Source organism: Neovison vison, chromosome 7 (genome assembly GCF_020171115.1).
Source record: "Neovison vison isolate M4711 chromosome 7, ASM_NN_V1, whole genome shotgun sequence".
NCBI lineage: Eukaryota > Metazoa > Chordata > Mammalia > Carnivora > Mustelidae > Neogale > Neogale vison.
This window is the reverse complement of record NC_058097.1, coordinates 7701787-7990144: the sequence shown is the minus strand read 5'-3', so window position 1 is coordinate 7990144 and position 288358 is coordinate 7701787.

Here is a 288358-nt window from a genome sequence, read left to right as displayed (position 1 = left end):
CTCAGGGCGTTAAGAATATAGATGAGGAGAGAACTGTTTGGTTTCCATTAAGACCTGCTAAGTGCACAGGAAACATGCCTTAGAGCACAGAGGGGTTATGAAAACTGTCCTCTGCTTCGTGCCATTTCTTTCTGGCTAGGAACAAAGATGGGGCGAGGAGCTGGTCCATGCCAGAAAGTCTGGAGGTAGGTGGGTTAAATACTTCCCACGGGGCTGTTTTTGGTGTTTGGGATTTTTTGTTCTTTGCCGACCTGTGTCTAGGTGGGGGTAACCTAACCAATGATGCCAATGCAGCCCAAAGCCCCAAGATGTCCCTGACGGTTGACATGTCTCAGGGTCATGGCGCATGGAAGGAGGTGTCATGGCGCATGGAAGGAGGTGTCATGGCGCATGGAAGGAGGTGTCATGGCGCATGGAAGGAGGTGTCATGGCGCATGGAAGGAGGTGTCATGGCGCATGGAAGGAGGTGTCATGGCGCATGGAAGGAGGTGTCATGGCGCATGGAAACTGAGTCCCACTCAGCTCCCAGCGAGCTCGGTGCTTGCTTGCCGCTTCTGATTCGGCACAGACTTGTAGGCACGGCAGCCATGAAGACCCTGCAGGAACCCTACGCAGGATCTGTCACACAGTGGATAGGCAGTTTATGGGTACTTTGATCTCAACTTCTGTTCCTACTTTTCTGAAGCCGTTTCCTCTTTGAATACATGCCTCCTCTCAACATGCACGCCCGGATCCTTCTCTTCCCCCCCTTGGAACAGCTCTCCCTACACACTGTGCCTGCAGTGGAACCACGCCAACGGGACAGAAACAAAAACAGTTGTGTCGAAGTCATTTGGTGTGGGCGTTAAGAGCACGAGATCTGAGCCGAGTCCATCCTGTTGCCATTCTAGCCAAGTGAAGTCCTTGAGCCTCAGTTTCCTCACCTGACAAATGGGAGCAAGAACAGCGTACGCTTCGCTGAGTTGCCCTGCTCAAGTGCAGGGCTCAGGTGCGGAGGGGCACCTGCTACTTCCTTTGTGCATCCACAGGACGCCGGAGACTTCACGTGGTCTCTTCTGGGGCTCCTTCAACTGGCTTCTGCCCGGGGTCTCATTCCTAATTCTAGTAACTGTGCCAGGTAGTTCCAGCCTGTGAATAACCGCTTCAGAGCCAGAAATCACCGGTTAATATTTCGAACCCTATGAGCAAACGTTTTGACTTGTGCCGAACTCAAGGGTTCAGAACTCCAGCCACTTAATTCTGTAACCGGAATGAGAGGAAAAGCCGGCATTCCTCTGTGAAACAGAATTTTCTCCAAGAAACCACGGGTGAACAGAGAATCAAAATAAAAGTTCTCCTTTCTGTTATTAATGAGGGTCAGAGAGCAAGAGTCAGCGGCACGGCTAGCGGTGCCTGAAGAACATTTGGTATTATTTTGTGCGGTACTCGCCCTCCCTCTTGTTTTTGCTTTTTCTCTTTTTCCCCCCTGTGGCAAGTATTATAAATAGGCCTCCTTCTTATCTGATCCGCCCCTCAATGTTTTTCATTTGAAAACCACAGTTAATTTTAGATAATTGTTGCAGATAATCTCAAATTTGTGTGTAATATAGGCCCTAGTTCTAAGAAAAACATGACATTTCTGGAAGACCTGGTTTGGGTCCCTCTTCCTCCGGCGGTTCCATGGCCAACATCTCTGACTGGCTTCCTGCGCTTCACAGAGACAGGTTGTACCTTAAGCCTGCTGGATCCCTCTTCTTGAAGCAGAGACTGCCTTCTCCGTGTGACTTTGAAGGTGAAGCAGGGTTCTGGGGAAGTGAGGAGCGGGCCCCCTGACACTGTACCAGGATTAGTTCTGCCATGACAGCAGGCCCCCACCTTGTCAACAGGCTGGGCCTCTCCCCATCCGCACGCAGATGAATCTGCAGTTGAAATGTGCAAAGGCTGTTTGCTGCCCAGCTCTGGTTGTGTTTCAGAGCCTGGGCCACATTTGTCCTGGCCCGAGTTAAGAAGTAAAGAACATTCCAATTGTGAGCTTGGATGGAAAAAAATATATTTGAAGTTTTTTCTGCTAACAAGGTATGCAGAGGACTCAAATTCCAGTAAACGAAGGTTAAAGACAGGCTGGTTTACAAAATACAGTTGCCTCCCCCCCTCTTTAATTTTTCCATAAAGTGCCATAAAAAGCCACTACACTAACAAACATTTTGGGAAGGGAACAGGCCCTGGGCCAAGAAGCCACAAGCTTAAATGGGGGAAATCTGAACCCTGAGGCACAGTTTCCTGAGCAGAGTCATTACTCCAGAAAGGATCAGGCATTAACAGCTGTACCCAAACCAAATCTACGGCCACTCTGGGCTCCCCAGGGCCGCGTGGGTTGGGTCCAGAGAGAGCCACACCCCTTGTCTTCATCTCGACTCATGAAATGCAAGGTGACTGCTTCTCCACAGCTCAGGGTCTGCACCTGAGAGGCACACGCGAGTTGCTTCATTTAAAGAAGGGAAAGTGAGTCCAGTGTAGTAACAGTCAAAACGCCAGCTGCATTTCTTTATTTTTTTTTTTTAAATGTATTGTTGTGAAACACAGAGGTATTCTGCTAAAATGGATACAGAAGAATAGAGTTCCCCGGAGATCTAGGTCAAGCATGAAAAAGGAAAATATGGAAGAGGGGTTAACCCTAGAAAATACTGACATACTACAAAACCGTAATAATAAAATCAGTATGGTACTGGCTCAAGAACAGAGACCCATGAGTAGAGCAGGCCTATTTATAAATGAGCACTTGAAATATGATTAACGCAGCTTATAAATCATGGGGAATAGTTAGATTATTTAGTACATGCTATCGAGAAACTCCCCATATGGAAAATAATAAGATCTATATCCCTATATTATGCAAAGGCGGACTCCAGATGAAGAAGAGATACTATCAGTGGCAAAATTATAAGATTAACAGAAGGAAACTTAGAAGGATGTTTTTGTGGGTTAGAGTCAGAGACCACTTCCTAAATAAGGACTAAACTCACAAACTGTTAGGGGGGAAACGGGAATGGTTTTGTTTGTTCCAAAACTGAGTATTTCTTTTTAATAAAGGATAGCAAGGATGAAAGTTAACACACACACACACACACACACACACACACACCCCGGAACAGAGTATTTGTAATATCCAAAACTGACTGAGAACCGACTTCGGGTATGTGAGGGACACTTGTAAGTTAACAAGAAAAAGGTGATAACATCCAAGAGAAAAGGATATGACAGGAACTCAAAGAGGCAGAAATCCAAACAGCTCACACAATATGAAGAGACTAAATGTCTTCGGTTTTCGGAGAAACACACATCAAAACTAGTGAGAGGCGAGCTCCGCACCCATCAGATCGGCAAGGGTTGCTCTGAGATGTGGGCGCGCACGGTTCCTCCTGCCCTGCTCTGGAGATTTTAGGTTAGTGAAGCCATCCTAAAGAATCATCTCTTCACATGGAGTAACCGTGTCCATTAGAGTCAAGAGGTCCACTTTTGGAATATCCCACAGAATCCTCAGGTGGGCTCATGAGAGGGAATACAGAAGTTTACCGTAGAGTTGAGACCTGTGGATGTCGGGCCAGGTGAGCAACTAAGAGGTCTGCAGTTGAGGAAATGGGGAAGCAAAATGCTGTGGGGCCTGTCATGGGATACTTTGTCTGGTGGTCAGGAGAAACTCGCCAGAATTCCCCATGAGCAGCACGTGAGGTTCTTAAGAACGCTGTGCTGCATGCAAATAAGGAAAACCACCAATGAGGTTCCTTAAAAGGATCCAGTGGTAATAAAACACTCAACATGGTGACCGGCCCAAAGAAGGTATTTGATTCAATCAACAGGTAGGTAGAAAATCGGAAGGGTCAAGCCATCCTGAGAAAAGATTCAGGAATGTAGGAGAGCGGTTGGTATCTGAAATTACTCCATATTGAATTTCTGGATTGTCTGACTTGGTAGCCGGATCAAGGCTTCTGCAAGGAGAGAAGCTCTGAACATGGAGAATAACATACTGGACAGATAGCCCCCTGCCCCAGTGTTAAAGTGGAGCTTCCCCTGTTGCCCCAGCCAGGTGCCACGTTGGCCAAAGCTAATTCTTAGCTGTTTCCGAATTCATCAGTGCCTCTCTTGACCTTCCATATGCAGCCAGTGTCTCATGGTCACAGACAGAAGTTCTGCTGAGAGTTCTTTCACATAGGATGTGGAGGAACCGATTTTTCCTCTCCCCCATACCCTATACCATGCAAATACCATAAGGCATGTTGATTACATTAATGTGCACTCCTCAAAAGTCAGTAATTGATGCCATAGAAGTGAAGAAGGGAAATGCATAAGCTTGCTCCAGGAAGCCTAAGAGAAGAGATTCCATTCTGCAAGCGGGAGGCGAGGGAGTTCTTTCTGAGCGAGGAGACAGCAGGCTATTTACACTGTATTTGTGATTAGGGGTCACAGAGAGGGGCAACGAGCTGAATTCCAAGCATGGAACAGAATCCAGCTCTCTCTGAAGGAAGTTCAGGGTTTGGAAAACTCCCAAGGAGCAATAACTCAACGGAACTAACCTGATGGACTGTTTTTAAATCGGTTTGAGAAATATAGTCAAACATTGAACAGCTTCCTAGAACTGAAACAACCGGGCAAAGGTAAGCTTTTATTAGACCTTAGCAGTACACCCTGAGCACTGGTCAGAGTAGAAGGCTCCACTCTATCTGGAAGACTTGGTTTTATTTCCCCTCATTTGGAGATTGTCTAGAGCAAGACATGTCCCTACCTCCTGGTAATTCTTTATTTGAAGTTAACACACTGAGCAAATTAAGTCAACTCAGTATATTGAAGGCCTACTGTGTGCCTGCTGATGTGCGGGGGCTTTTCCCTATCTTATCTCGTGAAACCTCTCACAATCCTTCAGGGAAGAGATTATCATTCTCCATTCTTCACAAGAGGAAAGAGAGTCTCTGGGAGGTTAGAGAGGTTCTCAAGGTCACACGGTTTAGAAAAAGATGTGGATTCAAACCTAGACAGCTGATTCCAGATCGGAACTTTCTTCAACCCGCAACCGCACCTCTAAAAGACATCAGGAATCCCTAGAGGATCCCGTAAAGGACCCCATGACAGCAGGGTTGAAGGGGTAACGTGCCTCTCCCCACCCATTTTCAAGCAAGGATGCTAGAGGGGGAGCTGTGTACCGAAACACAACTGGGGAAGAAGGAATGATAATAAGGACAGTGAGCTTTTGAGTTCCTATCATGTGCCAAGTACTGTGACAGATGGTCTACCCGAGCCACTATCCTATGAGCCGGCTATATTATTAGTTCTATTTTCTGTTTGGGAAACTAAATTTCAAAGTTTAATTAATTGTCTGAACTGAAACCTCTAACACTAGGAGTAGATCCTAAATTAGACTCTGAAACCAGTGTTTTGAAGGCACTGCTCAAAACTGTTTTCCTAGTATTTGGCCGTGTGCGGCGGGGGTAGCAAGGGCAGCTAAAGTCGTAGTGTTATGGTGGCCCAAGGGGTGACGGGGGTCGTGCTGGTGTTCTGGGGGTGGTGGTAGGGGCGTGATGATGTTAACGGAGGTGGCAGTGTGGGTAAGGACGGGATGGTGGTGATAATGGTGGGAGCGATGGTCCCGGTGGTGATGGGGTTGGTGGTGTACGTCATGGGGCGGGTCATGAAGCGGGTGACGGCATTGATAGCGCGGTGGCGATCCTGCTGGTGGTGCTGGAGGAGATAATAGGGGTTATGACGGTGAGGGGGGCAGTGGTGGTGGAGGTGCTCATGGGAGCGATGGTGGTGGTAATAATACAGGTCATGGTGGGAATGATGGTGGCAATGATGGCCCTGAGGATGGAAGTGCCCGTGGTCTTGCCGGTGGTCGTGATGGCGATGGGGGCCGGAGCCCTGACGGTGGTTGAGCTGGTGCTGTTCCTAACCGTAGCGACCATGGTGGCTGTGACAGGCATGGCAGCCGTGAGGTATACTGGAGGTGGTAGTTTACGCAGACCCCCTCTGGAGAGTTTCTGAGAAAAACAGTCTTCTCTGTTCCCTGTGCCGGGAAGGGTTGAGTAGCTTTTTCTCCATAGGCTGGCGTTTCATTCCTCTGCCTCTATTCACTCCCGTGCTGTTGACAAGAGCTGCAGTTGTCCAGGACTAGCTTAGGAGAGACAGACCCCATGACTGTTTCCCCAAAGGCGGCCTTTGGCCACTCTGTGCCGGAACACATGACCCCCTGCCTCGCCCCTGGCACATTAACCAGGTGACTGCCTGCCAGGACCCAGCCCAGTCCAAAGGGATTTGGGATTCAGCGTCCCAAACAAGGCACTGATTAGCTGGTAATCAGGCAGCGATTAGCAGGTCGGGTCACCTGCAGTTCAGTGCCCATTGTTCCCTGCAAAGTCCTGGGATGTTTGCCACGCGGCCCGGAGAGTCTGAATGTCTGAGGATCCCACTGCCTGCAGCTCTGCTGTGTAGAGCTGTGATTAGGGACAAATCCTCTGTTCCCCTAAGCCCAACCCCGCGGAGGAGGCAGTGCTGTGAATCCCCTCTGCCTATTCACACAATAGGCTTTGGGGAAAGAATGGTCTGCTTAAGAGCCCAGCAGTGACAGGGAGGTGAGGCCCCAAGGGTAGACTGGAGAACTGGAAGCAAATTAGCACATTCCTCTTTGGGCACGGTGTTGAGCGTGTGCACAATGAAATCGGGCAGAACTGAGTCCAGCCTGGGATTCCGTGGTCTTCATACGTGACCGTGGACAAGATACTTAACCTGCAGACCTGATTACCTTGGATTTTGAGATGATTAATGCTATACACTTGTCTCTTAGCGTTGTCTGAGCTTCAAATATAAAAAATGAATGTGAAGCAGTTAACACAGGCTCTAGGATAGAAGGAGTGCCCAGTAAGTGCCATATCACAGTTACCATCAGTCACTGGAGGGACATCAGCGTTATCTGAAGTATTTTGCTTAAAAAAAATGCCCTTCTAAGATGAAATGAACCCCTCCTTCGGAGGCCTTCATAAGGATGAGATGGGGTGTATCTCATAGAGCATTCAACACAGGGCCTAGCACATAATTAGCCCTCAAAAAGTGATACTAACAGTGATGATAATCGTCTTTATCATTTGCTCAAAGATAAATACAAAAGGATTTTTGCAGCACATTTCATGACGTTGCAGTATATAATCATGGACACATAGAGCATGATTTTGAACTAAAAGGGGATTAATGAAGTGATTCATGGTGCATCTGTATCACTGAGTCCCATACAGGTCCATAATCCACATGTCCTCGAATCATCTGGAGAGTGTGTTAAAACACGGCTTCTGATTTCTTAAGTCTGCGGTGCGGCCCAAGGTTCTGCATTTCTATCTAATTTCCAGGTGATTCCAGAGCTGTGGTTCATGGACCCCACTTCGAGTAAACAGGATATACACTTTTGTAATGCAAAAGTATGCATATATATACTTCTATATGGAAAGCCTTCCCAGACTACCCTCAAGAACAGTCATCTTTAAGTGAGGGACTTTGAGTGGTTTCTCTCCCCCCTCACTAAAACGTTCAATCTTTCTCAAAAATGTGATAAGGACAGGTAAAGAAAACATTAAAAAATGCAATAAATTTTATCAATACAGAACGATCTTCCCTCCCCTTGCTTCTTGTCACACAGCCAGGTTTTCCAGCACATTCCTTGCCAGGTCTACATGCCTGATGCTCCGATTTTTTCCTATAGCCACACTAGACCTTTTCAGCAGCCTAACCACAAGGAAATCACATTAGCACATGCTCATTCTGTAGGCTTCAGCTCTCTGAGGAGCAGGTGGGTTCCAGCTCGGATCCAGCAGCTGGCCTGGGTTCAGGGCCTAGGGGCATGCAAACCAGCCAGGTGCAAGATGGACAGCTCTTAACTTAGAGGAGCCCAGAGAGTTCTGAAGTCCGATTCTGGCTGCATGTGGAGAAGGCATTCCAGCAAACACGACAGGGTACTCTCTGGAGTTGGAAAGAGCTCAAGAAAGTTTATCCTACAAAAGCAGCAGATCCACTGGGATTCTCTAAGGAGCAGGATGAAAAAAAGACCCCCATAGGATCTAAGGGTGGGTGGGCATAAGACCTTTTCTTCCTTTTGAGCAGCAGCCCCCGTGCTCCCCCAAAAAGAAAATTGGGTGTGTGAGCCCAATATCTCATCCTCATCAGTCTGGTCCAGTCACTGAGAGGTTGGCAGAGTCAGAATGAGCACAGAGAGACAGAACATGGGTTGAATTCTAACCTTGCCATTTAATAGCTAAACTGCCTTAGACTGGAGACATGGCTCTGTTTCTGCCTGTGGGCGATGGGAATAGAAATGCGATGGCTAATAATTAAGGAGCTAAGAGATCCTGGCCTCTGGTCAGGCACAAAGCAGGCTCGCTAATGCCCAAGCTAATAATTGCTATGCTTTGTATTCAGTACTCACTGTCCTATCATCATAACACTCACCTTGTACCTGCCTAGAAGAACCTACAGTCACCGCGAAGTCCCCTGAATTGGCCCCCCACACCACATCCATTCAAATATGTTGGGGAGAAACAGATGTGTACTCAGATTGGGTAATAAGAGGAGAGTTTAATAAAGGGACTTTTCACCGGGGTGATAGCAGGATTTAGGAAGTCCATAAAGGAAAACACAAGGTCCCAGGGGTAGCAACAGTAGTGGAGATAGAGGTTCCCAGCTCTCCCCACAGCTTGAAAGGCCAAGGGGAAGAAGCAGTACAAGAATCCAGAGAGGGTAGTGGTATGGAGAAGGTAGCCTGACTGGGGCAGGGCTCTGGCCTTTATGGTGGGGGAGGAGGCAGAGAAGCCAACTCACTAAGGAGGGGGAGGCTAGGGAATAAACCCAGACCTCTCTGTTCCTACACTTCTAAGCCTGCTCATGCCTTTGCCAGGTCTAGGTGTGGTTTCTCTTCTGACTGACTTCATCTGGATATTTCCTGACCTTCCTGGGTGGCTATCTTCTGTGCACAGTTACATGTTCAAGAGATAAAGGCCGCGTTTCCAAAGGGACACCCATGGCTACATCAATGCATGATATACAACCTAGAGCCTGAACGTACTAAATGTGAAATTTATTTTAAGACTGATCTGTAAAGCCCCATTAGAGGACTCTACATCCTGCATATCTAGTCCCACTGGTGATCATACCATGAAACTCACTGAAAGACTTCCAGAAGCAGATGACTTTCAGAAGAAGGATTCTTCCCAAGTTTCTTTGGACCAAGATGGCGCCATTCTGTGGAACCCAAAAGGAAATCAGATGGCAAGAGAAGCTGTTGTTGTCACCTCCTGGGGGGGGTCCCCAGCAGTGTTCAGGAGGAGGACAGTGAATCTGTGGGACACCTGGAACATTGCAACAACACTGTAAATCCAAACCTGACCCTTACTCATGAAACATCCTCCTTGGAACTCACACATGACTTTCTTTTAGCATTTGACATTCATAAGTTTGTATTAATTCTTTATATGTTTTTCCTGAATCATTTCCTGAGTAGACTGTCAAATCCTTGAGGGCAGGAAGGTAGTATAAAGCATGTCCTATGGTTTAAAATACATGAAGGTGCAGGGGGCACTGGCTGGCTCAGTCAGTGGAGCACGTGACTCTTGATCTCAGGGTTGTGAGTCTGAGCCCCATGTTGGGTGTAGAGATTACTTCAAAATATCTTTTAAAAAAATCCCTGAAAGTTTAGAAAGATAATATATGCGACATCTTTAGCATGTAACTGGGCACACACAGGAAGTGATGAATAAATAGATTAATAATTAATTATTCTCCTATTCTTATATCTTATATCTTCCACTATGCTGAAAATATACCCCCATCTCTCTCTCTCTCTCTCTCTCTCTCTCTTTCACACACACACACACACACACACACACCCCAAAAAGAAACAGCACCTTCTGTGGGCCATTTTTTATGTAGAATTTCATACACAGGGTTCCTCATTTATACTGGAAACTGTGAAGTGGCTTAGTCTAATAGTAATGCATGATATTTAACTTATGTTCCCTTAATTCTTTTCTCATTTGTAGAGCCAATCAAATTAGTATTATAAGTACCAATTTCTTTGTAATCACTGACATTAAAACAAGGTAGCGGGGCACCCAGCTGGCTCTGTTGGGAGAGTATACAACTCAGGATCTAGGGGTTGTGAGTCCAGGCCCCATGCTGGGTGTAGAGATTACTTAAATAAATAAGTAAATAAACTTAAAATTGTTTTTAAAAATGTAGTAGCAGTTATTAACTATAAAGACTATGCAGATGATGCTTTATCAATTTTATGTTTGACCAAAAACACAGTATTCAAAAATTGGGGCAGAGAAGGTGGTTTTCCTACCCCGCCACTGTCACATGGCACATGGCCATGTGACCTTTAGCCACCTTTAATCTCAACAGCTTGGGTTTCCATTTGCTACATGAGGACATTGAGGCTAGGGGGCAGGGGAGGTTCACTCACCTGCCAAGGTTCACATATCTAGTAAGTGGTGTAGTGAGACTCAGACCCAAGTCTGTGTGTTTCCATGTCCAGTCTTTCTTTTTAAATTAAGGTAAACTCTACCCCCAGTGTGGGGTTTTCACTCACAACCCTGAGATCAAGAATCATATACTCTACTGACTGAGCCAACCAGGCACCCGTCCACATCCAGCCTTCTGATTAGAGTGAACTACTCTTTGAGTGTTACTGAGTGAATAATGCTATATTGATGCATACTGGCGATGAGGGGCTGGGGTGGGGGTGTTGAGGGAAGATAAAAACAGCCAGAGACGGTGACCTAAACAGTCCACGGTGGCCTTGGGTGCAGTGGTGGTTAGCTCAAGAGCAATGGGGAGTTTGGAGCCATACGGGAGCCAGGTAGCCATACAGATGAGGCTCTCCTCGAAGATGCTCTCCAGGCACACTTCCAGGTGGGGCTACTGCTGGCATCCCCACATCTGGCTTAGAAGCAATTAATCCATGAAGAGCTGAAACACATGAAAGGAAAGTTCTGGGCTGTCCTAATTATATGATCTATGATCCTCGTTCCAGGCATCTGCTGATTCCTACTTTGAGTCTGTGGCTGGATATTCCTTCCCCGAGTTCTTCATGCCAGTCCTTTTGGGTCTTTGCAGAGTTATGAAAATGGTGACCCTCAAGACACATCCACATTCTGATGGGAGGGCGCAAATCTGGGGCCTTCTGGCTCCAGGAATGAAGAGAGTCCATAGAAGAAATGTTGTTGACCACTGTTCTTATTGTGGAAAATCATAGAAATGTGCTGCTCATCTCTCATGCTCTAAGTGTCCAGACTTTGGGGAATGGCTATGTTTAGGTGACAGTATGATAAACTCTCCAACAGACTGATAAAGCTCAACACAACTTTTGCATGGCTTGGAGTCCTAGCAATACAACTGATCTGCTACTACATTTCTACTTTCCCTATAGCCAAGTTAAATTTCTGTTATTTTGGAATGGCAAATTAAGTCATGTGAAGTTTCAGGAAACACACACACACCCAGGTAAAGCCATAACAAAAGTCATTTTGCCTTTCATATATTTTGAGGACAATGAAACCATTCAATCAGTGCCCAGAATGATAATTATCTTCTTGGACACATGACCTCATATTCCCAATCTATTAAGCACACCAAATCTGAAAATGAGTGGTATTAGGGATTCTACTGAAACGGATACAAGGGAAGTGAAACAAAATCAAGACCTGCTTTAGTTCTGTAATCCCCAAAGGAATACATATGAAAAGAATGGGTGACTTAGGACACCTAGAAAAGAATAAGAACACAGAAAAATAAAATGGTAGATGCATGTGGCTTTTTACTTATTAGATTCCTGACCCTCATTGCTTCAGATCACATCAGTTTGGGATGGAGGTAGTGGTGAGATGCTGACTCAGGTGTGGGTAGCAATTACAAGGGCCTATGACCAAGTTCTATAGTAAAGTCATTGATTCCCCAACCTCCCTACAGTGCTTGTTGCTGTCAAGATCCTGTCTTGCCACGAACATTCTGCTACTGGAGCCAGTCCACAGAATGGTTAGCTACATCAGAAACAACTGCTTCCTGCAGTCCAACCTTCATTCTAGGGGCCACCTCATCTTGAATTTTATTTTTTATTTATTTATTTTTTTAAGATTTTATTGATAGAGAGGAGAAGGGAGTTGGGGAAAATTGGAAGGGGAGGTGAACCATGAGAGACTATGGACTCTGAAAAACAATCTGAGGGTTTTGAAGGGGCGGGGGGTGGGAGGTTGGGGTACCAGGTGGTGGGAATTATAGAGGGCACGGATTGCATGGAGCACTGGGTGTGGTACAAAAACAATGAATACTGTTATGATAAAAATAAATTAAAAAAATTTTTAAAAAGATTTTATTTATTTATTTAACAGACAGAGATCACAAGTAGGCAGAGAGGCAAGCAGAGGGAGAAGAGGAAGCAGGCTCCTTGCTGAGCAGAGAGCCCAATGCGGGGCTCGATCCCAGGACCCTGGGATCATGACCTGAACCGAAGGCAGAGACTTTAACTCACTGAGCCACCCAGGCACCACTCATCTTGAATTTTAGAACCCCTTTTCTCTAGAGATGTGGGTGCAGGTTGTACCCAGTTGGGGTGTGTTGGAAGATATGTGACCGTGCAGTCTTGCTCTCACAAACTATTCACTGATACAGACCCATCCGTGATCCAGGAGAGAGGGCAGGCACCTGGTGTCTCTCCAATTTAGGGTCAGTCCCCAGCCTTTCTGGGACACTTTCTGCACACAAAAGGAACTTTGTTACCTGCTCTTCATCTGAATCTTAATATCTGTGACCTGAACCCCACCATGTATAGTTTCCAAAGTTACTGTTACTATTTCTTCTAGAAGGCCTAGAAAGTGGGTTCTTGGGCAAATGGAAACCTTGGGCAGGACCCAGAAATTCAAAGGTGGGAGTGCTGATCAAGTGTCTCCACTGCCATCCCCGGACTCTCTGAGGCCCCCACTCTAGCCCCCTGGAGACCCACATTAAAAATGCTTCAGAGCAGGAAACCTAGTTGATGGATTAATCAATCAACCAACAAGTATTTATTGAGAGCACCTAATTTTTACTCAGCAAATGCTGACTGGAGAGGATGGTGCAGTGAGAGGTAATGGAGGACTCTTCAAAGTCAGAGGATGTGAAACTGATACTCAGCTCACCACGCATTCACTTGACAGTTAGCCACTGAACACCCTTGCGTGAACTGTGCAGTATCCTGGGAAATGGGGATAAAGAATGCAGGTTAGACTATCATCCCATGTGTTTATAGTCTATCAGGGTCACAATTTTTTTAAATGTACTGAAAATTAGGTAATGTGTATTATAATGGGAAAGCAGGCTATTTTCAAGGCTTAGGGTGGTTAAGGAAGTGAGGAAATTTAAACTTCCGATTTTTGAGAACTGGAAGGATATCACCAGGCAGTGGTTTGGGAATCTGATTTTGGTGGTGGTAGACAAGATGGATGGAACAATGTACTGGGTTGAAAAGTGCCTCCGACAGCTTGTATGGAGCACTGGGTGTGGTGAAAATATAATGAATACTGTTTTTGTGAAAATAAATAAATTGGAATAAATAAATAAATAAATAAATAAATAAATAAAAAAAAAGAAAAGTACCTCCGCTCCCCAACTCATGTCTACCCAGAACTTCAGCATGTGACCTTATCTGGAAATAAAATCTGTGTAGATAAAAGAAGTTAAGATGAGGTCATACTGAATTGAGGTGGGGGCATAAACAAATACTTATAAGTGACTTGTACACTTTTAAGTAGACCTTGTGAATATACAGACATACACAGGGAAGAAGGGCATGTGAAGTCAGAGGCAGAGATGGGAGTGACACAGCTAAAAGCTAAGGAGCCCCAAGGATTGCTAGCTGTCACCAGAAGCTAGGGGAAAAGTGTGGAACGAGTCTCCCCTAGAGCCTTCAAAGGGAATATGACCCTGCTAACTCATTGCTTTCAGACTCCCAGCATCCACGGCTGTGAGAAAATAAATTGCCATTGTCCTAAATCATCCCATTTGTGGTGGTTTGTTAGAGGAGACATAGGAAACTAGTACAGATAAGGAACTGGAGTCAGGAGACTTAGGACTCTCTACAGGAGATGTAGGAAACTAGTATAGATAACACACTGGAGTCAAGGAGATCACCAGCCTAAAGGATGTATAAGTCTTGACTTAGGGCTCGAGGGCCCGGGTAAGAAAGAATAAATGTAATTTCGTATGGTTGCATGCAAGATGATGGTTGAAGACCCTGGTAGAAGAAACAGCATCTTCTCAAGCTTGTTTCATGATTAACAGGCCAAAGGAGCATGGACAGACTACTGGTGAGCTTCTGAAGGTCTGAACCCATTTATGGGACAGCATAAGAGAGGAAGCAAGTGAGAGAGTGAAGGAATTACTACAAATCTTCCATTCAACTCAAGAGGTATTTATTGAGCCTTGCCTACTTCATGTCCCCAAGAAACTCACAGTGCAATCAGGTGCAACGTGAAAATAATTCAAACCAAGGGGATATGGGCAATCATGGAAGTAAAGTGAAGGAAGGAAAACAGTGCTGAGAAAAATAAATAATTGTCCCTGTTGAAGGGTAGTCAGGCTGTCTCCCTAGAGAAGATAACATCTAAGCAGGGGTTAAAAGAATTAATCAGGGTGGGCCAATAGGTAAGTGTGGACAAGACAGGAAAGAACCAGAAACTACTATTGTGTCTGAACACTCCTGGAGTAGAAGTCACCTCAGAATCCAGTGCCTTCATCCAGCACGCAGAGGCACACAGAAGCTGGTAAGCAAGTGAATGAATGCAGGAAATAATGAAGTGACTTAGAAGCCAAGGGACAAAAGTGCTTTCTGGAGGAAGAGAGGATGATGTACATTGTTGAAAGTCAGAGGGAGGCTGAGACAGACAAGGATGACCACAGAGAAAGAGCAGGTCACTGGAACTTTGGGAAGATCCAAGCTTTGGAAAAGTCTAAGGGTAGCTTTCAGGAGTTGAGAAGAAAAGAGTAGGCAGTGGGGAATGAACAATTCTGATGAAGGTTCCAGCTGCTCAGCAAAAACAAATCAAACAAACCAAAAACCAGAAACATATATATATATGAAAGGGGTCAAAAGGAGTGTTTAGGGGGACAATTGAGTTTGAAGTCAGAGGAGAAAGAAATGTGAAGATGTTGGGATGTTGGAGACATAGTTCCTCAGGGGCCGGGGATGGATGGATAAATGAATCAGCCAACATTTATTGAGCACCTACTGCAAGTAAGGCACTACACCAGCCATTTTCAAATACATTTTCTCTGCATTTGAAACCGAAACTTCACATGAAATTTTAACTCTAGAAAGAAGCAGGTGTTCCTTTAGAAAGAAGAAACAGGTTTTCCTTTAATAATGGGGAACAGAGCAGACAGGCAGATCTTATAAGCAAATGGGTTGACGGGAACCCCCCCCCCCTACTCACTTACCAAGTATCCACGGGTTATCCTCTCTGTGACAGACACTCTGCTAAGGGTCTCAGATACTTCATGGGAATCTAACAGCAAACCTAGAATGTTCTATCATGATCCTCATCTTGGAGATGGGGAAAGTAAAGCTGTTATACTTTTGCCCGGATTATTTCAATGTGTAGGCAGTTGCCAATGAACCCAGGATCCAAATCTGAGTGTGTCTGGACTCAGTTTGTTCACCTGTAAAACTACATTTCAGGGTTGTTGTGAGGTGGAATCATGGAGAAAGTGCTCAAGAAATGGAAGTTCTTATTGTCACTCTTTCTTTGCTCTTTGGAATGAGGACCTCAGACCTTTGCTAGACCCTCATCCATCTGCCAACATCGCTCTTTGGAGGTGGAGACTTCCTGGAGCCCCAGAAAGGTGCCAGAAGCAGAATGGAGTCAAATCCATCTGCCACCTTGGGCCCATGATGTCTGCTCCTTGCTCCCAGAAAAGAAGTCATGCTTGGGATGCAAACCAAAAACAGAACATGACCGAAAAGCAAAGGATGTCTCCAAATGGGATAATGCAAACCGAGACAATAGTTGCACAGATCAATAAGAAACCTTTAAAGGCCACTGATGAGCTAGACTGCAGGGACGCGCCTATTCTGGAAAAGGAAAATAAAATGGATCAATAAGAGACGAAACTGATATTAAATGGCTGAGATTTACTCCCTGCTTCCAGGTGCTCTTTGCCAAGCTGATTCTCTGGTCAGGCTTGTGCATTCCCTTCTTGCCATCTGTGATGGGATGCTAAGGCATAAGAGAAATGCGCTGGCAAACAGACTCCTGCAGGATGGTACCAGAAGAGCCATAAGTCATGTCTCACTGCTCTGGTTACTGGTTACCATGGCCAGGGCCAATTTGCCTGAATGCAACTAATTGCGCGAAGGGAGAACATCAACGCATGACCCCACCCCCACTCTCCAATCTCATTTATGTCATGCATCAGCAGTTGACTGCTTTTTAGAGTTTTCTAGTAAATTTAACAGCTTCCTCTGCCAACTGGCAATCTTGGGCAAACTTCTCACCCTCTCCATCTCAGGGTCCTTACCTAAAAATAGGTCATCATTGTTGTGATGGAGTAGCATGTAATCAGTGCCATCTTCCTCATCCCTGCCAGTACCACCATCATCAGCTCGGCAATTAATACTGATATGGCTGAAGGCCCCTGTGGCTTTGGGGGTGTGGTTTAAGGGTCACAGAGACTGTAACTGATTAGCTGGCTGGTCTCGAGTGAGTTGTGAATCTTCTCTGATCATCACGTAAGCCATCACAGACACAGGACAGCATCTCTTCTGGTTACTTGAGGAAGCAGGTGAAACACTTAGCATGAGCTGGGCATGTAAGGGTGTTAAGCCTGCCAGGATCTCTTTTAATCCTGTTCCCCACCAGACAGTGTAGCTTTCCACCTGCTCTCACTCCCTCGGATGGATCCTTTTTGTCTATCTCTGAAGGTGGACCCTGTATTGTCAATCTGGGCTAACCAATATTTTAGCCTAAAAAGTTCTGCCTGGGGTGGAAGGGGAGCCTGGGTGGCTCAGTCTTTTGAGCGTCTGACTCTCGGTTTCAGCTCAGGTCATGATCTCAGGGTCATGGGATCGAGCCCCACGTCAGGCTCTGTGCTCAGTGTGGGGTCTGCCTGAGATTCTTTCCCCCTCCCTCTTCTCTCCCCTCGGCTCCTCCTTCTGCTTGTATGCATGTGCGCTGTCTCTCTCTCTCTCTCTCTCTCATTCAAATAAATAAGTGGATAATCTTTTAAAAAGTTCGCTAGGAGGGGAGTGCCTGGGTGGCCCGGTGGGTTGAGCCTCTGCCTTCAGCTTAGGTCATGGCCTCAGGGTCCTGGGACTGAGTGCCACATTGGGCTCTCTGCTCAGCAGGGAGCCTGCTTCTCTCTCTCTCACTCTCTTTTTCTGCATTCCTCTCTGCCTACTTGTGATCTCTCTCTCTGTCAAATAAATAACAAAAGAATCTTAAATATGAAAAAAAAAAGTCACTTAAAAAAAAAAAACAGTTTGCTGGGGGACCAATCAGAGACCTAAGTCACGAGACCCTTCCTGAGCCCTCAAAAGAAAGCTTCCTACCACGACTTTCCTCCTGTTTCTCTTCTCCTGCCATGGCACAGAGCCCTCCCCTTCACTCGGGCTGCTTGGGTGTCTGCAGGCAGTGCAAAGAGATGGAGGGTTTTTTTCTCTTGGGCCCTGGAGCATCTCCTTTCAGTACTTGGGTGCTTCCTGCCTCCCCACCCAGTCTTCTATCCCCACCTCGCTGCTAGGGTTCTGGGCTCCATTCATGGTGCAGGATAGCAGGGGCCACGGGGATCAAGATGACTACCCTCGGGTCATAGATACAGTTTCATTCAACACAACCTGAACCCTTACTATGTGCCAGGTGCCATACTGGGCAGCAGGGATCACCAGATAAACCAAACACAGGTCTTTATGGTCAAGGCCATCCTGCACTAGCCAGTTACCGCAGACCTCATACAAAGCCTTGCTCCCTACCACTCTCATTTTGCCTGAAAGAGAGACCTCTCAAGAATTTCAAACTCTGGTTCATGTTTTTTTTTTTTTTTAATTTGCTGCTGCTTCTTTTATAAACTGTAACACCCCAAAGCTACCTTGAGTCCTCTGCCCCTCCTTCTTTTCCCTCATTAGGATGAGTTCTCTACTTCCCCACTCTTCCCTCCTGGCTTTCTGTCCTGCAACATCTTCTTTCTCATATTACACTTGGATACTTTCCCCTCATCCCATCTCTGCTGCATGTTGGCCAGTTTTCGCAGTGGCGGGTGGGGACATTCTCTTTCCGCGTCTCCATCTCTCTCTACTCTAGATAAGTGGATGTGTCTGGGTGTCCAACTCCACCCCCTCCACCCCGGAGAAGGGACTCTAACTAGCCTGACAGACTATGGTCCCTGCGTAGGGCCTGCAGTGTGTCTGAATGGGGGCACATGCGGGTCGTAAAAAACAAAAACAAAAATAAAAACAAAAAAACAAAAAAACTAAAAACCCCCAAACCCCCAAAACAACAACAAACAAACAAACAAAAACAAAATGGCAAACCAACGTTTTCTTCCTCCTACTCTCTGACTGACAAGGGATTATTCCACTGCAACATTCCTTCTGCCGTCCTGTTCTCCCGTGCACCTTCCTCTGGATTCTCTTACATCCTTAGAGTCTCTTCCATTCTCTAGATTTCCATTTAGCAACTCTGTCCTCAGTAAGGACCTCCTCTTTGAACAGAAGGAAAACCTCTGCATGCCACTTCTCTTTCTCCTTCACCTTCCTCTTCTCTAGCTCATTTTCTTATGCCGACTCCTTGGAAGGATGACAGGGACTGACATCTGTTGAGCGCCCTACATGTTAGGTATTACAACATCTTCCACGGATGGAGCTCATGGAGAAGCGATTAGCCTCGATTTAACAATGAGGACACTGAGGCTCAGCAAGCTTAAGCCATGTGGTGTAGATCACACACAATTGTGTGACAGGTCTCCAAGACTCCATGCTATCTGCCCTTTGAAATACCCACACATGGATGACATATGTGAGCACATGTGAACCCAGTCGGCTAGGCCCGTGTGACATTCATTATAGAAAACGTCTGTTTGATTATTTCTCGTTCCTCACCCTCAATGAGGATCCTTGCACTGGCTTTAGAATTACTGTCTTTTAAGTGATTCTGTGTTCAAAGTTCTACAACGGAAAGGATATACATTTGGGCAAATCTTGGGCAGGGAAAAGGCCTGGAATGTCTGAGTTTAAATCCCAGCTCTTCATATCCACATGGCCTCGGGCTACGAGAAATAATAAGAACATCTCCCTAAGAAGGGTTGCTCTGGCTCTTCTGCTTCCTGACTGGGGACTCGGGGTGCGGGTTCTGTCATCAGTAGGGTCCTGCTCGGCATATGCCATGTTGCATAAATGTACACTGAGGATTTCCTTATCTGAGATAAGGACCTGTTAGCTGTGAGACTCTTGACTTCAAGATAAATCTCTTGAAATCACCAAACTTCATCTTTCCTGTTAATAAAACAGAGGTAATACTCTCTGTGTTGAAACTTTGCTATGAGCCTCTGATGAGATAAGCCACATAAAGCTGCTAACTCAGGCACTTGGTCATAGCAGGTGTTTTCTGGCTGAATACAGGCCAGTTCCCTTTCCCTTTGTTCAAGGCAGCTCAGAGCACTATGTACTTGGGATCAATGGAAGGAACTAGAAGAGGGAAACAAAGAAACAAACCAACTTTGTGACTGGATTTAGCTGAAGATCAGCTTCATGGGGCCAGCCAACAAGTCTCTGATTCTCAGTTCCCACCAAGGGGTGGTCTGGCTTGAGTAACCAACTGAAGTCCACCCCACCCCTTTCCAAGGTGGTCCCCAAAGTTCTTGGTGAGTGGCCCTACAGACATGGCTTCTTTGAAGGGGACGGGGATGATGTAAAAGATTATTCATGTCTGCATTGAGTTCCCTCTGAGTCACTCCAGAGCCCGGTGGTAACTGGAAGAAAATACCCTTGATCAATACCACATTTCCAGATTTCATTAGTTTTTAATAGCTCGATGCTGTTTTGGAAGGCAGCATTGGGCAGGCATAACTTTTTGGAGACAAAGAGAAATGTTAAGAGGCCACACTTTGAGTTTGGACTTGAGGACACCCTGGATCCTCTGAGGGGTCCTCTCCCTCCAGAAGCTGCGAGGAATGCTACTCCTGTCTGACACGAGCTGTCTCCCTGTACTGCCCCGGCGGGCTGAATGTCTCCCTGTCCTATGCAATCAGACTTTCCCCAGGACATGACGAACTTGGTCTTGGCGTCTTTCCCCAAATCACCAAGTTCTGACAATAGTGTCACTCAAATGTCTGCGTCTCTTTATTTATCCCGTCCACACTAGTCTGGGCCAACTCCCTGGAGAGACCAGGCTTAGCAGTCACTAGATTTCCCAGCAGCCCAAATGAGGTCTGAAGACTGTGATGGGAAGTGTGTCCCTTGCAACAGCTACCAAGCCCTCACTGGGCTTCCCACTGCTCCCTGAGCTGCCTGCTCATCTTGTAAAAACCCCCCTGGCTCCTCATCACCCTCCCTCCCTCCTTCTAATTTATGTTTCTGGACCTTTTGTTGTCGTTGGTTCCAAACATGCTGGGATTTTATGTATTCATGGTCTTCATCTATGACCTTCCCATAGCCTAGACAACTCTTCTGCAACCTTTTTATGTAATGTCATGATTATTTCTTTGTTCACGTCTCACCATATGTGTCCCCTTTCCAGAGGCCTTCCCCAACAAGTTGACCTAAGGATGCAACTACTCCAGCTGCCTTTATTCTGTAGCATTCCCATTATCCATCTCCATAAGTTGAGATTATGAATGAATTTGCTCATTTACTTGGTTTAGTCTGTCCCCTCCTCATGACTGAAAGCTCTCAGATGACTTGAGTCTATCTTTCTCACCACTGGATACCCCAAAAGCATACTGAGCCTGACATGAAGTAGGCTCACACTACACTGTGTTGAAAGAATGAATAAGAGAGAGCAGAAAGTGAGTCGTGTGGTAGGTTTGTGGTTTTCTACCGTGTTCACATCGGGGAGTAAGGTAGTGTGTGTATGTGAATGGAAGAAGAATCTCTGGGAGCTTAGACTGCTCTCACTAAAACCCTTCCGTGGCTCCCCAGTGCCCCGTGGACAGAGCCCTAACTCCACTTAGTTTATAAGGTGCTTGGTGAATTGCCCTGCTTTCCTCCTTCAGAGACATATCTTACCCCATTTTCCCACTCCCTCTAAAGAACATGTGATGTGTTTCCATGCCTGTGAGGCTTGGCTCCTTAGCCTCATTTTCTGTGCCTCGCTGACACCAGGACCATTTCATGGGACAGTCCCTCCAAACAGCCCCCATGTTGTCTTTGTGGGTCAGTTGGGCGCCCTCTCTTTGTGCTGCCTGCACTTTCAGCTAAAACCAGAGTCTCCAAAGTGGGGCAAAGCAGGGCCTTCTTTTGGGCATTTGGGGAAAAATATGAACATGTTATTTTTTAAATTCTTACTTCTGAATGTTTTTTGGTATAAACAAAATGTTAGCATACCATTGCACCTATACTAATTTCAAAAGGAATATAAATGTACAGGGAAGTACAGGCAATGAATTCATAAGTGCACACGTTCAGAAAAGTCTGGGGAACATACTGCCGTAACACTCATCACACAGCGTCCTATGTGTTTCTGTCTGTCTCCTCTGAGACCTCCTCCAAGGAAACTCCTGAGGGAAGGAATGCTGTACAGTGTGGTACTGTCCAGAGGTGGCAGAGGAATTGGTTTTAAATGGTACATCAAAGAAGGACACCCCAAAACACGGGCTTGTGCCCTTTGAAATTCCAGTTCACACAGGAGATGGTCTAAGCTAGCTGTCATTCTGTCCATATTCTGACATCACTGGGTAACACTTGCCAATTTCCCTTTTCAAAAGAGAACTCAGGCTGTAGGTTCGGTTCAAGCTCTTGGAAAGGTCCTCCTGTGCAGCCGGAATCCCACAAATGGGCTTTATTTTCATTGCTCCTTGATATCGGTAGCAAGTAATGTTGGTTTTTCTCCGCTAGCTTATTTTCAGGCCAATTTTCTTACGTGTATTTAAAGAGTGATGAAATTTTAAAAATATGAAGTAAATTATAATATGTGTAAAACCTGGACATGGCAGCCCATTTACATTTTGGAAACACCAGGGCAGCATCATCAACGTGATCTTTGAAATATGAAGACTTGGCTAGATCTGACAGTGGCTGAATGTGTGACCGATGGCAAGTTTTCTCTGCATGTGACTCTAAAATGGGCGCAAAATTACTTACCTCACAAGGTATTTTGTGAAGAGTAATGTCTGTAAAGATATTTTCCAAGGTCTGCGCCTGCTTGGTAACTGATCGAGGTTTAGTCAGTGAGTGAGGGGTGAGAATGAATGAAATAAATCTAAATGAGTGAATCAGTGAGTTTGGGTCCTAAAAGTCTCATCCTTTTAGCTGGGACCAGTCAGGCTCTAGAGGGTCCCATCCTCTCTTCACTAGGGTCCCATTTCACAACCTGTTGGCATTTACCTGGGAACTTGGGAAAGTTAAGGGACACACCCCATCCCTAAATTCACACCTCTGGAGGCATTAGTGTGAGAGGAAAATGGACTGTGGGTGAGACCTACACTCACATGGTGGCTCTGATGGCATCCTGGTAGAACGCTGACTGCAGGACAGGAGATGTCTCTCAGTATAACTTCTGCCCTGACAGCTGATGCAATGCCCCCACCAAGAAGTGTTCAAGACCGTTGGTGATGACCACATGACCCACGACCCGACTTGCCTTTTCTCTAAGAAGCATCATGTTTCTCTTGAAAACAAAGAGACAGTTTGAGGGCATCGTGAGCAAGGTCTTGAAAGAGTATTCCTAGACTCGGGTTTGTTTAAGATTTATGTCAGACGCCTAACTGAGCCGCCTAGGTGCCCCAAGTGTTTCTGGAATCTTATGTGCAGGCTGTACACACGTGACTTTGCAGGCCAACATTCGCTCCCATCCCTGACAGTCAAGAACGCAGCCATTCCACTTCCATTGCAAAATGAAAGCTGTTTTCTAACAAGACTTTTTAAACAAACAAACTCCTCCCACTCTCATGGTTTCTCATTTTTCAGTAGTGTAGCCCAGTCTTCTTTACGGGATGGTTTGGTCCCTGTGGACCATTTCTGTTGCATTCTGTTGGTCATTACAAGTCAAAAGGACAGCTGAGTTTCAAGACAAGGGGACTCCTCTGCCTGACTAAAGTATTGTCACATGTGTACAGGAATGTGAGGAATTGTTGGTGTTTGTCACGTAGATGACACCTCTCTCTCTCTCTCTCTCTCTCTCTCACACACACACACACACACACACACACACACACACACAGGTCAGTCATAAAAGGTAGGTAACATAAAGCTCAGGATGAGTATCGGTCACCCCTGGTTTCTGCCACAGGTGCCCACTGGATCCCCAAGAACAGAGACCTCAAGTCCTTCCATTTCACTTCATTTTCATTTCCACTGGAGGAAAATACAATAGAAAAGGGCCTGAGGTCAAATGTATAAATGTGCTTCTGTGGGACCCAAGTGTGTACATGTTGACTCACACAGCAGTATGTATCTGGAAGTGAGATGGAGGTTATTTAGACTCTTAATTCATATCTTGGGCTGTCCTGCGATGCCTTGCTCTAGTCCATCTTTTCCTTTCCTAAACCTTTGCCCAGACACGCCTCGTGCACGACCCACCTGCCTTGTGCACAAGACCATGTCTTTTCCCCCATTAGTGGATCAAGGTCCACCCCCTCCTGCCCTTCGTAATGACTCTTCTGGCACAAACAAGTCTAACAGTTTTGATTCTTCTTTACTCTGAAGTGTTAGACGGTGGATGGGAGCTGGCCAGATGGTAGGGCGAGCAGAAAAGGGACAGGAAACAGATTACATTAAGTCTTAGATATGGGTAAAAGGATGGTTACATCGTTATCCAGCAAGATTTCTTTTCTGGTTTTACCTCAGACAGTCACTTCCATGAGGTTACAGAGTGAGACAACAATGGGCTTTGTAAGAAAAAAGGATATGCATGTATATCCTTTGAATGCAGAGGCTAAAATGTTGAGAAAGAATTTCAGAATAGGGCAACAACAAAAAGAAAATGTTTACACTTGAAGATTTATATTTGGTTTAACTTGTTTTTGGCAGAGAAGATAAGCACTAAAATGATTGTAACAAATTTCAGTGTCCTTAGCAATGATTTTCCCTTATTACCAACCTAAGGCTGCATCTGTCAGAATGTAGCCAACTCCGTTTAACCAAAAGGGAGAGAATTTTCTGTGTAAGTCAATACATGCATAACTCCATTCATCAAATACAAACAGAGCCATCACTTTTAAAACACTGCACCCCAGAGAGTGAAGTACATCTGTGCTTCCAGAAACCAGTATAAACTTCCCCAAACTGGAAGCGAATAACATGAAATGAAAATCTCTCTTCAAAAATAAACATTGACCGACGAAACCAAGAGTTGTTGCTTTGAAAAGATCAACAGAATGGACGCCTTTAGCTACAACAACCAAGAAGAAAAAGAGAGAAGACTTGAATTACTAATATCAGAAACGGGAGCAGGGGCATGACTACCAACTTGGCAGAAATAAAACAGATGGTAAGAGCACAGTACAAGCAGCTGTATGCCAACGGATGAGACAACCTAAGTGAAAGGAACGGATTCCTAGAAACCCAGACTGCCAAAGCTCAAGGAGAAAAAGAAAGATACCGAGTCAGTCATTAAATAAAATAAACTTTCAACCAAGAAAACCCAGGACCACATGGCTTCACTAGTGGATCTTACCAAATGTTTAAAGAATAATTAGCACCAACGCTTCTCAAACTCTTCCAAAAAGAGGAAGAGTAGGGATCACTTCCTAAACCTTCCAGAGTCCCTATGATACCAAAGTTAAAGACATTGCAAGGAAAGAAGATTGCAATCTTCTTTCTTAATAACCCTTGTGAATATGGATGCAGAAAATCCTCAATAAAGAAAGTGAAAAAGACAAGACTTATGGACAAACGTGTCCTCCCCAAGTTCGTATGTTGAAACTCTATTCACCAGTGTGATGGTATTTGGAGGTGGGGCCTCTGGGAGGTAATTAGGATGAAATGAGCTCATGTGGGTAGAGCCCCTGGGAGTCGGGTTAGTGCCCTTTGAGACTCATCAGAGACCTTGCTTCCTCTGCTCTTCCCCATCATGACAGGATACAATGAGAATTGGTGGTCTGCAGTCTGGAAGACGGCTTTCACCAAGAATCTAGACATGCCGGCACCCAGATCTCAGAATTTCCAGCCTCCAGGACTATAGGAAATTAATTTGATCTTTGCAAATCAAAGTTTATTAATACTTTAACTTTTAGGTGCCTGACTATATTTTTTTCTTCCTTTGTTTCTTACAAAACAAAACAAATCAAAACAAAACAAAACACAGCCGTTTGCCATTTTGTTTGGGGTTTTTCCTTTTCTTCTGTGTCAGTTCACCTGGAACATCACTTCTGGCCTCTCTTGGCCATTTAGACCCACAGAAGGGAAGTGTGCAGGTTTGCAAACAGCAGCTGCATAGCCCAGAGCCTGCCGCAGCTTGTCTGAATGTTCCTCTTCCTAAGACCTGACCATTCTCCCCTTAGGTCAGTGCTCTCTGCCTATGCTGGCCTGGCCTGCAAGATAGCCAGATCACCCATGGCTGGTCACCAGCCCATCCTGGCCTTCAGGTGTATGAGCAGCAAACTGCCTCGGGCTGCTGTTGTCTGTCACTCTCTAAATCTGTAGTTCTGTCTGTCTCTTGGCTGCTCAGTTGGAAGACAACACTCCCAACTAGCCCTTCTCAGAAATCTTTACTTTCTGCTCAAGTCACCAAAATGTTCCTTCTAAGTTCATGTTCTGCTTGTGTTTTTAACTCTGGTGTTCTTCCCAAACACAGAGGTTTGCACCCCTCCATGAGCATTGTTCCTGTCCAAGGGGCGCGTTCAATGGACCCACAGGTACATGGAACACATGACGATTGCAGTAGGCAAAGGGCCACACGAGTCCGCTTCCGCTGATCATCAGGAAAACAACACAAGGCAGGTACTGCTGCATCTGTTTTAGAGGTAAAACACCAAGATGTCTCTCCTGTGGATATGGGACTGGGAAGAGGTCCAGTAGTCAAAGTTAGGGGATTTGACTCAGAAGCCAGTGCTCTTCCCAGCCCATGGGGGATGACTGTTAATGGGCTCAGGTTTCTCTTTGGGGCAATGCCCTGGAATTAGTAGCTGTGAGGGAAGCAGAATTCTGTGAATCTACTAAAATCCCCTGAACTGTACATTTTAAAGGGTACATTTTATGGTATGTGAATTATATCTTATTTTTTTTTTTTTAAAGAACTCATTTGCACTCTTACCCTCTCCCATCTCAGCCTGGTTAGAGAAAATGTGAATAATTTATCACCTCTGATGGCTTCCCATCACACTTAGAAGAAGTCCAAATGACTTTCAGCCGTTAGCAGACTCTGAGGCCAATGCAGCACTATGGCCTGGCATTTACCCTTCCCACGCACCACTACCCACAGCTTCCTGGGAACGACTGGAACTCCTCACCTGACCATTTTCTCCTGTCCAAAAGGGTCATCCACGGTCTCCTGGGAGCTGCCCCCAGAAGGCCATGGCTGGGGGCTGAAGCACAAGCAGCCTGCTTCCTCCCCTCCAGAGCTTTCCTCTGTGGGTCTCACATAATGTCCCAGTCCCCCAGGACCCCCACTTGCCCACAGGGCAGTCAAATAATAGCATCCCCTGGATCGGAATCCTTCCCTTTCCTTCTCATTTCCCCTTTCTGTGCCTCCTGATTTGTTTGCATTCAGACCTTTATCTCAGGGTTTTCTTCTGAGAAAACTTGACCTAAGACAAGCCTTTCACTGAGGTAACCACCACCTGTCTCTCTGCCTTCATCTGCTACCACTTTTCCCTTACCCAACTCTGTTACCTGCACTGAACTGTCCCTTTTTCAGCCCACAAAGTTGATTCATATACCTCAGGTCCTTTGCACTTGCACTTGGTTCTTTCTGCCAAGAACCATCTGCCCCCATTCCACACATGGGTGAATTCTTTCTGCTTTGTAGCCATAGCTCAAATGTTCTCTCCTGACAACCCAAGAAAGGTCTTCCTTGAACTCTATTGAAACTAGATCCCAATGCCTTATCATACCCCATTTCATCATTCCAAAGCACTGATACATAGGACAAGGTGCTGGAAGGTTTAGTTTGCTCTTCTAAGTCCAGTCTCTGCTTTTCTCCACCATCTTCTGTGCTCTGAGAAGCTGGTCTTTATGGAGGACAGTAGGGGCTCTCTGGGCCTCAGGCTGTGATTTGGACTTGGCCATAGGAAGTCCTCACAGGCATAGGGGTCAGAGGACTGTGATTCAGAGCATTGATTTCCCCAGTGCCTTCCCTACTGGGTTCCTTGGTTCACCTCGAACCTGCCCACACCGTTGTAAATAGCCCTTTATGACATTCTCCTTAATTATTCAGTTTGTGCAATCTGATGTGTGTGTGTGTGTGCGCGTGCCCGTGCATTATCCCACATTCTCTAAAATTATTTTAAGTATCTACATTTCTGTTTTCTCCTCTTCGTGTAAGAATGTAAACTTCACAAAGGGAGACATCCTGCTTGCTTTGTTCATGACTGTATCCTCAGTGCCTAAAACCATGTTCAGTATAGAATAGGTTCTTACAAATATTTTTGAATGTGTAGATTCCATTTATGTGAAGATTTTCATCCGGGAAGCTGACATCTTGTTAGTGGGTCAGTCACCTACATTTCCGAAGGTGACCACCTCCCTCCAACTTATTTCAGCCCTCAGGCAACAAGGTTTTCTGAGTTTGTGCTTTTTCCCCCTTAACCCCTTTGGTTCTGAAGCTGCAAAACTGGGTTACAAATGAGTTATTCTCTGGAATAGATTTAGCTGTAAAGCCCTTCTGTTACAGGTTAATAAAATCTAGGAAATTACCTCCAAACAGCCAGATATACATTGTGGGAAAATGAGAAGACAGTTGAGAAGTAAGGATTTGAGTTTTCAACATTTATGTTTGCTTTCACTCCTAATAAATATTTAAGTTAAACTGAATTTAACTTAACTTGATGACTATTTAAGTTAAATAGTCATCTGTTTATAGCAGTGCTTTCTGCAATTTTTTAGTTAAGAATCTTTGGCTCTTAACCAAAATGCATTAAAAAAAAACCCACCTTTCTCCTTCTACTACAAATTTATAACTCTACGCTCACTTATGTAATTGTGGTATGAAGTCAATTCCAGTTGCTTTCCTTTGGTAAAGAAACAGACGGGGAAGGACTCATTTGCATACATTTTAGAGAATAAATCAGAAATTGTGGTAGGCAGAATAACTGCCCTCCCCAAAGATGTCCATGTCCTAATCCCTCGAACCTGTGTACCTTCTATGGGAACAAGAATTGGGGCTGCAAATGGAAATAAGGTTGCTAATCAGTGGACCTTAAAATACAGAGATTATCTTGGATTATCTGGGTGAGCTCAATGTAATCATAAAGGTCTTTTAAAATGAAAGAGGGAGGCTGAACAGAGTTAGGAGGACTTGCCCACCCGATGGCCTTGGAAGACGGAGGGTCCACAAGCCAAAGAATGCAGGGAAGGAAACAGATTCTCCCCTAGAACCTCCAAAGGAATGCAATCCTGCTGACAACCACTTCCCTGCTGTCTTCGATTTAGCCCAATGAGACGTGTGTCAAAGCCGTGACTTACAGAACTCTACAATAATAAATTCATGCTGTTGTAAGACACCACGACTGTGATGATTTGTCACTGCAGCAACAGAAAACTAATGTAGAAATGGAACCATGCTCTCCTAGAGGGGCAGCCATACTGTCTCTCTCCTATACCAGATATTTTAATTTTTGTGTGACATTTCAATCGTGCAAACATGAGTACAGAGTCACTTGGGTCTATCATTGGGTTTTCATGAAGACTTTTTTTAATACATGTGTAATACATTCCAAGTATTCCCATCAAAATGGGAGGTGCCCATAAATTAAATTAGATTTAATCTTTCAATTCCCAGCTCTTTTGCAAGAAGCAAAGAAGAAAAAAAATGAGCTCCTAAAAGTGTGTTGAATATTGAAATAATATGGATGTGCTGCTCTTGTTTTTCCCACCCAGAACAGCTGGTGAACTTCAGTACAAGGGGTTAATATCCATGAATAAGGTTAGACCCAAACTGTGAGGGAAATAGTAGATCCCTAGAGCAGTGCATTATTTTAAAATTACATTTTCCTGCTTCTTGCTTTCCTGCTTCCATGGTGTGAAGGGAACTTGCACTTCTTGACATGTTCCAGCTAGCTTAGACGCTCTGAGAGAGCCAAATGACTCAGTCCCTGGACCACTACCAACATTTTCAGGGTTGAATCCTGCTCTTATTTTCTAAGGAACAATGTTTAACTGGCCTCTGTGGCATTGTGTCAACTGACATCACCCTCTAATTGCAGATATGTCATGTTAGGCTACCACCAATATTCAAGAGAGGATCCCAAGGCGAGTTAAACAATATGGTGGAGGCTGTTGTGTGTTTTTCACATCCCTGGCCAAGGGGAAGTCCACGTCCTGAGGAAACATATAATTCAGGCCTTCTCAATATGATCTCAAAAATGCTGAAACAGGTTAAAACACATGTATTAATCAACTACAGAGCAAACGAGTGTGACAATCTCTGTAAAAGGCACATCGTTCTGTTGTCATCTGTTTTAAGTAACTCCCATGAATCAGACAGTGCTCAAAACACTTCGAGCTAGATTCACACCAAGAGACTTTTTATTTCCCCCTGAGATTATCAATGTAAATGCAATGAATTATGGGCCTGGAAATATGTATTCTCCTACAAATGCCCAGGGATTTTGAAAGTTAATATCTGTATGGAAGATGATGAAGTCATCAGCCCAGTGGCCTCTGAACTAGCAAGATCCTGTGAAGTAGATCTTGCCCAAACTTGTTTTCAGTGCCAGCAGACCAGGAGTGGATACAAAGAGAAAGAGCCTTCATTTGAGTCCTTCACAGAACTGTCTATGCGGATCTGATCTCACGCAAAGTCATTGGCTGGCCCCAAGTAAGACACTCAACTTCTCCTTCATAGGAAGAACAATAGCTGCGTTCATTAACTTAAAAAAAGGATGAAAGCTGACGATCTCTTTCGTTTTATCCTGTGAGAAATGAGAGAGGCTTTGCTTGAGGAACTTCCTGAAGGTCTTAGGAGGCTTTCTAATCCCTGGGGAATGAAGCTGATTGACCTGCCAGGGCCTTGATGGAGGCGTGAAGAAGAAAGTACAGTGGAAAGACTTTCACAGTACTATGAAGGTCTTTGGACTTCTGTGGGGGAAAAAAATGTATAGTTCTCTGGTTGATGAATGCAAATTACTCCCCCCCCACCCTTACGGGCACATATGTTGAAGAAAATGGGGCCGCAGTCAGCTCTAAAGAGAAAACCAAGATGGGGTAACCAAGAATGCAGACGTCATGAGCAGACATGGATTTGGAGCTATAATCACAATCGCTCAGCAAGATGGCAGACCAAGAATTGTCAACTGGAAGGGGATCCTTCAGGATGTGTATACTATGCCTTGAACTGTTTTCATATAGTCTCTTTATTGTGAGGTTTCTTTTTCCTTAGTCCTACTCTGATGGCCAAGTATGGGCCTTTAGAGTTTTAAGGTGCTATAGACTGAATGTGTGTCCCTCTAAAATTCATGTGTTGAAACCCAATTCCCAATGTGACTGCATTTGGAGAGGGGGCCTTTGGGAAGTGGAGACCTCTTGGAAGGCATTGGTAACCTTATAAAAGAGACCTGGACAGTTGTTTGACCTTTCTGCCATGTGAAGACATAGTGAGAAGATGGCTGGCTGTGTACAGAGCAGGAAGCAGGTCCTGACCAGACACCAGATTTGCTGGTTCCTTAATCTGGAACTTTACACCTCCAGAGCTGAGAGAAATAAACATTTGTTGTTTAGGCCATCCTGTCTATGCTAATTTTTGTTATATCAGCCCAAATGAAGTAAGATGAGAGGCATTGTCTTATGTTGCTAATATTTCACTGGGGAGTGCTGATTGCCTAAATGGCCGGCCCCAGTCAGGCCCTATTCTGTCAATGAAAGAGGGAGGTGGTCAGAAATGGAAAACGCAAGAAGGAGCTGGGGACGACTGCGTGAATGGCAGGTGTAAAAGGAATGAAAGTAGACCCAGGATCACAAAGAGCATTTGAGACTGCAGCTTTCAAACAGATAAAGTTGGTTTTGATAATGCTATCCTGTTTTCAGATCAAGCTCAGATCAAGCATTCTCATCACCAAGGCACGGACTACCTTGAACGACACATGCTGGGTAGCTCACCATTCTACATCTCCAGTGGATAAACTGCTGTCTCTTTCATTACGATAACACTCAGTCCCAGGAAAGGTACTAGGCACTTTCCATATTACTATTTTTCTGACATGCTCTCTAAACAAAGCTCAACAAAGGTCCCAGCAACTTAGCCAACTCTCTCCTGGATGATCTGACTATGTAACTGTGGGCGAAGATACCAGATGAGGCTAACATGAATACTGCTTAAACCAAGCCTGGGTTTGAAAAATACCAGAACATTCTAAGGCTTCGATACTTTGCCACCTAAGATGCCTTCAATTCGCGGCCAAAATGTGATGTCAAAGCTGACAGCATGATCTCCAAACAGTTCAAATAAATCGGTAAGGAAAAATAATCATAATCCTGCCTGATTTAGCTACATCAGTTTTATATAATCTGACTATTTCCCTTAAGCTTAGGAATGTTCTAGAAGAGTTTTCAAAGTGTGGCCCACAAATCTAAACTGTTGAACACCCATTTGCTGGCAAGTTTTTAAAACCACTGTTCAGGAGGATAAAGTCTTAAAATCTGGTCTCTCTCCCTTTTTTTTCCTCCTTCTCTACATCTCCCCGTCTTTTTTTTTTTTTCTTCCTGTTTCATGACTTTGATTTCTTTTGTGCTTTCATCTCCTCTCTTTTCTCCCTTTTTTTTTTTTTTTTTTTTTTTTTTTTTTGCCAAAGTTTACTTTTGTCCTCATGCCCGTGAGAATCAAGATAAGGGCAATTAAGAGGAATATAGTAGGGCAGTTAGATTTAAGTACCGGAAGGGAAGTGTATTCTTCAGTTTTTCTTCCATGAAGAACAAAATATTTCTTTAGCAAATTTCCTTGGCAAGGACTAAGGACCCAAGCTGAGGCCTCCAGAGAGCTTGATCTGAACAGCAAGACTCTGTAGGGGGCAGAGAGAGGAATGTGTTTGTTACTCTTCACAGAGGCAGGAGATAAGAGAGCAGGAGGCACAGGTGTGGGGACAAAACAATATGGCGGCTCCCAGCAATCTCCCCCTAGCTCATGAATTATGGGACTGTATATTTAAGTGAAGTCTACCAAAATGTTCATATAATTAAGGGTAGTGGAAGTTTTGAGTCAAACAATGAAAACTGGATTCTACATCAAGGGGGATGCCTGAGAAAAACAGGGAATCCAAGAAGCTATAGAGAAGCACAAGGAAAAAACCCTCAGAAACTCAGAGATTTCTGGAAAACCTTGAAGAGGGATTGAGATTGCCTGTCAGAAGCCCTGAAATTGGAGTCTAAACCAAGTTTAAAGATCCCTTGGGAACACAAGAACGGCATAATTTATCAGAAGATCGGGACATCTTTCAGAATGAAAGGAACATTTGAAATATGCAAGGACAATGGGCACATACAGGGGAACAGACCATTCTAGAAAGGCCTTAGCTCTCTTTAGTCCGTAGGAAAGGGAGGTCATATTGTGGAGCTGGTTCAAAAGTTTCCCCTAAACTAGGCTCAGGTTGCAAAGGACAAAGAAAAAGTGAGAGACATCTGACAGCACCTGGAAGAGAAGTTCAGGAAGTGAGCGGCGGGTAACTTCCTCTCACAAAAAGATCAATTTTTGTGATCTTGGGCAAGGGGTGATAGTTGATTCCGTTTCTGTAGGAATTAGAAATGCCCAGATAATTGCCAATACCGATGAAAGAAGAGGAAAAGTTAAAAAAAAAAAAAAGAAAGAAAGAAAGAAAGAAAGAAAAAAGAAAGGAAAGAAAGGAGGAAGGAAGGAGAGGAAGGAGAGAGGGGAGGGACTGGGGGAGGGACTGGGGGAGGGAGGAAGTTAGTTCTGTCTGTTCTCGGCCGTCTTCCTCAATGAACAGATAGTAGAATTCAAAACGCTGCCTTGAGTGACACATGGCAGAAGTCGGGGTGTCTGACAGGTGCTCAGCTGACGGGCGGGCAGCCCGGTACCGTGGATAGAGCGGAGGCCCCGAGCTCAGATAGGCCTGCCTGTATTCCCAAGGAAATGAGACGTCAAAACAGAGTAGGCTGCTGGACGAGGAGTCTGTAAGGGGGAGTTACCGTTTCCAGTAAGAGCTTCTCCCTTTACTTTCTACCATACATCCACTGAAAACAACAACGACGACAACAACAAAAGCCTCTTGGCTGGCACTGCGTCACGTAAAGACAGTTGACAACATGACTAAACGTGCGAGATTTCCAGTCGCTCCCAAGCAGCAGACAGTGACCGCCGCGCCCCCCCCCCCTGCCACCCCACCCAGAGGAGCTGAAACTGAAGGTCAGGGAAAGTCCCTGTGACCTCCTGCTCGGAGAGATGCCATGGGTATCGGGGATGCTGTAAACCCAACAAAACAAGCAGCAACAACAGAAAACCCAACGATTTCAAGTTTGGGAGTCATATCAAATGTCACAAGAAAGAATGTTCCAGCCTTGAGAGGCTGATTTGTAATTTCTTCTCACATGGGCGATTACATGGAGCATGTTTATCTGGAACAACACGGGGAAGGCAGCTGGTCTAAATTAATTCTTGCCTGCAGAGGCCTTCCTTGATGGGTGTGTGCCTCTGGGTGTGCGCCGGGGGTGGAAACAGGGAGCCGTGGAGAGAGGGTGTATGGCCGTGATGCCTCGCTCCAGAGCAGTGTTGGAAAAGCCACCAAACGTGGACATCATCACGTAATACATGGCATGACTAAAGCCCTGCTTTTGGCATTCTTTGTAGGTTTTGTCAAAGCTGGAGAATCTATTTTTCAAATCTGTAAGTCTTTTCTCTAGTAAAGACTGCCTCTTTGGGGTCGCATCCATGCTCCTCCCTCATGCGAGAAAGATCACCTGGAGGGTCCCTTTAATGCTTCATGTATAAAACCGGTATCACCCAGTGCTCTCCAGGAAAACCTGGGAAGAACCAGGACGCTGAATGCAGACATTTTAGGAGAAAAAGTTTGGTAATTTAAAGCAGAAGGTTTGGCCAAACCATAGTTCTGTTTCCATTTTAGTATTTTAGTTGGGGAGCAGGGGCTGGTAGGTTCTTTTCTCCCTTGAGATGAAGTCTACATTGTGCCCAGGAGCTCTGGCTGGTCCTCACTGATAGAAGCGCATTTCTGTCACAGGGCCGGACACAGGAGAGCGCCGTGGGACGCGTGCTGATCTCATGTTGACAGAGCCGCCCCGACAGCTGCCATGACAGACGACCCCCGGGGCACAGAGCGCCCTGCGGCACCATGCTGACAACGCGTCCTTGCGTAGGCCATGGCCCAGGCCTGGAGAATTGTCTGGGCATCAGACAACTGCATCCTAATCACGTCTTTGGAGTTCTGTGTGTATGTGGAAGTGAGAGCATAGGGACAGAGACACAAGCTCGTGAAGGGAACGGAAACCCCATGGTCCCTCTACCTCGGACAAGGCCAGCACAAGGGCAGAGGTGGAAGGTGGGGTCTAAAAATGGGTGCACAGCATGTAGTTTCCTCCCTCTGGGGGTCCCAGGTTGGTCAAGCATGGACACCGGGGCTGAGATACACTTGAGGCTGTTCCCTACATGGAGAAGCTGCTCTCCCTGCACAGAGAGGTTGGGTGGGCACACAGCAGGCAGCTCTGTGGAGGCCTCACAAGGAAGAGTCTACACCTGAGGTTCTAAAGAGGGTCCCATGCTGTTGTAGTTGATGGATTCTTGGTTCACGGATGGCTGAAACCACAGGCAAATCTTCCTAAGACCCAAACAAAGCAAGGCAAGCAGCGGTAGCAGTGAAAACCAAGTTCTAACCCTGAGGAAGGAAGACTCTGAGGGGAAGGAAGTCTGTGCCCCTGAACTCGTGCATGGTAAGTGGTTTTAGCATCTGTCTAAGGGGCACAAACCCAGGTCTGGGAACAGCAGAGGAACGAGAGAGGAGGCTGAGACTATGGCCACAGCAGACGCCGAAGGCACAGGGAGGCTCCGCTCGTGATACGCTGCCCGAGGGGGAAAGTAAGGGAGGCAGGGGGACAGTGGCCAGCAGGGGAGGCCTTGTCACGTCCACTCATGGGCTCAGGGACCCCCTTCTAACTTCTGAATGGGTGAAGCAAATGCACATCCGCATTTCAACTCTGACAGCTACCGACCAAGGACACCACCACCGTCACACCGGGATTGCTCTCTTCAAAAAACAAAAGCCAAATGAAGATGAGCGGGTCCCGACGCCTTGCACCACTGTAACCTGCTTCTCGCAGCCCTCGGTTCCCATCTTCCTGAGCCGACTGCTCCCTGCAGATGAGTCACCGCGGCAGGAATGTTAATGTACTTGACATGCGTCAACATCACCCTGGAAAGAGTTGTTGAGCCGTGTCGCTGGCACACAGGGCACAGGGAGCCGACGAGGGGAGGGTGAGTTCGCCTCAGCCTCACACGGACAAGGCTCCTCGGACCCGATACCCTGGGGAATCCCCACGTCTGTCCGTGAAGGAACCTCCTCACCTCCCAGGCTCCCGTCACCCCCCTTTTTCATTAGAAAGGTGCTCCCGACACACTTGGCCTTCTTTCCTTCTCGAATCAAAACCATGTAGGGAGACTTGACTACACGCAGTGGATACGGCCATGGGAACATACAGTGCCTAGGACAGCCTATGACGTCGCTAGGACAGGTGGGACACAGCGGGAGGGATGGCTGAGGAACTGTAGCTTTGGGAATTTCCAGGTTGCTCTGATGGAACACGCATAAAGTGACATGAAGCGGCCTTGGTCGTACGTGAGTACCGCTTTGACACCGACTTTCTCTTCGACCCATTCCCTGGAGGCATCAAGTCCTAAAAACTGTATTTCCCAGATTCCCTGGGACCTGGCTTCTGGTTCATTTCCGCCAGTTGGGAGGCCCTGGTTGGGGTTTCGGGAAGCAGGCGGAACGGAGAAGCCGGAGTATCTCTCCCTCTCTCTGGGTGCTCTGAGGAGCGCGTGCAGCAAAGCTTCTTCCTCCAGAGGTCCAGTTCCACCCAGGAAGTCCCACAGCTCTGGCCTTGGAGTGCTGATAAAACCACAGCCTTCTTTGGCCTCTCCAGCCCTGGGGGTTGGCAATAGGTCCCAATCATTACTAATCCCTGGGTTGCCTCCTCATACCCTGTTTACCTTTCATCAATACCTTTGTACTTTGCAATAGGGTGTCCCAGCGTTCAATTTTTGCCATTGGATTCCCTGGTTTCGACTCTTCCTTCTGCCTGGAGTGTGGCTGATCCAGGACATTCTGAAGGGGGACACGAATGTGCAATTTGGAACTTCCATGTGCCGCTTTCTGACTTGTGCCTTTTCAGTTCCTTTCTTGCTGGCTTGGAGAACACTCTGGAAATTACATGGACTCTTGGATATTGTTCCACTCAAACTCTCAGGGTATGCATTTCCTAGTAATATTTTTGGTATATGCATGTAGTGATCCTCAGTATGAATAAAAACTAAATAAGATCCTGAGGGATTTACAGCCTGGAGGTTGGGGGGGGGGGTAACTGAGAACAAGTTTCCAAGAAGATTCCGAACTTGGGTGGAAAGAAGCCTGCTCGAATTTTAAAAGATGGCCAAGCTTGCTAGAATCGCTGGTTCCTCTCTCAGATCGCCCCATTAGGCCGGGGTATTTACGTCTCCTTTCCCAAGACAGGTTCTGTTTTACTTGCAGTTCACACGGGAGCTTGGCAAGATGCTTGGATTAGGTGTTCCCTTGTTCACGAGGCTTGTTATGTTCGAGGGAGAATTTGGTCCCTGCCTGGGGACTTGGCTGAGGAGGAGGTGAGGCCTGGCTTTTCTGGAACTTCAAGACAAGCTGTACCAAGGGAGAAATGGCCCCCAGGCCAAAACGATGGCTCCCGGTGTGGTCCTGCCATGCGCAGCGACACGCACAGATGGTCTACAGCTCTCTTGGAGAGGTGGTGAAGTAAAACCAAACCAAAGGCTCCAGAGGGAAGATGCGTTTCTTAGGTGCTAACAGGAGCGTGTTCCCAACGAGACAGACTCAAACTTGGCCAAGAAAATTAGCGATGGGCGTACCTCATAAAACATTTAAGTTTGGGCTCATTTCAATTAAGCCTCTCAGAGCCCCAGGTGTTTGTCCAAAGCTTACCTGAGCCTGAACTCTTGGAACCAACTAAGTTTGCTGAGACCTGCAAGAACACGCATCCCCACGAGAAGTTTTGCAATGAGAACCCCCCCATCCCCACTCCAGGCTGAGAGGATCCCATCTGATGACTATGAAAAGTAGTTTCCAAATATTTCTAAGCTATGTGTTTGTTTTCCATTGAACTAGACATACCCAGGTATCTGCTTCTTTGGGGGGGAGGGAAGGATGAGATCTCAAAAATTTTCTCTCCATCTCACGCAAGGATGTTCCATAATATGGAGTCACACTCTCCCAATTCAACAGAAAAATCAGTGAAGAGCAGAGCACAGAATGTGTTCCTCTCCTTCCTATTCTGGGTTAAAAACCGTGAATTGGATTGAATTAGATTTGGGGGTCAGGTCAGGCCAAATCAAGCTGGCCTCCTCTCACTTCCTACAGTCATTAAAAGCCTTTATCTAATATATTTAATAAAAACGATTATGACAATAAAAACTGACCGTTAATGGAAACCTTACTCTATCCTGGCACCATGCTGAGCATTTTATAAGTGATTATGTCATTTCCTCCTCATGGCTACTCCATGGACCAGGCACTGTGATTATCCACACTGAACAGACAAGAGAACTGGGCAGTGGGAGATGACATTACTTGTCTGAATTAGCTGTTATCAAGTGTCAGGAACTGAACTTGGATCTCCCCCATGCTTCTAAGCATTCTTCTAGATGAGTCTCCGCTGAGATACTTTTCATAAGAAAGAACAAAGCTATCATCTGAATAAATGAATCTGGTTCTGTTAATAAGATAATGGGCATGAAAATGCTTTTGAGAGCTGCACAGCCTCACATAAAGGTTAAGAATTAATTATTACAAAGAAAGAAATTCTATAGTGTGGGAGGAACAGCAGAAAAGGGAAAGTGGGAAAGATATCGATCATGAAATTAAAAGAACTGTATCTTGGAAGCATATCAGTGTAATGATTATGAATTTGTAAAACTTAAGTATTCAAAGACTGGAAAGGAGAAATATGGAGGAACAGAGAAAAGAGATTAACTTGCGGGGAGGTGTGAAAATAGGGACAGATCTTTTCTTTCTTTGATTTAGATTTCCATTAGATCATTTGTGCAAATTAAAAAGGAAAACGAAGGCTGTTTGAGTCCATGTTGAGAACTGGGCTTTCAGGTTTACTATGTGGTTAACTAAAGCTCCTCTGCGTGTTCGTAGAAAAGCCGCTTCAAGTGGAACTCACAAACCCTTTGGTGACCCTTTGAAAGTGGAGATTCTCAGACTCATTCCCAGACACTGTCACCCAGAAGGCCAGTGAGACCAGGGAATCTGCATTGTTAACCTGGGTCCTGTTTTAATAAGCACGTCCCGTGACGGGGATGTCAGGGGTCTGCAGACCACAGTGGGATGGTGGAATTTGCAGCTCAAGTGAGAGGACCCTCTGCCCTGAATTTATACAGATGTGGAGATTGGTATCGGTGGTATGTAGGTCGTATCACTTAGTGTCCGCAGAAAATCTGCTTTTGTGATGGCGGTCCCATGTGAACTTGGAGAAAGTCATACATACTCAGTACTATGGGAGACCTTTAGTATAGTCTCATTTCATACTTCAGATACATTTGTGAGACTAGTATTATTTTGCAGGCAAGGGAACCAAGGGTGAGGAAGGTTTAACTATCTCGAACGGAATCATACTTCTAAGAAGTGTTGGAGTCAGGATTCTAAGTCAGTCTATATTTACTCCCTTCATTCTGCCACGTGACTTCTAACCCTTTGTCTTCAGGTATTACATGGATCCACTGCGATCGGAGCAATGGTCATTCAGGGCGAAAGCTGGACATTACAGAAGGCTTGTTCAAATTCAAACAGCCAAAGTCAGCCTTCAGTGAATACTGACCTTACTTGGGAAATCTCAACTCTGAGAATGGAGTCTCTTCTCAGTGGAGTCTCAGGTACTCTGGGGTCATCAATGCAAGCTTTCTACTGTTGGGATTACCTCTTACTCCCCTTCCCAAATTGGGATCCATCGATGACTACTATTGATTAGCTGCTATGACTGAGGAGAAGCTTGGTACATCCTATACCCCCAGCCTTGATTTTGTCACAGTCATGAAAATGAAGGAGAGTGCAATTACAATTTTATTTTTTCTATTTTTAATCATATTCTCTTTTTATGATGATCAAAACTGAGTATCACTTCACTCAGTTGAATACGTATTAGACTCTGTCTAAGGCCATGTGCCAGGTAGCAGAGGGGAGTGGAGCTTGGCACTGAATAAGACAAAGGCCCAGTCCTTAGGAAGCTTATATTCTAGGGGACGGAGCCACAGCGACAGACAGCAAACAAATAACTAAGCGCCTTGGGCATCAGACAGCAAACACTAGCGTGGAGAAGCAGCAAGCAGGGTAAGGAAGGTAGGGAGCTGAGAGGAACTAATCTATAGGTTAGTCATATGTATGCATATATATCAATAGATACGTTAGTGGGTAGATACCTTCACAAACACTGAACACTATTAAAAAGAATATGAATTATCACCCATAACCCTACTACACAGAGATAAGCAGTATTCACTCCTCGGCCTATTTTCTTTTGTACATTTCGCTCCGTATTGAATTGGGATCCCACCGCACCTGCTTTCATACTGCAACCTGCATTTTTTTCCCCACTGAATATGACATAATCATTCTCTCGTGTCATTAGCATGATTTTATATTTAAAGGTTTGCTAAGTGCCATTGTAAGAATGCACTGCAATTGATTTAGCGATTTCCTCTGTCGCTAGTCCTTTAGATCACTTTCCCTTTTGTAAATGTAAATATCACACCAATGTTCTTTCTTATCCATAAACCTTTGTGGATAAATAAGTTCTGTTTTTTTTTTTTTTCTTCAGAACAAATCTGTGCATTTTTGAGTCTGTTCTCTCAGGTTCTCCTTCTCCTTCTTCTTTTTTTAAAAAAAATTTATTATTATTTTAGAGAGAGAGTATAGGATGGGGGGAGGAGGGGCAGAGGGAGAGGGAAAGAATCCCAAGCAGACTTCCTGCTGGGTGCAGAGCCCACTCGGGGTCCGATCTCATGATCCTGAGACCATGACCTGAGCCAAAACTCAGTCAAATACTTAATCGACTGAGCCCTCCAGCACCCCTGTTCTCTGAGGTTCTTGATGGACGTTGCTAAATTGCCCCCCAGGAGCTGGATGGAGACTCAGCCATCTAGCCACATCAGGGTGTAGTAACAATTCTTTACTAAACTCTCCCAAGAATTCTGTGCTGGGCTTGCTTTTAATTTGGCCTAACCTCAAGGGTCCAATTCTCCCAGGTCTGGGGACATAACATGGGCCACTCCCCAGTGTGACATTCCAACAGGATCCTTCCTGTGTGCACGGTGGAGTAGGAGGTCTCTGAACACCTGGGTAACCTTCCCCAGAATCTGAAGGGATGACCTTCGTCTCTTCCCCCAACCTTTGCTTGAGTGAGTCTTAATCTATTCTTGGCCTCTCAGCCCCCCCCCCCCTCCAGGATGCTGTAATCACAGCACTAACCTGTGCTGTGTTCACATTTCCCGTTATCGAGCAGAAATCCCCCTGTGCATCCACACAGCCTGGCTGCTTCCTAATGGCCCCAACTCCCAACTTCTAATGGCCCCATTCTCATGTCTCCCAAGAGCCAGCTCTTTCTGCTAGTGTTTTAAGATTCCTGGTCCAGACGAAATTTCCCCCCATGATGTCCATCTGGCCAAATTGCAGGTGATATAAGCAGTAAGACAGAGACGGGTGTGTCTGCATCAATAGGACAGAGGAACCTCCTAAGGCTATCTGTCTTCTGCCTAGTGACATCTAACTGGGCCCCTCCTTGTCTGTGATTTGGGGATGAGAGATGACATCCTTAATTGCTAGTGCCGTGCCACAGATACAGGGGTGGGGGGCACTGGTGGTCTGAGTACCGCCCTCCCTTCTAGACCGAACAACATTTCCCGGAGATGCTGCTTCTTTCTTGGTGGGTAAGATCCACGGACAGAGTGATGTCCCACTTTGCAGTTCATCGCATGGGAGAGTTACCCTTCAGAGGAAATGTTAGCAAGGGCACAAAGACTTTTCTGAATGTCAAATAATTCCGGGGCTTGAGCTGTCTGTGCTGGGCCTCAAGAAGGAGGCCCTCCCCTCTAGACCTCAACTACAGCTTCCTCAAAATGGATAAATGTTGTGCTGATGTAGAGAATGATGATCAGAAGTGATTACAAAGCATGGTGCAAGCACAAAAGTAATGATTGTTTTAAAAAAGGAAAATATTGTAAGCACTGGACAATGCCAGCATCTCCATTTTTTTTTTTTTCTTTCTAGTTCTTATGAAGCCACCTGGGGATCAGGTTTTCCATTTCTCTCTTCCTCGATTAAGGTGAGAGATTATTCATACGGTTCCACAGCCAGCTGCTAAGTACCCGGGTTTTATGCTGGGCACCTATTTCTGGGAAGAGAGAGGGGTGGGTGGTGGGGGGAGTAAGAGAAAAAAAAAATTTCCTCAGCTGCAAAAACAAGAAGTTAGCTCTGAACTTGGATTTAATTGTTAATCAGTAATCACATTATTAAAACAAAGAAGAGGGTTCTTTTCAACCCCCCACAGGATTCCAAGGAGGGCAGACTGGAGCGTCTTTGAGTGAGGATAGCACAAACGGCAAGGCATTCCCTATTGGTGGGAGTGGGCCTGGCTGCCTCCCGAAGACCCTGCTCACCTTCTCTTGGTGCTTCTAGCATTCTTCCCTCACTCAGGCTTGAGGAAAAAGTTGTTCACTGGCTCAAAAAACCTGATAGGCTCTCCTTGAGTTACAGGAATTCGGCTAGGTACTGGGGATTCAGACGTGAGCAAGCCAGGGAACTTCCATCATAGACAGACTGTCAACTGGTCCAGAAGGAAACAAACAAAGTCAGGGCATGAGTGGTTCTTGCAGTAAAGAACCAGGAAAAGTGATTACAAGCACTAGCAGTATTAGCAACTGACTTAGGCAAGGTCCTCTTTCCTATCTCCCCTTCTGCTCATGGGAGCCACAGAGATTTTTTTGAGGGGGAAAAAAAAATGACCATGTGTAATCATTGGCATTTCACATTTCATTGTGGGTCCTTTAGACATTATAGTTTTCCCTCCCACTAGACTGTAAATGTCATGAAAGCAAGGAAAGCTTTGCTTTGCTAACTTCATCCTCCCTGTGTTGCATATAGTAGGCGCTCAGTAAATATTGTGGGATGGTTGGACAGGTGCATGGATGGATGAAGAAAGGCTCTAACTGAGGAGGAGAGGTACAAGCTAACTGGTATTAATCAGGGAAGTAGCCAAGTGGAGAGTCAAGAAGTAGAGTACAGAATACCTGTTGAGGGGGGAAACTGAGTCCAGGTGTTCTGAAAATGGCAACTCCATTGTCTTTCTCACTAACCAGGCACAGAAGCCTGCAAAGGTGAAACTCAGAGCCTCCCTTTAGTGGAATTACTCCAGAAGGGTTTCCATTGAAAGATCACTGAGAAGAACGTTAGATTCAGTTATTTTAGCATCATAGTTGAGGCTCCTAAGAATGCAGGAGAGGTCATAAACAGCAATGCAGTCGCCCCCAAGGACTCTTGGACACCTCCATTAGGGTCTTTAAGAAGGTATTCTGCCTTCTTCCTTCATTTGCAGGGTTGGTGTCATCGCCAGGTAAGGAGCTTTGCTGTTAGTACACCTGATTCTGTTTATGCCCATTGACTTCGCTTCAACATTCCATCGATACCTTCCTGGAAAAGGTCATATTTTCTATTTGGTCCAGTTGGAAATCTTGAGGTTGGAAGCTTTTTTGAATAACCCGACATCTGAAAGTCAACCAGGCTCCGTCAAAAAGCCAGAGAAGTCTCCATTAGAGGAGAGATACAAATGGAATTTGGAAATGTCAATCTATACCTACATCTATCTCTATCTCACTCTGGGTCATAATTCAAGAAGAAAACAGAAATGGTGGCTCTGAAGTACTGCCCAAAACATATCTTCCATGAGCCTGTGATGTGAAACGTTCATCCTATCTGTGAATACTTGATCCTATCCTGTGTCCGAGAAACACACTTGGAGTCTGCGCCTAAGGGTTTTCTGGGCCTTGTTCTGTCTCATCTGCTGAAGGGGCTGAAAAGTTCTATCTGCCAGTGTTAGTGCTGTAAGGGTCCCCGGGGAGGGGGGTCTTATTTAGCAAATACCAGGCTGCACTCAGTCCTTAATAAATCTTGGTGTCATTTGATTCTGAACCCTTTCAGTTCAACGGCACTGCAAGTTCAAACATTTCTTAATATAAGTTACACTGGGCCCAGGCAGAAATCAGTAGGACTCGAATGTTCCCACTCCCTGATTATGGAAGCAGTGAAAAATGTGTTGATTTTATCCCTTTGGTGAGCTGTACGCCCACCTAACAAAACCAGGCCTAAGCATATGGTCCCAATTTCTTGTCTTAGGGGAAAGACCAATGTTCTTAGAGAAGTTAATTTTTACCAGTTTCAATAAAAAGTAATGTCCCGTCCATGGAAAGTGGATTGGATTGCCACAGGCTCAGCTAACTGTTCTCAGTGGATATGCAGATGCCAGAACCCAGGAGAGGACAGCTGTCCATTAGGGCTGTCTTGATAGCTCCAAATGACTTTAAGTTCCTTTATCATTCCCTGTGATTGCATCACGCACGGATGTCCCCTCTGTGACCGAGCTGATGGTGTAAATCTGGGTTTGTGGCGGGGTTTGAGTCATAGCGTTTCTCCCACTTGACTGTAAGCACGGGGGTGGGAGTCCCCAGTGCCTAGCTCAGAGGCAGAGCACACTCCAAGAAGCACTGTGCAAGAAAGAAAGGACAGCTTGCGTGGCTCTTGGCTGAAGGAATGCAGAAGTAGGAGAGACAAAGCACCGGGTCGGGAGGTGGCTGGCTGTACTGGGCAAAGCTTGAGGGAGTAGAGGTTGCAACAGGAGGGATTTAGGTTAGTGCTCAGGAAGAAAGCTGCTTTGTAAACAGTCTCTCAAATTCAGGGCTGCCTAAAGCGTTACAGTGGGTACCATGGAAAACAGCCAACAATTATATCAGCCTCTGCAAACATAATAATCTGTTCTGCTCCAATCCCAATTTTTATTTTCCATAGGTTTTAAAGAAAAGTTTTAGCAGATAAACTTTATGGCAAAAGATTATGAGGAGGGTTTTGGCTAGGCTTTTTAAGCTAGGGGGATTTAAGGAAGGAGACAGTACTATCTTTCTGGGACCAAGAAAGTCTCTGGGGATGGGTGGAGCTGGAAAGGCTCCCACCGGCTGGGTAATACTGGGTATAGAGGTTCAAACACATCTCCTTTCAGTCATCAGAAAAGAAACACCCCTTAGGCTCCTTCTGTATTCGAGAGAGAGAGTGAGTTAAGCATGCCCAGGTCCCTCTCCCTCTGGAAAGAGAAGAGGGAAGGCTAGTTGGGGCCTTTCTGCTGAGTCTATTAGGCAACAGCAGACTGAGTACAGACACGCTTCCCTCTGGTGCCAGGCTCAGAACAAGGGCTAGGGTGGTAGGTAGCCGTCTGCCAGGTAGAAACCAGCCTTGCCAGCAGATGCTCCTCCGCCGGTCAATCCTGCTCCCAGCTGGGGGGCCACTTCCAGGCAGTTTCCAACAGAAAAGTAGAACCGATTTCATTTCTCACTGACTCACTCGGGCTTTTTTCTTTCCTTTTCTCTTTTCTTTTCCTCTTCTTTTCTCTTCTTTTTCTTATTCCCTCCCTCCCTCCCTTCCTTTTAAAATTCTCAGTCCCTACATTTTGTTGTTGTTTTTAGAGATTTATTCACTTATTTTAGAGAGAGAGAGAGAGAGCACACATATGAGCGGAGGTAGGGGCAGGAAAATTAGCCTCCCCACCAAGAATGGAGCGCTACATGGGGCTCGACTCCATGACTCTGAGATCATGGCCCAAGCCGAAGTCAAGAGTCTGATGCTCAACCGATTGAGCCACCCAGGCGCCCCATTTTTGTTGTTTTAAATTCATAATTGAATCACAGGCATTCTTGGAAAGCAGAGAAGACAGCTCCCTCTCAGGGAGAAAAGGGGATATCTGCACCCAGCCTTGGATTTGCTACTACAGGCACTGCTTCTGTGCCTCAGTGCCCTCACTTGCAAATAGGGTTTATTTTGCACGCTGTACCCATCACTACAATGGTGAAGTCGTGAAAGATGAGCTGGAAGTGCCTTGAAAAAACAAAAAAACAAAACCCCCCCAAAAACCAACAATAACAAAAAAAGGAAACTCTTTTGGAAAAACGAACATATTTTTTACATATGCCCAACTGGATGGTGGTCCACAAAATTTGAAAATAGTGGCTCTCGGGCTGCAGTTGAGTTTATGTAAGTCTGCAGCCCTTTCTCAGAGGAGCGCTCTTACAGGCTTTCTTTCCTGTGCAGACAGCTGGCTTTGATGTGCGATGGACATGCTGAGTTACAAGCTGCGTAGCCTTGATCAAGTCACTTTCCCTCTCTGAGCAGTAGTTCCTGAGCCAGTTAAAGAGAAGCTGCATAGACAGATGTGTCCAGTGGCATGAAGATAAGACATTCTCTACGAGAGAGAGAATACGTCTTCTCTACTAGATTCTTGAATTCTTAAGAAAGATCCACGTAACATGCAAACACTAAAATTAGGGACAGGCCTAGGGTGAAGACGTCCCCATTGGGAGCCCTGCTAGCTGCCCATGGGACTCTACTGAGACACACGCCCAGCTGGGGGACCTAAGGATCTCCATACCACCTGCGCCGTCCTAGAGTTACGCACCAACACCAGCAAGTAGGTAGAACCTAGGGTTCTGGAGCCAGAGACAGACTCAGGATCAAGCCCTGCCTGGGCCTTGCCACCTGACTCAGCAGCGCTGCGCTGCCCTTGCTTCAGTGCACTGGCCTTACCCAGCTTTAAACAGCGTGAAGAACTGTAACTGCTTAGTACAGCGTCTGGTGCAGCAAATGATAGTTCTTCTTCGTAATACTTTACTAACTGTTATTATGGACCCAAAGCACCCAGAGCTGCGCCCATTTCACTTCTCTTTTCTCCTGGACGATGCCCATTTTCTCAACGGAGGCCCTGCTTTGCAGCTAGGGAGCCCTTCAGTGCCAACCGCTCTATCCCACGAGAGAGGGTGCGCGCAGGGTAGGGGGATTCAACCTTGGGAGGTGTCCCAGCAGCCAGTTACACACGCGGAAGGAGGGAGGCAAGAGAAGCAGCAACAGCACTCGCGGAAGTTCACCGAGTTGATAAAGTTATTAAAACATAAAACACACACATGCACCAGGCCGGGGGGGAAAAATGCATAAAATCAAACAACCCGGCGCGTCCAGCCCTTTACCTCCCGGCTGTGCAAAGCCAGGAGGGTGAGGGAGCCGGGAGAGGAGGAACGAGTCTGACAGGTGAGCCAGCGCAGAGGGCCCAACCTCCCGGGGTGAGGCGCGGGGAGGCGTCTGCCCCGCCCCGGGCTGTGCCCCCACTTCACTCCCGACCCCTCCTTAAAAAAAAGAAAGAAAGAAAGAAAAAAAGAAAAAGAAAAGGAAAAAGAAAAAGAAAAGAAAATAATAATAATAATAATAATAATGATAAAAAAAAGAAAGACAGGGGAGCCACAGGCCAGGGCAGAAGAGGAGGAGCGCGTCCGGGGCTCTCCCACCAGGCCGGGAGGGGGGGGGAGGAGCCCCAACTCCTCCTCGCGCGCCATTGGCCCATCCGCGTAGCAACAGCCGCGGGTGGACCAATAAGGGCAGCGCAGCCTCCGCCCGCTCCCGCCACTTGGCTGCCAAGAAGTTGCCTGAGCCTGCCAAAAAAACAGACCCGGGACTCCAAACTCTAGCTCGGACTTCGCGTTCTTTCTCTCCCTCCCCCAGCCCCTTCCCCGGGCAGCTTCTCTCTCCGCTGATGCTGGCCTCAGCCCCCCTTTCCTGAAGGCCGGCATTTCCCACACAAGGGCGGGGGGGGGGTGGGGGGGGTGGTGTGTGTGTGTGTGTGTGTGTGTGTGTTGGGGGTGAGGGAGGGGGACTCTCATTAGAGGAAAAAGAGGACACACTTTCAGGTCCCATTCGGACCTCACCACCAGCGACCACTTGCGAACCTCAACCACAGCAGCTCCACTCTTAGCATTATAGTGTGTTTCGCTGGAACAGATCTGTAAGATCTGTGCCCAAAGGAAGGGCTGTAGGAACGCCTGTCGTGTGCCAGGGTTTTATCCCTAGGGGGAGGGGGTGCTGGTCTCATGTGCTCAGTCCTTGCAGTTCCAGGAAATGGTCTCGGGTCTCCCTGTCTCTTTTTAACAGCTTGGAAGTTGAAGGTCAAAATGACAAACGGAAGGGTCCCCCAGGAGACTCTTAGTACGTGGTCTAGCACCATTCAAACCCAGGCTGGTCCAGAGCACCCCTTTCCACGCTGTCACAGCCTCCCCAGGCACGTTTCACCAGGATGGGTCCTACAGAAACGGAGACGTGGCAGGGGTCTGAGCGGAACACCCTGCTTGTGACCAAGCCTGGGCGGGCTTGATGGGCGTGTGACCAGCACAGTCACAAGGCGCCTTGCACTCAGAAGTCCTCACACTTGGTTTCATGCTCTCCGGTGGCTGTTTGGACATTCTTAATGAGTTTTGAAAAAGAAACTCTGTTTGCATTTTGCACTGGGTCTGCAAATTACGTAGCCAGCCCTGAATCCAGATATAAGGGCGTCTAGGAGAGTTCTGTGAAGACAGCTTATTTAAATGTCTCAGAGGACCTTCACATTAGGGGGATTTAGACTTCAAGTATAGGAAGAAGCTTGTAAGTCTCTCTCTCTCTCTCTCTCTCTCTCACACACACACACACACACACACACACTTAAACTTCTGCACACACCCTGCAGATTAGTCAGTTTTATTACACTGTAACTGTAATTTGAATCCCTGGTCTATTAAATGGGAGTGTATATATTTATGGCTGTGTTTATGTGTGTGCGTGCGCCTGTGTGTGCTAGCTGGGCCAGGGAATAGGGGATTGGGGAATTTACGACACACAGACACAGCCTTGATTATTGACTCGATTCTTTCCCTTTGGAGACATTACAGGGGATTTGAACCAGGCCCTGCTTTTACGAAATACATACTTGGGAGGGTTTAGAGTGGCCGTAAACGCTGGTCTGTGTGAGAGTAAGGTTGGTGTGGTGCCAAGTCCTCTGGGAGGGGACAAGCTTTGAATGCACTCTCCACTGGGCCTGACAGAAAAACCACATACTCTTCCATCTGTTTCCTTCCCAAATCAGAGTCTTCTTTCCTGTCAAGGAGAGGCCTGGTTTTTATTCTCTGGATTGTGCTGATTTTACTCTCTGAGTTAAGAGATTATCCATGAATCACCAATGGTGTGAAAGTCTGGAGTAAATGAGAAGGAAGTCTGGATGTGTCCCTGACACTTATTTTGCCAACCAAGATGCAAATCATGCACTGTAGGGGATGGAAGGGGTTCTGAGACAGCCAGTAACAGTGGAGTACTTTGTTTTTAAAGAAACTGAGGCCCAGAGAACTAAGCCTGCTTCCTTCAGTTTAAGCAGCTGGGGGGCAGTGATATTTAGGTCAGAATCTACTTCTCCTGACTTCCATTCCAGGCCTCCTTCTTGCTTTTATTTTTGTATGAAGCATTATATCATCAGTTTAAGTGGGGAGAGGTTGTTAATTTAATGAATAGCTATATGGGGTTAGAGGGGTCGCTAACATTTGGCAGTGCTTGGTGTTTGTCCCAGATTTGCCTACATGGTCTCAATTAATGGAACCTTCAGGACAACACTGAAAGAAGGTAGGGAATGTTATTTTCATTGAACAGATGGGAAAAGTGAGGCACAGAGTTGTGGTATCACTTGCCTAGGGTCTCTCAGCTTGTAAATGGAGTAGCCAAGATATGAATTCAGTTCTTCCTAATTCCTGAGTGGAAGAATTAAATTACTCAAATCGTCGTGGTCCCATGGAGGTTTGTTTTAATGACAGTGTAAATTAAAGAAATGAATCTATACCTTCCAAACAGAAGTTGTCTATTGTGGTCATGATTCAACTAACTTTGGGTTATTAATTATTCTTAATTCAGTTTGGTCTCAATTTTTGGTGGGCTCTCTGGTGATGATGCGCCCCTTTCACTTTGAAGCTACAGACCAACCTGAAGCTCATTTGATGGGGACTGAAAAGCTCAGTCCAGGCAAAATATAAGTCTAATGATTTGCTTGATGTTTCAGAGAAAACATTTACTGGCACATGGCCTCACTGAGTCAAGCATTTAATTCTAGGTGAAACTGGCAAATATTGGACAGCCATCATCACAGCCAATACCTCCTCCAGCTTTCCCCTGTTCATCAAGCTAGAGTGACTCAGTGGAACACAAAACTTACAACTGTAAAAACAACACGTGTGCAAACTGGTAAACACAAATTCGTAGGGCCCCCAAAATGACACGACCAAGTTGCAACCCCCAGAACCTGTGAAGGTGACTTTATCTAGAAAAGGGTCTTTGTAGATGTAAACAAGTTAAAGACCTCAAAATGAGATGATCCTGGGGCGCCTGGGTGGCTCAGTGGGTTAAGCCGCTGCATTAGGTTCAGGTCATGATCTCAGGGTCCTGGGATCGAGTCCCGCATCGGGCTCTCTGCTCAGCAGGGAGCCTGCTTCCTCTTCTCTCTCTCTGCCTGCCTCTCTGCCTACTTGTGATCTCTCTCTGTCAAATAAATAAATAAAAAATCTTAAAAAAAAAAAATGAGATGATCCTGGATTCAAGGTGGCCCTTAAATCCAATGACAGGTATCCTTATTAGAAGAGAGGATTCGGAGACAGAGTGAAGGAGGTGGTGTGAAGGTAGAGGCACAGACTGGAGCGGGGCACCCACAAGCCAAGGAATGCTGATGATTGTTGGCCTGCACCAGATACTAGGAGAGATGCATGGAATTGAATCTCCCCTCCAGGTCCTCCAAAAGCAACCAACCCTGCCCACACCTCATTTGCACTGCTTTTCTCTGGAACCGTGGAAGAATAAATTTCTGTTGTTCGAGGCCAAGTAGTTCGTGAAGATTTATCCTGGCCCTAAGAAACTAATACAAGTCCTAAATTATTTTACCATACTTTAAACAATAGACACAAGCATTAAAAGAGCATTAGAAGAATTCTAAGCTGAAATTGTCTGTCTAGAAATGTATCCGAAGAAATATAGAAAATGAGATTTGTATATCTGTTTATCAACAAATAGTTCATGAGGGTCAACCCATCAGTAGTTGTGTGCATAATTCAGAAAGATTTAGCTTAATTTGATTAGCTTGTGAATGGCTGACTGGATATTGAAGAAACTTGTTGACCTGGTCTATATTCTGTATGTGTCTAAGATAGAAGGGGTTATTTGATAGAAGCTTAAAATCTTTGTGTAAAGAAGGAGGGATCCCATTTTCACCTTGGGTACAGAAAACTGGACAGAGTATTGCTCTTAACCTAACAAAGAAAAATCCAGGGGCACCTGGGTGGCTCAGATGGCTAAGTGTGTGCCTTTAGCTCAGGTCATGATTTTGGTGTCCTGAGATTGAGCCCCGTGTTGGGCTCCCCATTCAGCAGTGAGTCAGCTTCTCCTACTCCCTCTGCCCCTCCACCTCACTCGTGCTCTCTCTCTCAAATAAATTTTTAAAATATTATTTAAAAAAAAGAAAAGAAAAATACAGATGAACAGACTTTCCTTGAGTCCATGAGAGAGTTGAGGTTACTGGGCAATTTCCAAGTAAAGACAGGTCTCTCTGGGGGTAGTTGGGACAGGAGCACAAGTTTTCCATAGGACAGGCCATCGGAAGATGCAACACCAAGAGCATCTTAAAATGTTTAATGGCTTGCTAGAGATTAAGTGTAGGCTAGCATGAGAGTGTGGGACCATAGACACAGGAGCTGTAGACCTAATGTGAGCTCTCACATGCTTGCAGGATTTTCAATATGGACCTCCACCAGATGCTCACAAGTAAGACTGGGGGCAAACACTAGACCGAGTGGGCCTCCTTTGGTGGTGCAGGCCTGGAGGGGGGGCGGCCTGCCACCACGGAAGGCAGGAATGCCCTGAGGACCCTCTTAAGCTGCTTGGAGAAGACTAGCAAGCCCTGTAATATTCAGAGCAGAGGTGAAGACCCATTAAGACTGGGGAAGGATAAAGAGAAAATCCTTCTATATCTGGGCAGTGGAAGAGCTCTGGGATGCACACCCTCTACCAACAGGGCATAATAGTGATCTGTTGTTGGGTGAGGGACAGTTTACTGCCTACCACAGACTCAAGGTGGTGTTTGGCTACCATGGGTAAGGGAAGCAGGGACATCCAGCAAACCCACCCTTGAGGCCCAGGCACACAGGCCTACCTTAGAGAAGAAATGGAAGTTTATTTTTATAAGGCTCTTTCACTATACATGTAGGGTTAAAATGTTATTTGTAGGTTGACTATCATAATTTTAAGATGTATGCAGTAAACTAAAAATAGTTAAATAAGTATAAATAATGAGTTAATATTGAGGACAGTCTTTTCAACAAATGGTGTTGGAAAATAATGGGGAATCCATATGTAAAATTAATGAATATTTGTCCATACCTTACACCACATAAAAAAATTACCTCTAAATGGAGTATAGACCTCAATGCAAACCATCTGAAGAAAGGATGGGTTAGGCGGAGATTTTTTTTTTGATACAACACAAGTACAATCTATTTTTATAAGTTGGATGCCATCAAAATTAGAAATGTCTTTCCTTTCAGAAGACATAACCAGCCACAAGGTATGAGAAAATATTTGCAAAGGAAGTGTCTGATAAAGGATTTCCATTAAGAATCTACAAAGAACACTCCAAACTCCATAATAAGAAAACAACATTATTTTTAAAATGGGCAAACTATTTGAGAGACGCTTTACCAAGGAAGGCAGAGATAATAATAAGTACATGAAAAGACGCTTAACCTCATTAGTCCTTAGGACAGTTCAAGTTACAACCACAACGAAACAACACTGCCTATCACAATGCCTAGGATAATTTTAAAAAATCAAATTGGCAATGCCAAGTGCTGGCAAGACCGGCAACAACAGAAACTCTCATGCATTGCAAAATGATGCAGCCACTTTGGAAAGAAGTTGGCACTTCCTTATAAATTTAAACATAAACTTACATACGATCCAGTAATTCCATCCCTCGGTATTTACCCAAGAGGAAGGAACGTAGGCTTTTAGACGAAAGCCTGCATACAAATGTTTATGGTGGATTTATACATAATCGCCAGAAAACAGAACACACAAATGTCATTCAGCTGCAGGAAGAATAAACAAATTACGGTATATCCATATGACGAAACACAACCCAGCAGCAAAAAGAAACGCGCTTCTGACACAGCCAACAATACGAACGAGGTCTCTGCTGCATTAAGCGGAGGAAGCTAGACTCAAAAGCAAACCTGCTGTATGATTCCAATTACATGACCTTCTGGAAAGGAAAAACAATAATAAAGCAACAGAGAAACATACCAGTGAATGCCAAAAGCTAAGGATAGAAAGAGGGCATAAGAGAACGGCTTCGAGTGATGGAAATAGTCTATGTTTTGGGTATAATGGTAGCAACATGACTGCACATATTTGTCAAAGTGCATAAGAGGAACACAAAACGTTAATTTTATAGCTTATAAATTATAGCTCGGTAAGCCTGACAGGGAAAAAAAAAAAATCAAAACAAAGCCTTGGTGATTAGGAGAAAGGAGCTTGAAGATACACAAGGAAACACTGTTAATTTGACCTTGGGAAGAAAGGTGACTGTGTCTCATCGCAATTATTTCTGAATTGGAAAGCTCCAGTGAAGGTCAATGATTTTAAACATAAGCATATCTTTTCCTTCAAATTTTTACAAACTTACAACCTACGTTCCTGATGTAGGGTGGGCATAGTTCCCAGTGGAAGTACACGCATTCGAGCTTTATTCAACATGGTCATCACTGCCATCCACATCCTCCTTGAAAACCTCCTCCATGTTACTTTTTAGGATTTCTAAGCTCCATGGAGCACAGTCTGAAAATGCCAGGCCTAGCTGAGACTACCCCAGAGGGTGTCCTGTGGGATACCAGGCCCTGGAACCGTTCCATGGGTGAGAAGTTTCTGTAATGCTAAGTAACATGTGGCAACGCTACCTATCACATCCCCGTCTTGGAGATCCCCAATGCACACTAGCATCTAAGTGCTCTGAAAAGGACTGCAGGAGAGAAACCTGTTTCTGCTTCCTTTAATCTACCGTTCCCCTCAGTTATTTGACTTTCTCACATAAAACTATTATACTGTAGGTTAACCTCTGGGAAACGGCTTCTGCCTCCCTCTGCGGAAGGGAACAGAGTAACAGCTGAGGAAGATCTGCTGTAAACTGAGGCCTGCTTTCGCCACTTTCTATTTATTATCCTATTCCATCTTTTCCATGATGAGTTGAGGTAGACTCCACTATTTTTAGAAGAAATGGACACTTAGAGACACCAAGTAATGTGTTCGAGTCTATACACCTCGTGAGTCATGTGTCTCCAATGTCTGACCTTCGAAGCTTTGTAAGTGATCAAACAGGAAAGACTTCCAAAAACAGGACTGGAAGTGGCTGTGGAAAGCACAGGGGACCTCTCTGGGACATGCACTTCTTCCTGGTCCTGCATTTTCACACTGGACTCTGCTACTGGTGAATCTCGCTTATCAGGCAATTGGCGTCCCAGGCATCTTGTGCTTGTGGAAAGAAAAACCCCACCTAATCTAAAAATATAAAGAAATAGATGGAGACACATAGAACACACTAAAAAAATGAGTATTTCAGGAGCCTATGAGTAGAGCAGATGTCTGGGCCTCATGAGGATCAGGAACCAGGAATGGAAAGAAAGCTTTCAGGATCTAAGGAGACTTCTCTCTCTCTCTTTCTCCTTCTCCGTCCCTATTTCTTCTCATGGTATCTTCTCTTCCCTCAGTGGGTCTGCCCAGGTTTTCATTCCTTTCTCCTGCCAGCGTCACCATGCGACGGGCAAAACATGGCCATCCCGAATCTACTTTACGTGTTTTTCTTACAAAGGATACCACCTGCTGCCGGGTGACTCACCTTCCAGGATACCAGGTGGGAGAATGGGATTGGTCCGGCGAGATTAGGCAGGTGTTTGACACGGTGCACAGGGGAGTGAGTTCCAACTGACCGCTCGTATGAGAAATGGACTGGCCTTTCGGAAACAGTGCTTGATCCAGCCCCTAGACTATAACCCAATATTTCCCAAATCCCTCCACGATGGTGACGATCACCCAGAGTGCTTGGCATACATTCCCCACGGCCCCAAAGCAGACCTGCTGAATTATGACCTTGACAGTGGTACTCAAGCCTGACTGCACACAGGAATCACCCAGGGAGCTTTGAAGCTACCGATGCCTGGATCCGACACCCCGAGCTTCCGATAGAATTGGTCTGGAAGACAGCTTGGTCATCAGCCGTTTTAAGGGCTCCTCAGCTGAATCTAATGTGCAACCAAGGCTGAGATCCACAGGAAGAACCTGGGAGGCTGTGTGCTTAGTAAGCACCCCAGGTGATTCTTATGATCAGAGGGGTTTGAAAACTCTGTAGGAGAAAGGGGCATGGAGCACTGTGGAGAGAAACCAGTGTTAGCCTAGCGGTTGCCTAAAACCAGGCTCACCTGTGCCTTTTGAGTATTTTCTAGGAAACCATTTTGAGTCGTGGGATGAAGAGAGAAACTGCTAGAACCTTGGAACCACTTCCCGCTGATTCCATCATCCCCACATGCAGACATTCCTTTATCCTTTTCCACACTTGGCCATATATCACAAACCAGGAGCCCCACTCCTAAAGACACTGGGGACCCCGTGAAGAATAATAATATTATAGATACACTGGGCTCTTGTAATATTTAAAATGCAAATTTGGCAGGCTGAAACGACTGGGGGAGGCCTTGACTGAACTGAAATAAAATTAACAAGATAGGGTATTTGCATCCTGGCCCTTTTTATCCTACTTATTCTTTCTCAAGAAAAAGCTCACATATAAGGGTAGCAATACTCATTGAAATCCCGATTTAGAAACATTTCAGTACACTTGTCAACCGGCCGCATGCTATTTTTAGCATATTACTAGAATAAAAACAAACAAACAAGCAAAATCTCAACACAATGGGGGCAATCTTCCCCGAGGGAAAATTACAGCTTTCTGGTCACATTACGCTGACGGATTTCTAGCTGCCCACTGGCTGCGCGAACGCGCAAGACCCAAAGTGCCCCCCCCACCCCCGCCAACAGAGAAATTTGCGGGATTTGGAAGGTGCCGTTCCATTCCAGCTCCCAGAAAGAGCAAGGCTTACCTCTGGCCCTCCGGGGCCCCACCTTCGTCTCTCCTCCAAAAGTGTGTCCTCCCAAGGTCCAGCGCTTCTACTTGGCTCCGTAGTCATTTCAGACTTCTCCCCCTTGGTCCTTAACGGAGATTTGCGTTACCTCCTAGGGCAGCCTCCCTGTCTTCTCTGGGAGACTGGAAGCTTCCTGAAGTTGCCACTTGCTCCAAAAATAGTCGTGTTCAACCTCAGCCTGTCCCGTGTCTGATCCTTTCTGGGGGCGCCTCTACGCCGGCCAGCTGGAAGAACTAAGAAGCCCTTTTCCAAACCAAGCTTCTCTTTGCCAGATCATTCTTGAGCTCTGGGTTTCACCTCAGATGCACGCCATTTAATTTTCTCCCCCGACAGGACCCAAGTGCAGACCTTGAGAATGTTCCAGGCCCCCCCAAACTCTGTTCTACCTGAGCCACGTCGCGGGACCAGGGCTGCGCACCGCACTCGGGGCGAGGGCGAGCTCCCGGCGTCCCGCGGGCTCACCTGGGCCTCGGGCCTCCCGCCGCTCTCCGAGCAGGTCGGTATCCTGCCTCCCATTTTACAGACGCGGAAACGGAATCTTCAGGGATTTCCGTCTCAGGGCCTGCGAGAGAGCTTTGAAGGACAGGAGGCGGCCAACCTAAGTAATTAGTTTTTCTTGCATTCGTAGGAGGATTGTTGGGGTTCACTTTCGGGCGTGTGTGATGTGATGGCCAGGAACGGCTTGGCGTGGGGCCCGTAAAAGACTGGTTTCCACAGCGGAGCTTTCTCTGCCTTTCCTTTTCCCTGAGTGTCTTGTAGGGACAGACATGCCTGCTCTGTGTCTTCATAGGAGAAGCAAGTGTGACAAGGCTGGTGGCTGCGGGGCGCGGCTGGTTGCGCAGAGCTGGAGGACACTGGTCGCCCCCAGCAAGCTTGGGCAGTTTTGCAGAACCCAGTTCACAAGGGCCTGGGCACTGTTTGGGGGGGGGGGGGGCGTCGTCTCACTCAGCATGCACAGTCCTGGTTCCCAAAGGATGTTCTGTTTCTAGGAAGAAGGTAAAACAGGTCATTGAGACAGAGAAGGAGAGGGAGCATTTCAAATCCAGGAGCAATGTTTTATTGCATGTGGGCTGGGGGGTGGGGGGAGCAGGAAGGCGTGAAAACCCAATAGCGGGGGCGCCTGGGTGGCTCAGTGGGTTAAAGCCTCTGCCTTCGGCTCAGGTCATGATCCCAGGGTTCTGGGATCCTGCCCTGCATTGGACTCTCTGCTCGGCAGGGAGCCTGCTTCCTCCTCCTTCTCTCTGCCTGCCTCTCTGCCTGCTTGTGATCTGTCAAATAAATAAATAAAATCTTAAAAAAAAAAAAAAACAAAAAACCAACAGCACCATATTCAACCATCTCACAAGAAATTGTCTCATCCCTCACAGGCCCTCCTTCCCTTTTCAGAAAAACAGTTGTTCCAGCACTTTCTTTACAAGGAAACCACTTTCTTTTTAGGGAGGTAGCATATGTAGGATTTAGAAAATTTCCACTTAAGTGTATATTCCGAAGCTCCTATGGTGAGCACTGATTTTATAGACGTGTGTTTATGTAATTTTTATATATTAATATTTATATGTATATTTGTGTGTGTCATACACCGATATGGATGTATACCCATAAATATGACATTCATATATATGTACCTGAATGAATTCAGTCATTGCTTTTCTTCATATTTCCAATTAGGCAGGAGGAGTTGTAATTTGCAAAATAGCAATAATAAATTGAAGTTTTGCGCCTTGTCACCCTTGTGAATGTCTTGTATGGTCCTCATTTCTTTCCTTCCCTCTCTACCTCCTTTGTGTCTCCTCAAGCAGGGCCTTAATGGCCTGTTCCAGCTTTTTCCTGCCTGGCTCTGCCCACACCAACTTAGACTGGAAGAGCCAATTTCTCTCCTCGCCTTTACTCCAACCCTGGAAACGTAAAACACATGGCCCAGGACAAGGTGCTGTCTTCAGTTTCTATTGCTTTCTTCTGATACTTTCTTGGTGGTTTTGGATTCTGTCCCCCAAAACCCCAAGAGCACACTTTCTAGGTATGGAGCAAAATAAGTGTTTTTTGTTTTTTGTTTTTTGTTTTTTTAATTCCTCCACTCAGCAGAATCTTGCTGAGTGTGTGGGATGCACCAACTCAGTGGTGTAAGATTTGATTGGAAGCAGCTGACAAGCCCCAGCCATCTGGTAAGTGCACTCACCAAAGAGGCTGTCCCTTGTGGTTGCTTAACAAAAACATTTGTAGTCTCTGGGTCACCACTGCATCTCCTTTGTTCTCCTAAACGCTGAACTGAGGCTTGCTTTTTCCCCACAGGCCTGGAATGAGGCATCTGAAGAAGGGCTGTGGGCTCCCGGGAGGGACCCCAGCTCTGTGTATCACAATGACCCCAAATGGGAACTGTCCTTCTAGACCCTTCTTCTTGGTCCTTAAGGGGATGCATATTTCCCTCCTGCCCTTCCCTGCTCAGTCTCTTGGCCTCCCTTACAGATTAAGACTTTGGTGTTCACTAGTACTGCAGCAGCCTCCTTGTCTTCTCCAGGAGACTGGAAGCTTCCTGAAGTTGTCAGTTGCTCCAAACATAGAGCCTGGCACAGAGTAACCACTTAACGACTATTGTCTTAATACTTCAGAGATGAGCATGGCCTCTTTTCTCAGCCTCTCTAACCCAGTGCTAGAGTCGAGAGGCACGGCAGAAGGACACACATCTGGAGAGAGGGTTGACTCTTCCGAAAAAGCCAGATTTGCTCTGGGGACCCTAAAGCTATGGATGTTCCCATTGGCAAAATGGGCTCAAGGGGGTAGAATGTGGACAGATCGAGGAGTGAACATGCAGAGGACCGTCAGCTCGAATGCTCATCCTCCTGTGTTTGTGTGACTGTGGTCCCCCACCCCCTTGGTATAGGCATGGTGGCAAGAGCTTGCCACATAGTCAGCAAGGCAGGGCTATTTGTTATATACATTTCCAACATTAAAAATTTATTTTAATAAATCCTTATTAATAGACTCTAAGAACCATTTCAGAAATACAGAACAATTGAGCAGACAGGACAGAACTTCCAGATGACCTTTTCCTCGTCTCTTGCATGCAGTTTCCCTATTAGCACTGCACACCAGAATAACCCATCTGTTACAATCAATGAACTGTTATCTATGCATTATTATTAAGTAAAATCCATAATTTATTCACATTTCCTTAGTTTTTACCTAACCTTCTTTTTCCGTTCCAAGATCCCCTGTTATATTTAAGTATCACTCTCCTTAGGCTCTTCTTGGCCGTGGACCATTTCTCAGACCTTTCTTTGTTTTCGATGACCTGAACAGTTTTGAGGAGTGCTGCTCAGGTATTTTGTAGAATGTCCCTTGGTGGGGATTAGTCTGATGTTTTTTTCATGATTACATTGGGGCCATGGATTAGGGGGAGGAAGACCCCAGAGGGGAAGTGCCATTTTCAGCACATCGTCTCACACCAAAGGCACATGACTTATGTCTGCTCACACCGCCGTCGACAACCTGGCTGACATTGTGTTTGTCAGGGTTCCCCCCTACGCTGACTTGTGCCCTTCTTTCCATACTGCACTCTTTAGAACTAGAGAGTCCCTCTGGCATCTCTATTGTTGTTCGCCAACATGGGTGCGGTGAAGTCCTTTCTGGAAGGTGTATATGGCAGCAATAGTTTTGTGGTTCTCGGCATGTACAGCTCCACACACAGAGGACAGATGCCCTGTTTGACTACTCTGATGCTCTGTAAGTTGGGTAAAACACAGAGAATGTTATGAGAAGGATTTTGAAGTGTGTGTGTGTATATGTTGGGAGGTCAGAATTTTACACAAGGAAAACTTAATAGATTTATTTCTGTAGCTTAACAAAAAGGTGTGGTTACCATATGTAGGCTTTTTTTCCTTCTCTCTCCCTCTCTCTCTCTAGAAAGAGAGAGTATGAGGAGGGACACGTTGGCTAAATTGACAAGCATCATGAACAATGACAGCACCCACCGGCACATATCAGCTGTTGAGACTGGTTCAGTCCCATACCAAGGATTTTACCAACATCTTACTTGATTTCATATCAACCTTTCAGATACCTGTGTGTCTTCTGATAATTTACTTAACCTCTGTGTGCCTCCTTTTCCTCCTCTATTGTATGGAGAAATACCTATGTCATCAGATAGTACATGGAAGAAATGAGATCATATGTGTGTGGGTCTCTGAGCTTCAGGACTTGCCCACAGTTACTCAGCTAATAAACGGCAGAGCCATGGCATGAATCCATGTGCAAACCATGCCAAATCCATGTTTGTGACCACTAACCTATATGCTCTCTGTCTTCCCAGATAAGGTGTCATCTGGTCTGAATTATTCTGGAAGACAGGGGAGGTGCAGCTTTTCCCATCTCCCGTGGCCAGCTAATACACAGGTAGTGTTCCTTAGAGCATTAGAAGCCTCTACTGAATAGGGTTTTCATGCACTTTTTGTGCCTTCCCAAAGGAACACTGTAGAACATTCCAAGTCCCTGGCAATGACGGTAGTGCTTCCTTTTCTTCCCTCCTAAAGGCTGGATGAATCGAGCTATAGGAGTGGACACTCGTGTCTTTCTTTTGCTTGGTGATCTGTTGGTCAGCCTTTAAGGAGCCCACTGTCCCTGCCTCTGTGGGGTGTCTCTGTCCCTACTTTGCTTTTGGGAACTACAACCACTGAGCATACAATTTAGTAGATGTACTCTGAAATTGAAATTGTAGATAAAAATTCCAAAATGCCACCACCACTGCCTGGTTTGTGGAGTTATCCTGTTGACTTATTTGATTCCACCAAACTCCCTAGGGAGAGGGAAGATACTCATTCTTTACCTCCTGCTGCTCAAAGGTATGCCACAGATTATTTGAAGCTATGGCAAAAAAAAAAGTGTCTTGAGTAATTAGCTGAAAGGAGGGAATCTGCAAATGGTTAAGTTTGGGGCTGAACGGAAAGAATAGTGATTATTGCAGAAGACTCCAGGAATGAAATTTCCCCTCAGAAACCCCAAGGAGTAGGAGGCCTGACTCCTTTTGGGATGATGTCAAGGTGGCTTGAACTATAAACGTAAACTGGTTTTAACTGGCCTCCTGAGCGGCTTGGCAACCCAAGACCAGAACTGGTCAAAGATCTGCATTCCTTCCGACCACAGGGAGGGACACGAAGGCACAATCACTTGGGGCTTCATCAGCGGGCAAAGCCAACCCTTTTGTCTGTTGTATACCACAGTCAACAAAAAGCTATTGCTTAATTAACCCCTCTGAATGAATACCTGATAATTAATAAACCCATGAAGTACACCCTAAGGCGTTAAGTTGAAGAAGGCTCCTGTCTTCAAGTGGAAAAGAGGGAGAGAGGAGAAAAAACAACAATAACAACATACACACACACAACTATGCTGAACTAATGGGGGAAAAAAAAAACTCTGGTAGAAGGCAAAGCAATTCGGATTAGTGAATTCCATTTCATTTAAAGTTCCAAGATATAGAATCCATTTATCTAGCAAATTAATAATGGGAGTGACTTGCCTAATATAGTAACAAGTTCTTATATTTTATTAGTGGAAATTCAAACTGAGTAATTTAATGATAGACAAGCTTCCGTATATATAATTTTTTGCTACACTTTTTAAAAAAATGTCACTGCACCAAGATAGTTTTAGATTTATGCATCCCTTCTAAATTAGTGCCCACTTCAGTTTGGAATGATACATTTAATATTATGGCTCTGTAGAAAATCAATATTTTTTAGTGTTTTCTTTCATTTTAAAGAGCTTTATCATCTGGCTAATTGTGCTATCACAGAAAAGAGAGGGGTAGATAAGGTGGTTCGTGTTTCACAGGTATTATTAGATTTGCTGTAGACTATAAATGGGGACCGACCAGGGGGCTGTTCGAATGTCGAATGGACCAAGGACAGTGTTAACTTTGGGCCACAAAACTGATCTTTCTCTCTAAATTGATAGGAAATATGAGATAACTCCTCAAAAGTATTTACGGTAGCGAGAGCGTAACAAGGATCTACTTTGCTGGTTTCTGATGGAGACTCTGAGAGTTTGTGTGGGGACCAAGGAATGTGACCAGGCCTTAAGACTCTGAGCCTCTGACACTGCCTCTGAGGAAGGCTCTACCCACTCAATCAAGAGACACTTAGTGAGTCCCTGCTGTTTGCTGGTTTAGGATGCTAGTTCCGGCCATTTCCTCAAACCAATGGGGAAGCAACTAGATTTGTCCTCACATGGGCCTTTGCACTCAGAATTCTCTCTCCCTTTGATTCTAGAGAAAAAGGATGCAGCAAAGTGGTAAGGGACAGAAGCAACTGGCTAAGCTGACATGTGGTCTTAAAAAAGCGAAAACACTAGAGAAAAGCAGACTGGCAGCCCTGTCCCACTGGCCATGACCTTGTAGAGGTCTAAGCCTCAGTTTCAGTGACTGGCAAATGGGAATGTCAATGCTCTTTCCATAGGCTAGTTATTGCTTGTAGGTTAAACTTATGGCATATGGTGAACATCTAGGGGTGCTATCAGATTCTTCCATTTTTCTGCTCATAAGAAAGTCTCAAGGGATCCCAGAACATGTAAATAATAATAATAATCAGAGCCTACAGTAACACCAAGAATAAATACCATGAGAGAAATCCTTCACAGATTTGTCGACAATATTCCCAACAATCCTCAGAGAGCAATACCTTTCTGTCCGTTTTAGAAATGCAGACACTAGGTCTCTCTGATATAATCTATTACGATATAATCTATTACTAAATAGATATAATATAATCTGATATAATCTATTACTAAAAGTCTTGTTACTAATAATGAATGTGTATTGAGTATTTACGACCATATGCCAGGCACTTGACACTTTTATCTCATTTATGCCTCATTCATTCATTCAACAAACATTTACTGAGAGACAGGAGAGACATCACAAACCTGGTCAGGAGGTAACATACAACAACCACGAAGCAGATACTGTTGTTTTCTTCAGTTTATAGCTAAGGGAAAGGAGGGACTAAGATGTGGCTCACAAATGGCAAAGACTGGATTCAGATTCAGGTATTTTTCACTTTCAACCTTGACACCATATTGCCTCTGAGAAAACTGTGTGGGCTCAGGGGAACTGACACACTGGGGTGTGGTGGCTGAGATGAGCTTCTCTAAGACTGAGTACTTGGCATAGATGGTCAGTGTGACTATAGTCATTCCTTAACATCAGTCAGATAGCTACCAGAGGACCCAGGTAAACCCCAGGCTCTGAGCCAACAGCCTGGGTTCTTCTGTTTGCCACTAAAAACCATACTACCTTAGCAAAGCACTATTAGCCAAACAGAGAGGGCCACCCTTGACTGGGGAGGAGGCTTGGAAAATAAAATGAAACTGTATTGAAAATGTGTATTGAAAGCCAAAATATACAACATCCATTTAAGATACTCTTAATTTTAGCAAATGGTGGGAGAAATTTATTGTTTCAAATAAAATTGAAATGTATTTATTCATTTGCTGCTTATTCTACTTTGACACGCTCTCTTTTGATTTTGCCCAGTGACTACTGATGATGAATATATAAAAGAGAAGTGCCAACTGAAATGGAAAATAGGAGCTTTTGACAGGCACAGTATGCAGTATGGAAGTCAAGGATTGTTCTGGGTGATCCCACTATCTTTGCCTGTTTCTGCTGGTAATTAAACTTGTCCTCTACCGCTAAACTTCTTGGTGAAAACATCTTAGCAGACATGTTCTTACCCTTGCCTAGTGCACACGCCTTCCGGCATGGGGTGTCTCTGATATTCGTACAAAGGAATCAAATGTGTATATCTAAATGCAAGCATACTCAAAGATCAATTGTATTCAGTAATAATGAGTGTGTTTCTCATCTTTAAAATTCCTGCAAGAGTAGTTTTCCTTTGCTATGTGAATTAGCAAAGTAGGAACAGATGAAGTCAATTGTCAATGGATCAAATGCAGGTACATATTACAGAGACGGATCACAACCTTGGGGGCTGCTTAAGTGGAAAGATAAATCCCTCCTCATAAAACGAGTATTAGTAGCAATCTGCACCAGTGCATTTAATTTTGCACATCCTTGTAAATCTTCAGAGCTCGAATGAGGTGCTTACTTCCCATTACCTCTCTCAGATCAGAAGGCTCAGGATCATCCTAAGAAATCCCTCTTTATTTTCCAAAACTGCTTTGCTTCATTCTAGAGAACTGTAGTGTCAACATTTAGGAGAACTAGTTAACAGGGGTTTTAAGAAAATAAAAGGTGCAGCCAAGTCTAGACATCCCCAAGTAAGTGGATGGGGCGTACGCCTTTGGTCCAGTTGTTTTGGCCACCTTCTTAATGGACAATTTGGATCGCTGCACGGTCAATCCCCTTAATTGCCTCTGTGTTGGCCATTAAAACAAATTGAATGCGCTATGGCCAATTTGGTCATGTCATAAAGAAATGGCCTATAGGGCCCATCGAGAAGCAGAATTTCAGCCATTATTCGATTATATCTGATCAATGGAGACAGCCTGTATGGGAAATCCAGGAGCCAGAGTAGATCATATAGGAGCCCCCAGCCTACTCTGCTGACCACATTATTAGGATCAACTGTCAACAGCAATGAAATTAGCCAGGTGGTTGACAAAGCATCACCTTATTCCGTCCCAGGGAGAGAAAAGTCAGTGCCTCATGACTTTGTCTAAAATATCTAGTCAGCAAACCAACAGGTCATCTTTTCCACTTTGAGACCTGAGTAATTTGAGAAGGAGAAAAAAATTCAAAATCTCCACTGGCTTTGACCTCTAATGTTGGTATAAAAATAGACCAGATGCTGCATTCATCGTGATTAATGCTGGGTAAAGGTAATTTAAACGGGGCCTAATTTTCTTATTTTTCTAGATCTCATCTCCATGTACTGTACATTTCCTTGCCTTTGCTTATCACAGAGGCCTCAGGATCTTCATTTGGGACCTCCACTACTGGGACTGTCATCTGAAGTCACCTTGGCCTTCAGCATCTTTGTGAAGTTAGACAAGAAGAATGACCTTTAATGAGGTATTGCTGGATTATACTTTCAATTTTTAAGCCAAGGAGAAATAACTGTGGGCAGTATTTGCTGGACATTTGTTATATGCTAGGTGCTAACGTCAGCATTTTAAATATATTGTTTCATTTAATTTTCAGTTGACCCTGAGAGGTTGGTTCTGGTATCTCTACTGTATAGATGAGGAAACTCTTCCTTAGAGTTTAAAACTAGTCAAGGTCAAGGTCATCTCATAGCATCAGGATCAGAATGGAACTCTTGGCCTGACTTCAAAGCTTGTACTGTCATATACTGTATTGTTCTAAATACCATTGGCTGCTCTCAGCCAGGGGTCCTAAGTTCATAGGATGCTTATCAATGTGAGAGGAACCAAAATGAAATGACTGCCACCAGCAGATATTGATTGTTACTATTCTAGTTGGGCTAGAGACCCCGTGGAAATGTAAAATGTTGATGTAGGACATCCAGGGGTCATCACGAAGGTGGCCCATACCAGGATGTAGTGGGTCATAGTACATTGTGAGACACCATAGGGCATAGCTAGAACTACCTCTGTCATACCAGCTATCTCCTAGGGGTCAGTGGCATGATTTGATTAGAAATGAAAAGAGCCATAGTGGCTATAAAAGAGGAAAAGGAGTAGAAAAGTGGTGACAGATGGCAGAGAAATAGAGCTACTAGTATGTCTGGGCTTAGTGGGGCAAGTAGAGAGGGACTGGGATTGGAGAACTCAACTTGGGAAGAAAATAGGCAGAAAGGGAGATGGCAAGATAGATGTATTAGGTGAATAGACATATGTAGACACCAAGAGAAGAATGATGGTTAGGGATTGAGTGGATCTAAAGACTAATGGGAGAGTGAACACCGAATCAAGGAGTCAGTGAGATTCAAGGAGTGAGAAAATATCTTAGTTCGAATGCTAGTCACAGTAACAGCTTCTGTCACCATGACTACCACCACCATCACCACCACCACCATAACCATCAACATCATCACCATGACCATCATCATCACCCTCATCATCACCATCATCACCATCACTGCCATCACCATCATTATCACCACCACCATTAGCGTCATCAGCACCACCCTCAGCATTGCTACAACCAAGACCACAGGGGCATCCAAATTATGGTGGGCTTTCTGTGGACCAGATGTAGTATTTGATGTGTACTTATTTAATCCTCATACAACAATTTGTTTTCTTCAGATGAGAAAAGGGAGGTTTAGAGAATTCTAGAAATTTTCTGAAGGACATATATTTACTAAAGCATGGAATTTTCCTTTTACCATTAATTTCAACTATTTCAGAGAAGACAAATACAGAAAAATTGAGCACGGCTAAAGAATTAAATAGAACTCAAGACTTCACTATCTGGGTCAGTCTTTGGTGGAGCTGATCAGTCTTTGGAGTCTCATCCAGCAATTCTAACCAAGTCTGATATTTCATGTGTTTTGCGCAGTGTTTGGGTCCTGGTGGTAAGCTACCAGCATCTGGGAAGTCAGTCGTCAGTGTGGAGCTGCTTGTAAGCTAACACTCCCCTGGGTGTGGTCTAATCTGTCTTTGGGAAGACCACTCTTTCCTCCCCCAAAAACCGCTCCTTCAAGTTGTCCACCACCTCCATCCGGAGTCAGGTCAAGTACAGAAAGGGGATTATCTTTTAATGGCTGCTATTTGCATGGATTCATTGTCCCTCTCTGGGTGTAGCTGAAGTTCTTAGTGAGGACTCCAGAGAATGACGCCCATACAGCTTGACATACTGGTCAGTAATCTGTTTATTTTCTTTTCTCTTTCCTGCTAGAATTCATTGTTTTCATGTGTTTGGAAAGAGGGACTCTCTTCATCATCTCTAGCTTAATGCTAGACTTCCACAATCCACAAACTCTGTCTTAGAGAGCCTGGGAGATGAGAGAGTGTTTGATTTTCAGAAGCAGAAGGCATAGAGCATTTAGTTCAGTTTGTTTACATGAGAAAACTGAGACCCAAACATTTGGAATGCACAGACCTAACTGAAGGTGAATTTTTTAGCTTTTTTTTTTTTAAAAAAGATTTTATTTATTTACTTGAGAGAGAGAGAGAGAGTGAGCGTGCATATGTGAGAAAGCATAAGAGAGAGCCCGTGAGCTGGGGGTGGTGGGCAGAGGAAGAGGGGTAGGGAAAAGCAGATTCCCTGCTGAGCAGGGAGCCCAGTGTGAGGCTTGATCCCAGGACCTCGGGACTATGACCTGAGCTGATGGCAGATGCTTAACTGACTGAGCCACCCACGTACCCCATGGAGGTGAATTTTTTAGAGAGTTTATGTTAAATGTTTGATAGATTTAGAAGCTTTACATCTCTTAATCTTTGGGGATTGATAAACCTCAAATCAGAGATGCATCTTAGGAGGGGAAGGAAAAAAGAAATGATCAACCCCTTTTGGTAGATGGGTAGTCACAACTTCCCTGCAACTAAGGTTTAAAAAAATTGTAATTTGTAAATGGATAAGTTACAAAAGGACGATTCATTATATAAACCAAGATGCTGCAGAATTACTTTATTTTTCTTTCCTTCTTTCTTTTTTAAGATTTTATTTATTTGAGAGAGAGAGAGAGAGAGAGCAAGTACATGAGAAAGCACAAGTTAGATGGAGGAGCAGAGGGAGAGGGAGAAGCAGACTCCCTATTGAACAGGGAGCCTGATGCAGGAAACTGGACCCCAGGACATCGAGATTATGATCTGAGCCAAAGGCAGACACATAACCAACTGAGCCACCGAGGCATCCCCAGAACAACTTTCAATAGAAGTTCTGTAACTGAATTTTAAATCACACAGATTTACCAATAATCAATTACATGCAACTTTTCAGCAAAGTGATCACTACTTAGAGCAAGAGCTACCTGCAGGGTCACTACATGGAATGCCTTGCAAAGATTCTACCCACCACATGTTCTTAGATCAAAGCATTGAGGGACCGGCAATCTTCATTTCAAGCTGTGTCTGGGGCCCTTTTCGAGGGCGAGGATGTTATTATGGGTTCAGTTGTGGGTGTTTGTGTGTAGGTATGTGTTTGGCAAAGGTCGGGGGTCAGAGGACCAGGATGTTTTGAGAGAGATTTCTCCCTTTCTAAGCCAACAAATGAACTGAGTATGGGTCTGTTCCTTTATGGTCCTGGAAAAAAAGGACATCATTCACCTTTTTGATTTTTGGAAGAGTAACGTAGTGGGTCACAAAACAGGTGTTGGAATCAAGAGGCCAGTATTGGGGACCAACCAGTTAGTTGACTTTGCAGGAGTCCTCTGCCTTCACTGGGCCTTAAGTTTCCTTATCTGCAAACTGGGGATCATAATCCCGGACACTATTCGGATTAAACAAGATGAGATACAAATGTGCAAAATGTGGAAAAGTCTAAGTGTCTGACAAAATAAATATTTCATGAAATGACATAAGCCAGACACTTAATAAGCATGTTGAAAAACATGGAGATTTAACTGTTTACACTAATTGGTGCAAGACTTAAATCCGGAATAAATCAGAAGTACAACACGCAATGAGGAATGCGCTTTATTTGTTAGGTAAATATTAAGACTTTGGAGAACCCCAAAGAATTTTTTTTACATGAGAAAAATGGTTCTTCATTCCTGAAACTCACTACCCAGAGGTCCCCACAGGCGGGGGTATGGTTTCTCCTTAGCAGGATTTTTCTTGCCAAATGAGATACTGGAGCACATGATCAAAATGATCTGTGCTGGTGCTTAGGTGGTGTCATGTCCCACAAGAGAATAAATATATCAAGACTTGGGGGCCCACAGGCTTAGCCACATGGTAGTGGAGACCCAGGACCCAGACTGTTTAGACCGGTTCTAGAGGAATTAACTGATATGAGAAAGCTACTGCCCACGTGAGAGTCTGGGCATAGCTGTGGGCTGCTCGAACTCCTCTCCCGTGGGATTAGTCATTTAGAACCAGCTAGGACACCCTGCATGTCTGTCCTTTCTGCAAAACCTGCGGTGGACTCCCAGAACCCCGGAGAACTACTCACCCCGCTGCTCAAGACCTTCCTGCAGGGAGACTCAAGGCTTAACCTTCTTGCCAATGCATGGCTTCTGCACCAGCTAGCCTTGCTCGTCAGTGCCCTCTGACTTCCCCAGCGTGGATGTCACTGCCAGAGATCCTTATTTGGAGCTGTTTCTCAGTTGCCACCCCTTCCTCTCCCTGATATAACCCCAGATAGCCATCGCACACTGCTTTCAACACTGCCTTATTCTAAAAAAAAAAATGTTGGGCATCCAAGTTCCATTGATCTCCTTCACGATTCGATCTCTATTTTTAGGGACTTCGTCTGTACGTTGGGGATAATAATGCTAACATTGTTGGATCATTGCTCCCCAAGGCAGGGACCATGGCCGACTCATCTCTGAATGCCGGGCACCTGGTAGAATGCATGGTGTGGAGGAAACATTCAGTCCATGAGGAGGAATGGGACGTAGGCAGGGATTTCCTCACTTGTCCCATCCCCATTTCGTGTTTCCCATTTATCTTTGGGATTCTTCGAAATGTATTCCTCTTTATCACTTACTGTAAAGGATACCCAGCCACAGGAAGGTGTCTAAACCATATTAACCCTTCGTATTTGTACCCCGAAGCTGCCCAAGCAAACTCCCGCAAAGTGGCTTAAAACAACAGAAATCTATTCTCTCACAGTGCTGGGGGCTCAAAGTCTGAAATCAAGGTGCCGGCAGGGTGCTGCTCTCTCTGAAGGCTCAAGGGCAGGATCCATTCTGTGCCTTTGTCGTGGCTTCTGCTGTGGCTGACAAGGCATTCCTGGTTTCCCTTGTTCATTTCTGCCTCCGCGGTCCCATGGCATTCTCCCTGCAGGTTTTCATGTCGTCTCCCCTCTGAGGGTCTATGTCTTCAGGTGGCACTTGTCTGTGTGTCTGTCTCTGTGCCTCTTCTCCTTTTTCTTGTGAGGACACCAGTCTTGTCAGAGGAAGGGCCAACTCTACTCCACTGTGACTTCATCCTAACCCGCATCTTAATTATGTCTGCAAAGATCCTTTTTCCAAATAAGGTCACATTCTCAGGTACCGGAGTGAGGACTTTTGGAGTCCACATCCCTTTTGGAGACACAGTTCAACCCACTATGGTCTTGGGCTAGCTGCTCCCTGACTTAGAGGCTCAGCTTCTGCATCTGTAAAAGGGGGATAATCTTGCCTACCTCACTGAGGTCTGTTGGGGATTAGGTGAGGTAAGGCTCAGTGCCTTGTACGCCCAAGGCTTACCTAGGACCTCTCTTCCTCTTCCTTTCTAGCCCAGCTGCCTCCAGTGTCATATGTGAACAATGAAGGAAGTTCTAGTAGGTAGAATTTGGGTCCACAGGGCAAATGAAGGCACAACACTGTAGGCATTCTGGCAGAACCACTTCCTCCCCGCTGAGGGTTAGGACTTCTCTGCTCAACTTACTCTCCTCTATGTAGGACACAGGGGCCAGACTCCATCAACTGACTCTAATAAAACTTTCGGGTGATCCTAGGACACAAGGCCGAGATGTGTGTGTTTGGCTGTCTACCCCTGTCATGAGTGGTTGTTTTTTCATGGTCAAAACAAATAAATACATAAAAAGTGCCTGAAACCTATAGGGAATCAAGTTTCTAAACTGTGTTCTTGTGGCCTGCTGACTTTCAAATCACAGTTTAGTAATTAAAAGAAGAAAACACCAAGTGGCACTTGGCAATGAAACACAAGTTGTACCTTGGTAAAGGTCAAATGCTAGCTGCGATGGACCAGACGAGTCACACTTTATCCTAGTTAAAACAATGCCGGGTTTTGAGACTATTTATAGGATTCCACACCCCTTACCAGACCCTCTTCCTCGCAGCCGTTGGCTGTTGGAATCTGAAGTGGGGTTTTATTATTTTTTCTTTCCTTCAATTTGTGAGATGATTTCCATATACTGTGGCTTGGCAGTCTGCACTCGAACGATACTAGAGCATTATCAGGGTGCCGACAGCTGCTCTAGAATAAACAAGCAGTGATGCATTGAGCTGGCAAGTCCATATGGTTTGGAAAATAAAATAAAAACATTTGTTATCATTTTTGGAGTTTTTTGAACGCAACCGGCTTAGGCACCACGCTAGTGCCTCGCATGACTTTCTTTTAAAAAGAAAAAAAAAAATAAATAAATAAAATAGATAATTATAAACGGGAACATTTTGTTTTGCTAGGGAGAGTGGTTTACTGTGTGGACGGGGCGAGAAGCCTCGATTTCTAGCAGATGTGCCTCATCTCTTGTTCAGGGTCCCATGATAGCTCTGATTTGGCTAAAGCCTAATGACTGCATTCGGGGAACCGATGAAATCTTCACCGGCTTATCTTCCCAGCCACTGCCTCGCCGTGGTACTTCACCGGCTTATCTTCCCAGCCACTGCCTCACCGTGGTACTCGCTGCAGACTCGGGCTCTCTGGCCCCCTGGAGTAGGAAATCCCCTCTGGCCCCACCCCGCTACCCTGGGAGACTGTCAGAAGGGTGGAAAGGGAAGGGGACACCTGAAAGTTTGCAGGAGCTCTTTCTCCCAGAAAGGGAAGTCCAGGATTGTGTTAGGTATTACAAGATCATATGCTTTCATTTTTAAATGTACTAGTAATAGTAACACTAAAGACTAACAATCATGGTGGTTAAGGCCGGCTTTTGGAAAGCACTTCCCTATTTACAAAGCACCTGGGACTACATAGTCCCATTTGGGGTTCTGGGCAGCAATGTCTACTCCTACCCTATTTCCTGAAGAAGTAACCTTGCCTCCTCCAGTTCGCCTCTGCAGGTTCCTCCTATATGAAGGGGAGCCAGAACTCCTAATCCAGGCGTTTACTTATGATGCTTTCTGATACTCAGTGATATGAGTGGAAAGCAAACCTACAGTAAGACACTTCCTCCTCCCAGTGTCATACGGAATGCCTTTGCTTCGGGGGAGGGGCCATTAGTTCATCGTAACCGCACGGCTTCTTTCCACTGATCTGAAGCTTTGATACAGTTTCGCATGCCTTTACGTCTTTTATAAAAGTGGAAAATGAGTAATTATATAATACACGCAGATTAAAAAGTGGAAAGAATATAAAGTCTGCGAGGGCAGGGACTTGCCTCTCTGTTGGTCCCTCATCCCCGGTGCTGGGCAGAGAGCTGGTACAGAGTCTTTCTGCCTGAATCGGCTCACTTCTCTGACCTTCAGTTTTCACACCGATAAAAAGGAAACTGGATTCCCTACTCCAGAGTGCTGGGACGTAATAGCTCAATAAATATGGGTTGGGTGAATAAATAAATTAATGGGTGTGCAATTTGGGGAGAGAGAATGGATAATAGCGTGGTATTCGGCATCCCTGTGCTGACAAACTGAAAAAAAAATGAAGAAGAAGAAGTCCTGATTTGTAGCAATGAGCAGTTTCCTGGTGAAAATGTTCCCTCCACGGCTGACTTCACATGGAGTTGGGAAGAGATGCACTCCACCCGCCCCAGGGGGCGGGGCCTTCCAGCTCCAGTGTACCTTTGGCCCGCGGGTAAAGTGGTTGGAAACCAGATTCATTTCCTGTTTGTTTTCAGGAAGCTTCTTGCATCTGGGCAGGAAGGTTTGGGGACTTCCAGATTGCATAAGTTGACACAATCTTCATTCTCCAGCCTAAGCCCCGATATTTCCCTTTATGTTGGCAGAGGAGGGAGAAAGGCGTGAGCTGCCAGGTAGTAGGTGTGGATGGAAGACCCGATGGGCCCATCACCTGACCTGACCATCGGTTGTGATTATCCTGCAGAGAAAGTGTGTCCTGTGACCGGTTCACTGTAGTCCTGGGACACCCTCCTTCCTGGCTCCCCCAGGCCTGCAGTGTTAACCCAGGTCCTTCGGAAGGGGCCACCCCAGGTGGCAGCTTTGTGATTCCTGGCATTTCCTAGGCTTTACAAAGGCCCCAGGTTTGTTTTTTTTTTTCTTCCCAAGAATCATTTCCTACCACTTAGATCTACTATTTCCCATCCTCTCTTGCAAAATCGCAAGGAGAGGCATCAGCACATCTCTGTACAGTAGGCGAATATATTTGGAATGCTTATTTCTGAGGGCTGTTGAAGACGAGGACAAATTTTACACCACACAGAAGGACTGACAATAAATTCAGGAGTGGCAAATGCAACCACTGTTCTGTTTCCCTCTCGGTAAATAAATAGCTGCAAAACCTGTCCTCCACTTCCAGAGCGTCAAATCCATGGCGCCCTGTTGATTAACAATGAAAACGTCTTTGTGAAAACAATACATTTAGAAGAGTCCTAGGGCTCGCACCAGAAGCTGACTCGGAAGGTTTGCTTTAATGTAGCACAAATCAGAGCGAACTCTGTGAAAAGAGCTCGGCTTCTCCCTGAAGATGCCACTTGTTTCTCCATCTGGGGAATCGTCTTCCAAACTCTCACCCAAGGTGCAGCCTGAGCCAGATCCACAGTGGCTGCAAGGCCCACCTGGAGACCCCAGGGCCCACCAGGAGCCCACAGAGGGTTTGGGGCTGTGCAAGGGCAGGGCCGTCAATCCTGTTCTAGAGCGCTTTGCAACAGAGTGAGGAGTTCCCTGGGGGCTTTTGCTTTTCTTTCACACCACAGAACCCCTGCATTTGTGTGGGGCCAGCAAGAGACGGAAGTCTGGAAGGAACGCATCCAGCCCTTGGGTGGTTTGGGAGCCTGTTTCTAGCCTGGGGAATGATGCCTATTCCATAACAGCAGCACGTAGATCGATACACACAGCAACCACATTAGAAGGAAAATCAGACAAGTATTAGGAGGAGATGAAGGAGAAGGGGAGAAAAAGACCGGAGGAGGAAGGGAGGAGAGTGAGAAAAGGAAGACAAGAAAGGTTATGCTAGAAAGTTCTGCTGCCCTTTGTAAACATGTGTTTGCCCATGCTGTTCTCTTGCTTTAGAATGCCGTTCCTCCCTTTCTTCATCTGGTTAACTCTGACTCAACCTTTGGACCTCAGCCTAAGTGCTATTCCTTCAGGGATACCTTGCATGAACCCCAAGACTGGGCTACATCCCCATGTTATGGGATCTGACAAAGCCCTATTCTTTCCTTTGTGAGTTCTCTCATGGCTGGAATGACTGCAGTTCTATCCTTATGAATGTGATTTTTCAATACATGCCTGACTCACCCCCACATACCCCTTAAGTTCTAAACTAGTGAGATCCCCAAAGCCTGTGGCCATTCTTGCCTCTGAACAGGGACGCAAGATACCCATTAAGTAGGTGAGTGGTGAATGCACAGATATTTATGATAAAAATATATTTTATTATCTGAGCCTTGCTGCCTCTGTTCTGCATAGCCCTGTCCACATGTAGGCACCTCAGGCCAGCCCAATGAGATTCTCAAGAAAGGGTCTTGGTACCCTCAACTTTATGTGCCTTTTTCGGGTCCTAAGCGTGTTATCAACTTGCCAAGGAGTGCTATCAACAGTTGGGAAGCAGACCTTGGACGAGATGTCACAATCTGGTTTTTCACCATCAGGGTGTCTCCTACAGACCCCAGAGCCCAGTGGGTAGGTCTCTCTCAGGAGGGGAAAGGGACTGTTGTGAGTTTGGGAGAGGACAAAAGAAAGGCAGAAAGAGTAGTCATGACAGAAAAGATTTACGCCTGTCTCCTCCTTTCTTCTTGCATTAAGAACAAGCGTCGCCTGAACACGTAAGCACAAATAGGAATATGATGAGGCATCACTTTTTCCAGGGCTGTGACTAACTCCTCAGGGGAGCAGGAGAAGCTGTCCCTCTGAGTTAGCCCTTGATGATTCCCTCAAATTCCCAGCTGCAGGAAAGCCCTGCCAATCAGCCCTGGGCTTCTGCTGTGAGCTGTGTTCATTCATTCACTCCACAAATATTTTCCAAGCGTCGACCACGTGCCAGGGATCGAGGCAGGAATGATGTGTGTGGACTGAGTGAGGCATGTAGGCTCATCGGCTGTCCTGAGTTCCTGGGGTGTGAGGGACTCTGTATGTGCAAACCCAGACAGTTGGCCATCCTATCTTGGATGTGAGCTTAGGAGGTAGAGTAACTTATGGTATAGAGTGTCATTCCCAAGAACCACTTGCATTGAGATCACCTGGATGAGCTAGCTAAAACGCAAATTCCCAGGCTCTGCTCCACACCTGTGGTTTAAAACCATCTGGAGGCTGGTCTAAGAATTTGCATTTGATGGACACCCCCAGGTTCTTATTATGCGTATTTAAGTTTGAGAGTAGCTGAGCTAGTTCATAAGAGCATAACCTTTGAAGTTGCTCAGACTTGAATTTAAACCCATCTTCTGGCACTGAAGACCTATGTGAATTTTCATGAGTTATATAATCAATATGGGCCTCAGTTTCCTTACTTGTAAAATGGGTCTGATAATACTATCTTCATAGTGTCCTCAAAGGGACTGAATGTTAAAAATGGATTATAGTCTTATATGGTATCTCCATCAGGATTAACTGTGCATCAAATTATCATTATCAATGCTGCGACCTTTGTCCTGGTAGCTTGAGCCATGGGGTTCCTACCCCTGGATTTAGGATGGTTTTATCCTTTTTGACACAATGGGGAAAGACAAGAACTTCATCAGTCTTGTTACAGAAATGCACTTGCTACAGAAATACCTCTTTCTTTTCTGCCATCTTTCTAAGTGCATCAAGAGCTTCTTCTGGCCCCTAGAAGAGGTCATGCTCTTTCACACATTTAGACTCTCATTTAATGGGTTTTTTGTGTGTCTCAAATGTATCCTTTCCTTAGCCTGGTGATTTAGTATTCATTCTTCAAAACCCAGCTAAAGTATGTCCTCTTTTGAGAAGCTGTCACTGCTCCTCTTGCTTCTTAACTCCCTCATTTTTCTACCCACTTCAGCACACAACAAATTATGGCCAGAAAATAGGATGTATTCCCCAATTAATATGGGCCCTAGCCTACTCATGTACATCAGGGATTGCAAATTATGGCCCATGGCCAAATCCAGTTTGCTATGTATAATTATAAATAAAGCTTTATTGGAACACAGTCACCTTCATCTGTGCGCATCCTTTCTGAATGCTTTTGCACTACATGGCAGAGTTGAGGAGTTGTGATGGAGATCTTATGGCCCACAGACCAAAATACTCACATTCCAGACTTTTACAGAAAATATTTGTGGATCTCTCACCTATACAATGACCTCAGAGTCCAGCATATGACCTACCAAAGGGTAGACACGCAATAAGTATTTTAGATAGACGGGTCAGTTGATCAGTGGATAGATTATGACTCAATTACTAGCCAGGCAGACTGTCTTCTCTCAATGCCTTCCTCTCAAATTCATGCGAGTTCTAGTCACCCTGGCCCCTTGTGCTTCAGTCCACAAAATGGCAGAGAACACTCAAGCCAAAGGGATGTCAAGGAGGCTCAGCTACTATTACCTGCTTCCTTTCCCCCATTTTCTTTTCTAAACAAATACCAAGAGGTAGCTGGAATCAGACATCCAAGAAATTTTTCCCAGGCTTGCCCACCCAGCCCTTGCCTTCCCAGTGTACCTTGCCTAGGAGGGTAGTGCCGTGCATGGCAAGAACAGTTATAGTGATTGCCTTCCAGACTTGACCTTCACCTTCACAGGGCCCTTCTTTCTTCCACTTCCACTTCCAGGGATCACTCTGCTTATTCTAGGTGGCCAATTCTGTACACAGAGTGGACAGTCTACCAACTCCTAATGATTGAGGAGCAGCAGATCCACAGGAGATGGGGAGGTGGTGGGGGTATGAATCATTTTTTAACTAAAAATAAAATAGAAAGTCCAAGGTGGAGATGAGGCAGCATGTGGCACTTGCTGGAAGAATCACTTGTCAGCCGTCAGGGGGCCTTGAGCTTGGTCCAGGAAAGAATGTGCTGTTGTTCCCTCACAGCAGCTCAGAGACCTGCACCTGAGCTCAGACCGGGAGAGCTACAAGTGGACTGAAGTCTTAGCAGAATATCTGGAATAGAATTCATTGTGCACTAAATCATCACAATCAAGGCTGAGACAGTTCCTGGTAGCCGGCTCTATCCCTGGTTCCTGCCACTTGTTGAGGTCTGGTAAGGCCAGGCATGTGAAGCCTGGGACAGCAAGGGTGAGTACACTGTAATACAGAATCATCTTAAATATAGAGAAAGTCAATATCCTACTGAAAAGTGAAGTTCTCTATCAATGTGACTGTGAGTTTCTTTGGATACTGAGATGTCTATAGGGAGGAGAAAAGCAAAGAAGAAAGGCCTGTGGCCAGCAGGGCCAGACAGAATTGGGAGCCAGTTTCATTCTGAGACACCAGATTGCTTCCTGTTGGAGATACCACAGTCGTGAGAGCAGGGGTAGCCACAGCAGGTTGGAGCTGGGCCAGACCTCAGGAAAACTCTTGTCTAAGCCCCTGGTTTTTACCTGAGGACACAGAAACCCGGAGACCTGGAAGAATTTGCATCACACCTCAGGGACAGCCCCAAGCCTGGTGCCCAGATGGCCTGTCCCAAACAGCATATTTGCTTCTTTGTTTCTTTGCTTCCCTTCTTTTTTTCCTTTTCTTTTTTTGCCATAGTGCTACTCACACAGACTTTTAAGGGCTCATCTCAAATTAGAGAATGTTCTGGAAAACATAAATTCTGTGCTAGGCCTATGGAGGATGTAGAGGAAATGTTTGTTGGCGATGGTGTGGAAGAAGGGGCGGGGAGCTTTTGAGCAGCATAAAGAAAATGCTTTATAGGTGAGCATCACACAGTCTTACACAGTTAACCAAACATTGACCAAATATTTAGCACTGGGTCTTCTGCATTACTTGCAACAGGCCACAAAGAACTGCGTTGTCTGGCTTTTCTCTGCACAAAGTCACAGAGCATGGGTGCCAAAGGCACACGGACCTGTGCTCAAGTGCTGACAGCCACTCATTAGATGTGTGAGCAGGGGCAAGTCCCACAGCATCACCGAGCCCTCACTCCCTCTCCCCTGCAGAGCAGGTATAGCAACAACACTCACCCCACGTGTTTATTGTGAGCCCCCAGTGAGATAATACATGAACACAGCACAAGGGGCACCCAGGGGCTCCACTTACTATTTCAATATTCCTTTTCCTACTGAGTGACCAGTTCCTCCCTTAGCCCATCACCACATCCCTCAGTAACCTCTGCCGCAGGGTCCCAAGTGGGAGTGTGTTGAATACAGATGTTCCCCCACGTTCACGTCCACCTGAAACCTCAGCATATGACCTTATTTGAAAACAGGGTCTTTGCAGATGTAATTCATCTAGGGTCGTGAGATGAGATCAGACTTGATAAGAATGGGCCCTGTATCCAATGAAGGTATCCTTATCAAAGAAGAGAGGACACAGAGGATGCACACAGGGAGGAGGCCATGTAAAGATGGGGGCAGAGACTGAAGTTATGTGGCCACAAGCCAAAAGGTCCCAGGAGCACCAGAAGCCACCAGGAGTACCAGAAGCCACCAGAACTGGCAAGGAAGGACCCTCTCCAGAGCCTTCTAAAGGAGCATGGCCTGCTGACTCTTTACTGCCAGCTCTCGTTGTAAGGTCCCCAGTTGGCAGTAATTTGTCATGGCAGCCCCGGGAAACAAATGCAGGAGTCCAGCCCTGACTTCATCACCCACTGCCCCATACACACTCTTGAAGACTCCTGACAGATGGCAAGTACCCATTTTTTCAGGCCTGCGTGCCAAGGTCTTGTGTAATGTAAATAATGGAGAGGACTGCCTATCCTTGAAAAACTTGTAGGCCCAGACAATAGCAAAGTTCTGTTAAAAGAAAAAACCCGCACAACTAAACCAGACATGCAAGAGAAAAATGGAGCAACCAAATTGCATAGCTGTTTCTACTTTTCCCTGAAGGTATAGCCAACATTTCATAGGTAGCTCAGTGGCATTTTGTGGCCATGTTTTACAAGTTTGTTTTGGCGGCAATCAGGTCCCTTCCTTTTGTATGTGACTGTTCGGCCTCAGGGCTGCTTCTGTGCTCTTCTTTCTTCGTCTTGGCACAAGTCCCAGCCCCTTGGCCTGCTTCCTTTCCATTCCAGGGCGGCCACCACTGACTCTGCATCGCAGGGTCCCTATTCCCCTCAGTCGGGGGTCGGGGGGTGCTCTGTATTCATTGCCTTGGAATAAGATGATTTTACTGTCTAAGGGCTTCAGTGTTCATCACTATGAGAAGACAAGAGAATCAGAAAAATAGCAAAGAGATCTGATGGCCAACATTTATTGGAGGTTTCTAACAGGTCCAGGGTTTACACCTATGGTCTCATTTCATCCTCAGGAGATTCATATAGGCAGATGCTACTGTTATTATTATATTGTCCTCACTTTAAAGATCAAGATTTTGAGGGTGTAAGAAATGAAGAGAGTTGCCTAACATCACACCATAGTTAGTAAGGAAGAGGGACTTAGATGTTATTCTAAGGACTCCAGAGCTCAGGTCAAGAACCAAAGTCCTGCCTATGACTTTATCAAGGTCAATTTTGGTTTCCCTCCTGAACTTTTGGCTTAGTTTGCAAGAAATTAACTTAGATGGTGCAATGGACTGCATGTGTGTGTTCCCTTAAAATTCGCATGTTGAAACCTAATCCCCGAGGTGATGGTTTTAGGTGGTTGGGGACTTTGGGAAGTGATTAGGCATGAGGGAGCAGGCCTCATGAATGGGATCAATGCCCTTATAGAGGACACCCCAGATAGCTTTCACACTCCTTCTGCCCTGTGAGGACACAACAAGAAGATGACTATGTAAGAACTAACAAGTGAGCCCCACCCAGACACCAAATCTGCCGGCACCTTGATCTTGGACTACTTAGCCTCCTGAACTGTGAGGAATAAATGTTTGCTGGTTAAGCCTTCCAGTCTGTGGCATTTTGTTATAGCTGCTCAAATGGACCAAGACAGAGGGCCATGAAGAAAAGTCCAGAACTTCTTTTGTATTTGTGAAGGTGATTCTTCTCCAGCCTCTCAGCTCCTTCTCTGAAAATCTGATCAGTGTTAAATAATTATGGCCAACTAGATTCTATTTAGCAGGACTTCTGTTTGGGAGATCTCTCTGAGGACCTGGAGATCAAGAAGAAATGTGCTCCTGGACCTCTGCAACAGTGGATCCTTTTTTGCTGGCTGTTATTCCCTAGAACACATTCTAGGCAATAGGTGATCCTTGTGGGGGGGAAATGTTTCCATGAGCAAAGACTTTCAGAAAACCCTGAGATAAAGGTTTTGTGACTTTAGAAAGTTTAGTTTGCTCACATAATTAAGGAACCTCTAAGAAGGGGCAATAATATACATCCATTATTTGGTAAAAGAGCCCTCTTTTCATGGAGGGTTCCACAGTGCACACTCTGGCTACTACTACCTTGGCTACTTCTCTTACACCAGGCATTTTCTTCTTTGTGACTTAGGGAGGCACGTCCACTATATATTTCCTGGGAGTTCATTATTTTCAAAGCCTGATCTATGTAAATATCAAGTCACTTACAAGACATGGCAGGCCTTAGTGGTGATGAAATCTACAACGACTTCATCTTTTCCATAATCACTCAAATGAGTTCTGAAGTGTGGGCCTTTGGCTGTTGGAAAATAGGAAACAGAGTCAAGCCTGGCTCTATCTCGAATTGTATGTGACAGCTCCGGCTCAGTTTCAGTAACAAGAAATGTGTTGAGCTAAAAATATTCTAAGCAGATGTAAATCTGGGAGATGTGACTGCAACACACCCAGCTTCTCATTCGTTCTGCTTCAAGTGTGTCCCAGTGCACCAGTGCCACAACTCCAGGCAACCACAGTACCCCATACAAACAGTTTGTTGTGTATGTGCACTTCTGATTCACCTGGAGATGGTTTGGTGGAGAACACCCAGCATCAGCCAGGCACCATGGCTCCTGGCAGCCCCAGAGTGGGCAGACAAAAATCAGTTCGACTGCAGGAGAGGTGTTAGCCTCTCATAAGCAAATGCCTACGCAGGGGTCCAATTTTTTTCAGTATTCTTCTCTATTATCAAGATCTCGATTCCATCCTATGAGATGAAGACACATTACTCCCAAGATTCCATGGGAGATCTGGTCCTCCACTTGGTCCGAGAGAACCAGCAGCCCATGGGCAATGGTAGAATCTCCCCTTCATGCAAAACAGTGGCATTTGGGATGCCTTTGGGGGTTATGGTCTTGTTCAGAAGCTGAATCCTTGTAAGAAGTCTCTCAACTCATCTATAAGAGATGAAAACTAATGCTCATCTTTTACAGAATGAGAATAAAAACAACTACTGTAGTTCACTAAATACACCCTATATGTCAAGCACGACAGCCAATCACAGCTAATCTTATTTATCGGCCTCTGTTATCGAGCTTCCACCAATATGGCACCCTAGTGAACTGGAACTTGTTTTCACATTTTGGTGGAGACAATATAAGATTTCACATCTTTTCTTTTCATCTTGGGGTCTTCTAGGAATCTGATAGCATGTGTGAGACTTACCCTGGGAAAACTGAGTTATTCTCACTCCAAGTTTTCCTGCGGATTACTCCTCATGGGATCAGATTCCTTGGAAAAAAGAAGGGCCACCATGAACTTACAGTGCTTTCCAAATGGATAGGATATGTGGGCTGGGGACTGGGAGCTGGCAAGGAGGATCCCTGGTTTGATCCTGACACAGCCCTTTGAGGAGAGAACTCAGATCATTGTTAAGGAGAGCCTGAGCATAGAGCCCAGTCATAGCCAACTGAAGTCCAACTCTCAAATACTCTACCAGATTCCACTGGGGAAGCCCAGACTTAGAAGTGAGGCATGAAAGAATGTGATTTCCAGCTCTGTCACTCACAAAGTTGACTTCAGTGCTATAAGCCTTCTTTTCTTCCTCTCTAAAATGGGGACGATCAAGTCTAGACAGTCAGAGTAGGTGTGAGGTCATAGCGACACACTGCACATAAAGCACTTAGCTCATAGTGGAGGCTAAACACGTGACAGCGTCCACAGCTGTTGACAAAGGCAAGAGTTGCCATGAGCATTATCAACCTATCTTTTACGTTCTGAATGAATTCGTGGCCCTTCTTGTCTCTGAGTGTTAAAGGCCTTGCCAGGAAGAGTGGCAACATCTCAGACTAAATCAGTCTAAGCAGGGACTCAGCCACACTGCGTTCCCGGAGCTGGGCCTGGACCTGTGAGTCACACAGCCTTCTCCATGTGGACACCGCAGCAAATCACTTTTCCCATTATGAACAACCAGACACACTCCACTGTGGTGATGGAAAGCAATTATGAATGTAAATGATCTAACCAGACATGGATTCCACCAAGGTTTAACCCCTGGTTTCCTTTTTTACACAATAATCACGCACTGTCCCATGGCAGCCCGCTGAGGGAGAATCATTACAGAGAATTATGTGATCCATCTGCCCATCGAACCACAGGCTGGGGTTCAGACTGGGGCATGGCACATCTGGCTTTACTTTGGGCTCTGGTGACACCAGGAACATGGATAAATGTCCTGCCTTAAGTATGGGGTATTCCAGATCCAGGAACAAATGTCTTGTAGGCTGTGTTCTCCTTTTTCCAAGCCAAGCTCAGAGGTTTCCATTCTGATGTGGATATGGCCACAGTATCATTACTACTCACAGCACTCATATTTCCCCCCAGCCCCTCCTCGATGCCTTCCCCTCAAAACCCAGCAATCTAAGCTCTGGTCTGGACAGGCCAGTGTGGCTCCAGCTATAATGTTACTCCCTTTGTGATTGCTGTTCATACTATTACAACCACTACTTCTAATACTACTGATATGATGACTAGTTACCCTTAGACTGTGCCAAGCACTGAGCTACCCACATACATTTTTCTCATTCGATCCCTGTGAGGCCATACCAGTATTAGTCCCACTTCCTAGGTACGTAGACTGAAACTCAAAGAGGTTAGGATAATGTGTCCAGCCCTGTGTCTCCCAGCTAATGCACAGCAAAGCCAGTTCTCATGGCTCCCGAGTTTAAGCTCATACTGCTCTATGGTAATTGTCCTCTGAGCTGAGAGGTCCACATGACAAACACCACGGTAGCTGAACTGACTCTATTAATATAATACCTCGAAAACACACCCAAAGATGCCTGCTGATAGTTTAAAAGAAGTAAGAAGACTGTGCTAATGAATAAAGAGGGATACAAACTGTCATTAAAAAGTAATAAATATGTATATAGTTAGAGAATCCTGACATTTGCTGCCATTTAAATTTTTTAATCGAAGAAAAATATACATATAGCCAAGAACGTCAAGTGCACGAATCTCGTGTCCATGGCTTTGATGGCAGTACTACTTAAGCACTCACCATTGGCAACCAGATACGATGCATCTCCAGATCTCCAGAGGGCTCCCTGTGTTCCTTCTCAACACAGTCTCCCGTCCCAATCACTCTTCTCACTTCCACTATCATTGATTAGTTTTGCCTGTTTTTCATCTTTCTGTAACTGGAATTATATAGTTTGTGTCCTTTTGTGTCCACTTTTTCTCACTCACCAAAATATCTCTGAGATCCTTCCAGATGAATTTGAAATGGATAGTACTATTGTACCCGTCATTTGTTCTTTTTAACCACTATATAGTATTCCATCGAATGGAGAAAACACACCCACTTATCTTCTCACTATGGTGAGTACATCTTCTAGAAACGTTCTGTGTATGTCTGCTTTGAACATATGCTGCCATTTTTATTGGGTAATATTCCTAGGAATATAGATCCTGGATTACAGGGCAGGTGTGTGCTCTGTTTTCATAGAAACTGCAAATGCATTTCCAAAGGAGCCTTACTATCGCATATCTTCGCCAACACGGTGTGAGAGCCCTTTCACATCCTTGCCAGCACTTAGTAATGTTCAGACATTTATTTCTGATGAACCCCTTGTGCTTTTTCCACTTTATAAAAGAAAGGCTAAATTGTGTCTCTGAAATGAAGCACATGCCATTTAATGTTTTTTTGTTTTTTTTTTCCCCTCCAGAAAAAAAATCGACAACAAAGTCTGCTGGCATTTATAGGTCTGTCCCTGCGGAAGGGTGAGATGAGAAGATAGGGAATGAAGACAACAGGCTTTAAGGAAAAGGACCTTCAAGTCGGAATGGAACATAGATGAACAGAATCATTATGGAAAGTCTACAACCAAAGTTTTATTTCATGCATGCATAATCCTGGGTTTATTACAGCCCCCAAATCATATTTTACAAAGAGACAAGTTCAATGACTGATTCTTTGCCATATACTTAATGAGCTGATGCATATATCCCAATTTACCCAAGTCATCAGATGGCAAATGTTTTATTTAGCCTGAACCATTAAATATTCATTGAGCCACTCCGTGGTTTACTCATTTATTCATTCCTTCATTCATTCACAAAACAAACATTTATTAAGCACCCAGGGTGTGCCAGGCACTGTGTTCTGCCTGGGGACATGTCACCAAATAAAACCAGGATATAGGTGCTGCCTGGAAAGACATGACATGAAGTCAGCAAATAGAATATGGCTTGCTATGCTCAATGACGGGGGAAGGCAGTGTTCTATTATTCATTCCTCCAACAAGCACCTAATGAATGATTCCCGTGCATGTGTACACACTGCTTGTGTTCTGAATGCTGGGTGTGAGGGGAAAATCACGAGCCCTTTAGCTGCTCCTAAAAGCCTGTAGTCCAGAAGGTGAAGGGAGACAGGCCTTAATGCTAGGCTGAGGCAGCCACAGTATGGCATGGAGCGTTAGGCCCCCAGTCCAAAGCCCCCCTTCTCAGGAAGAGCCAGGTGGGGTGAGCCACCCCTGGGCCCCCTTCCCACACTCTCAAAGGCTGTCAAGCCATGAATCCTGGATATGAGTTCACGACAAGGCTGGGCAGGGAGACAGGACCTTGCTGACCATGCTGTCTGCTAGCGAATGGACTTGCCATTTACATAGACGGTTCTGTTTATTTTACACCCTACCTGGTCCCAGGCTATAATATAATTATATAATACAAAATATATAATATAATTATTGCTTTGTTAAGGTAGAAACCGAGATTCAGTCAGTTTTAACATGCCCACTGATGCATTTGAATATAAAGATCTCGGGCTTTCAACCCCTTGGTGTGTTTTTGTTTTTTTTTTTTTTTAAATCCCAGTGTCTAGGATCTTTGCACTTTTCAACATGTATGGATTTTCTTATCGGGATCATTACAGTTGGATTTTCTTATCGGGTGGTCAGTTGAGATATTTAGGAAATCTCTCCTTACAACGGTCACGGTGGTGTGATCATAATGAATATAACGTCACTTTGTGCTGGAAACTGCACAAACCCCGACGACAATCCATTCTTATCCCATTTTACAGATGAATGAAGGGGGTCTGAAAAAGTTCCTGTGCAAAGTCATCTCTGGGTAATGAGTACAAGTAAGCTCAGCGTGGGCAGCCTGACACCAGGGGCCCCTGTTCTGAAGCCACTAGGCTGTATTACCTTCTGAAGAGACAGAAGGCTAACTTGAGCTGGACAAACCGATCCTTTGAGTCAGAGGCTGCGTGTGTTGGAGGGTGATGAAATTATTCACCATAACCTCAATGATAACTTGAAAACTCACGGGCTTCGTTCAGATTTAGGTAAGGTACAAAGGCACTTTTCAACTCTGCTCTCCCTTAAGCCCTTCACATTCCAGAATAATGAGGTTGTCTCTATTTTGTGTGATGTCAGGATTTCCCTGCTGGGCCACATCCACTCTGATGAGGCCCCTTTGTCCTAGGAATCAAATGACTTGGTCTCTTCAGACAGGCTGGGCAGGGAGCCCTAGCTCTCACGTGGCCTCTGGACATGTGAAGTCAGAGAGCCCGGAGACCCCAACACCATCCCCACTCTCGGGGGGGGGGTGTCATTCTGTCCTGCAGGCGTTTCCGTGAAATGGGGGATAACTATCTTTCAGGAGTGTTTTGAGACTGAGCACTCACAACCCGGGTATTAAATGAGCCCTTTCTCTTAAAGTAATCGCCGGTATAATTTTTCCCCCCCCAGCTGACTGTGTATCTAACACACATCACCCTGTAAAAAAAGCTGCTGACTTCCTACAGTTTGGTACCTTCAGCAGGGAATGGTAACTTCTCTCAAATATTGAACTTTCTCTTTTTTTCAGAAGTGACAAGAGGCTACTAAAAATAAACGTCTGCTTAGAAAGGCTACGAACTTTCAGATGTTAAAACGCATTATTTGTTCTTCTTTTTTCCCTACCGTTCTTTTTTTTTCTCCCCCCCTCCCTGATAATTTGAGAACCATCCCCTCTGAGATTAGAAATTGACTGTTTTCAAGGCTTTCTGTGTATCTCATGATCTAGCGAGCAAGCCCCAGTGAAAAGGGCAGTCTCCATGATGACTCCAGCCCTCCCAATCCCTCCTCTTTGTGGTGAGCCTATGAGAGCTGCCTTCTCGTAGCTGCAACCCCGAAAGACAAAATGCAAACCAAACAAATAATCCATTTCCAAGGTTTGCTTACAGAGAGAGGGATCTATTTATGAAACATATATTGTTCAGTTTCAGGGGAAAATCATGTAATCATTGCAAGGGGAAAAGCATGGAAAGTGCTTTATTTTGCATAAAAATCTCCTTGCTTTATGATATATGTGGCTGAGAGTTTCAGGCTGGGGGAGCACAGGTCTCAGTATTCCACCAAAGGAAAATGGAGTTTAAAATGCAGAAAGAATCGCTGGTCACAACAGAACATTGGTGTTTATTAACCTGGGCGGGGTGGGGATGGTGGGTGGGGAAGGGGGAGTCATGGATGAAAGAGAAATATAAAATTGTATTTTGCTTTGGGGAGATCTTAGAGAATAAAGATTGACCTGCGGTTGTAGGCAGTATTATTACCTAGGGCAGACAAATCATTTCCTACAATTAATATTTGAGGACTCGGCGAGGCCCTGCCGAACTTACGCGGGGTGTATGGGCCATCAATGTTGATTTAATTTATCAGTTACCTAGCTGCTGAGAAGGAGCCGTGTCTTTCCCCTCCCTGGTGGAGAATGCTTTATGCAGTCAGCTCGTGTTTATGAAGTGCCCTCCAGATATATCTCCTGCTTAAAAGGTATAGTCTCCTAGGACTTTTGGGCCAGAAGGAAACGAACAAGTCTTTCAGCCCAAACATTTTCCAGAGATCCTACCACATCCCAGAAAAGCCGTGATAAGCTTCTGCTTCAATACTTTTGGAGATGGGGAGCAGAAACCTCCCTGAGGTCTCTTCTATTGTCAGCTGATTAGGGCTGTGATCTCTTTATATTGAGTCAAAAATCAGGTCTCTCTTACCTCCTAGTTTTTCTCCTTCTGCCCAAGGACTGTGCTTTAGATTCAACCCCATGTGTGGCAGGAAGTGTGTGCAAATTGGAGCCAGCCTCATTAGAATTCACATCACAGATCCAGCACTGACTGAATATAGGATTTTAGGTAAATTATTCCTCATTTGAAATACTGAGATACCAATTAGTATCTGTATCAGTCAGGGTGAGCTTTGTCTTGCTGCAATAACAAACAGCCCCCAAATCTCAGTAGCTTTAGGTAACTAAGGTTTCATTTTTCCTGTGGCTGTGTGGGGCCTGTAGTCTAGCTAGGGACAGGTTCTGACCTATGCTGTCCTGACTCAGAAACCCAGATGATGGATCTGATGGGTCTGAACCAGCTGGTATATGCTTCCACCCAGAAATTATATATACCATTTGCACTCAGACATCAGTGGCTATGCCTGATTTTGAGGTATAGCCTTTCCATATCCTTCAAAGATGGAGAGCTAGAAAAAAATTGGTGAACACAGTGAGCCTACATCTCCTCACAGGCTTGCCCTGCCTGGTACCTGCCAAATTTCATTCCTCCAGGAGTTGGTAAATCACTGTCTAATTCTAGGTTAGACATTCTTAGCTCCTTCCACTGTTCATTGGGCTATATTATCTTTAATATTTTCACCATTCTGATTTATGTCCTTGAAAAATCCTACCCAAGGGGAGCCTGGGTGGCTCAGTCATTAAGCGGCTGCCTTTGGCTTATGTCATGATCCCAGGGTCCTAGGATTCAGCCCTGCATCAGTCTCCCTGCTCAGCAGGAAGATGTTTTCCTTCTCCCACACCCACTGCTTGTGTTCCCTCTCTTACTGTGTGTTTCCTGTCAAATAAATAAATAAAATCTTAAAAAAAAAAAAAGAGAGAAATCCTACTCAAATATCCGTATTAGAATGTGATCCACCAAAAACAAAAAACAAACACAATATCCCAGCAGGGTAAAGAACTCAGAAGAACAAAACAATCTCCTTCCTTCTTCTAGAGAACACATCCTAAAATCATACTTTTCTACCTTTCCTTTTTGGAAATCATGGTGCACTGTTGAATTTACAGTCAGTGAAATGTCCTTCTTCTCATCTATATAATTGTCTTGTGAAGTCATTTCTCTCTAATCCCATACATTTAGCCATTAGCTTTCCAGTCACAAAGAAGAAGTTCCACATTGTTCCCAATTAAATAGCATGTGTTTAATTTGGCCCATCCTTCTGACCCAGTTATAATTACTTCAAATCAATATCTTTCTCATCTAACTATCAGGCAAACACTGTGGATTGGGAGGTTGTAAGAATATCCCTCCCTACCAGGGATTGTGAGGAATAGCCAAGCCTTGGAGGCAACTGTCTCACCATTTTGGAGGACATCTTTTTACTTCATTTTTAACATGAAGTATTAACTTCATATTAACATGATATATACCTTCTGTGCAATAAAGTACATATATTCAAAGAATATGATTTGATGTTTTGCCATCTGTATACACCTATTAAGTCATGGCCACATTCAAGACAATGAACATATATCCATCACTCCCAGAAGTTTCCTTAGGCCTCATTCTATTCCTTCCTTCTTGCCTAGGAGACATCTTTAACCACTCATTCTATTCTAGTGATGACTATGGAAATTATCTCAGGGTTGAACACAAAACAGATGATTAATACGTATTTGTTGCTATACCAAAGAGGTGTCCAGGACACTTGAGTGTTTGGTATGCCTATACACAATCACACGAGGTTGGTCCTTAGGCAGAAGTTGTCATTTGATGTCTTGTGTCTTGCTTATCAGGCCACAGATGATTAGACAAGAAAAGAGTCCCATATCCAAAGGTGGCCAAGCTATGGATGATGTAGGGGGTCTATGTAGTAGCATGATGTGAGAGCTCTGTGTAGATAAGACAGCAGTGCCTAACTGAACCAGCCCAATCCTTTTTGGGAAAATGCATGTTCTGAGAATCAGCCGATGCAGAAGGGGAGACACACATTATCATTCTGTAGGTGTTTCATCTAATCCCAAATATATATTCAGGTCATTCAACAATTATTTACTGAGTGTCTAATATGTATCAGGCATTATTGTAGGCACAGGGCATTTAGTGGTGGAAAAATCTGATGAGAGCCTAGGAGAAGAGTCTTTGAATATAAATCAAGAGTAAGATGATGCAGAGATGATTCAGAAAGGAGACACGGAAGAGGTGGAAAGTAAGGAGCAGAGAAGACCTGACCATTTGGGGGAACTCCAGATGTGCTTTACAAGGGCAACATTCTCAGCTTTATTATCCTGGTGCACTTTTGATTTGCTTTTATTTGGTCAAAGACTATGCTATCTCATGTCCTCTTTCCACTTGAACTTGCCCTGCCCATACAGCAATCGGAGCACATGTTCTAGCAATGTGACTGGAAAACGAATCCTCATCAATTAATTAATAACTGTTGTCTGGCACTCTGAGGTGGTATCATAGACACAGAGGGCATAATCCTTAAATGAGGAGGCATTGCTGTTCTGTTGGCATCAAACAAGGTAACTGAGCTTGCCTGTTATCACAGCACGACTAACCTTGCAGAAGGATTGTCTTCTCCGTGAGAGAGCAAAGGGAAATGATTTGGAGAAATCCAAATTCTATCGACCCACACCGCACAGGCCCTGCATTATTCAGCTTCAAGAACTAATGTATGATGCATGCTATTACTATCAAACTTGTGTTGCAAATAATTCATGGATGGAACTTTTAAAAGATATATTATTAACATTATCACCAGCAGAATTGGACTAGGTGAGATTCTTGGAATTTGATGGAAATGATCACTCCAGTGTTCAAGATTCTCTTTAAGTGTTTAAGTGTTTGAGTCCCTGTAAGGAGAGACAATATAATAAGGTGAAATTTGGCTCTTTAACATCAAATAAGCCTTATTTCTTTCTTTCCAGTTTCATTTTGAAAACCCTTTTGAATCACCATTTGAAATAGGCAGCAATTCTCTTTACAAATAACACTTTGAAGCAGCCAGATGGGATTTGAAATCAGAAACAAAACAACAACTTCTTAGCTGCCTTGCTGGAATCTTTGGGCAAATAGGTATCATGCATGGTCAATTATATAAATTATCAAAGATATTTTTGTTGAGTCACTACATGCTTCAAAAGATTCACCAACCCCAGAACATCCTGTTCATGGAAGCCTAGTATTAACTTGATGAATGGGCTGGTGTCTTCTGAGATGACACTGCTTAATTTCCTGTAGCTATTGTGAAGTTCAAGTTCATTAGAGCTCTAGGCTCAGCAGTAAAGCACTCTTCCATGGAAGGTACAAGTGGCAATGATAAATCGACCTTGTAAAGTGATCACAGTGATACTAAGTAGCGTATGATATATACTTTTATTTCTTGATGACCAATTAAGAAAATACCCCAGTTAATCGGAGGGTTTGCAGGTGATCTTTGCTCTTGGGCTGTGTCGTATTCACCCAGTAAGGGTGGAGTTGGCTTGCTTATTTCCATTGACTCATAGTCCTCTTCTCAAGGAGGAAATCTGATGTGTTCCTATTTCAGTTTTCCAGCAAATTATTGGAAAATAGAGCCTTTGGCAAGAGCTGTCTATTTCAAATGCTTTTCTGGAAAAGAAGGTCTGTAAGATGCTTTTGAAATGTGTCCATTTGTCTTGGTGTTCCTCAGAGTTCCCTTGAAGGTCTTCTCTAGGCACGAGATCCTGGCACAGACATTGCTAAGCAGATTATTCGTTTTGAAGTGAAGTATTTACAGTATAAACAAAAGCCAAATGCAGTCGTTCTGCTGCTGCTCATAAAAAAAGTTTTCAGTAGTTAATAAATAACTGTAAGATTTGCCTGTAGTGGTAGCTATCACTTTTAGAAAACAAAAGGCTATTAATTTGTGTCTTCTAGTGACTATTTCTGGAAGGCAGTGAAAATGCCCTTTCTTTTCAAAAGCATTTATAGGGTCCCTACTGCACTTGAGATAAAATGCCAGGGAAGCAAAGATTAATAATAACATCCCCGTTCTTGAAGAAGTCTCCACAGTCTGCTGGGGGATGCAAGGCTTATCAGCAATTATGATACAATCATGATGGGAGCCTACCTATGAGAGGGTGAAGTGGGGAAAACGTAACCAAGATGGTGTTCCACATGTGGGCCCTGCAAGAATGCTAATGTGTTTACCATGTGAGGGGGAATGGAAATGCTTGGGCAAAGAGAACAGCAGGTGCAAAAGTACAATAGAAAGAAAGAATGTGGCAAGTTGAGGAATCCATGTGAGGATCTATGTTATAGAAATAGGAGCCTCAACAAGGAAAGACAGAGAGTGTGGGGTCACCCTGTGAGTCATGGGAGAATTTGTGCAAAAGAATGACATGATCCAGTTTGTGATTTAAGGCTTTCATCATGGAGGAGGCTGGAGAGGGAGGATCCAGTGGCAGAGGTGATGGAGCCATCTGGGAGGCTGTTGTGGAAGAGCGGGATGGTGACATCTTGCAGGCAACCAGTGAGCCAAAAGGAAGGAGCTGAGAAGCAGGACCTGGAAGATGTTTTAGTGGCAAACTCGTTCGTTTATTCCAGTTAGTACCACTTTTGTATTTCAGGCATACCAAGCCCTAGAGATGCAAGGCAGATGAGACACAGTCTTTGTCCTTATTTTATTGCCCTCAGCTTACAGAGCACTTCTTGTGGGGCCCGTCCCAACTTGCTACATATGCCAGGGCCCTTGCTAAGTGTCCCCATGGCACATGATCATCCAAACACCCTTCTCTGTTTTTCATTGCACTTTTTTACAATTGAGTACTTAACTAAATGTCTTCACTTCCTGCATGTAATATTCAATGGAACAGAGACGACTCTGTCTGTCCCATGGACCACTGTGTTCAACAAGCACATTATAGGTGATCAATAAATATTAGAGCTCATCAAATACTACAAAGCCACAGATGGATAGGTTAAAAATAAGTGTGGTATAGTAAGCACTATCAGTAAGCACATGGATAGACATGCTGATAGACATGGTGGGTGCAATCAAATCTTCTTTGGGCCAAGGGATGCCTGGGTAGCTCAGCCAGTTGAGTGGCTGCCTTTGGCTCAGGTCATGATCCCAGTGTTCTGGGACTGAGTCCGACATAAGGCTCCTTTCTCGGTGGGGAGCCTACTTCTCCCTCTGCCTCTGCCTTCCACTCTGCCTGCCTGTGCACTCTCTCTCTCTGACAAATAAATAAAGAAAATCTTAAAACAACAACAACAACAAAACTTCTTTGGGCCAAAAGGTCAATAAAGAGTTTGTGACTGAGACCACTCTAGAGCTGAGTCATGGGTCATTGGCTTGTTGAATCCATTTCTGGCAATGGAGTCTTCCTCACACAGGGAAAATGGAATAATCTGGAGAGAATTATAACCCCCTCCTACACAGAAGCATCAGAGACGCTGCTCCAACCAAAAACGTCATGAAAGCATTCCCAAGAGAGAGTTTTGTGCTGGGCTGTCAGCAAGGAGAAGGCTGCCATTTCTTGGACAATGGTATGCTAGAATGTGGGGGCTGGGAATGTTGAGGGAGGAAAAGGGGATGTGAACAAAATGGAAACACATTTGTGGCAGCCAGCAACACCTCTGACCTACATTAGAGATAGACTATACAAAAACTCAGAGACAGTCTTAGTGTCCAGCTTTTCCTTTCTCTTCTCTGTCTCTGGTACACGGTGGGGTTTCAAGAAGGAAGGCTATCTTGATGTTTATTCCAGCCAGAAATATTGAACTGAAATCACAGACTCACAGACTGTTAAAACTTAGAGAAAATTTTTAAATCTTGTGTTGAGTTGTCTACCTTCTTAAATAAAATTATAGGTACAATTTTATGATAAATACATATAAGTATAGTATGTAATAAATATAATGTGGGTAAGGGAGGAGGAGGTCTGGTGTGAGTGGGAGAAGGTGGGGTGCAACACAAGTCCCCTGATCTTGACTCCCCTTCTTTCAGTTTTCACATTAGACAGCCTTCCTAGAAATCTTCCCTGATTCTCCCAAAGCTGGATGGGGAGACCATCCTAGAGGATCTGACACTTCTGAGAAGCATCATAATACCTTCCATATCTACCACAACTTCCAACTAGAACACAGTCCCCATGAAGATAACACTGCATGCCTTCATTTATAAGCCATTTAGCAAGCCAGGCTCCATGGATATCCAGACAGTCAAGACAACATAATCCCTTCCTTCAAGGAGCTTACACTCTGGAAATTTTACCATGTCCATGATTTGATACTTAAGCCAAGCAGTCATAATCAGAGCCCTCTATATAGCTGTTGAATGAATGAATCAAACAGCAATAAAAGGAGTCTGGGATTAATATTGTTATTTATTGCACCACAAGTACATTTTCTAAAATTGGACCACAGCCGCGTTGAGAATAGCCTATACTGATTTTTAGAGTCCAGATAAATAATTCAATCTGTCTCTGGTCAGACGATTTATCAATGGGAAAGAGGCTTTAAAAACATTTGCTTTTGGGAGACGGGGCTAGCCCTTTAAATAGAGATGCTGGCAGACAAAGGAAGCCACTCAGTTTAACAATATTAAAGAGGGTGTGGTCACTGCATTTCTCAAGGCCTCTATAGGACTGATCCGAAAGAACTACCTGCATTTGGGAAGAATATCAGTTCAACATATCAGCCTGGTATGGCATACACTAGTGGCCCGCCCCATCCTCTCCTTCCTTGCCAACAGATCCTGGGCTTCTTTGGGGCACCAGTGTCCCCAGTCTTGTGCAAGAGGTTGCCTGTCCCAGATCCCTATGGGGTCACAGTTCTGGCCAGACATACGGAAGTGTCAGTCTTCCCAGGGCTCTGGGAAGGCATTTCTTTTCCTGACAAATAAAAAAGACACAGCTATGGCAGCCATCTTTTCTCCTATGCCACAGCATCCTGTCTCAAATGAGGATGAGGCTCAGCAGCTAATTTGAGACCATGAGGTGAAGGCCAAGAGAAATGCAGAGACGGGCCTTGATATCATTCATTACTGCATCCAGAGTTTTCATCCTCAGGACTATTGACATTTGAGGCCAGATAATTCTTTGTTGTGGGAGGTGACCCGTTCACTGTGGAATGCTTAGCAGCATCACTGATATTTACCCACTAGATGCCAGCAGCATTTAGTGACAATGAGTAACAGGTTTCCCATTTGTCACAACCCAGAATATATCCAGACATTGTCAAATACTCCTGTGGGGAAAAGGGAGGGGCGGGGGGCTGGTAGTGCACAAAATTATCCCTAGTTGAGAACCACTATATTCAACTAATTCCAGAAAATTCCTACCACCAGATGTCATGCAGTAAGAGAAAACTAAGTTCTTATTTGTTCAAGTCTCTGGAGTCAGGTTTTCTGTTACTTGCAGACAAAAGCATTCCCCATTGTATATACACAAAGTTGGAAATGTATACTATTTCACTATCACCATGCCAGAGTATTGAGTAATAGGGCACTCCACCAATGGCTTATCTGGGACCAGACTTCTCTTCAAAGGCTACCTCCAAGACGACCCCAGCTCCTCTTCACACCTCCTTAGCACTTGTGTGCTCTGTGTATTCTATACTTACTGACATGAAAACTTAGGACAGTGCCTGGCTCTCTCAGTACTGTTTGTTCTAGAGTGAAACTCCTGGGGCTCCCATTCGGACTCACAGAAGCTGAGGCAGGTGAGCTGAAGAACGTGTCTTAGCCTCAGCTTCTCTGAGCCCCATCACTCTCATCTGTAAACAAGGGATCATCTGCCTCCGAGTCCCTTCAAAGGATTAAATATATCATTCAAGTAGTGCATACATTTTTAAAACTGAGGGGCTACAAAGATGGGGAAATAGTATAGTTGGGCCCCTTGTAGAGTATAAATCAAGGGAGAGAAGCTGCACTGAAGCTCTGGAAGAAGTGACTGTGAGATTCCTCTGGGTACTCTACTTTCATGAGGGACTTCTCTATTTCCAGTGAAAAGAGTACTGAAGTGAGTGGAATTGGCACTCTATTTTGTTCCACAAACTTTGAACCACGGATTCCTCCTTTTTATTTTTATTTCCAAAATAGTTTGCCTTTGTCACATAGCTATAGTCCAGAAAAATTGGTAAATGCCTCTGAAGGTCATCAGCTTCATCCTTCAGCCTCCAGAGAGTATATCCTTCTGTAGCACACGGCCATCCATTATGTGTATAAAGACATTCCCAAAGCGGAGACACTCGTAGACAATCCCCTCATTGATTTCTGCCTTATGCTGTGAAGAAACCATTCCTTCTATGTAACTCACATTTCTCATGGTGCCTGGGAAGACCATGTTCCCTTAAACTGTCCTCTCAGAAAACAAATTACAGCCCAAGAGTGTTGAGTGCCTCAAAAACACATTTAGGACATTAGATGTATCGGGATCTTTGGGAAACAATCTGTTGTGTTTGCAAGCTTCATATTCTCCACTCAACCCAGTGTCTCCATCTTCATTAATGGAGACCAAGTGCATACTCTTTCAGAATATGATACAGCCCACAATGAAAGATTCCCATGGGGATAATACAAACCATTGGTCATGTCCTGAAGAAGCACGTCTCTTAAGAGAAGCAGAGTGGTTTTTCTCATTTTTCTTTTTTCCTGGCTACAGGAATCAGAGTGGAATCTCCAATAGCTGAAGTTTGTAATAATTACAACTTGGGCCCTGCCATCATTTTGGTCTGGGGTGAGCGTTAAAAGTGGGATTTCTTAATTTGAATTATTGATCAGTATGTTTGCTCAGGCAGCCATTCTCCTCCTCAAATAGGCAGTAAATCTCAGCTGACATAGACTCAGATTTTGAAAAATATTAACAAACCCTGAAGCTTCAAATACAGTCATAGGCTATCTCTCTCAAGTTGTGGGCTGTCTTCCCTAAGACATTCTTCATAGAGTATGGGTAAAACTCAGCTGGTGAAGACACCAGTACCGGAGTGGATGATCTTCATGGCAACATGCATTGCCCTGGTGGTCTTCTATGACAGTGCTTCACAAATTATGTGCATGTCAGTCACCTGGAAATTTTGTCAAAGTGCAGATTTGGATTCAGTAAGTCTGGGGGGTCTGAGGCTTTGCATTTCTAGCAACTCTCAGATGATGTTGATGCTGCTAGTCCTTGGTGCACCCTCTGAATAAGGTTCTAGCACATGTGATGTTTTGAACAGACCAATTACAGGGTTGACTCTGTCACTGAGCATACTGATTCCCTCTAAATCCTACAACCCTCCATTTCCTGAGTGGTAAACTGAGACAATTGTGTCCTGTGCTAGAATGTTCTTAAGCAGTATGATCCAGTGAGAAGGTTAGCTTGAGGGAACTTGGCAATGTCAATTGCGTACACTTGGCCAACTGTTCCAAGAGATTAAAGCAGGACCTCTAATGAAGTGAGGCCTCAAAACAGACCTCTAAGTGCTCAAGGAATAAGTGACAGAACAATAGAAACAGATGAGAAATGATATGACCAAACTCAGAAACGCTGTGCTGATAAGTAAGGTGAACACAGAAGCCATAAGATTATGCAACTATACCAAAGGGGCCATCCAAGCATTCAGAAGGTTAGGGAAATTTCCCAGGAGGAAGTGGGGCTGATGTTGAGACTGGAAGGTTGTGCGAGATGCATAGGAGTTCATCCTCTGAAGAACGCAAGTGTATTTTTCAGGAACAAAGGTAGTGTATGTGAATTGGGCAGGAGTTTAGAAAACTTGAACAACTAAATGATCAGTAGTCTAAACTGTCATGAGGAAAGTTGGGTGGAAGGCACTAGAGGATGCTAAAGAGAGAAATGGAAACAGACCATCCATGGTCTTTAATGTCTTGTTGAGATGTTGACATCAATGACTTGGGCAAATACAGACATTCGTTCATAATGGGATGACAACACGAGTCTAGGACTCCTCAGTAAGTTATTGCAACAACCTTCTGGCTGGCCTCTCTGCCTCCAACCTCTCCCAGCACTTCAGTCCAACAAACAATTCTTAACAAATTATGCTGCTGCTCAGAATGGGTCAGAGGCTCCATGTTGCCAAGAGGATAGAGTCTAGACCCCATCCTCTGGTAACAGATCTTCCACGACCCAGTCAACCTTTCCTACCCTGCTTTACTTTTGTCCCCAACATTCACAGTCCACTCCAGCCAGACATATGTATTTAGCAAGTATGATCTTGGTTTGTTCATAATTGCCTTTGCTGAGTTGCAGCAAGCCTTTCCTTTCCTCTGAGTTTCAGAAACTCTGGCATGTGTCCAAACAATAGCAACCATTGGAAAGATGGTTGTTGGTATTGCACAGATAGGGAGATTCAGACTCTGTCTTGTTACTTACTAGCTGTATCACCTTTGGCAAGACCCTTAATCTCATCACACTTCCATTTCCCCATTATAAAAAAGGTGGGAAATAATAGTTGTGATAACTATATAATATCATAGATTTTGTTAGAATTAAATAAGATCTCTCCTTCTGTTTCTCTAGACACATGCTTGTGGGCACCCACACACACACCCACACACACACCCCCCCACACACAAGTATCCTGTATATCAGGCCTGTTCCTTACTTGAGGCTGAAATAATAGTAGTTACTATTTGTTTTACTTCTGCTGTTGTTGGTAATCATTGCTACTATTCTGGGATGACTATAACTATTGCTACTGATACTTTCAAGTCCTGTTGTTTCTGTTAAACCTTCTTGGGTCATTAAATTTCCCAAGAAATTCCCTCCATTTGAAGGTTTTGTTGCTTGAACTACTCACTTAACATCAGTTACATAATGCCAGTTCCATAGTTAGTTCCATACCTGTGTGAGAATGTAGCAGTGTCTGTTTTTACTGGGGCATTGTGAATGGGATAGCAATTCTAGTCTACCAGCTGATGTTAAACATCAAATAGTAAGTAGGCTCATCGACCCATCAGTCCATGGAAGCTTTTTACCTAATAAGGAGTAAGACAAGAATTTTAAATCAGGCCTTCTCACTTGATTTCCTATGTGGGTCTGGACTTCTAGGAAGCTGATAAGGCATGATGAGTTCCCACAGCTCCCTCTCAAATGGATGTCATAACAAATGGGCTCTCATTCAAGCCTTTCCTATCCTTCAAGCTCTTGATTGAAAGATCGTTGGTGCTAATATCTCAGAAGACCTCTGAATTAGTGGCATATTGCCTTGGTGCCATGGCTATTCCTTCCCCCATTCTTTTCCCAATGTAATCATTTCTTTTTTCTTGTGATAAGAACTTTCTAGGCTCATACCATACTTCCTCTGGGCATCTATGACCTTTATGCATTCTTCCAACCATTCATCCACAAATATTGAGCAAGGATCTTTCATATGCCAGGCCCTGTGCTATGCACCAGAGATGCAGAAATAAGTGGATCCAATACCATTCTTGTTCTTACGGAGCTTACAGGACTTACAGTGTAGTGGAAAACCTGTGGACAACCTTCACTGATCACGATGTCATGGGCTGCATTTTTTTTTTTTCTATTGAAAAGATCAATAGTATATTTTAGGGTGTATCTTTTTGGATATTTATGACTAAATATCCAATGCCTGGGGCTGGCTTCTGGGTTTCCACCATTTCTATTTCCCTTTATAAAGACTCTTCCAATGTAGTTAATCCTTTAAAGTTAATTTCTCCCAGACCACATTCCAGAGGTCAAGGAACAAATGTGACCTGACCACCACTCTATGTCCAGCACCTTGAAGAGCACCAGCAAATTTGTAGGTACACAGTAAATACTTGCTCAGTGATTACCTAGGTATGCCACCTTACCTGTCCCCATCACCCAGAAGAAGATCCCTTGATTTTTTGACACTGTGTCAAGTAGTTTAGGGACCAACCTGGACTCAGATCCCAGGGTGAATCCCACTTTCACCACTTGTGAGATAAATGGCTTTGGGAAAGTTACTTAACCTCCCCAAGGCTGGTTTTGATCATACACAAATGGGATAACAAGAGTACTAAGCTCATGAAGTAAAGAATGCCCAGCAGGCACTCAGCACAGTACCTGGCTCACAGTAAACAATATGTATTGTCTTCTTATTATTGACCCTTCTCTTTGCCATTTGTGATGGAGTATCTGGGCAGGACTGTGCATTCTTATTTTAGGTAGAGATAGCTGTCTGACTTGTCATTTTCTTCCTCTTTCTTCCGCCTCCTCCCCACACACTGGTGACAATAGAGGGAGAAGCTCACATATGCCACGTGCACCACTGAGGTCTGTTTCTCCCCAGACGTTTTTGCACATTTTTTTTTTTCCTCAAAGGAGAGAAACTGCTGTGCATGTTGTTCTCTTCCATGTATGTCTTTCTTGGTGAGCCACTCATTCCCTAGAGATGAGTCATCGATGACTTCAAGTGCCCCAGAATATTCTTCATGTGTAACATACAGCTGGGAACGACCATGTGTCAGGGAACACATACAAGGCAGGCACAGATGGAAAACACAGACTGACTCATTACCCAGGACTGTGGGCAAAAGCGCTGATGGCTTTCCAGAACTTTCCATGATATGAGCTCTTTTCATATTCCAGAGCAGGAGATCTTCACTTCGTTTGAGGGGATAGGAATCTATTACAAACCCCATTTGAAAATACGATATAAAACCTGACATACTGACCATGTCTGTAACTAACTAATCAGATCTGACTAATCAGAATGGATGTGTGCTGTAAACAACTGGAACTGTGATATTAGTTCATGCCAAATAAATACCAATCCTGCACTCTCCAAACAAAACAATGGGGTTAATGGGGTTCATGGAACACCACTGACCACATATTAATTTCAATGATGAGTATTATTGCTTAAGTGCATACTCTTTGTCAGGCCCCAACAATGTCCTGAATGCCCTGGGGTTACAGCAGTGAATGCTCTTTACTTGGTCCCTCAAGCTTATACCATGGTTGAGGAGACAGATGTTAAACAAATAATCACATCAATTCCTACTTAATTAGAATTGCGGCAAGTGCTATGTCAGGCAGGAGAAGGGGCTGTAAGCACAAACACCAGAGGGGCCTTACCCAGCTCGGACACGAGGGTTGAAGACATTCACATTTTGGAAAAACACGCTCAAAAAATGTCACAGTGACGCTCATCCCCAAAGGATGAATCAGGCAGGAGAACACTATGTATGAGTGTGGGAGAATACTATGCCCAAGACACTGTAGGCAAGGAGAATTTAAAGATGTACAGGAGCAGAGATAGTGCTGGTGAGTCAGAAGCACAGATGAAAAGGCAGCCAGTGGTGAGAAAGGAGGCTGGAGAAATAGGCAGAGCAGAGCTGGCACAGCCAAGAAGGCCCCTTTGCGGAGTCCATAGAACTTACTGGAGGGGAAGTCAGTTAGCAACTACAGAAGGTCTGGATTCATAATTAGTTCATTGTCACTGTTGATTTTATGAGCCACTTTCAGTGGCTGGATCTCACAACCAACCTGTCAAATATGTTCTAGGTAGCTGAGGTCAGAGATTCAACTTTCTAGTCCCAGATGACTCATCCATCCATCATCTCCATCCATCCATCCATCTACCCACATAGCTACTCAAATATCCACCCAACCATCCATCCATCTACCCACCCATCCATCCATGCACTGATTTATTCATGCATTCTCCAAGTATTCATTCAGTTCTCCAGGGATGGCACTGCGCTGATTGGTAACGTAATATGGTGAATAGGGCGCCACCTCTGTCTTGAAAAGGCTTACAGTCAAATAAAAGGAACAATTAAATAGGAAAGGATGCCATAAAGAACTCTGGGTTGGGGTGGGGGTTAGCAGTAAGTATTAAGAGAGCACAAAGGAGAGCACAAAGGAGTGCGGCACACCTTGGATAAGTGACCTGAGCTGAGACATGAAGCCTACAGACAGAGGGAGACAGAAAGGTGGCATGAAGGGCAAAGGCCAGAGGTGAAAGTGATGGAGATGTGTGAAAAGCAACTTACTTCAGGTGGCTGCATGAGCGGTTGGGATGGGGTGAAATGATGAGAGATGGCATTGGAGAGGTAAGCAGGGGTCTTGCGTTTATACAAGAGTCCATGGGTAGCCATTAAACATCTTGCTGTATTTTGCTCTGATATTTCTCTTTATTATTACTATTGTTATTTGTTTATTATTTTTGCTTCATTTGCTTGTTTTGTTGGTTGGCTGGATGGGTTGTTGGTTGGTTGGTTTTTAGCAGAGATAGTACATAAAGAATATAGTTCTATAAATTCTGTACTTGGGCAGAGGCCATCTGATAAATACATACAACTGTTTTTTTCAGGAATCATATAAATAATGGAATAAAATAAATGAACACTGATTGAGTGCCTACCGTATGCAAGGCACTTCACCTAAATTGTCATATCCCCTCCAAGAAAGAGGGTATTTCCAAGGATGCAATTGGGGCCCAAGGGGAGAGGCTCTCTGCAAGGCCACGCAGCTTGTGAGGTACAGAGCCAGGCACAGACGCAGGGCTGTCTGATTATGCCACCTTTCCATTACACCATGCTACTGCTCCATTTCTCCCCAAACTGATCATTTCCAACTGTGTGGACCAGTGATTTTCAAGACTAACTTGAGGACACCCTAAATTATCCAGTTATACCAGGGGATGATGTAGAGTTGCCAACCTTTCTCTCAAAGCAAGTTAGTCTTAAATGGTTTGAACTGGAAAGAAAAAAATCTTACATATCAATAACCTAGAGTGTATTGAGTATTTATTATATATCAAGCAGTGTGTTAAATGCTTTAGTCCCTTATTAGGTGGGTGCCATCATGGTCTCCATTCTATGGAGGGAGCAAAGAGCCTTAGATAAAGTATCTTGCCCATGTGTGCTCAGCAATGGTGGAGGTGGGGTTTGAACCCAGGTAGTCTGACCCCAGATGTTCTACCTGTGACCATGAGACTCCATGGCACATACATATATCTACATCAACACATCAACCTCTCAAGGCCCACTTCCACCCAAAGGAACTCTTTGGAGGAACTGGAGGAGGCTGGTTGTAAAATTGATCAATACATACAGAGCCTCAGAAGAGCTGGAAGTCAGTTAAGTATGCACATGCTCAGTGTATCCCAGAAAATAGCTGTGGTAAAAAACCTTGAACCACAGGAGTGCCAGTGGTTGACCTTCAGGCTTTAGCTACGGCTTTCTTGCTTGTCTTTATTGAGGACAGAACTTTCCTTTCTGTGAAAATGATTTCCTTTAATCTTTCCTATAGAAGAAAACACAGAACAAGCTTTATGGGGTCCACTTCAATCTGCTGTGCATTTTCTGTGAGCATGAACGGCTCTATTGTTAGAGCAATTAACAGTTCTCTTTTCTCCCCTCTTCCTTCCTTCTTCCCTCCCTCCCTCCTGCTTCCTTCCTTCCTTCCTTCCTTTTCTTTCCCTTTCTTTCTTCTTCCCTTCTCTACTTTTCTCCCCCGTGTGCAGTTTATGTAGAACATCTGGTTTTAAAAGTGTCGCAATTTTTAAACATATTATAATGCTCATGGGATCTGAATATCAACAGCTGTCTATTGCGGTGAACCACACGTCTGGAAAACATTCCTTGAAACTGAGTTCTTAAATAAACATAAAGCATCTATAACACACGATGCTAAACAACATCCATTTGTAAACTGAATATTTAGACCAGATGAGGTGCAAAGGATGGTTTTCTGGGTCTGTCAAAGTGGGAAGGGAATCTTACATTTTTTTTTAGACCTGGGAGATCCTGGGCCTTTGAGCCGAGTCGGGCCTCAGGGTTCTTAACTAAAATACTTGCCTTTGTCTTCTTCCTTTCTCATTTCTATCAGGATCTGCTGGTTTTGACTTGATTCTCTTACTGTTTTCTTATCACTGGAAGTACTTTTTTCTCTCCCCATATCAAGGTCTCCAAAATAGTAGATGATACTTGACTTTAGTTTACAACTACACTTTCTTTTCTCTGGCTCCTTAAATCTCCAGAAAAGAATCTGTATCGAAGTGTGTACGGTACGGCGGGGGGCAGTGCAGGTGTGAATTCTGAACATTTGCTGAGCCCTTATTTATGCCACGTGCATTCTAAGGTCTTTCTAAGCACACAATCAATTAATCCTCCATATTAACTCACAGTACAAACACTATTATTATTCCCAACTTACAGAGGGACTTACTTGGGCACACAGAGGTTAAATAACTTGAACAAAATCACACAGCTTGCATGTGGTGGTAGATTAAGAATCATATATAGTGAAAGCTTAGAACCATTTTCCTATGGTACAATCTGGGTTCTATTCGGGGCATTAGGAGAGGCAGAGTACCATATTGTTGGTCAATCAAACTAAGATACATAATTTTACAAGTACAGGTATCTTTAGGAGCTCTCTGGGATAGGATGTTTGAAGAACTCTTGACAAAGTTAAGTACTTTCTTCACTCAATCATTTGAAAGGTACAGAAATTTCCAGGTCAACATCAGTGGGGAACAGAATTGTCTCATGAATAGCTGAGAAAAATAAACAAACAAACAAACCTGTATAAGTGACCTGGATGTGAGTACAGCAAATTAACTTTGCTCCCCTTTTAGTGGCCTATCAGTAAAATGGGGCAGAGTGAGAGAGACGGGGGGGGGGCGGCGGCAAATTGTGAACTTCACTAACTTGCTTTAAAATACCCTTTGTGGGGTGCCTGGGTGGCTCAGTCGGTTAAGCGTCTGCCTTCAGCTCAGGTCATGATCCCAGGGTCCTGGGATCGAGTCCCGCATCGGCCTCCCTGCTCAGCAGGAAGCCTGCTTCTCCCTCTGCCTGTGCTCGCTCACTCTCTCACTCTTGCTCTCTCTCTGACAAATAAATAAAATCTTTAAAAAAATAAAATAAAATAAAATACCCTTCATGATGGGGCACCTGGGTGGCTTATTTTGTTTGTGCCTCCGGCTCTTGATTTCTGCTCCGGTTGTGAACTCAAAAGAGTAAGATCAAGGCTCCATGCTCAGTGGGGTTTCTGCTTGTGATTTTTTCCCCATTGTCCCAGCTCTCTCTCTCTCTCCAAAATGAATAAATAAATTTTTAAAAAAAAATTAAAAATGCATTTCATAGATACCTACCACAGTCCAGCTAAAACAAAGTGTATGTGAAGTGGGAGATCAGAGGCACGATTAAACTTTATCTACAGTGCATATATTTTTATCCCACTTCCTCATAGTAGACATAGCTCCCGAACAAATGAAAAGAGAAGTGAAGAGTTCTTAAATATCCCTTTTATTCCTATTTATCATTAATTACAAAGGGTCATGGGAAATGTCCCTGCGGCATTTGCTCAGTATGCCTACCAGTCTCCTTTCAACCCTTTAGCATTTTGATTTCCTTGACCTAAAGTTTTGTGTTCTGGGGCACCTGGGTGGCTCAGTGGGTTAAACCTCTGCCTTCGGCTCAGGTCATGATCTCAGGGTCCTGGGATCGAGACCCACATTGGGCTCTCTGCTCAGGGGGAGCCTGCTTCCCCCTCCCTCTCTGCCTGCTTCTCTGCCTACTTGTAATCTCTCTCTCTCTCTGTCAAATAAATAAATAAAATCTTAAAAAAAAAAAAAAAAAAAAAAAAGCTTGGTGCTCTGGCCTCAATAAGAATATAGCTCTAAATTGGGCCATGTCGTCCGCCCACCCCAGCCCCCGCCATGGGGTACAAGGCAACTTGTAAATAAATGGCTCAGAATATTCACACTGGCCTCACACAGACCTGCTTAAGGATACAGGGCATCTATCTCAAGCTCATATTTTCACCTTGATGTTAATTCTACACCAGAAAGGCTCTCACCTCCCTCCCCAGTGTAAAGTCAAAATCTACATTTAAATGGAGACATTGCAGCCTCTACAGTCCTGGAAAGCTAGTGAACACAGCCTTGCTGCAATTTAACTGGAAATAAGCTCTGATGAGTTTAAAAAAAAAAATTTTTTTTTTTAAAGGAAGAAAAGAAAGAAACAAGCGCGAGAAATAGCACGACATGGTCCATGAATTTCTGTTGGAAAAGGTGGAAAACCAAACTAAGCAGAAACAAAAGGACGCCGATTTGGAAAAACTCCAATGCGCAGAATCTTTTCTACCATCGGGTGTTTAACTGTAATAAGGCCGTATTCAAGGTACGAAATATGATGGGCTTATCTTTGTATTAAAACAACAACAGAGAGAGAGCAAGGGCAGATATGAGGGTGTTTTTTAGGCTCATATTTCCAAACCTCATAAAATATTAGTAGCTGCATCAGCTATAAAAACTAATGGCTCCAGATTCTATTGTGTTACCCTCTTCAATTTCATTTTATCTCCATTCTCTGCCCCCCCTTCTCTTTCAGTTTTTGTCTTTCTATCTCCCTAAGTTGTTTGGGGTTCCAGTGTTTATGAGCTTTATAAGCTTGATAAGACTGGGAGGGCAGAATCTCTAACAAAAAGGGGTCAAACAAAAGCTCGCCGGATTCCTTACATCAGAGTTTCTATGGTACAGTTAGGTTGTGATAACAGATCACGATAACATTGTCCAAAAAGGAAAGAAAAAGAAAATTCTGGCCTTCATTACTGAGTTTCTTGCAAACTCACTTTTTCTTTCTTTCATTCTTTTTTTTTTTTCCTCCCTTTTTTCACAGCAATGACTAAAACTTCAATTTCCTCAGGCCTACCCTGGCCTTTTAAAATGTTTTCAGGCCTCTGCGAACACCAAACTCAACTCTGGATTTGCATTTACATAATATAATTTTTGCCATCAATTAATCGATCACATTTAAATTCCTAAAAGTATCCCAGTGGGTAATAACTACCCCCCGGGGTGCTGTAAAAAGTTAATTTCCAAACACAAAGGCCACTCTGACTTTCAAAAAGCTGAGTTGAGTTTCCCATTTGAGTCAAACCAAAACCAAAACAAAACAAACCAAAAAACCTGTTTTGTTGTTGTTGTTGTTTTTAAACGATCACCCTACAGATCAACCCAGAGAGACATTTCCTTCAGGCAATACAGGGAAGCATCAGGGTTCCGAGGCCAGGAAAGTGACTGGAGTGGACCGTGTGGAGCTGCCTCTAGAAGATGCTTCTGTCCTAACTGGATTCATCACCGTGCTACCAAGTGCAGAGCGGCCACTCGCCTACAGTCAAAAAATGACTGGTCAGCTGACCCAGATGACCCACGTCCGGAGACTGGAATCACGCTGTCGTGTGATAAAGTGAATCCCGAGCCGAATGTACAACAGATGTTCCGTAAGTAATTACGGCAGCGTCCCGAACCAGGTGGGACAGTTTTGGGAATGAGAGGGCATGGGTTACAGCCCAGTTCTACCATTAACTAGCTGGGTGGCCTTGGGCAAGTCACCTAACTCTCCCTAGCCAGCAATCAATGCTTATCATCAGCGATTACTGCGGCAATTTAGGATGTGGAAATGCTCTGTGAAGCCTGGGGGCAGACAGCCGTTGTGTTACAGCGATGGACGCTGGTGCATCAGAGACTTGATCTGGTCCTCAGTTGGCTTTGTTTTCACTAGAATGGGTCGGGTACGCAAATGCTGCTACCACTTCTCTCCATCATCCTGAGTCTGGCCTATAAAACCTGACTGGCTGTTTCAATCTTAGTTGTAGATAAACAGGAATTGATAGCACAGTAACAGACCCTCGGGCAATACAACTTGGTATTTGTAATAATCAAAGTAACCAAGCTCTTAGCAGATGGATTAACCTGGGATCTGTCGTAGAGGCTGGCTTGGGTTTTGCATGTTTCCACATCTGTCTCACTGACGAAACTAAGCTCGAGGGCAGAGATCAGGACTTCATCGCCCCTGGATGTTCCCCTTCTGTTCCTCCCCGCAAGCACCTCGCCCTGGGCCTGGCTGTAGTTGGTGCTCAATAAATGTTTGGTGAATGCATGGACAAACGATGGGAGAAACATAAAAGCAATGAGGTGGAATCTAATTCCACAGCCTGCAAATCAAAACCAGACTGCAAATGGAGGTCATTTTCGCGGGGATATATCTCAGCGTCACGTGCAGTTAATCAGAACACGGCAATTTTTTTTTTCATAAGCACAAGACCGATTATATATATATTTTTTCACATGGCCCCTAAATAGCATCGTCTTCAACTAATTTCAAAACCAAATGGGATGCCTGAAACACCAAATCGAATGCTGATGTGGGTTGGTGTGTGGATAATTCGCGAGGGCTGAATCTTCACAGCCGCGACAAAATCAGGCGTGTCCAGAAGAGTTAGTGGAAATGATGGGATGTCCTTGGGGCTATAAAACTGCCCCCAATTTTCCAGCAAATTGCTCTAGCCAGGGTGCCTTGAACTGGACAGCCCCGAACACAATTCTTCCCCAGGTGGACCTGACTTGACGCATCACCCAGCTGGCAGGACGCACAGCAGACTGGGCACTAAAAGCCATTCCATTTGCTGGTTTCATAACCCAATCGGTGTTATCCGAGCACAGTCTATGGCAGCCCTGTGTATAGCTTCCCTGCACTAGTAGTACTCTTCATGCAGCATGACTTTTTAAGTTGACACGGCCTCTAAGATCGTCCCATTTGGAGCTCTGGGGAGGCATAGTTCACTGGTTAAGTGCAGAGGCAGTGTCTGGTCCCAGGATGCCTGAATCAAAACTTGAGCTCGACTACCAGCTTTATGACCTTGAGCAAGTGACTTAGCATCCCTGCATGTCATCTGTACATACATCTATACATGTATGCATCTATACAATGGAGATGTCTTTTTTTTTTTTTTTAAGATTTTATTTATTTATTTGACAGAGATCACAAACAGGCAGAGAGGCAGGCAGAGAGAGAGGAGGAAGCAGGCTACCTGCGGAGCAGAGAGCCCGATCCTGGGATCACGACCTGAGTCAAAGGCAGAGGCTTTAACCCACTGCGCCACCCAGGCGCCCCAGTCTTCAATAATTTTAAAGACAACATATTTCAACATGTGTCAACAACAACAGTGAGGCTATTATGCTGAGTGTCACAAAAGACTGTGATTCCACTTATATGAGGTATCTAGAGTAGGCAAATTTAAAGTAAATGAAAGCAGAAAGGTGGTTATTAGGGAATGGGGGATAGGGTAAATGCCATGTAATGGACATAGAAGTTAATTTTACAAACAGAAAAAAGTTCTAGAGATTGGTTTCCCAATAATATAAATATATTTAACACTACTAAACTGCATGCTTAAAAATGGCTACGGCATCGGGGCACCGGCGCAGCTCAGTCTGTTAGCTGTCTGCCTTTGGCTCTTATCAAGATCCCATGGTCCTGGGGTCGAGCTCCCTTGCTCAGTGTGGAGCCTGCTTCTCCGTCTCTGTCTTTACTCTCCATCTGCTCATGCTCTCTTGCTCACTCTCTCAAATAAACAAATAAATTTTTTTTTAAAGGGCAAAGTGGCACCTGGATAGCTCAGTGAGTCAAGCTTCCTATCTCTAAGGACTGCTGTATGATTATATGGGCTGATGTAGAAGAAGCACCTAGAATGTTCCCTAATGCCCAGTGAACACTAAGAGTTTGCACATATATACTGAGATGGCATTGCTGACCAGATACTAACACAGCATTGGAACCCAAGCTTGTATAAGACTACGGAACTTAGATTTGCTTTTTGAAAAACAAAAACAAATCCCCCTCTTCCGTTCAATCGCTTTTATCTTTTTTTTTTTTTAAAGATTTCTTTATCTATTTATTTGAGAGAGAGAGAGAGAGAGAGCACGTGGAGGGGAAGGGCAGAGGGAGAGGGAGAGAGTCTCAGGCAGACTCTCCAATGAGCATGGAGCCTGACTGGGGCTCGATCTCATGACCCTAAAATCATGACCTGAGCTGAAATCAAGAGTCGGACGCTTAGCCGATGGAGCCACCCAGGTGCCCCTCCACTCAATTGTTTTTAAATCTCAAAATGAGATCCAGGGGCGCCTGGGTGGCTCAGTGGGTTAAAGCCTCTGCCTTCGGCTCAGGTCATGATCCCAGGGTCCTGGGATCGAGCCCCACATCGGGCTCTCTGCTCAGCAGGGAACCTGCTTCCTCCTCTCTCTCTCTCTCTCTCTCTCTGCCTACCTGTGATCTCTATCTGTCAAACAAATAAATAAAAAATCTTTAAAAAAAAAAAGAGATCCAAATGCCGTGGAAGACCCGCTCAAAGCTGCCTCCCTGGATGACACAGGCTGTTATTTCCTAGGGGTGTACAATGATGTTTCAAAGGGTACTCAGAGTCGTTCATGTAACGTGTGTGTTTGATTCAGAGACTCAAACCAAAAACTCACTGGGTATCTTCTGGGAGCTAAAATTTTATTTGACAACTTGCATGAATAGAAACAAAACAGCAAACCAGTGTTTATATGAAACCAAAAGTGCATATATTGTAGAATGAAGTGAAACTTCTGCAAATTTTCAGGTTACAGGAGGCCTTGCAGAAATTCTGCCTCTGAATTTCCGCATCAGGCTCATCTGCTCCCTGTTTCTACGGCTCTGCCCAACCACTGTCTTGGGAGTGCAGGCCAGGCTCCCGGTGTCATGGCTTCCCAAACTCTGTGAGAAGAGCAGGGGTTTTTCTCAGGCTCACACTTTTATAAAAAATAGAGGTGGGTGATTAGAAAAAGGAAAAAAGGAACAATCAAAGCAAGCCGCATTTTTAAACATTAGATGAAGCAAACAAAGGTACTGGGTCGGATTCCTATAAAATTTCCTTAACGTGGACCTGCCATCTCTGCTTCCCTGGTTAGGAACTCCATGTTGCTGCTTTATGACCCAGGCCGCACTGGAGTAGCTGTCCCGGGGGACATGATGGTGGGATTCGGAGCCTTGCTGAGTAGGAAATGGGGTTCTGCGTGGTCACAGAGGCCAGGCTTTTCACTAATTAATGTTAAATCAGGTTAAAGCCCAGCGATCTTAATCTGACTCTTGTTGATGGCTCAGACAGGGTGGGCCGGAGGACCCCTGCGTGGGATGCTCTGGGGTCCTTGGCATCCCCCAGGTCCTGGCCTCAGATTTACAGATTATTGGATCTGAGGGACACAAATTGCTCACATGTCCTTGTTGGAGGTGAGAAGCCCTTGGAAAATGAGCAAGAAACAGAGGTGGCTAATTTTGTGATTTGGGAGTTCATTCAGTGCCATGGATCTCAACCTTTCTGAGAATCCATGGGAAGCTGAAGCCCTTCCCACTAGGAAATTCCAGCGGTCAGGCCCACCTGCATGTGCCTAAGTAAAGGGGTTCGATGGTCACTGGAACTCCATGCAGATGCCCCAGCATATAACTCCCAACTTTAGGGTTGGTGTAGACCATTAACCGAACCGGACATCTATAAATACCCCTGCCAGGAAGTCTTTCTATCTTCTCCTGATATTTTGCCTTGATCTTAACCACAGCTCTCTTGTTTCTCACGCCCCGTGGCCAGCCAGAGAGGTCACTAAGGTGCCTGAAGTCATAGAGCTGGTAAGCGGCATGGGCATGGTTTCGGACGCCAGCATTCTGGCTCCCAAGTCCAAGCTGTTAGTCACTGAAGGCAAATCACTGCCTTCATCTCATTCCCAGCTCTGGAGATGCAGCTCCATTAGTTAAGCCCATCAGAGCCCAGGTTTTCCTGTTAACTGGTATTGGTCCTGGCCAGACACATGACCTGACACGGATGCAGCAGATGGAAGGAAGGGCTGTAGCCCGCAGCTGTGGGACAGATGCAGTGGCCCCATAAAGGGTCTCTGGAGAAGCACCAGCACAATCTATAGCTCCTGCCAATACACGCTATTCCTTTGTCTGGAAACCCCTTCCCCAACCTTTCCAACCCCTCGCAAAGGCGCACACACCTCCTCCATGATTCTCTCCCATACTCTCCTGTGAGCTCCTCCAGGATATGGCCTCTATCTTATTTCCCTTAACGTCAGCATCCCAGAACTGCACACACCCGCCATGTCCCTCCCCTGGCCTGGCACCCAGCAGATGCCTGGCACAGAGTAGAGGCTTCAGTAAATGTTTGTGGGATGCATGAATGGAGAAATGAATGGATTTCATGAATCTACACACTGCTAATTTGGAATTTGTGATACTTTGGAGACAGGATATTTATTGAGTAAAAGTTTGGAAAAAATACTCTAACTTGGGCTTTTACTGCTTATGTAGTTCATTACTAAGGAATGCAAGTCTCCTGTCCTCCTCCCTCCCACCCCATTACTTTCCACATTTTTATAATATGCAGAATAATTACAACTCAAGAAATGGCTTTCTTTTAAAGAAACAGCCAACCTCTGCTATATAATTAGAACTCTAAGGTTAATTTGGAAGATTTTTTTTTTTTTCACCTCCTGGACCTCTCTCCCATTCCCTACTCCTTAATGTCCCAACAAAGTTTCCCAAGACTTGGTTAATGAGAATTTCAATTTCAGTTCAACTTATATATAATACTTAAAGATGAATTATAAAACACAGACGATTCGAAGTTAAGTTGGTTCTCACAGCAAAACACAAGAAGCAAAATGACAATCGTAGTCTGTCTCTGCTTCAACTTGTCTTCCACCTGATGATGTAAATGTCTTCCATTTCATACCCAGAAACTTAGGAAAGGGATGGATTGTGCCCTGGTGAGGATTTTTGCCCCTGCCCTCTGGGAGTGAGGGAAGGGGTGCAGGGACCTTGGCTGAAGAAGAAATGTACTTAGGAGGACGTTTCTCCCACAGTGGTCCCTGGACAGCAGCATCAGCATCACCTGCCGACTTACTGGAAATGCACATCCACCTCCTGAATCAGGAATTCTGGAATGAGGTCCAGTAACCCACATTTTAATAAGCCCTCCAGGTAATTCTGATGCTGCTTAAGTTTGAGAACCACTCACTGGTTAAGCGTTCCACAGACCTTGTTAAAACCTAACGCTTGCAGCCTATAAATAATTGCCTTCATACTCCCCTATTTGTAAAATGTGGATAATGTGGTGTCCCTGTGTGAATTAATGAGTCCATAGGTGTCAAGCTCTCAAGACAGCACCAGGCACAGAATGCTTTCTCTGTCTCTCCCTGATAGTGGGTGAAAGGAAGAGAAACGTGGAGAATAGAGCAAGTCCCAACATCTTCCCTGTGACTGGCTCAGAAGGTCAGAGTAGGGGAGTAAAAAGGGCTCGGGATGATGGGGAAAGGTTAGAGTCCGTGCTCCAAGATGGAAGAAGGGAGAGGTTCCTGGACAGTCCGGAGGAGCCGATCATCTGACAAATGTGCTTTGAAGCTCATTCAGAGCTCTTCACAGGCTTAGGACTGGGCACCAGAGGTGAGCAAGGTGGGCACAGTTCCCCCAGCCCTCGGAAGGACCAACAATTCAGCAGATGGAGTGAGAATTGTGTTTGCCAAATCCAGCATCCCACAGAGAGGTATCATGGGAGGGGACACCCCAGCCAGTTCTTTGAGAGAGTAGACGTATAGGTTCTGAGGAACAAACACTCATCCAGAAGACTTTTATGGGTATATGGGAGGGGGGGTGTGGGGTCCCATGAAGACACCATCACCTTTCCTTGCTGGAGGGGGGTGGCTTTCTTCAGGGGGATTTGTTAGGAGAATGTTCCTCCTCTCTTCCCGGTGGCACTAAGACCCCTCTCCCTGAGTCCCCAGATCATCATTCCCAGGCTCTCCCTACAAGCCCTTAACTCAGAGAGTTCATCCCAAAACATCGTGGAGATGTTCAAGTTCAGGCCAAAAGAGAAGGAGCCCCAACACTAGCGGTGACAAGAACAGCAGCCCCTGTCTCTGCATGCCGGCTGTGGGCGACGCTCTCCCGGGCTACACAGTGCTTAATCTCGTCAGAGCTCCGGGAGCTAACTGTGGTGGGTTTTGCCATTTTACACAGGAGAAGACAGAGGCTTCAAGAGATTGACAACCTGCCGCGGTACAGAGTGGCAGAGGGACCTTTCTGTGCAAGCTTCAGTTTCCCGAGCAACCGAGGGCGGCGGCTCTTCTCAGGGACTCTCAGCCCGCAAGGACCTCAGTGAGGGCCGAAGCCCCTAACATCGCACTTTGCTCTGTGGCAAACCACAAGACAATAACGGGTCTGTGGCAGATGGCTAAAACCCCTCCAAGAAAAGAAAAAGAGTTTACGGAAGCTACCGGCAGCATTGGCTCAACAGTCCGGGCCTCTAAAATTTGCCTTAGCCAATTTGCACAATCACCACAGCCGGGTGTCTATGGAAAACGTATGGCGCACGCTTTGATTGCCACGACTCATAAATCCACACGGCCCTCCCTCTCTCCTGCAACAGAAATCCTTCGCTTCCTCGGCTTTTTAATATGCAAGGCAGAGTGGAACATTAGCAGCGCGAGAGGGTAAATAATCTGGCAATTGATCTGGGATTTGTAGATTTTTACCTCAAATTTCTGTTTATGGTTGAAGGTCGTAAGCTATCCAAACCTCTATTGATCAGTCTTTTGTTTAAACAGAACCTACTGTATTTATTTGCGCTGCTCCTCCGAAGTCAAACAGAACGGCCCCGACCGAGCAGAACGGCATGGCGCCGTGGCCATGTGGCCCGTTCCCTCGCTGTGCAGCTGCTTTCAATCTGCACCGTCTCTTCCATAGCCACGTGAGATGCAGCAGCCTTCACTTAGCCTGGGAGCCAGGCCAGCAAGGGAAGATAGGCGCTTAACCCTTCACGGCCCTCTCCCCTGCTCCCCGTGACACGGCCCAGTGATTCTCGGGAACCCGGAGGTTTCCCTAGATTTGCACTCAGGGTCGCCTGCCTGGAACTGTGCGATGCTTCTAGAGAACGAGAACCCCTCCCTCCCCCTCTCTCACCTCCACTCCCCAGCCTGGACGAGCCTTCCCCTGACAGTGCCTCAAAGCTGTAAGCCTCTTGAGAGAAATTTGGGGCAGGAGAATGGTTTCCTCGGAAGTCTGGTCGGTTCCAACTGTCTTGCATAGAGGGAGGCACAGGATTGTCTTAAGAGCCAGGGTGGCCAGAGCCTGGGCCTAGAATCCGGGCAAGCTGCTGCTGATAGGGTCTCCTTTCCTACAGTGGACTTAGCTCTCTCCCGTGTGTGTCCTTAACACCAAACTCAGCAGAAGTATTCTCAACCACGTCACCGCTGGGGCCCAGGATTTCTTTGTTGGGGGGGAGGGGGACCTACCCTATCCCTTGTGGGGTGTCCAGCAGCATCCCCAGCCTCTGCCCACCAGACGTCAGCCAGCAGCAGCTCTCACCCCCAGTTATGACAACCAAAATTCCCTCTAGGCATTATTCATGTCTTAGACAACTGCGAGGCCCTACCTTGAAGAGAATGCATGCTAGTCCACGGTGGGAGCTCAGGAGCGGGCAGAAGCTCTTAAACGCTTCTGACCTCCTCAGAGTTCCCACCTGGACCAAACATCTCGCCCTCTCTGGGCCCAGCTTCCAGTGAGGAGCCCACGAAAGACCCTAACTTGCAGAGTCGCACTGTAGCCCCAGTGGGATGTGGGGAGCTCTGCGCCTCCCCAGTGCCTGGACCGAGGGGCCTCTGATGCAGGGCCCTCCCCACTGTCACCGGGGAACAGAGCAGGACTGCAGCCCGGGGGACTGGGGAGCACACGCAGCTAAGGCGAGACCCACCTCAGTCAAGCACCGGTGGATTTGTAATGACTTTTGCCAATGGTAACAACTCTTGAATTTTGGAGAGAGCTATGTGGCTTGGCAAGCAGGATCAGAATGGATTTGCTTTTTCCTTCCATCCCTGGCTTCCCTGAAATACGGACATTTGCCCTCGCTCTTAACAGATGCAGCCCAAGGCCGGACTTGCAAGTGCTTAAAAATTAATTGCTGAGTAGGTGTGTGTGTTAAATAAATGGAAGCCCTTTGTAAAATAGGGTTGTTCGCAGCTTGGCTGTTACCTCCTCCTGGCTGCTAAATGCTTGGAAAATACTGCATCAGGAGCTAGATATAATATGATGGCTTTAACCTCCAGACTGACCCCAGTTCAGATCCTAACACAGCTACTTCCTAATTGTTGAGTGTTCTTGGGCAAGTCACTTTATGTGCCTCCCCAATCCCTATTGGTAAATGGCTAATGGCACTGACCTCAAAACACTGACTGAAAATAAGTAGGGTGCCATATGCGAGCCCATTGTTGTGTGTGGCCTGCTTGGACATTGCTGAATGGTAGATCCCATTACTATCATCATCGTCATCGTCATCATCACCACCACCACGACTGTCCTTATTATTAAGGTGTTCCTTATTGGGTGTCTAATTCATATACAAACTCAAAGTAATATTAAGTCCATAATCCAAGCATAAGTGCTCTAAGATCGTCAATAACACATCTTTTGATGTCTAGTTCATCTTCTTTTGATGCATTTTATTAGGATATTCGGTATTATAGTTTCAGTCATAATATTTGAGGGAAACACTACTTTGATGTCCTTCAAACTCAGAAGGTGTCCTACTTATGGAAAAGGGCAACCTGTGTGAAGTGGGGTTTGGAGTGAGCACAATGGATCCAGGCTCTTTATAGGCAGATCAAGTGAGCCACGATCCTGGGTCTAGGAGCACATATGGCCACAGCATTTCGGAGCCCACCACGTGCTCTCATGTGTTCTCTGCCCACACAGCCCCCATTACCGAGATGCACGAAGACTTCTACCTGGACCCTGGGGATTTGACTCTACCCTGGGTCCCTCCCCTGCCAGTGTATTGGCCAGCATGAAAGTGGGTAAGCCTTACATCCTGGAGGGAGGGGGGGCCCTTCCTTTTTCCTCCTTTATGAATAGATATATTCTGAATATATCTATCTTTATGAATAGATATATTCTGAATAGATTTATTCAGACTAACAAATCTAGAGCCAGACTTCCTCTCTATGGCCCCTGTACACCAGGAGCTAATATCCTTCTGCCTAATTGTCCTAGGGCCAGGTGCCAGGCAACTAGAGACCACCCCTGTAGCCCAGAGCCTACCAAAATTATTCCAACTAGCCAAGCCTAAGCTGTTTATCCTGGCTTGTCTTGCCTTTCTCTCAGTAACCCCAATAAAGATCATGACCTAAAGGTTTCCCCTGCTCCTGTCTTCTGCCTCCTGACCATCCAATATCTTTCCCCTGTGGTCCTGTGTGCTGTCCCTCCTGTCTCTAGTTCCTGTCGATATAATAAGCTTTGTTTTCCTGAGTCTCACTATGTCTCCTCTTGGAGCTGCACCCAGCTGACCACCACTAAAAGAATATAAAACCATTGTGATTTAGAATTTATCATGACCTCATGCCTTTCTGTTGTCAGTGCGCCCATGCTGGCGTGTGCTGCAGCAGCATCTTGAATCTTGAACCCCTTTGTCTTTGTTTTAAATGCCATGGAAAACGACCACTTTCCTCTGTCTAGGAAGAAATAGGAGCCCCTTCTAGGAGCAAGAGGAGACGGATCTGTGTAGCTCATGGCAGTTCTTTGTTTGATGATAGGCTAAGTCTTCCTGTGAGGCTCAAGGGTATTTGAGATGGGAGGGCCTTGGTTAATGTATGCCTTGGGTCTCCACATTCAGTATATCTCCCTCTGACCCAAAGCCTCAGCACCATTACCTATCAAAGGGACATTATAGCAGGTAACTATTAAAAAACACAACAACTATTACAATTAATTATAGCTTTTACACCTGCTTTGGAGATCTGAGATGAAAGACACTTCATAAAAGTAGATATTGTGACAGGTGAGCAATGGAGTTAATGAAATAATCTTATGCATGGTCATGCACGGGTGTTCTTCAGTTGCCATGAGCCTGGGCCATGGTAGCTCCCAGGCCCCTCCCCTATGCTGGGCATATCGAGGGCATCTTTCATCTCTCTCCATTCAACTCATCATACTTAAGGCTCCCTGGGCTCACCCCTCCTCTATAAAATGAGGGGAACACCAGCACCCAGCTCACAAAAGCATTTTGCGCACACAAAAGCATTGTGAGTTAATTAGCAGGCTTAGTGGAAAGTGTTTTATTTAAAGTTCCTGCTTTGAATCCTGACTCTTACTTATTAGCTTAGTTCTGAGAAAATTGCTTCATCTCTCCTAGTCTCATTTTCCTCACTTGTAAAATGGGATGGTAATAATACCTAATCCTTAGAGATAGTCTTGCTGATTAAATAAGATATTAGCACAATGCCTGGTGCATATGTACTTTTCACTCCATGAAAGCTAGTATCAATATACTGTGAGTACTGGCACTTCCTTGAACACAGTTAAGTGACTTTCCCAGGATTGTCTAGTACATTCTGTTCTCTAGGCTGAAGTCAGATAGTTACTATATCTATCCCTATAAATAAGATGAGTCTCTTTTGGGTACATAAAACTGGGGCGAGTGGTCATTTAACAAACTTAGACAGTTTTTAGATCTGGTTTAAAATATAGGCTAAGTAGTATACAGGAATTACTTGTGTTCTACACTTTAAACAACAGGCAGGCATCTTCCAGAGTTGACCACACTGAGATACCGGCATATGGTCCATGTGGCTCATTGATTAGCAAAGTAGTTCATGATAGATGAAGATCAGATTAGATAGAGAAAGAGAATAAAACTAAAGATTGATGTCTTCGGGACCAGGTATGGTCTGAGGAGATGTTGTTGCTTACAAGGACAACTTCATATGGCAGAGGAAGCAGCCACAAGATTTATTTATGTCGTAATGATTAATGATTATTCTTAGCAGCTTGTTTGAAATAAACCCACAGGGAATATTCTAAGTAACCAGATTCCTCATTTAGGGTACTAGGTGACTTATGCTAAAGACTCAGGGAGACTAGTCTCCTGTGGAGTGGACCCTGTGACAATCCCAACCCTACCCCTTAGCAAGTGGAAGAAATCGGGACACATGGAAGAATGGCAAGAAGAACGAGGTCAATGAGTAATGTCCCTACTCTTAGATGGAGAACATCCAAAACATTCTAGAACACGGTCAAGACTCTAAAACTCCCACTTGAAGGCACCCCCAGCTTGCAACGTCCTTTGGCCTTCAACTATCTCCTGGTTCTTTCACCAACCACACGAGGCAGACATGCTATGTCTATTTCTTCTTCCCACTTTGACCAACAGGGAAACTGAAGAGGCTAAGGCCCTTTCTCCGGGTTACACAGGTGACCTGACCTGTGCTTTGTAGCCTCGGAGAATGTGTCATTTCAAGAGTTGGGCCCATGGACCTAAAGGGACACTTGAGACCGGAGGTGTACAAGTCCTGGAAATGGGGGTCTGGTGGGGATGAGTGAGGAGGGAGTAGGCACTGTCAGCTGGCCTTGGGCAAAAGACACATGGATGAAATTACCTTTGCCTCCTTTCACCTAATCAACTGGCACAGCTCTTCCATCCCTGGAGTTCTGCCTATTAACGGTCACTAACCCTGCTGCCTGGCTGCCGAGAATGCTCTGGGGTCTGCAGGCCTGGGGCAGGTTGCCAAGGCCAGGCTCCGGGAGCAGAGAAACAGGCTGGGGCCCCAGTGTCTGGGCTCCTGTGAGCACCTTGTGGGCCCTGGAGGAGAACACGGGGTCAGCAAGTCTAGGCTGGGATAGGCGGCCCAGTGGGTGCCCTGAATGGAAGGAAGTCTGCTACCGGGTCACAGACAGCAGGCCCTTTCTCTGACTTACTTTATAGCAGTTCTGAGGTGCTCTGCTGCTCAACACTTTGTACACACATTTTGTTTATTCCACAGCTGTCAAATCAAATTGATTTTCAGTCATTTTAACCTGAGTAAGATCAGCAAACCAGGTCCCCCAGGTGAAAAGCTACTTTATCAAAGAAGTCATTTCTCCAATTCTTGTGCAGTAGGAATAGAGTTTTGGAGGGGCTTCTGGCAAATGGATAACCAAATCCAAAGGGTGTTGGTAACAATAATCACAATTACCATTTATGAAGCATGTACTACATTTACTTTAGATCCCTTTCCCACTTCTCCAACAATCCTTTGAGGTAGGTAATAGCTCAATTGATGAGTACTTACTTCTTGTGCATTCTCTCATTAAATCCTAACTACCCTATGCTGTGTGCACTATTATCCCAGTCATTTCAGCAGAAGAAACTGAACCTCCAGCAATGCATGTCACTCGCCCAGAGTCACCCAGGCAGTGACAGAGCTGGGTCTGACTCAGGCCTGGGTGCCGCCAACCCAGACTCCCTCTGCCTGGGCCTCTTGGACTGAGTCCTTTCTTCCTTATCACCTACCCTATTAGCCTTTGAAGTCTGAGTCACCTGGGAGAGCAGGCAGAGCCTGGGCTCAGTTTTGAGAAAGGAATATTGTAAAGGTTTGGAGAAAAAGAAGAGTGGGACAAAAGTCCCTGGTGAATGATGGCATCTGTGCCAGCTGCTGAGTCCAGCTGTGAAGGTCACAGCATCTGCACAGGCATGAATAGAAATGGAAATCCTACCCTCCGATGAACATAGATGGGTAGCACAGAAGCTGGGGTATACTTGGACCTCAGGACTGCCTGCTCTAGCACCAAGTTATAACTACGAGAATGATTCTTCTCTGGCCCTTTCTCGCCAGGGATAAAACCACTCTGCCATTCCGCAGGTTGGACACACTTCAGCCCTCCCAAGCTGGCGGCCTTCCTGGCAGAGGTGTGATGGGGCATGATATGGGACCCCCAGGTCCCTTCCCATTTCAGCCACTGAGGTCAGGTCTGAGTTGCCTGCCTAGGGTGGCCAGGCTTAGCCAATGAAAATAAAAAAGGCACAGTTAAATTTGACTTTCACATAAACAGCATGCACTCCTTTAGTCTGAACATCTCAATGCTGGGGCTCCGCTCGGCATTCTGGGCACGTTTGTCAGGGGCTAGCTGTTCTTGGCAGAGGGCAAGCCCTGAAAGAGGCTCGAGCCCCCAGCATAGCTGGCACCACCCACTTTGGGCACTTGGACTTGGTCAGGAAAACACAAGCAGCCCTGGGAGGGCATGGCGTGGGCCCCTCCCCCTAGCAAGGACGTAAGGGGAATCAGAGACTCAAACACAGGCATAGATGATGGAGAACAGGTATTCCCTGGGAAAAACTTAGTGCGATGGCGAGCACTAGCATAATGAGCCTTTCTGGAAGAAGCCACTCTGAGGTGTGTCCTTCCCATAATGTGCCCTGTGGAGCCCAGTCATACAGAGGTCCTTGGCTTGAAGCAGCAGCAGCACTGGCTCCTGAGGCCATGCTTGCTCTGTGAACACATCCTCTTCCCTCTGCTCTTCCCGCTTCTCCCGGCTTCTCTCCCCTCCTTCCTTCTTCAGACTAGAAGGCCGAGAGTGGGTCTCAACTAGGCCAGATTTTCCCCCAGAAGACATTTAGCAACATCTACAGACATTTTTGGTTGTCGCTACCGAGGGAGGAAGGACATTTGGCATCTAGCAAAACCAGGCTGCTCCACACCCTGTGGTACACCAGATGGTCCCTCACTGCCCCAAATGACCCAACCCCAAACATCCACAGAGCCAAGGTTGAGAGACCCTGTAACACCTCCTCTTGGCATGGACTCTCCATGACCGCAGGAGACTTTCCTTGCCTCTCCTGGCCTTAGCTTTCGCCCCTTTGCAAAGAGAGGTCTGAATGAGGTGGGCATGAGGAGCCAAGCATAGGCTCCATGAACAACACCGCCAACACTGCCGACTAAGCTGTACTTCCCACTGGGGGTGCCAGGGCGGTGGAGGCTCTGAATGCCGGAGCCAGGAGCCCCATGGTCCCCGGGAGGTGTCTTTGCCTTCCTAGCTGTGAGGGCTCAGGAGGCCCAGCCCATCCCCACCCTTCTGGGACATCCCCTGCCGGCCCTGTGCTGGCACGGTCACTGTTAGGATCGGCAGGCCCTCCCCCGCGGGCCTTGCCTGGATCCAGGCACACCTCGCCTCCCTTGCCCAAGGACTGGCAGTGGATCAAAGAGCTCTGGGTGGAACAACATTTGGCAGTGGGAAGTGGATCAGCAAAATGGTCCTGGCCCGGGTGCAGCAGAGGCTCGGCTTCCTAGAGTGTGGTGTGTGCAGCCTCTGCAGCCCTTGTCTGTGCCTACGTCCAGGACCTTAGCACCCCTTTCCCTTGCTCCGTCTCCCCTGCTCATATCCCAAGATCTCAGGGTTGGAGAACCCTCAGTGTATCCCGGGCATTACGAGCTGCAGGCCAGCCTCCCGCCTCCTTCCCTGAAGTCAAATATCGGTAACCACAGCTACCATTTTCTGCTGCACCTGGGTGTCCGGCTCTGAGCTGCTTGCCGTATCTCATCCTCACCATGGCCTCTGAAGGCCATCTTATCGCTGATCTCATGCAGTCCTTTAAGCTCTTGGCATTACCTGATTTTCTCTTGGCACATTTAATCCTCACAGCCTCAGCAGGAGGTAGCTCCTAGTCTGACAGCTGGGGAAACTGAGGCACAGAGAGACGAGTAAGTAGTGGACCTGGGGTTCGGACCCAGATAATCTGGTTCCAGAGTTGAAGCCCTTAACCATTCTGCAAACTGTCTCCCAGGATATCCCAGGATATTCAGAGTGGTTAATTAACTTACTTAAGGTCACAAAGCTATGATATGTTAGAGGAAACAGTGGGACAGGGTTTGTTTATACAGAGCCCCATTCTTATTTCTCAAACCACAGTGGTACTGTAAGTATAATATATAAATAGTATATACATATAAACATAATATATTATAATATATACATATATAAATATATTAAATATATATAAATGTAGCACTGATAAATGAAAACCAAATAAATTGAAGGATCTCTTTGTCTTCCATTTACTCACTTATGTGTTTATCAGTGAGATGGAGAGGATTTAAAAGCATTCATATGTACGTACCTGTGATAATTTCATTAATAGTAAATATATTTAAAACAAACCAGTGTCAACAACCCATGATCGACTTTATAACACGCAGAATATTCCAAGAATCTGAAATAACCTGTTATGGTCCCCAGGGAGTTTAAGGAGAGAACCTGGCCATAGGAACATACATTAGTTTTAATTTTAGGAACTCTTCAAAGCAGTTAAGTTTTCCATTCTAATAAAGAGAATGAAGCTCAAAAAGCTTAACCACCAAGGACCTAAAGAGAAGTTGGGTCCCAACCCAGTCTTGTCTGACCCCAGGACTGTTCATTACCACTCACCTATCTTGCCTCTCTCATGAGCCCAAAATCTGAGGCAGGTCTTCAGGCGTGGGTTCAGAGAGATCTGGGAGCAGGTGGCCGAAGCAGAAGGAATGAACTGTGATAGGCGGCTTCACCCCCTGCTGGCCCCAGAGCCCTGCCCAATGGAGAGTGGAAGATTTCATAGTGGGACATTCTTTAGCAAGGTTCACGGGGCTTCATTCAATTGCAAAATACCCTAAGACCCCAGCATTTTATCACTTTTTAACCTTAGCTTTTTGGCTTATATGTAAGTGTGTTGGCATGTGTGGAAGCTTAGCCTGGCATCTCCATGTTTGGACCCTACAAAGCAGTGCAAGGTGCGATGATAGCTTGGAAGCAGGTGCAGGCCAGCCACAATCCCAGGATCTAGAAACCTCCTTTTGTGTCCAAGAAGGGGCTGTAGCTGAGCCAGACCTAGATGGCACCTTGCAGAAGGTTTGATTCCTAAGGACCTTCTGGTCCATTCTTTTGCAGAAAAGAAGCCATAAATCGGCAGCGGAAGGGGCTCAGTGGGCAGGGGCAGTGGGTCCCTTGTGCAGAGTAGCTGCAGGCAAAGGAGGAGCAAAGACCTCCCACCACCAGTCTTCTTCACCTCCCCTCTTCCCTCCCTTCCCCTAAATGAACCCAGCTCCCCTTCCTGGTGGCTTGGCAGGTGTCTGCCATTCACACGGTTAAACTGTCCCAGACCTGCCCATGTAGGCACCATGTTGCCCCTCCCGCTTGTCTGCTCCCAGGACAGGCAGTTGTGCAAGAAGCCCCACACGTGAGCTGGCAGGAGGGAGACAGCCAAAGAGACATTAGGCTCACAGGCAGCTCTCCACTGGAGCAAGGTGACATAGGCGTGAAGTGTGAGAGCTGGCCTGATCCGAAGACCAGAAGCGCCAGGAGAGAAGAGTCTACCATGGGAAGCAGTGCTGGCTACTAAGACTTACTGCAAAGGCTCTGAGTGCCAAGAAGAGACACTTTCCATAAGTGACTTCAGCATAATATCACCGACAGGGGCACATCACATATCACCATGGTCTCACTGAGGCCGGTCTTGCCTCTTGCCATGTGCCAAAGAAAAATAGCGATCCAACAGCTAAAGATGTGGGGGAGGTAGATTTTACTGAAGCTCTCCCTGGGGAAACAGACGAGGACTACATCCAGCACCAAGGGTTTCTGGTACCCTCTTGCTCTACCTCCCCTACAGCAGCTGCCCCTCCCTCTGGTCTGCTCCAGGAACCTCCCCCCGGCAGTATCCACCCCACCCCCCAACCATGTCTCTCTCACTCAAGCTTGCAAACCTTTCAGCTTGCGTACCTGGCTTTGCAAAGCAGAAGGGGTAAGACGGAGCAGTGTACCAGTCTAGTTAGCACACTGCAGATCATAGCGAGTCCTAGAAGCCTTACTTCCTCTCACAACATACCCTTTATTTTTTACTTCATCAATTAACCTCTTTTACATCTTACCCAAACAGAAGAGGCTATCCACCAACCTAACCTGAGAGATAGTAATATTTCATCCTCTCTGTACCTTCAGATCTCCCCTTCTCCCCCCCACTTGTCTCTTTCTCTCTCTTACACACACACACACACACACCCCACACACTATACAGAAGGTAGAGCCCTCTAGCCCATTTCTATTTTCTCCCTCTCTGGAAACATTCCCATCCATGTCTAGTGAGTGTCATTTGGTCTGAGTCCAGGATAGCATCGCGGTTATGCATGCAGACTTGGAAGTCAGACAGGCTGGCTGTGAGCTCCAGCTCTGTACCAACGAGCTAGGTAATCTGGGGCACATTGCTTACCTGTTCTATACCTCAGTCAAATGAGGAAGATGATAGTGAATTAAGCCTGGGTGCAAGAGTCAAATGGGAAAATGTTTCAGGTCCCTGAACCTGAGCCTGGGAAAAATAAATGCTTAATAAATATTAGCTATGATGATGATCCATAAACCATAAGAATAGTTTTGTGTGTGTTTTAAAAATTTGCTTAAATTGTGTCATAGCATTACACCTACACACATGCACAAATGCACATTCCCTTTTGCAACTTGCTCTCTAGTGTACACCCATTATGCTCAGAAATCTATTTTGATATGTATAATGCATTCATGTTAGTTGCCGCAGAGTGGCATCTCATCGTTGTTTTAATTCCCTGATGACTTAACCTAAAACTTATTTGGAAAAGTAAAGAGTCAAAGCAGTATCAAAGGTGAGGAAGAATGAAAGAAGCCATGTCCTATTATAATAATGATAGGTGTGGTGCATAAACAATGAATTCTGGAACACTGAAAAGAAATGAAATAAAATTTAAAAAATAATAATAATGATACTAGGACTTATTTATGGGCTCAAGAAGCAGGGTCTAATATAACTTTCTGTAATCATGGAAATATTCTATACTTAGGCTATTCAAGCAGCCACATATGACTAGTGAGCACTGGGGACGTTGGAAATGTGTGATCAGTGTGTGTTCAATGTGTGAACAGTCAAACAATTGACCGTTTACTGTATTTTATACTCATTTAAATTTAAATAGCCAAATGTGATCGCGACAGCACAGACTTAGAGCAACAAAACTTTGTGACAAAGTAGTAGAGATCACTTTATCAAGTGGACCAGCAGATCAAAGAAACAGAAAAGGGGGTCTAAACATAGACACTGGTGTTTGGTATGTAACCAAGAAGGTATTGTAGGTCAAAGAGGGAAATGATGAGCCTATTTTTACACAATGTTTGGGTTTTTTCTTCTTTGAATTTCCTTTATGGTATCATTAGGCCATTCCTGCCTCCATGCATTGAGTTGTATACCTTTTATTTATTAATATGTCATAATTATTCATATATTTGGATGTACTATAAAACGAGTATTGCTCTTAGTTTGTGAATTTCTAAATTAACATTTGTTGAAAAGTTTCACATTTAAAAAATGTCATTTAAGGATTGCGCTTCCCGTGTCTTGTTTAAGAAACCTTTCCCCAATCCAAGGTCCTAAAGTTAGATGTGTTAAATTTTACATTTCAAATTAAGAGATTTAATCCAACTGAAATTCATTATTGAACATTGTATGAAGAAGAGATCTGAGTTAGTCTCCCTCCCTGTTTGGATGCCAATATTCCTGTGCTTTGTATTGAATTTTCCATGCTTTCCACTTGATTTAAAATGGATTCTCAGCACTTTAGCTTTGCCAATAAATTTAGAATAATGTTGTCAACTTCAATGATAAGCTCTTTAGATACTTTTATTTAAATTTTATTAAATTTATAGAATAATTTGAGGGAATTACTATAGCTCCCTATGAATTTTAGAACTAGTTTTTCAAAACCCCAAATACTCCACAAATTATAAGAACTAACGCATTGTTTTCATAAAACTGCAGGACACAAAATTGACATACAAAAATCTGTTGTGTTTCTATACACTAATTATAAACTACCTGATAAGGAAATTAGGAAAATAATCCTCCTAATGGTGTTTAGGAATATACTTAACCAAAGAAGTGAAAGACTTGCACACTGAAAACTACAAGACACTGATGAAAGAGACTAAGGAAGATACAAATGGAAAGACATGCCTTGCTCATGTATTGGAGACTTAGAGATGTTAAAGTGTCCATACTACCTAAAGTGATCTACAGGTTCAATGCAACCATTATCAAAATCCAATGACATTTCTTACAGGAATAGACTAGATGACACTTTGGAAGAGGAACATGGGACTCAGCATGCACCAGTACCTGTCTACAGAGGGTGGTAGGAATGTGGCAGAGCTTCAAAGCTCTGCCTATAAACACTACCTTATACTATGTCCCAGGTCAACTAGACAGAGCCCTCTACAATTTCCCATTCCAACAGGAGAGATTATATGTATGTATAAAACAGAGACACAATGAAGCAAATCCTCCCACAAACATCAAAGGAGCAGAAGGTGACTTCTGGATGGCCCAAGTCTTCTCAGAGTAGCTGGCTTTTACCTGAGAGCTGGTGGGAAGGAGGCCTGTCATCTGCCCCATCACATCTCTTGGTGCTAGGTGTGTGCGCTGTGCGAATGACCTCCAAGTCTCGAGAACACTGACGCCCATGAATTAACTAGCAATCATGCCAATAATACCGACATCAAGCCCGCACGCAACTCCAACGCCGAAGGCACCCAACATCCAGATGGGAGTTTTGGCAGCGATTCTAGTGACACTCTGGAGAGGACATATGAGACGAGTTTGGAAGCACAGTTGCATTAGACAACGTGAAATAATTCAGACAGAGAAAGATAAATACTGTAGGATCTTACTTATCATATATGGAATCTAAAAATATCAAACTTACAGAAACTGTGGAAATAGGGTTGCCAGGGACTTAGGGGTGGAAAAAAAATGCACAGATGTTGGTCAAATGATAGAAACCTTGAGTTATAAGGTGAGTGAAGTCTGGGCCTTTAATGCACAGCATATGCTCACGATGCTTAGAACTCTCTGTTCTTAACATAACAACAAGAACGAAATGGTAATTATGTGAGGAAGGGGGTATGTCACTAGTCCTCTGTGGCAAACATTTCAAAATAGTTCCATGTATCAAATCACCACACCGTTGTACACCTTAAACTCGCATGATGTCACATGTCGATGACACCTCAATAAAGCTGGGGGCCAGAAGGAACACATGAGGCTATCCTGCAGCGGACTGAGCCGGGACTGAGCAAAATCGAAACACTTTGGTGGGATGTTGACTGCAGCTGAAACGCTCTCTTGGTGCCCTACTACAGTGTGGATTGTTTTGTTTTGTTATTTTGCACCTACCCTTGATTTTGTACCAACTGTTCCTTCTAATGGAGCTACTGATGCCTCTTTTTTTTTTTTTTTTTGCCTGGTCAACTCCTAGTAATTCTCTAGGAATTGTCTCTGCCCTCCACTCTTCCCAGAAATCTTTCCCTGACATTCCAGTCCACAGTCTGAGGGAGGGACCTCTCCGCGCTCAGTACTCTAGAGCACTGTCCTGGGTACTGTACTGCAATTGCATGCTCGTGGGGGTATTTTCTTGCATAGACCATGAAGTCCTTAATGGCAGGGTTGTACCAGTCTTCGCTCTCTCCCACAGTTCTGGAATAGAGTGACTATTAGGTAGACATGTGTTGAGTGCCAAGAGCAAAGCACTGATTCCATAAGCTGATGGCAAAGTGTGGTTCTACGACTCAGCATCTAACCCATGCAGGGTCCAGCTCCTTAGTTACACCTCCAGGCTCTCTGGGGCAGTGGGAAGTTGATTTCTCATAGCAAAACAAAAACAGAAACACACAAAAACAAAACCAACCAAACAAAAAATTTTCCTTTGTAACTCAGGGTAACCCTTTGTAACCCTTCTGCACAGGCACTAAGGAAGATCTCACTAGAAGTGACATCTCTTCTCTTTGAAGTTGGCTGTAGGGGACGGGGTGTTATAGGCACCAGCCCTTCACACAAGCCCTGCTGGACAGAGATGTTGCCCTTTTATCCCGTCCAAGAATTAGACACACACATTGTCTCGAATGTTCTTTCACTTCACTAACACATATGTTTGCACACACACATGTGCACGTTCTTGCTCACATTCAGGACTAAGCTCGTGCACACATATACACACTTGGCCTCTGTAAGGCCCTCTCCTTCACAGTTCTGTCACTTGTTGTGAACGTCTTTCTCACCTTTGTCCTATCCTCTCGTGGAACTTACAGATGACTCCAGTTTGTAATTAGACAGCCACTGATGTGTTTGTCTAGTGAAAGTCTGCATTCCCTGCTAGATTATAAGCTCCATGAAGGCAAGGAATGTCTTGGTTAGTATTTAATTTCCTGTGCTCAGTACAGACTCTAGGTCTTTAAACATATTGAACATTACATATTGAATATTAGCGAATGTCCCTTTGTTCTTACTGTATTGGAATAGCATAGTTCTATTCCTCCTTGTGTAATTAATGATGCATGGGGCTCAGTAAAGATATTCCCAGCCTCCACTACAGGCAGAGGATGATGACGTGGCAGGGATACCATTTGAGAATTTCCTCCTAAGCCAGGTTGTAAGGCAATAAGATCAGCCACATTAATTTATTATTACATCTCATTTCAGACCTCAACTGGGAGTACTAAGGCTAATCAACCTCCTTAGTTTCCAGAATTGGCCAGATGCCCTCAAAATCATTTCTAAACAGAATCCTATCCCTGATAGGGTGATAGTGTTGTATGTATTGGCCCAAGGATCTACACAAGGGGACTGTGACCCGCCAACCCCTAGCCCCATGCCTTAGCACAGAGCCAGGGACTGCAGAAACACATAGACTCCGATCCCGGGTACAGCACTTTCCAGCGTTAGGGCCAAGGCATAGAACTTTGCTGTATTGGGCTACCACTGACTCATCTGTCAGAAGGGGAAAGTACCTCTCTTGGAGCTTCATTGTGAGGATGGCACGATATGATGAATGTATTTTGCTCATCTCAATCCTGTAATGAGTTCCTATAATGAGTAGGGACTCCATCAGCATGTGCTGTCAATAAAAGAGTCACACCTGTACAGCAGAGAGCTTGAAGCTATGTGACAGCCATGGATTGTGTTAATGACCAATAAAGATCCCTTCTCCCTCTGACCCATCGTCCCAGCTGGGATTTGGTCATGTTTGGCCAATGGAACATGATTAGACATGACTATGTGCCAGTTCAAGCCAAGGCTGTAAGAGGCTCTGCATGTTTGTGCTCATCTTTCTTAATCTCCTGTCTTCCACAATAGGAAGAACATTCCCTAGGTGTTGTCCCTATAGCTTAGGTCCTAAAATAAGAGACATGTGAAGCCTCTGGCCAAAGAGAGCTAAGCCACAACCAATATGCAACCGTGGCAGCAAGAAAAGTGTTTATGTTTATAAGCCACTCGGATTTGGGAGTTTTCTCATGACATCATTGCAGTTAAAACTTAAGGCAGGGACCCCCATTTAAAATCACGAGTCTCATCCAGGTGTACTTTGAAGGGGGCAATGTTCACTTAGATGGACAGGTTATGCTGTTATTTAAAGATCAGTCACGTGGCTGAATATGTTTATCTCTAATGTGGTTGTGGCAGACTCTTCACTTTGGCCAATAGCGGCAGATAAATCTTGTCACCTCTCTGGAAATCTGGTGGTTTATCATCTATGGAGTAAGATCACATGTTGAGCTCAAAGTAGTGAGTGTACTGAATGTTATTTTAGGGGGAAATATGAGGAACTTACCTCAGCATATGAAGCTTAGGTCAGGTTTCTCATATCAGAGTGAAACATTCAGAACGAATTAAAAGTTTTACCCTCTAAAAGGCAATTACAAAAAGAAAAAAAAAATCCAAAGAAACCCTTTTAATGCCTATAATTTTCCTAGTACTTACATGTCCTATTAAGAAGAAAAAAAGACATTAAAATAATTTTAAAGGTTTTGGCTTAAGCCCATTGAAATAAGGAAATTACCTTGCTTAGAATCAAGTCCTCATTATTTTGTCCCAGCCTGCATTAAGGATGGACCCCTGTGGAGATGTGGTCAGGTGACTGGGTTCCAGCTGAGAATGGCCATGCTGAAATTAATATGGCGCCAACCTTCCCATAATGGGTCCTATGTGGCTCCTTGGCCTGATTGTCTTTTAAGGGCCGTTGACATGGAAATCTGCCAAGTTTCTTCCTGCAGTCAGTCTATTTGGGGCTTGTCCTTTTGTGTTTTCCTGATGCCAGTTCTGGCCTTTTAAGATTTTCTGTTCTTTATATAAACATGTAGATTACTAGTTCAGCTATAAGCAGCTGGTAGATGTGAGGTTTGCTTGTAATTCACCCTTCATTTCTCACTAACTTCCATTTTTTCTCCCTGGTTTTAATCACATTTAACCATTGTTAAGAGGTGGGCATTGGAATGCTAACAGAAGAATGGGTAAAGTAGATGTGGCATATACATATAATGGAATATTACTCAGCCATATAAAAGAATGAAATCTTGTATTTGTGGCAACATGGATGGACCTTGAGGGCATTATGCCAAATGAAACAAGTCAGACAAAGAAAGATAAACATTGTATATTCTCACATATATGTGGAATCAAAGAAACAAACAAAAAACAAAACCAAAAAACCCACAAGCTTATGGATACAGAGGACAGATTGGTGGTTGCCAGAGTTGGGGGTAAGGGTTGGGTGAAAGGGGTAAATGGGATATATTAAAAGCTGCATACTTTAAGCTATAAAATGAACAAGCCATGGTGGGGGGGGTTGCTATGTCCAGCATGAGGACTACAGTTAGTAATACTATTTGCCTACTTGAAAGTTGCTAAGAGACTAGATCCTAAAATTTCTCATCATAAGAAAAAATCATTTTATAACTATGTGTGGTGACAGATGTTAACTAAGACTTATTGTGGTGCTTATTTTGCAATACATACAATATCAAATCTTTATGTGGTACACCTTAAACTACTATGATGTTATATGTCAATTACACCTCAGTGAAAAAAGAATCATAATTCAGGTAAAAATAAATAACTGACATGGGCAATCCCAGGCAGCAACAGGAAAAAAAAAAACCAGAAATAAACATTGGAATCTTTTTGTGGGCCATTACCTGGTAACATGATAAAAACATTTAACCTATTCAGTAACAAGCTACTGAGAAAGAAACTGGTTAATTCAACTCCCGTGACTTCATTTAATCCATGATATCCCTCCTGTCATGTGGTTGTTTCGCCTAGAAGGACCTGTAGGAATAGGGTACCAACATGTTACTGGCCGCCTGTCAGGCAGCTGTCAGATGGTAATGATTTTCAATCACTGCCAAGCAGGTCCTAGATTTGAACCAGTGACCTAAGAAGAAAGTCTCCATAGCCCATTACCAAATTATTCTCCGAGCCCTTTGCTTCCCCGACTAACACCCTTTCCAATAAAACTCCATTTTTGTCATTGAATGTGTCAGCATGCCTACAAATCCCTGAAGGGTGAAATTAATTTTAACTACAGCATTGGACAAACAAGCTCAAAAGTGAGTTCTTCAGAAATGGAAGCCAATATTTCAGACATTGATCCATTTGGAAAAATAGCTTTGGTTTCCCTCTTGGAGCTTGAGTGTGGTGGCAGGGTAATAAACAAAGACATTGTTATACGGTTTACTGTGTGGCCAATCTTAGATGTTTGAAATTCTAAATTTTTATGGCTTCAAGTAGATGAACTCTGTGTGCTGGTGGCTGAAACTCTTGGAGATTAAAAGCTGAACCTTCTTGAGAGTCTTTCTTCCTTTGACCTGTTTACCTGAGAATTTCAGTATAATTGCATTTGGAAAACCCATTTCCATAGTTTTTTATGTATGTATGCATGTACATCATCTGTATTTTTTTTTTACTTTTTTTTTTTTCTTTCTGTCAACCATGAACCCACCACGAGTAGCTGAAGCTTCCTGTGGTAGGAAATAGATTATCTCATGCATTCTATCCCACTAACATCTGCATGGTTCAAGCCTTGCTAGAAGCCCAACATATTTTCTTAAACTTTGATAATATTTGTTGTGAACAAGCCCAGAAAACAACTAGATATTGCGTGAAGCTAAGTTGATCACATTCTTTTAACTTGAAGGCAGGAAGGTGTGGTAGAGAGTGAGGGAGTCCATTTACTCTTGCCATGAGTCAATGATAGTGTCTGGGCCCCTTTGACCTGTCCCAAATTCCCCATGTTGATTTTCTGAGGCTTTATATACATACACACAGAAGGTACAAACATGTTTATTTAAGCCAAAAGAGTATCCACATTTTATTATGGAACACACTTCGGCCTTGCCTAGAGGTGAGAGAGGCAGGTGAGGGATGGATTTCAGAAAATATTCAAGATAGATGTTAAGTCAACAAAAATACTACCTCATAGTGTCAAAATTAAAAGAACTCTGGATGTAGGTTTAATGCAACCATTAGACGGATCTGTATCTACCCCCTGCTCTGTAAAGGAAGTACATTTTGCAGTCAGAGTCCTGGGCTCAGATTCTGGCTTTCCTCTGTCAATTGTGTCACCTTACGCCAGTGGATATCTGACTCCTCCGGTCCTCAGGTGTGGATTACGAGCCATAATGCCTTTGACATGGGGTCTTGGGTGGGTCAAATGAGATGCATAATGGACCTACTATGGTAACCACTGTGTGACAGGCACATAGTATATGGTTACTCCTGTATCACCAGTGAATCATCATTATTACCACACTCAGGCTTATCCAGGACACAGCCTTTTGAGTTACAGAAAACTCTGTAGGTTGCCAGTCAAGCTAAGGGCTATTCTCTGTAAATCCCCGATTCCCTGCTTGAGGACCTTCTCTGCACACCCGAGGGCAGGTCAGAAATGCCAGGGTCTTAACACCCCAGGAAAAGCCATGACAAATGGCAGTCAGAGCATAAATACTCGATGGCTTCCTTGCCCTGGGTGGGATCACTGTGAAGTGTTGTCTACTGTCTCACAGGGGTGTGCAGTTGGACTGAGCCCCAACTGCCCATACCAGTAGTCTATACACTCATGTTCTCTATCTTGGCCTTCTACCTCTCCTTCAAACTTGCCCCCTTCCCTACCAGTGCATTGAGACCACTTCCCAGATACACCATCTGCACTCAGACCCTTGTATTCAGGTCTCCTCTTGGGGGAACCCAACATAAAACACTTAAGTTAAGTACAGGCTGATCCTCAAGCTCTTGACCTGAGGTTACCATATGGGAATCAACTAGATCGCAAACAGTATTGACAGTTCAGAAAGCATGACTCTGAGACTTCAGGTTGGGGTAGCATTTGAAGCACGTTGTTTTCTGAGCTAACGAATCTAATACATATGGCCTGTCCTGGCCACAGGGTCTCTTCACGTGCGGCTATTCTAGAGGATGTGTGGCTAACTTTAGAAGAGGAATCCATTCTTGACGTCCAAAGATCTACTTAATACACACAACACAGCCAATATTTCCCATCAGACCACCCTAGATATACCCCCAAACTTTGTGAAAACCCATCCAGCCATTCCACATGGTGTAACAGCAGACACTTAATTTATTAGCAGAAATATAAACTATCCAGTGGAAACCCTTTCCTGTATTCATGCAGCCTTTGGAGAATACAAATGATTTTCCAAATATTTTTCTCCTGAATAAACCTAGGCAGAAGAAACAAAATAATGACCCAGAAAAAGCAAATGAAGGAAGTGAATTAAGTTCATAATCTACAATGAGTGCACAAGTTAGAAATATTTGACAGACCAAGCCTGGCACTTTCTCTAATGTCATTGCTAAGGAAATGTATTCCAATGACCTCACAGTTTTTGTCTGAAAATAACTGTGGCTCTTTGCATGTATAATTGTGATCTGGGCAATTAGAACATAGATTCTCCCTCAGTCTGTCCTCTACATTTGGTAGAATAACCAGGGAAACAGTCTTGACCAAACTGATGTCCACAAATAGCACATTGACATATGACATAGCCCCTTGGTTTTAGTTCAGTTCTGCATTGACAGTCTAGACCTCGGTTTGCACACTAACCCTGCCATGATGCAGCCTGGACAAGCCTGGGTGTAACCTCACCCACCTTAACTCCTGTTCTTGTCAACAGGGAGGGAGACTGACTTCATAAGACAGTCCTGAGTTTCAATGAGATAAAGTGGGATATAATCACTTTGTAAACTGTGTACACACTAGATAGAGGTCAGTTAATGTTTTTATTATCCCGACCGATCTTTAAATTGCTCTATAAGCTGGAGAAGGAGATTCATGCTTCCTTTTCACAGATGAGAAACTGGGAATTACAAAGGTTAATTCACTTTGGCCAGTAAATGAAGCCAGACTAGCACCTCAGGTCCTCCTATTCTGAGATGAATCGTCTTTGCTCTATCTCCGTGATTCTGGAGCTTTCCTGAACACTACCATCAAGCTGGGGTAGGGGGGATGTTAAAAAACGCAGATTATCATCCTGTCCTCCTTACTCTACTATCATCCCAAAGATACTGACTCAATGGGTCTGAAATTCATTTTAAGACTCTTAATTTTTTTAAAAGATGTATTTTGGGGGGCGCCTGGGTGGCTCAGTGGGTTGAAGCCTCTGCCTTCAGCTCAGGTCATGATCCCAGGGTCCTGGGATCGAACCCTACATCGGGTTCTCTGCTCAGCGGGGAGCCTGCTTCCCTCTCTCTCTCTGCCTGACTCTCTGCCTACTTGTGATCTCTGTCTGTCAAATAAATAAATAAAATCTTTTTTTTTTTTTTAAAAGATGTATTTGTTTATTTTAGAGAGTGGGGAGAAGGGTAGAGGGAGAGGGAGAGAATCCCAAGCCAACTCCCCACAAAGCCCAGAGACCGACACAAAGCTTGATCCCACAACCTGGAGATCATGACCTGAGTTGAACCCAAGAGTCACGCGTTCAACCAACTGAGCCACTCAGGTAACCTGAGACTCTTCATTTTTAGGATCACTTCAGGTCATTTCTGATTCAGAAAGCTCATGGACCACAATTTTCAGAACACTTAGTTATTATAAGATGCTGTCTACCAGAATTAAGTTCAGTGAGGACAATTCTTTGGAATGAAAGAAATTTCCTATTTGCTGGTGTGAGGGAATTTGAGTGACTATTATGAAAGATAATAGCAATAATTATTATTACTTACATCTTTAATGGGTATCAGCCACCATGCTAAATGTTTTGTGTACATTATGTAAATGTATCCTGATAAAACCCTCACGTCCTGAAGTATGCAACTCAATGAAGCAAGTAGTATTACCTTCCCAATTTTACGGGGAAGCCTCTCCTATCAGAGACATTAAATTTTCCAACGATTCCCTATATGATAAATAGTAAAGGAAAAGATGTGAACTCAGATATGTTTAACTTCAAATCCATGCAATTGACCATATTTTATTCTACAGGGAACAAATAAATGAATAAAGGGAAAGAATTCTGCACAAATTGAGTCTCTAACTCTGATAAAATCATACCATGGCTGAACAAATAGAAAGTGGGTTAAGGCTAACCCTCAGCACAGTCTATCATCTGGTTTATTCCAAAAACGAGCCACTGCAGATTCCTAGCTCCTAAGTACCCGATGTCAAGAATAGGGAGGTATATTTATTACATATCTATGGCTGAATAACAAATTACCCCAAACGTAGCAGTTTAAGACAACAAATATGTACCATCTCATAGCATGTCTGAGATTTCTACGTATAAAATGAGTTTAACTTTTCTGCATTTGTAAGGGAGTGTGTCTGGGTTTACACAGGGCAAAATTGTTTGAAATCTTCCCACTCTTCCCACTCTTTAAGTTAGAAGATATCTCATCATTCCACTCCATGGGGTGTTCCCACTGGGATCCCACTCCCATCTCAGTGAACAAGGGAGCTGTGAGGGAGGCAGGAGGTGGGGATGTGGGACACAGAGCAGCATTCCAGGCAGAGGGAAAGGCATGTGCAAAGGCCCAGAGCATGAGGAATATGGCACATTTATGGAACTAAAGACAACCAGATTGGCTGGGGCACAGAGAAGTGAGGGAGGCTCTTCCAGAGACAGAAGAAGGGCCATCACCTGGAAGCTGTCTTAGGTCAAATGCAAGGAGTTGGTCCTCCTCCTGAAAGGTAATCAGAGTCTGTTGAGTACTGGACCTGCAGCGTAGCGCAAGAGACAGAAAGCTAGGCTGTTAATCAGAGTAAAGCATGTTATCATAGAAGAACTGCCTGGTGACAAGAAAGGTCACAGCAGGGGGCTTAGCCAGCTAGTCCATGTGACGTCACTGTGGGCAATGTCACTAACCTCTTGCACTTTCATGAAGGTTTTGGAATGGTGTGTCTGTGCTCTTTGCCTCCTATGTTTTCCACAACCATTTGGAAGAAAACACTCACATTTTCTAGAACGGTTTTGTCCTTACTTGGAGCTTCCAATTTTGTTTGGGCTGACCTCTCATTTCCAGACTTAGCCATGCCTCTAGGTTATAGTCTTCACATTCCAGCTCCATTACAGCAGAAGGGCCCAGGCTGAAGCTTCTAACTTACAGAGGGTTCAGACCCAGAAAGGAGATGTCTACTTATTTAAAAGTTCTTGGTTTGAGTGGCATCTCAGCTCGAAACCCTATTAACCTCCGGAAATTTGACAAAAAAATCTATTTGTATGTGGGCTGATTCTGCGTGTGTGTGTGTGTGTGTGTGTGTGTATAAATGTGTCCACACTATGCTGTAGCCCTCTGAGCAGAGCCTGCAAGTCAGTAAGATTTGGAGCTGACAACACTGAATTCTTTAAAACTAAAATAATAATAACAGTAGCAATAATAATCAAGAACTGGCTGCCTGTCCCCTGACAGCAGGTTTGTCTATCTGATTATGAGTGGTTACATTTTGATTTTCCAAGCTTGCTGCAAATGGGTCTGAATCGGACTCGATTTCCCATCATAATTGCTTTCTGCGTGAAGAGGTCTTTTCCAGAACTGTCTGCTGCTGTTTTAATGGGAAGCCTGTCTATTTGTATGTTAATAGTTTCCTCTGTGTTATTGGGCTTGTCGGTGGAGAAGCCCAAATCAGATGCTTCACTATTTTCAAGGTTTACTATTAATCTCTGATTTTTTGTGCTAACATGAAGCCATTTCAGCCTCCTCTGTTCTAAATCCTCCTAATGAAAGCATGAGGAACGACAACACGCTTCCTCTCATGAGGCACAGCTGTGCCAATATGCCCTTGGCTTGCTGGCTCAGTGGAACTCTGGTGTCCAGGCAGCTCCACCGGTGAGCGTGCAGGTGAGAATACCATCCCATGTGACCCATTTGCTCAGCTGCCAGGTGGCCAATGTTCATGTCTGCTGGCTGTGCTGGGGATGGTCACCTGTACCATGTGAAAGAACATTGCAGGAATGCCAAAGCCATGAGGTATCCACTGGTGGGGGAGGGTGGCGGGGGCAAGACCTCAGTGCTAGAAACAAACAGGCCAGCCTTTGAATGCATAGTCTGTAGGTGAGTAGCTTTACAATACAAACTCAGGCACAACCTCCCCAATTTTTAATTTCCTCATGGTTAAAAACGAAACAGAAACACCTGTTTGAAAAGACGTACATCCATCTGTTTACTGCAGTATTATTTACGAGAGCCAGGACATGAAAGCAGCCCAAGCATCCATCGATAGAAAAATGAATATGGAAGAAGGGCTCTACACACAGGAATATTACTCAGCCATGAAAAAGAACACGATCCTGCCAGTTGAGACAACAAGGATAGACCTAGAGGGTATTATGCGAAGTGAAGGAAGTCAGACAAAGACAAATACCATATGATTTAACTTATGTGGAATCTAAAAAAACAAAACAAACAAATGAGAAAACAAATTAAAAGCAGAAATAGACCCAAAATACAGAGAACAAAGAGATGGTTGCCAGAGGGAAGTGGCGTAAAGGGATGGGCAAAATGGGGGAAGGGGAGTGGGAGGTAGAGGCTTCTGGTTATGGAATGAATGAGTCATGGGGATGACAGGGACAGCATGGGCAATGTGTGGTGACAGATGGTGGCTCCCCTTGTGGTGCGCACAGCAGAATGTGTGCACCTGTAGAATCGCTGTGTGGTACAACTGAAACTAACGTAAGGTGTCAACTGTACTTCAACAAAAAATGTTTTCAGAAAAGTCATGAAAATGGGGGGAATAAACAGGAACAAGCATTCCCTTGTATTATTTCTCTCTTATTTATTGTGAAGTCTAATAACAGAATGTCCACGAAAACACCTAATGGCCAGCAAACAGTAGTCCTCTGGTACATGATTGTTAAAACTCAGAAATGCAGAATCTGGTCCTTGTAATTCACATACCCATTGCTTTGTCCATAAGGGCACTTTAATATCTCTTGTTTTCTTATACTTCCTCCCAGCGCACAGAACAACTGCGCGCACACAGTAGGCACTTAATACATTATTCTAAACAAGATGACTAAAAGGATTCTGTCGTCAAATGCTTCTTGTGCACCCACTGTGTCCCAGTACTTAGGTATGCTGGCTCTTGTTCCTGAGAGCTCTTGACCATTGAGGAGGTGGGTAGGTGGAGGTCACAGAGAGCAGAGGTATAAATAAATACCGACAATAATGTGCAGTTTTTTAAGAGCATGGCTTGAAAACGTGTGAATCAGAATCGTCCAGAGCATGTGTGAAAAATACAGACCCCTCCATTGCGGCTGACTTGTGGAACCAAAATGGCCAGCAGATGGGCCCTGGGAATCTCGTTTATTATTATTATTTTTTTTTATCAGAATCCCAAATAACTCTCATTTGCCCTCTGCTTAGAAACCCTGGCAGACAAGCATGCTGAGAACTGTGTTTGAGTTACTGCAAAGTTCTGTGACAGGTATAGTCAGCACCCAGGGAGCTCAGGGAAGCCCTCTTAGGAAGGGGCTGTTGGAGCTGTGGTTTGAGAGGTGAGGAAGAGATTGCAGACGAGGAGGGGCAGAAGGACGCCCAGCCAGAGGGGAAGGCACAGACACCAGAGAGTTCCCCACGGTTCCCGAAAGAGCAAACAGCGGAGGTCTGAAAGAGAAGGGGAGACAAGTCAGTACAAGGAATTCAGACTTTATAAAGTATATTTTGCAAGCAGATAACACAACTCGATTTTTTAAGGTTTCAGTAAAATGAGATGCAAAGTTACATTAGTTTCAGGTGTATGGCGTATTGATTCAATATTTGTATACACCACAAAATGATCACAATCAGTCTAGTTAACTTCGGTCATCGCACTTAGTTACAAACTTTTTTTTTCCTTACAGTGAAAACTCTTAAGATCTATTCTCTCAGAAACTTTCAAATGTGCAATACAGTATTACTCGGGTTTGGTTTCTGTCATGGAGCACTGGGTGTGGTGAAAAAATAATGAATACTGTTATGCAGAAAATAAATTAAAAAAAAAAAAAAGAAAAGAAAAATCATGGGGCACCTGGGTGGTTCAGTTGGTTAAGCCACTGCCTTAGGCTCAGGTCATGATCCCGGAGTCCCGGGATGGAGTCCGGCATCAGGCTCCCAGATCCATGGGGAGTCTGCTTCTCCCTCTCACCTTCTCCCTCTCACGCTCTCTCTCTCTCTCTCAAATAAATAAAATTTTAAAAAAAGAACAATCATGTGGATTAATTCAAATACAATTGAAACACTAAATTGACAGACATGCAGACAGAGGTAGGACTGAGTGTGTTTTGGCAAATGCACCCAAGGAGCCCAGAAAGCTCCCTGAACAGAATGTGCAGGCCCAAGAGGTGCTGAGAAATGAATGGGAATGGCAGTTGGAGCTGAGATCTACATCAACACGAGCAAGAAACTCAGACGGAAACAGGGGAAGGCACTGCGAATCCATGAACAAGTTATTTATTTGTTTGTTTGTTTGTTTATCTATTTATTTGAGAGAGCACACATGTGTGGGGATGGGTATGCAGAGGCAGAGAGAAAGAGGGAGAGAGAATCTTAAGCAGGTTCCACACTCAGTGCGGAGCCCAGCTTGGGGCTCAAGCTCCTGACCCTGAGACCATGACCTGAGCCGAAATCAGGAGTCAGACGCTTAACCGACTGGGCCTCCTTGGAGCCCTGTGAATAAGTTTTTTAAAGTACTATTTATCTGCATGTTTAAATTCCTTTCTTTTCATACTGCCTCTGAATCCAACCTCTTGTCCAGCGCTCCATATTTTTTTCTGGCTAAAGACCAGGCATGAGGTGCGTCAGGTGCATGCTCAGGGTGGGGTGGCCTGGGAGAGGCAGGATTTGGAGATGGGCCTAGGTGTCCAGGATTTGCCAGTCATAACCCTGTGGCTTTGCCCAGGTTCTAGACCCTCCCAGAGTCTTAACTTCGTCTTGTGTGAATGATGTAAATATTAGGTGTGGATAGGAACAACAATTTCCCAGGGCCGTTTCAAGGGCTGACTGGTAGGAAGCAAATAAAGAGCAGGGCAGGCAGGGGGCAGGGGGTGCTTAGGGAAGGACAGGGAATCATGGGAAACGGTGGCAATGATACCATCACAATGAGAGTATTTCTCTCTCTCTCTCTCTCTCTCTTTTTTTTCCCCCCACAAGGATAGCATTTCTTTATTCCCTGGGGAAATGAGCCTGGAAGCTTCCCAGCCACATTTTCACTTAGAAGAATTTGGCCTGGAAATAACCGAAACTGGGAGGATCCCCTCCCAAAAGCTGGGTGTCGAGTGCACCCACTTTGCTCAGGATGCAACAGACACGGTCAAGGCCCCTTGCTCTGGAGACTGAGCTCAGGCATCTACAGAGGGTGACCAGCAGGAAGCAGGTGCAGCATGCGACCTCTGCCAGCTTTGAGCTGGTTTCCCGGCTCCTGCCCCTCTCCTGGGAGGTGCCCCTCTCCTCCTGGGAAGATGGCAGGAGGGGCTGGGCCTGGCCCTTGAAAGCCCTTCACAGAGAGGCATTTGGAGCGCCTTATCCTGGCTGACTCACAGCTCGGGGCGGGGCACGGTGTTGGGGCATGGGTGTTCCAGGGCAAGTTAAGCCTGTCGTGACAGAGCCCCCAGACTCAGAGCTGAGTCACCCCTTGCATGTCCTCAGCCCCCCTCCCTGGCTCTCCTCCCTTTCCAGTTTCTCTTCTGGACCTGATTATGCTCATTCTGGGAAGGCATTAGGCAATGGATCGCCCAAATACTCGGTACAAAGACAGCCCAAGAAGAGTTAAATAATTGTCCCAGGAGTCAGGCAATTTCTTGGCTCAGAGAACCAATAATACTCCGGTGTTTGCTGTACACAGACTTTGAAATGGGTTGGGATGGGGTGGAGGATGAAAGATGGGGTGGCCACTAGCTCCTGTGTGCCTGGAACAGCCCAGTTTTAAACTGAGGAGTCCAGGAAGCCTCTTTGTCCCTGGCAAACAGGAGAGCTGGTCTGTAAAGGGACAGGGTTCTAGAGAAGACAGGAGTCTGTGCCCAGAGTTGCTGACTGGTGAGGACGTGCTGGTACCTGATATTTAAGTGTGTGTTTGCAGTGTGCCTGGCACCACTGTGTATTCCCTTGTGTAAGCCTCATAGCCGTCCCAGGAGGCAGGTACTGGGTTGGTCCCCGTTTTGCCAATGAGTAAACTGAGTCACAGGAGGGGTGAGTAACTCTCGGAGGTTGCAGGGGTGGGGAGCATTATTGTCAGCATGCAAATCTCAGCAGTCTGGGTCCGGACGGAACACAGTCGGAATTTACTGCCTAGATTAGTAGACACACAGACACACACAAACACAGACACACAGACACAGCCATAGACACACACACACACACACACACAAACACACTTAGATGCAGACATGCAGGCAACATACACACACATGCACTAGGGTTCCCCATGGCACAGCGCTGCAGGAAATCTCGTTTCAAAGCAGCCCGGCCTCGCAGTGGAGAATAGCTAAAAAGAAAGAAGCTGGAATCCTCTCACTGGTCTTCTGAACAAGACCAAAGTGAACCCAGCACAGGAACAACCTTTCCTAAAAAGGCTTTTTCTCACCATTCCTTGCACCTAAATCCACAGCTACTCTGAATCCTCCCCTTTCTAAACCTGCAAAACCTTCCCATTCTCCCCTTCCTCTCCATCTCCCTTTTCCTTTTTAAAAAACTCCCCCTCTTTCCCCTTTCCCCAGCTCCCCTAGAATAAGCCCCCCCAGGGGCTGCCCTCACTAGCCACAAAGCAGCCCTCACAGAACTTCTCCTCCAGTCTTGCCACAACCCCGGCAGGTGAGACAGACCTTTCTTGGGCAGTCAGACAGGAGGAGTAGCTAGGGAGTAGGGAAACTGGGAGCCCCACGCATGAAACCAGCCTGGTCCCCCATCTCTGATGCTGCTTCCTCCCCACCCATGGCTGAGCCACAGACTCCACACCCCAACCCTTCCAGAACCCTCGAGCCTTGGAAATCCTTTCAGACACCTTATCTGTGTCTCCATTTCAAATCCACCTGGTACACCCTGGTGTCTGTGCTATTACTCCCGGTGTCTGACTTTCTGCAGAATCCTTCAAAGAAGTTTAGCTCATTTTGTTTCCTTAGTGCTGGATTCCAGCTCCTTCCTGGGCCAATGTTCTCAATCCCAAGTGTGCATTAGAACCAACCACTTGGGGATCCCCAACCACTTGGGGATCTTTTGTGACACACGGTTGTCGAGATTCCTGTCACACCAGTTGACTCCGCCTCTGCACTGGGTTCCGATGTGGGTCTGATGCACAGGGATAACTGTGGAGTCTGCTTCACTCAAGCCACGGGTCTCACACAAGTGAGACCACTCACAGGGAAGTAAATTCAATAAGAGTAACATCTCGTTACCCTGTACAACCATAACTGCCAGAGAATATATGCAGGACGAACCTTGGTTCCCTTGCCATACGTTAATTGAAACCCTCTTGGATACCAGATACATTTGCAGGTGTTGGTGTTGCCAAGATTTCCAGAACATGGGCTCGGACCTTGTACAGATACAAGCCTAGGTAGAGGACTGGGGCTGTGGACCACAGCAAGAATGAAACCATAGGCTCCAGGTGATGGTAGTCACCTGGTTCATGGGTCACAGGATCAGGAGAGAGAATATTTTATGGGTGCAGAGGACCAGCAAGATGAGTTGAGAATGACAGCCACGCATCCCACCCACACAGAAAGGATTATGCTCATGCTTTAACCGATACGGCGTGTTGCACTGTTTTGGGGGCCAGCTCTGGGCTGGATACATGCCTCCAAGCAGTGGGTGAGACAGACAGCCCCCCGCCTAGTGCAAATGACAGACGTGGGAGATGAAATTGCATGTGCCATCATCATTATTACCAAGAAGTGCAGGGTATTATGGAATACTATGGAATGTGTCAGTAAAACAGGAACCGGCATTTCAGCTGGAGCCTAAAGCATGAGTGATAGAGAACAGACACGTGTAAGAACAGTCATGCAGGGAGCAGAGTTACAAAGAAACAAAGACCCAGACAAGATTGTCACACTGGGCAGAGGGGGCAACCTGGCATCGGGATGTGAAGGAGGGGGGCAGGTGGAAAGGTGGACTGGGACCAGGGTCCATGGCTGAAGAGGCCGTGTGATGTAGCATTCAGGAGTTTGATGCCATTTTCTGCAGACAATATGTAATTAGACAGGAGATGTTACTCTCATCATTCTTGGGAAATCAACAAAAATTTAAGTTTTTAAAAATCACTGTTATAGGACAGCCTTCCCAACATTTTTACAAAAGCATGAATTTGCTAAGCAATAAATAAGTGATCACTTCTATTAAATCTTTATTAAATACACATTACGTGCTGAGTACTGGGCCCAACCCAGGCGATAAGAATCGGGGTGGTGGAGAAATAGCCCCTGTCTCAGGAGTTCACATCCTCGCTGGGAGAAGAGGCTGACTCACCAGCTGACAGTAAATTCTCTCGTTTAAATTATGTGGGTGTCCCAGAGCAGGCTGGGGACAGGGAGAACCATGAGATTGTTCAGCAGGAAAGGTCTGAAGGACTGAAGGGCTCGGGTGGATGGCTCTGGGGATGTAACAGTTGAGCTCCAATCTGAAAGTGGTGAAGACGTGGGCCACACGTGGGTGTGGGTGTTGTGGGTGGTTGTGGGCGAGTTCTTGAAGCAGAGCATCGAGTTCAAGGGTGTGCTGGCTGAACGGAGAGCCACCCTCTTCCCTGTCTCCTCTTTTCTCCTTCTTTCTTTTCCCATATCCCTTTTTATACCCTTATTTTGAGAAAATTGTAACCCCACTATGTGGTTTGAAGAAATAACACAGAGATTCTGGATGTTATATCTGGTTCTCTCACCTGGTTCTCCCCTTTTCCTATTTTGTTTAATTCCAGTAAAGTATCACGATCAGGAAACTGAGAGTACATTGATTCTCTGCCCCTCCCATCTTTCTTTTAAGGAGAATAAAATTGAACATATAAATACTAAAAACAATCACTTCATTATCAAAGAACCCCAGCATCAAGAGTAACTAGTTTTCCTCCCTCAGGCAAATCTTTATGTCTCTCTGAGCAAAAGTCCGTATGTGCACAACATACGTATGCATATATGTAAATAAGGAAAAATGATACACACATATATATTATTTTATAGCATATTAAATTGTCTAACTCAAATTTGCAATTGTTACATTATTAACTAACAAAAATGACTTGTCTCTCTTTAAGAAGAAAAAAACCCTAACTCTAGTTTTCAATAAAGTATCTGCAATAGGATATTAAGTTAGAAGTATTTGGGATGGGGAGCTTGTAATAATTATGTTGAAGAACTCCCCTGGTTTTGAGAAAAAAGTGGGCAGGAATATTTTTTCCTTTTTATTTGGTTCCAGTTTGGCCCTGGAACACTCATCATTTTATGACAATTGCATGTGCCATCCTTCTACCATCATTCTATTAGAGTCTTGCTTCCATCAGGATTTTTGAAATAGATTTCAAGGAAGTAGAAGTCAATGCAATGCCTATTCTAAAACACCAACATATTTTGCTTCTTGCTGCAGGTTCAGATTCTAAGTAAAGATACTGTCCTGCGATACAGGTAGTCCTATTTTCTGTCAGGAAGAAAAGATCGAAAAAGAGGAAGCAAAATGGAGATGTGAACTGATGCCCAGGAAAGCTACAGGATATTTATAAGGATCAAAAGTAATGTAACTTTTAATAATGCATAATGCACGAACGATGCACACAGGACTCTAACCAGAGCTGTGGTTATTTAGTACCAAGAGATGTTACTCACCGAGTGAGGTCCTTTACAGATAGCCTGACCAACATCTACAACAAAAATATGAACTATGCATCATTCAGGGCCATTTTCCAGGTGGAAAAACCAAATCTTAAGGGAAGAATGTAATTGGCCGGAAAGTCACAGAGAGTAAGAGAAAGAAGTAGTGAGTCAGATTCAGGTTGGTACAGCTCAAAACCTACTGATCTTTCCACCACATCGCCTTACGTTTACAGTTGATTTTTTAGATGACACATCGCTGAGGACAAAGAGAATATATCACTTGGTGATCTGAGATAAAATCAAAGACCTCCAAGGTTGAATTGAAGCCAACTGATAATGAGACTTGCTTTGAGACAAAATGAGGATCTTTTGGTAACTTTTTGATCCTTAAATGTTAACTATGGATTTTTGTCCTTTCTCGGGTGGTTGAAAACTGCATGGATTTTGAAACAAAAATCTTAATTATAGATTCCCTTGGGCAGTTGTAAATGGTAAAATATGGGGACTTCCCTTACTGGCTCACATCTATCCTTCAGGAGAACGACACTCCCTATCATTATGCTTGACTCTGAAGAATGCTAGTCTTGAAGATTTTCCTCTCTTCCCATGAAGAGAGGAATCCAACCATGGCTCCCACCCTCTACATTTACTTACATTCTTTGCAACAACCTCTTGAGGTAAATTCTAATATTACCCCATTTACAGATGAAAAAACTCAGAGGGGTGAGGAACTGACCTAGGGTCGCTCGAATAAGGAGTGACATATCAGGGACTGGAAACCAGGTCAGACTGTGCTAAAAGGAGCTGGCTAATGAGGACTTTGAAACTAATCATGGCATAAGATCCTCTCTAACCTCTACTTTTCTAGATAAAATGCCCCAGACCAGATCTTCTTCATCTTTTCCTGGTTGGATGGCTATCAAATAGCCTTTCCAGCCCTCTCAAAGAATGAGAGCATTAGACTTCAGTTCATGTTTATTATGCCAAGGACATATGTAATGGTACCCCTAACATGTACAGACAATCCTCATTATTCACACATTCCATATTTTCTAAAATTTATTTGTAACTCCAAAATCAGTCCTTGCAGTGCTTTTGTGGTCATCTGTGGACAAGTGTGAAGCAGCAAAATACTTGAGTTTCTTGATGCACATGTTCCCAGTAAGGTCAAACAAGGTGATGCTCTGCCTCTTTATTTCACTCATACTGTAAACATTGTCCTTTTCACAGTTTATTTGTTTCATTTCTCACATTTTTGTGCTTTTCTTATTGGTGATTTTGCTGTTTAAAATGTCCCCTAGGCATATAACTGAAGTGCTATCTAGAGTTCCTGAGAGTAAAAATACTAGATTAGCTTCACTCAGGCCTAAGTTATTGTGCAGTTTTCTGTGAATTCAATGTTATTGAATCAACAGTGTATGTTAAATAGCCTGATGGTTATGTATTAATCAGTTGATGAAAACATGACCAGAGGCTCACAGGAACCTAAACCTGCATTTCACCTAGGAACAGTTGTTCAGTATTCACTAATTCAGCATTCCTGATGACTTTAGACAATATAACTACCAAGAATAATGGGAATCAACTGCACATACAAAAACCTCTCATTGTTACAGTACCTATAAAATAAGAAGTGACAGAAAAAAAAATCTTTGGATAGTAGGATACTATTAATTTATGACATCCATACAATGAAGTTATATACAGCCATGAAAACTAAGTGGTCAGGATAACTAAAAATTATCTTTCCCCAGGTAGAATGGGCAAAATTAACAAGACAGTAAACAACAAGTGTTGGAGAGGATGTGGAGAGAGGTGAACCCTCTTACACTGTTGGTGGGAATGCAAGTTGGTGCAACCACTTTGGAAAGCAGTGTGGAAATTAAAGAAATTAAAAAAATAAATTAAAAATTAAAGAAATTAAAAATAGATCTTCCTTATGACCCTGCAATTGCACTACTGGGTATCTACTCCAAAATACTGATGTATTGAAAAGGAGGGCCATCTGTACCCCAATGTTCATAGCAGTAACGGCCACAATCACCAAACTGTGGAAAGAGCCAAGATGCCTGTCAACAGACAAATGGATAAAGAAGATATGGTCCATATATACAGTGGAATATTATACCTCCATCAGAAAGGATGGATATCCAATTTTTGTAACAACATGGACAAGACTGGAGGGGATTATGCTGAGTGAAATAAGTCAAGCAGAGAGAGTCAATTATCAAATGGTTTCACTTACTTGTGGAGCCTAAGGAACAACATAAAGGACATTAGGAAAAGAAAAAGAAAAGTTAATTGGGGGAAATCAGAGGGAGAGATGAACTATGAGAGACTGTGGACTCTGAGAAACAAACTGAGGGTTTTGGAGGGAAGGGGGGTGGGGGGATAGGTGAGCCTGGTGGTGGGTATTAAGAAGGACATGTATTGCATGGAGCACTGGGTGTGGTGCATAAACACTGAATCTTGGAACACTGAAAAAATAAAAATAAAATAAAAATAAAAATAAATAAAAAATTATCTTTGTGTAATGTAAATGGAAGGGACGGGAGCAGAGTATTCAACTATGTAAATCCCATGTTTCAGAATTTATATAATTGGTATCTAGCTCTAAATGTACACACATTTGGATATCATCCCTTTATCTATAGCATTATTTGCAAACATCTTCTTCCATTCCGTGGGTTGTCTCTTCTCAAACTCAACATACAAAAAAACCAAACAGTCAAGTCAAAAAATGGTCAGAAGACATGAACAAACACTTCCCTAAAGAAGACATACAAATGGCTGACAAACACATGGGAAAATGTTCAACATCATTAGCCACAGTTAAATTCAAATCAAAACCACATTGAGGGGGCGCCTGGGTGGTTCAGTGGGTTAAGCCGCTGCCTTCGGCTCAGGTCGTGATCTCAGGGTCCTGGGATCGAGCCCCGCATCGGGCTCTCTGCTCAGCAGGGAGCCTGCTTCCTCCTCTCTCTCTGCCTACCTCTCTGCCTGCTTGTGATCTCTGTCTGTCAAATAAATAAATAAAATCTTAAAAAAAAAAAACACATTGAGATACCACCTTATATCAGTTAGAATGGCAAAAATTGACAAGACAAGAAACAAAAAATGTTGGAGAGGTTTTGGAAAAAGGGGAACCCTCTTACACTGTTGGTAAGAATGCAAGTTAGTACAGTCACTTTGGAAAACAGCATGGAGAGTCCTCAAAATCTAAGAATAGAGCGACCCTGTGAGCCAGGAATTTCACTACTGGGTACTTACCCCAAAGATACAGATGTAGTGAAGAGAAGAGCCACATCCACCCCTATGCTCATAGCAGCAAAGTCCACAATAGCCAAAATGTGGAAGGAGCTGAGATGCCTTTCAACAGATGAATGGATATAGAAGATGGGGTCCATATATACACTGCAATATTACTCAGCCATCAGAAAGGATGAATACCTAACAATTGCGTTGACATGGATGGAACTGGAGGAGATTATGCTGAGTGAAATAAGTCAAACAGAGAAAGACAATTATCATATGATTTCACTTATTTGTGGAACATAAGGAATAGGATGGAAGACATTAGGAGAAGGAAGGGGAAAATGAAGGTGGGGAGGATAAGAGCAGGAGATGAACCATGAGAGACTACGGACTCTGAGAACCAAACTTGTGGTTTTAGAGGGGAGTGGGGCGGCAGAATGAGTGAGCCCAATGAAGGATATTAAAGAGGGCACATATTGCATGGAGCAATGGGTGTTATATGTAAACAATGAATCATGCAACACTACATCAAACATTAATGATGTACTGTATGGTGACTAACATAGCATAATAAAAAAATTATTAAAAAGAGAATTTAGTAAAAAAAGAAACTTTAAAAGATAATAGTAACAAGTATTGGTAATATCAGCTTATAAGGACTCCAACAATTTTTTTTTTAAAAATGAAGGTTGAACCACCACATTAATAGCTATGAAATCTGGGGTGCCTGGGTAACTCAGTCAGTTAAGTGTCCAGCTCTTGGTTTCAGCTCAGATCATGATCTCAGGTTGGTGGGATCAAGCCCTGGTTTGGGCTCCATACTCAGGTGGGAGTCTGCTTGAAGATTCTTTCCCTCTGTTCCTCCACCCAAATTGTGTGCACACATGCACACGCATTCTCTTTCTCTCTCTCAAAAATACATAAATGAATCTTTTAAAAAATGTAAAAAAATAAATGCATACACATGAAACCGACTTAAAAGGAAAATTTCATTGTGGTCATCTTTGTGTAATGTCCTGGTGGATGTTATGAAGTATCTTTATAATTTTTAGTATTTTGAAGTTGATTATGCTATCTGTATTTAACTTATAATCACAAATGGTTAAAATTGTTTTACCTTTTGATACTCACACATTGTTTATAAATGGGTCTAACCCTTTTGGAATAACAGATACATCAGGCACCAAAAAACATTGGCCTGTTAATTTATACTTTAAGGAAATAAATGGAATGTAAAAAAATTAGGTGCATAATGAAGTTTACTACACTTATATTTTATTCAAGAATTGCATCTGAAGCAAATTAATGGACAAGACAGTGGTATGAGTCAGGAATATTGCAACATGAACACAATGAGATAACATGTAGCTATTATGTACTGTGTATTTAAGAAATAGTTAATTAGCACTTACTATGGGTTAGGGATATAACAGTGAGCAAGAAAACGAGACATTAAGGAACTTTTGTTTCTCCAGAAGGAAAGAGATATTGAAGACACACACAAAACACCAATCAGTGTTGAGAAGGATGGCCTTTTTGTGATTAAAGAGTGAGTATTGACCAAGTGAGGGAGGGGGGGTACTTAGATATTTCCCCAAGGAACATGTGAGTAAGCTAAGATGTGATGTTTATTATGACTCTGAAGACAGATGGATGGAAGATCTATAAATAAAAATAAGACTTGTACTATAATTACAATATGTAAATATACATGTGTAGACACAGATAGAAAGGAATTTGCAAAAAAAAATGGAAGCAGGTCTATTAGGATGGTGAGAGAGTGGGCAGTTGCTTTTTTCTTAAAATTAGTTTTCATGTTCTTACAATATTTTTATAGTTAAAATTTTTAAATGCCGTCATTTATTACATTTTTATTTGATCCAATTATGCTTTTACATATTCAAAATCACAAATTTATATTCAAAATAATATTTTAATAGTCTGAGTTGGTTTGTTATGTTATTATCTCTCCATATAAATGTTGTATCTTAGGGCTTCAAATAAATATTGAGCAATTGTTCCAGGTTAAAACGTTCTTATTCCTTCCCCTACCATCAATCAAATGTTCATGTTTTTTGTTTTTTCCTTTCCAACTTCCCTTCTATTCACGGTTTTATTTGCTTCTCATATCAGAGTTAAAGATTGAAAATATATCAGTGGTATAATAAGGTTAAACCTGAGTCTATTCAATTCCTCTCCACTAAAAGAATCAAATGATTTTATTAAAAAGAAAATAAGAAATACACATCATACTGCTTGTTCAATCATAAAAGATTGATACTTTCAGCACCTTGCCCAGACTTTACATTTTGTGGTCTGGGTCCCCTTCCCCAGTGGAACACAGCAGTGGTGGAGAAGACAAAGGGCTTGCAAAGGTCATACAAAACCCAATAAAACAAAGAGCTGGTAAAGGTCATACAAAACCCACTTACAGGGTGAGTTTCTATTCCAGTGTTCTGGAAAGAGAGCTCAAGTTCCCTTGTACCAAACACTGCTCCCATATAGGAGTCTGGGGTAAGGAGAGCTTAGAGTGGAACCCCAGCCCACCCCCAAGCATAAGCAGGGTAAATTAATGCATTTCAAGCCCAGACAAACTACTCTTCTTTGTGGAAACAAGGATATCTGGCAAAGGTTCCATCTAGGCAGCTCCCCTATTCTGATCACAGTGCTGAGCCTGTGCTTCCTCCTGGACAGTGAAATGTCTACACAGAGTATGATGCAGGCCACCCACGACTTTATCATCATCTGCAGCAGCTGTGACTTCTAGGGCATCTCGAGGCTCTGAGACCTGACCAGATAATTCAAGACTAAATCAAACTTCCAAGGATGTGAAGGAAAGAACACTGGTTTATAGCAAACCCTATGATGGACCATCTCACCATCTCCCTCTTCTCTAATTTCTTCTCTCTCCTCTCCCTCTGCTTGCCCCACCAACTTGGTCCTCCCCAACTCTGTCTTTGTTTTTTTATTTTGTCTCACAAGAAAGGACCTTTCTTTTGGTTCCTCTGATGATTCTCTGCAGCCATTCATTCCCTCCTTTCAGGCTCAGTATCAATCCTTTCTTGGCCCATCTCTTTAAATGGGAAAACTGGTAACACGGCATTAAAATGTCTGCTACTGATGGGTCTACTGTATGAGAAACCCCACTCCCACAGTACAGCAGGTGCCAAGCCTCATCACACACACACACACACACACACAACACCAAAGCACTGAGCTAAGACCCATAGGCTTGAAGGCGTTATTGGACTATTCCCTGGTTCCGCACAGCTTCACTTTGAAGAGGGAGATATTATCCTTCCCCTTAGGAAGCTATTATCCTTCCCCTTAGAAGTGAGTGAATGGAATTAAGAATGTAGCCCATGTTGGTCTGTGTTTGGGGTCAGGGGAAGGCAGAAAAAGGGACACTTACAAGGGACTCAAGACCTTTCCCCACAGATTTTAGGGCACCACGCAAGTGCTCTCCCTTAGAGAGGTTTTCTCTGGCCTTAAAGCAGGGTCTCTATGCTGTTCTCTTAATTCATTATCCTGCCTATTTCTTTTCTGGAACTTAACCACACATAAAACTTCACTTTTGTATTCAAGTTAAATGTATATTTAATTTGTTTGCTTGTTTACATTCTGTCCCTACCATCTCTGAGAATGCAAGCTCCCAGAGGGGAGAAGAGATGTCAAATCTGTTGTGTACCATTTAATCCCCAGTTCCCAGAGCAGTGCATGCTGCCTGGGATATGTTCAAAAAATATTTGTTGAATAAGCACATGATTACATAAATGAAACTATATTTTTTTTAGTATACCCTATGTGGTGCTTGAATGAAGGCTCCCAAAGTTTAAGACAAACAACTTTTTTTAAAAAAGCAAACACATGACCTGAGACTTAATGATCTAAGCCAGCATGAGCCATGAATAACATATTTAAATGATATGAAAGAAGAAACATTAATAAAAATAATGACTGAAAAATATTTTTATAGTATGACATTTTAAAAAAGCAAAAATAAATCTGTGGACCAATTTTAGTAAGATGCTTTATCTAACCCCACATATCCAAATTACTTTTAATTCAATACATGGTCAATATTGAAGAATTACTGATGAGTTCTTTTGCTTTGTTTGGAGTGTGTATTTGAAACCCAGGGTGTGTTTGACATGTAAGCAATTTCCACTCCAATTGGCCCACTTCAGGTGCCCCTTCGCTACACATGGCTATGGTTTCTGGGGTGGACAGCACAGCGGGTCTAGCAAAATCTTTTCATTTTTGACATCAGGACCCTGAGCCAAAGAGGGCTAGGGACTGACCCATAGCCAGGCCACACGGAGTCTGTTCCGACCAGAGGCCAAAGCTCTGAGTTCTCATTCCTCATGTTGGGTACAACTCACCTCTCTAGAGTCCCTACTGAGTAGCAACTGCCAGAACAGGCTCTTTGCCTGAGCTGCCTGGGTTGGGACCAAGACCTCCTTGTAGTTGTGTAAACCTTGAGTAAGTTATTTACTCCAATGGGACTCAGTTTCTCAGATGTTAAAGAGGATCCTTCATAATGACCCAGAATGAAGTTATCCTAAAAATTATAATTAAGATAAACCCACGTCATGGGATAAATTACATCTCCCGAAAAGATGTGTTTAAGTCCCTACCCCCAGTATCTCAGAACTTCTTGAAAAATTAGGTCACTGAAGATATAATCACTAAAGTGAGATTATTCTAGAGTAGGGTACATCCTGCCATTCAGTATGACTTATGTTCTCAGGAGTAGACAGAAGACAGAGACAGGGACACACAAGGGAGAGCTCATGTGACCAGAGAGGAGAGGCAGAGATTGGAGTGAGGTACCCATAAGCCAAGGATTGCTGCTCACCACCAGAAGCTAAAAGAGGCAAGGGAAGATTCTTCTTAGAGTCCCAGTGGGGGCACAACCCTGCTGACACTTGCGTTTCAGACTTTTGGCCTTCAGAACTGTGAGAGAAGAGATTTCTGTGATTTCAAGCCACCTAGGGTATAGCAATTTGCTACAGCATCCTTCAGGAATGAATACACCTATAAATGATTTGCCAGATAAAATACAGGATGCCCAGTTAAACTCTAATTTCAGAAAACAAAACCAAAAAAATTTGTTAAGTATGTCCCATGCAGTGTTTGAAACATACTTATACCTAGTTAGTGCCCTGAGTTTCTATTTTCTAAATCCGGCAATCCTACCCATCAACCATTTCACAGTGTGCCAGCCATAGCTTTATGAGGAGAGGAAATATATGGATATACACATGCTCTGTGTGCAGGATATATATATATCCTATAGACATTCTAATTTTTTTAGGTATTCACGAATGGATGTTGCAATATTCGCTTTAGCACTGAGTGAAATCAGAACACCAACACAATCTGACAAATAAAAATGAAATCCAATTGCCACATAACTAAGGGCTCATGGAGCAGCTCTCTGATTCCTCGGGGCTCTGCGAGGTCCAATTTCATCACAAGTGGGCTGCTCCACGTGCATGCCTGAGCATGGTGTGGGGGCTGCATGCCTGGGCAGGCCCCGCTGCCTTGGAAAACCACTGGGTCCCAACAGCCCATGCCTCCAGCGCTGCTAGTATGTGCCCTTCCCAAATGCTCCCATTCGCTCCTCCCGCTGGAGCTGCAGGCTGGCTGTGACAAGCTCTGTCAATTTTAATGGCCGAGCAGATGTTATCAATTTCTGGGAGATGCACCCATCAGTCTTTCAGTGGCACGAATGGGGGACTGTTTCCTTTTCCGTCCCCTCCTTCTCCATCCCTTCCCGCCCCCCCAGGCTGTGGGCTTCCTGCCATTCATCCAGAGAAGGCTGCTCTTCCCACAAGACTGTGGGGGCCTTTGGGCCAACATGATCTTCGCAGGCGGAGATAAACCAGGCTGAATATTTATGATCCTGCTTTTCGGGAAGAGCAGATTCTGGGTGTGCTAGGTTCAGGAAGTTGACGAAAAAAGAGGGAAAAAATGAAGACACAGATGTTTCTGGGATGTGCGCGTGTTTGTGCATGTGCATTACAAATAACCACTTAATTTTGTAGATTTGAGATTCTTCCCAGGGCTTGATAAATCCTAGTACTAATGGACAATCAACCCTGCTGACAGTTATTGAGAACAGACTACATATCCAGACTAGATGTTGGTGATCCAGGAGTGAACAAGAAAGATTAACCCTGCTCTTTATGAAGCTGTCCTAGCACTGGAAGGAGAAAAAGAAGAGGAAAGCAAAAGTTAACTGCATTAAAAGTTGTCTATAGTAATTCCTGGGGAGGAAATGCCTACAATGAAGAGACTGATGGGAGCAGGGACATCTACTCTAGGAAGGGATCCTTGAAGAGGTGGCATTAAAAGGAGTCCCCCCCAAAGAAAAAGGAAATAGCCATGGGAAGTCAGTTGTGAGCTTCAGAGGATTTCTCTAAAGGCTATCAAGCCTTGCTTCAGAACTTCACTTTAGAAGCCTCTGAAAGAGCTGGGGTTTGTAAGAGAATCATGCTCTAAGCCACCCATTGCATGGGATGAGTACCCTTCTCCTTTCTGCATCTAGAACATTCTGGAACTTGCTCAGTTTAGTGCCTGGGAGCAGGTGGCATGACATAAGCATGGACTTCTATTTCCTTCTTTTCTCTTTTCCTACATGATCTACTTAACCCAAACGACAGTGGCAGAAGCCTGCCAAAACTCATATTCCCAGGTTTCTCAGAGGAAGAAAACCTATTGTGGGACCCCAAAAGCCACTTGAGGACCAGAAGAGGAAACACACACACACACACACTCACACACACACACAGAGCACTTCATTTCTTCACGCCACAGTCTAACTCTCGGTAACAAACGTGCCATTCCCTCTGTTCTGGACACAAAATGCACTGTCCATGCTGCCTTAGCCATGGGGAGAGATGGAGTTCCCATGGCCAGAAAATTTGCTGTCTGGGGTTGTGTGCAGGACTTCCTGTCCCACCACCCCTGCACATCTCTGAGGGTCCATTCATGACCCTGACTTCACCGTAAAGGGCTCCAATGGCACCAAATGTTCCTCAGCCACTTGGCAAACTTCTGTTACCTTCCAAACACACCATATTATAGATTTTCATGTTCTGACACAACTTTGATGCACAGAGGCATTCACACTAAGAAACTCACTTGCAAAACGAACTGCTTTACACTTTTATCACAATGGATCATAATTGCCTGATTGCTTCTCTTGCCTATTACTTGACTACACGCTTCAGAGAACTGAGTCTTATTTATTTTGGTCTGCTTTGTGTCGTTGCCGTCTGGCAATAGCTCTCCATTGAACAAATAAATAAAACGTAAAAAAAAAAATGAACTCAAAACCACATAGGCACAGCCAATATAGGAACTCACAAGTAAATCCCCAACTCATGGGTATTCCCGATCATACTTAGATGCACATTGACACACTTGCCACACATGTGAGTTACACACTTGCGGATCTATCTCTTTCTATCTCTCAAGTTGTTCTGCTCATCCTTTAACATCCCTGCATCTCTGTGCACGTAGGTAATTCTCCATAATCCCAGGTGCCTGGCTGGCTTGCTATGGTGGCGTCCTGGGATAGAACAGATAAAGGAGACTGCACGAGGGATTTTAGAGCCCTCTTCTCTTCAAAGCTCACTGCTGGCACCCAAGCCCAGGTGCTCCACAGGGGTGAACACCGTTCATGTGCCTGATTCTGAGGCCTCTCTTGTATGAGTCAGAACTTGACATCAGCCATCAGGGGAGACTTAATCTATTTAATGCACTCTCTGCTCTGGGGTCCCAGATGGTGAGGAGGCCAAAGATGTCAGACTGTGTGTGGTCTTTAAATAGCCCTTGATGTTTGTCACAAGAGTTGAGCCCAGGGCCTGGATCCATTCCAGTTGGTAATTGATAATTCCAACTGGTAATTACGTGCTCTGGGTAGTTTCGGTTGGCATTCTGCACATCCTGTCCTCAAATGGTGAGAGGTGTTCCCGGGTTTCATGCCAGAGGTGGCTCCATTTCAAGCCCCATAAAGTTTCTAAATACCTTTGGAATGCTGCAGGATGAAAGATGCTATCCTCGTTAAACACATGGGCTTCTCAAAAGAAAACCTATTACTCTCTGATAATGACAATTTTTTTCTGGTCCTTATGTTCCTTGTTAAAGGAAAATGTCAATTAATAAAGAACACACACATAACCCTTCCCAGGAATTAACTAATTATGTCAACCAATGTCCTAGGGGGCCAAACAAGTAATCTGCTTGCAAATTATTGTATTCTTCAGAATGTATAGAGATATTCTAGATTGCCTTAATGCTTTTCTTCTTCATCTCCCCCCAACCCTTTTTGATATCTAATTACTAAACACCCATGTTTTGAGTCTGCTTACTTGTCTTTTCCTGGCGTATATCTCCATTTCAGAAGACACAGGCCTATTTCTACCCTCAGTAGAAGGAACACTGGCCAGGGATTTATGACAGTAACACTGGGAAAAAAAATCAAAGACCTCCTTTTACTATTCTTCCAAAGGAATTCCAAAGTCAAATTCAGTTAAAGACATATGACGCTGATCACAGAGGTGAGCAAGTTCAAGACTCAGGTGATGTGCAAGAGCCTTACTTGGAGTGGACTTTCCCCACAAATGACCTTATTTCCTGAAAAGGCATTTGGGTCTGCAATGAACACATTACTCAAGACTTTACCTATGTATTCAGTTCTCTGTTGGTGTGAAGCAAACTATACCCCAAATGCAGTGCCTTAAAAGAACAGCCCTTCATTACTTCTCTGTTTGTGGGTTGACTGGGCTCATCTGGGGGATCTTGGGCTGGTCCCACTGGGGTTCCCTCCCGTAGTTGCGGTCAGCTGGTGGCTGGGGCTGCACTCATCTGAAGACAGGGTCATGGGATGGCTCTTCCCTTCTGCAGGCTGTTCCTTTCCATGTGTCCTCACCAAGTGGTCTTCACCCTGTGGTCTCTCTCACTGAGCAGCCAGACTTCTCACACAGTGTCTCAAGGCTCCCAGGAGTGCACATTTCCAGAAGTAAGAAGCAGAAGCTGTCAGTCTTCTTAAAGGCTGGGCTGGAACCAACACTGCCTTGCTTCATCTGCATCCCATAGTTCAGTAGGAGTGTGGGCCAGCCCAGATTCAGCATGGAAGGGACTACACCAGGGGTTGAGAGCCAGAACATGTGGCTCACTGGGGGCCACCTTTGGAGAACAGCTGCCTCCCCTTATTGTCTCTCTCGTCAGCCTCCGCCAAAGGCTGCTGGTCACACTTGACCGTAGATTCTTCGTCTCATGCTCACCCCACTTACACCTGGTCCTGTCTCTTTCCTGGTCTCTTCCTTTATTTTGTTTCACATTTTGGGTTTTGATTTCCTGCTTTCCCTTTGTAGCATCGACACTGGCTTTTCTCCTGTGTTCAATTTCACTGACACCTCATAAGGACTTCCCTTCCCTTCACTTGAAATCTGATAGGGATTCCGTCCAACTTCAAGTCAAGTATTGTTAAATGAAAAAAAAAAAAATTGAGAAATGGTGTATATAACATGATTCTGTTTAAGAAATGTAAATGCGGGGGCGCCTGGGTGGCTCAGTGGGTTAAAGCCTCTGTCTTCAGCTCAGGTCATGATCCCAGAGTCCTGGGATCGAGCTCTCTGCTCAGTGGGGAGCCTGCTTCCCCCCAACCCCCGCCTGCTTCTCTGCCTACTTGTGATCTCTGTCTGCCAAATAAATAAATAAAATCTTAAAAAAAAAGGAAATGTAAATGAACAATTGCATATGCTTATATAAGTTTACATATACATATAGCATAAAATATATGGATAGATACACATTACAGAGCTTTCCAATAGAGATTTCCTTGAGGCAATATATGGACATTGAGAAAGAAAGGGGTAACAGGTAACTTTTTTTTAATCTTATACTTTTCTGGTTATTAAAAAAATTTCCAATTAGTCTGTACTTCTTTTATAATACAAAATTAATTTAAAAGTTGAATCTAATTTTAGGAAACATTTATTGAACTCTTAATAGGAATAAGATCTCATTCTTGGACTAGTGATTTTAAAAAGTGATAAGACATAGTCTTTTTGTTCCCCTTCTTCTCCTTCTCTTTCTGCTCCTCCTCCTTCCTCTTCCTCCATTGCTACTACTGCTACTACTCCTTCTTCTTCTTCTTCTCCTCCTCCTCCTTCCCCTTTTTTCCTCAGTTCATTTGATCATTCAGAAACACACACACACACACACAGATACACACACATACACACATAGCCTGCACACACCACACACCCATCATTAAAACATCATTAAGTAGCAGCATTCAATATACATCAAACAAAAGCCTGCACAACGTTTATAAAATCCAAACTGGTGCTGAGAAGTTAATATTCTCAATTTTAAAATCAAAAGAGCATGACCAAGCTCGGCTTCAACCCTTTCATCCTTGTGTTCAGTGTGAAGAACCTTCCTCTGGCGTATCGATGCCAGAGCCTGGCTCACTTCGCCAGGCAGGCACTGGCTGAGAGCAGCCCAGGTATGAACCACCCTCTGCGCTCAGGTGTGTCTCTGGCCCATCGATTGCCAATTTCCCAGAATGCCCCTCTCTCCAAGTGGGCAGGATGCAGCCCAGGGGTCATTCCCAGATCACACATATTTCTGAGAACATGCTCTTTCTTGAAATGGTGATGTAATGCGGAGGAGAGTTTCAGCGCTGATCAATGGCAGCGAGGACTCTGTCAGGATGTACAGTAATTTGACTCAGCTCAATAAATTGAGCTTCTGGGGCAGGAAAAAGACCCCCAGGTTCTAAAAATGCTTGTACAAAGAATCCTGTGCACTTCCATCCCCTCTGCCTGGCCCACTCCCCTTAAAGCACCCCTATCTCGCTATTACTAAGACTCACACTGGTGGGATGGATCTTGGTGGAAACATATTGGGCATATTGAAAAGCCCATTGATTTGTAGCCTTCGCTGAGCCTACCATTCTGTCTGATGGGAGCTCTGAGCGCTTGTGAGCACATGCTCTTTGTCTGCCGGCTAGAGGCCCCATCATCCATCATCACTCTTGAACCCCTCAAGGCAGAAGCGGTGTTAGACAGCATCTTTCCAGTGGTTGTGGGTCGGCCCCAAGGACTGGCGGGTCAGAGTGAGGCCTTTCTAAACCGGAGACTGGAGAGGGCAGACGTGGGCCATTTGTCTGAGCTAACGCTCTGCACATGCTCTCTTAGCGACAACCCTAGAGGTCAGTGCTGTCAATAGCCCCATGTTTCAGAAGACAAAACTAAGGCTCTGAGATATTAAGTCAAACAGCCTGAGACTTTCAATGAAGTCTGAGAGTTTATTTAAACCAGCCAGAAAATCTCCACTTTTATCCATTCCCACATATGATTTTGTTTGAACACAAGACTCTTCTGGCAAAATCAGAAATGTTTTGAAACCTCTGAACTAGTCTATCCACCCATTCTTTCCATTATAAAGACAAAGGGCCTATGGGCGCCTGGGTGGCTCAGTGGGTTAAAGCTTCTGCCTTCGGCTCAGGTCATGATCTCAGGGTCCTGGGATGGAGCCCCGCATCGAGCTCTCTGCTCAGCGGGGAGCCTGCTTCCTCCTCTCTCTCTGCCTGCCTCTCTGCCTACTTGTGATCTGTCAAATAAATAAATAAATTTTAAAAAAAAAGACAAAGGGCCTAAAACTTAGAGAAACAGACTGCTGCCCAAATCATCACGGCCACTAAGCAGTAGGGAGAGATGAAGCTAAAACTCTGGCCAGTAATAATTATATTATCAGCCACCACTTACTGAAGGTGTTTTGTGTGTTGGGTGCCATACTTCTCACGTATGATCTGGTCCCATCCTTGGAACACAACAAAACTGAGGCAATGCCGTACCTCTCTTGTGGGATTACCAAGAGTATTAATTGAGAAGGGGAATTTCTTAATTCTGGTGTGTTTCTAGATTTGAGTATCTCTTTTTTTTTTTCAGTGACCCAAAATTCATTGTTTATGCACCATACCCAGTGCTCCATGGAATCCATGCCCTCCTTAATAATCACCACCAGGCTCACCCAATCCCTCACCCGCCTCTCCTCCAAAACCCTTAGTTTGTTTGTCAAGAGTCCACAGTCTGTCATGGTTTGTGGGTATCTCGTGCTGTAAGAACAGCTAAGGCCAGAGAGCTTCCTATGCACACAAACTGACATGAATCTTATCTTCATGTGGCATCTAGAAATAAACTCTCATCTGGTACGCACATTTAACTTTGCTCTCAATGTGTGTGGGGGGGGGTAGTGCACAATTAGTAAGTACATATGCTAAAGTGGTGACTTTCCTTTTCCTCCAAGAAACTCGAATTGTTTGTGAAACCTTTAATAGAGATTAAATAGCTGATAATCAGCTTTTACCATGTTATTGACCCTTTCGACATTTGTCTTAGCGATCTTCTGCATCTGAAGTGGTGTGCAGACTGTAGGATCCATTCCTTTGACTTGTCACAGGAAAATTCTACCCAGGCCTTAGGGGCAAGGGATGGGGTAACTGTAGCTCACTGCCTTACCCCTCTGCATCTGCCCTATAGCTTCCTTAGAAATGCCACTTATTAAACAGCAGCAAGATGGTCTAGTGTCTTCACATATGGTCGCGCCACCATCCATAGCTCATGGATGGCCTGAGACACGGTGGTGGTCAGGGAAGAACAGTCCAGTTCAAAGAACACGGATAATACCAGCATCTGCTATCTTTGGAGTCTGGGGTCAAAGATTCAGCCTCATAGGTTGTCTCTTTCTCATCTTTAAAATCAGAGCAAGAGTAGACCCTCTTCTCAGGGCCAGGCTGGTGTTAAACGTCATGGGAGCTCCTTAAGTGTTGCAACCTTCCCCTCCCTTCCCTTAGACGGAGGTTCTCAAAAGGCACCTGTCTCACCAGCTGCTTTAGCGGCGCCCAGGAACTTGTCAGAAAGGCAAATTCTCAGATGCTTCCCCAGGTCCAGTGTATCAGCAACCCTGGGCCGGGGAAAGACCCAGCAATTTGAGTTTTCTGATGCACATTCAAATCTGAGAACCCCTTCTTTACACTATTACCCCCTTTGCAGCTTAAATGCCTAGCCCTGGCTGAAAGAAACTTCTCTGAGTCTGTATCTGCTCTTCTCATGGGACACCATCCCATGTCGGTTCTATACTCCCTTCCGCTCCCTGGAGAACGCATAGTCAGCTTTGGATCTTTACTTAGAAGTCACTTTATCCAGGGAGCAGTGCCTGGACTGCCTGGATGGATCCAGTGTTCCTGAGCCCTCCATATTTCTCTTCCACATGTACCAGATCATGTAAGGTCTGTGGGTTTAAATGACCTGTTTCCCTAATCGAACTGTTAATATTCCTGTGGGAAGGACTCATGTCTGAGTGGGTCCCCGGTGATGAGTAGGTGCTCAGTAAATGAAGCAATAGTTACCAACATTCAACCCCAAGGGGCCATCCTCTTTGTTGCTCTCAAGACTATCTTCCTCCATCAGCCTTCTTAGAGGTCCCAAGCACACAGGCTTCTGTCCTCCCCCAGCTCCCGGCTAGGGAGGATCTGCTAGGGATGTGGCCCAGGGAAACAGTCTCTGGATCCTACAGACAAACTCCCTCTAACTGGGGTGGGCTTGTTTCCATTATCTGAAGGCTGTGCCCAGCCCAGAGTCTGCACATCAGAAGAATGCAACCAATTTCTGAAATATGTTTTTATATATTTTTCTATTAGCACAGAGTGGACAGTCAGTAAATGGATGCTGATCTGGTGAAAAATAATGATGAGACAACACAGTGTCTAAAAGTCCGGCAAAGCCCATTATTAATCATTGACTTTCTCACAGGGGAAAGGGAACGAGTTTGAAGGGAAGAGACACTCGTACTATGCCTTTTTAAACTGGAACAAAGAGGAGGAAAATTAAAATCTACACGTAACCAAAAGGGCCAGAGGAATAAAGTGAAAGGTAAAAAGAAGAAAACATGACATTGGGTAAATTCTTCAAATTAATGCAAAAAAATATTTACTGGATTCATAGTAGGAGAATGCCATGGAAGACATACTATGTGCAAGTGTCCCAGTGTGCCTGCCCGTGTGGACAGCAAGGTTTAGGGAAAGACTGACCTATTACAAGAAATTTCAGTAAGAGCTCACAGGCTGTTTTAAACTGTTGGAACAGAAAAAGCAGTCTGGGAAGGCTTCCTGGGAGAGGAAGAACATTCTGTACAGAGCTAACGAAGGACAGAGAACAAAGCGGGGAGATATGAAACATGCAGATGAGAAAGCTTTTCTCTACAGGAAAGGCCCTAAGTGCCAGCAGTTCTGTGAGAGGTGACGGGCTGGACGGGGGTCACAGGAGGCCTGCACTCCAGAATGGCCCAGCTTTGAGGGCTTCTCACCTCTCATGGCCTAAGCTCTGAGAAAAGCTCCTGTTTTAAGCCCAAGCCAGCACTTCTCAAACATCTATCAGAATACAATGGAAGGCTTATTAAAATGCAGATTTCTGGGCCCCACTCCTAAAGTTTCTAATTCAGTGAGTCTGGGGTGAGACCTGAGAATTTCATTTCTATAAAGTTTTTAGGTGATGCTGATGCTATTCCCCAGGTAGATATCAAGTCCCAGCTGAGAACGTTCGATCAAGCAAGGATTATGAAACGTTGCCCATTGGTCCCTAAATCCTTGGCACAGGCTTCGGGAACACTCTGAAAGCCAAACCGCTCCCCGGTCTGACTCTGGTCGGCCAAAGTCAGGAGCCCTACGGCAAAGCCAAGGGACCAGGGAGGCCCCCCCTGCACTCTGCAGAGTCCCCCAGACCCAAGAACTCACACATGGCTGAAAAGATTGCTGGGACCTTGCAATGTACATCTAGATACCCGAGACTTGGCTCTCGTTGAAACGAACTCTGCCGCATTAATTATTCCATCCAGCGAGGGACTCAGAGGAATCGCGGTGGCTAATTACAAAGCCTCTGGCCCAGAACCAGATTCTAGATTGGGCAGCTCTGGGTTCTGATTGTGGCATTCACTCCAATTAGCCATGTGCGGCCCTTCATTACTGCTGATGTTAACACCTTAATCTGAGTTTCTTCATCTTTGAAGTGGGGATGAGGTTGCTTTATTGTTTTAGGTATGGGTGCCCGGTTGCTGCTTATTAAATGCTAATTAGTACATGATAAGTGCAATTAGAGGGTCGGAGCTCTCGGCGAAAACCCTCCCAGCAGCTAAGCTGGCCACTCCAAGGAAAACCAGTTCCCCAGCTCAAGGAGAATAATTGGGAAGGGAAACAAGTCTTAAAGAAGGGTCATCATCCAAGGCAAGTTCCAGTTGTTGAGATTTTTATACCTTTTTACATTTCACATGTTCTGTAGATCTTATTTCTTCCATCCTCCCCCACCCCACCCTGCCCAGACAATGAGTGGGGACCTCACAGGCATGCCTTGTGCCTGCTATGAGGAATGGGGACCCTCGCTCATGAAGAGGAAGGGCTGCCTGTCTGGCTTGTTGGGTTCTGTTGTACATGGATGGGAGAAGTCGGGAGGAAGCTGGTTGCAGGTGTTGCTCTGCTGCTGAAGGATGCGGAGAAGGTTGAGCCCCTTCCCTGGGGAGCACAAGAAGGATTCTGCTTCTTCTTCTTTTTTTTTTTTTTTCTTCCAGGTTACATATAGAAATGAGAATATACAGAATTCATCTGTCTGTGTCTGACTTATTTCATTCAGCATCATGTCCTCCAGATTCATTCATGTTGTTGCCAATCACAGGATTTCTTTCTTTCTTTCTTTCTTTCTTTCTTTCTTCCTTCCTTCCTTCCTTCCTTCCTTTCTTTCTTTCTTTCTTTTTTTATAGCTGAATAATATGCTGGGTGCCCATGTGTGATATTTTCTTTATCCATTCATGCATGATACAAATTTTCAGTTATAAATTTTTTTTTCAGTTTTAAGATGATTAAGTTCTAGGGATCAAATATATAGCACGGTGATCATAGTTAATAATATGGTATTATATGTTTGAAATTTTCCAAGAAAGTAGACTTCAAGTGTTCTCATCACACACCTGCAACACACACACACACGGCGTCTATGTGAGGTGATAGATGTGTTAATCAGCTTGACTGTGATATTCATTTCACAGTATACATGTACATCTTACACATGGTATATGTATAATCCTACACAGTGTACAATTTTTACTTGTCAATTTTACCCAAGTGAAGCTGGTGGGGGAAGGCTTCTGTTACTCTGGGTTTAAGAATTCATTTGAGGCAGAGAGGGAATAGATGAGCCTGTACCCTTTTTTCCCCCCCCTAGGAAGGCAGACACAGGCAAAAAGAGTACCCCTCTCCCAGCGTGCTTTCCCTTAAACTTCACTGATGATTCTGTCCTGTGGTTACGCGGGCTGCAAGGGGCTCTGGGAGAGCAAGCCTTTCCCGAGTGGCGAGTACAGGGCTGTTCTGGGCGTGACTGGAGACTCCTGAGCAGAGAGAAAGGACAGGATGGGTTTGGGTAAGTTCTGCCCACATCCAACCGATGGCTGAGTCTGGAAACATGCCGCATCAAGAAATCCTTTCTCTGCCACTTACTAGATGCTCAGCTTGGGCAATTTCGACCTTTCCAGCTTTGTTATCTATATAATTGGGGTAATAATCCCCCCAAGGCGTCTGAAGGGTTAATGATATGAAATCACCCAGCACGGTCTGTGGTACCCAGCATGTGAGAGTAACTATTATAATTAATAATGGGAATGGCGATATTCCTCCTTAAACCCCCTGGCTCTCACTCGGCCTCTCTTTGTGGTGCTATACTATTTTCCCAGAGTCCTTCCAGAAACCCAGGAAGACCCCCTAGTCGCTGTTGTTAGCAAGCACACAGTCCCTCGATCCCCTCCTGCAAGCTGGACTTCGTTCACCTCTGTGCACAGCACATCCTGGAAGCGTATGGACGTTGTAACCACAGCTCGGTTTGACCTTTAAGCTCCAGGAGCATAAAACCTCCCGGTGTCTTGTTTTTCACGGTTAGAGTCCACACTGCCAGCTCCCCCCTCACATGGAGCTGGCTCAGGGCCAGTCTGCTGTCCCAGAACTACGAAGGACAGAGACTAATGACCCCAAATTGATATGTAACTTGCCCTAATATTGACCCTGGCCCTGTGGTTAGTGATTCCCATCGCAGGGTAAATGATTGCACTGTTCTGGCTTTTACCCCATTTGACTCTTCCACTGTTTTGAACAACAAAAAAGGAATCTCGGTTTGTTGTATGATACAGTTAAGAGTCCTGCGATTACTAATCTTGAACGGATATGGCGGCAAACTTTGCAACTACATCTGAATCGACCAGAAGGCTATGGTGGTCTTTCAATAAATATGGGACAAGGAGAAGCCCCTCCCCATTGGAGATGTATCTATGTTAGGTGTCCAAATAAGTAATAATACTAAGAATTAATAAACGATTAGCTGAATGCTCAAGAATCACCTGGTGTGCTGAACTGTGAGACTAGATGCAATGATTGCTTCCTCACACACCAAGTTCCACTTATCTGCGAACCTCAGGATCAAGCACTCACTACCTTATAAGGCGGAAACAACATGGTTCCCGCCCTATGTGGGGATTCAGGCTGTGATTAGCTGTCGTGGCACTAGGGCTGGGAGGGCATACTAATTATGACCAGCGGGACTAGCACACCTTCCAGGTGGGAACGGAGTGCCTGCTCCGTGGCACGGGTATAGGACACATTACAGGTCTAGCTAGCATGACCGTTAGGACCTCTTCATGTAGGTTCTGTCACAACCCTGCTTTGTGGATGAGGTAAATGAAGTTTAAGTCATCCGTCCAAGGTCACACAGGGTGAGAATCAGGGGGTAGGAATCCCACTCCAGCTGAATACACACCTACACCCTGAACACCAGAGCTAGGCTGTTTAGAGTCAAATCCCATCCGTCCCTCTTGCTGGCTTTGTAACCTTGGGTGGGCTCTCTGGACTCAGTTTCCTAATCTGTAAAATGGGCTTTATAATATGACTTACTTCACGGGACACTGGTGAAGAGTAAGTGAGGTGGCCCAAGCCAAATGCTGGGGACCATTCACACATGCAAATACTGGAACCTTCTCTGCACCACCTGACCATCTGTAGGGGAAGACCTCTCACCTAACTGGAGAGGTCACAGCTGTGCTCAGGTGCAGAGGGTGACTAAGAGTTACCTAGGTGGGGAAGGGAAGAGAGTCCTGCAAGCAAAGAAAATGGTTTTTCCAAAGGAACCAAAGGCCTGAAGGCATGAAGAGTCTGGGGGTCACCAGCAGTCAGGGATGAACAGAAGTCAGTAGTATGGACGGAGGGGGGTGGAGAAGAGAAGCAGGTGGAAGCAGGACTCTGCAGGGCTCTGCGGAGAAGTCGGAGCTTTTCCCAAAGGCCCTGGGGGGACGTTCAAGGGTGTGAAGCAAGGGAGTGACTCGTTCGCCCCAGAAGAAGAGATGATTCTAGAATCTACCTCCAGGACTTTACGTCCTACTGTAGCCCATGCTGGAGAGAAGGAGAATGACTTCTTGTTGCCTAAAGAAAGCCCATTTGCTCCCAACCTTCCTCTGGGGCTGGCGTTAGCAGGCAACCCTGGTGCTCCGCTGGCTGCTTTCCAACTCACTGCTGCTTGCTTTTCACAGGGCTCCCCAGCCCCGCACAGAGGGCCCACAGCGGCTGCAGCAAAGGCAATTGGCTTTCTCTTTACCTTGTGATCTGTGGGCGAGGGCTGCAACCTCCTGGAAGCAGCTCACAATCAGGGCACCCTGCCAGGGAATGATGTGACCTCCATGCTCTTCCTTGGTTTTTGGATACCCTGGGCTCTGACCTCTATCTGAGGGGGCTCAGGCTCCAACATGGAGTTCTTCAATGTCCACAATAGCCAAACTATGGAAAGAACCTAGATGTCCATCAACAGAGGAATGGATAAAGAAGACGTGGTGTGTATATATATACAATGGAATACTATGCGGCCATCAACCGCCCCCCCCAAAATTTTGCCATTTGCAGTGACACGGATGGAACTAGAACGTATCATGCTAAGAGAAATAAGTCAATCAGAGAAAGACAATTATCGTATGATCTCTCTGTTTTGAGGAATTTGAGAGGCAGGGTTGGGAAAATGAAACAGGATGGGACCAGGGAAGGAGACAAACCATAAGAGACTCTTAATCTCAGAAAACAAACTGAGGGCTGCTGGTGGTGGGGGGAGTGGGTGATGGACGTTGGGGAGGGTATGTGCTTCGGTGAACGCTGTGAATTGTGTGGGACTGATGATTCACAGACCTGTATTCCTAAAACAAAAAATACATTATATGCTAATAAAAGATAAATAAAATTTTTTAAAAATATGGAGCTCTTACTTACAAAACAGGGTTTGAAAGTCTCCCGGCCTGTGTCTATCAGGACCCGGATCCTCAGGGGACCAGTTTGCATCTGAAGGACTGGATCAGTGGCTTGGTCCGCGGGGACCCTGCCGTTAGTTCTGTTCTCAGGCAAGTGCCCCCGAGGTAGAGAGTATGGAAAATGGAACTCTTGGTAGGCCCTGGGCCGCCCAAGGGAAGAGGGCTGGCCTCCACATTTTCCCAGATCCGTGTGGGCAGCTACAAAGGAGCTTTTGAGGATAAACAAATACAGAATTGAGAAAATAAGGAAGGAGCTGGCATGTGAAGAATGTGAATATTTAGAAAATGCTTGGGGGGGGTGAAGACAGAGCAGCCCGTTCTGTTATAGGTTACATGTCTGACGGCCTGGGACAGGGGAACCGCAAAAAAGGGGGAAAAAAAAAAGGGGGAGAGAAAAACATCTTGGTGGAGACAAGGTTCCTCCAGGGTTGGTTGTTTCCCACAGGCAAAAATGATGTGAAAGCAAATGACTTTGAGGGAGCAGCGTGGAGGCCGCACCATTTCACAGCCCGGTCAGTACAGTGGTCGGAAGACCCACCATCCACTGCTCTCATGGTATCAGAGTTAATTTTAATTGTTTATTATTGCGACTCTTGTTATTATTGTTTTTATTGTTTATTTCTTGGCAGAGAGATTCAAGGGGGCTTGAATCCGTCAGTTTCTGGAGAAAGCCAGCATGGTAGCACAGAGAGGCTGGCTGAACATTCCAGAGACGCATTAGTGGGGAAACTCAGGGGTGACATCAAGGAAGGGCCGGGTTATCACACTTCCAGCTCCTGCAGAGAATGGCGAGCGGCAAGGAACGAATTGTTTATGCACTCAGCCTTAAACTGGCAAATAGCCTGATCTTTCGCTGAACGTGTCTTAGGCCCCCTTTCTTGCATCTTGCCTCAAACCACTTTCTTCTTTTATCCATTTATGCATTCAACAGACACATTTGTACATCTAAGAATCAGTAAGCTTTACTGTTGTGGTCCGGTTTTCTTCCATGAAACTTTCAGGCGCTATCTCATTATTTTTCATATTGTAAGATAGGCGCGGTCAACACTACCCCCATTTTAAAGATGGTAAAATGGACAGGATGCCAGCTTTCTAATGTCATGATAGTAAATTACCATGGGCTTGGTTTAAAGCAGCACAGAATTCTTATCTTGTGGTTTTGGAGGTCAGAAGTCCAACATGGGTCTCCCTGGGCTAAAAACGAAGGTATGGACAGGGCTACACTCCTTTCAGGACATTTTGGGGAGAATCTATTTTCTTGATTGTTCCAGCCTCTAGGCGTGTGTCTCCCTCATCCTCAAAGCCTGCAACAGCAGGTTCAAATCTTCATCATAGAGCATCGCTGTTACACTGACTTCTTTTCTTCCTCTCATTTCTAATCGTAAGGACCCTTGTGATGGCACTGAGCCCACTTGGAGAATCTAGGATCAATCCCAATGTAAAGTCAGCCAGTTAGTAACTTTAATTCATTCTGCAACCTGGATCCCCTTATGCAATTTATTTTGTTGTTGTTTCAATATTTTATTTATTTATTTGGCAGACAGAGATCACAAGTAGGCAGAGAGACAGGCAGAGAGAGAGGAAGGGAAGCAGGGTCCTGGCCAAGCAGAGAGCCTGATGCACCTGGGATCGTGACCTGAGCCGAAGGCAGAGGCTTTAACCTCCTGAGCCACCCAGGCACCCCCATCTTGCAATTTAAAGTAACCTATTTGCAGGTTCTGGGGATTGGGATGTGGCCACAATTTAAGGGGATCATTCACGGTCCCAGGGTGAGTGAGTGGCAGGCCTTGCTTTGCAGCCTTGGTGGTATGGCTCAGTCTGCTTTTTACCTCTCCTCACTTCTTGTGTGCCAGTGACTCTGCTTGGGGCTAGGGACACATCACTATAAACTATTCTCACTTTCTGACCTTGGGGCTCTTGTAGTTCCTTTGGTTTTCTTGGAGCCGAGTCTCATGCACTGTGGACAAGAAAAGTCTGAGGCACTAAAAGATGGAGATAAGCTTTGAGCTACAGGGGCCATAGGAAGAAGTAAGACTTAGCTGAGCAAACTGAGTGAACAACACTTGGAGATACAGGAGGGGTGGGTAAGGAGGTGGGCCCTGAAGGTAGGGCTGGAAAGGTAGGCCCTGAAGGTAGGGCCTGAAGGTAGGCCCTGAAGGTAGATTGGAAAAAAGAATTAAAGACATAATTAGACATAATTAGGCACTGGGGACTCCTCCAGGGCCAGTCCCTCCCCCTTACTTTGATTATGCATTGACCTGTGCAGTTTGATTGCTGGCATTCTTGTTTTTATGCACTCTGTCCATGTCCACCTTTACCCACACGTGTTTGAGCTGCCGTGGGCCATGTGGCATTGCGGACACACGAGTTCCCATGGCTCTGGATATGTCCAGGCCTGAGCGGCTGCCTGACCAACCACTTGACTGCTGCTATCTGGCACACTTTACCGGGGGGTACTGGGGGCTCCATTACCATGCTGGTCACAGGCCGAAGGTGAAGAGACGAAGTTGGCCTCCGAAGCCTGCTCCTGACCAGCACCCATCACTAATGCACCTTTTGGAATTAGGGGACCTGAACTGGAGCCCAGTCTCTGCCAGGCACCAACCGAATGACCTCGCCTTCCCTGAGTGTGGGTTTCCACAAATGTGAAAATGGGTCTCATAATCATACCTCTAAGGAGCTGTTGCAGAGATGAGTTAAGATGAACACGAATGCCCTTGGTGACTATAAGAGATATGTGAGCAAGTGGCCTTCTTAAATCCACGCTCGCCAGTGTGGTAAGGGGCTCTCCCGGGCACCTGTGAGAGATCCCGCTAATCTACGGAGATTGGACTCCAGGAACAAGAGGAACTACGTTTTAACAAACCATTCTTTTTTTTTTTTTTTTTAAAGATTTTATTTATTTATTTGACAGAGACAGATCACAAGTAGGCAGAGAGGCAGGCAGAGAGAGAGAGGAGGAAGCAGGCTCCCTGTTGAGCAGAGAGCCCGATGCGGGACTCGATCCCAGGACCCTGAGATCATGACCTGAGCCGAAGACAGCGGCTTAACCCACTGAGCCACCCAGGCGCCCCATCACTTATTTAAATGAAATTTGTCGACTTGGGACACCAAACCTATATTTGAGCATAACTGAAAAGTTTTCATTTAATTTGTCTTTGGAACCTGTGAGATAATCATCTGGAAGTCCTCAGTGAGGACAAATCTCCATTGTGGAAAGGAGATTTCTTGATATTTTTCTTTAAACAACAACAACAACAACAAAAAAAGCTAAAAGACATCCACTGCCAAGTCTTGTTAATAAGGAGGAGATAATAGTTTGGGGCCAAATGTCAGATTTTTCCTGAATGCTGTGAACTGGCCGAGGGAGACATTCCCAAGGAATAGCTTTCAGATCATTTGTGCACAGGCAACATTGTTGGAATCACAGGAGAGCTTCTGGAGAGAAAACATGCAGCTGGAAATGTCAGACGCGGCCAGGTTGCAGGTCAGCTAATTACGCTCACTCATCATGGCAGAATTTTTGCACGAAGGCTCCTCCTCCCCCTACTCAAACCCAAGAAAATGCAGAGCCTTCTATATCTTATCTTCTGAGTCTAGGCAATAATCTAGCTTTTGTATGTAAGAATGAGGTTTTGTGAATCCGCCTCCTGATTTCTAACCTGGCTCCAACACCTTTTAGCTGGATGACCCTGGATGTTCCTGAACTTCATTACTTCATTTTATTCATTTACCCAGCTGTTCTCAAGTGGAAGTGATTTTGAGACCGCCCCCCCCAGGAGTCATCAGACAATGCCTGGGGACATTACTGTCTGTTACATTTTGGGTGGGAGACGTGGAAGGTGCTCCTGGCACACGGCCGGTAGAGGCCAGGGATGCGGCTACAAATCTTACAATGCACCAGGAAGCACCCATGACAGAGAATTATCTGATCCCTAATGTCCACAGTGTCTAAACTGAAACACCGGGTACTAAAGAAAAGCAATAGTACTGATCTCCCAGGGCTGCTATGAAGACTGAACGAGGTGAAGTATGGAAAATGTTTACCATGTTGCCTGGTGTGAGTTGGGGTACAATCAATGCTAATAATATTCACGAATGGAAGTGGTATATTGACTAGCATGTTCAACCTGTTGGAATGCCCACCATCCTCCTCCTGTGTTCTTTGCACCCTTACCCTGACTCGGAAAAGCACTACTTTGATGGCCACATCTGGTGTGCATTTTCACAGACGCCTTTGGAGATAGAAAAGTGGTCATTTGTGCAGGTCAGTGGATGAGAGGATTCTCTATGTCCTTGAAAACTCATTCCTGTCCCACCACTCAAATTCTCCATTCTGGGATGAAGGCCAAACACCATTAGGAGTATTACTACCTCAATTAAAACAATAGTTACCATGTAGCTGGCACTTTATATACATTATTTTAATTTAATATTTCTTATAACCCAGAAATGGTATTACTATTGTCCAGATGGCTGAGGCTCAGAAAATATTAAGTAACTTGGCCAAAATTAAATGGCTAGAAAGAGGCACCGGCCAGATTTAATCCCACATTCATTTCACTCGTGTCGAACACGCTGTGATTCCCTGGCCTGGGAAGAGACACGCTGAGGAAACTGTGGCACTTTGGCCATTGGACAAGCATTCTGAGCTAAAAGTACCTGCTCCTTTCCTGAAGAAATTCTCTGTGCATCTCTCTCTAGCTCTCTACCATTAAGGAGAGCTGTTAGCTGCCTAATTAAACACATTTGTTTCGGGCATGAAGATGGTCTTAAAGAGTGAAAACCTCTAAGAATTTGTAATGTGTCTTTCAAATGGTATTAAACGTTCATTTTCTAGAACACTGATAGATCTCTGTTTTCCCTCTTCCCAAGCAACAGAATCTATGTTTTCACAATCCATAATTCAAACCCAATCTTGGAAGAAATGTTAAAATGATAAACATGTTACTTGTGATGTGTGGCTGTTTAATGATGATGTTATTGAGCAAGGAAATTAGACCCATGTCAGATGTGGTTTTGAAGGAGATGCTGGCAGGGGGGAGAGACTTGCAAAGAGATTTTTCTTCCCGGGAAGAGCGTGCTGCTTGTGTACCTCTCTTCCTGAAGTTTCTTAAAAACACATCGGCCTTTTAGCCTCCTCTCTGACTCATGTTTCATGTTGATCTGTTTGTTTTAAGATTTCTCTTGCTAAATGGAATCATAATGGGTTATTCCTTGAATTTAAGCTTTTGTTATCATCATTAACTTTCCATTGTGGTTATGACGGAAGTGTTGGCGGGGAAAAGGGGGTTGGTTTTCTTAATATCTGCTTTCTGAACATTCTCTCAGATCTCATATTCTAAAGGGCAATATGAATGAATCAGAAAAGGAATAGATGAATGACTGGCCTAAATTTGTCCTTGTGTCCATAAAAATAAATTCACGGACTCATCTTCATACCAATAGCTAGGCTTCCCAGATTTGCCCTTCAGTATTTTATTTTTGTCTTTAAGTGTAGTCAGCAGACCAACATCATCAGCATTACCTGGGAGCTACTCAGAGATGCAGAATCTATGCTCCACCCCAAGCTAGTGGACCAAGACTCTGGGAAGAGCTGCTGGTGATTCATGCACATGAGCACTGAAAGAGCACAGAGTACAGTCCCTTGTTCAAGGATATGTCACCAGTCGGAGTATCAGCCTTAGACTTCCTCCCTGTTGAAAAGGGTGTAGGGCAATAAGTTTCATTCAAGTCCTAAGATTATTGACTGAAATAACCACCAAGTACCTTTTCTGGACCAGGATCCATACAAGGCATTTAGGAGAATCCTTCATGCACCATCCCTGTCCCTAGGTGCTCTTCCATACACAGGAGACAGACAGTGAGCAGTGCTCATGAGTACGATGGTCGACAATGTTCTATAGCTATATATGGCAACCACTAGCCACACTGGAAATGTGGCTGGTGCAATCAAGGAACTGCATTTTAATTTTACTCCATTTTCATTAATTTACATTTAACTAAGCATGTGTGGCTCATGGCTGCGTGTCGGATAATGCAGCTACAGAAGATGCCAGTGTGCTAATGGGAGTGCGAAGAGAATCTGTGGGCACCGTGAGGTGAGGGATTTCCCAGCCTGGGAGGGAGAAAGGGCACTTGGAGGAAGAGGGTCAAAAGCCGTCCTGGCATATATTGGTTCATGTTGGATTGGCCCCTAAATTTGAGATGACACAGAGAAGACTCAGGGACCAGTCTTTTGGGTGGTTTAAAGCCCATCATATTCCTTCCACCCGCCTTCTGCCTGGCTTCCAGCCCGTCCTTACTCAGAGTTGGGCGTCATCGCTGCTTTGCATCGCACAAGCTTCCTAAAATCCTGTCTTCTTCTTCTGCTGAATTCCTTTTCATCCTTTAAGAGAACAATCAAAGCCCATCCAGAGATTCCTGGCCAACGGCACATCTATGGGGCTCCCTTCTCCCACCCGGCCTTCTTGAACCCAACCTGGGAAGGAGGGAGCAGGCCCAAGAAGGCCTGGCTGGGGTCAGTGTCCTGCAGAGCTAGGCTGGAATCCCAGTTTAGCTTTGTAACCTTGGGCAAGTACTCTAACTTCTCTCAACTTCTGTTTCTGTATCTGCTCTACAGAGGTAAAAAGAAAAAGAAAGCTTAAGTTCCCAAGGTGATTGTGATTTAAATGACTGTCTACATGTAATTCTCTTGGCACAGTGCCAGGTATGCTGTGAGCCCTCAAAAAATATTTGCTAATGGTACTATGTTTTTATCAGTATATCCTTGATATTGCTCTATCAATAATGCCTCGTTACAAAACTATGTGGTCTAACGCCCCCAAAAATCTTTTCATGCCTCCTTTCTATGCAACAAAGTGCCTGGCCCCATGTAGCTGTTTCGAGAACACTCACCAAATGCACACGTAAACTAATGAGTGAATGAGCACGTGGACGCGTGGATGGTGAGGGGGGACAAATGCCTGGCTGGCCCACGCACATGTCCAATGACAATAGTGATTTCCCTCAAGGCCAAGAGCATTTGAATGTGACCATTACTAGAGGAGGTGGTCTCAGGCTTACTCTTCTTGAGTCTAAAGCCCCACACTAAATGCCTTCCCCTCACCTAAGACCCGATGAGAAGGAGCTCCAAGAATAAATACTTCTTCATTCTGGAGAATGAGATAATGTCAGGGGAAAAAAATGACAGAACGATTTTCAAGGAACATAACAATCCACACAGAGCTACCGTGGCTGGAGTACTTCCTTCCAGGATTTTTTTCTGTGTACATTTTTTACTAATCTGTGATTACAATGTATTTTTAATGTTGGCTCCATGTTTTTAACATTAAAAAAAAAAAATCTGACACACAACACCCGGTTGGCAACTATCTGAAGCACTTTGGAGCCATCACACACTGCTAGGAGAAGTAGAAATTGGTACATTCACATAGAAAATTGCTCGGTGGTCTCTGTAAAAGCTGGGTAAATGCATCTCCAATGGTCCAGCAAAGCTAATTCTCGGTACGTACCCAACAGAAATGTGTACATATGATCGCTGAAAGAAGCCTTTTCAAGAATAATCATAGCCACACCTATCGATAATGGATAAAATTGGAAACACCCCAAAAGGTCATCAGCAGTGGAATGAACAAGTAAGAAGTATAGTGACAAAACGGAATGGGGGTCAGGAAACTACAAGTCTTGCACAACATTGTGGATGAAGGCTACAAACAAAACAGGAAAGAAAAGGACAAACGAAGAAACTACTACTCCATTTATGGAGTTCAAGGACAGGCAAAACTGAGTGAAAGTCTTAGAAGGCATTACCCTGGCGGGGGAAGCAGTAATGACAGGAACGGGTTACAGGCAGGGCTTCTGAAGTGCTAGGATGTCTTTTTCTCCATCCAGGTACACGTTATATGGGTGTGTTCATTTTGTGAAAATTCAGTGAACTATATGGTTATGATTCGTGCACTTGTGTGTGTATTTGTTATACTTCGATAAAGCTTACTTTAAAATATCTGCCATAGTATTTTTTTGTTAACTCCTTTTGTAAACTCAGGTTAATGGCTGCAAAATCTTCCATCTAGTGGATGTACTGTGATTTCTCTCTTCTCCAGATTGTCACCCTGTTGGGTAATGCTTTGATGACTATCTTTGTATGTGCTCGGAAATGCGGGTGAAGGCTTATGTCCTCAGGATCGATCCCAGTAAGTGAGAGGAGAGGGTTTTGAGGCTCTCGATGCTATTCCACATCGCACACAGAGGGTAGCTCTGGTTGTCAATCTCGTTGCTGGTTGATTTGTTTGCATGAAATAAGTTCACACCGTCAGGGCTCTGAGCAATTTGGACTTTCGAAGTATTGGCTGGGCATGAAGATTTGATCATATCCCCACTAACTAACTGTGGGCTTTCTCAAGGAAAAAAAAAATTTTTTTTTTTCAAGGAAAAACGTTCGAAGTGAGAATTCATGGTTCTCACTTTGAATTCTGTTTCCTCGGGGATGGCTTTTCCAGCATCGGGCAAGAAGACGCCTATTCTCCGGGACCCAATTTCCCAGCCCAAGGAAAAGCCAAATGCAGCCTGCTACGTGCACAGGGTGCTGAGAAGCAGAGATTCCCGCGCAGAACACAGGCAATTTCATGCACAGAATGGGTATTTTGCTCCGTTTGCTGAGCTGAAATCAAGGTGCACGCCGGAGACCTGACAGCTCTTTGCTCTCGCAGCACAAACGTGCTGTTACAAGACTTGAAAACTGTTTTGAAAGATCTGCTTAGTTTTCCAAAAAGAATTGTCAGCTCCCAGCTAGTGGGAGGCTGGCTGCTGAGGTGGGGAAGTAACCAAAGAGATAAGTAAGCATCCAAATCCAAATCCACTCTTCACGTTAATGCCAGGCTGATCCAGGCGCGTGGGGCCAGAGCAACACCGAGGCTGCAACGCCCCGAGAGCCAATCTGACATGGCGAGGCTTAAAACCAGAAATAGCAGGAACTGATTTAAGACACTCCCTCTCACATCCTGCTCACCCTAAGATGAGCTTGGGACCCTAATGATCGGTGCTGGAGGACGGAGACAAATGCCTCAATCATTCTTCTTAAACGGGGGAAAATCTGAGCAAAAATCTTTGGGATTCTCGAGGCAACTGGATTTCACTTCTGGTCTTAGGAAGGAGACAAAGATTCTTTCTGAGCACCTCTGAGGTTTTGCAAGAGGTGAAAGAGGGGAACTTCTCTTGGAGTGACTTCCCTAGGTAAATGTGGTTAATGTCTGACCTGCATCGCACATCCACGGCCATGGACTCCTGGGCTGTGGCACTTCTAGCAAAGAACAATGAATCACACTAAAATGTGTTTTTGTTATTGTTATAAATCAGTTCTTACTGTGAAGAAGAGGGTAGAGCTAACTCTCAAAAGAGCTGATTCAAAAGACAGAGCTAGTGATCTGGCTATTGCCTGGGTGGTCTAGCTAGATAAAAAGGCAGGGGTCTGCAGGAGGCATGCTGGAGTCTGGGGTGGGGGTGCATGGCAGGGGAAGCAGTCCCGGGACCCAGAGGGTGGTGTGGCAATCCCTTTCCTGGAGGAGATCTTCAGGGTCTGGTGAAACTCCCTCCCTCTTTCCCCCACGTGTGGAAAGGACACACCATTCAACATCTCTCAATGGTTTCTCCCATAAGTCAAGTTCAATGTTGGCATTTAATCTCATCTGAATCAATTTACAGAAAGCAAGTGTACAAAAATATACATGTAAATAGAATATAAGTGCATTTTTTGCATCTGCAGTAACTAAAGCTAGCAGGACGCAAGCCACAGGCCCATCAGCGGGGGGATGGCAGACTGGGTGCTAGCGCTTCCCCGGGACGCGGCTGCTGAGGCCGTCAGGAAGAACGAAGGAGTCTCTCCCACTCTAACACAAGACGACCCCGACCCCCACCATCTGTTACTGAGGACGACAGGCAAGTGCCAGACCCAGATCACACAGACATGCTGAAAGTCTCTCCTGCAAAGGAGAGCAGAAACTTTCTCTTTTACACATTTAGTGCCACCTTCATATTTAAAAAAAAATCAAGTCAATATTTTTCCAAAGAAAGAAAAACATGTAAAGAAAGTAATCTCTTGGATTGTTGTGAGGAGTTTATTTTTCTAATATGAAAGTAGCTATTTTGGTGAGAAATTTAGAATGGATACATTTTGTATTAACCTGTGGCCCTAAACTCCCAGGGGAGGAGGTGCTGAGTCCTCTTCAGAAGCAGGGCTTTTCTTTGCTTTCTGTGGGTCTACCAATATATGGACAACCACAGTTAAGATTATCCTTTTCCTACATTTGCTCACAGAGAGAGAATTTGCAGCTCTGCCTAGAAGGCCCACAGGGGTCTTGCCCAAGATCACATTACTGGACGTAGCAGAACCAATCCTCCAGTTAATACTGTCTGACCTTAAATCCCAAGACTGGCAATTGCCCAGAGTTAGTCCCATCCACTTATATGTCTAAAATGGAGGTTATAGAATCTTATTCTGATTTGTTAGAAAAATTGGTAACTGTTCATTTTGTCTTAGGAGTGCAAGTTGCCAAATCATACTTTGTGATTTTAAACTGCTCCCTAGCTGTTCAACTTTGTAAAAGTTGCTCAACATCTCTGTGCTTCAGTTTTCTCAACTATAAAATAGGGATAACAATCACGTTCACCACTCAGTGTTATTGTGGAATTAAATGAACTAATATTTGCAACATGATAGAGGCAGTTTCTGGTATATGGTAAGAACCTAATAAATGCTAACTGCGTTTATCAATAATAAACTCATTTTATAACCTTTGGCAAATCAGATACCTCAGTTTTCTCATCTATAAAATGAGGGTGGTAACATTAATTTCTGTTTCTTTTTAAGATTTTATTCATTTATTTGAGAGAGAGAGAGAGAAAACACAAGCAGCAGGGAGGGACAGAGGAAGAGGGAGAACAAGAATCTCCCCTCAGCAGGGAGTAGAATACAGGGCTCAATCCCAGGACTCTGGGATCATGACCTGAGCTGAAGGCAGATGTTAAACCAGCTAAGACATCCAGGCACCCCAGTACCATCAATTTCTCAGGGTTCTCATGATAGTCAAATGAGATGGTATACATAAAGTGCTTGACATCAGGTAGAAGCTTAAAACATGTCAGGTGATTTTCCTCTCTGATTTTACTTAGTGGACGACCCTCATCATGGAGGAGTAATGACACTTCTGTGAACTAGTTGTTGGCATTTATGAGGAAAGGATGCTCACATTGGCTAAGGGTGACCCGGAGAATTATTTATGAGTCTGATAAACAGAGCAGCAAGGAAAAAGGCCCAACATTCCTACAGCCAAATAGTCCTGTGCCCTGAAGCATAAAGGATGAAGTGGAATAGGGCATTCAGAGAGCATTCTGGAAGCCCCTGGGACAGCATGAGGGCAGATAGATGGGGGGAAGCAAGTCTGCATTTCACAGCCTGAAGAAAATCCTCCCAGACCAGGGAGAAGAAACTTTGCTAATCCAAAATATAACCAAACAGAAAATCCAGACACGTGTATTGTAGGACACATGAACACAGGTCCTTCACTGCTAGGGCTGGCCTTCTTGGGTAAGAAATACAGAAGGGAAAATCAAAAGTCCCTTAACCGTAACTATAAAAAGTTGAGCTTTCAGCATGTACTTCCCTGGGCGTTTTATATCTCAGGGAAGGAAATAATAACGGTGTATGTTAAAGGGTAAAAATTTATTCAACTCCTAAGTAAAAATACAATCTGGGGTGATGGCTTCCCATTCAAACCATATTTTCATTGACTGGTGTAAGGAAAAACGGGGATATTTTGATATTTCTAGAATTCTTGATTTCATTGTTCTATGCTGTCTCACCTTTTGCCCTCCACCCTTCTGGCATTTTTCGACATACCATATAAATTCATATTTTAGGGGACATACACTTAGCCATGCTGAACTCTATCTTTTCTTCTTGGAAAGGCAATACAGCATAGATAGCATACAGCGGTTGTGAGTGTAGGGCTAGTGCTGTCCTTGGCTGGGCTTGATCCCCGGCCCGATCATGGACTAGCTGCGTAACCCTGGACAGGTTGTTTGCCCTCTCTGTGCTTTTTTCCTCACCTGGAAAATGAAGATAATAATAGTATATCCCTCCTGGGTTTGTTGTGAGGATCAAGTAGGATAATGTCTGAAATGTGCTCAGCATACTACTTGATATACTGCATCTGCTCAAGATGCGATAATTATTATTTTTGTCATTGTGATTTGATCATTATTATATGACCCTAACAATCCTCTTGTGATCAAGTGGGGGGCGGAGTATCTTACCTGTGATATCAGCTCTGCAATTAATTTGGCTATTTCTTGGCTGCCTGGTTATGGGTCTTAGTGAGATGTTGTTACTCTTTCAGTTCCCCATCTGTAAAATAGAGATGATAACACCTTGCAAGTGTCTCAAGGGGATTAAATGAGATCATGTCTGTGGAATGCCTGGCCCAGAGTAAGTACTCAGCAAATGATAGTGTCGTTATGGCTTCTTTCTAAGATACTCAGCATTTTACTCCCAGGTAAGAACATCCAATTTAGAAGTGCTTTTATTTTAGTTTGTTTTTATTTACTTTTTAACTAGTGAATTCAAAAAAACTTGATTGCTTCAATACTGCAAAAAGCATGTTGGGTGATCAAGATGAATTCTGAAGCAAACGTACATCCTGATGCCTTCCTCTGTAACGCATGTCTACGGGTACTTAACGTTTTTATTATTTAAAATCGTATTTGCCTCATTTTACTTATAAGCTCAAATTTGTCTCTAGTATAGCTACTTGAAAGTAAGAAAATAAACACACACACACACACACATGCAAGCAAGCCTTGAGTATACCTGTTTCTCACTGCTGAAACTACAGCACTCAACTGTGCTTTATATATACATTAGATGCACAATGAAAGTCTGTTTGTTGAATAAACAAAATAACCTATGAAAGTCCCTTGTATTATATCAAGTTTCTGTCTCTCCACTCTTCTGGCCTTCGTAGCTCCACGTTATTGAGGACTGGTGAATTTCTTGCTACTGTCTGGAGGGGATGCAGGTGGAGCCAAGTGTGTTTTATCTCTACCAAGGGCATGAGGCCCACAGTCCACAACTGGGGGACCTAGTGATAGCCTTGCTGTGTGACCTTGGGCAAGTCACATTCCCTCTCTGAACTTCTGCCTCCTTGTCTGAAAAATGAAGGACTGGATTCAATGACCTCCTTGTACCTCCTCCTTTTTCTGGTGATGGAGAACAGGCGGCTTGACATGATGGGGACTCAGAGGCAGCCTTCATTTTGGAATTTGGGGATGCTGGGAGGGTCAGACAGACCTATGTATGAAATCTGCTTTTGCAATTAGTTACCAGTTGTGCAAATGCAGACAAACTTCCTAACATTTTCAAGCCTCAGTTGTCCTCATCTGTAGAACAGGAATAATCAGACTATCTTCCAAAAGCTGTTGCTAGGATGAAGGGAGACAGCGACCCTCAGGAACTTAGCTCAGGACCTGGCATGGACAGAGCACTCGATAAATGGTGTCCATCATTATGTGTGTCTGCTTCTCTCCTGGTCAGATCCTTCTGTAATGAAGCTAACAGTCCCAGGTCTTTTCTTCAATCCTCTCCTGGACTAATTAAGAGCAACCTCCAGGAGGGACAATGCTGATGAAGCCAATAATATGAATTCGGTGTTTTTGGAATGTGCAATTAGGTCACTTGCTGCACACTGGCCCTTCTTCCCGTGCTGCGGAGATAGGGCATTTGATACCGGCCTGAAGATCGGTTCCTTCCTCTCTCAAAGCTGCTTTTATTGATCCCCTGATTCTAATGGGGGCAGGGGAGGAAGGAGCAGTGGGGAAATGTTAGCAAAGGAGGCGGCTGGGTCCACTTGTCTTCGCCCATTGAAGCAGTGGCTGCAGAAAAGATGGGAAGGAATCCAGGATTAACTGGAGCTTCTGGCGTTTTGATCCCTCTCTTCCAATCAGTCCTAGCAGGTAGCCATTGTTTATTCTCCTCTTATCTTCCTTGATCAGAGGTCAGGCCTGTTTGCAGGGCAAAGATTAGAGAAGTGGCAGATAAGTGGCTGATATCGCTGGTAATAAATGAGTATGAGTTTCAGACCTGGTATAATTAAAAATGTATAAACTCACATTGTATTCTCCCTTAAAAGTTTACAATCATCCATTGGAATCCTTCTTGAACTGCCATCCAACTTGCTTTTTAGTCATCTTTGCTGATAAGAAAAGGGAAGGAAACTTACAATCCAACAGAAGACACCGGGATCCCCATGAAATCAAACTGCCTGTTTCAGGGAGGGCAGCCTGTAAAGCTTTCCTTGGCGTCTGCCGGGCCACCAGGAAGAAGAAGATGGCAAAGTCAACTTCATATCTACCTCTGCAGTTCCCAAGCTGTGAGTCAGGGTCCTGCTAACTCCAACATCGAAGGCCTCGTGCAGGAAGTGGGTTAAACCCACGAAACAAGTCCAGGCAGCTTCCAATGGGGAGTTATCAGTGCCTGGGCCAGGCTGCCATCAGTGGTGTGGAACCAGCATTTGCCCCGGTGCCAGAGGAGGTTGGGCTCAGCTGGGGCCTTTCAGCACACTGGCCTGCAAATGCCACCCCTGTGTGCTCTTTGGGGTCTGAACTCTGCCACACAAGGAGATACGCTGAGTGTGGCCAGGTCTTGCCCAAACTGAAGGACTGTCAGAATTCCAGCAAAGGGAAAGCTTCTAATTCCAGGGGTAGGGCAGGGGTGGGTAGATCGCTAAGACAGTGCTACCCTGAATGCCTTGTTGAGCTCAAGCTTTGCGGCAATGCTGTGGCCAAGACTATGGGGTCATTTTCCGGACGAAGAACAAATGGAGTCATTTTCTGGATGCAGAAACTGAGGCTCCTGGAAGTGTCTGGCTCTAGGTGTTGCTCGTAATTGGAGGAGCCCAGCCCCGCTCCGGCTTCTGCTCAGCCCCCACCCCCGCTCCCCTTGCAAGCAGTGGAGCAGGGGCAAGTGGGCTGGGGCTGCTGCTGGGGCTGCCTGGTCTGAGCCAGCTGAACAACTCTCCTCATGGCAGAGTTTCCCAAGGAGATGATAATCTTGGGCCGTGGCTCTGGCCTCACAAGGAAATCCCCTGCCTCGCCTTTCCAAGAAATTATATTGGAAAGAGTGATAAAGTAGCTTCTTCCTGGTGGTAAGAGCGCTCGGCACTGAAGTGGTTACCAACCATTTTGTTCAACCAGACTATTTACAAGTAGTAACAGAGTATCTGTTTCCTGTCATCTCCATCATATATCTTAAGGCGGAGAGATTGGAAGCCCATTACGGTCTGATATCTAATCAATACACACCGTATTCCTACAGCAGGAAGTAAAAGAATAGGCCCTTGGGAACCAGAGTTCAAATTACTCTACTGTCGATTCCAGATAGCAGCTAATGATAGGCTGTGTTGGGGATGGGGGATGGGCAGGGTGGGGGAGAAGCGGCCATAGTTCAACGGGACAGTTAATTCGAAGATCACGTACATATTCACATTTGCCTCAGAAGAAGGAACGACGGGCACGTTGGTGTCATGTGCTTCCTTTCTGGCTTCAAAAGCATTTGCTTTCCTTTGTGCAGTGCTAAATATATTTTAGACATAGCCAGGCATTGCACATAAGTTAGATATGTTTGGGTATCAAATTATACATCTGGCTACCCGTTCCTATTATACTAAAGGAAGGCTAACCTGCATGCAACTTCCATCAAGTTCTCCACAGCGCTGACTTCATAGGCTTCCTCATCATGAGGAAGATGTCACTGCTCGGTCGGTGTTCAAGGTAGGTAAGCATGACCACAGAGAGTGTAGAGGGAGTTGCCATTTAGTGAGTGGGAAAGAAGGTTGGAGTCACTGAGTTCTGCCTCTTCCACCTACTAGCTCTGTGACCCTTTGGAAGTTGCATAAACTCTCTGAGCTTCAAATACTCCACTTGTAAAATGGAAATACTACTCATCTCCCAGGTTATTGTAAGAATAAAATAAAGTGAGAATGTGAATGTTTTCATCTCAACACAGAGCCTAGAGTCATTCCTCAAAAAAGGCCAGCTGCCTTTCGATTTCTTGAAGCCAGGGAGCACCCACATGCTGTGCCAGCCTTTGTGAGACCCTGAAAAGGAATCTGGTTATGAGGCTGCCTGTGTCAAGTCACAAACCCCTTCCCTACTGTCTGCTCTGTGAGGCTGGGGCTGGGTGCCCGGCAGTTCCTCCTGAAGCCGGTTCCACACTGGGACTTTCAATAGGGGGCGCTGGAGGCGGCCTGCCGTGCAAGAGCAGGAGAAGGGGTCTGCTGCCTTCTCTTGGTTGGCCGTTCCTTGCAGCCTGGTTTCACCTTGGCAGTGGGACTTCACCCCTGCAGCCGCTGTTGACTCTGGCACTTTGAGAACTCCCACAATCCCACAGGCAGCCTCACTGAGCTCCTTTGGAGGGATGGACACCAAGAGACTTCTGGAGCTTGGCTCCGAGGTCCCTCGCCTGAGCTACATTTGGGAATCAGCTGCTCCTCCACTAGGCCAGACATCCCTGACATCTACCATTTGCTCCCCAGCCCTGGGTGTGGTCGCCACCTCCCGCAGGCTTTACTGCTGTGTGACCTCAGCGTGCCTGTTTCCGCCTGTTGAGTTTTCCAATGCCCATGCAACCAAGCTGTTTCTTCAGCTGAAACAGTGCAGTTGGTGTTTTCCTGACTGGACCTCTCCTGATTCAAGGGGGTGAGGGCCAAAGGTGGTCATTTCCTTTCAAAGGAACTTCACGGTTTCTCTTACTCAGTCTGAGAGCAGCTTGCTTCTTCCCCAAGGACTTGAATACAAAAGCAAACATACACACACACACACACACACACACACACACACACATACACACACACACACCCACAAGATGTCTGTCTCAGGCTCTCGGTCTTCTAACCACAGGCTTTCAAACTCAGACTAGAAACTTTGTCCAGTCTGCTGCCTTCATCGCCATTTCAATAAATCCAAACTCCTAGTTAGAGTAACTGACAAAACAAAATGTCTGTGAATAATTGTGGGCGCGGGTCAGGTACCTTTCTATTAGAAATTCTAAGTCTTAGCTCTGCTGCCCCAGAATGCCTTGTCACAGTAAAACAGTATGAAAATAATGAAAACTAGATTTGAACTCACAACTATTCCTTCCTGTATATGAGCTTTTGCACTGTCTTTAAAATGGAACAAAATGCCTTAACACATATGAGAGAGGTTGATGCCTCACACGCCCTAAAGTATGAAACTTCATGTAGCCCTATTAAAGCCTCAGGGTTTTGGGTATTGTGCTTCTTTACTTAATTCCTTTGATTTAGCCAAGATAGGATTGGGACTGAGAGCTTGCAGGCTTATTGTCAGTGCTTCTACACCATGACGTTTAGGACTCCTGTGTGACTTGAATGGAATGATCGCTCATTGAAGAGTCACTGTGTTTATTTCCATATCCATTCCGCTTCTCCACAGGCAGACTCAGCACCTAACCTTCCCAGGCCATCTACAATGCCCTCATCTCCCTCTCTACCTTACTCTGTGTTGTGCATTTCCCCTAGAATGCCTTTCCCTCCCCAGTGCTTATCCATACTCACCCATCCATTAAGACCCAAAAGTCACCCTTTAACTGGAATCTTGCAGGCTTTGACTTTAAGTTAAGATCAATCATATGCTGTCTTGTTTCAGTCTCAAATGATTCCAGGTTTATATACGTGTCTTCCCTACTCTCTAGGAACCCAGTCCCATTAAGGAAAGGGTCTATGCCTGGCATTCTCTTTTGTCCTAAAAAAGCTGAGCACAACATTTCTATCCATGGAGGGTTTCTTTGTTCTAATTTATGTGAAAATGTTCTTTCAGAAGTAAGAAGTGGAATATAGAAAATTGAAAAGGTAATCTCTAGACAAAACCACTTTTAAATTCTGAGAGTCTAAATCCTACTGTTTCCTTCTTTGTTTTGGCTGCCAGTAAGCTCCCAGAGAAGTTTTGTGCTCAGTTTCCAAAGCAATCCCCAGTCCAAACCTTAGCAGGTTTGCTACTAAAATTACAAGTGCCTCCTTTCTATTCCACACCCACCATTCTCCACTCAACCCATATATTGTGCACCCATTTCATTTCCTGTATCTTGAACTTTACCTCCATTTGACACTTTTATTATTTTATTGTATCTATATTTATTATAAGCCCAATTATATTTTGAAAATGAGGGAAATATGAGGGCAAAATGCCAAGCCCAGGATAGGATATATAAAATTATCTGCATGTGCATGTTAATTCATGTACATAAAACTTTTGTGTAGATAAGACTTTTCTACTCTAGCATTACTTCCTCAGTGTGTAACTACTTAAGTATTTTTAAAACAAAGGTTATTTTTTCCCAACATAAAATCAATTCTCAATTTTTATTAAATAGGAAAATCCAAGGAAGAGTGAGAAGAAAGAAAAAAAATATGTTGTATAGTCTTATCATTTAAAGACATCCACAGTGAGGACCCAGAATATCTTTTCATGCTATTCTTGTACAGATGGCATAAAAAAAGTAATGTAATGTGCATGTGTATATATATTCTTTTTGTCACTATTAAAACATACATTCCTATATTTTTGCAAAACATTCACAATTTATTTTTAAATTATTAATTGTCAGAAAAATACCAGAATAAAATGTAACTCCAAATTTCCATTTCTGACTAATGTTAATTAACAAATATCAGATTTATCCTCTTAACTTAAACAATTAGAAATATGTGTGTATGCATGTGTCTGTGTGTGTATGTATATGATAGCTTTTAGACATTGGAAACAGGCACTATAGGACTATGATTCCTGAAAAAAAGTAAATGGATAAGGTAAACTCTGTGATTTTAATAAGTTACAGACAAGTTAGTTATAAGGACAGAACACAGAGAACAATATCCTAACAGACTCAACTCAGTCCTGCTGATTAAGGAGATAGAAGTCAGAGTTCAGGAAACCCTAGGTAACTAGAATTTGTGGGACAGAGTAAGATGACAAGAAAGGTGCACAGAGAAATAACTTGAGAAATCTGCATCAGGATGCCCTGTAGTCTTTGGCTGAGTATTAATTTGTACATAAGTGAGAGCAAGTTACCCATGAGAGTAGTAGGCAGAAAAATTCCTGGAGCTTACATAGAACTGAGAATAGTTTGTCTTCCCACCAGCCAGAGAGAAAAGATCATAATAAAATACAAGATATTAATTAGAATTCTCAGAAGGCAATTGCCTTAGTAGTAGGGATAATTTAGACTAACATCATACAAAGCTTAAAAGTAAGCCTCAAAAAGATCCAACTAATTCTAAACAACTGAGAGTCAAAAATACAACAAAATCCAGCAATCAACAAAATATTACAATGCTTTACATTCAATCAAAATTGTCCAGACATACAAAAAAGCTGAAAATAGGGCCAAAAATCAGGAGGAAAAAAAAATCAGTCAATAGAATCAGAACTAGAAATAACAGTTATTCTAAGACACTTCTAGATACATCCTACATGTTCAAGAAGATAAAGGGAAATAAGAGCATGATGAGTAGAGAAATGATATATATATTTATGAGACCCAAATGGAACTTCTAAACATGAAAAAATACAATATCTGAAATGATAAATACTACATTAAGTAGGATGAGAAGATTGACACTACAGAAGATAAAATCAATGATCTTATAGATAGAATGATAGAAAGTTAAAAAAAAGACAAATGAGAAAAAACACTGAGGAAATAAACAGAAGGTCAGTAGTGTCTGGTAAAAATAGAAAGTAGTCTAACATACAAGTAATTGGATTCTAAGAAGGATGTGGAAGAAGCAGAAAAAAAATTGATACAATAAGGTTTGAAAACCCTACACATCTGATGAAAACTAGAAGCTGACAGACTAAGGGAGCAAAATGAGCCACAAACAGAATAAATCCAAAGAAAATCTCACCAAGCACATCAAAATCACACTGGTGAAATTCAAAGATAAAAATAAAATCTCAAGAACATCCAGAGAAATATTACATATTATGTACAGAAGAACAAGGATAAAAATGACAGGTGAATCCTACTGATAATTATGTAAAATAAAATAGAAGATAATAATTTGGATTTAAACAGATCAACGAAGAGTGATGGAAACAGTAAACATACAAGTAAACATAAATTACTTTTTTCTTTTGTTTCAAAATTCTTTAAAATATAATTGACTACTTAAAGCAAAATAACAATTTATTGTGGGATTGAGTATCTCTAAAAAGGTAAAATATGTGACACAAATATCAAAAAAGTTAGGAGGGGGGAATAGATGTATACTGTTGTAAGGGTCTTCTATTATATACAAAGTAATACACTATTTGGAGGCAGGCTGTAATATTTACATATATATGTTACATATATATGTAACTTATATAAACTGAACTATGCACACACACACACACACACACACAAACACACAGAACAATATTTTTTTTAAAAAAAGAGCTAGAACAGTAAGCCATAACAAAGATAAAATAACATTTTAAAATACTCAATTGGTCCAAAAGAAGGATGAAAAAGAAGGGGAAAAAAGAAGAAAGAACAGAATTATTAAATATAAAACAAATAACAAGATGATAGATTTAAAACTCAAACATATCAATTATTATATTAAATGTAAATGGTCTAAACACTTCCAGTTAAAGTCAGAGATTGTCATATTGTATCAAAAAAAAAAAAAAAAAAAAAAAGGACCAGGGGTGCCTGGATGGCTCAGTGGGTTAAAGCCTCTGCCTTCGGCTTGGGTCATGATCTCAGGGTCCTGAGATCGAGCCCTGCATCAGGCTCTCTGCTAAGTGGGGAGCCTGCTTCCCTCTCTCTCTCTGTCTGCCTACTTGTGATATCTGCCTACTTGTGATCTCTGTCTGTTAAATAAATAAATAAAATCTGAAAAAATAAAAAAAAAAGACCAGTGTATTAACCAGGGTTCTTCAGAGAAACAGAACCAATAGTGTAAATATAGAGAGATTTACTTTAAAGAATTGACTCATATGACTATGGGGCTGGCAAGTCCAAAATCTTCAGGGCAGGCCAACATTCTGGAGAGACAAGGAGAAAATGATGTTGCAATCCTGAGTCTGAAGGCAAGATGGAAGCAGAATTACTTTTCCCCAGGGAGCCTCAGTCTATTAAGGCCTTCAGCTGATTAATTGAGGCTCACTCATATTAGATAAATAAATCTGCTTTACACATAGTCTACTGATTTAAATGTTAATCTCAACTAAAAATTACCTTTACAGGGGCACATGAGTGGAGAGCCAATTAAGCATCTGACTCTGTTTTGGCTCTGGTCATGATCTCAGGGTCATGAGATAGAGCCCTTTGTTGGGCTCAGTGCTCAGCAGGGAATCTGTTTCTCTCCTTCTCCCTCTGCCCCTCCCAGTCCATGCTCTTTTTCTCTCTCTAATAAATAATAAATATTTTCTAAAAATAAAAAAATTGGGGTACCTGGGTGGCTCAGTGGGTTAAAGCCTCTGTCTTTGGCTCAGGTCGTGATCCCAGGGTTCTAAGATCAAGCCCCGCATCAGGCTCTCTGCTCAGCGGGGACCCTGCTTCCCTTCCTCTCTCTCTGCTTGCCTCTCTGCCTACCTGTGATCTCTGTCTGTCAAATAAATAAATAAAATCTAAAATAAAATAAAATAAAAATAAAAAATAAATAAAAGTTACTTTTACACAACATCTAGACTAGTGTTTGACCAAACAACCTACACCTTAGCCTAGTTTAGAAGACATATAAAATTAACCACCATGCTCAATTTTATGCCTCTGTAAGAATCCTGCTCTAAACGTGAAAACATAGATAGGTTTAAGTGAAAATATGGTAAAAGATATTCCAAGCAAACACCAATCAAAAGAACACAGAAAAGATTATATTGTTATCAAAACAGGTAATATTACCAGGGATAAAGAAGGATGTCTCATATGCTCGAGGGGTCAACTCATCAAAAGGAATAATAATCCTAAATGCATGTGTACCTTAATAGAGAGCTTCATATCCCATGAAGCAAAATATAAGACTGAAATGAGGAACTGACAAAACCACAATTATATTTGGAGACTTCAAGACTCCTCTTTCAGTAAATGATAGAGTTGACAGAAAATCAGTAGGAATGTGGAAGACTCAAACAATGCTATCAGCTAATCTGACCTACTGAACACTCCATCTATTAACAGCATAATATACATTCTTTTTCAGGGCATGTGGAATAGTCAACAAGATAAATTATATTCTGGACCATGAAACAGAATTCAGTTAATTTACCATAGTTGAAATCATGTAAAATATACTCTTTGTAACAATGGAATTAAATTACTAATTGATAACAGAAGAGTATGTGGAAAAATCCCAAGACATTTGAAAATTAAACTAAAAACTATTAAATAATTCATTGGCCAAAGAAGAAATCACATGAGAAATTAGATAATATTTTGAAATGAATGAAAATGAAAACACAGATGTCAAAGTCTGTGAGATGCAGCTTAAGCAGCACCTAGAGGGAAAATTATACTGTTAAATAATTACATCAGATGAAAAGAAAGGTCTCAAATCATTGATCTTAGCCTCCACTGTAATAAAGTAGAAGAAAAGTGAATTAAAACAAAGGAAGCTGAAGCAAGGAAATAATTAAGAAAAGAGCAATCATCAATGAAAACGGATCAAGAATATAAATGAAACAAGAAGCAGGCTCTTTGAAAAGAGGTATGAGTTGGTAAATCTTCAGACTGAACACACACAAATGTGCACACACATACACACAAGGGATAGAAGAGTGCGGAGAAAAAAGACACACATTACTAATACCAAGTATTAAAAAAAAAGATCACAATAGATTTTGCAGACATTTAAAGGACAATGAGGGAATATTATGAACAACTTCATTTCAATACGTTTGATTACAGATAAAATTTGCAAATTACTTGAAAAATAGCAAAACAACCAAGGTTCCTTCAAGACGAAACAGATAACCAATATGGTTTATATCTATTAAAGAAAGTTAATTCATAGTTAAGAATATCAAAGACATAAAAATATAAGGAAAATAGTGATAAACTGAATTTTTTTTAGAAGATTTTATTTATTTATTTAACAGAAAGAGAGCACGTGAGAGTGCACAAACAGGGGGAGCAACTGGCAGAGGGAGATGGAAAAGCAGGCTTGGGGAGCCAGACGTGTGTTTCAATCCCAGGGCTTTGGGGCCATGACATGAGCCAAAGGCAGACATTTAACTGACAGAGACACACAGGTGCCCTGATAAATTGAATTTTATCAAAGTCAAGACTTTTGCTATTAAAAAAAAAGACTACTAAGACTGGGAGAAAATATTTGCAAAACATCTTATAAAAGAATTATATTCAGAATATCAAACTAAGTCTTGCAATTTAACAATAGAAAACCAAACAACTCTGTAAAAAATTCACTTCCACAAAGAAGAGAGGCACTTGGCAAATATGCACATAAAAATTTACTCAATATCATGTTACTACAGAAATGCAAATTAAAACCACAAGAGCTACAACTATACACACACTAGAATGGCTGAAACTTAAAAGCCAGATTATACCAAATATTGGTGAGAATGTGGAGCATGTAGGGGTCTCCCACATTTCTGGTGGGAATGAGAAATGGTAAAGATACTTTGGAAAACCATAAAGCGGTTTTTTTTTTTTTAAATAATTAAATACGCACTTGTCATACCACCCTGGAACTCTAGCCCTCGGTATTTACCAAAGTTAGGTATTTACCAAATGAAAGCTTGTTTGCACAAAGATAGTACTCTAATGCTCATAAGAGCTTTATTTATTATAGCCCGTAACTAGGCACAACTCATGATTGTCTACATGAATAGATTGTGATCAATTCAGACAATGGAATATTACTCAGCAATAAAAAAAGAACAGATTACTGTTACATTCAGTAACATGGTTAGAGCTCCTAAGCATGCTAAGTCAAGGAGGTGGGGCTAAAGTCTGCTCACAGTGGGATTCCACTTATATCAATTCCAGACACCGCACAAGTAAAGGCATGGAAAGTAAAGCATGGTTTTCAGGGGCTGGGATAGGAGGACGGAACTGACTGCAAAGGTGCATGAGATAATTTTGGAGGATGCTGGAAAGGTACGATACCTTGATTGTAAAGGTGGTTCTATACCTTGGATACATTTATCAAGACTCATTAATTACATTCTCAAAATTGGTGGATTTTTACTGTATGTAAATTTTGCCTCCAGAAAGCTGATTATAAAAATAATAGTTGTCTTTGACACAGAAATAACTAAAGAAGATAAATTAAGTCCCATTATCTCCAAATATTTAATCATTAGAGAATATGTACGATGTACAATTAATGTGTCTATCCCATGCCTAGTTATGGATTTTCTAGCAATAAAGGCATATTTTATATATGTGTACACATGTATAATGTGCATCTGTACACATAGTCACGTGTGCATAAAATAACTGATGATTTAATATTTCGTCAAGTTTCTGGGCCACATTTTGTTTAATTGTATCCCAGTTATGGGAAATTTAAGTTGCCTACCATATTTCTCCATCGTAAAAGATGTGATACACATATTTGCACATAAAAGACTTTTTTTTTGATATATCAGGACTTCAATTTATTTTAACATTAGCCAAAAGAGAAATAAGTCTTTAGAGGAGTTTGGATAAAATAACCCCTTTTTCTTTCCAGAAGGATAATTGTCCAAACTATGTGGTTGCCTAAAACACAGAACTGATCAGTAACAGATTAGGGAAACAGTTTAGGTTTCCCTCTCATTTACGGGCGGTCTCCTGTCATCTATATGAAAATGATACCAGCTAACAGTTAAGAAGTACTTGTGTGTGTCAGAAATACTTCTAATTAAATCTCTATATTAATTCACTTGGTCTTTACATCAACCTATGAGGTAGGTACCTTCATTTTGTCTGTTTTGTAGATGAGGCAACTGTCACAAAGAGGTTAAGTGTCTTGTTCCAGGTAGCAAAGCTACTGATTGACAGAGCTGGGATTTGGGCCCATTCTAAGAAGCTTCCACCAAACTGCCTCTTGAAATATGCTAGTAGTTCCACTAAGAAAACTTCCACATGGTGGCATTTTTAGAGGAAAATTATCCTCCTACCAAATTTTTCCTTCTTGTTTTTCTTTCCCTCTCACTGGGCACTGAAGAAAGTTTCCACATTACCCGAAAGACTTCATGACAATGGGTTAAAATATAACAAGAGCTTAAATAATTAAAAGAATAATGAGCTACAGTCAAAATTTTAAGAAAGAAATAATGATCAAGCACCAGCATCTAATAAATCCCTTCTGTACTGGATTTTAAAAACGGGCAGTGTTGGAGTGAAGACATAAATCCTTTGTGGGTTGAATACTGATATTGTCTTCCATTGTGACGCATCGGGATGCAAATAGTGTAAATCCTCTGGTTGGAATTGGTGCCCTGTTTTGTGTACACAGCTTACTTTTTGAGTTCTGCTCTATGATACTCAAAACTTGTTTCAGAGACCTCCTCCCCAGGCAGGATATCTTACCAATTGCTGTGCTTTGAAAAGAACAGAGATGTTCTCAAGTGGCTCTGTGTTCATAAATCTTTTCCCCTTACCTCTCTCTCTGGAGAGAATCTCATCCTTTCTGTGGCTTTCCATATTTTAGATCCCAAATCTCCAGCCCAAGTCCTCCCTGAGATGGTCAGACCTATACATCTTCTACCTTTTCATATCTCCTGATGGAAGCCTAGAATCACCTAAAATTTTATGTAAGTCAGAAAGACCTCTTTATTTCCTTTTTATGCCCTATCCTGGGTCCCTCCTATTACTTCTATCTCCTCTGTGCCACTTTTGCTCAGGCAACACGGAAAAAAGGATAGTTGGACCTGGCGTTTCCCCTTCCTCACATCCAAACATAAACCCCACTGACTATGCCTACCTCTGTCTTCCTTAGCTTTAATCACCCTCCCCTCTTGCCTGAACCTCTGCAATAGCCAACTGAGTGACAGGCCACCTCCATTGTTGGCTCTCTACAAATCCATTCTCCCCTGGCAGCCCAGGAGATCTTTTCGAAACACAAACCTGACCCTGCCTGCCATTCCATGGCTGGAACATGGCAATGGACTCCCGTTGTTTGGAGGATAAAGTAAAAATCCATGGCATAGCCTGCATAAGCCTATTTGCTCTGGCTTCTAACCTGCCTGGTAGCCTCACCTCACTCCCCTCTGCAGCCACAGTGACCCATCTCCGCTTCTGTGGACACTCCAAATTCCTTTCTTTTCCAGGGGACATGTTTTCCTTGTCTCTCCAATTTCCCAATCCATACTCATCTTTTTGTGTGCTCAGTTTAAATGCCCTTTCTTCAAAGGAGTTTTCCCCTACCCACCCACATCCGGGCTAATTGTCTCCATTCTCTCCTGCGTTCCTATACTCGGCATATTGGCACCTGCCACACCAGCAATAGAAAAGTCATTTTCCTACCTTCTTACCGAACGCCTGACTCTGTCAGTAGACTTTAAGGTTCACGGGGGAAGGATCTATGTCTTACTTGCACATTACTATGTGTCCAGAGCTAACCCAGAGCCTGGTCACACAGAATGGTGGTCAGAAAATGCACATGGAATCAACAAAATCATAAAAGCCTTTCTCTATACAGACAGAAGTTAGAAATAGCCCTAAAACTCGTAACAGTTTCCATGTTGGCACAGAAGTCAGCATGGCCTTGTCAAATCCATGCAGGACAGGACATCAGTTCACCATTATCGGCAGAGTCCTTCAAAGACCTTCAAATCCTTCAAAGACCCTGACAGCCTGCTGGTGACATGCTCCCATGCCCACCTTAGTTTCAACTCCCTCAGTGCCTGAGGGAGCTGGGCTGGAGTCCTTGAGCCCACCCCTCCTGGAAAAACTTAATCCAGAAAGAAAAAATAAATAAATAAATAAATAAAGAGAAACCAGAACAAGAAGCCTGCCTTTATTACAGCTAAAACTGTTGGCTTAACTTCCCAAAATACCGTTGAATTTTCTTTCTGCATACAGCTGTGTTTATAGAAGGCAATATCATGTATGTAAATAAATTCAGATGCCGCTTGAGTTATTTTAAAACAATCAGTCTAACACTAATCAGCTTACTCAGAGACGTAATCTTACCCTAAAAAAGTGACAAATCAGTACACAGTGTGCAGAGTAAAATACACGGGGAATAAGTGGAATATAAATGTTAGGATGACGCCAGGGTCAGAACGTGGGGCTGGTCCTTCCAGACGCATCAAAGGAACAGCCTTCAGTTTCATCAACCTCAGCCCAGCTTCCTGGAGGTAGAAGGTAGGCTTTGACATTATTGCTAATTTTGTTCCCAATTCTCTAGGAAAGCCACACCTTTCCTACCTCCATGTTTATGCTTGTTTCCTTTGCTGGGAATTTGTGGGACCTCTTCGCCTTCCAGAAAAACAGCCTCTGCTTCAAGGCCCACCTCAAATGGCCTCTCTTCTATATTGTTTTGCCTCATACTTGTTTTTAGACCACCTCTCATGATATAGATCATTCTGCTAATTCCTAAAAATTATTGTGCATTCACTGTGTACCAGAAACTCCCCATACACCATATGTGTACTCACTCAGTGAGTCCCAGCCCTGTGAGAGCCAATCACTGTCACCTCATTCGACAGGTAGGGAAACTGAAACTCACACAGCTGGTAAACGGCTAAGCCAGGGACCCAACACTTCCTCCTCCGCCCATCGCCGCTACCTGTCACTTGCCAAGCACTATGTTACGTGTACGCTTCAGTATTTCTAAGAGTCTAAATTCAAAGAGAGAAATTTGGTTGTTTGAGAAATGTGAGGATTGAGGCTCGGGAAGACAAGGTAATTTGCTTTTCTTCTATTTCTCAGTTAATAAGGAATGCGGCTGGATCCAAACTCCCTCTGTCTGCTTTCTTTCTAGCCAAAAATCCGGCAAAGCACTAGTTCAATTTCCCTCTGGTCATTTGTACAAATAACTCCGTCTTGAGGGCAATTGCCAGCACATGATAATTGAGCAACAAAGGGCTTCTTTTTGTTTTTATTGTTGTTGTTGTTTAATGGGCACCATGTGTGATGCAAAGAACATCCTCGGGTTTCTCTTGAAGACTTTACAATCTAGCTGAGGACAGATTCATGCCCAGCGTCAGCAAGGGCACAAGTGAATGCCAAGCCTTTTGTGCTTCATAACCCAATACGGCCTTCGGAATAGGGAGACAGGAGGGCTTGAGGAGGCTGGTCGCTCCCTGGTGAGACAAAAAGACTTGGATTGCAATCCCAGCTCTCCTCAGACCAGCTGTGTGACCTTGACCAAGTTTCTACACACCCCTGAGCCTTTGTTCCCTTATTTATAACATGAGAACAACCTTCCCCTTAACGTTCTGCACAGGAGTAAATGGGGTGAGGGAATGGCTGGTACTCAGTGGACACAAATCAGTGCCAGGCCCTCCTTTTTCTTTCACTAAGCTTTTCACTGCTGCCAAGGGTAAGGGATGAAATAGGGCGTTCACCGTCTCTCACATGTGTTCCCTGTGTGTCTGGCAGGAAGCCCACCACTGCCTCCATGGTAGACTCCAGCATTATCTCCTAGAACCTCTTGAAAGTCACTTCATTTTTTTTTTTTTATAGGACACATTCATCTGTTTTTCTGAACTTTACAACATATTCTTCAAAATGAAGAACACTTAGTACAGTACTTAGTACAAATCAATCCAGGGAGTTCTGAAAGCATGGGCTCAGGAGAACGGGAAGAACATTTATCAAAATGATTCTTCTATTACTGTTACTATTATTGCTGTTATTATGATTATTGTTAAAGCTAGTATCTGAGACCATTATGATTTCTGAAACTACTACTATGTCTCTTCCTGTCACGGCTAATACTATGACTCCTACCAACCCCACCAACACAGCTGGGACTCTGCTCGCACCCCTCACTGCTCCTCGAACTGCCACCACTGCAGCTCTGTTAAAACCCCATCTTACTACAATTATCATCAAGGCTGCCCTATTACGCGTCCCCCACCGCTGCTTACTGTGAATAGTACAACTCCCACCTCTGCTCTTTCCCAGCTCCCCCTCCTCCCACTACCCTTACTACCACTCCACCACTACCCTGCTAGTAATGCTACGGCAAGAAGCTATTCAGTTTTTCCTACTGTGTACTAGGTAGCAAGCATTGTGCTAAACACCTCATATGTATTTTTCACTTAGCCATCAGAGAAGTTCTGTATTGGAGGTATTTCTGTTGTTCTCATCTGACAGAGGAGTAAATCAAGGCTTGGAGATTAAATGAGTATCCCATAGCCCCACCTCTGTACACGGCAGGACTCAGACCCGTGCTATGTCTCTCTGATCCTCCGTTGCGAGCTCTTGCTATGTCTCCATGTTGCTTGTAAGTATCTCATCTTGGACAATATGTTTTTGATTTTTCCCTTTTTCCATGTTCTTGTGCAGGGAGATGGGAAATCCACCCAGTAGGGAGGGACAATGACTGGACACAGAACTTCAAGGTAAACAGGAAGCTCACACAAAGCAGCCAGACAGCCAGGCAGCTTGTCTGCTGACCTTGGACTTTGTCATCCTCCCCACATGCCTCCGAATGAGCAGTTCCATACCTGAGATGGTATTTGCAATGACATTTCCATGTGGGTTTTTGCGGCCACTTGGACGACCAGCAAGAGAACCACAGGTAGGCTCACACAGACACATAGATCAAAGATGGTGGGTAATAAACATCTCATATTCACACAAAATCTTTGCTGGCTAGGTCCTCTTTGTCTGCTTTCACTCCCACCCATGTCCTGCAGTTGAATAGTGTATCCTGTTCATCCATGAAAAAAAATGGACGTTACTGACCACCTCTAATTCTGTTGTACTTTATAAAAGCACTGGAGGGGCAAAGCTACTGGAGGATGCATCCATTCATGTGTCCAGTTAAACAATCATTCCCTCAATAAATATCTAGAAAGGACATAATTCATACCAAGACAGCAATGCCAAAGACGATGGAGCTTTTGCTGCTCTTAAAGCTACCCTTGCTTTGGGAGACTGCTTTCTAGTGGGTAGATGATGAGAAAAATAGAAAAAAAAAATCATCATACACTGTGGTAAAATTAAATACGACAGAAACAAACAATGACTGCAGAAAGAAAAAGGATGGTCAGACCAACTATAGATACAGTGGTAGGAAAGGCCTCTGAAAGGATTAACCATTTAAAATGAGATTCACAGTATGGCAAAGGAACCAGCTAGAATACATTTTCAGTACCATATTGGGGATAGCATGTTGCAAAGCCTTCAAATTGGGAAAGAGGTTGCTAAATTCAGGAGCTGAGAAAATCCAGGATTCTAAAGCACAGAAAATGAGGGGACAGTGGTATAAGATGGGATGGGAAGGTGAAATATGTTTGTATGCTGGGAGGCATGGTCAAGAAAGAATACACAATGATGCAGGAAAGAGAAAGGATATGTCGATGAAGATGAATCATGGTGACTTTCTGGCCTCTGCATCAGATTCTTATCTGCTTGTTTGGAAACTACTTCTGCTGCTCCATGAGCTTTGAATGATGAAACCTGGAGATAGCGCTGGCTACATAAGGAACTATCTGACCTGGAAGTCAATGATGCTACAGCAGCTCCCCAAAGACCTTCTTTTAAAGTTGGCCAACAGACAAGCATATGCTAAGTGAGATTCTCAAGACTTTTTCTTCACTTTGCCAGTAATCAAACTCAAGACTTTGATGTAGAAAAATCCAGTGAACTTCCTGGCACACAACAGATGCATAGTTGATATTTGTATATGAATACTGAATAAGTAAACAAATGAATAAAGGTAGCCCCATCTGGAAGGGAGACTCAGGATGGGTATCATCATTCTAATTGGTAGGGAGTTGAGATATAAAAGTTTGGGATAGGCTCTTTGAAGAGGGGTGGGTTAGAGACCATGCCCTAATCGTCAGCTAAGTCAAGAAGGGTCAAAGAGGTACCAAGTCATATACAAAAGTTCTAGAATGTTGCATCGTTCTAGGATCTAGGATCTAGGAGATCCCTAAGATGTTGGTGATTTCATAATAAGCCTTTCAGCCTCACTGTCCAATATGAGCTCACCAGGACCTGAAGTCAGAAGAGAGTCAGAGTTGGCCTGTGATAGAGAAGGGGAGCCATCTATGCCCTTGGATCACATCTGTAACACTAGCCAAACCAAGACTTGTACTTTTGGAAGGCAAAGAGCCCCCTCCATAATAAGGGTTCTCTTTGCCTTCATCTCGAGTCAGTATCACAGCTCCTTGGACATGCTGGGGCGGAGCCCTCTATATCCCTGAAAAACTCACCCTTCCACATTCTATTTATGTCCTCATTGCCCACCTGTTCCTTGTTCAAAACACTTAAGGATAAGATGATTATTCTCCTTCTCTCTATAGCTACCACATATCCTAGATGAGAAGCAGAAAAAACAAAAACAAAAAACTTCAACAAATGTGGAATATTTAATTCGGTAGGAAAAACCCTGTAAATTAGTTTGGATTAATGGAAAATTATGTTGATATTAGATGAAGTGAGTAAGGGCTTAGAGGGCTGGGGGAAAAGTTTTCTAAGAACTCAAAAGTTAAAAGTCTGACAACTCCTTCCATATGGTTTGTTATTCTGAAGGAGGGTAGGTATGAATAAGTGGAAGCTAATGTCTTAGAGAGATGGGAGTGGGTTCTGGCCACAATAGAGCACTGAGGTCCCTGGGTGAGGAAGGTATTCAGGAATCAGTTATGGATTCTTCCAGGAATAAACCATGACTGTCACCATAGACAACAGGCATCTCTCAACCAATGAGATATCCTATCATGTGATTTTTCCTTCAAGCCAAAAAAGATGCCCTTCAGTGGCTCAGTTTAGGGTGCCATCGCCTCACACAGCTAATGGTCAAAGGATGGGAGTTGGCCTAACCCTGGTCCATCCCTCCTACACTTTCTCCTTTCCTTATTCCCTCCCTCCTTTCCTTTCTTTCTCACTTCTTTCTTTTAATTGAGGTGGTACCTGTTAGGATACCAAACAATGTGTACCCCAGTCCTAACAGCCCTGGATCCATGTGGTATGTAATTCTTGTCTTTTCAATTTGAGGGGTCATGCAGAATGCTGGCCCATTCCATGAGGAGTCCAGCATAATGATGAGGAGTGTCACCTTAGGTCCTGGAGCCAAGTGTTAATCCTGGCTCTGCAACCTCAAGCCTATCATTCCACCTCTTTGAGCCACCATCTCTTTACCTAAAGCACATCAAAAATTGTTGCATCAGGTGCACCTGGGTGGCTCAGTTGGTTAAGCATCTGTCTTCAGCTCAGGTCATGATCCCAGGTTCCTGGGATCCCTGCTCAGTGGGGAGTCTACTTCTCCACCTCTCTCTGCCTCTCCCCCCAACTCATGCTGTCTTGCTCTTTCTCCCAAACAAATAAATAAAATCTTGAAAAAATTATTGCATTTACTTTGCAGGATTGTGAGGGGGGTGATTAGACAACAATCCCATAAAGCTTCAGAATAATGTCAGGGTCACCACATTAATGCTGATGAAGCTTAAGCTTTGAGGCTTTCTCTCCCAAAGGCCCCTCCTGAGACCCTGGAAATATTTAATGTTCATAGTATTTGAAAGCTTGTTAAAATTTATAATTTGTAACCTCTTTCTAAATAAATACGCAGTTTCGTACTAGACTTTGTATTCATAATATTGTATTATTATTTTTAAAGATTTTATTTACTTGAGAGAGAGAGTGAGATAGAAAGCATGAAAGGTGAGAGGGTCAGAGGGAGAAGCAGACTCCTTGCTGAGTAAGGAGCCGGATGCGCAACTCAATCCTGGGACTCCAGGATCATGACCTGAGCCGAAGGCAGTCACCCAACCAACTGAGCCACCCAGGTGCCCCTGCATTATTTTTCTTAAGGAGAGTCCCCAAATTACATAAGCCTCAGGCCCCACAGCACCCATGCAGTGTCCAGAGCTCCCCAGCTGGCATTTAGGCAGCATTCACTAAATGGTAGATGGCAGATGTTCCATTTAATTTTTTTAGAGCTTTTTAAGATTTTTCATATTGGGGGTCCTGGGTGGCTCAGTCAGTTAAGCCTCAGACTCCTGGTTTCAGTTCAGGTCATGATCTCAGGGTCCTGAGGTAGAACCCTGAGCTGAGCTCTGCACTCAGCAGAAAGTCTGCTTGAGAGTCTCTCTCTCCCTCTGCCCCTTCTGCTTGTGTTCTCCATCCCTCTCTCTATCTCTAAAAAATAAATCTTAAAAAAAGAATTTTCGTATTAATAAGTTATAAATCATGGTGGCAATTAAAATGAAAATATATATCCTGATGATGAGGGTGGTGATCAGTGATGGTATTTATAAATACGCTCACGACTTCTACAGGAAGCTAAATAACTGGTATAATTTTCACGTCAGGCTCTCTCTCCAGTGCCTTATGGCTAGAGTCACAGAATTTCTCCAAAGCCCCTAAAATAAAGATAGATAATTCATGAATTGGCAGAGGGAGCAAGAGAAAGGCTTCCTAACCATCAATGTCCAGTGAGTTATTTTTCCATAGATCAATCTATCTGGACTTTTCCATTAATAATACATGGCCTTTGACCACAGTTTCCTAGGGGCCCCAGAGCACCCTCACCCACGCAGAGAACAGTCAGCTACTTGCGATCTCTCCATTGTTTTCCACAATTGGAGTCTGAGAGGCTGTCATCTGTCCCACTCTCCTCTATACTGTGGTCTCATTTTTCTGCAGTGTCCAACTCTGGAGATAACATTGGTAAAAAATGTGAATACTTCAGTGCACATTAGAACGCTCTTTGTTTGAATTCACTCCCACCCCATTTCTGTGCAAGGAGCCTGGTGAGGAGGAAGGCGTGAGCAAAGGGAAATGGCCAAGCTGCATATTTAAAATGCCATCAGTTTGATTTCTCTAATGCAATATGGTCATTTTTAATCTCGGCCAGTTTGATAAATACCTGCATTTCAAGTAATTGTTCAGATTGTGTCTGTTTTTATTAGAACTTATTTGTCATTATTTGACAGTCGTTTCTAATCACATTTGCCATGTGTTCGGTCTCCTTTCTGAATACTGATTGCTCCTGGAAAAGAAGTTTAGGAGGCACCATTCATTCCCTGAACACACACAGTGTGCCCACCACCCGGGATGCCATTTTCTCGTCATTCAAAAACGAGGAAATGGATAGCACAAATGAGTGGGAGCTTTATCTTTAGACACAGCAACTAGAATAGTCTGCAAGGTTTTGGAATCTTGAGGACAGATTTCTAGGCAGTCAGTTCCATCCATTGTGTAGTGGGGGAGTTTAGGTATTTGAGCAGTTTGAACGCAACACATTGACAAGTTTAGATGCAAAGTTGTCTACTGTATTGGTGCAGCCTGAATTCCTAGCACTGTGGGAAACTTGACATCGCCAAGTCATGTCATTCAACAAATAACCATCCGTCTGTTCATTCAGCAAATATTTAGTTATTTACAGTATCCATTCACTCGGATATTTATTCATTCAATAGATGTCTATTCAGCCATTTATTTAACAAATAATTGTGTTTTCAATGGACATTTGTTAAACTTCTGCAGTATGTAAGACACGGGAATAGCCCATGTTGGCAGCTGCATTGTTCTCACCATGAGCCGACAAATCCCAGGAAAGGCCTCCTGTCTTCATGTCACCATCACAGAAAGGCCACAATCTTTGTAGCTTATGCCACATGGTCTGGCAGCCTCTGTGAGGTGGAAGAATGGGTATTTGCTGTAGACTATGATGAGTCCCTCTGTTACTTATTTTGTCTTCCACTGCACGTGCAATAAGGGTCTTCTACGTATACAAAGCTAGATACTAGGTGCTCAAATTTAAAAGACAAAGAAGATGTCAGCTCTATAAAATCTTGTAGTCCAGAGCATACAAGACCATTTGGGAACCCAGGCTTGAATGTAGGAGCGAGGCGGATATGGACACGAATGAAGCGGAGTCTTGGAAGAGACCTCTGTGCCTGCTCCAGGAAGTAACACAAGCAGAAAAGAACTCCAAGAACAAGCCGAATCCGCAAGCAGCCCACTCTGGCTACAGATATTCTATCCCCCACCCCCCAACATGCACACAATATAGAACTTAATTATCAAAAAAAGTGAGGTGAGCACTTTCCAAACCTTCCTGTAAGTAGCCTGGGCTGAGTTTGGACTCGTGGAAGCCCTCCCTATCATCACTGCAAGGCCTGGCTGGCTGGATGTCAGCCCCTGGGTCGGGAGGGGAGCACCATGTCCATCTGATGCTGGAGTGTCTGAAGCAAGGAGAGACGACTGCTGGGTTGGGCTGTGTGTTTCACAGACATCAATTATGATAGACTCAGACCCCTCCACACACTTTCCCTCTCCCAAGCAGCTTATAATTAGGGAAGGATAATCATGAGCTTAGCAACTCCCAAAAGAGCACCTTCACAAAGTGCACATGCCCAGCAACATCTGTTAACCCTTTCAGATGGAGCATCAGGATGTGGTCTGTTCTCACTGGTTGCTTTCAAGGTGAGCAGTAATAAAACTAGAAGATAGACTTAAAGGCCTGCAACTGAATTTCCAATGCTACATGAGGAACAACAGTAGGACATAGCAGAAAGTATGTGGTTGGCTGGGGGCGGGGGGTTGAAATCAGAGAGTAAAGACAAGATCTTCAGTCTCAGTTTTGCCATCAATAACTATAAAGCCTCAGCAACTTCCTCAAGATCGTCAACTCTCAGTTTTGTCACCTATAGAATGGGGAGGGGGGATCAAAACTACCTGGTGAGGTTATTAAAAAGTCTGTGTAATGCTTATAATGTACGAGGGGTGGTGTCCACACATAGCAGACAATAAATGAAAATTATTATCACTTATATTAATAAAATACCCTATCACTTTACAAAAAAAGACAAATTCCAAAATCTGTATTGTTGCAAAATTAGCCTGGCCTCTACAATTATCCAGTTCTTGATGAAACCTCTTATTTTACTCTAAGGTTTCTTAACACTAAAGTAAAAAAGGACATAGGAACTCTGGTTTGGAAGAAAACTCTTCATTAAGATAATTTAGCATTTCAAAAGAACATAAAATCATTTTCCACTTTGATTTGGAGTTTAGCATCAGTTAATTTCTCTTTGTTCTTCTCCTCTGGTTGTGCTAATGTACCCTTTGTCTGCATACATTTGTCCAATGCAATCTAAGAAACAATCACCTTAATTGATCGGGCGTTAACCTCTAACAGCTTAAGACATGGGCTCTTTATCTATCGCTCAATCCTTGCTGCAGATGTAATTCCCTATAGTGCTTACATCTTTGTCACTATCACCAGTTGTTCCTTCTCAGAAAAGCATTTCAGTAAATAAATGCTACTGCAAACAAAACAGACCACTTGCTGGAGAGGCCCCGCCATCACAGAAAAGCCTAGTTATGGTCTTGTGCTGTGCCTGGTGGTGTATATAATGATAAATTTCATACAGGTGTCACCCTTTTCAAGACCTCGGCAAGGATGGATGGTTTACAGTGGGCTGATCCATCATCCGGGGCAGGTGGCACCCTATTGGAATTTCAGAAATCTGTTCCCAATCACATTCACTGTTGGGTGACTCAGTAACGACCCTATTTGCGGTGCGTTACTGAAAATCAATGTGCCGCATTCAAGGTCAATGTACTGTTGGAAAACTCTTTAAGCACTGATGGATGGATTGTCCTCATTCAGAATAAATGTGAGAAAAAAGTGACAGCTGAGCATCCCACAGTCACACCAACTTTCAAAGACAGACTCCCTTCTTCAGCGGGCAGTGGGATTCCCAGAGGGGTGACCTCATACATTCCCTCTTATGCTCTGTTTTGGGGGATATGTCTGTGTTTGTTGGTGTGCCTTCTCTCACAAAATTAAAGCGCCAACATCTCAAATCTCTGTGGATATTTTATCATCCCAATGCTTTAAAATCCTTAGGTCGATTTGGAATCAAAGGACTCAGGAGCAAAAACCAAGCCCAGCACAATGTGGACTGCTTAAAACACGTATCTTTGGAGAAATAATGTGGAAAATAACCGAAAGGTAAGAAATTCACTCATACGGGCCCCTGGGTGGCTCAGTTGGTTAAGCCACTGCCTTCGGCTCGTGTCATGATCCTGGAGTCCCAGGATCAAGTCCCACATCAGGCTCCCTGTGCAGCGGGGAGTCGGTTTCTCCCTCTGACCTGTCCACTCTCATGCTCTCATTCACTCTCTATCTCAAATAAATAAATCTTAAATTAAAAAAAAAAAGAAATTCACTCATTTAGTTTATCTCACAAACATGTAATCCTTAAAATGTGCCCTCCAATGAACCTGGATTTAGGAATGTAAAGACGAACGGCCCTGCTCTCTCTACTCCACAAGTTTACAGCCAAAGAACAGACATAGATGCACAACCAAATTACTAAATGCAATGCAATGTATGCCTCCTGCACAGTTGAGCAGGGCGAGAGGTGAGTGCACAGTGATACGTACAAGTTGGGTACACAGCAGGACACTGCCAATTCTCCCCGGGACCATTACCAATCTGAATAGTTGTGATTAACATTTAGGAAAGTGGAAAAACAAGTAAGCTGGTGTTTGTTCAGTGAATTCTGGTCTCCAGTATATTTAAATGTTTTTTAAAAAGATGTCTCCAAAGTGGCAAAGTAACTTTCGCACTAAGGTTATAACACAGATCACATTTTATCACCATCATGCTTTCCTCCTTATGACCTATTTATCAACCAAGCAGAGATAATCCTCGTCTAAGCTTCTCAATGTTTCCCAATGGCAAATTAGAAGACTTTCCTGGGAACACTGGGTGTGGTGCCTAAACAATGAATTTTGGAACACTGAAAAAAAACTAAATTAAATTAAATTTTAAAAAAAGAAGACTTTCCTGAGAAAAAATAAGAAAAAATATATCTTGTGGATAGAGACTTTCACTTAAATTTTCTCTTTTTTATATTTGCTTATTATAATTATTAGCTTCCAAAAGAAAAGGAAATATGATTAATTGCCTACGTAATGCATATAGGCAAGAACTTGACAACTACTAAATTAATACAATTGACTTAGGAATTATTTAGAAATTTCATATAAACAACTTGATGATACCAAAGACACCAAAACTAGTTGAAATGGTAGAGACATTTCCTGGTTCTCAATAATCAAGTTGGATACACCTAATGATATATTTGCTGGTTTTTCTTCCCTTTACAGGCAGTGACTAAGTCACCTGCCATCTCCAGCACATAGAGTCATAGCTCAATAAAGAGCTATGAATGAATGAATGGATGAATAAACAGTGAGTGAATGTATGAATTAGATGAATAGATTAGCTATGGGGGAGAAAACTATATCTTTCTATTGCATGGAAATTGCCTTCAATGTTAATTTACTTAAAAGGTCTTTTTTTATATGCTCAAAGTTCTTTATCCAACACTGTAACCTGCATCAGTAATTATTCTGTCTGGTTATACCATTTTCCTGGAATATTCCAGAAATCCCATCTCTTGGTTGGGTTGATCATGTAAGAGTTGATAGTTTTGCTGTCTCAACAAACTGCAGGTTCCTAGATTCCCTTCTTTATATGACAACCTAATTTTCCTGCATTCCAAGTCAGATTTATTCCAGAATGTACTCATGCATCCATTATTTAAGCATTTATTAGCACACAGGGCATGCCAGGAGGTATGCCAGGCACTTGGGAGTTAAAGAATAGGTGAAACACCTCCAAGGACACTATTCACAGTCTAGAGCTCATAGAGTTTGTGAGGTAGGTCATCAGACATGTAAATGTATCATTTGAATACAACATAATAAGAAATATAGAAGGGAACTGAACAACACAGGAGATGGAATATGAGAGTGGCAGGAGCAATTTGGGATGATTTCTTGCTAATATAACATCACAGCTGAACCGGTTTCTGCTAAGAAGGGGCAGTCCACGTGGGGAAGAAAAATGGTATATTCCAGGTAAGAAAACCACATTTAAAGACTCAAGAAGACAGAAAACAGTATGGTGCCCTTGACAAAAAGGGGCTAGTTCAGTTGGGTAAGTTTGGGCAGAAAGGGAAAGGAGGAAGACTCAAGGGGTGGATTAGAACTTGATCATAAGTTTCAATCTTCATTCACAAGGCCTTAGGGTGAAACTTGCACCCAACAGAAAGCCGCTAACCATCTTATCTTTCTGCAATATGGTATAGCATACATAGAGAAAAATGAACAGAGAAACAAGGACACCAATGTTATAACTCCTAGATCCAAAGGTGGACCATGACCTTTGCTCCCAAAAGCTCCTCCTCCAAGCCCATTTCCAGTTATTTCTTCACGAAGAGTAACACGACCCTTTTTTCTAACAGCACACATTAGCTTTCTTGGTTTTTACTTCATGTAAATACAGTTATTATATTGTGTGTGTTTTTACTCAATATTATGCTGGTTAGATTCATCATGTTGCTCTGGAGAGCTGCTATCAGAGCTATGACAAACAGTGCTGCTGTGAACATTCTAATGCATGTCTTTTGGTGAATATATGTACAGATTTCAGTTGGGCACATACTCAAGAGTGTTTAGTTTTAGTGGATACTATCAAATTGTTAAGCGTGGTTGTTCTAACATACCCTTCAATCAATCAGCCATAAAAGGAACTTCCAGTTGTTCCAACATCCTCAACCCAGCTACATTTTTTTTGTCTGTTTATCCAATTAATGTTTATCTTTCCAACTAGACTGTAAATTTTATGAGGATGAGAGAACCACAGGCACCTCTTCTTTTTTTAACCATTGCATCTCTTGTGGTGAGTACAATGCTTGGTGCATTATAGGAGATACATTCAGAATCAATGAAATAATCTATATTTTGAACTACTGACTCTATTATGGATGAAAATGAAGACCTAACAGGTGAGATAATATATTAATCTCCATGTTGCACCAAACTACTCAGTGAATCTGGCAAGTCAATCCAAAAACAGCTAATGTGATAAGGAAGAAGCTGTTGGTTTTTTTTTTTAATTCCAGAAACTTGTTAGTAGAAAACAATTCTTTGTGTTCATCTCCTTTAGAGATATTTTTGCATTGTCTTAAATAGAGCCTATGTCTGCTCTTGTGAATTAGTGGTAGGTAAAATATCAGAGGAAAAATGTAAAAGCAATGCAGCTATGTGCCTTACCAGGACTTTATCCCAAGTTCACATTCGCCATCATTAATTAAAGAGCTGGCTCTCTCTCCACTGATTAATTTCTACTTGGCCATTGTTAATAATGAGGTTAGAAAAATGTGTTTACACAGGGCAAAATGAAATGAAAGCCACAATGTACATACATAAGTCATCATTTAAAGAGCATCAGAGGTGAGAAGGTGGCTATATTAAGCCTAAGACCCTGCTTCCTCCCTCAACCCTGCTTGCCCATAGAGGGACCTTCAGTCGCATTAGGTTAGTCACAATGAATGATGACAATGCAAGTGCAGACTTGGAATTAGAAGTGGCTTAGTGATGTATCAGTTTGCACCTTCCCCGTTGTGTAAATCAGATTAGTCATCTGTTATGGTGCAGAAGATCACCCTAAAAGTTAGCAGCTTAAAAACACTCCTTATCTCTTATGGTTTCTATTGGTTGGGAATTCAGATGTGGTTAGGCACTTTTGGTTTGGGGTCTCCCAGCAGTTGTGAGAGGGTGCTGCTGACTCGGGTTGGAATAATCTCAAAGGCTTCTTGATTCTCATTTCTGGTGCTGGGCTGGGAAGACTTGACCAGAGGAGGCCTGGAGCAGATGGGGCTCCCTGGGCACCTCTCTCCATCTCCATGTGGCATCTCCATGCATGGTGAGTTCAAGGTAGCTAGACTGAACATGTTGGCTCAGGGCTCCCAAGGTTCATGTCCCATGAGAGAGACCCAGGCAGGGCTATTTTGTTTTTCATTACCTATTTTTAAAAGTCATGCAGATCAGGGGCACCTGGGTGGCTCAGTGGGTTAAAGTCTCTGCCTTTGGCTCAGGTCATGATCCCAGGGTCCTGGGATTGAGTCCCGCATCGGGCTCTCTGCTCAGCAAGCAGCCTGCTTTCCTTCCTCTCTCTCTGCCTGCCTCTCTGCCTACTTGTGATCTCTCTCTGTCGAATAAATAAATAAAATCTTAAAAAAAAAAAAAAAAGTCATGCAGATCAAATCAATGCCCTCAGCACCACTGATGCCTTACAATGCTAGAGCAGCCATTGTTTTGTCCAGGAGTAGTTGGCAGACTCTGGCAGAATAAAAACTCGGCTATCACTTTCCTGCCTTTGAAATTCCATTTATTATAAAATAGTCTACTAAAGTTGCCTATGCTCTGTTTCTTATTACCTTTCATGAAACCTCAATTGTCCTTAAATGTACCAGTGTTTTTATTATTATACTCTGTAGTCTTTATAATCATTATGTGAAATATTTACTGGTATACCCATTATATAGATATAGATACTGGGCACAGAAGATTTTAGGAGAGACCTGCACCTAATGATAATGCCTGAAAATGCATCTAAAATGACATGCAGCACTTTTCATTCGTCTTGTGTAGTTTTCAAGGTCTACATAAGGACAGCGCTGTGGCCTTTCCCTGAGCAAGCAAGTAAGGTCAGAGGGGCCTTTTAATGCTTCCCTGATTGCATTTCCTTACCTTTTCTTTGCATCATTTAAACACATTTATGTGCACATTTGTTATATAAATTCTGATCATAAAAATAATGCATGCCTATTTTCCACAATTTAGAAAGTGTAAATAAGTTTAAATGTAAAAATAAAAACCAGTATCTCACCAACATAAAATGATAGCTTAGATATTCCTTTTTTCTTTCATATATATATTCACACATACACACACACACTCACATGCACAAATATTTTACACACATAATATATGCCTATATTTCAATATCATAAAACATTCTCCATAAAGTTGATTTTTAATGGTTGCTAAATAATTCCACTGTGTATATGTACCCAATTTATGCAACAATTAACCTTCTTTTTTAAAAGGACAGAAGATCACAATGTAATTCTCATGATATCATTAATTACAGTTTCTTGCTAAAACACTCATTCCATTTCTTGGTAAAAACCAACTAATTCCTTCAGCTTAGAATATGATCTCTTAGCCTAATGAGGTTATCTATACTCTATCCAAAGGCCATAGGACATTGTAGCTAGAAGGGCTTGTGGAAATTATGAACCTCAACCTCTTATCACATATGCAGAGAATTAAGGCCTAGAGAGAAGAAAGGGGTCTTGACAAGGTCAACAGCAAAATCTGAGACCTCTAGAGCACAGATCATTACTACAGACTTCTAGAAGGAGGTATCTTTGCCATTCCTTCAGATCTTCAACAAACATTTATCACATGCCCCATAGGCCCAGGCACTACATATAAAGCAAGGAATGATACAGATGTGCCTCCTGCCCAGGGAACCTTGTCACCACATTCCTTCCTTAAACTGCAGAGGTCTCCACAGTTTTCTGGGCACATGGCCTCCATCCCTCTGCCTGAGGCCATTTTTCCAGCTTCAGGAATGTGATGAACCTTCTTGCTGTACAGGCTAATGTGTCTGAGAATTAACATTCCAAAACTGACGCTCAGTCAAGGATAGTATGAGTTGGTGAATGGATGCCCCAGCTTTCTTACATCCCCTACAGGCAGTGGGGTCATTGTGAGACATGTTCCACACAGTCTGTAGTGGGTCCCAGTGGGATGGAGCCTCAGTGGCCCCCAAAGAACCCAAGCTTGTCTTGCTCACAGGGCCTCCTGGGATCACCTCCCCAGATGATGACAGAAACAAGGCAAATGGAACTACAAACTGCTCTGCTTTTAAGTTACTTTAACAGATTTACACTGAAACCTTTATTGGATGCAGAAAAGGAAATACAGACTTAATCTAGGAAGTAATATATTTTTCTTTGACCTAGGAGCCACTTGCACTGAAATCCTTATAAGGCTCTGCTTCTGAGGGAAATCCAAATCCAGACAAGCTCATAATGTCTACCATGTACACTCTAAAAAAATATATATATACACACATATATATGTGTGTGTGTGTGTATATATATAAAATGATAGCATCAAATAGTAGAGCAGGGAAATTCTTCCAGTTATCTGTTGCTATATAACAAACAAAATTTAGTGTCTAATAATCATAATTATTATCATCTCTTAAGGGTCTAGGGTGGATGGACTCAGCTGGGGGGTTCTCTCTTAGAGTACTTCTGTAGATACAGTGAGATGGTAGCTGAGATTGAAGTCACTTCTTTACTCAACTCTCTGGCATGGGAACAAGTGTCTAAATGGAACTTTTCCACATGGCTAGTTTGGGCTCCCTCCCAGCATGGATGTTTCTGGCCAGTTGAACTTTTTACATGGTGGACACCTTCTCATAGCACCTAATCCAAGAGGCCCCCATGCAAGTGGTCAATATTAAAGGCTGAGCCTAGATACTGGCACAAATCTCCTTTCCACCGTATCCTATTGGGAAAGCAGTCACTAAGAGTACCCAGATTCAAGGGAGTGGGCACAGACCCCACCTTCCAATGGAAGGAGTGTGAAATAATTTTATCATCACGGGTTAGTGGTAGGAGGGTGTGGCCGCATCTTCCTGCATAGGAGAAACCATAGGTGAGCCTTGAAGAATGTAGGAGAAAGCCAGGCTGATGCGTTAGGGAAGAGCATTCCAGAGACAGAAAAGTATGCAGAAATTCAACATTTTAAGGACTTGAAAGACAGCCAGGATGGCTGATGGTGGCAAGCCCAGAGGACTAGCAGAGGGTCTGCTGAGGCTGGGCCATATAAGGGATGTTAATTATTTTAGTTTGTATTTTAGGAGAAATCAGAATTGAGGGGAGGGGTTGTGATCTGATTTATATATACATTTTTAATCTCTCTAGTTCAGTGACACTCAAAATGTGAGCCTCAAAATCAGTGCCAGACTGCAAAGTCTGCTTCCAGACCACGAGATGAGCACAAAAACGAAGCAAAGGCATTTAAAAACTTCCATGACATTTGACTGCCACAATATCTGAGCACGTTTTAATTGTATTTTTGTGCAATTTGCAAGAATGTTGGTCCACAATACAGTGGGGGGTGGATAATACCTGTCTTTTATCACAGATGGTTTGTACAACTTCTCTAGCTACTGTGCAGAAGGCCACTGGCAGACGGGAGATGAGTGGGGACACTATTATGTTGGGGACAGTGATGTGGGCAACTGTCATGGAGGTGCGGAAAAGGGACAGACTTAAATGAAGTTTTGATGATGAAACCAACAGACTTGGCAAAGAAAGAGAGGCGGGTTTCCAGGATGGCTCCCTGGTCTGTGCTTAGAGACAAGTTTATGCAAGGTGCCATGCAGTGAGAGCTGAGTGACAGGGGGAAGAGAAGAGAACTCAGCTCTGAGTTGCTGTGCCTCGGCCATCACAACTTTTTTATGGTAACTTCTAATGGTCATTGAAAAGAAAGTACGTTCTTAAGGCTAAGACACATTATCTTTTATTTTAATTAGAAGCCACCTACGATACTGAAACAAGTCAACATAATTCACTTTTTTAATCAAAGAGAATTCTTTGAGAGCAGAAGAGATGTAGCATCCAAATAAATGAGTTGTAATTTTCTTAATGAACTAAGTCATCATGAATCACTGTGTGGAATCACCCCTGTGCTGTAGAGCCTGTGACATTTCCAACAATGCAACACTATTTGGTAAATATTAAAGACTGTTAGAGAAAGAGGGGGAGAAATGACCTTTCAATCTATATGGAGCATGTTAATTACTAAAAAGGCAGCAATCGGTTGTAAAGAATTGTCCTGCTGTCGTCACCACTGGAGCACGCACCCGCCTTTTGGTTATGAATTATCCTTACACGAAATACGGACACATGACATTTACATTTGCAGTGTCGTTTAGCATAAGTATGCATTCTTATTAAGGCCTTTGGGTCCTACAGAGTCTTCAATATGGGTATGTTTCTAAGCTCAAATGTATTTTCAAGCTTTCTCTGGGAATCCACCAAAGAGGCAGATTATGCTGTAGGAAGAAAACTGAAGTGGAGTCCTATGTGTCTTATCTTGAATCTTGAAGTGTCACTTACCATCACTGTGATGTAATTGAATTGTACCTAACTCAAACCCAGAATGTCCCAAACTTATTTGATCAAAGAGGAATTTTTTATTGCATTACACCTCTTGATGTTCCAGTTTTGTGGAAATCATGGGTGCGGGCGTTCACAGAATACAAATTTGGAGTCTTGAGCCTGGTTTGGTGTCCCTGCTCCACTGTTTACTAAATATAGAACCTCTGTGACCATCACTTGCTTTCTTTGCTAGGTGGGAATGAAACCCTTTACTTAGTAGGATTGTTGCTGAAAAGAATAAAGGCAGTGAGGAAAAGGCACGCAGAGTAGTTGGCACGGAACTAGGCAAATAGTACATCTTAGTAGATAGCAACCATGTTTTAGTTTTTTTGTACCCTCTGTGCCTGGCACATAATAAATTCTCATGGCCTGCCCAACTACTTCTAGGAAGACAGTACGGATGTTAAGGACCCAAGATCATGGCCAAAAAGAACCCTAGTCTCCTGAGGCCCCTTTCTGAAGTCCTTTCATTCTAGAGCATGATTTCTCCATGCTGGAAGAGTCTCCTGTGTGGTTTAAAGAGGTAAACGGAGAATGGAGTAAAATGAATATTAAAGCAAAACCAAAGTAGTAAAACTAAAGAAGACAAAAGAAGGAGAGAAAGAAGGGAAAGGAGGGGAGGGATTAATGATAGAGAGGGAGAAAGAAGGGAGGAAGGATGGAGAGAGGGAAGGAGGAAGAGAAGGAGGAGGAGAGGGAGAAGGAAGGATAGAGGGAAGGAAGAGTGAAGGAAGGTAGGGAAGGGTCCAATGTAGATAGGAATTACATCTCCAAAGTAAAGTCCAAGACATAGGAAACTGCCCTTAGACTCACAAAAACTGAAACATAATTTAGGAACTTGGAACTGTTCACTGTGGAACTGGATTTTAGCAGCTTGGAACTGTTCACTGTGGAACTGGATTTGTTCAATCTTGACTCTAGCCCTTATGTATGAGGTGCCCACAGATGTGTTTATCTAAATGTCATAAGCCTCAGTTTCCTTATTTAAAAAGAGGGAAATAATTCTTTTCTTTTAGAGTAGTTACAATGAGGAAACAAAACAACACACATAAAACACTTAGTCATGTGCTTCTTGGCCCCTGATAACATGTCATTGATAAGGGTCAATCCATGAATCTCATAGCCAGGCTATAATCTTTGGTACTTCTAGAACTGAAAATCTTGGGGCTAACTCAGTACCAAGAAATTTAAGACTGTGAAGAGGGGTGAATGAATGGGTGAACTAAATTCTTGCAGAGTGGGAACTGGTTTATGAATATGGAAACTCCTAGAATGAACACCTAGAATGAGAGATTTTACAAAGTGTGGTAGATTACTTGGGTACAGTAAATAGGATAGTATTTGGTGTATTTCCTAACAGCAAATTGTATAAAGATTGGAGGGAAAAATAAACATATCATTAAACCACTATCTAAGACCAAGTACATAGGCCAGAAGCAGGTGTAATTTAATAGACCTATTAGCCATATGAATGCATTAAAAAAAATGAACGTGGATGTCTATGCAAGAAAAACTAGAGGGTGTAGCCTGCTGAGGGAGAAAGGCTCCCTTTGGCAATCAATTCAATGAACACAGTCAAAATTGATTTCTCAAGATTTGAAAATGTGACAGAAATGAGCAAACTCCTGTGCATGAACTCAGGAATTCCAGATAAAGGGTGATTAGGGAAGAAACTCTGCTTGCCTTTAAAATTTTCAGGAGTGTTGGGACAAGCTAAATATGTGCAGAAAAATGTTCATAGGTGGGTTTCAGGAAAAAGTGTGGGTTTAATCATGAAAAAGAAGATGGTACATGGTATGAAGGAGACCAAGCTGGAAAACAGAAAAGAGATGTGAGAACCTTCTGGAAATAGTGAATATCCATAGTAAGCAGCAGCATTCCAACCAAAGGTGTCAATATTGGTAAAAAAGATGCAAGTTACAATGATTTTCAGTGATGAAATCAGCCCACCTTGAGAGGGAGAGAGCTCTGCATCACTTGAGCTATCAAAAGAGATGATCTCTCAGGAGTGTTGAAGAGGGAATGACTTTGCTGAACAGAAGTGTTAGATTCAATCACCATGCCCCATTGTGCCCATCAAAATATTGTTACAGGATATTCATAGTTATTAGAGGAAAAAGTAAAGAGAGGACAATTTGCTGGTTAGGTAATTAGGGGAACCACTAAATTAACCTAAGTTAAACGCGTCACACATCTTTAGCCCCGATCATCTCCAAGAAGGATGTGAATATACACTGCTTCTGATAGTACAGTAGAAACCTTCCAAGAGGATGGATATCATGCTGGGGCAGAGGGAGAGAAGTGTGATGAAATGACCTTTACATAATCTCCAAATTATTTTCACTTTAAGATTCCATGAGTCCATATGAGAAAACACATTAATGTTCCTAGCTGCGGTCAAATTTAAGGAGTACATTGCTAGAAAAACCAAGAGTACAAATGTCGTAGCAACATTAAGGACTACTGTCTTAGAGGTGAGAGGTAAGAATGAGGGGAAATAAAGGTACTGACCTTGTAGGGATGTCTCTGAGTAACTGAGAAGCAAACAGAGTGGTGGGCATAAGATTTAAGGTCAGATAACAGTTAACTTATATGTGGCTAATAGAAACACACACACACACACACACACACACACACACACACACACACACAACTGGACAATGGCAGAATTAAACAAAAACGAGAGCCAGAAAGAATGGGAAGGACATGAAGTAGTGGTGGATGTGGGTGTGTCTTTTATTTTTAAGGATGAGACGTACCTGGCCTGAGGCCAGACCAATGTGGATATAGTCAACTTCCTTCCCGATGGGAAGAGCTCCTCAGGAAATCCATCCAGAAGGCTTTACAGGAAACATGGACTCAGACAGAGACTGTCTCTAGCACATGGGCCTAATGAAGTTGCTGCCCTCTCCCCTCATACGGGCATGGCTATTTGGAGAACTGAGATCAGTTTTCGTCTCCCTGGACTAAAACATTTGTGAAGAGCACATTTGGTCTTGACGTCTCTGTTCCCTCAGTCTTGGGAAAAGTCATGACACTTTCCTAATGTCAAGTACCACTTCCTAATCCCCCCACCCCCTCCTGAGGGTCATAAGCTCTCTTTGCTAGGAGTTGCCCTGTCACTGCATTTCCAACTGTGAACCAATATCCCTAGAATTTGAGCTCCAGCAGCCCTTTCTCAGCCACATCCCACTCAAATCTTGCCTTCTTCCTCTTCTGAGTTTTGAGTTCTCATGGCAGCTTTCCAGCTAGTCCCTGAGGAGCAGAAAGTTCTGCTCCTGTCCTTTGTTTTAGAAGCTGCAAAGTGAAATCTGAAGGAGTACAGCAGAGATGTGGCTCTTTTCAATGAGATATACCTATCCCTTCCTGTTGTGACCCGCCAGATGCCTGCTCAGCCACCTCTCAATAGCCTTCATCTGGAACAACCTCATATTTCTCACCAAATCCACAGCATAAGAAGTCACTTTATAGCCCTTCAGCACATCTGGAAAGATTAGAGCCTATTAAAAAAAAGAAAAGAAAAGAAAAGAAAAAAAAGCCTTGGGCACAAGCAATTTAAAGCTCAAAGCTCTAATCTGGAATTGGTATATTTATCCTAGTCTTTAATTATTAATGTTGCTTTATTGATCTGATACCTAAAATGCAAACAACAAAAACTGTTCAAACTAATTATTGTGGGCTTTCTACTTTTTGGAGCTTTTCTACTAGTCTTCGAATCTAAACCTTTTCTTCTACCAATCAATGGGGTTTAATTCATTAACAAGTTCTAGTGCTTTGTTTAGATGGCTTAGCAATCCCCCCTCCTCACCCCTGAGGAACAGGAAGTGCACTATATCTCATCCATGGCAGTAGTTACATGGCCTATATAAATGTATTTCCCCTGGAATTTTAAAAACACATTTATCAAGCACACTTTCTGGTATTCTGTGCTCAGCAGCCATCCTATACTTCACAAAAAGTCTGCACATTTCTTGATCTTGTTACAAAGACATGATGTTATTAATGAATTTTATATACTGGAGCAGGACTGGATTGTCATGGAGACACGAGGTCTCTGTGCCATCTGCTTATACCTTTCCACTGGGTCAGCCAACCATGTCAGTTTGGTAGAGATGTACTCTAGGTAAAACTAACAGATGAGGAAACTGATGGTTTAAAGCAGGGTGCTACTTGTGAGGGTCATTTCCTTTTGGAGAACTGGCCTGACTTCCAATTCATGAACATGGCTCTAGACCCTGCCCAAGGCAGCTAACTCCTTGCCATATTGTGCTCTTGGCTAAAAAGGAAGGAGGAGATGAAAGTATGCCAAGGTCTTCACCACCACTAGAAAAACAACTCTAACTCCTTTGAATGAATTCTAGGAAATAAAGGGAGTTAGGTAGGCATTTATTTACTTAGATCAGTGCAAGACACAGCAAGTACTTCATAAATATGTGTTGAATGAATAAATGAATGCTAACTGTCAGATCCTTTGCAATCGAGAAACTTGCAACCCAATAGGGATGCAAACAAAGATACTAATAACCCATCCTCCCTCTTGCATATGTGATCCCGAAGGATAATATATGATATTACCTGGCTCCATACATTCCTCCAAACTCTTTTGAATATAATTCTGTGTTCTGTTTGTATTATCTTTTGTGTAACAAGGACCATTTGTTAAAATTCTCAGTGGAAAGGAGGAGGACTAACATTTATTCTGTTGGTTAAATTATCTGCATGCCCTGAGGAAATCATTTATTTAACATACTCAAGGTGCTACAAGAAGGTCCATACTAACAGGGTAGAGACAGATCTTTCTTTGGCTTGAGGATCTTACCATGAGTTCAGAAAAACAAGGCAAGCTGATACGAACCACATGTAAAATATAATACAGCTTTTAATTTAACATGACCCTACTCTTTGGACATAGTACACACAAAATCCATAATTCTTCAATGCCCACATTTCTAATGACACTATTCAGATTGTCTGAAATTACACTTTAGTGATTTTCAAAAAATACTTCTAACTCTCTGGTCAATTGTATCACCCTCCTTTCAACAATTCAGTTTGGATCTGAAGAGTGAAGGCTGTGGTTATAAAGCGACAAAATGCTAACAGAGGACTGAAAAATTCAGCTATTTTCCTAAGTATATATACCAAGGGAACATCCAGAAGACTGGCAGACTTTTAGATGTCTGGCATGATGAGGTAAAGGCAGAAGCTGACAATATTATTTATATGTTTGACATTGTGCTTATACATATATTTAAAAAGTCTTCCAAATATTAAAATCTTCTAAAATGACACAAGGAAACATGACTAAAATTGATTATGTGTCAGTTTTAATCAGGAAAAAACAATACTTTAAAATTTACATATTTATATGAAAGAGATAATATTCTTTAAATATTGTTCTGTAATTATTTTGCAATTATAAACACATAGTAATGTTTCAGAGGATATACTTCCTTTGTGGTGCCTGGCAAACTAAACAGAATTTTACACGGTTATATGGGGAATGGCTAAGTCTTTCCTTCAAGATATACGACAGCCATAAAAAAAATCCCAGGAGCCTAGATGATGTCATATATAAGACTAATTAACACACCTACAGGATAATATATGTTATATGGTCTTTAAATTTTTATTAAGGTCACTGTGAAGTATAGCTTAAAACTAATGATGGCAAAGACTTTGGGCTCAAACACCACCTGCGGGAGTGACGAATAGCAGTGGAATGGCTTCGTGAAAGTGAAGGGATATCCCTCAACTCTTTGTCACAAAAGTTCATCATCCCTGAAACAAGCGTCCTCCGAGGGAATGAGACATCAGAACCATGGGAGGATGTCAGGTGGATGAGTAGAGAGATGGAGCCCAGTTATAAGGAAGAGCATGTCAAAGGCACGGATGTGTGATAGTTCATGACACACCTGGAGAATTATCAGTATTTCAAAACAGAGAGTGGCAAATGGTGGGAGATAAGGCAGCAGGGAGATAGCAAAATAGAAGCCACGGTGTTTGGATTCTGATAGTGAAGAAGGTTGTGGCAGAGAGAGTGGCCATCGCTTCTGGTTTTACGCACTCCCCCTTATTTCTACACTCTTGCATTGAGGGGCAGCCCTGTTATCAGATCTGGCCAGCAGGCTATGGGCAGATGTGATGGCTGTCACTCCCAGGCTGAAATTAACAATAGGTGGACCTGAATCCCCTCTCTCCCTTCCTTGTCTACCTCTCTTCCCAATAAAGACCCACAGAGCCTCTTCTAGTAGAGAGGGCAAAGCCGTGAACACCTAGTAACCACAGGGAAGTAAATTATCCTGGAGAGTTGGCTGCACCCATAGCTGACTTAATAATACTTGAGTAATAAATAAACCTCTGTTAAGTCAAGTCACCAGGATTTTCGTACACTCTAGCCTACTTCATCCTGACTAACACAGGGAGACTCTTAAACATTACAAAATAGGATTGACAAGGTTAGAAAGTCTTATTAGGAAAATGTTGTGGCTGACTTGAAACAATTGAATTATTCCAAGGAGCTGTCAACCTAACTTTTACTGGCATTTTCAGGGGACCAGTCCTTTATGAGGATAGATTTTTCTCATTTGATCCTCATAACACTTTGAGGTTGGTGGTACTGTTCTTACTGCCATAATTTGCACAAGATCAAGAGATCATGGTGGCACTGAAATTCAAACTCAGTCTTTCTGACTTGAGAACCAAACCCTCAACCCTTCAGTATAACCAGAGTTGATTTCCTATCAGACTTGGCTGTCACTGATGTCCCAGAATGCCTTATGGTCACGCATGTCAGAATGAGAACATAGGCTCTCCTTAGTTGGCGCAGTCCTTGAGAATAGATACAGCATCACACACACACACACACACACACATACACACACACACAAACACACACACTCCAGGAGACCTTCTTTGGAGTGATGGCCTTGTCTCATCCTCCCACATGCCCAAATGACTCATGCCAAAGCCGCTCATGGTGGACTGGGTGCAGCTGCCACACACTAGGCATCTTCTTTCACAAGGACTAAGGGGATTGGTACAAATCAGTCAGAGTGTCAGGCACAAAGGAGGAGACAGAGGAGGCTGAACCCTGAGGGGCTGTTTTAATGACCCCACTGAAGTTTCAATGTTACCAAAATTTGCTAGCAAAGCACGGGCTACCGATCTTTTCACTGGAATCTATCGATAGGCATCTATTAGGACAGTTGATTTGACTCAACCCTCAACAATTTTTAGGTTTTCCTATGGCTCAATGTCACATGGAGTCTACCTGGACAGACTCTTCATTCTCTCTGGGTTCTGTGTCCCATCCAAGGACCCTTCCTCCTGTTCTGCCTGCCTGCATCTCTGCTGTGTCTTCCAATCATCCTAAAGTTCTATAAAATCAAAGGGGGCACAATTTCACCAGCTGTCTCCCCATCCTCCATGGTTGAATCATTATGATAAGTGGTTATTCTGATGAAGCATAAGACTTACCTAGGAACTTCATTAAAAGGAACGTTCCAGTCCTCTCCAATCCCTAGAGATTCCGATTCATAGGTCTAGGGTGAGAGTCACAAATCAGCAGGTTTTGTTTTTTTTTTTTAAGATTTTATTTATTTATTTGTTTGTTTATTTAGAGAGACTATGAAGCAGGGGAAGGTACAGAAGGAGAAGCAGGAGAGAATCTTAAGCAGACTCTGCCCTGAGCCTGAAGCCTTATTTGTGGCTCCATCTCATGACCATGGTGAGATCATGACCTGAGCTGAAATCAAGAGTCAGACACTTAACCAACTGAGCCACCCAGGTGCCCTTACAAATCAGTGTTTTTAAGATGAAACAAATAAATTCCACGTGGATAGATCATCCTTTGTGGTATAAATTACCGGGTGTCAGACCCCTATGCTGGTCACTAACAATATCCTATGTACCTGGCCTCAGAAAGTTTATCATCTCCTGGGAATATAGACATGAGATCCAATAAATTGCAACACAGCAATAGTTGATATTTAATAAAAGTGCCCCCTACCGATTCATTCTACTGTCCACCAGATTGAGAATCACTAACAGTAGAAGCTCATCTTTGCTCCTATTTAGCTAGCACTGTGGATAGAGAAGAGACCTCTGGCATCTGAAGAAGTAGGTTTTCTCCCATATTATTATCTCTAAGCTGTGACTCAAAACAGCCACTCTCACCTAATGTCACCAGGCAAAGAGTTTGTCCTTCCCGAAGCCTGTATATTATGAGGTCAACCTCTAGTGGCAGCCCTCAGAATCCCATGGCTCACCTCCCTCTGCATAATGCAAACTCTTCGAGATGGGTGATGCTTTTCAAAGTAACCATCTTTGAGGTAGAAGCAAAGTACTGTTGGATGAGAATAAAACTAATGAACAAATCATACAAAGCAACAAGGAAGGACTAAAATTGAAGATTGTCAAGGGGTTGCCAATCCCAGTGGCTTATGGCCCTTGGTGGGCAATGGGAAGAAAGATAAGGCATTTGAATCCATATTTTTGTCCTTACACTTTACTTTTTACTTTTCTTCAGGCAGCTACTAATCCCTCCCCAGCTCAGGAGGCACCTCCTCTGGGGAGCATTCTTTTATCCCACCCACTTTCCAGTCTAGGTTTCAGAGCTTCCTTGGGCCATTGTTGTATCTCCACTCACTGTCCTCTAGTTCCCTGTCCTTTTGATGCCATGTTTGCTTATCTGTCTCGCTTCCCTGATTGTCTCTGAATCACAAGAGGGCAGGGGTTGCATCTATGTCATTGCAGGTTCTCAATTTGGGTCTGTTGTTTGAATCAATGGATTTCTGGAGACAATGAGGTTAAAATAGAACTTTTGCATAGAGTTTTATTTATTATTTTTTTAATATAGTCACAATGGTGGGGTAGATATTTTGCCCACTTGACTTATCTGAATGCTAAAGCTCAGAAGTTTGAAGGGGTTTTCATGAAGTCACCTTACTAAATAAAGACAGGCTTGAAATCAGATTGGTCTTACTTCAAAGTCCACGATCATCCTGCCCTGCCCCTCTATCCCAGGTAGTAGACTCTGTCTCCAGGGGCCTGGGGGATCCACAATGGCCCACTTATGAGCAAGCTTGGTTAAGTAAATGATGCAAAAGACAACCCATGACCCGAAGAAGGAAAATCAAGTACTGTGACAATAACCCAGCTCCAGGCAAAAATAAATTGATGTCACCTGTAGGAGCTCATTTGTCTTCGAATTTGTTTTAACCACATTCTTAGATTATTAGATTTGTCTCTGAAAGTTTCCATTCATACTATGGTCGTATGCTAAATAAGGTATTTTCCTTTACTACTTCCTTGAAGATGTTCTAGAAGAATGGCTTCTCTGAAGATACCAATGGCCACTTGGAATTGGGGCATTCTTATTTAACTCAGTAGGTTTCTCAACCATTTGTCTAGTGTAGAGTCTTCTTTCAATTCCTCTTTTAACATGTGTTTTTGGTTATGTGAACTTTTGAACTTTTCATATGAGGAGTGCTTAGCAATCTATAGGTTTTCTATTTTACCCCAGTTCCATTACTACCATTGTCCTTTAGGGACAAATTCTGTGAAATACCATCATGTTGGCTTGGCATTCCCACCTGCCCAAGTGGCAGGTTTGGTCAGCCCTTTGAACCTCCAAGTTAAGGTCATCACGTGTCACTAGGTCAGGGTCTATAGGAAGAATCAATAGGCATGAGAATGCTGTGTGATGGCGAAGGAGCATGAGCAGACTCTAAGAAGTGTAGAAAACCCTCATCTTCTACACAAGTGAGTACAGAGAACACTGCGGGTAAAATGAGGTTGGCAACAGTACTAGGGAGGGAACTGGTGCCAAGAAGATACTTAGGAGTTCATATTAGGCCTCCTGCCCAAATGGCCAATGGATCTGAAATTGCGCACATAAAGCAAGAACTTGGCACAGGATTTGAGGTGATGAGTGTGCATGATGCCTCGGTTTGTACGAGGGAGGGAGGCTGATGGGAAAAGTTTCAAGTCATAGATCTAGACGATGTCTGGGTAAGTCTCATGGAGCCAGAGAGTGTTCCAGCCTAGGACTGCAGTGGTTTTCTTGCAGAGAGTAAATAAATATGCTGCCAATATTGTATTGAGAGAGAGGGATAGAGATCCATATGAAAGAAAAGCACTTAGAAACATCTCACAGTTGGCTAGACCAATGTTCTAGGGCTTCGGAGGGTTGATGAGTTGTACACAGCATTGATAAGTACTTGATGAGTGGAAGGCACATTTTGGTCTATCCCTCATCTTACCCCATCTTGGGAAGACCGATTAAGACATCAAAGATGGGAAGTTAGGGGAGAGAAATATCTTAAGTGGGTATAAGTCATTATGTAAGATTCTTTACTTGAATTATCAAAATGTATTTTCATAAAAGACTTATCATGTAATGTGATTAGGCCAATTAGAGCCAGGGCTAGGAGGAGTGAGGGAGGCACCTAGCTTCAGGTACAAAATTTAAGGGGGCACCTCACATTTGTACAACTCAGTCTCTCACCCTGTCCTAACCCTGATCCTGTCAGATCCTGTCTTTATGTAAAATTTTGATTTTTTTTTATCATGGATTTTCTGCATTAATTTTGAGTTTTAGAAATAACTGCATTAAGGCATTTTTTATCTTGATTACAGACTTTTTGATGCCCCTTAAATTTTGCACCTGAAGGGAATGCCTCACTCACCTTACTATAATCTTGGCCCTGAGGTCTATTCTGCAAATCAGGAAGGTAAGGTTCATTATTTGACCTTTGAAGGTATTATTTGACCTTTGCCCAAGACCATGTGCCTATTCAACACAAGAGATTTCAAACTCAGAAAGCCCTAACTCTGAAGCCCCACTCTTTCAACCCTTTGTTGTCTCTGCCAAATAAGCTTATCTACTACAACCTGGGCAGGTGGGAGCACCAGGCAACAGAATGGTATTGCCAACAGAGATGTCCCTAAAGGACAATGCTAGTAATGGAAATGAGGAGAAAAAGAAGACAGATGGATTGCTAAACCCTTTTCAATGGTTATAATATAATAAAGATCTAATGTTAAAATAGGAATTGAAATAAGATACTTTGGACAGATGGCTGAGGAACCTACTAAGTTAAATGAGAATTTCAGAATACAAGTGTTCATTGGCATCGTCAGAGAAGCCATTTTTCTTGAAGTTAAGGAAGTAGGGAGGGAAAACATTGTGTTTAGGACTGTAGCATGGTATGAATGGGAACTTCCAGGGACAACATCTAACAAATGATATGTAACAGTGATTAATGACAATTAGGCATGTAGCTAAAATAAATTCCAAGACCAATGAGCTCCTTGCAGACGGCATTATTAATTTTTATAGAGTATGACCATTCACTGCCTTAGTGGGAAAGAGTTATGTTAAGAGGTTGGACTTTACCACCTGCAAATGTAATGCTCAAACAGCATTAGGCTGCCAAATATCTATTGTGCTAGTTAAACGATTAAACTTTTTAAAAATGTTTCTGTCTCCTCCATTGGCTATAAACTCAATGAGGGCAGATGTTATGTCGACTTTCTTTACTCTTTTATCTTTCACACACAGTAAAATGCTTAATAAATATTTTTGAATGAATAATGAAATCCCATGAGATGTTTCTATTAGAAGTTAGGCTGGATATTAGACCCAGCTACCTTAATTCACATTCACATTTATACTCTCTGAGCTCAAGCACGCAGGCTTTTATATGGTCTTGGAAGAATGCACAGTTAACTCCTGTCTCATATTACTGGAATATCCTCTACTTTCTGTAATTTCTGATTTTCCTGTGTCTGGCTTGTTACAGCTCTCGAGACTTAACTGTAGTGTCACTTCCTAAGAGACCTTCTCTGACCAACCAGCTTGAGGAAGGGTTTTTTCAGCCTCTTCTCCTCACTACCGATTATCCAATTCCATTTCTTCACATTTCTTCCTTTCTGAAAATATCCCATTCTTCTATTTGCATTTTTGTTTATTTTCTGATTTTCCCACTAGAGAATCTTATCTCCTTGAAGGTACAAAAATCATTGGTCTTTCTCAGAGCTGACAAGGTGTGATGGCTTTTGAAGCACTTGATAAATATTTGTTGAATGAGTAAATGAGTCGATGGCTGAATGAAAGTTATGCAGTCTTACTACTATGTCTTACTAAAGAATGAGGGAGAGCTGCATGAGTGAACATGAACAAATCTCCAAGACACATTAGGTAAACAAAAAGAAGAAGATACATAAAATAACCCAACTTATTTTCAAGTTTGATGATATATGTATTTATCTATACAGAATCACACTCTTGAGCTGACCTGGACAAGTTCATACAGAAAGCAGTATAGAACAGACGATTACGCTTAATGGAAACACACATTTTTAACTTGGATCAGGCCAACAAGTGACTCTTCCCAAACTAGGGAAGGGAATGAAATGTAGATCATGGTAGAGAGTCTAGAGATGGACCTATCTTCTCTTTTAGCAAGTCTAGCACAGTGCTGCACACATAGGAGACACTCAGTATTTGTTCATGGATGAGCAAAATAAGCTAATCAGAAATAAGTGGTGAAGAATTATATGCATCACATTGGAAAGAAGCACTGTCTCTGAGAAATCATATGATGGAGCTTATATGGGATGTGAAGTTTGGGCATTTGCGTCTCTAAAGAATAGAAATTTCCACCAGTAGTAATAAAAGGTCACTACTGGAGGTCAGTGGGAAACAGATTCTGAAACAGAAATTTATGTGCAGAAACCTTATTAGGGAAAACTCTCAGGATCAACACATACATTGGGAATGAAGGAAGCAGGGCCAGGCAAAGGGAGAAGTGGAGCTGAGATGCAATAGTAATGGAGGCTTCAACCAACTTCTCAGGATCCAGGATTACTTTTTAGAGTTGTCTTGAATTGGGACAAGTGAGCCAGACCTTTATAACAATGCATCTACAAGTTATTGGATGTGAGTTGTCTGTAGGCAGGAGTTGTGGCCTTGGACAAGGCAAGCCTTATCAGCCAAGGGCAATTCCCAAAGAGGCAATGTTCCTGGCAAGTAGACAAATGAATGCCTGCATGCTTCAGTACCGAAGGTGGGTCTAATGGTACACCACAGTGTTAACTATCCCACCAATCCCAATGCATAAAACATATATAATAATTATCCCACAAATATGGATGTTAATAGAAGTTATTATAGGAGCTTTCAGGTTAATGCCTGAGTTTAATAACTCTGAACTAAGTATTATATTGCTACCATAAAGTGCCATCAATGTAATAACAATAATATTCATTAACCCATTCAATATTTATTGAGTTTCTACTAAGTGCTAGTATTGTTCTAGATGTTGCAGATAGAGCAGTGGAAAAAAACAAAAACAAAACCAAAACAACAGATGAACATGTCTGCCTATTTAAACTTATATCCTAGAAGGAAGATACAAGATGAATATAGCTAGCTAGAAGGATGGATGGATGAATACTAGATAGTATGATGGATGGATGGAAGGAAGGAAGGATAGATGGATGGATAAAGGATGAATAGAGAGATGTATGGATGGATGGATAGACAGAATTAATCTGAGATCGCAAACAGCACCATAGAGAAAAATAAAGCAGAGGAAAGAGTGAAGAAACACTGGAACAAGAGTGAAATTTCAGTGTTTTATGAGTGAGGATAAAAGACCTCCCTCAGGGACGCCTGGGTGGCTCAGTTGGTTAAGCAGCTGCTTTCGGCTCAGGTCATGATCCCCACGTCCTGGGATCAAGTCCCACATCAGACTCCTTGCTCGGCAGGGAGCCTGCTTCTTACTCTGCCTCTGCCTGCCATTCTGTCTGCCTGTGCTCGCTCTCTCCCTCTCTCTCTCTCTCTCTGATAAATAAATAAAATCTTAAAAAAAAAAAAAAAAAAAGACCTCCCTCAAAAAATACCTTTTGACAAAAGGAAGGAAGCGATCAGCCATGTGTATACCTGAAGGAAGATGTTCCCAGCCAAGAGAACACTAATAGCTAGCATTTATTGAAAGCTCACCATGTAAAGTATTTACAAATTATATCTTATTTAATTCTCCAACAGGTAATATTAGTTATCTTTGAGAAAACTGAGACCTACAGAGATTAAGGGATTTTTATCACCCCCCGCCCCCCGCAAAGCCACTCAGCAAGTAAATGTAGGTGCCAGGATTCAAATCCAGCATGAAACTGTGAAACTTTAAAGCCTTGAAAGTCTCCTTCAGAGAAAGAAGAGAGAAGGGGAAACCAGTAAACTTGATCATAGAAATGCATCCCCTCACTGTTTCCATGAAGCCCATTATGAATGGCCACATGCAGACACTCCACCCAGTAGTGGAGGAGCAGAAATGTTGGCCTGGTCAGCCTGATTCCACAGCCTGAGTGGTTAACCACCCTGCTACCCAGCCTCCCAAAGAGTCCAGACAGGATTTTAATGTCCCGACAGGCAGGCTGGGTCAAGGCAAGCCCTTTATGCAGGGCTGTCTTAACCAGGTTTCCTGTGTCCAATTTCACAAAACAACTAATCGACTAGCCAACCAACAACAACAAACCAAAGGAAAAACAAAACAAAACAAAACAAACAAACAAACAAAAAACTCCAGGGCCTGGTGAGGAAAAGCCACAGAACAAGCAGGGCAAGTGATAGTTTAGCTGTCCTTGTTCTGAGGGAGGCCTGAGGTTGGCTCTGTGCCCTCAGGCCCCATTGTATCTCCTCAAACCCCTGACAGAATTATTGGCTTCTTTGGCACCTGTCCCCCCAGGCATCCTCCCCAGTCCCCAGGCCATCATACCCACAGGATGCAGCCTCGGTGAAGAGGGACGGATGGATTTGACTGTGGACCATTTGGCCCTCACCCAATGCCTCACATTTGCCTTTTCCCACACAAATCAAGCTGATTCTGACCCTTCAGCTTTTCTAGAAGATCCTGAACTGACAGATATTGAAAAAGAGGCTAAAAATTGTTGCTGCTTTACCTGAGTTAGGTGTCACCACAGCTTTATTTCTTCCAACAGGCTTATCAGGTAGGTCTGATATTTCCATTTTGTATAAAAGAAATCTAAGGCTAAGAGAAGGGAACAATAGGTTAAAGCTATTCCTTTTGGTGCCCATTCCACAGACATCCAGGTCCAAGAATTTATGGAACTATGAGCAAGGCTCTAAGGGAGATAGCCAGGTGATCACTTTTTGTCTCTCAGGCAGTGACTTAAGTCCTGGAGTTACGGGAATTTAGATTAGAAACAGAAAAACCCTGTCCTCAAGGAATTCAGGATTTAAAAGTATGCTCTCAAGTCATGTTACTTGCACATTACCTCCTAGAAAAAACCAGGACAAATTCTCAGAGATGCTATTGAGAGACACGCTCATTGTTAATAACGTCCTGAATACTGCCCCCAACTTATCCCTTCTTAGAGCTCAGAGTTGGAAATGGCCCTGTCTTAACTCTCTCTCCTTTTCTATTCTGACTGTAAAGTTTCATTTGGATCAATTTCATGTGCATTTCCCTACCTACTCTCAACTGGTGGTTCATTTGTTTTTACCTAATGACTGACAGTTTGAGCTTTCTGGACTTTGGGGAAAATTCACAATTGAAACTTTCTTTTTTTAAGGGGGGGGTGATTTATTTATTTATTTGCTTATTTAAATTTTATTTTTTCAGTGTTCCAAGATTCACACAATTGAAACTTCCAAAAGGTACAAGCTACCAAGATATTCCTATTTTTGCACATTTCAAGCCTTCTCTTTTCTGTCTTCTTGGACTCCTTCTTCATTTTTATTTCTTCCCCACCCCACCCCTTAGCCACTCCTAAATGAATGCATGAGGCATAATACAGTTTGGGGGGCTGTTGAGGGAGTAGGGAGAAGTGCAGTCAGGGTTGAATCAAATTAGTAGGAGATACAAACCTCCCCAGATAGGGGCTTCTGGCTCCTGACTTATTAAATTGCCTTTGATGCCTCCCTGATATTTCCCTGCTTCCCATGTACTTGAAAGCATCCAAATCACCTCATCACTAATCTCCATTTTGCTTCTCTGACTTTGAATTGTTTAATCCTTTTTTAAAGTCTCTTATCTGACTCAGCAATCTTTAAAATATTTTGAGGAAGATGTTTTCCTTCCTACTGGAAAGTAGCCATTAAGTATAACCACAGGCCATATGTTAATTAGACATCTAATCTGCCACTTCCCAAGGGGGGACCTGATAATAGTTTTGCAGAAGCTAAATTTGAGATATCTCTTCCAGAAGACTTTGGTTGTCTTCTTTCTCTGGCCTTTCCCTGGAAGTGTGTTCTCCTGAGTCTTCTATCTCAGCATTCGTAATATACCTGATGCAAAACTTTTTGAAGTAAAAATTTAAAAATAAGGCTGTTTGCTACAAATTAGGAGGGGGGAAAAAAGAACTCAGGTAATTAGATATTTTTCTTTTATTTTTCTTCAATTATATCTCCTCTCTCGAAAGTTAAAATTTCTTCATATTTTTGGATCCCATCCTACCATCACCACAGATGTGCCTATGCTCAAATCCCATCCGTTTCCTGCCTAAGCCAGATGTTTCCTGGCCATCACTATGACACTCACCCAATGTCTTCTGGTGCGTCCTCTGGCCAGGACGAAAGCTATTTCCAGTCACCATTTTCTCACACAGAATGAGTATCTTCAATGTGGCCTTCCTCAACCTTCCTTTCCTTTCTCACCATGGCTGCCAAGAGGGACTCTGGGCACCTCCACCCATTCCAAAGCAGGGACTTATTCCACAGTGAGTTCTCTAGAGCCCAACCAGGTCAGTAGCATCCACGAAACAGCCTCACTTACTATCCCCACTCTTTCATTTCTCTTTCTCCCTGAGTGGATTATCCTTTGGGTGCCATGCTGTGAATCCTGAATTTCTTCCCAAGTTTCTTGATATGAAGCATCAGTAAAACATCCTATAGGCTATCTCTCACCCACCGTAAAATAACCTCATGGGACTCTATGATGTCACAGACTACATTTCCTTTCCACAGAGCATTAATGTGTTCTACTCAGCACTCCATTTAAAATATGTGATCAAGCCATTAAAAATGGTGTTACTTATCCTAGACAGTGGAAAAGAAGAGAAGGCAGCAAAATAAGCATAACTAATTCTTTGGTCATGAATGTCCCATATTCCAACACAAAGAGCTAAGCCCCAAAAGGGTCAGTAATTGAATTGATATACTTTATTTGAATCAAGTTGATGGTGTTGAAATGGAGACTAGTATCTCTATTAATTTTATCAACAAAAAAGTCTCCTTTCCTATCATTTATATGTATATGCATTCACATCACTCATATGTACACACCCCTGGTCCATAGTATGAAGGCTAATACACTTCAGACTAAAACAATACACAATAAAAATGCTCAAAAATTCAATAATGCAGGCATTTCCTAATAAAAGGTTTTAAATGAAGAATAACAAATCTAGCCAACCAGAAGAACGATAAATGTTATCAAGCAAAGTAAACAATCCATTTGTAATCGTTATTAAAGACAGATTTATATGAAACTCTCAAAATGGCGGACTCCTAGAGTGAGATTCAGTGGGCTAGAGAAAGAATGCAGAACTACGTATGAGTGTAACTCTAATACGGTATTGGCAATTCTGCAAAGGAAAGGAAATACCAATTTGAGAATTCTTACGAAGAGTTATTGCCTACTTGCTATGTTTTTTTAGACAACTTCCTAAATTGGAATGTGGTAAGAAAGAAAGAAACCACTTGATTTTTCTTGGATACCCACATTCCAGCCATCTTTTAAGCCCCTTCTCAATTCCACCGTCTTCCATGAAGATTTCCTTGTTGCCCAGAGTTCATTTCTCCATTATTTCCATCGATTCCAGTTGGGCTTCTTGCCAGGATATATGGCTTGGGATAGTCTTGACCAAGTCACCATTATTATTCAACTAGACTACCGAAGAGTCTCCACTGGTCATCCTGTGTCCGTTACTGTCCCCAACCCTGTTCTCCCTGGGGCATACAGCTGGTGCAATCCTTTGAAAATATGAATGCATTCATATCACTTCCCTTACTTTAAACCTTTCATTTGTTTTAATAAGTGGAATGAAGTCCAGACATCTTCCACAGCTCATCAGATCCTGTGTGACATGTAGTGGGCACCTCCCTAACTTCCCTTTGTCCTCTTTGCGCCAGTACCACTGAACAGCTCTTTGCCTCATGACTAAGCTAAGTTCTTTCCTGCCTTAGAATCTCTTATGTGCTATTCCAGATGCACAAAGAGCTCTTCTCTCAGCACTGTGATATTTTAACAATTTCTCCAGGTGATTTTTTTCCCTGAGCACTAATATGTTTCAGAACAGAAAGCAGCAAGATTGTTCTGTAAAGAGCCAAATAGTAAATATTTTTGGTTTTGTGGGCCAGACAGTGTCTGTTAGGACTGCTCAACTCTGCCCATTGTAGCTTAAAAGCAGCCAAAGATAATACCTAAATAAGTAGGCATGGTTATGGGCCAATAAAACTTTATTTATAAAAGCAGAGTTGAGAAAAAAAGAGAGAAAAGAAAAAAAGAAGAAACCGTATTTGACCTACTGGCCATCATTTGCCAACCTACTTATATAAAAAAGTTCTTAAGTAAGACCATTTTTAACAGAACAGGTATCTGGACTTCTAAAGGTATGCATATTTGCATGTTTTGAAAAGTTCCATGGATATTTCTGAAAGGCATTGCCGAGTGGAAAGAAGTTAGAAAGATACACACACATAAACATGCATTTACTTATATACTATATATGTAAATTTATGTATTAAAATGAAGAAGAATTTTTGGGGTGCCTGGGTGGCTCAGTGGGTTAAAGCCTCTGCCTTCGGCTCAGGTCATGATCCCAGGGTCCTGGGATCAAGCCCCTCATCGGGCTCTCTGCTCAGTGGGGAGCCTGCTTCCTCCTCTCTCTCTCTCTATCTGCCTCTCTGCCTACTTGTGATCTGTCTGTCAGATAAATAAATAAAATCTTTAAAAAAAATAAAATTAAGAAGAATTTTTAAAGTTCCTTCCATCATCCAGTAAATTAACTTGGGCTACCTTGAGAAGTACTGAGCTTCCTGTTCCCAGAATATTTAAAGAGAAAATCATTGAGTCTCTGAAAGAATCAATGTATAGGAATTCCTTTGAAAGCTCAATGAATGAAATAATGCTATTGTTTCCAGAACATTCTATGGCTTGATGGTGTAATAGAGCTTGAACTTTTGTATCAAATAAAAGCGTTCAATCCTAGCTTTCCCACTTCCTAGGTATTTAATTCTGAGAAAACTTCTTAACTTCTCTGACATCTGTTTTTCTTCTTAACTTCTCTGACATCTTTAAAATGGAGAGACTAATTAATACTTGATTGGCATGGTGTCAGTTGGGATACATGATACATACATAAAGTAGCTGGCACTAGCCCTGACCCTAAGATAGGTTCTTAATAAATTGTATGCATTTTTTAGTGTTAATATTGGTATTTACTTAGTCCCACATCTCCCTACTTTGCTCCTATATGAGAAATTCTAAGTTGTAGTCTAGAATATCTAAAAACATGTCGCATCAACACTGGGCTCACACTTCCCCATCTAGTCCTTTCTCAGTCATTTGATAAGCTAAGAACTTTTTCCAATATCATAATCACTGGTGAATCTTCATTTTCTTCAACCTCATTTTTGTGGCACCCCACATGTCATTCAAAGGGCCCTGTCTATTCAGTTCATGGAAGGTCTGTATGGAGCACTAAAGCTGTCCTTGCAGAAGGTTTTAGATAGAGCTTCCTTATCTAGATGACTGCCCCCAGAAACTCACAGGCCATAAACAAAACTTTGGCCAGATGCCTATGGCTAAATGTTTACATTTTGTGCTCTTTTTGTGCTAGACCATGAGCTCCACCTTCCCTGAATTTCTCCTAACTGTAGGGACCATGTGAATCTCTGAGCTAAGAAATTGCCTTTTCTGACTCTGGGACGTGCTGTCCCTGCACATTCTCAGCCCAGGCCAGCAGTCCAGAAACTACCCTACAAAACATTTTGCAATATTGGCCTGGTTACAAGAAGTTATCAGTGTGAGCTTCCTACATATCCAAATGATACTTCTCAGTATTTCACTTTTGGAGGAAACACTGGCCCAAATCATTAGTTTACAGAGTACAGATGGTACAGATAAATCTCCAATCAATATGTGCACTGATAAGTTCTTATCAGTGGGAATGGATCCTAGGAAGTATCTTCAGTTGATGTTATCACACTAAGTAAGCCACTAATAACCCTGCTTTCTGTGTAATTCTGCATCCTAGAGACTCAATCCCATACCTTAAAACCCACACTGGGCCTGCACACTGCAAATTTCACACATGTCAGTGTTAGAGTATAGGGGGAGATAAATATGTCTGGTGTTTGGACTCTTCTTTTCTGATCCTATTATACACTATGAGCCTTTGTCATGGAGAAAGCTTTGCAAGAGCAGCAATTGAGACAAGGGTTTGAGTTGGAGAGTGCTCTCCATGCCCATCATGAGGAACATGCTGAATCACCCAGCAGTTTGCTGATTCATCAGGACAGAGCCATGATGGCAATGAGCCAGCTCTCATCAAATTACATCCCCCAAGTTAATTACAGCTGATTCTCATGCTCCTCTCTTAGAAAATAAAATTTAAGTCCATTTACTATGAGGAGAATCCTCATGTTAGAATCCTCATGAAAACCTTAGGTTTTCAAGGAAGTAATGATATAGACTAATATCCTATATATGGGTGGAATGCCTATCTGTCACATGTGCACCACTATTCCCACGGGGTGATCAATGATTTCCTAGGGCTGGGCTTATTCACCTCATTTCTTGGAGAATTTTAAAAGACTCTGTATCTACATATATGGCTAAAATATAAAGCATGACTTCTGGCAGAATTAACTGGTGCAAAGTGAGTATCACAGTAGAATTTTAAATGTTCAGTGATTATTGTAGATTATACCCATATGTATGTGTGAATTCTATATGTTTGTTGGGTATATTTTTGGTGTCAAATCCACTACCAGCCAGAAGGAATACAGCAATGAAAAAGACAGACACCCCTGCGCCTGCGCCTGGGTGGCTCAGTGGTTAAGCCGCTGCCTTCGGCTCAGGTCATGATCTCAGGGTCCTGGGATCGAGGCCGGCCCACATCGGGCTCTCTGCTCAGCAGGGAGCCTGCTTCCTCCTCTCTCTCTGCCTGCCTCTCTGCCTGCTTGTGATCTCGCTCTGTCAAATAAATAAATAAAATCTTTAAAAAAAAAAAAAGACACATACTAGGCCCACAGAAAATAGAAGCTTGTGTGTGTGGGGGGGATATCATATAAGTAATTAACTGATTGAATAAAAATAGGATCTGGTATTAGTCATAATTCTCTAGAGAAACAGAATCAATTGTGTGTGTGTGTGTGTGTGTGTGTGTGTGTGTGTGGAGAGAGAGAGAGAGAGAGAGAGAGATTGATTTACTTTAAGGAATTGGCTCTCAAGATGTGGGGCTGGCAAATCCAACACCGGTGGGGCAAGCTGACAGGCTGGAGACTCAGGAAAGAGCTGATGTTGTAGTTGGAGTGCAAAGGCCCCCTGGAAGCCAAATTCCCTCTTCCTTGGGGGACCCCAGCCTTTTTTCTCTAAGATCTTCCAATGGTTGCAAAAGGTTCACTTACATTATGGAAGGTTATATGCTTTACTTGAAGTCTTCTGATTTAAATAATCATCTCATCTAAACAAACTTTCACAGTGACATTTAGATTGGCATTTGCCCAAATATCTAAGCCCTATGGGTTAGTCAAGTTGATGCATAAAATTAATCATCACGGGATTTACAGTCATTAAGTATGGGGTGCTATAAGAACATATAGGAAAGGGGGCTAACCTACTCTGTGGACACAGTAGGCAGACTTCCCATATGGCCTTCAAGGATCCCTGCCTCCGATATTCACACTTTTCTCTGCTTGCATGTGGACTGAACCAACAAATTAAGATAGGTGATGAGATGTTACTCCTGTGATTCCATTACAGAAGTCTGTAACTTCCATCTTGCTGGCAGACTCTCTATTGATGAAGCAAGCTGCCATGTGGGAGAGGCCCACAGGACAAGCAACAGAGTATGACCTATAGTCAACAATCAGAGGAGAACTGAGGTCCTCAGCCCAACCACCCATGAGAAACTGAATGCTGCCAACAGTCAGCAAAGAAGTTTTAAATCAGATACTTGCCTAACTGAGTCTTCAGATGAGCCTACACACACTTGACTAACATCTTGATTATAGCCAGGTGAGACACGAGTTAGAGGGCTCCACTAAGCTATCTACAGATTCCTATTCCAAACGAACTCTGAAATAATATGTGCTATTTTAAGATGAGACGTTTTGGGGCAATTTGTTATGCAGTAATAATTACTAATACAAAACTGATGGGAGCTTCACCAAAGCAGTGATGACTAATACGTGACACGAAAGATGTGTGCATGTGAGAGTGTGTGTGTCTGTATCTTGAGAACACAGCAGTAGGCAGGAACTTCAGGTATTGGTCAGATGGTGTATGCAGAGGCCTAAGAGCAGAGAAAATGCTTCGCTTCCTATAAAGAACAGAATACCAGAAAGAGGGCAGCTGAGTTTCTGGTCACATTTCAGACATCAGAGAACTTCCCTAGATCTAAACCTTATGGGATTTGGAGCAGATTCTGAGTGTCTTCATCACTGTATTTTAGGTGCCAGCGCATAGTAGGCACAATAAATACTTACTAATAATTAATTAATTAATTATTGAATAAAGAGAATCCATAATTGATCCAAGTTGAGTATATATAAGTATATTTAGAGAAGGTGAAGATTTTCAGGAGAAGCACTGTCCCAGTTGTCTGGAGACATCCACTCTACCTTGGGCTAGTGAGGAGTCTGGAACATGCTGAGGTCTTGAACATGATGAATGATAACACAGGCCAGTCACAAGTCAGGGATGTCCCAACCTAAATCCTCTGTGAAGAGTGACTGAGTCAGCATTTTAAATTAGGAGTAACTGTTGTGAACAGGAATGAGGACGGGATAAAGAGAGTTCCCAGCTGGGCAGGTCACTTGACAATAAGCTAGTCTGGTGCCAGGTCTTTCCTGCTGATGTGGAATTCTGCAATTTCAAAGGGCCCCTGGATGGGAATGTGTTGCTGCTGCATGACCTGCGTGCTTCTGGAATCTCCAGCGGGTTCCATCTCTCCAATGGCTCTGGAAATGCAGAGTGAAAACCACCCAGCCACAGAGTTCGGAACCCCAAAGCTGTGGACCCCAACACATCAGCATCACCTGGTAGAAATGCAAATTCTCGGGCCCCACTCCTAACCCACACAATCAGAAAATGGGAAGGGACAGAGAGGCAGCCATCTGTTTTAAAAGTCCTGGGGGAATTCTGATGCATGCTCAAGTTTTGGTTTATAGTGAGAGGAAACTACAATAGAAGGCCCTTCAACACTCAAGAGGGGGATACTGAGGATATAAGCCATGGAGGGGGCAGTAAGAATGGAGGAAAGTTAGCATTATTGGATTTGGTGATTGATCAGGTGCAGAAAGCAGATGCAAAGGAAGCCTCCAGGTTGGCTAAGGATTCTGGCATGGGCATTATGTTGGATGGATTTAGTAGGGACGGCAGCAGAGGTTTCCCAGGATGCAGGACTTTAAGTGTGAAACCAGGAACACCCTGGGAAAGCAAGACAGTTGTTCACCCCAGCAGCAGAGTTTTGGAAATGGGTAATGATGATGCTGGTTGCTCTGAGCTGAACTCTGTCCCCCCAGAATTCATGTTAAATCCTGAACCCCCAGTGTGACTGCCTGGAGATAGGGCCTTGAGGAAGCAATTAAGGTTAGGTGAGGTCAGAGGGTTGGGGTATAATTCTACAGGGCTGTGGTCTTTTAAGAAGAGAAAGGGAAAGTAATCTCCACCATGTGAGGACATCTGTATGCCAGGAAGAGAGCTCTGACCAGAACCCAACTGTGATCTTGGACTCCCAGCCTCTAGGACTGTGAGAAAATAAATTTCTGTTGTTTAAGCCACCAGTCTGTGGTATTTTGTTATGATATTCCGAGCTGACTAAGATAATGATAGTTGTATTTATGGAGCATTTATTATGTGCTTAACACGGTGAAGAAGTTCACATAAATCATCTCATATAATCCTTGTAACACTCTCTGAAACAGGCAGGATGATCATAGCCAATTTAAAGATTAGTAGACTGAGGCTTAGTCAAGTTAAACTACTCACCAAGATTACACAACTAATAAGTGGCAGGGCACTGGTTCTCCATTTTGACTATATAGTTGAATCTCTTCAGAGCTTTAAAAAATACTTGTGTTTGAATCACTACCACAGGTTCTGAGATATTTAAAATAGGCAAAGGTGTCATCTAGGAAACATGTAAAGAAACATGTCCAGCCTCATCCTAAACTAATTAAATCAACAACTGAGGTGCTCCCATTTGCAACCACAGTTGTAAACATCCAGGCTAGATTTGAAACCCAAACCCACCTGTTTCCAGATAACAGAAAAGCTACTTCTTCTTAATTTTAAATTTTAAATGCTTAAAGAATATCCAAGAGGAGTTATTGAGGACATGTATCCTGACATCCCAGATCTTTAGAACAGAAAGTGGGACTAGAAATAAAGACCTAAAATGATCAGCATGAGGATGGAAACTGAAATCATGATTCTATGAGAACTAACCAAGGTAGTTACCGTGGAAATGGAAAATTCTAAGGAACATGATTGACTTTTAGATGTTGAAATACTTTGATTCTTTGTTATGAAACAGTCTTATCTACAATACATTTTAGTTAGGATCTTGCCCAGGGCGTAAAGATCGACTTCGTGGTCTTCTTTGGCATATACAGCCCAATGGAACCAGAGACTATATATCAAAGCTCAATCTGTTGAAGAACGAGAAAGTAGTTCAGGCTTGGGACTTGCTGTTCTCCACAACAGGTCCGAGATGTCATGTAGACCTTGTGGTTTAACACCATTGACTCAAAAGAGTTAAGCCAATTAAGAAGTGTGATGTGGATATAACAACATGGAGGAAACCTCTAGACTGAAGTAAAACAAATAAAAATTCTCTGCTTTTATTATACAGGTTTATTTCTATGTCGTGAAAATAACAAGTATAAAGTAGGAGAGTCAGAAATTTATCTTTCCATTATTTTATTTTAATTTTAATTGCTCTCTATTGTTCTCAAGTCTAGGTGGAGAATTAAATTGAGTGGTACAATATGTTGTCCATTTTTGTAGCCTTCAGGTCCATTTCAGTTCTTGGAACGTTGTAAATGCTCAATAGTGTTTGCTAGATGAATTGTCTCTCTAAGTTAAAGGATCATAGGACAGGTGTGCTGATGAAATGATTCACGTTGGTCAAAATTACTCAAGCAAATCCTCCAGAAGCGATGTTTTGGCTCCGTTTTGGATAAGATAAAAGGACCCAGATCTGACCACATTTCCAATCTTCTTAATGTATTTAACCTTCTAAGAGGGTACACATTGCTGGCTCATTCACTTGCAGCCATGAGATATGATAATGTGCAAGAAAGAGGGACCATAAAAGGAAGTTACTTGCTAATGGTGGAAAATGTGGGGAAGGGAAAGGAAAGAACTCTGAAAGAGAGTTAGTCTTCTTTGTTATGCCAAGAATCAGAGATCCCAAAATGTGATGTTTTCTCTCAATGCTCAGTGGTATCTATCTACTTACCTATTTATCTACCTACCTACCTACCTATCTGCCTACCTAGCTATCCTCTATCAATCTACTGCCTATTTATCAATCATCTACTGCTTTCTAATAATGAGAGAATATATTCTATATATTCTATATGCTCTTTCATAAATGTTCAAGATATACTTATAAAACATTCTGATCAAAGTGCTTAGAAAAATTCTCTTCAGAGAACTGGGATCAGGGGATAAGAAATCTAAACTGTTTGACAAATGGTTTCCATGTAGTAATTATCTAGGTGAAAATGGCTCTAGATTTTCTTCATGCACATAGTCAAATTTTGTTAAGTGTCAAAAGTTTCTTTTCTATCAAAATCAATAAACTGGCAAGAAACTTCTGCAAGCCTGCCAGCCTTTAGGGGGCTTTTCTCAGACTGGCAAAAGAACTCAACTGAAGAAACCACTTATTTGATGAAATTGGAAAATCCCCAAATTCATAAATCAATTTCCAAATTGCAGGAAAAAATATTACTTTTTAAATGCCTGTAATTGTTATTCATTACTCTAGGTCTGTGAAACTTCACCAGAGTGGTTTATTGATGAGGCAGACTTCAAAGAACATTATTCAGGCACAGAGGAGTGAAATGCTTAGAACCACACCAAAATTATTGATTGCTAGATAGGGCCCCTGATTTGATGTTGTGTGCTTTGGGCTAAGTAGAAAAATATAAAGTTGGGTGGGTTTTCTTTCTCTTGCATTTTTTTCTTTGTGTTTCTTTTCTTTTCTAAGCCAGAAGAAAAAGAAAATTATAGAGGGGTGGGTGGGAATTAAGGCAAGCTGTTAGAAAAAATACAGGCATCAAGTCAGATTTTTCTCCTAAAAGCCATCTATGTGAGCCACTGTTTGTATCTGTGAACTAAAAACTGGAACCTCGGGTCTGATAACTACGACAGGATTTCTCAGAACCTGGCCTGCTACGCAAGGAAAGTACCAGGCCTCCCTGGGAAGTACTTTCATAGATCCACCTGGATCATCCAGGAAACACCTGGACATATCCCCAGTCCTGAAAGGAAAATTTATGGCTGTTTTTCCATGAGGGCATTTGAGAAATGAACCGTGTCTTAGATAAGCGAATGCCAAACAATTCATTGTGTGGAGGCTGTGAGGCTACAGGACTGTTTGTCCGGTGTACACAGCTTCAAGCACCTAGTTTTGGGCTTCACCTAAAGGCTTCAACAGTGGGCTCGCGCATTCATTTATTCATTCGCTCATTCATTTACTCATTCATTCATTCACTCATGGCCCATCTTAAACACAACGATAAAAGACCTTCCATGATGCCCTTGAGCCACAGCCAAATCTCTCTACCCCTTTGAACATTAAAACTCCTCCAGAGTCACCCATGCTCTTGCTCTCCACTTCCTCAACATTCTCTCCATGACACCTCAGTAGCTGCTAGGAAGATCACCATCTTGGGAAGCTCAGTGGTCAATTATCCGAATTCCTTTCGGGCAATGGCTCAGCTTCCCTTGACGTGGTTGACTGCTCACTTTTGAAATCCCTCCAGCTTTCAGATGCAGTCTATGTACTGATGATTCTCTCAGTTATGTATCCAACCCTGTCTTCTCCTATGAGCTCCACAAGTGGCCACCTAACTTCTCTCCTGACTTCTCCCCGCAGACATCTGCCAGGAAACTCCAACACAGTGTGTCCAAAACAGAACTCTTAATCCCCCCCAACTTCAAATCATTCCTCTGACAAGCTTCTATCTGTGTCCATGACATCTGTCACCCTGTTGCCAGACCCCAAATCCTAAAAGTCACTCTTGATTTCCATATTTCCTTTCATTGCCCCACTATGATGGTTCTATGTCCAGAATATACCTGGTGCCTCTCCGTAACATCTCTGTAACATCTTCCCTCCCAGACTCTAGTCCTCTCAGCCTCCTGGATTCCTCCCTGCAATAGTGTCTGCTCTTAATCCCTCCCTATTGTTTCTGCAGACAGGATATTTTAAAAGTGTAAATCAAATCTGATTACCCAAGACACTACTCCAATGACTTCCCACTGTAATCAAAATAAAACTCAGATTCCTTAACTTGACCTCCTGTGAACTTGCCTGTGCTCAGTTCTGACCTCTGACCTCTGACCTCTGGTACTGACCTCCATCATTCTTACTGCCCTCATTGCCGTCTAGCTTCTCAGTCCTGGAGGCATCATAAATTTTAATTGAACGTTAGAATCGAATGAAGAATTAAATATAAAATGCCTGGGATTCTACCCGGACCAGTTAAACCGGAATCTCTGTGGGAGTACACTGAGGGTATGTATCTTAAAGCCCCTCACGTGTAAAGGTTAGCGTGCAGCACAGAAAACACTTTGCCCGAAATCTATACAAGGTTGTTCCCTTCTCATCATCCAAACCTCACATACAGTCATCCTGTCATCTTTCCAGAGATGGTCTCTCTGGTCCTCTTGGCTAAGGGTTCCCCCTGTTCTCTGCCACCCTCTTGACTTATAATCCATCACTGTGTTTCCTTACAGCACGTATCATTATGTGAGATTAACTTACCTGTCTCCTTGCTTATTGACTATCTTCCCTTACAGAAGAAGAAGGTCTACCTTCTGTTTCCTGCTCTATTCCCAATGCTTACCACTTTGTCCATTAGCCAGAACTCCAATGCATGGCCCACCAAATTCCTAGGGAGCCTGGGAGAATTAGGCTAGCTGTGATCCTAGGAGAAGACAACACAGCTGGGGGGCCTTCTAGCATCTTTGCCACAGAGCATGGGAAGGAGATGGTTTTTCAAACAGCCAAAGAAAGAGTTTCTGATCCTGATTCCCCAGTGGAAGTATCATCTAAGGAGAGCTTCAAAGCAGGTAACAGGTAAGTAAAGGAGAAGATGAGGGGGGGAAGAGATCTCCAAGTAGAAGCGCCACCATGGTGGACACAGCATTTGAGGATTTGGTATGACAGCATGGCCATTTTCCAAAAATTGGAAATAATTTCAGTTTGACTGGGTCTCTGGGGGAATGGAGTTTGAGAAATGTCACTGAGAGATGAGGCTGGAGAGAAATAAGGACACAGACTCTGAGGTGCCTTGCAACCCACAAGAAAAACTCTGCCCTCTCTCTGGAGATCATTTCAGAGAAAGGGAGAGTTGCCTGCTCTTATTTGCATATTAAAACATTCATTTGGTTAACGTATGGATGCAGGAGGTGGGGGAGGGTAGGTGGGTAAGATCTGATGGTCTGGAGACCAGCTACAAATTACAATAATCCAAGAGAGAAATATTGAATGTAATTTTTAAATGCCAAAAAGAGAGAATCATAATACTGTGCCCATCCATTTGACAGATTATTCTGTGTAATTAATATTTGAAAATTGGATTAGCTGGTTGATAGTTCCTTAGAACACCAGCCAAGGGCCCTACAGCCCTGAGTGGGTCTGCCTTGAGCTCATGGAGCTTGTTGTTCTGCTCTGCAAAGCTTTCTGTGGAACCTGGCATTGTATGAGGATCCTTTAGGTGGTAAATAAGGAAAACCCCAAATTCAACTAGCTTAAGCAAAGAGGGAAGTTTATTATTTCTTATGAGCAAACTCAGGATAGACAAAGGAGAGTTAAACTGTCCTCAGAGCTGTCTCTCTCTTTTTTGCATTCTGGCTTTGCAGATGGGCTTCCTAGATATGACATCTCCTGCTTCACTTCCCATGGCTGTCTCTGTCTCTGCTCTTCAGGACCAGCTGTCCCTAGTGCCTGGGAGTTCACAGCAGAGCCAAGGGCACCCACGGTTTCCTGCCGTTGGACATGTTGGACCAGGAGCCTGCAAGGTCTGCCCTCTTTTCTGCCTGATTCATTCCCATGAGAACTTTCCTGCTCTGCAAATGATCACATCACGTTCTCTGAGGAGTGCTTCCTTCTGAGAAGATCAGTACCTTCTGTGGTGCTCCTCAGCATCTTGTGCATCCCCCATCATGTCTGATTAAAATTTTTGCTTGTTTTTACTGTTAGCCTGTGACCTCTCTTAATCTTCTGATATTTCTTTATACCCATCACTAGAGACTGGGTTTGGCAAACGCTGGGTGCTTAGGAAGGCCGCCCTAACTCGGTGGATTTCTGCTCTATGTAACATTTGACTCTGAGAAGAAAATGTAAGCCAGGCAACATTGTATGTTCCACCATCTTTCCTATGAATGAAATAGTCCTACTGATTGGATGACAGTGTATGCATGTCATGTTGAGCACACACGAGGAGCCATACTAGGGTCTTCGTGGACTTCTGTCAGAAGGGTATGACTGTTTTTCCATTTTAGAGACAAGCAAAGTAATGCTTGGGGACTTGGACCAACTTATTCATTGGCACACGGATAAGAAGTCAATGACAGAACTAGAATTCAGACTGAGGTACATATGTCAAGCAGAGTCCAGAGGGATAGTTCACCCCTCAGCTGCCTTGGCCCCATCCCCCTACAGGCTCACCTCCCTCACTCCCTACTCATTAACACACTGAAACCTCAGTCCCCCTCCCTCCATGCCTTGAGCAGCCAGACTCACAGAGACTCCCCTCCCCCTAATGCTCTCCCCAGGACTCACTGACTCAGGATGCTTCTCATCCCTGGGGCCTGAGGTCAAAGTCACCTCTACTAGGAGGGCTTCTGGGGCTCCAAATGATGTAGGCCGACCCCGCTGTGAGTCTCATCCCAACCCATGCTTGCTTTCTCAACACTCGCTGTCATCTGTCCTCGAGTGCATGATCTCTCTCACTATAGAATGTCTGCTCCAAAAAAATAAAAAATAAAATAAATAAAAAAAATAAAAAATAAATAATAAAAAAAGAATGTCTGCTCCAAGAGGGCAAGGCAATTACACCTTTTAAAAGGGTAAATTATGGGCTGATCTTAAACACACCCAATTATAGTTTTACAACCAGTAAGGCCAGTAAAGCTGTTTGTTTAAAATGGATATACTTTTAGGATTGGGGGAATGTTGTGGTGTTTTGCAAACTTGCTTCCTGCAAGTAGGACATAAATGTAGCAGCCTCTGACATTTTCTCACGTTCCAGAGTTACTGCCTTTTAACTTTCTTGACCTTTAACCAAAAAATAGCATGGGCTAAGAAACTGAGGTCTAGTCTATGCTCCGTATCCTGAACAAGAACGTGAATAAAAAGAAAGAGAAAATTTTTAATGAGTATTAAATGGACGGAAAATAAAATAGCAAATATTATACAAAAATGAAGGCATCATAGCAATCATTTTGTTAGAAGCCCACTTTAATCAGAAGTAGCACCAAAATGCATCTAATTCAACATCTTATTTATTTCATGCAGAATTCAGGTTGTTCCCCATACTGCCTGATTGAACACAGTTATGCCAAAGTTAGTTGTTCTGTGATTTTTTTGTGAGGGGGAAAAAAATTTTTTTAATGACTATTTGACTCTTTAGAAGAGAAAAAAAATGTAAATCAGAAAATAATAGATCAAATCAATCAACACTATCATTTAAAAAATGAGAGAGAGAGAGAGAGAATGGGCAGGGACTTAGCCAGCACCTGTCTGCGCTCTCGTGTCATTCAGAAGATGCATGACCAATATTTGTCAAATGAATAAGCAAGCGCTGTTTGTCCCTGGAAGCTCAGCTGTCCCTCAGAAATTCAGCATCAGGGATTTGGGCAGACCCGGAGACCCATCTCACCACAGATACACGGGGGCCTGAGACCGGCCACCACCACCCCCGACCCCTGTTGCACAGTGGAGAGAAGCCAGGGGACGCGATATAGTTTCGTGCGCAGAAGGGAGAGGGGAACGATCAGCTTGCACCTCCATCTCTTTAATATCCATCCGAGTTTAGCACAATCGCGCGGGGGCACGTCCAAGGAACTAAGGCACAACAGGCCTCTCCGTTAACACACGGGGCCTGGAAGGGGGCTGGGAGGGCCTCTCTCTCGCTCTTTTTCTCTTCTTCCACAAGTTTCTGAGCAATCTAAACAGAACTAATTCTAACGTGCCAGTTTTCACTGCCCGGAAAACAAAAGCAGCATTGGAGCCCAGCGATGTGGTCATGCCACCCCGCTCCCCCTCTGCGGGGCTCTGTGCTGGAGCCGCCACCATCAATAGCCTCCTTGTTGCCCGTTGCGGCCCCCGTGGGGTTACCAGGGGACTCTCTCATCTCAATGGACTCCCTCTCTGCCATTGTCTTCTCATATCAGTTTATAGTCTCGAGGATATAGACTGCATTACAATTAGTCATCATATCCAGAAGCCCCTGAAACTTATTTGCCACACAGAGTTTATTGGCCTTTGTGACAGGGACAAAGGGAGGCTTGTTGGAACCTGGACACAAAAGGCAAACACAATGTATGGATTTCTGAATAATACAAAGGCGGGGGAATAATAGGAGCCACACAGATGACTACGTTATTAAGCAGAGAGAGGGCCCTTCCCCCGAGTCTTTCCAGCTTTTCAGTGAATTTGTCTGACCCGGTTCTTCAAGATTTTTCTAGGAGGAAGGAAACAACCTGAAGTAGGCAGGTAGGCTGACAGCCAACAGGAATCCTTCCATGAGAGACCAGTGGGGTATGTTCGTGGAGAAAGTCCTACCAGTTCTGGGTGGGGCTGCAAAGTGATTCCTGCGGTTTGAGAATAAATAGCCTGTTTAGATGTGCCCGTGTGTGTGTCTAAGTGTGTCTGGGTGTGAGCATGTGTGTGTGACTTTGTATGTATCACTGCGAGTGTGTGTACATGGGTGAGTGTGAGAGTGCACACATGAAAGTGTGTGACCACGTGTGAGCCTGGGCATGTGCGTAAGGGTGTGTGGAATGAGTGTGCATGTGTGTGAGTGTGTGGGAGTGCATATGTGAGTGTGCATGTGTGTTGTGCATGTGAGCATGTGTCAATCTATGGGAGTATAGGGAGTGAGTATGTCCATGCATGGGAGTATGTCAGAGTGGGTGCTGTGTGTGTGAGCGTGTGTGAACGTGCGTGAGCTCACAATAACTGAGAGGTCAGCATCAAGGCTGTGACAAGCTACAGGTCTTTTCCCCACCCTGACAGCCCAGCTGCCTGACCCACACAGTCCCAGGGACCACAGATATACCCCCAGCAGGATCACAGGGAGTCACAATACCTTCAGTGACTGCAAAGGGTTCTGATCTCTAACGTGACCGAGTACATTCTCTTTCATATGTAACTGCCATTTCAGCTCCCAAGAACATTTCTTCAGATTTTCCAGAATCTTCTATCTCCTTCTAGCTCAGCACTATAGAAGTTCTATATAAATTTCATAAGTGCATTCCCTTTTTGACAAGAAAAGGAAGATGAAAAAAGTCTCGTAAATCAGACATTTCTCTGGCTGCTTCCATATTTTTATTGATATACCTATCTACCAGCTCAAATCAACAATTCTTCCTTCCTCCCTGTCTCTCCCTCCCCTTTCTCCTTCCTTTCTTCCCTCTTTTACTCCTTTCCCCTCTGAATACTCAACTCAGACAGAACTTCCTGCAGACAGCCTTACTAAGCCTGTTCCTCTGCCACACCAACAAACCACCACTGTGCCCTTGCACTAATCCTAACAGCAAATATTTATGAAGTGCTTCTTACATGAGTTGCTTTGCTTAAACTACATTAAGAAAACATGATGTGGTTTAGAAAATACCATTGCTTTGTCTTGATCATGGAACTAAGTACTTCGCTTTGCAATCAGATATGTCCATGAGAGTAGAAACCGGGTTTCCATAAGTTGTGTACTCTTTTTTTCACAGAGCTCACTATAAATCCAGAGATACCCACCTTCCTCTTCATTTCCCATTCACTCCTGACTTCCAGTAATTCTGCACACTTCCTTCCATGTTTCTTAGCAGGAGCTGAGGGTTGTTAATGAGATGTGGACACTTGGCCACCCCTGTGCCTGTATCTATTCATTGCGCACAGTGGGCAAATTCACTCCTCCATCCATTCATTTATTCACTCTTGAACTCACTCAGAATTTCACAATTATTTTAAGTATCTACTTATGAACCAGGCGCTATTCTAAATTCTGGGAATGTAGCAGCAACCCAGAGGAAAATCCTTTCCCTGTGAAGCTTGCATTCTCAAGGAGAGAGATGATGGTCAACAAGATGAGGAATAAATACAAGTTAATTAAAGAGTGCTAAATAAATTTCTTAACCTCTCTGGGCCTTGGTTTCCTACCTGCAAAACTTGCCTCTGGGCTGCCATTTTGCAAACGATACAGAGAGGCTCTTGGCATAGACCCCTGCAAAGAAGAGGCATCCCAGCATACTGACTGCCACCAAGTTTATATAAGGTGTCCCTTACCATTTCAAGATCTTGTGAGTTAAATTTCCATAGAGTTAAACAAAACAAAACAAAACAACACCTAAAAAGCACTCAGTTACTTTCTATGATGAGTGGGTTGGTTGGTATCTTTGTCAATTTATAGTTTTAATTCTGATTCCTGTCTCTGCCATTATCAGCTGTACAGGATGGACATTTCCTCTTAATTTCTGATTTTCTCAACTACATGGGGATAATGAGTTACAATATAGAAAGTACTGAGCCCAGGACCAGGTCGAGAACAGTTAAGACCCTCACGTGTTGAGGTAGAATAAGAACAGGCTCTGGGATGTGGAGAAAGGGGAACCCTCTTACACTGTTGGTGGGAATGCAAGTTGGTGCAGCCACTTTGAAAAACAGTGTGGAGATTCCCTAAGAAATTAAAAATAGAGCTTCCCTATGACCCTGCAATTGCACTACTGGGTATTTACCCCAAAGATACAGATGTAGTGAAAAGAAGGGCCATCTGTACCCCAGTGTTCATAACAGCAATGGCCATGGTCGCCAAACTGTGGAAAGAACCAAGATGTCCTTCAAGAGATGAATGGATAAGGAAGATGTGGTCCATATACGCTATGGAGTATTATGCCTCCATCAGAAAGGATGAATACCCAACTTTTGTATCAACATGGACAGGACTGGAAGAGATTATGCTGAATGAAATAAGTCAAGCAGAGAGAGTCAATTATCATATGGTTTCACTTATTTGTGGAGCATGAGAAATAACATGGAGGACATGGGGAGATGGAGAGGAGAAGGGGGTTGACGGAAATTGGAGGGGGAGATGAACCACGAGAGACTATGGACTCTGAAAAACAATCTGAGGGTTTTGAAGGGGCGGGGGGGTGGGAAGTTGGGTGAGCCTGGTGGTGGGTATTACGGAGGGCACGTGTTGCTTGGAGCACTGGGTGTGGTGCATAAACAATGAATCCTGGTACACTGAAAAGAAATTTAAAAAATAAAAAATTAAAAAAAAAAAGAAAAAGAAAAGAAAAGAATAAAAAAAAGAACAGGCTCCAGGAGCCTAAAGGCCTGCACTCAGCTCCTGGCACCCCTTGTCATTCTTGGTGCTGTCAGGTGAGACACTTTGCCTTTCTGTATCAGGTGCCTCAGTTTTGAAACTGAAATCATGCTTGCCTTGTAGGGAGATGAGATGCAAGGATGACCTGTCCCCTAACCCGCAAACACTGATTGATCAAATGCTAATTCCCTCCCTCCACTTGTCACTTAATCAGGGCCATGCATAGGAAGAACAGACAGAAGAATGAATGAGTATAAAATGGAGTGGTACACATTTTTAATGGCCGTGAGAAAAAAAATTCACCTAAATCTATATTCCATTTTTCTAACTCCCTCAGAATTTCTACATCTTTGTTTATCGCCTGTGTCGGGGTCCACAAACTATGGCCTGCAGACCCCACAGAACCCACCACACACTTCCGTGTAACTCATGAGCAGACAATGGCTTCGTCATTTTTAAATGGTTAGGAAAAACTGAAAAAAGAATGATATTTTGTGATGTGAAAATTACATGAAATTCACACTTCAGTGTTCACAAATACAATTTTATTGGAACACAGCCACACTCATCCAATTATGTGTGGTCTATGGGTACATTCAAGATACAAGGGCAGAGCTGAACAGTTGTGACAGAGGCTTTGTGACCCACAGAAGGGAAAGTATTTACTCCCCAGCCCTTTAAGAAAAAGTTTGCCAGCCCTTGCTCTAGTTGGCCAATTTGACCTCTAATTGTGTTTTTTTTCTGCCAGTCATCCCCTTAATGAACTGCAATTTTTATTTTCAAGAACTCAAATTTTTAACAACTGAGCTGTCCTTATATTAATGTTATGATGTCCTGCTGAATCAGCCAAGGGATATTAGATAAGTTTCAACTTATCTGTTTCCTCTGTTAAATCTACTTCCTTGTACATTACCTTTTCTATTTGAATTTTTTTCTCCTTTCCAAAGGCCAGTTCCCTTTCAATGTTGTTATTTCTTGATTTTCTAAGCCTATGTGTGGTTGGGATATTTGGGAGTCAAGACTAAACAGTGTTTCCCACAGGCCGAATGAGCATCCCTGACCATCTGTTGATGGAGGCATGTCCGGAATATAAGAACTTCCTCCCTGGCACGAAGAGAAAGGGCTGGGCTGAGTCTGAAATTAACTTATCTCCCTACAGGGGAAGATATCTGCTTATCACTCCTAGGGTTCCTAAGTCATCTGAGATCACCTGCTTCTCCATTTCCTGCACCCAGCTCTAGAAATCTCCTTAGTCCAGCCCTCTGAGCCATGGGTCCTTAACTGAAGAACACTGATGGCCAACATAGGATTCTGGATACATCTAGACCTCCTGCAAAATGTATGTCATTTTCTAGAAGAGACTGCATGACCTGTATCAGCTCCCTAAAACAATCTATGTCTGCCCCCACCCCACCTCCCAAAAAAGGTTAAAAATCACTATACTCACTGTGGAAATGAAGAGTGATCATGAATTGAGAGTATCTCATTCAGTTGCAGATGGTGAGTAGCTTGGGGGGTCAAGAACAAGGAATGCCCTCCTTATTTCTGAATCATGAGAGCCAATTTAGTTACATCAAAGGAAATTGAACAAATAGACAGGAGTTGTTCTCCTAATATTATGAAAGTCAGCAGTGTACCAGAAATGGTTCAGGTCCTTCAGAATACTTGGTCTCATTTACTCCATATAAAGCCATAAAAATAGTGACATTCAAATGTTACAGATGAAGAAATCGAGTCTCAGAAGAGTTGGGTGCACGTCCCATCCACGGCAGGCAATCCTGAGACCAATCAGATAAGAAGCCTCCAACTGTAGGGCTTGTTTATCCAATGGAACTTCAAGCACTTATAACTGCTTTATTTCCCCTGGTTTAAAAACCAGGGGAAATTGAACCCAGAGGGAATGAGCTTCCTGCCGTAGTCCAAGCGGCAGCAGGGACAGCCAATCAGACCAGGACACTCTGGTCCCGGACCTGCATTTTAATCCCCAAATGCTACTCTTTCCCCATTACGAGAGTCACCTTCCCCTTAATTAAAATTCTGTTACAAATGTAGACATTCTACTTTTACTAATAATTACTTGGAGAGGATTTTTAGCCATCAGCACTACATAAATATCTGTACCTCCTCTAAGACCGTAAGAATTGCAACGCTCTCCCTTCCCCTAGTTTATTATTTATATACTGCCGCAGATAGACATAGCTCTTTGTGGCAATTAAGATGGGCCTTCCAGTCTCCTCTTGCGGAATGAGGCTGGAGACGATCATTACCACTTCGATCACAATTACTATTAATTGGAGAGCTCTCCCTTCTCTATAAAATATGTACTACTCCAAAGTGCGATAAACCGCCCAAGGAATATGAACTACATGTATTGTGAGGGCTCCGGATTTAACAAGTCATTTACCCTGTAATTAGTGGGGGGGAATCCTCTTAATGGGGCAGAGGTTGACATGCTCCCATCAGCCGGGGCTCGGGCTCCAAGCTGAAGTCACTTCCCCATGATAGTTCTCCTGATAAAAGAAACCATGGGGCTGACAGCAAATGACTCCACACATCACACTGGTGTTTTTATTTTTAATACAGTCGGAGGACCAGCAGGTAATCCTTGGTTTATGAAATCCCTAGGCCTAGCTCAGAAGAACCAAACTTCCCATTGATTTATCATTTATTCTTTTTTTTTTTTTTTTTTTTTAAAGTCATGGGCCTACTATATGCCAGACTTAGTTCTTGAATATCCTGGGATACCAAGAGGAATATGACATAGTTCCAGCGCTAGAGAAGTTGACTCATTTGTGGGGGTGATGCCAGGTCAATAGACCTTTGGGTTACAGGGTGAAAAGAGCCATTCTGAAGGTGACTTGTTGGCCATGAAAAAAACAAAAACAAAATCAGGATTCTGCCCTCTGTCTGCAGAAGTTAAAACTTAGACTCCAGCAAGGGAAGTAACAGTTGCCCAAGAGAAATGGTCAGTGGGGAGATGGCATTCTCAAAGGCTGGGGAATCAAAGCATATTAAGAATTGTGAGAGGGCAATGTCCATGTGCATGGACGGGGCACTTCCTTGGTGTGCCGAAAGTGTGACTCAGTGGGCTGGTCCTCTCAAACCCCCCAACTAAGAGGACTGGCTTCTCTCATTCTTGCTGATTATCATCACCTCTATTCTGCGGTTCTATGCAATTAAGAAGCTGGCCTCTGCATCAGAATTTTCAGAGCCGAATATGAGGGAACTTAGTTAGCTGCTCTCCCCATGACCAATGTCACTGGCCCCTGGGTAAAGAAATTTGTGACACGATGTCACCTTAGAGAAATTCATCATCTGCTTTACCATCAGGCAGTCACAGAACTCAGATGGTCCTGACAAGAATTGTGCCTGAGCCACCCTAAGAGGAACCAGCAGAACAATGGGAGCCAACCTCTCTGCAGAAGGCTTGGTAGGCAGACAGAGGCTCAAGTTTTAACTTCACTGCTTTCTAATGGTGTGAATTTGGGCAACATTTTTCATTTATCTGAGACTTGTTTCCATATCTGAGAAAGGGAGAGAATGCTAATTATCTCACCATCACTTTGCAAAGCCGCATAAGCTTTGGAAAATTCTAGAATCCTTTCTGCCAGCTGCACCCTTAAGACAGTAAGAATTACCATTATGGGTCTTTGATCAAGTTTTTTTTTCCAGACAAGGGTTTCTCAACTTGGCTGCATACTGGAATCACTTCAGGGTCATCAGAAAACACATGTGCCTGGCCCCACTCCAGGAACTGTGGTTTATCAGTTCTGGGTGCAGTGAACTGGACACAGAGAAGGCTGAAAACCACAGCTTTCAGAAGAGCACTGTAAGCATAGATGTTGATCATTTCAACTGAAATCTCACTTTTTCCTCAAGAAACCTCCACAGACCCATACTTTTGTTTTTTTAATTAAGAGGGGTTTCCTTTAAATACATTGTTCTAAAATCTTCCTTCTTTGAATGTAATAAGTGATGGCATTATCTTAAAATAGAACCTAAAGTCCCTCCCCAAAACCAACCATATAGCAAAACCAACCTGCACTATGGGGAGAACAAAACCTGGAAACCAAATCCATAGAGATGTTTACTGGAGAAAAACCTTACTACTTAGGAAGTCCATGGAAGTCCGTAAAAAGATTCTGAATTACCTGGGAGAGAAGCTCATCCCAGTGATCAAAGGTATCAGCCTTCTTGATAGAGTAAGAGAAGGGCAGTCATCAAATGACTCTGCCAAGCTCTGTGTTTACTGTTTTACTGAGGGACGGATGGTCCCGTCCACATTACATTCCTCGTTACGGTTCTCAGCAGCTCTGTGAGACAGCTGCTATTATCCCATGTTACATGTGAGCAAACTGAGGTGCTGAGCTTCCGGGGAATCTGCCCAGGGCCATAGAGCTGGGGTGTATTAAAATCCAGCATTTCTTACTCCTGGGCCCTGCCACAGAGCCACTGAATTAGACGTCAACGCATTTGCTCCAAGCTGCGAGGATATGAGTGGGAGGAGAAGATGGTCTCAGAGAGTGGACTTCATTTAAAAGAGCTGCCTGCCAGGGTCAATGGTGCTATCTTCACAGATCCTTCAACATCCCCTTTAACTCTGTTGTGAACAACCCCCAGGGTTATTAGGACTGGATGGGATTTTCTGAAATCACAAATGAAGCCCAGTATCTCAGTATAGCACAAGTCAAGTTTGCACACAAAATCTAATGGGGACCAGGGGCTCCCCTCTGTCGTGTTCCTGTGCTGTGGAGCACGTGTGGCAGGAAAAGAGAGATTGTAACAGAGATTTGGAAGGGCTGGGCCTGGCAGCCTACCTGTCAGGGGTCCGGGGAGGGGAACCGGTGGAGCACACACAGCATTTCATCTTAGCAGCTGTGCTAGGTCCTGGGCATCCTTGTGTCCCATATGTCTCAAACTTTTATGTCTTATGTCCTCTGGTCTGTGTATCCAAAACCAAACCAAACCAAACCAACCAACAGAAATAGCGCCAGTACTCACACATGGACAGGATCAAGGATGCCACCACAGGAGCGTCCTAGGGTTGCTACAACTAAGGACCACACACTGGAGGGCTTAAAGTGGAAATGTGTTTGTTCCCCGTTCTGAAGGCACAAGTGCCAGATCAATCTGTGTGTGGGCAGGGCCCTGGACCCCGAGCTGCTGGGTGGGATCCTGCTGTGAATCTTCCCAGCTCCTGGTGGTGGCCCTCAATCCTTGCTATTCCCTGGCCTGCGCTGCGTTTCCTCCCACCTGTGCTTCCTGTCCCACGGCTGTCCTCACGGGCCTTCTCCTCTGGTGTGTCTGTCCAGATTGCCCTTTTTCAAAAGGACATACTGGATTAGGGCCCACCCTAAGGACCTCAACTTAACTTGGTTAAATCTATAAAGCCCTGTTTCCAAATAAAGTCACATTCTAGGTCCTGGGGGTGAGGACTCCAACACGTCTGGTAGGGGGGAAGGGTCTGATTCAATGCACAACAGCAACTTTTCTTAAGATCGGTGTCTGTGGGTTTAAAGCATGTTAGTTATCACTGAGTGTGATCATAAAACCACAAGAGTCCCAGTGGTGCTGGGGAATGACCTACATATGATCAATTCCCCCATATTCCATGGCCTCCTTGTCAGCTGTGGGCCTCAGCCCTCCTCCATCTCTAGACTGATATTACTAGATGAGCAGGAGAATGCACTGAAGGAAATATGGGGTACATTTGTGTGAAGTAAAATAAACAATTTGAAACTCCCTTCTGTATACATTCTGGCATTTCTACAATAGAAAAGCACTGTTTGCAAATTAAAAAATCACTACCTGTCATTTGCCTGCACCAAACTATTTCCCATACCCAAGATTCACATGACTGACGTTTGTAGATGTAATCTAGTTTCTGGCCCTCTACTCTCTTGACGCATTGTCAGTTATGGATGGCCATTCTATGTTACCCGGCAGTTGGCCACAGTTTACAAGATTAATCTGTTACTGGATATTTTTGCCTGCCACCTTTAGGCTCTCTGTTCTCCTTGAGTTACTGAAGGAGAGGCCTTAGGCATGTCACTGGACCCCGAGTTCAGTGTCTTTCTGGGTAAAACAAAAAGGCTTTTCACGCTCCAGACCCACTGCAAACATTCCAGAGCTGCTTTTGGATCGCTTGATGCTATAAGAGAGGTTGTGCACTTCTAATTCAGATGGGGACTTTTGAGAAATATGAAGCTTTTATAAAGATTTAAACAAGATGAACAGGGACGAGGGACAGAAACAAGGGTATAACACTGTAAGGGCTTATTCAGCCAGAGGGGCCCCATCCGGGTTGAACTGCTATTTTGTTGTAAAAACTGAAATTGACTCCCTCCCACCCCCCAGGGGAACTTACTTAAAACCAAGTCCAGGAAACCAGTCCCACGTAACAAAGTCCAAATACAAGGGTAGGTCAGGCCAGGTGGAGGTATTCAATCAGTGTGGGCGCATACTGTCTCCTAGCTACCAAGGCGTATGGGCCCCGCGCTTTGGGCACCTTTTGGGCGCCAATTCTGAATGAGGTGATAGGCTGGTTCAAATGTCTACTAGGGTAAATTGTAATTCAACTGGTCGCCTAGCATCACTGTGGAGTTTCCTGTGTGTGTTACAATCTCATTGGCCACCTGTGTGTGGCCAGGCCCAACCACATGGCCTTTGCTCTATAAGTTAGTCTGGAAAGCCAGGAGGGGTCGTCCTCTCTGGAGGGGCGTCCCCGACCGGTCTGTTTGACGGTCAGTCTGATTCCTGATGCCTGGTGCAAAATAAAGCTTTGCTTGACCTTCGCTTTGTAACAGTCTCGCTCCTTTAATCATGGACCCATTATTGGGGTACTCAGTTTTGGGGGGACCCAACAACACGTATACATTTACTAGTATCATTGAGGGCACCGCTAATACCATTAACCTGCAAATCCGAATACAATAAAGTGAGACAAAACAAAACAAACCAAACTCTTGAGAGTAGCTTTCTGACAGTAAGGAACCACTGAGCTAACTCAAGTTTCTGTGCTCTGAACCAGGGGCTGGAAGCAGTGGTGGGAGCTTCCAGAAAGCCCGCTTCTCTTTGAACTGTCAACGGTTTGTGTTTATAAAGACAAACAGCAGCTTCTCCACCTTGTCAGCAGCCTTCAAGGCATCCCCACCTTTAATAGGACTGAACAGGCCATTCTGCGGTCCCACCTCCTACCTGGAGAGTTCCAGTCTCAGGGGACGCCGCCCAAGGCCCCGTAACACAAAATGCCCCTTGGCACTCTGCTTGGACAACGTTTGAGTTACCCTGACAGTATAATTTGCATACATCACCAGGCAGCTCCATCCACACCCATACCCGCCTCTGGGCCCTGCAGTCTGCAGTGGGATCCTGCAGCCTGGGAGTTACCTGGCTGGAAGCAGGCCTTACAAAGACTGCCTGCTGGCTGGGAGGTGATTGTGTCAAGTGCCTGAGATTAAAAATGACAGGGTGCATTTAAATGTAAATTTACCAGTGCAGAGCAAGTCTTTACTGGTGGAAGTTTACCTCCTAATCTGCAGCTCTCTGCAGCACTGCTTGGGGGAAGTCCAGAATCCCCACCCAAGCCAACACAGCCTCTACTTAATGCACTCTTGTTTCAGAGTGGACAAGGCTGGAGGGAGCTGGGGCCGGGGCCTGGCAAACTCAGGAAACCTCTCACTGTATTAATATTGGCCCTATTAGGACCTCGATGCTTTTTCTGGGTCCGGAGAGAAACCTACATACACAGTACACACAAACACGGACATTCTAATGTGATCAGACAAAATCAGATACCCCGGCTCCTACCTACCTGTTTGCACACAAGCTCCTAAACACATCCAATTCCATGCATTCATCCACACACACGTGTATATTCACAATTGTGAGTGTGCTTACACACTTGTAGCAGTAAGAAGCAGTGTGGAGTATGTATGGACACCTGGACTAGGGCTCCTAGGACTCTAGACCTGGTATGGATCTTGGGTGAGACATTCCATGCCACAAAATGAGAATAAAGTCCTTCAGGCCTGTGTTACACAAATGAAATTAGCCAAACACCGAAGACAAATTCTGTACGGGCTCCTTTGTATGTGGGATTTAAAACTGTCAAATTCACAGAAGCAAAGAGTAGAATGGCAGCTACCAGTGAACAGGGGAAGGTTATTATGTAAGTTTATACAATTTAAATCATTTCTGGAAATCTGCTGCTCAGCACAGGGCTATAGTCAGCAATTCTGTGGTACATAGGAAACATTATCTAAGAAGGCAGATCTTAGGTTAAGTGCTCATATCATACAGTAATAACAATAATAATAACAATAATGAGAGTTGGAAAAAACTTTGATAGGTGGGTCTGTCCAGGGCCTTGATGGAGGTAATGGGATCACAGGTGAATACTTACTCACAAAGTCAAAGAACTGTAAACCTTACACTTGATCTTAGCCAAAAGGCCGAGAAGCGATGGGAACTGTAAACCTTAAATATGGACACATTTTGTATGTTGATAATACTGCAATAAAGTGTTGTTTCTTTTAAAAGAAAGAAAAAATGAGAATAATAATCATACCAACCCTCTGTTTTTCTTCTGTGGTATAAGCAGGAAAAGAAATGGAAGTTCTTAGCACAGGAGAGACACCAAGTTTCCAATATCATCATCATCATCACCCCCCAGAACATCATCACCATCATCATCCCTGTATTTCCATCTGAGGACACCAGTGAGTGAGCAAATCTCTGAGCTATTCACTCCTTCCTGGAAAGCTCTCCGACTGGAACTGCACATCACTTCTGACATACAGACAAACAGCTCAGACAGGTGGAATGGCCGAAGAATCATAATGAGGTTTCTGTTTGTACGTCTGGCTTAAGTTCACAACAACAACACCATAACTATACAAGAGAAAGGACTCAGCCCATATCTGCAAGTAAGCTTACTGAGGCCAAAGCTGCTTTGCCAGCCCCAGAGGTCAGAAGAAAGGCTCTTACCACTTAGACACTACAAAGTCATCTGATGTGCAGAACACAGCAGATAAAGAAGTGAGAAGATCTAGTCTCTGCCTTCCTGTGGGCATGCTAGCGAGGGGGCAGGTCTACGTACAGACCGGGTGCCTGGGACAGGGTCAGTGGTTGCAGGAAGGAGACACATGGAATTACGAGGAGCCAAGAAACAGGGCACGTACACAGTGAGTGATTGGAGCAGGTGGGTGGGGTGTCTCTGAGGAGGGCTGTACAGAGTGGTGAGATGCTGACTGGGTTTGAGGAGTTAGATGGTCCCACCATGAGCGAGGTGGGGAGGGTTTCCCCGGCACACTTAGGTGTGGCTGCAGCTCAGGGCCTGCAGATGGGGGCCTCAACACAAAACAGGGAGGCAGACGAGAGAAAGCCTTGTCCTTTCACGGCTCATGCTGGGTAATCGGGTGCTACATGCAGGTCAAATTATCCCTAGTGTCTTTATCATGGCCACAGCCACACTATTTTCTTTTTTTTTTTTAGATTTTATTTATTTATTTATTTATTTAACAGACAGAGATCACAAGTAGGCAGACAGGCAGGCAGAGAGAGAGGGGGAAGCAGGCTCCTGCAGAGCAGAGAGCCTGACGTGGGGCTTGATCCCAGGACCCTGAGATCATGACTTGAGCTGAAGGCAGAGGCTTTAACCCATTGAGCCACCCAGGTGCCCCAGCCACACTATTTTCAAAGCTCACCTCTTCCAAGAAGCTTTCCCTGACTCCCTGCTATGGTGACTTTGTGCTATGACTTTCTGCAAATTCATGTCCATGTGCCTTGACACAGCTATGGAACATGGGACTCATAGTCCCAAGGTGCTATCCAGAGTACACTGTTCAAGTTCAAGAAATATGCATTGAATGGAAAGAATCAGGTCGTTTCCAAAAGTGGGGGGGGGGGGAGATCTCATTGCCGTTTCTTAGTTATAAACATCCAAAAGTGCGGCTCAACCCAGAGCTGCTAAGCACCTTGGGGGTCAGGAGTAATTCAGCCCTTCTCTCCTGCTGCTAGGGCACCTGGGTAGGAGCAAAGCAGCCTGCGATCCTCCCACCATGGAGCAGGAGGACAGGCCTTCTCCTACAATCGTGGCCTTCACAATTGTGAATTCAAATAACCCAGTTACATAACGTGGCATTTGTGACGGCCCATTGTTCTGGCCAGCCCTCTCGGCTTTTGTCCCTTGCTCTCTGCGCCAGACCCTGAATGCACACCCATGCAAGGACCACGCGGCACTCGGCATTCTTCTTCTCCCCTCAGCTGAAATAGAACTTTGCATCTACCACTTATTTACACATATTCCAGTTTCCTCCTCCACAGCATGCCATGATGTTGTCCAACTTGCTAAAATTAGAGAAGAGTGATCTAGGGGAAGAAAGGTAGAAAGAGGCACTTGCTCCAGAGCTCTGCAAATAATAGATAACATGTGTGTGTGTGGGGGGGGGGACTTGCAAGGGAGACTCTAGTCACTGTCTGAGTGTGGTTGGAACCATCTCTCTCCCCCTACATGGCTGATCTGATGATCTCATCTTGTACCCAGCTCTAATAAAAAGATCTGGTTGCCACTGTGTGCCAGGGTACCATTTGATCTTGAATATTTCTGTCTTCAGTTTTCAGTGACGAATTATTTTCTGTTAAGAGACATATTTCCCTGAAAAAGCACAGTAGAATTAAAAAAAAAAAAAAAAGGCTCTAAATGTATTGGCCAAAATATATGTCCTTTGGAAAAATTTAAAAGAAAGGAGTAATATGCACTCGATTAAAATAGGATCATGTTCATAGATTTCTACATTTGGCTCCTTGGCAAGCCTTGAAATGAACCGATGCTGGGAACAAGGCTATTGTTAAGTCTGGCTTTGTCTACCTAGAGCTGCTGGCTCAACTGCTTGGATTGAAGAGATAGTCTTGTTCTTCAGCAGGCCCTTGCAAGCGGCCCGCGCCGAGTCAGCAATATGGATGACGGAATTGGCGGTACTTCGGACACCTGCGGAAGCATCCCAGCTGAGCCCCATGGTCCCCCCAGTTTCCAAGCAGAGTCTCCAGCTGGGTTGTCCAGCCATTTCCTTCAGGATGTGGTTCTGCATTACAGGATCTTTGGTGGGATTCACCCATCGGGTGCCCAGAGCCAGGAATGTGTTGACCTGATCTAGTACACAATGTGGCCTGAGCAGCAAAACCAGAGAGCTGTGTTCATGTGATGACGTCTTAGCTCCTTCGTGTTGGAGTTCATTCATTCATTAACCTACCCAGGTGAAGATCCTGTGTACCGGGAATACTTACTGAGTGATACTGTGTGCCAGCCAGTGAATTCAATGTCTTATGAGTATTATATCACTCAATCCTCCCTACAGCTCCATTATTATCCCAACTTTATGGATAAACACAGTGAAGCCTAGAGAGGCTTATTGAAAAACAACTACCAAGGGAGGAAGTTGGATATTGAACCTGGGAAGTCTGATGCCAGGGCCCCACAGTCAAAAGGAGACAAAACCTATGTCTCATCCAGTCTTTCCTTCAGGAGACATATTTTGGTCACTTGCATGTTTACTTGTTTGATGGAAAAGTAAAACAATGTCCTTTGTTTTCACAGCTAAAAACGTGGATCAGCAAAACCCGGACAGTGTAAGGTCCTGTGATGGTTTCACAGAGATTGTTTTAGTTTACTATTGCCATGTGACAAATTAGCACCACAAGTCAGAAGTCCAGATGGGATTAGCAGGGCTCTCTGCCTAGGTTCTCACAAGGCCAAAGTCAAAGTGTCATCCAGGTAGGACTCTGTTATGAGGCTCTAGGAAGGAATCTGCTTCCAAACTCAGTCAGGTTGTAGGCAAAATCTAGCTCCTTGCTGTTGTAGGACTGAGGTGTTAACTTCCTTCCCAGCTGTCAGTGGGGTCACAATCAGTTTCTCCAGTCCCCTCTGCGGTCCTCATCACGTGGCTTCCTCCAATTTCAAAGCCAGCAATGGCACATCAACTCCTCCTGCCGCTTTATATCTCTCTGAATTCCCATTTGCCACCAGCTGAAGAATATTCTCTGCTTTGTAAGGGCTTATCTGATGGGGCCAGGCCCAACTGGATAATTCTGGATAATTTCCTTATGTTATGGGGACTTGGGACTCTACTTACATCTGCAAAACCCCTTCACAGAACCTAGATTCTCATGTGATAGAATAATCACGGGGTAAGACTCTTGGTGGAGGGCACTTTAGACTTTCACTTACTATAAAGATAAAATTGGGCACTGGAGAATGGACATTTGAGTTGTGGATGGAGAGGAGTTGGGGAGGGGCTGTGCCTTTGGTGGGCCTCTCCTATGTATGCCCTTGTTGCCTCCTGCCTATGCCTCCAACATAGGATTTAACGTCAACAGATGTATTTCTTGCCTGTCTGCAGAGACTCAATTTCCCTATATGTGGAAAGGAGGGTAAAATCACTCAAAACCTGTGAGGATTTGAGAAAGTTAAGTTTTGATAATGCTCGTAAAAGGTTTTACGTGGTACCTGCATGTAACAGATGTTCAATAAACACTGGCTATTATTGTTGGTATTATCTATAATTAATTGCTTACTTAGATGTAATGCTGCTAATGCTAAAAAAAAAAAGTCAGAATAAATAAATGGATGATTTTAAGAGGCAGTGATTCTTTGGCTCCTTTTTAAAGACAATTTGGGAAGTATTTGAGAAAGTGCTGGGTGTTTGCCTCCTGTCTCAACTGCCCAGGCACTTGCACTTGTCCTGTCTTTTACACCAACTGCTCATTCCTCAAGGGGGACAATGTGTCCCCCACACCTAGTTCTCACAGCAGCTATGTCATAGAAATAATCCTGATGACAGCCAGTATGCATAGGACTTGCTCTGTGCCAAGTACTTGGCTGTGCACTTTAAATATATTGACTCTTAATCTTTGCTACAACCTGTGAGACAGATATCAATCTTATTTCCCTTTTACAGAACAGGAAACTGAGGCTAGGTAAGATCTTACAGCTAGTAAAATGCAGGGGTGCACCTCCTCTAGCCCAGCTTCTCGGATTTCTCTCCCCCTTTATCCTCTCCTGTTCTGGTTTATTGTTCACTTTTCTTCAATGTGCTGGTGTCTTGCACATAGCCTGACCACTTCTGGGATCGCCAGTTCCCAATTTCCATTTTCTTTTCTATTGGTCTCTTCTCAAATGGCCCAGAGACCAGGTTCACATGAACACTTGGATTCACGGAGTCTGAGGTGGGGCCTGACACTTCAGGGACACTGCTCTATGGACTGCATTTTCAGTAGACACATGCAGGTGCATCATGGGCTCCATGAGGGTAGAGATTATGACTATTATTTCTACAGCTCTGGGGCCCGATAGCCTGCTGGTGAGCTCCTCATGGCAAACCACAAGTAAGTACAGAGTGAATGGGTGAAGGAATAAGTAAAGGTATCCCATTCCTCTAACTGGACCTTCTTTGTGGTCAATTTTAAATGAATGACTGACTCCATCCTTGAAGTCGGAGAAAACTTGATTGAAATCATATTTCCACTCAAGACCCATGTGGCCTTAAACAACTTAACAGCTGAGTCCCAGTTTTCTCTTCTATAACAAGGGCATGGTAGCATAGAATCTTACCCACAGTTGGCTTTGAACAAATGGCAGAAAATGAGATCCCTGAATTCTCATCCCAAGCTTGAGTTTAATAACATCTCCACTGAAACCAGAGCGGCCACTGGAGTCCCATCAGTGGTTGGTGGATTGGTCCAAGGGCATGGACATTCGTGTTCCTCACCAGTCCATTTTCAGTTGATCCATTCACCTTTCATATAGCAAGGTTTTGTGCTAAAGATGGCAGTGGTAATGAGTCAGGAAAGGATCTGGGGCAGGCAAGAATAGGTGTTGAAGGCTCTGGGTATTGTTTAGGAGGTGAGGGTTCGGCTGGGGTTATAGTTACCCTGGTGGGTATCAAGGTAAATACCTTGATTGGAGGCCAAGAACATCAATTTCAGTAATAGTCTGCACTGACAGAATGAGTCTCCCCTTCCACCCTCCTCTTCCAAACCCACCTATGATTTCTCCAGGGAAATAATCTTGGCTTTACTTTAGTGTGTGTGCATGCATGCACACACACACACACACACACACACACACACACGCTGTAAGAAATAAGTAGAACAAACCACTGGATCTCCAAGTCTAATACAAAGTCTTCAGTATATCCCTTTGTTGTATATCCCATCTGAGAAACAACATATTGTTCAAGATTGGCTGTAGTACCTATTAGGCAGCTTAGTTTCTCGTATTTCCAGGTTTATTAGAAAGTTTATTCCCCCCTTCGAAAATTTTTCTTCCTTCCTTCCTTCCTTCTTCCCTCCCTTCCTTCCTTCCTTCTTTCCTTCCTTCCAAGCTTCCTTCCTTCCTTCCTCTCTCTCTTTGTTATCATTCCAAGGGGTTCCCAAAGAACAGGAGGAGAAAACAAGGAAAGATATTCCCTTGCCCAGACAAAAATCCAAAGTGTCCAACAGTACAGATGGTGTAACTTAAGGTAAGTTTTTATACTATCTCCTCAATAAAAATGTATTTTTGTAAGTTTTCCTCATATGGAGAAAAAAATAAAGAAGAAAATAGCTTAAAACATAGACTGAGATACTAAGTGAAAAGCCCATTCAAGCACAGGAAAATATTGAAATGATGACGGTTGACACGGGTTTAGGGGAGAGAGCCCCTGGCCCTAGAGGATGTAAAGTGAGAGCCAGCTGGGAGCCCCCTGATGTGACTTCCACACAAACTCTCCTAGAAGAGTGAGCAACTGGTTAAAAATCATGGCTGTCAGCCAATGGATTGCCAACAATCTCCCTAGCCACAGCCCTCTTCCCCTGCCCTGGTCAAGAACATGATGTTCTGGTGGCTTTGCTTTGGGCATGACTGAAGTGTCCCCACCTCTGACTGGCTTCGTATTCTTCTCTGGCAACCCATGGACCTTTCCTCACCCCCACTGCACTCATTTGGGCCCTTTCATGATTCCTAACTAGTGGTTATTCAGTCATGATTGAGGCAGGAATCACATCGTTGCCTTATAATCAGAGCCGGCCAGTTATCATGGGGCTCAGCAAGTTGATTCAATGCCACAGGGAAAATATATCATTCTGGGGTTTGGTTTAGACATTTGTCTTCCCTGATTTCTTTCTTCTTCCAACTTAGGCCATTACCCAAAATTCTGCAGGGCTCTGAGGTAAAGCAGACCTATGTCTGAACCCAGCATCCACTGGTTTTAGACTGGAGAGACTTGGGCAATTTTTTTGAGATCTGAATATCATCATTGTAATAAAAAAGGGGAGATTGAAAATACCAACATCCCAGGTTTGTAAGAAATAAGGGAAATAGGACCCTACTATCTACCTGAAAAGAGCAAACATCTTGGTACATAGGTGGTCATCACTCAGTTGTTTGTGAGTCTTTTTATTGTTTTGGTTCCAATTACTTTTAGAAAAAGTAAGATATTAGAGTAAGGAGCCCAAATTCAGTGGGTTCCATTTTTCCATGAAATAAGTCATTTTCAAAGACACATTCAAATCAGAGTGCTTATATAACATAAAATACACATACTTTTTACACTTCAGAATGGTGACCATTGTCAGGACTGAATCAGGCTGACTGTGACCAAGCAGGATGCTGCTGTGAGCCCCCCAGGCACATAGCTGCCCCCTCCACTCCCCCATTCCAACACACACAACTTTGTTCATTTCTTCAGATTATCATGCTTTCTGCCTCAGGATCTTTGCATGTGCCATTTCTTTTACTTAGAATACTCTTCCTTCACTCAGTAATTTTCAATGCCCACTAAGTGTGAGGCACTTTTCTAGGGGATACACTGGTGGCCAAGACTATGATCTTATGAGGTCTATGTTTCATGGGTATGTAAGGCTAACTGTGGGAAGGTTGAAGAAAATAATCTAATAAAGGGATAATTTTGGAGTGATAAGTACTATGAAAATAATTAAATACAGTCATGGAAAAGAAAGTGACTGGATACCAAGGTCAAAGTTCATGAAACCCTCCTTGAGAAAGATCTTTTGAATCAAGGAGATATTCTGAACTGAGATCTAATTGATGCTGGTCATGTGACTCAGGGAGGATCATTCCAGGCTGAATAGCAAGAGCAAAAGCCACATGGAGTAACTTGTTTCTCAGCTGACTGCCCATGAGTTCCTCACTCCATGCAGGGGAGTGAAGGTGTGCCTTCCCACCACTGAGAAGTAGAATCTGTTTCTCCCTTATTCTTGAATCTGAGCTGGCTTTGGCAGCTCACTTGACAATTAGAATAGGAAAGACATGATATTCTGGGATTGCTGAGGCTAGGTTGTAAGAGATCCTATAGGATCTACTTTGGCCCACTGGAGCATGCTCATGGGGTTCTCCCCCTCAAATCCTGGTTGCCATGCTGTCAGAAACCCAAGATCCACAGAGAGGCCATATACAGATGCCCCATTGGCAGACCAGGCTGAGCTCCTAGCCCACAGCCAGCATCGACTGTCACACAGGGGAGCCATCTTGGGAGTCCAATCTAGTGGAGTCTCAGTCAACAACTGACCGAAACGCCAAGCAAAAATCACCTGAGTGCAGTCAACCACAGAACTAGGAGATGTGTTGTTAAAAGTCACCAAGTTTTGTCAAAAGTGTTGTTAAAAGTCACCAAGTTTTGTCAAAAGTGTTGTTAAAAGTCACCAAGTTTGGGAGTGATTCAATATCTCACAGGAGATAACCAGAACATCCCATGACTTTTCCCTATCTGCCTCCAGACCCTTCAGCCTTGTTAATTCCTTCTTATTTTTCAACTCCAGCATTGTTCTTACAGAGGGACCTTCCTATAACCCTCACTTCAGATGCACAGGCAGCTTCCTAAACATCCTCATAAGACCTTTTGTTTTACCTTCATAGCACTTACAATAATCTATAATTCATATATATTTTTATGATTATTTGTAATTGCCCCCCACACACTAGATTCTATGTTCTGTGATAGTTCTTTGTGTGTTTTGCTCACCATAACATCCCCAACACTTAGCAAAGAGCTTGGCATGTAGAAGGCTATTGATAAATACTTTTTGGATAAAGTAATAAAGAAACAATGGGATGAGTGTATTGGCTTCAGAAAAGATAGCTAGTTGTCAAAGTTAGCATACTTGATAAAAGACATTGTCCCCAAACACTAATCCATGTCTGGTGGCCATATCTGGTTTGGCTTTTTATCAAAGAAAGCTTATGAGTTAAAATATTAAGTGTTCAGGACATGTGGATCCCAGAAGAATTGATGAAAAGATGGTCCTGTGGTGTTTCAGAGGATGAGGTGTCCCTTCATGGGCATATACACTAACAGAATATGAGTGGGATCCTTGGATCATCTGGATCTCAAGCTACTCCCATAAATGTCAGCAACTTGAAGCTCCTCTAATATCCCCAGCATCTCAGGTACTCTGCCCAGTGCTTTACATGTATTATCTTATTTAATCCTCTCAGAAGCTGATGAGGTAGAGCATCTCCCAATTACAGATGAGTAAATTAAGGCACAAAGAGGTTAAGAAATTTGCCCAAAACCATGGAGCTAACAAGAAGCAGACCTGGGTCTCAAAAACAAAATAAACAACAAAGACTCAAGCAAACCAACGAAAAAAGATTCCAGTATTTCCAAAACACAGGTTTTTATCCATTCGGTTTCAATGCCTCATAAGAGAACACATTCTCCTGATTTTGCCCCATCCTGTCTTAGAAATCTGGCTGGAAAACTAGTTTATATGGCTCTGAGCTGGGCACACCATTAGATTATGGGCACACCATATGATTATTACCAAGTTTTAAACTGTGAAACTTCTGACACTGAGGTCAGATGCCCCTTCCCCACCAGGGCACTCCAGCCTGGAAACACATCTGGATGGAGCGCTCAGCCAGCAGCCGGTAGCAGACCGGCAGAGCAGATCACCGCATGGCATTCTCAGGACCCAGGAGACAGGAGCTGCATACACTGTCAAGCGGACAGCTGGGGAAGGAGCTTGGATCTCAGGAGAATCTCCCGAATAACACAGCCAAAGTGAAGCATCAGGTGCGCCGCAGCTTTATTCTGGGTGGGCCAGTTTTGAAACTCAAAACTGATAAACATGTCTGGGAATCTGAAAGACTGACTCAGAAATCCCCAGGCCCTTGGCTGTACCATTACGTTAAGGCTATAGATCCCACAAGTGAGCTTGCTCTAATCTTCTTTGCGCTTCCCTGACTCTCCCCTCCTCCCCATCCCCACCCTGTGTGATAGCTGCCTCATCAAGTGTGAATCATGAAACCACATAAACTGCAGCAAGGCCATCCTCCTGCTGACTTCTGGGAACATAAACAATAATAATGTAAATTCAACGTACTAAAGGCTTAAGCAAAGCGCTTAAAGGAAATCTATATATTTTATGTGAACAGTCTTCTGTTTACCAATGTGGTAACAGTTGTTCTGCTCAACTCTGGAAGATCTGAAACCAGCTTGCCATGGAAGCAGAGGGTATAACCTATGACCAGGAGATTGCAAAGGAAAGAGAAGGCAAAAACCTCACTTTTAAATGTCCCTTCCCCCTTCTGCGGTCCTGGCTGGTGATACTCTTGTTGGGTGATTAGATACCCACATTTTTCCTTTGTGTGGTTCTGAAAGAACCCTGTGTAGGGCAAAAGGTCTGTGTGTGTGTGTGTGTGTGTGTGTGTGTGCAGATGAACAAAAGAGAAAGAGAGGGACAAAGAGAGCTGAAGGTGTTAAGGAGTTGAAACTCAGACACTACACAAACCATGAAAAACTTTCCCACAATCCATGTCTCCTTTTGTCTCAGAGCTGAATATTGATCCTAGGTGGTGATCTACATGGCTAGAAAATGTCAGATGACTTGAAAATTCCTTATTGTTGCTAACCACAAATATTCGGGATTTGTGTTATCTAGGTTATAATGAGAACCTGCCAGGGAAAAATTCAGACACACAAATCTTTGTGTAAACTACCTTAAGAGCCTTAAGCTGACAAAAGCCAGAGCAAAGTCTGAAATTTTGTCCTCATAGTACCCATAATTGAGCCTCCAGCTCTTCATATATTGTAACAGGATTCCAGCAGAGCTTGGGTTTTCCATGTATGCCATTCTACATTTGGGCCAGAAAAGTCTTACTTTGTTCTGTGACATCCCTCGTCTAAATATCAGGGAACAGTAAGGGTTACTGGGTCAGATGGATTTCAAGGCTTCTGGGCACTGACGGGGGAAGGGGTAAGAACAGTCTAACATGACCTTCCTCTTTGTTGCTGGTGTTCTTGTCTGTCCAGAGTCCAACCCCTTCTTCTAAGAGCTTAGGCCAATCACACCTTCACTTCCAGAAATTTAAACGATAAATTAGTCAAAAAACAATGGCGGCCAACACTAGCTCTCTATCTCACAGAAGCCAATCACATGAATGATAAGAGGATGGCTGGCGGTAATAGGAAAAAAAGTAGAACTAGTGTTGTTTGCCCCTGCCTCCTATTCTGGAAAGCAAACCTGCCATAGAATAACTTAACCGTATGCTGAGATTAACTGGTTGAGTTAGGCTGTCTGACCCCATGGGTTTAGGTACATCTTTGCAGCTCACAGGCACAAATCTTTTTCATCTGTTTCTTCTTCTTCTCCTCCTCCTTCTTCTTCTTTTGAGGGTGTTTTCTGGGCAATATTTTTTAAAAAAATCTTTGTTATCTTTTTAAATTTTATTTTATTCAAGTTCAATTAATTAGCATATAGTGTATTATCAGTTTCAGACATAGAGTTGAGGGATTCATCAGTATTATATAATACTCAGTGCTCATTCCATCAGGTGCCTCCTTAATGCCCATCATGCAGCTATACTACCCCCCACCCCCACCCCCTCCAGCAACCATCAATTTGTTTCTTATAGTTAAGAGTCTCTTATGGTTTGTCTCCCTGTCTGGTTATATCTTATTTTTCCCCCTTCATTCCCCTATGATCCTGTGTTTTGTTTCTTAAATTCCACATATGAGTGAGACTATATGATCATTGTCTTTCTCTGATCAACTTATTTCACTTAGCATAATACCCTCTAGTTCTATCCAGGTCATTGCAAATAGTAAGATTTCATTTTTGATGGCTCAGTAATATTCAATTATATATATCTATATATCTATATATACCACATCTTCTTTGCCCATTCAACTATCGATAGACATCTGGGCTTTTTCCATCATGGACATTGTGGACATTGCTTCTATAAACGTTGGGGTGCAGGTGCCCCTTCGGATCACTACATTTGTATGCTATCCAGAGCAATCTACACATTCAATGCAATCCCTATCAAAATACCATCAATGTTTTTCACAGAGCTGGAACAAAGAATCTTAAAATTTATATGGAACAAGAAAAGACCCTGAATAGCCATGTGTTACTTTAATTTAAAATATATGTAACAGAATTTACCATTTTAATTATTTTTAATAATTGAATTAAGTATAAAATTTGGTGTCATAAAGTACATTCACTGTATTGTGAAGCCATCACCACTATCAATTTCCAAAACTTATTCATCAGCCCAAACAGAAGTTTCCATTAAATAGTAACTCTCCATCCTCCTCTCTCAAGCCCTTGGTAATCTCTAATCTACTTTCTGTCTCTGAATATGAATGGTCATACAACATGAATGGATCATACAGTAACTGTTCTTCAGTGTCTGGCTCATTTCATTTAGCATAATGTTCATCTATATTATAGCATGTGTCAGAATTCAATTACAATTACTATGTTGAAGAATATTTCATTATATAGATACATCAGATTTTGTTTATCCATTCATCTGCTGATGGACATTTGAGTTGTTTCCACCTTTTTTGGTATTCTGAACAATGGTGCTATAAAACATTGGTGTAAAAGCATCTGTTTGAGTCCCTGCTTTCAGTTCTTTTGGATAAGGACCTGGGAGTGCATGTGATCATATGTCAGTGATGGGGTGATGGACCATATGCGGTTTTAAGCATAACTACACTGTTTTCCTAAAGTCTTCAGTGGACCAAGTGAATGGGCCCATTTGATACCTAAGCCATATCCTCATATGGTCTGATGCACCTTAGCTAGAGAGGGAGATTAAGGAATTAACAAAACAAAGAAGAATTATTAAGTTATATAAGACACTTAGTACGTACCAATCAGGTAATGATTCTTTCACATTATTTCTTTTAATTCTTACATTAACCAAATGAAGCAAGTGTTCTTAATTTTATATACTCTCCTCATTATTTTAGCAGATAAAGCAGAATTTTAAAGTATAGGAAACTTCCCAAGGTCACCAGACAATAAGTCTGTTTGGATCCAAGCCCCATGATCATTTCACTCTCCACCAGAGCTCCTTTTAGTTAATCAGAACACATATGAGGTAAATGATCCTAAGCAGGGAAATCAGCCAGCCAGCTCAGCTAGAAGTCTAAACCGGTCTCCTAGGTGAAGTTCCAAATTTCAAGGCAAAGCATGGGTCAGTTCCCAGAAGGCTCTGCCTTCTGGCCCTAGGTCATCCCTGCCTAGGCCAGAGTAGTGAGAAAGAAACAAGGAAGGAAGTTGGGGGGGGCAGGAAGGAAGGAAAGAAAGAAAGAGGAAAAGCAGAAAATAGCAAGGTCATCTGGTCAACAGTGGGTCTATAACTTCCAGCAGTCATGCACTCTGTGCTCACTAGTCTTTCACATGAAGCTGTATCTGCTGAGGTTATGTCCCTCCTCTCTGTGGCCTCAAGGAACCCAAGAAACATACTCATTGCTTCTTTGGTTATTTTATAAACAGTGCTTGGAAACCACGAGTCATTATCACTCTTCTGGCCAGCCAGTCAGACTTTCCATGCCCTTGTGTGCCATGCCCTTAATCTTCTCAAAGCCAGCAGCATCATTCCCTTAAACCAAGAGGATTGTTTACTTTGGCCATAATCAGGGCAGAGTTTAAGTATCAGCCTGTCTTCTCTCAGTGCCCAACAAGCTTTAGGGCTACAATCCAAACATTCATCCGACCATCCGTTCTTTTATTCACACAATCATCCACTCACTCCTAAATCCTCTAAGTTTTACCCAGGCAACTATACACCCATATAACTACCTATCCATTCATCTATTCATCCATTTACCCACCCACCCATTCATCTGCTGATGCAAGTATCCACCCGTATACTCCCTTTTAATCATTCATCTACTTACCATTTTTTTCATTTATCGACCCACTTACCCAATAACCAATAGAGTAATTTATCTACTTATTCATGCATAGATGTACCCATCCATTCATCACCTACTCAATTACTTAGCACTTCTTCACTCAGTCACCCAATCACTTACGTATTCAATCACCTAACCACCTATTCACTAAATCTGTAATCACCTATTATGAGCCAGGCACTGGTGCTAATAACATTGGAGGAACAAATGTGAACAGTATGGTCATCCATTCCCCCATCTACCCACAATCTTCCATTGATTAGCATCTATTCATTTATCTACCCTTGTAGACTTCCCCCTCTGTGGGCACAGACGTGGTCACTGGGAGGCTTCCAATGAGGTTCAAAGAGAGAAGTAGAGATAAACTCTGATTCAAGTCCACACAGAAAGTGTAACCAAAATGTAGATGAGAACTGGCTAAGAGACAAAAACTAGTCAAGAGACAAAAGACCTAGAACTCCAGTTATCAATAAAAAGAAAGAAAATTTGCAGTAGTGCATATTAATATGGAATCTGAAGAGATTCATTTGGGTACCACCATTAGTCATAGAGATATTAATAAGTCATTCTGAGCCTTCCTGAAGGTCAGAAGGAAGCTCAAAAAGGCACTAAGATGATGAAGACACTTCTGTTCATCCATCTACCCATCAAGTCACTCATTTACCCACCTGTCCACATGTCCGTGCATTTACCCCTCTAATCCTCTGCATTTGTATTGTTCAAAAACTGCAGCAGCAGAAGCTCTTAGCCAGGGTTCCCTGAATAGGTACATTCAAACAATGTAGTCCATCCTTGTGCTTTCAGTGTCTTCCATTGCAGTGGACACACAAAAGTGCAAATTAAATATTTGCTAAATAAATTAATGAGTACTCTCAGTTATGACTAGATAAACCCAAACCAGAAAGGTGGCATCTTGATCAGATAATCTGGCTGGCTCTAAAGCTGGTTTGAATAAGTTTACTTTTTATATGATTGCTTAATGGAAACATGCAGATTCATCCTATCTGCATTTGAGAAATGAATATGCCCAGACAAGGCCATGACTAGTTTAGGCATGCCTCAAAGACTGGGCTTTAGCTGTTTGACAAAGTGAATTCATCTCCCTCAGATTCTAACACACCACTGGAAAGGGCTAAGGTCAGATTCATGCATTAGGAGCTAATCAGCCAGATCTCAAGATTCAGTAGATCCAATTATTTTTGCTTAACACCACTTCACAAGGTCACCACAGAGACCCTTAATCAAACTGACTGTTTGGGATAACTACATTTATGTAAACAGAACTCGGACTTGCTCAGTTGAGGAAGACCACTATGGATTTGGCCAATATAGTCAAGCTATCTGGGCAACTCAGATTGAAATCTCACTTTTTTATTTTTTAAATTTCTAAAATTCAAAACAAATTAAGTCCTTTCAGTTCAGACCTGGAGACAACATAGCATATCACCAGCAGCATAGCAGATATGGAAGATAGAACCAGAGAAAAGTAGATTTTCATCTGGCATCACTTACCAGATCTGTCGTCTTCAGCAAGTTACACTGAGTGTTGCTAAACCTCAGTTTCCCCATCTGCAAAATGTGGGAAAACATCCTTTACTTCACCAAAGTGAATTCTAGTTGATACCGTATAGGAAGTATCTATACTCTCAATGCCTGATACAAAGGAGGCACCCAATAAATAGTAGCTCTCAGTACCCTGGTTCTCTAAATAGTTGCTCTGTCTGCATAGTTCACTTTTCTTGAGACAATTTATTTAAAATAAAACAAATAAACAAATGTCTTCTAAGGTCCATTTGGACCACTGGAACTCTGGAAAAGGCTTCTCTGTCTCTTGCCTCATTTACATTTCATTGTCACCATCATTGCCATTATACCTCAAATTAGAAATGTTTCCATTCTACAGATAAGAACATTGAGGACCAAGTTGAATGAGTAACTTACCCACTTTATGTCAGACTCAGAACTTAAACCTATCATTTTCAAGCCCTGAGCCCAGTTCTCTTGGTAGCAGCAGGATTATAAATAAAAGACACAAGAAAATGAGCAGGATAAAGGAGGCAAAAGGCCATCAAATCCCCTGAGACCCATCCAGAGTGGCCTTGCTTAAGTAACAAGCATGTACGTTGCTAAGAAGACCCAAACTGACATAGGCACTCGTGGGTCTGGGCTTCTCCCACATGCAAGCACATCATTAAGTATCACTGTGACCTTCTGATTGGCCTCCAACATATATAGATGATCTTATAACCTGAAAAGCTGTCCTATTTGCCTAGATTCCTACAAGGAGTCTGTGTTTTATTTCACTATTTTCCTTGGTGTGCTTCTATTTTCTTATTTATTTATTTGAACCACTAAATTATCTAATTAGTGACATATACCGTTGACACATGGGCCACTATGAATATTTACTGCACACTTGTTCACGCATTTATCTAAATAGGTGGCATGCCAGAGCTATGTAATAAGGAATAATGATTCTTTAGAAGAGTTACAGGAAATTATAGAAGGGGGAAAAAGTTTTGCACAGTGGGTTGCAGCTTCCAACCACATCTATCAATTCTTCCTGAGATAGAGCAATTGCATAGTAATGACAAAAAATTTATAGTAATGAATAAATCAATACTCAGCTCTGCGGCAGTTTCAGATGTTACTTTTATAGGTCTTCCCGTGTCTATTATATATCCCTTAGCTCTGGAGCTGAGAGAGTGCGGTGAATGCCAACAGCTAGAGGAGAAAGGGAATAGCTTAGACTCCTGAGAACATGGTGATCCATCACCATCCCCTTTCAGAGAGACCCATTTATATCTCTGAGCCCTAAAACGGAGCAGCTTACAGTGATCAACTACTCGGTAGACATGTGTTTGTTTTAAGAATGGAGCTGTCATTTCATGTTGAGCAAAATAGAAATGCAAAAATAAACAAACAAACAAACAAACAGACATGGGTAGGATGGAGTAGGAAGAAGGAGGTGCTGGTGGAGAGGGAAGACAGAGAGCAGTGTCTCCCAGGGCTTTATTCATTCAACAAATATCAGCACATAGTAGGCCGAGTGCCTACTATGTACCAAGTGTAATTCTAGGCAACGGTCAGCAAAGATTTTCTGTTAAGGGCCAAATCATAAATATTTTAGGTTTTGTGAGCTAAATGGTCTCTGCTGTCCCAAAGCAACTGCGTCTGTGGTGCAAAAGCAGCCATACATGATATGTAAAAGAATGGGTGTGGCTATGTTCTCCCCAAATTAATTAACAAAGCAGGTGATGGGCTAGTTTTGGCCCATGGCATACAGATCACCCACCTAGCCCATAAAGCCACACTTCCCAAAGGATGGGCTTTGCACCAGTGGATTGTGGGATGATCTGATAGGGACATGGACATGGTATAAATGACTTAGAGTCACACAAAGGGGTTTAATGCCAAATATAAATCTCTTACAATCCTCTGATTGCACCCAAGGAGAGAGTTTCTAGCCTCTACTATCTCTCTAACATTTTGCCAATCTCTTTTCAACAAAAAAAGAGCTCCTGAGACTCCCAGTCTGGCAAGCAACAGCTTCTGGAGATTCTTCAGTGTTGTTCATTCCCCCCCCAACTAAATTTCCATTAATGTCAAGCAATACTTGTATCTGTTTACCATTTAGAAAGTCAGAAACAGGGTTTCTTAACCTTGGCACTATGGACAGTTGTGCTGAATCATTCTCTGATGGAGATGGGAGGCTGTGCTGCGTACTGTAGGATGTTTGGTGGCATCTCTGGTCTCTTCCCCCCTCTCAGTTGCCAACAGCACAACCATGCCTCAACCACCTACTTCTTTGGTGACATCAAGCAACTATTTAATCTCCCCTACCTCATGTTTCTCATCTTTCCAATGGGGGATGATGATGACAATAGCTCTAACCTGACTGAACCGCTGTGAGGAATAAATCAATTCATTCATGAAAAGCAACTAGAAGAGAGCTCACCTAGGGAAAGCATTCAGTATTCGTTCCTGTAACAAAATGTTTCTGCTTTAAATATATTTCTTTGTCTAGTAACTTATTCAAGTGAGTCAGTTTAAAGAAAATATTATTAAATATGGAATATTTCAGACAGCATAAAGATATGTCAATTTATGGAGCTGTTTCATAAGTGCATTGAAGTTCTGAAATTAATGTATTTAAAAAGTGGGATTTGGGTGTGTTTTAATCTGTGGTCTATTATTTGTTAGATAAAATCAGATGATTTTGGACCAGTTACTGAGCTTCTTTGACTTCCAGTCTTCTCACTGGGAATAAAATGATGCCTCCTTGGAGAAGTGTTGTAAAGCCAAATCAAGATAATTTTCTCAGGAATTGCTCAACACAATGTAGGTACTCAATAAATGTTACTTCTTTATCTCCCTGTCCTGGCTGTTAGTAACTCTTACTGGTTGCATCAACTATCTATTGTTTAAAAAATAACCCCAAAACTTAGTCGTGTAAAGCTACAGTCACTCATTAGCTCACAGTTCCACAGGTTTGTAATTTGGGCTGAGTTCAGCATGTTGGTTCTTCTGCTGGTCTTAATTAGGGTCATGTATATGGCAGCAGTCAGCTAGTGACTTAATAGGGGCTGGCCTCATTCACATGTGTGTCTGCAGGGTCTCCTGCTGCTATAGCTCTCATCCCCCAAAAGGCTGACCTGGACCTCTTTGTGGAGGCAGCTCTGTTCCAGAAAAGCAAGAGCAGAAGCATAAGACCTCTTGTGGCCTAGCTCCAGAAATCACACCAAGTCACTTCTACCACCACATTTCATTAGTCATAACAAGCCACTAGGTCATCTCAGATCAAAGCAAGGAGAGATAAACTCCACTTCTGGATGAAAGGAGGAACAAAGCCATCTTGTGGGGAGTATGATTTACTGAGGTCATTTCTATAACAATTGCCCTAGTTTCTGCCTGGAGCTTCAGTACACATCTTCCTCCCCTATTTTTCCATAAAGACATCAGATGCCATTCATGTGACTTATATGGGGGTGTCATGATACTTGTGGGGGTACCCAGATATTCACAAAACCTTCCAAATTACATGGAAAGTACAAGACAGCACAAAAATTAATGATCACTGCAACTAAGAATGGTACATTAGTTCAAGGTCACTCCATGCAGTTTACATTATTGCCCAGAGAGGCTGCGGCATCCATAGCATTTCTCACTCTATTCTAAATCTAGTTCTTCTCTTACATTCAAGAAAAAATGGTCAGTGTAATCATACACTGTGCGATTACTACAAAAATTCAACTTAAGTCTGTCTCCCTAAAAAAAAAGTCATTTATATCAAATGTTAACACCAAAATATTAGGAACAAATTGCATTAGCAGGTCTCAAAACTGCTTTGGTCAGGATTCATTAGTCCACATAACTTATTAAAGTTAGGAACTCATTCCCACCCACTTTTTTTCAGTAGCCACAATCTAAAAATAATGTCCATATTTTCTCATTACATTTCTTCTCTCTGGAAAGTGACTTTATGGTGATTTTCCTCCAGTACACATCACCTCTTCTCTTCCAAAGATATACTTTAAATATGTATATTATTAATAGCTGCACCACCTCCTATATGTAGGTCTCAAACATCAGAATTTCTGGCCACAAACAGATGACTTTTAATCTACACACTCCAACAAACAGTGCTCACACCCATCAGAGACTCCAGGCCTGGCTTCAAATGCTTTCACCAGGGCGCCTGGGTGGCTCAGTGGGTTAAGCCGCTGCCTTCAGCTCAGGTCATGATCTCAGGGTCCTGGGATTGAGTCCCGCATCGGGCTCTCTGCTCAGCAGGGAGCCTGCTTCCTCCTCCCTCTCTCTCTGCCTGCCTCTCTGCCTACTTGTGATCTATCTCTGTCAAATAAATAAATAAAATCTTTAAAAAAATGCTGTCACCATCTTTTTCCAATTTGGGTTCCATCACTATAACAACCTTGTCACCTCAGTTCTTTCTCTCCCTCCATCACTGCTGTGATAAACCTTATCTCTGCTTAAACTCATCTCTCTTCTTATTCTGTGCCTGGATCTGAGAACCAGAATGTGGTGAGAGAAAAATTCACAACAATGCTTACTAAACTCACACTAGAATCCTGGCCACATATCTCAAGTGGGCCTTTGGCACCAGGTGAAAAGCCAACCACAATTCCCCAGTCAAAACCTCCTCCTGCTTATCCAGTTAACTACTGATACCATCTCACTTGTCTACCATCCAACTCTCACTGTCAATAGATGACCCTGATTTTTATTTTATTGAGAAAATAGGAGCAATCAGAAGAGTGCTTTCTCTTTTCCACCTGTGTCTCTGTTGTTCTGTCTCTTCTCTTCTGTTATGATGACCTCTTATCTCCTGTTATGATGATCAAACATCTCTACTGCTCTCTAAACCCATTGTCCTTCATCCATTCAGGAGTTTTCTCTTAAAGTTGCTCCTCCATCCTCTGCATCATCAATCTACCCAATTATTCCCATCAGCATTTGGACATGCCTAAAGATGGAGCATCTACAGATAAAGACCTCACAACTCTTATTAGTAACTCAGAACACTTTCAGAATATGTCAAAGCTTCCTCTGTATGATTCCATTAAGACATCTCTTATTAAATTCCCCAGTGGTCTTCATTTCCTTCAATCCAGTTCCCATATTTTAGACTGCATTGTCCTTGAATTCTCTGGGAGACTGGCTACACTTGGCCCAGGTCATTCCTATTAAAACTACCCCTTGCCTTAGCTTGCCAGTCACCATACTCCCTTGGTCTTCCTCCCTCATCACTGGCCAATCCAATTCTTTTGTTTTTTTCTCCCAGTCTTCAATGTTGGTTCACCCAAGTACTTTGGCATTCCTCCTCTTCTCTTCTATAGCTACAACTCATTGTCAAGTTGACCTCACTTGAACTCTTGGCTTTAAATATCATCTCTTTGTTGATGACTTCCAAATTTATACCTTGATATATCTAGCTCTGATATCTCCCTGGAATGCCATTTTTCCATTCAATCCATCAGCAAGTCCTATTTCACTCTATCCTTAAGATATACCAAAATTTGACTCTTCCAACTACCTGGATGCTCACCAAAATTTCTAATTCAGAAGTGTTAAATGTTGTACCTGGTTTCCCGGCTTCCAGTCTTGTCTTCTCGGTTGATTCTTCCCACACAACAACCAGAGTGGGCTTATTCAAGATACATATAAATCAGATCATCTCACTCCTCTTTTCACAAAACTCCAATGACTCTGTATCACACATTGAATACAATCCAGATTCTGTACCTTGGCCTTCATGATTTTACCTCTGCCTACCTCTCTGGGCTTGCCTCCTATACTCTGACTCACTCACTCAGCTCCATTATGTTTACCTTAGAGCTTATAGACACACAGGATTCATTCCCACATCAGAACTCCTGCCTGTATCTCTCTCCCCCCAAACCTTTCAATGATTCACTCGTTCACTTTGTTCATTTCTTGGCCCAAATATTACCTATTCAGAAAAGTATCTATGACTACTTTCCCTCAAGCAAATCTGTCAATCATCTTCCTCATTCTTTGCTTTTTCTTTGAAAGTCTTATTACCTGAAATACATGTATTTTATTCCTCACTCATTGTCCATGTCTCCACAAAAACATAATTTCCAACAATCAAAGACCTTGTCCATCTCATTAACTGTTTAATGCACAGCACACTGGAGACACTAAATAAATATTTGTTAAATAAATGGTTGATAGTATTGGCAGAAATAACAATTGTGAAATGTTTTAGAATTTTTACTTCATGCATTCATATTATACATGATCACTTGGCTTAAGCAAGAAAGGAAGCAAGAGAAAACATAAGCTTGTCTTGGCATATAGATTTTATTTAAATTCTTTACCCACTGCTTCATATTCTCCAGATTTAGATGAAGTTTGTGAAAATGGAGGGGTAGAACTATTTAATGTAAAAAAAGTAACTATTTAAGGTCACAATACATACTAAATCATTAGCTTTGTCTTCTTCTTGTATCCTGGTATTGCCTATAAACTATACTCCTATAAGACACATGAGAATTTGTAAGAACTCATCAACATCATCATTTACACAGAGACATGTAAACTACCTATAAGAAGATTTAACTGGTTTGATATGAACATCAGATGTCATCAATTTATAGTATGCAACTCATCCCAGTAACTGATATCTAGCCAAATCAAGATTTCAGAATGTTTAGTTGGTTTTCATAATTCAGAGAGGGATTCTGGAATGGTATTTTGACAAGTTTCCCTAGAGAATGATCACTGACTTTCACAGAGGATTATTTGGATGCAATGTCAAGTTATTCTCAATTATTCAAGAAGGACTGCTCTCTGGGCCCAGGCCCACTTGGGGTAGAAGACCAAGGGAAAGATATGATTTAGCTATAGGGAGAGATGCTGGAAAGCAAACCCCCCTTGCCAACGGGAGTCTAGCCTCTTGTCACAATAGCAACACTCAGTAATAGAATCACACTAAGATGTGGCCTCATGATTTCTTTGGTTTTTAGAGTTTGATTTTTTCAGCCTCTTGTCCTATTGAATTAGCCTTCCATGAAGTTATGCATTTGGTAGAGCCATTCTAATGGTCCAGAGGTAACCAAACATTCCTCTTCAATATGTGGAAAAGCCGTGAATATCAGTGGTGCAATCATCAAACATTTCTTGTGTTGCGTCTTCCAGGCACATAGTAAGACTGTATTTCCCCACCTTCTTCTAAGGTAGCTATAGCCATGTGACTTAGTTTGGCCAATGAAATATCAGCAAAGGTATCGCATGCCAGTTCTTGGTGGAAGCATTAATAACCAGTGCACAATGTGACATGTTTGCTCCCTAGGTTAAGGTGATTGTAGAAGCACATGTTGAAAGGATGCCCACTTCAGCCAGGAGCCTTGTGTGACTGTGATGAGCAAAGCCTTCTGATGACATCTCTTTGCGCTAGACATGTAGCTTGACAGAGACAGACAGAAAGACAGACTCAGAGAGGAACTAATTATGTTAAGCCACTGAGACTTTTGGAGTGTTTTCCCAGCATGAACTTGTCCATCCTGACTTCTATCCCCTTCTGAGGGCTCAGGTTCTGGAGAAGAGCTGGCAGCTCTGCAATCTTTGACAGTAACAATTAAGTCATAGGAGACTTCTTGACAAAACAGGGTCTGTGGTATGGTAGAGTGAACAGGTACTGACACAGTCAGTACACGAAACCCCAGTAGAGACTGAGTCATCTCTAAAAAACTTCAAGAATTTTGTCTGGCCTCCTCCTTCATTAGAAGCCAAGTCTTCAGCTGCATGTCCCCTAGCTTCTTGCAATTCTAGCAAAGCAGACGACTGGGATACCCACAATCATGCTGGCTTCAGGGCACAGAACACCAATGTCATTTCACAGAGTAGAAAAGCCCCAGTTAGGCTCACCCAGGCCACGGTGCCTTCAATGGCCCCATAGGCTCCCATACAGAGAGAATAGAACTGCATGTCGATCATAGCCAGCTTTTATTTTATTTTATAATTTTTTAAAAGGTTTTATTTATTTATTTGAGAGAGAGAGACAGTGAGAGAGAGCATGAGTGAGGAGAAGGTCAGAGAGCGAAGCAGACTCCCCATGGAGCTGGGAGCCCGATGTGGGACTCGATCCCGGGACTCCAGGATCACGCCCTGAGCCGAAGGCAGTCGTCCAACCAACTGAGCCACCCAGGCGTCCCTATTTTATTTTATTTTAAAGATTCTATTCATTTATTTGACAGAGAGAGGCATAGTGAGAGAAGGAACACAGGCAGGGGAGTGGGAGAGACAGAAGCAGGCTTCCTACTGAGCAGGGAGCCCAATGTGAGGCTCAATCCCAGGACCCTGGGATTGTGACCTGATCCAAAGGCAAATGCTTAATGACTGAGCCCACCCAGGCGCCCCTATCACCACCAGATTTTGACAACAATTAGACAAGTCTGTGTCTTGGCTCCTCTAGTTGTGTGGCTTTGGGCAATTTACATCACCTTCCTGAGTCTTCATTTCTTCAGCTATGAAATGAAGAACTTAATAGTACATACCTTAACTTGGAGGGTGACACTTTGTGGGACAGTAAATATTAAGAGTTCCATACTGTCCCTGTAACATAGCCAAACCATAGGAAACCACCATTTTTACAGGGCAAATCATAAGCTTTTGGCAGTTTCATATGGTTTGACTTAGAAATGTCAATTAACAGGAGCTGGTTTCACTTCTGAAAATGCTCTGATAATTCAGTAAAAGCTATTCATGTCTGTCATTTGTTCTCCCTCAGGATTCACAAACCAGGGAATGTTCAGATGCTTCCCATTCAGTCGGATTCTCCAAATGGACTACATGTACTAGATTACCATTAGGCCAGCGCTGTCACTGCATCTGTAAACCACCTGTCCACAGGTGACTGGCCTTGGTCAATGGTCTTCTCTCAATACCAAATCATCAGTACCTATCCCTGGCTTTGCTTCCCTTACCTCTGCCCCACAGCATTAATTATTCCTCCAGACAGACTAAAATATATTGGCTATACAGAACCAAAGATTTGTCTCTGAAAAATTTGCACCAAGAATCCTAAAATTCATTGTCTTTCTTATCTGGGATATAGAAACAGCACATGGAAGAATCATAAGAGCAAGATTCAAAGTTGTCTATACTGCCTATGGGACAAACCAATGGCATAGCCCTCTCCATTGTTATTTCTCCCCACTTCCAGATTCAGGTGACTGTGAGGTAATAATGAACACAGTGTAGCTGTGGAAAGCAGCAGGCTATTTCCTGTTTCTATATGTTTGCTTTTGCTGTTCCCTCTACCTGGAGTGCCTTTCTTCCCCTCTGTTCTCCTCTTTTCACATCTCAAGTCATGCTTTATGTGCTTCATGAGAGAAGGGACCTTGTCTGCATTGTCCGTGACTCAGACTCTTAAAAATACTTGGCATTCAATAGATACTGATTGAATTAATGAGTAAATAAACAAATGAGTGAAAAGGCCTACTTGAGCATCAAGAGCTTCAGAAAGGTTGGCCTGGACACACGTCTTGCTGGTGAGGATCCCCTTGGATGTTCTCCTGAGGCACCTCTGTACCTGGCTTAACCTTTACCTTCAAAGCAATAAATGAGGGGCATTACTCTATTGCCCAATGTCAAAGACTTCTTTTTTTCATGATAGAGATTCCTTGAGTGAGACCTTAGGATCTGGCCTAGAAGGTCCTCGTAAATATATCTGACTCTTTTCCTTTTCTTGCTCTTCCTTGGCTCTTTGTGAAGAGCCTCCTACCTCCAGCCTTAGGTTGCAGTAGGGCTAGGGGAGTAGGGCTCTCAGCCCCTAACGTGAAGATAAGTTCAGTTTAGGGAGCTACCTAGTTGGGGGAGATGGGGGCAGGGGAGAGGAGGGACTTGTGCTTTTCACAGTCTCTGTAGAGGACTGAATTCTCCCCTTCTAAGCAAAACAGCAAAAGGGAAATATAGGTCTTCCAACAAGTGATTTATTCTGTATCAGAAACGCATTTACCTGGCCTATTTTGTTGAACAGAAAAACCTCAGGTTCACTTAGTAAAACTCAATCTGAATATTTCTATCCTTTATTTCCATACAGATTAGCTTCATATGGCCTCGAGTATAAACACCACAGATTGGCTTGCGGGTTCTACGGGGGGAAAGAGGGAGCGTGGAAGGGAGATCATCGCTATTTTAAGTTTCTTCATGGTTCAGTAGGCGGCTGCTAAGAGTTCTAAAGGAGCAAACAAAATAAGAAAAGTTTATTGATTAGTTTACAAATAACTGTTGTATAAGAAAAGGTACTGAATGGCAGGCTGGCTTACTGATGGCTTACTTTTGCGGCCCTTTTCATTCTGTGGCCTTGGGAGCAGCCTCCAGGGGGAAATAAAAGAAGCAAAGCAAATGTGTTGTCTGGATAAATAAGAGTTTGCACCAGGTTAAAAAAATAAATAAACAGGACCCTTTATTTGTTGCTGATTTGGAAGGAGACCAATGTATGCCTACTCTTCTTCATCTCTTCATGAAAAAATCTTTTAAAATGTCTTTGTCCTCTTCTGGCCAACACAATAAAGCTTGAGATGCTGGACTCTAGGGCACAGGTGACAAACTTTGATATGGTCTCCTCTAGTCCCCAACCAGTCACTGAGTGATTTGAGAAAAAGAGTGAAAGCAGCAAATCCATGCTTGTTCCTGGGGTTACAATGGAGAGATAGTGACCTGGAGAGAGAAGTCATTTCAGTGGCGGGGAGGAGGGTTGTGTCCCTGGAAAAAAGATAGGAAACAACACCAGGATTTCAACCTGCTCTACCCTGCTTCATCTTTGGGAGACCTTGGCAAGGTGTTGGCGGGTTGGGAGGATTAACTGAAATCAGGCGCTTGAAAGCCTTGGGCCCTGGAAGTTCTCAGGCAACACAACAGTCAGTGCTGTGATGAGATTTCGTCCATGTGAAACTTCTAGTGAGATCTGGAAGTAGCTCGCAAGAGATGTAGCTACCATGTAAGCCAGATAGAGAGGCAGGGATCTTCTAGGCCCCACCAAGGAGTTTGGTTCTAGGTCCACAGACTGGTGTTGCCAAATGTGGAGGTTGTATAATGTGTCAGATTCTACACAGAACACTGACCCAGCACTAAGGAAACCTGGGTCACAGAGACAGTGCTCTTGCCATTTCAATCTCCCTTCAAACCTTCTGTTTATGCTACAAAGAAAGCCCCCATGATATTGGTTCATTGCCAACACTTACTAAGCATTTGTTAATTTCTCTTTTTTTACAGAGTCCCAGGACCTGAGGTACAGCTCCTACACAGCCAGTTGTTACTGGTTATAATATAACTTTACTTTTTGTTGGCATTTATTTTCCAGATTACTTTCCTTTTTCTGGGCAGTGATTGTTTTCCATCATGTTAGTGATAAATATATTTATTTTAAAAGAAGTCTTTGTAAATTTTTAAAAACTGAACTACCTTAGGCACTCTCATACATTGCTGGTGGAAATGTGAATGGGTACAAGTCTTGTAGAGAGTAATTTTATAGTATCTGATAAAATAACATTTGCAGCTAGCTTTTGACCCAGGAATTTCACTTCTAGGAATTTACCCTGAAGATATAGCTCCAACAATAAGAAAATACATGTGCAAAAGTTTATTCATTGCAGCATTGTTGGCAACTGCAAACACTGGAAATAACTTAAATGCTCACACACAGGAGATGGTTGAACCAAGCCCGGTACATCCACAGAGGGTTGAGAAAGATGTCACAGTAAAAAATAATGAGGATAAGTTTTATTGACTGACAGGGAGTGATTTCCAGGAATTATTTTTAAGTGAAAAAACTTAAAGTACAAAGAATACCTATAATAGGTCACCTTTGTGTAATAAGGAAAAGAAAATGAGAAAATATACATGTATTCTCCTAAATACAGGAAAAATAAATCATCATCCAATGACCTTGGTTAAGTGCAGAGGTAGGTGGAAAAGGATCGGGAAGGATAGAAAGGTTAGATAGGTGGGATAAGGAATGAAAAGGGGTATTTCTCTGAGGGCATCTTTTTGTAGAGGAGGAACACTTGTAAGCATGTTAATGTTTCACATAAAAAAAATCAATAGGGATAATGGAAAAACACTAAAATGGAATACAAACAGTAACAGGTGAACTAACTCTATATTGAGTGAATAACATGACAATATAGAAAGGAGAATAAAGAACGAATCCAAATAACTTAAATGCGGTATCTGGATAATATCCCACAGACTAAAGACAAAAAAAGCTGTACGCAAATATTGACATCTAGTTAGTAGGTTTATTCTTCACGGTAATATGGATTAGCAATTCTGAAACCACTCTTTTGCATTCTAAGATTGATGAAATAAGTAAATATGTTGTGGATAATGGGATCGCAGTCTCTCATAGTCAAAAAAGAGAAAGAAATGTGGAAAGGCGTCAGATAAGCATCAATGCTGGATTTTAGATTGGAATTCAAGTATTAATGTGAACTCATGATCTATAATATAGATGGATAGATAGACATAAATGTATATAGATAATACGCTATAGATGTGTAGGTTTATGAGTCTGTTTCTGTGGGTATACATACATACACATATCATACTTCTGTTTTGAAGCTCTCTTCATTGAAAGGGCCTAGAAGCTATGACATCCCCATAACAATGAGCTACTTGTTATCCAGATCTTAGTTTCCAAAGTTCTTATCCTCCAAAAGAATCTAGTGTTCCTTGGAAAAAGGGCTGATTTCAGAGCTAGACCTGGAAAAGCTTAATAATGTGAGTATAGAATAGCCCATCAAGTCAGAAAGTAAGGATGTGCTAGAAGAAATATGGATACATAGCAAAAGGACATAGGAGCCAGCGTGAAGGGGGTCTCCCTAGCCAAATCTGGGGCAATTTCATTATCAGAATTAATAGGGTTAGCAACACAGTATAACTCAGTGAATGATACAGAAACATGTGAATCCACACTGATATAAGTAAATACACAAATATATAAATAAATACTTTGGAATGCATGGTAGAGTGGGTATAGAGGGAGAACTTGTAATTCCCTCTAAAAGAATGTCAGCTAACAAAGAAAGAAAAAAATAAAGGAATTAGAAATCACCATTTTTTAATCCTTATAGTAAAAATTGATTCAAGACTCATCAATCAGCTTTAAACTAGTAGATGAAACTTTGATAAGAAATGATATTTAATGAGTCACAAAGTACCTCCCAAAGGATATTTATTAATGAAAGAGAACAAGGATAATTTTACAGTGGGGAAGCCCAGCAAACCCCACCTTAAATGGTGGTGAATTTAGCATCACCAGTAATGGGACCAATTATCATTGTATGCTTCTTAATATTGTGTTCTGCCCAAAATGCATTAACTGAATCAACCAAAACTGAGGGACATTCTACAAAATAACTGGCCTAGACTCTAAACTATTTTAAGGTCAAGAATGACAAAGACCAAGGTATTGTTACAGATCGAAGATTCAAGAGACATGACAAGTAAAGGCAATATTGTATCTTGGACTGATCCTAAAGCAGAAAGTATGCATACAAAGATATACAGACACATCACATCAATGATACTAAATTCTTAATTTTGACACTTGCTGTGTGGTTATGTTAGAATGCCCTTAATTTTAAGAAACACAAACCTATGTCTACAATGTATTCGCAATAGCTCTGAAAAGTATGCCTATACATATATACACATGCATACATACATGTGTATGTGCAAACAGATCAGAAATGAAATTTTATATAAGAAAATAATAAAGCAAATGCAGCGAAATGCTAACATTCACAGTATCTATATGAAGTGTATATGAGAATTTCTGTAAACTTTTTGTAACTATTTCAAAATAACAAGTTAAAAAAAAAAAGTGAGCCTATTAAGTAAGTAAAGCAAAACTCATGAAGAGATTGGTAACATGACCAAAGTCTGGAAAAGACTATGGCTGATGATGGACACCCAATAAAGGGCCCATGATCTACTTGGGCAACAAGGCCACAATGATGTATGAAATCCCCACACTCATCTCTGCGCCAAACATCTAATTCAAGAACCTAGTGAAGCTTGAGCAGTCATCTGAATATCATGAGAAAAGCAGGAGAATCCCAGACTTCTTTTCTGAAGGGGTGGCCTCATGCCTCCCAGTTGGGAGGGTAGAGGATGGATAGGTGGTGTTTTAAGGCCTTCCGTAGGCAGTAGTTATGTAGGAATGTTCCCGCACAAAAACCAGGTTCTTCAGCCCAAAGCCAGACACTGGCTTTAGGGGATTAGAGGTAAACTTTAATTTGACTTGTTCAGTAACACAAAGCAGCCAGGATCAGGGCACCCTGAGCAGAGCAGAACAGAGGACTCTGTTCTGTTCACATATGCAGTGATTTGTCCTATGTAGTTTAGCAGAAGAAAGCCATAACGTTTGAATGAAGGGAACATAATGTAGTGGGATGTCAGAAAATCCTGAATTCTAAAAATAATTCTACTTAGTGGATTTTCCCTTCTTCCTGAACTTTTTATTCATTTTTAAAATGGTGATTAAAAAAAAAAATCCTGCTTCACAGGGTTGCTTTGATGACTAAAGGTCATTTACGTAATACATATTTATTGAGTGCTTATTATGTGCCAGACACCATTCCAGGGAATATGATGTCACCAAGACCAGGTCCATACCTCTGTGAAGTTTATATACTAGGGCCATGTTGGAGCTCAATGTGAGAAAGAACAGAAAGGCTGGGTGGTTGGACCCAAATGAGTATGTGGGGGAGTTGGAGAGTGCAGGCCATGTCGGCAGGGACTCCAGGCTTCAGGAGCAAGGTAGGGAGTGTGGGTATTAGATAAGAGCTCTTACAAGCTATTGAAGGTGCTAAGCAAGTGAAAATCACACTCTGACTGGCACCTTGGCTGCTGTGAGCAGAAACAAATGTGGGGAGAGGTCAGAGTGGAATAGGGGTACCAATAAGAAGCCTGGCAGTACTTCCATCAAGAAATAACAGCTGGGGTGATGAGGATAGAAACAGGAAATGCTTCCTTAAAGACCCAGAAAGTAAATATTTTAGGCAAAATCAAGGCCAAAATTCCTATTAAAATATCATCAATTTTTTTCAAAGAAATGGAACAAAAAATCCTAAAATTTATATGGAACCAGAAAAGACCCCGAATAGTCAGAGGAATGTTGAAAAAGAAAACCAAAGTTGGCGGCATCACAATTCCAGACTTCAAGCTCTATTACAAAGCTGTCATTATCAAGACAGCATGGTACCAGCACAAAAACAGACACATAGATCAATGGAACAGAATAGAGAGCTCAGAAATGGACCCTCAACTCTATGGTTAACTAATCTTTGACGAAGCAGGAAAGAATATCCAATGGAAAAAAGATAGTCTCTTCAACAAATGGTGTTGGGGAAACTGGACAGCCACTAAAGAAGAATGAAACTGGACCATTTCCTTATACCACACACAAAAATAGGCTCAAAATGGATGAAAGACCTCAGTGTGAGATAGGAATCCATCAAAATCCTTGAGGAGAACACAGGCAGCGACCTCTTTGACCTCAGCTGCAGCAACTTCTTTCTAGAAACATCACCAAAGGAAAGGGAAGCAAAGACAAAAATGAACTATTGGGACTCATCAAGATCAAAAGATTTGCACAGCAAAGAAAATAGTCAACAAAATCAAAAGACAACCAACTGAATGGGAGCAGATATTTGCAAACAACATATCACATAAAGGAATAGTATCCAAAATCTATAAAGAACATATCAAACTCAACACCCAAAGAACAAATAATCCAATCAAGAAATGGGCAGAAGACATGAACAGACAGTTTGGCAAAGAAGACATCTAAATGGCCAACAGACACATGAAAAAGTGCTCCACATCACTCAGCTCAGGGCAATACAAATGTAAACCACAGAGAGATACCATCTCATACCAGTCAGAATGGCTAAAGTTAACAAGTCAGGAAATGCCAGATGTTGGTGAAGATGTGGAGAAAGGGGAACCCTCCTACAATGTTGGTGGGAATGCAAGCTGGTGCAGCCACTCTGCAAATCAGTATGGAGGTTCCTCAAAAAGTTTAAAATAGAGCTACCCTATGACCCAGCAATAACACTACTGGGTATTTACTCTAAAGATTCAAATGTAGGGATCCGAAAGGGCACATGTACCTGAATGTTTATAGCAGCAATGTCTACAATAGCCAAACTTTGGAAGAAACTTAGATGTCCATCAACAGATGAATGGATAAAGAAGATGTGGTATATATATACCATATCTTTATATATGCTGTGTATATATATATACATATATATATACACACACCCATATATACAATTGTGTATATTTATATATATAATTGTGTATATATATACACAATTATATATATATATTGTGTATGTGGGTGTGTATATATATATACACACACACACACACACACACACACACAATATGGAATACTATGCAGCCATAAAAAATGAAATCTTGTCATTTGCAACAACGTGGATGGAATTAGAAGGCATTACGCTAAGCGAAATTAGTCAATCAGAGGAAGACAATTATCTTAACTCTCTGATATGAGGAATTTGAGAGGCAGGGTGGGGGGTGGTGGGCGTAGGGAAGGAAAAAATGAAACAATTTGGGACTGGAGAGGGAGATAAACCATAAGAGACTCTTAATCTCAGGAAAGAAACTGAGCATTGCTGGAGGTGGAGGGAGGGATAGGGTGGTGTGGTATGGACATTGAGGATGGAATGTGCTATGGGGAGTGCTGTGAACTGTGTAAGACTGATGATTCACAGACCTGTACCCTTGAAGCAAATAATTCATTATATGTTAATTAAAAAAAACCAAGGCAATAAGGCAGACTTGA